The following is a 288,358-nucleotide window of genomic DNA, read 5'->3' as shown; positions in this document are numbered from 1 at the left end:
GTCTGGTTCCAGTGCCCAAGTGCTGCCATGACTCTGTTGCTCCATTCCAGCGTTGGCTCCATGAGGGCAAGGACCTTGCTGTCTTGTGCATTGCTGGAGCTCCAGCACGTAGTGCATGGCAGGCACCCAATGATGCTTGTTGAAGGAAAGCCTGCCAGAGCTCAGGCGGGCTCAGTCAGCACTTTCTCCTGCCATCGCAGAGCCTTTGTGAATGGGCAGGTCACACCCACTACAGTGTGGGATGCCCTTCTATGATATCTTTTATTTGGTCTCAGAAAACTCTACAAGAAGTCTTAGATGGGTCCTCTCCAACTTCCTCTTTTCCCTTCCTCCCCTTCTTCTCCCTTTGACTTCTCTTTCTTCTCTCTCTTCCTTTTCTCCAATGGGCTGATGTGGCTTTACCTCACCCGGTCCATTAGGAGAGGACACAAGGTGATGAGGACCTCCAGGACCAGCTGTGGGGCTTACTGGGACAACGCCATCAGAGACTGTGCATGCAGACTGCTAAGCCTGCCTGGCTTGCCCCGAGGCCCTTGTTCCAACTGTGACCAGCCTTTGTGGGCCATCACTGCCATGTGCTACAGGGAGGCTGGCTAGCCCATCCTTCCTGACCCAGGGAAGGTTTGTCAGCTTGAAATCCATCCAATGAGTAGCACAAAATGCCCCTTTCTTTCTTTCTTTTTTTTTGGCAAGGAAGATTGTCCGTGAGCTAACATCTGTTGCCGACCTTCCTCTTTTTGCTAGAGGAAGATTGTCCCTGAACTAACATCTGTGCCAGTCTTCCTCTACTTTGTATATGGGACGCTGCCACAGCATGGCTTGATGAATGGTGTGTAGGTCTGTGCCCAGGATCTGAACCCATGAACCCTGGGCCACTGAAGCAGAGCATGCGAACTTAACCCATTTAGGCTGGCCCAAAATACTCCTTTCTAAGAGAGGGCCAAGAAAGGTCTAAGAATAGTCCCTGTGGAGGAAGGAGGCAGGACCCAGGTCAGGCAGGGCCTGGCACCATGGGGCTATCTGGGACCTGCCTTCCTTGGGCTGAGGATAAGAGAGACAAGACAACAAAGTTTGTTTCCTCTCCTGCTGAGAAGGCAGGATGGGGGTTAAGTTGGATTCGCTTTCAACTCTTGAATCAACATTGAGCCCGCCTTGTCTGCCAGGCCATATGGATTGCAGAAAGGCAACCGTGGGCCTGGGTTTTGGCAGATGAAGGGAGCTATGCTGAAAATGACAGAGTCTAGCAACTGGGGAGACAAGGGGGCTGGCAGGCGACAACCTGGGGAGAAGGCTGGTTGGGAACAGGAGGCAAACCTAAAAGAGAGGCAGGAGACAAAGCAAAGGCAATATTTTCTGGTAAAGAAGGGGGGAAAAGCATTATTTGTCTTGGAGAGGAGAGAATCGAGGACCCCTGAATAAGGAGGGTGCTCCACAATCTTTCCCCAGCTTTTTTTTTTTTGCCACATTTGTGTGCTGCCTATACCATATTTCGTTCATATTTGTCTTTATGCTGACTCTTGAAAAACTTAAATAAATTTATTTAAAAATGAAAATGCCATCACTACCACACGTGGAAAGTTTGTCATAATTGGATGGTGATCATAAGCATAAGTAAAATGAAGACAATATGGTGACATTAAATTCTAACTAGTTACTATTGCTTACTGAAGACTCAAGACTTGGACGTATGCCTTCTTTAAAAAAAAAAAAAAGAAAAAGAATTAGAGTGTTAAAGATGTAATACCATCAAACCGGGACTTCTCTGATATGGTCAGAAAGTTTGGAAAACGAATGATTTTTCTCACTGGGTGCATCCATATGGTTTAATACAGCAGTATATGGATGATGCATGTTTCACTGGAACATTCTGGAAAACCCTGAGGGAGGGAGCAGAACAAAGACGGCCCTAGGATTAGGAGATGGGGCTTCCAGTTCCAGCTCTGCTGCCGTCAAAGCATCCTCTCAGACACCTTCCTGTGCTATGGGTCTCACTTTCCTTATCTATTGCGAGGAATGGAGTTGGACTTCCCAAGCAATAGCAAATTGGTTTCATCTTTTGGAATTGCATATTGAGAACGATTCTAAAACTGTATCCAAGCTTAGGGGAAAGAATCCAGTAGTAGATTAGCAATGACTGCCACAGGTGCAAAGTTGGAAATGGTGAAATGCATGTTGGTCGTCTGCTACTCCTAGATTAGAAAATCTCTAGGGAGCCCCCACTTTTGACAGACTGTGCTTATATGATTTACATAATCACCCAACAGCATATTTGGCTTGCTTATTTGCTCATGACTGACGGCAAAGTATGAAACAAGAGAATTTTTGTAAGTGATAAGCAAACAATTCAGTTCAGTCCAACAAATACTCATTGGGCACTTACATTGTGTCGGGCCTTGAGCTGGGGAGACAGAGATGAATATTAAGACAGTTCCTATCCTGGAGGCGCTCACAGTCTCCGGCAGTGTGGGCAGGGTTAGTGAAGGCACGTAGGCAGACTTCACATAGATTTCAATATGATGTAGTAAGTACTTTGTTAGAGGTACTTAGAGGAGGCTGGGGGAGCTCAGGGCACAGACACTCAGTCAAAAGCTTCCTAGACTCATAGCCTGACCTGAGCCGTGATGGAGTCAGCCCTCTGTAAGTTCTCAAGGATTCATGGAAACTGCCTGTTATAGGTTGAATCATGTCCCTCACAAAGGTCTGTTGAAGTCCTAACTCCTAGTCCCTGTGAATGTGACCTTATTTGGAAATAGGGTCTTTGTAGATGGTTATGGTGTGAATTATTTCCTCCCCAAATAATCTCTGTTAAAGTCCTAACCCCCAGCACTTCAGAATGTGATCTATTTGAAGATAGAGTTTTTACAGAGGTAATTCAGTTAAAATGAAGTCATTGGGGGCTGGCCCCGTGGCCGAGTGGTTAAGTTCGCGCGCTCCGCTGCAGGCGGCCCAGTGTTTCGTTAGTTCGAATCCTGGGCGCGGACATGGCACTGCTCATCAGACCACGCTGAGGCAGCGTCCCACATGCCACAACTAGAAGAACCCACAACGAAGAATACACAACTATGTACCGGGGGGCTTTGGGGAGAAAAAGGAAAAAATAAAAAAAAAAATCTAAAAAAAAAAAAAAAAAAAAAAAATGAAGTCATTGGGGTGGACCCCAATCCCATATGACAGGTGTCCATTTAAAAAGGGGAAATTTGGACACACAGACAGACACATAGAGGGAAGACGATGTGAAGAGACACAGGGAGAGGGCCAAGTGTGGGCAAGGATTGCCAACAACCACCAAAAGCTAGGACAGAGGCATAGAAGTGATTTTCCCTTAGAGCCCCCCAGAAGGAACCAACCTTGCCAACACCTTGACTTCAGACTTCTAGTCTCCAGAACTGTGAGAGAACAAAATTTGCTTTAAGCCACTCACTGTATGACGATACGTTGCGTCAGTCCTAGGGAACTAACACACTGACCCTTCATCTTGCCTTCTACCTCATCCCACATTTTCCCTCCTCCTTTGGGAAATCTACTCACCAAATAGATTACATGGGCTACCAAGATGAGCACCATGTTTATCAGATGAAATTGCAGGGAGATTATACCTTTGAAATATTGACTTATGATTTTCCCTGGCATTTTCTATAACCGCTACATCTTCTCCCCACGCCGCCCCTCACACTTGGACAGCTGTGTGCCAGCTCTCATTCCTTCGGAAGAATGCACAAGTGGGTCTTGGTTTTGAGTTTACAGGGTGAAGTAGAGAAGCCTTATGATGAGAGGAAGAAGACAGAGCAGTGATCTGTGTGGGCAAATAACTGGAGAGGGATGAGAACAGGGCCCTCTTAGTGGATGTCACCTGGGTGCTGGGCTATGGCACCAGGGTCAGCCCTTCTTGGCCTCACTCTGGCTTCTGCAAGACCCCCGAAGCTCAGACATAATGCAAGGGGGACCAAAGGAGGAGGGAGATGCAGGCTTGACCGATACTATTTCTACCACCAGCAGACTGAGACGTGTACTGGGGACAGGGTGAGGAGAGGGACCCAAAATATAAATGAAGTTCAGTTTAGAAAACCCAGTGGCATTTTTTTCGACACTCCAAGATTGAGCAGAGAGATATATGCCTGCTGCAAGAATATAGCCCTTTTCTTTACCCAGAGGGGAAATAAGCTCAGACATGACTTGCATATTTGAGCTTTTTTTCATTTTGGTAAATTTATTGAAGTATAACATACATCCAAATCAAAAGTATACAGCTCAATTAATATTCACAAAGTAAACTCGCTCTTATAAACCAGCACCCACAACAACAGAGCATCACTGACCTTGCAGAAGTCTTCATATGCCCCCTTCCAACCACACTAACCCCCGTAAACGGTAACCACTCTCCTCACTTCAAACAGATTCGTTTAGACTATTTTTAGATTTTACATAAATGGGATCAATCAAAAGGTAGTCTTTTGTGTCTGACTTCTTTTGCTCAACATATTTGTGAGATTCATCCGTGGTGTCACACACCTGTAGTTCATTTCATTGTATGACTCTAAGGTGTCCCATTGTATGGATATATCAGGATTTACTATCCACTCCACTCTACGTAGGCATCTGGGCTGTTTCCGGTTTTCAGCTATTGCATGTAGTGCTGCCGTGAACACTCTTGTACACGTCTTTTGGTGCACCTAGGTGAGCATTTCTGCTGCAGAGTGGAATTGCTGAGTTGTAGGGTACATACGTGGCTCAGCTTTAGCAGATACTGCCAGACAGTTTTCCAAACTAGGTGTACTAACTACACTCACCAGCAGTGTATGAGAAGGCACATCTCTCCACATCCTTCCCAGCACTTGGTATCGGTTCTAGTTTCTGTTAAGATTTTAGTCAGCTTGTTTCTAGGGTGAACACAAGTAGTGAGGTGCTAATTCTAAGACTGCATGGCTTCTCACTTCCTGCTGCAGGTGGCCCAAACCTCTCCTCCACATCCTCTGCTAGGGAATTGGGAATATAGGGACAGCTATTGTTCATCATCATAGAATATTGAAACTGAAGAGGTGTCTTTCAAGATCATCTACTTCGCTTCCTTGTTATACAGATGAGAAAAGTAACCGAGCAGGGGGAGATGAGTTTTCCAGAATCTTCCAGCCGGCTAGTACCTGAGGCAGTACTAGGATTCAAGCCCTGTGATCATGAATCCACTGCTTTTTCTGCATCTGTGTGCTATTTCTACATGATAATTTCCAAATTTCACTACCAAATTTGACAGTCGAGGATACTCCTTGGTGAGAGTGATAAATTCGATATCAGTCTATGTCTGGACTGCTAACCAACCTATGCAAACCATCCCTTTGGGTAGTAAGGACAACCAGGGTGAGGGTTTCTAGACAGAGTGGATGAGCTACATTCCTCAGCCTAGTTGTCTGCCTGGGGATCAAGGTGAGATTGCATTTCGAAGCTTCCAGAAGTCTCCCTAATCCTCATTTCTCATCAGTCTTGGCATCTGCCCTCAAATTCTGTGTCCTAGTTCCCAGACAGAGCCATGACATCAGTCAGAGTGGAGTGTGGTGACGGTGCATTCTCTCTCTCTCCTACATCATGTCTTTTTATGTCAATAAACTTATCTAGTCACTGTTTCTTACGTGAGGATAATGCCAACACTTACTGAGTGCTTGCTGTGTACCAGGCGTCCTATCATTTAATGCTCACACAGCCCGGTGAGGCCAGTACCATTCTATGCCTATTCCACAGATAAAGCATGGGAATCCTAGAGAAGTCAACTTGTCCAAAGACCCACTGTGAAGAGCCAGGACTTGGACCCAAGAATTAAAGGCCACACTCTCACCCACAGCTCTGCAGCCTCCATTACTGCAAACCATTATCACGGGATTGAGCAGAGAGAAAATGCTGCTCAGGGCTTACCTCTCTTTAAGAAAATCATATACAGGTAAATCTAAGGCTATAATGTAGATATGCTTCCATGGAGGGAATGCAGTGTTGTTGAAATCCAGCGATCCACCGGGAGCGCTTAAGGTGTTCATTTTCCTAGAATTTACTACTTGACTTAGGGGTTTGATAGGGTTAGAGAAACTCAGCCAGAGTATTAGGGAGCTTGCAGCCTCCAGTGATCATTGGGAAATTAAGATAAAGCGTCTCTTCATCAGAACGGGGGCAAGGAGTCATGGTATAATCATAGACTTTGGAGCTGCTTCACAGGCAGGAATACCTAAGGGTGTGAAAGGTAGTAGGGAAAGAGAGTTGAATAACACGGGACAAATTCAAGAGAGCCTCCTTCACAGAAATGAAGGTATGCCTGCCATGCTTTTCCTGAAAGTGGAGAGGAGCCCATGGCAGAATTAGAGGAGATTCAGCAGGGAGAAGTCGAATATGCATCCTGCCCTGATGCTGGAATAGAGAAATAGATCAACTTACATTAGGGAGAAGGATGTTTAGGAAACAGAGTCCAGAACCTATAAAAATTTATGTGGAATCATGGTTGAGGTCAGTGTTGGAAATTTTGATTTTAAACATTTGAAGCCTGCTTCCTTCAGCATCCCTCATGTGACTGCCCCCACTCTTCTGCCTAAAACCTTCCAATGGCCTCCCGCTGTACTTACAATAAAACTCAAACTCCATACCGTGGCCTACAAGTCGCTACCTGATCTGGCTCCTGTCTGCTTTCCCAGCCTTTTTCATTCCACTCTCCCCTTTATTCCTCCAGCCACACTAGTCTTGTTTCTGTTCCTCGGACGTGCCGCACTCATGCCTGACTCAGGTTCTTCGCATTCACTGGTTCCTCTACCTGGAATGTTATTTCTTAGCTTTTATATCACTGGCTCCTTCTCATCTTTCCATTCTCAACTCCTATTCACCACATTAGAGAGCCTCACACTTATCAGGTGACCCTCCTTCCTTCACAGCGCTTACCATAATCTCTAATTGCTTTGTTTATGTATCTCTTTAGGTATTAATTGCTCCTCCTTATCCATTAGATTTCAAGCTTCATGGGTGAAAAGAACCTGGGTTTTTTTTTTTTTAAACTTGGTGTCATCAGCATCCAGAACAGTGTCACCCAGCACCTGGGACTTGCTGGACAGTGGACATGAATCTACTGAATGAATGAATAAACTCCAAGTAGAAGCAGATATTTCACTGACCATGTGAGGAATAGGCAGTCTTCTAGTTCCCAGTAATAAACACCAGTTCTAAAACAGACTAGAATCAGTCATTTTTTGAAAAGCAGTCTAAGCCTTCTCTAATGATCAGGAGTACCATGCGTCCCAGATATAAACCCATCAAACACAAAGATTTGAAAGGCAGATAATGAGATCGATTTCTGCAATGACAGTATACAGCTTCGTAAACCCACTCTCCTGTGAAACTGGTGAACATTACTTAAAAACAACCTTTTAAATCCTCTGGAAATGGTCCCAAGAGTATATAGCAAATGAAGAAACATTTGTTCAAGAAAATCTATGAAAATTTTGTAAGAAAAGTGAGTGTCTGTGGTATTTGAAAGAAAACAACACCCTCTGTCCCCCATTCTGAGCTCAGTGGGCCTTCGCTCCAGACTTGTGCATCTAAGAACCCAGGACGCCTACCCTCAACTTTCAGTTGGAGGGTTTTCGTCCTAGGAGGAGCAGGACGTCAACATTTCTCATCCTGACCCCAGGGGCCTGTGCTGGGTGTGGTCTAGAGGTGGAGGCTCCCTTCTTCTGCCTATCCCCCACTCATGGAATGAGGCTCCAGCTTGGGCATGGTGTGCTGAGAATACTGGCACCCTGGTTGTCCTTGCCATGGCTTATAAGTTGGGGGTTTCATGCCAAGAGAAGGAAGCTAAGAAGCCCTCGGGCTACTGCACTGCTCCGTGGAGTGCTCAGCTCCTATAGTGGGAGTTTTACTCTGAAAGAAGCATGCCATTGTCTCCATTCTCAGCTCCAGAGCTCTGCTTCCAAAATTCTGCCTAGGGGAGAAACAGGCCATAAAACAGACAGCACCTAGTCACTTTCCAAAGGAATCAACTTTGTCTGCAACAAAGTATGGAGTTCAAGCCTAAGGGTACTCAAAAACAGTAGAGGTAATGGTGAAAAGCAATTGGGAGGAGATTCCTATATTCAAGGAAGATACAGGCTAAACTGTAGGCTGGCTAGCTTGCGGGAGAGAGCTAGGAAAGGAGATGGCTGGGAGGGGCTGTCTTGGAGTCAGCATAAATATCAAACACTGACTTTAGGAACTGTTCCTTCAAGGGAACCCAAATCTGACTGGATTAGTCTGCAGAGCGATTTATGACCCAGGGCATTGTTGAAAACAATAGAGCAATCAGCTAGCAATCAGCAGAGCCTAACAGCTGGTGTGGTCAGAGAAAGAGATGAAGAGCACTCTGACAAACCACTGTCATCTAGGGTGACTGTGGGTATACCCAAAGCTGTGCCTCCCTGAATCTCAGAATCAGAGTCTTCACATTGGGAGGGAGTGGGGGTACCGGGGGATGAACTTCACTAGATTAATCTAATCAATCACTAAACAAATAAATAAGCAAATAACAATAACAGCACCAGGGGCAAGGGAATACCTAGAGTTACTACCGTATATTATCTAAAATGTCCAGTTTCCAAAAAAATTATGAGACATGCACAGAAACAAAGAAGAATAATCTCTATATTGGAAAAGAAAGCAGGCAACAGAAACTATCAGGGAGAGTGACCAGCTGCCAGATTTAACAGAAAAAAACTTCAAAGTAGCCATTAGAGATACATTCAAAGAACTAAAGGAACCATAACTAAAGAAGTAAAGGAAGATATGATGACAATGTTGCACCAAATAGAGAATATCAGTAAAGAGTTAAAATTAAGAAGTGAATGGAAATTCTGGAGTTGAAAAGTACAATGCCTGAAACAAAAATTCACTAGAAGGACCAATAACAGATTTGAACTGGCAGAAGAAAGAATTAGCAAACTTGAAGAAAAATCAATAGAGATTATGAAATTCAAAGAATAGAGAGAAAAAAGAAAGAAGAAGAATGAACAGAGTCTCAGAGAAACATGAGATGCCATTAAGTGCCCCAATATATACATAATAGAAGTATCAGAATGAGAAGAGATAGAAAGAAGCAGAAAAATTATTTGAAGAATAATGGCTGAAAACTTCCCAAATTTATTGAAAAACACTAACCCACACATACAGGAATGTCAATGAACTCCAGTAGGATAAATACGAAGAGATCCACAGACACATAATAATAAAAATGCTAACTGTCAAAGACAAGGAAAAAATAGTTGAAAACAGCAAGAGAAAACTCATTACTTATGGGGGAACCACAGTAAGATTCACAGCTGACTTCTCAGTAGAAAGAAAGGAAGCCAGAAAGCAATGGGTTAACATTTTCAAAGTCCTCAAAGAGAAAAAGTCAACCAAGAATCCTATACTCAACAAAGCCATCTTTCAAAAATGAAGGCAAAATACAGCTCTAGATAAAAAAAAATGGAGAGAATTTGTTGCTGCAGACCTACTTTATGAGAACTATTAAAGAAAGTTCTTCAAGCTGAAAGCAGGTAATCCTAGATGGTTATTCAAATCCACATACAAAAAAACAGAAAGCACCAATAAAGGTAATTATGTGATTGTGAAAGACAATATAAATGCATATTTTCTCATTTCTTCTGTTGACTGATGTATATTGAGCAAGAAGATCCAGCTATCAATCCCAAGTGAGGATTCCCACTGTGTGAAGGATGGCAAAGACAATAACAATGCCAATCATCAATAGTAGGAGCCCACAGATCTTGGCCCACTACATCTTCTATGGGTTTGGAGTCACCACGATGGACTCAACATGGGCTCTGGTTCAAACAACACAACCCACAGAAAGGAGAAAAGAAGCAGCAAGATCAGCATCTTCAGTATGCCCCAGTGTCCTACCACCAGTGGATCCTCCCAAAAGTCAATGCAGGGTGATGGACTGCATGCACCCCTCTTGTGCTGCAGGTGGAGACCTGTCCTCTCCCTCTAGGGGGCAGATATACTAGTGGGGCTGGCTGAGTACTATAAGATGCACAAAGTTAAACAATACAAGGAAGTACAACCAGAAAAGAGGAAAGATTTCTTCTATTAAAGAAGAAAAATCTGAGGCCAAGCAAAAGCTTGGCACCCAACCACCATATGAAGGAATGTTCCAAGCTCAGGTCACTGATTGGGCGATCCTCGAGAAGGGCAACACATCAAGCAATGGCTTCTCTAGCAATGTAAAAAGCAACATGTACATAATGTACTGTTGGTCTACAATATATAGAAATGTAATATATTTTAAATATATTTGTTCATAACTGTACAAAGGAGGAGTGGGGGGCAAAAGCTGTGTTGGGTAAAGGAAATGGCTACAGATGGTAAAGTAATACTTATAATAATGTATTGTTAGGTTTATAACATTAATAGATATAACATATATAAAAATAATACTACAAAAAGGGGGAAAGGGAATAAAGCTATATAGGAGTAACATTTCTAAGTATCACCAGAATTAAGCTAGTATAAATATAAAGCTGATTTTGATAAATTATGATGTATATGGTAAATCCTAGAGCAAGATTTACCATCTAAAAGAGAAGACAAAACAAAAACCAGTGAAAAAAATCATTAAAAATCCTAAATGCTTCATTAGGAAATATTCACTTAATGCAAAAGAAAGCAATGAAGGAAGAATAGAGGAACAAAACCACATGAGACACACAAAAAATAAAAAGTAAAACAACCGACATAAATCTGATTATATCAATAATAACACTAAATGTGAATAGATTAAATAATCCAATCAAAAGGAAGAGATTATCTGATTGGATAAAAAAACCAAGTCCAACTATATGCTGTCTATAGGAGGCACACTGTAGATTCAAAAATACAAATAGATTGAGAGTAAAAGGAGGGAAAAAGATATGTCATGCAAACAGCAACCATGAGAAAGCTGGAGTGGCTATGCTAATATCAGACAAAATAGACTTTAAAACAAAATGCTACTAGAGAAAGACAGGCAAGTTTCTAATGATAAAAGGGTCAATCTGCCAGGCAAATATAACAGTTCTAAACAGGTATGCATATAGTAACAGAGCACCAAATACATGAAGCAAAAACTGACAAAAATAAAGGGAGGAATAGACAATTCAACAATAGTAGTTGGAGACTTCAATATCTCACTTTCAATAACGGATAGAACAATTAGGCAGAAGGTCAACAAGGAAATAGAAGACTTGAATAACACTATGAACCAACTATAGACTCAACAGGCGTCTGTGGAACACGTCACCCAACAACAGAATATATATTCTTCTCAAGTGTACAGGGAACATTTTCCAGGATAGACCGTATGCCCTATGGACTTAGAAATCAATAACAGAAAAACATTTGGGAAACTCACAAATACGTGGAAATTAGACAACACACTCCTAACCAGTGGGTCAAAGGAAAACTCAAAAGGTAAATCAGAAAATACTTCAAAATGAATGAAAATGAAGACAACATACCAAAATTTATGAGATGCAGTGCCTGGAGGGAAATTTATAGCTAAAATGTCTATAATAAAAGAGAAGAAAAAATCAAATCAATAAGCTAATCTTCCGTCTTAAGCCACTAGAAAAAGGAAGAGCAAACTACACCTAAAGAGAGAAAAAGGAAGGAAATATTAAAGGTTAGAGAAAAATAGAGAATAGTAAAACAACAGAGAAAATCAATGACCCCAAATCTGGTTTTTGAAAACTTTGACGAAATTGACAAACCTTTAGCTAGATTGACCAAGGAAAAAAAAGACTCAGATTACTAGAATCAGAAATGAAAGCAAGAACATCACAATTGAACTTCAGAAATAAAAAGGATTATAAAGGAATACTGTGAACAATTGCATGCCAATAAACTGGAAAACTCAGATGAAACAGACAGATTCCTAGAAAGACACTAAAGACTGAAACTGATTCAAGAAGAAATAGAAAATCTGAATAGACATAGCAAGTGAAGAGATTGAATTATTAATAAAATCCACAGAGATAAGCCTAGGCCCAGATGATTTTGCTGCTGAATTCTACCAAACATTTAAAGAAGAATTAATACCAGCTCTTCCAAAAAACAGAAGAGAAAGAAACACTTCTCAACTCATTGATGAGGCCAGTATTACCCTGACACCAAAGCCATACAAAGACAGAAGAAAAGAAAACAAGAGACTAATAACTCTTACAAATATGAATACAAAAATCCTCAACCAAATACTAGCAAACTGAATCAAGCAACATGTGAAATACAAGAAATCCAATTTTATAGCCAAAACAAGGAAAGTTCCTATTTTCTATGCGGCTTTGCTTGCATCTCTAACTCATAAACATACTTCCTGGGGAAGAAGTCCTCCCGTGCAGGTGTGCATGCAGCTGGAGACGGCAGCTGCGTGGAAAGGAACTGGTGGAAGTGAAAATTTTCTTGAAAAACTCAGGGAAAAGGACAATTAGAATGCACTGCACTTTGGACAATGGCCTCTGTCCTCAGAAAGTCATAAACAAACTTCATTTTGCTTGGTTTTGAGACTTTCTTGGAAGATACAGTATTTCTTTCCTCTTAGGCCCAAACGTGTTAAGTATTCCTAGGATTTCTCAAGCTCTCTATCCAGAATTCAAAATTGTCCGGCCATAATTTGCAGGCTTTCTCACAACTTTAGCTTAACAAGAATTCCCAGAGCAAAGTGATAATTAGCTCTCTCATTGGCATTGTATCAGTTAGGACACTTTGTCCATACGTAACAGAATACCACATCAACAGTGGCTGAGACAATACAGACATTTATTACCTCACCTAACAAGAAGCCTACAGGTAGATGGTTCCTGAGCTAGTTCATCAGCTCAACGATGTCATTAAAGATTTAGTCTCTTATTTATTTTATCATCCTTAACTGTTGGCATCTATCCTCATGCTCATTGCCTCACTATCACAAAGTGGAAGCTGCAGCTCTAGCCATCACATCTGTGTCCAAGGTAGGAAAAAAGAAGAAGGGGTAGGACCAGCAAACTTTCTGCATTTACTTGTATTTTTTATTAAAAAAACAAATTATTTCCCAAAGGTTCCCCAGCAGACCTTGTGTATACATTATTGGACAAAACTGGGTCTCATGGCCACCGCTAGATACAAGTGAAGCTGGGGAAAGGGATGATTAGTAAAAGAGAAAGAGCACCAAGATTGGCTTAAAACAACATGGTCCATTTCTTGAGGCTGGAAAAAGTCCTTCCTTGAACAAAATCTGAATTCTGTTAGCAGGAAGGGAGCTGAGAATGCCTGTGGGGTGGGCGCTTCTCAGCATCTGCCACAAAGTCCTGCAATGTTCTTTTCCCTTCCTATTCTATCCTATTGTACCCTCGCAGCCTTCCAGGGAGTCAGGCAGGTTCTGTGTATTAAAGATAAATAAAGTTAGACTTTGGTAGGTGAGTGCCTCAGAGTGTCCTGTAGAGCTTTCTAAAATGTGTTTCTCAGAATGAAAACTGAATTCTGTGGTCAAAATCTTTTGGGGAAATACAATGTTTGGAACATATAACACCTGCTGAGCACCTCTTATAAGACAAGAACTGTGCGCAGTGCCTTAGACGCCCTGTCTCATTTCGTCCTCTCAGCAATGACGTGGGTCCTGTCACAACCATCTCATTTTTACAGAGAAGCAACCCAAGCTCTGACAGGTGAAATAAATCTTTGAATGTCATACAGCTGGTAAGTGGTAGAACCAGGAGTCAGATCAAGGGACCCTCTTTCCAAAGCCTGCACTCTTCATGAAAGTTAAAAAGATTACCTTGCCGCAGGACTTCTCAGAGCCTTTGTTGTACCAGAACGTATTGTGTGAAATAAAATGTATTCGAGCCTCTAAGAGGAGGGTATAAATCATTGACCACAGAAATCTCTGTTAACCAAATATGTTGCAGGACTTTGAAAGGTTAGCATGCTGAGTAACACACTTCTGAAAATACTGGTGTAGTGAAAACAACATTGAACTGTGAACTAGAGAGCATGGCTCCCTCTGCCATTCCCCAGCCCTGTATCCCTAATTCTTCCAGCTAATTCCCACTTGCCTTTCAAAACTTCGGCATCTCATTCTTCCATGTCTTCTCCAGGTAGCTTTTCCAGGTCTCCAGGCCTGATTTTAGTGTCCCCCTTCTGTGGTTTCGTATTGCTCTATGCAGTGATTCCCAACAGTGGGCAAAAGCACCCCCTCCCCAAGGGGCATTTGGCAATGCATGCAGACATTTTTGGTTGTCACAACTGGTGTGAGGACAGGGTGCTAGTGGCATTTAATGAGCAGAGGCGAAGCATCCTGAAATGCATAAGACAGCCCTTCCTCCCTCACAACCAAGAATTAGCCAGCCCAAAATGTCACGAGTGCTGAGGTTGACGGGCCTGCTCTGTGATTATTCCAATCGTAGCACTTATCGCACTGCCTGAGTCTTGTCTGAGTTGGACCCTCAGTCAGCTGTCTGCTTCCTGACTGGAAATCAGGGCTTCTCACAATGTATAGATCACAGGCAGCCCTCAACGTTAACTGCGGAAGGAAAGAAGTTAGTGATAGCTTGTAGCAGGCGCACTTGGGGTGTCTACCTAGCCCATGGTCCCCCATTCTTGAGTACTGCCCTATAACACAGGGGTGGGTCCCGGCAGCCATGTTGCACTACACGACTCTGCTCCTTTGTCCTAGTTACTGGAACAGATGTGGATACCAGTCCCCACCTCAGCCCATCGTATTTCCTCCCCCGGGAATTTAGAATTGGTACTGACAGACACGAGTCAGTCTCTGTTGGTTACTTGAACTTGAACGCTATAGAGCAGCCATCTTTGGCCATGGCGTGTGAAAAAGTCTGATCAAAGGAGGAGGATGAATCCACTGCAGATGGGTACAGACACGAGAGAATGTGGCATGCCAGAGACAGTAGACTTGGCTTCCAATGGCTTTCCACTTGCTGATTCTACTGAGCCCATGTGTATCCCTCTTGCACTTTCTTTCCCGGGGTTTCACTCCTGCACCCTTATAATAAACTCCATCTATTTTATTTTGGTCCGAGTGGGTTTCTGTTTACACATAACCAGAGTTTTGATTAAGCCGCAAGTCAGGAAACATAGCCCAATTTTCTTAACCTTTAATACAAGGTTTTTCCGTCCCCCAAAACATGGGAGTTTGGAGGAGAAAAGAAATAGTGCCACAGAGAGCTATGAAATGGACCTTAGAAGGCACCTCTATCATCCCGTTTTCACCATTCTACAAAGGGTAGCTGGAAAGGCCATCTCTATTTTTAGATGATTACCCAGAAAAGAGTGACTAACGCCTGGGGGGCTTGCTTTAGACTTTAAGTTGCATGACGTCACAGAGGAATGAGTTCCCCTCTGTAAATGAAAGGCATGGGCAACCCTCTGCAGTTTCGATACATCAAAAGAGGCTCCTAGAGACAATTATTTGCAGAAGGCGCACATGACCTTGCTGGACCTGACATTTATTTTATCTTCCTTTGAAAACAGTAAAAATTGTACCGTTGATATTTTGCACTTCTAATCTTTTGCTTCTCAATGATTACCACAAAGAAATAATAACAATAATAATAAGTGATTAAATCTGGCTGTTAGCTTGGAATAGACTTTAGAATTTTCTTTTTAAGGAAAACAGACCAATAGAAAACTTCTCCGGCTGTACAAGGTTTCAGAGACCCCGCCACGCACGTGTGACAGCACTCCTGGCTGCCTCCAGCTGGGATGGCTGGAGGAGTATAGGAAACAGCAGCTGCGGTCTCTGGGCTGAGCCCAGCCCTCAAGCCTGAGTTCTGTAGCTGGCTCCAAGTTTGGCTTGAGAACAGTTTGTCTCAATGGTGTGTTTTCGAACACAGGGCTAGCCATTTCCCCGAAATGCACCTACCCTCTGCTTGCTCCCTGACCTCCTCCCACAAATCTGGGATAGTTTTCTAGAGAAATAGCTGTTACATCCCCCCACCTATTTTGTCCTCGATTTACCCAGCACAAATGCCAAGTACCATTTACAAAATGGATTAAGGGCCCTCTGAGATCATCACCGTTCTCCATGGCAGACTGTTTATTTGCAAAAGCTTGACTATATTCTTGTCAATAACTAGCCATTTGTTCCTTTTTTTACGTATCAAACCTCACCCCCTATTATTTGGGGTGGGAGACTACTCATCATGGTTTCTAGATCTCAAAATACTTTTTTGCTAATCTTTTTTCTTTGGTGATCCCTAATTCCAAATACCTTTCTCCTTGGTGCTGGTTGAATTACAGTTTTTAAAAAGATTCTGTTTTCTTACAGCCTTTATTTTGGGCTACAGATCTTCACTGATGTGGCGTGTACAAGGCAAGCTCCTGGTTTGGCAAATCTCTGGTTTTTGCTCCTTAAGCCTCCAATGTCAAGATTAGATGTGAAATAAAGAGTTTAAGACATTTTATTAACTTGGCAGTCAAACGATCATCTCAGATGATCTCCACGAGAACAAATAAAACAGCTTCCCCCTGACGTCATCGCGGCTCACTCTCTCTAAGGAGCAAGCCGGTAGGCGAGTTTTCCTGACGTAGACCATGACTGAGTTCTTCAGGACACTGGTGGATGTCGCTCACAGGGCATGTCGGCTCCCTGCTCTGTGACTCTTCCATGAGCCACAGCGTTGATTTCAGTTTCCTTCTCTAAAGCCATGGCCATTGCAGCCCAAGTGACTCAAGCAGGTGGCTGACTGTGACTAGCCTCTTCTCATTGGTAATAAAAATACCAGAAGGTACACTGCACTGTGCACAAATACGTGAGGCTGTTGCAGATTCCTTTGTATCTCTAGGTTCTGCTTTGAGAGTGGGTTGATGTTTTCCATGCAGAACCCTCACAGAATGAGCAATCACGCCAGGTGTGTGTCGGAAGCATCTACTGCAGAGTGTGAAAGTTAAGATTTCTTCTTTTTATCCATCTTCAAAACCTTGCCCTTACCCTCTAAGGTTTCTAACAGACGTGCCCATGATTTGGGAGTGGGGGAGAGAAGAATTTCAGTCTTTTTAGGCAAAAACTATCAGAGGCACCCCCAAATTGAAAGACTAACTCAAATTATATGGCCTCTCTCTTCCCTGAAGAGATGCTGCTAATGACAAAATAATGGGAAAATGTAGAACTAGGGAGGGGAGTGGAAGTGGGGACAGAATCTAACTGCTGAGTAATCCATTCCCTGGGTTATGAGCCCAGGAATAGTCGAGAGTTGATTTCGAATTTGGTGTGCTTAGTTTATTACACTGTGTCACAAGCATTTCAGCATCAGAAACATCTGGGGAGCTTTTATAAAATTGCAGATTCCCAGGCCCCACTCTCAGAGATTCTGATTGAGCTCATTTAGACTGGACACAGGGAATCTGTATTTTGAACAAGAAGCCTAAATGATTCTAACCTGCTCCTGCTGCATTAAAATGTGATATTAATAAGTTACAAGTCATGGGGCCAATTGCAGCCCAAGTCAGCTAACTGCTAACTCAGCGGCCCCAATCTGCCAATCACGAAGATTCTGGGTGGGGCGACGAGAAGCAGTGGGATGGAGAGAAAAGATAACGAATAAGGGATCAGTTTCCAGTCCTCACCCCGTCATTTATTCGATGTGTGACTTTGGCCAAATGTCACTGGGAAGCTTAGCGCCTCATCTGTAGAATGGGACCCATAACTCATGGCTTGCTTACCTCGTTGGGTCGTGAGGATCAAATGAGAAATAACTTTGTAAAACATCACATGTTAGAAGTCACAATCTTTTTAGAGAGAGGCAGTATGTTCCCCCTTCAATCTGATGATGGCATCCCCAGACCTAAACACCTTTGCTCCATGAACCAAAGGAAGCCTGATATATTGTCGGGGCTAATTCTGAACGCGGTTGTCATGACCTGGAAGGCAGTGGTTTTCAGAATCACCAGTGGCACATAGGAAAAGGGCAGATTCTGGGACTCCCTCCTGAATCAGAGTCACTGGGAGTGTGGGTGGGAATCTGCCATTTTAACAATACCACAGATCATTCTTATATTAAAAGTAGGACCGTCACTGGGCAGGCAATCATGGAGGCTGGGGGCCTAAGAGTTGAATGTGACCTCGCAGGCCTCTTTCCAGCTTCCTGTTGCCCTGAAAAAACGTGTTTGGCTGCCCCGATACTCTCCTTTTATCCTTCTCCCTTCTCCTCTGTCCTGTTTACTCTTTTTACCTCCGCCTTGGCCGGCCCAGCTATACACTATTGCAGCCTTTGCTGTCTGCTCCAAAGTCATCTCCTTCTATCAAAACTCCTTCCCTTCCTGCTGGTTCCCAAGCTAACTGTCCCCAAATCCCTTTCCCATGAAGGTGTGAGGTACAGGTCCCGGCATTCTCAAGACTCAGCTTTTGTTTTTAAACAGATTTTTTGCATTTTATCATTTTATTAAAGCATTCTGTCAAGGCATTCCTAGAGAAATTCCAGTAGAGGAATATGAGTCACCAGCACCAGGTCAGCCAGGATGACACTGGGGACAAGGCTCCCGGTCCCCCAGCCTGCATAGCCGTCACAAGCCAGGCCCGCAGGTCTTCATGCCGGTCAGCCTGATTCCAAACAGCCGATTCCTGGACTCCTTCCTCCTCTCTCCTGTCCCCTCCTTTCCAAAACAAGGCAGCATATGGAAGGTCTCCTTCCCCTGGCTATTTGTCGTTTTACCACCCAGCTCCAGACAGCATCCACCTTGGCTCCGAGCTGAGACTGCTGCCGTAGATTTCCAGTGCCTTCAATTCCTTTTCCAGGGAGCTGACAGCCTCTCTCCAGGGCAGGACCTGGCCCACAGAGCCTTATTTTTCTGTTTACTGATTTCTCGTGTGACATGGGGCTCATTGTATCAGAATTCTCAAGGCCAATGTTTCCCCAAAGTACCATTAATGAAAACTCGTTCCATTAGTACTGTGTTTTGATGTGGGTAGCGTGTCTTCAGCCAACATTTTTAAGGATTGTTTTTGCTTGGTTTGAGGGATGATTTTTTTTTTAAACTTCTTTCTTTTAAATTGAGAGGAAAAATAAAATGGATAGTAGATTAAGAAAATAAATATGGGGGTGAAGGGTTGAGCAAAACGCTAATTTTAGTGGTCTCCAGAGGAGGATGGGAGATGACAGGCCCTCCAGTTGGTAAGACATCAAAGTCTGGCAGCTAACGGTGAGAGGATGCTGGGAACTAGCGAAACCAAAGGGGACCACGACATCCTAGGTCTTACAGATTTACTTTCAGGAATAATAGTCTGAAAAAGTCCTGCTGCATCTCATCAATATGTAGAACAGGGGTCAACAAACTGCCCTCCGCCTCCTGTTTTTGTAAATAAAGTTTTATTGGAACAAAGCCATGCTAGTTCCTATTGTCTACAGCTGTTTTCACTCTATACCTACAGAGTAGTCACCGCAGACCATAAGGTCCACAGCATCAAAAATATTTGCTATCTGGTTTTTTACAGAAAACGTTTGGCATCTCAAATCAAACTCCCAAACACCATATTCTACCCATTTGGTGATCTAAGGATTTCTTGACTCCATCCCTTTCTCCATCTCTTATCTTCTCTCTTGGGATGGTTCAGCAGTCTCCTACCTGGTCTCCTGAAGTTTATACCATAACCCAGTCTTCGCGGTGCAGCTATAGGGATGATGTCGCTCGCCCCTCCCCCAGTGCCCACATCCTTACAAGCTCTCCATGGCTTCCCAGTGCACATGAGATAAAGGCCCCAAATCCATTCATATGGCTTACAAGGCCCTGGGCTTCCCTTGAAGTTGGATGTGTGGCCATGTGGCCAAGTTCTGGTGACAGTGATGGTTGCAATCACAAGTCCAAGGTTTGTAAGACGTAGCGAGATCTTGTCTCTGCTCTCTCCTTTTACCACCTGAATGCAGACATGAAGACCAGGCTCTGGGGACCAGTGGAGCCACAAGATGGAAGGAGCCTGGGTCATCAAACCACTGGATGGAGGAGAGTCATGTGCCAACCAGGAACACCTGCCCTAGGTTGTTAGGTGAGCAGAAATACACTTCTATTATGTTTGAGCCATTACATAATTGGGTATCTATTGATTACAGCAGCCAACATCACCAAATGAGGTTAATGATCCTTCTATGGAAAAGGGACAGGATGGCTTTTCTTATCCAGAACCTTTTACCTCAGGAGAGAGTGAGAAGTGCAGGGGAAATTTGGACATCACAGGCTGGGAAACAGGTGGTCCCAGGAGCTAAAGCCCTGAGCCAGAGAAGGAGCATCAGTGGATACAGGTCCTGGAGAGCTCGATCCCAGATCTCCGTCTTCCAGTGTGATTGTGCTTGTGTCTAATTATGTCTTTGTGCAATGAGGAGTCCATTTAAATCTTAAGTAGCATCAGAGAAAAGGGTTGACATGGAGGCTTTTTATAAATGCAAATGAACCAACAAAATAGAAAAAAAAAATCCATAAAAGTTTGGTTTAACACTGTGAAAATAATATGAATAAACAAGCACAGCCATTATGTGAAGTTCTCATTTTGTCTAATTACCATGCAGCACACTAATAGGATTTATCATTAAATATGTCAGATTCGCTTTCTTGTTAATTTATTTGATCCCAGTTGCAAACTCTGTTCTTGAATGTGGAACCCGCATTGTTTGTTCATGTTGCTGTTCGCAGCTTACAAGATTAGAGGGAAACTTACTACCATCCTGTAATAAAAAGCTTTATGGCTGAGCAAAATTTGTCAACATTTCATCAGTATCTAAATTTTACGGTTCTTTATAGCTTGTTTTAATTTTTGACTGTGTGCACTGAATTGGGAAGGTGCCGAGGAGTCAGAACTCTTGCTGAGCCAGAGATCTGAGGCTTTTGATGGATCCTCTGCTCCCATGAAGCCTGGCTGCTTCATACCAAACTCATGGCCAGTTAGATGAGGCTGGGGTTTGCCAATAAGTCTGACTTTACTTGCAAGACCTCAGCATCTCTGTACATTTAATTCATTACATGTATTACTTGCAATGTTATTTGTGTACATTAATTGCATAATATGATACCAATGGCATTAAAGAATTTGGGCAGAGTTACTCTACGTGAGTAGAAGTGGAAAATCTCACGCTCCACCACCGGATAATGCTGATAAAATAATACCGGCAGCTGACACTTACTATGTGCAGACACCACTGCTGTTTTACGAATCTTTACCACAATCCCAGGTTGCGGGGGGAGGGGTGGGAAGGTTGAGTGGTTCACCATTTCCTCACGTGAACTTTGAGAGGATATGGAACTTGCCCAAGGTCACAAAGCCCAGGGAACTGAGCTAACTCGCAGGTGAGGTCAGTAACCTGTTCACCTCTTCCAACTTCTCTCTGTGACTCCTTCTCCTTACTCTGCCCTGAGAGAACATCAGTGCCAGCACAGGCAAAGCTGCGACGTAGGGGAGTTTGTGTTCACCGCTCCTCCATTGCCCACTGAAGATTTTGGAAGTACTGACATTAGTTTGAAGTGAGGCAGGAGGCCTCTCATTGCATCTGTTTCAACGATTATGTATTCAACAAATATATATTATGTTCAACATGTATATAGGACAAATACATATGTAACAAATATATAATGTATATTTGAGTGTGTATGTATATATGTGTATATATATATATATATATTTTATAAATATATACCATGTGCTGGGTTCTGAGGGTAACCCCATTCTCAACGAGCTTGTGACCTAGATGGGGAAGGCTGAAGAGTGAACAGGCAGATGCAATACAGTGGGATAAGTGCTGCAGTGGGAGAAGAATAGGATTCCACAAGAACCTCTAACTCAAATTTGGGGGCAATCAGCAAAGGCTTCCTGGAGGAAGAGGCATCTACACTGAGGCCTGTAGGACAGGAAGGAATAAACCAGGAGAAGGGGGAAGGCAAGAAGAGTCCCAGGCAACAGAACCAGCACCTCGGCGTGGGTCTGATGAGACTGTTGCATACAGCCTGTTGACAGTCCACTGACTTCACCAGATAAGCACTGAGTGGTCCTTCCCAGAAAGTTCTCCCTTGCTTGCTACAGTGTCTGGTTTTCTCAACATTGATCCAACATTTCTAAGTATTTCTATCAATAAGTCAATCAGATTTATTAAGTATTTACTACACAGAGGGCATTGAGTGAGGCGTAGAGGAGAATCCAAAAAACTGTGAGACCCTGCCCGTACCTTCAAAGAGTTTTCTGAGTGTGGGGTTGGAAAGTTCTCGGAGTTAAAAAGAGAAAATGCACATAACAACGCAGACATTTAAGTCAGAGGAAGAAACATATGAGGATGAAACATCCGGGCTCTGGCCTCAGACCCTAACTCCATCACTTCCTGGCTCTGCAGCCTTGTGCAGATGAGTTAACCTCTCTGAGGCTTGGTTTACCATCTGTCACATTGGAAGAATGGAAGGTCCCTCTCGGGACGGGGCGGGGGTTAAACAGGTCCTGCCTGCACTGGGCACGCTGCTCCACACAGAGCAGGCTCTCATGAAACGTTTTAGACATCATGACATTATTAAATGAATTCACTCCATAAATACTCGAGTGCCTCCTCCAGGTTGCCTTTCGTACTTTTTATTTCAGGCCTTCTGCCTTCATGCTGCACCAGTATGGCCCTAGCACATGACTCTCCTGCTTCCATTGGATTCTACCCTCAAGTCAGTGTCATCTTGTCAAAGCAGCACAGATCCCAAGCTCTGGGGAAGCTGGTTTCTCTGTCTCACAAGCAGGCCTCAAAGCCTCCTGGCCCCTCCCTAAACCTCCCCGCACTGTTTGTCTCGCCCTCCCCCCGCCACCCCCCCAGAGGATTGCTCGCTCCTGGATGTTTGCAGCCTTCTGTCCTTGCTCACTCGCCAGTCAATTGTATATCATCCACTGACATCTTTTACTATGTTATGATACACTTTTTTTAATTAATTCTATTAACATCTAACATTTGCTGAGCCCATACCACGTGCTGGCAGGACTTGGCAATGGCCTTGCTTAGGGGATAGAGGGTTATTAAGTTGATTTGAAACATCTAGTCCTAAAGCATTAATGGAGTGTGTGCTCAGATAGAATCAGTAACCAAAGGCATATTTGCTTAAAAAAAAAAAAAGACTAAGATCTAGTCAATTTACTTATTAAAGAACAAGTAAGGACTTGTTACGTGATAATTTTGAAATAATACACTAAAAGCAGCTCTTACTTATTTATTTATTTGATGAACGATGTTGAAGATATCTCCTGTTTCCAAACCCAGTGCCTGAGAAATTTGGAGCACCGTTAGGAGAAGCTGGGAAATGCTGAGGGAGAGCATGTTTGCTGGGGCTGGTGGGAGATGGTAGGTTTGGAGTGTAGACCAGTTCATTTCAAGCCCATGGTAGGCCATGCAAGTGAAAATGTCCAATCAGGGGCCGGCCCGTGGTGCAGCGGTTAAGTTCGCACATTCGGCTTCTCGGTGGACCGGGGTTTGCTAGTTCGGATCCCGGGTGTGGACATGGCACCGCTTGGCACACCATGCTGTGGTCGGCGTCCCACATAGAAAGTAGAGGAAGATGGGCACGGATGTTAGCTCAGGGCCAGGCTTCCTCAGCAAAAAAGAGGAGGACTGGCAGTAGTTAGCTCAGGGCTAATCTTCCTCAAAAAAAAAAAAAGAAAGAAAAGAAAATGTCCAATCAAGCAGCTGGCAATTTGGGAAAAGAGTAGAAGAGAGAGGGCCGGGCAGAAGTAGATTTAGGCATCCTTTCCAGAGGAGATGGCCAAACTTTAAATAAACGTCTTCTGGCATCAGAAGTCCCAGTAAAGGGGCACACATTTTACGAGAGTGAGTAACGCATTACCAGAGCCACTAAGACTTCTTTGCCCAAGAAGGAGAAAACTGACTGAGACCCAAGGGGTCTGGGGCTGTAGCTCCTGGCGGCTTCCCTTTGAAGTCTCCTGTTCTGTCTTAAAATGTCATGTGAATTTTCCATTCTACTCTGCAATATGCAAATCAGATTTCAAGTTATTTTTTTTAGTAAAACTGACTCTGCAGGATTACAGGTGGCATTTAGCCTGTGGCTTCACATAGGACAGATTATCCTGGGCACACCCATGGGGAAGGAAGCTCACACTTCAGCTTGAGAAGCAAGGCATTCAGCAGGGAGCCTGGGTATTTTGGCAGGAATCTGATCATCACATTGGCTAGGCAAGTAGCAGGAGAAGCACTAGGGAGTAAGTGGGACCCCAGATGGGAAGTCTTGATGAAAGTGAGACCACCAGGAAAAGTCTGGTTGCCCAGAGAATATATGGTGGAGGGGGTTGCTGGGGCCATGTCAGGTCTTGGGGTCTTATAGGATGGAGTGAAGGACCCCAGGAGGGAGAAAGAAGTGTTGGGGAGCTGGGTCTCAGCAGGGCTGTTGTCCATGAGTGGAAGAGGAAGAGAATGCCTGGGCTGGGCCATCAGTGCGCTGTTTACTTTGGACTCTGTGAACCAAGGACTCTCAAAAGTTCTCCGCAGGACCACTATCAGGCTAAGATTTCTCTCTGGAGTGGAAACAGATTGCCAGAACTGCAATCTCACAGCATATTTCAGTGACAGCTTGGGTGCGATTTTTCCTGAGGTGGGGGCGTTCCAAAAGTAGAGGAGGAAAGGGAGGCTGGGAGGGGGAGGTGGCTGGGGGAAGACAGCTGTCTGCTTCAGCGTGGCTTCAGGACAGCCCTTGCAGATGCCGGCAGAGCAACAGTTGCCAATTCCCTGAGCCGTGGGCGAGTCACCAAATCCTGGGGTGCAGGAGGGCGGGGGCAATCCAGATTATACAAGAGATTCCAGAGGCTTCTGGACACAGAACCTAGCCTCAGGAGGGGTTCACTTTGCATGTGAAAGAAACATCTCTCCTTGCGCCAAATTAAGCCAATTTGATCAAAATTTGTAATGCGGAAGAGCATAATTAAATTGAGGATTTTAATTAGGCACAGTTTTGATGAAACTGAAGGGGAGTCGGCAGGAATACTCTTGCTGTCGATTAAATACAATCCTGCCTGGTGAAGAGCTCTCCAGCTGATGATCTTTAATGGCTGCCCATCTCGAGCTTCCTCGCTGGTGTTCCAGTCAGCCTGGAGGAGGGTGGGCAAGTGGGAGAGGGTTGAGGGGAGGGATGTGCAACCATGGGGAGGCGTCTCTTTCAAAGGAATGTTGGTGCTGAACTTTCATGGTACTCAATTATTCTCTTTTCATCTGTCAAAGTGGATAAATAGTGCAGAATGACATTGAGGGCTGTTTCATGGTAATGAGTCAGGAAGGAGAGGGCAGGGCTCCCTGCCGGCAGAGAGGCGACCCCCTGACCTTCTTTGCTAATTGCTTTTCCCCTCTCAATTTCACTTAAAGCCTGAGTCTTCTGCGGCCTCCCAGCAGAAAGCCAGAAAGAAGGCCTCTGGGAGCAGAGATCTGGGAAGAGTCCTCAGCCCACCAGACTGGACGTTAGTAAACTCCGCATCACAGATGGAATGAAGGAATGAAGAAAGCAGTAAATGAATAAGTGATTCACCCTGGCAAAGAGAAGGACTTAAAAAGTGCGGGCTGCTGCTGGAAGAGGGAGGGGTCAATTCTGCCTTCCTTCCTCATCTCTCCCTTTCTTCCTTTATCTAACTGAGTCCTCCCTGCAGCAAGCACTCTACAGCGCACTGTAGATTCAATGGGGAATGCATAAAAGTCAGAGTTCCCTGCTCACAGGGAGCTGACAGGCAGTGGGCACAGGTTTAGGAATTATGAGAAGCTCTGAGAAGAAATAATAGAGAAGTCACATTCTTTGGCTTAGGTCAGGGATCAGCAAACCACAGCGAGAGGCCAAATCCACCTGTTGCCTGTTTTTGTAAATAAAGTTTTATTGGAACACAGCCACGCCTACCATTTGCATAGTCTATAGATGCATTTGCTACAAAATCAGAGTTGAGCCAGCATCACAGAGGTCTCATGGCCCAGACAGTCTCAGATATTTCCTCTCTGGCTCTTTACAAAAAAAGTGTGCCAAATCTTAGCTTAGACAGTCAGGACAGACCTCTTGGAAAAAGGTTTAGCTCAAGCCTGGAGGGGGAGAATTTAGCCAGGTGAGAAGTTCCCTACAGGGGGAGGAGCAGGAGCGATGGCCCTGCAGTGGGGAGGAGTTGGGAGTGTTCAAGGAGCGAAACTAAGGGTCATTTGATTGGAGGGTGGTGAGGGAAGGACACAGGGCCTGGATGAGATGGAAGAGGAGGAAGCCCATTTCACTCAGAACCTTATCATTCAGACCCTGGAAAGGGATTTAGATATGATTCTGAGTGCACTGCCATGCCACTGGAGGGTTTTAAGAAGGGACATGATATGCTGTAATTTTTAAAGAGCCCTCTGAGCCATGTGGTCAGAGTGGCTTGGAAGGGAAATGGTCCCTGCGCCTGATAGATGAGGCGAGAGATGGTGGTGGCTTGGATCAAGGTCATATCAGTAGAGGTAGAGAGTCATGGGCAGATTTGGAATACATTTGAGAGGTCAAATTGACAAGATTTAGAAATAAATTAATGTGGGAGAGGGGATCATTCAGGATTTTGGCTAGAGCAGCTAGGTGAATGGTGATACCATTGGCTGAGTTGGAGACTGGAGTCGGGGGAGGAGAAAGTTGGATGGAATGATTTAAGAGTTCAGTACTTTTCGTCCTCCTTGAAATTGAGATTCGTGTAAGACTTCAGGTAGGGATGACAGGGAGACAGTTGGATATACGACCCTGAAGTGCAGATGAGAAGCCCAGGCTGAAGATAAAAATGTGTGAGTCATCGGCATATCGATGGTATTTAAGCAATGGGACTGGATGAGCTCACCTAGGGCGGGCGGTAAAGAGAAAAGGAAATAGGACCCACGCCTGATGATTTTCTGCAGGCTGCAGGCTTCACTTTGGCCTGTTACTCATTGATATTTATCAAAGCATTAGGCAGAGGGTAGGTTACTGGAGAGACTTAATTAAGGAACACACTTAAAGAAATGAATTATTCTTGAGCACATGCAGTTACTCTCAGATGATCCCCCAAAAGTGGTAGCAAATGGAGAGCTTTACATTTCTTTACATAATGAAAATATAAGTAGTATCTGCATTGTTTGAATGGTTCATGAAGGGTTTGCTTTTCTGAGCGTTTATACATCCTTCTTGAAGTTGATTGATAGTTGAGTTGTTTAAAGTAGTGGTTCCCAGTGAGGGCTTCCCAGCAGAGTCTTCTGACCCGCTGGTTAAAAATACCGATTCCCTGGGCTCCCACTTAGCGTGATTTGGTAAGTCTGTGGTAAGTTCCCATGAATCTGTTTTTAATGAAGACCCCAGGAAATTCTGATGTGGGAAGCCCGTGGTTTGGCATCTGGTAACCACAGTTTTCCCACATATTTCAAAGGCAAACTTGAGATTGCCCCACCATATCTTCTAAGCTGACAAGGATCCTAATTTCTGAGGTTGGGTAAGATAAATACTGTGCTTATAATACAAAATAATTATTGAGTTATCACATCCTTCTTTCCTTCCTCTTCCTTCTTCTTTCTCAACACCTCACCATGGCCTAAAGATCTTAGTTCATAAAAATATTTCAGCCAACACACATGTATACCATGCTCACACAGACACACGTTATGTTTCCCTTTCCTTCTCTCTCCCTTTTGTGCATATGCACACCGTGAGCACACACACTCCTCTCTATTTATCTTTGCCAACATTGCCTTAGCTCAAGTCCCCATCACCTTTCAATTAGATCATTGTAATACTTTTCTAACTGCTTGCTTTGCCAGTCCAGTTAATACCAGCTCTAGTCCATCCTCCAAATTGCTCTGGAGTTATCTTTCATAAACTGCATCTGATTTCCTCAAGTTGTTATCCTGTGAGAAAATCCTCTAGTGGCTCCCCATTGCCTACTGGGAAAAGTCCAGACCCCTCAGCATAGCGTTCAACAACTGCTATAGAGTGACACCGATCTCCCTTGTCAGCAAGGCTTCCTCCATTCTCTGTGCCAACTCACTCCTGCCCATCCACACCTGCCCCTTCACATCTGCTCAGCTACCTCTGCCCTCTATCTCTGTCCATCCACACCTGCCCTTACACACTTGCCCATACACACCTGTCCATACACAACTCCATGTCTCGGTCTGAAATTCATTCATTCCTATAACTGCCTGGTCAACTCTTACTCACCATTGAAGATCCAACTCAGATGTTCCCTTCGCTCTAAAGTCTTCCTTAGCTCCCAAGGCAGAGCCTGATATTTCTTCCTTCTTTCTCACCATAGCAATTTGCACATATCTTCCCTAAAACATTTACCATGTTGCCTTGTGATTATTAGTTTCTTTCTCACCAACCCCCAGTTCCTAAATCAAACTGAAATTATTCATCTTTCTGTCCATAGGTCCCAGCTTGGAGCCAGGCTTAAAGCAGCCGTCAATAAATGCATTGAAAAATTTTTTTCTTCTTTCTTTGCTGTCAGGCTCTCAACAAGCTGAGTTCTCGAGGTGATCGGTGTGCCTTTTGGCAGCCATCCATCTTCCATCTTCTGACTTGCTGGTGTAAATAAGCTAAGCTTATTAGAATTTTGTAAAAAAACAAGAATTAACGGGGTCCCCTGAGTGAAATGCTTCACTTTAGTGTGTGCTCTTCCTGCCGTCCTGCATCTGGTTTCCTTCTGGGTGCTCAGTTGCGTTCTGGTAATTTAGGCTGCTGCATACCAATCTTTGGACAATTGAGAAGTGTGTGTAATGTGCACACCAAGTAGAGCCACATCGTTCATCGTCTTCAAAATTGAAATGGAGGACAGTGAAGATGAGAGAATGTGAAAATGCACGGTAGCCGTCCTTAACCCAGAGTGTGCAGATGGACTTAGGCAATCCACGAGTCCTGGCTGTGTTGTACACGGCATGTGTGCACATGCCTGTGGATTCTTCTGGGAATGGGTTCTATAAGTTTTATGAGATTCTCAAAGAGGCCTGAGACCCTTAAGAGTTAAGACCCACCAATTTAGGATATATTTTTGTGCCTTTATTTTTTAATGCCCATCTTTAAAACTAGCACATGAATCTTAAAAGGCCTTGAGAATGGAAATAACTTATATGTTGTATGTTGACTCCCTTGTTCTCCAGTCTTCTCAAGAATCTCCAGGGGGCTGGCCCCGTGGCCGAGTGGTTAAGTTCATGCGCTCCGCTGCAGGCGGCCCAGTGTTTCGTTGGTTCGAATCCTGGGCGCAGACATGGCACTGCTCATCCAACCAGGCTGAGGCAGCGTCCCACATGCCACAACTAGAAGGACCCACAACTAAGAATATACAACTATGTACCGGGGGGCTTTGGGGAGAAAAAGGAAAAAATAAAACCTTTAAAAAAAGAAAAAAAAAAAGAATCTCCAGACTTGGTTTCTTCACACGTTATTTTAGCCTTCAAACCAAGGACAGAGCAAGGCAATATCATTGTTAGCAAGTCCTGTAATACACCTGGCTTCTGCTGTCTTAGATCACTGTACGACAACTGCCGGGGGCCCAAGGGGTTAAAAAATAAAAGAAAATGCTTTCCACTAAACCATGCAGATGATAGAAAATATTCTCACTATGGTAATTTACACAGATTACTCCATGACAAATTAGTTGTTTGAGCTGATTATGTTGATCACTAAAACACTGTGCACATTTTCTCCTGAGTTTGGAAATGTTGCAAATGCGTTGTTAGACCCAGGGCCTTTGTTACTGACTCACTAGCCTGCAAATACGCGTTAAGAAACACCCCGTGCTCTTAAAGCCAGAGCAAGCGTATTTTGCTTACAAAATAATTGTCTTCAGTCTTCCACGTCGGCATGCAGAAATTGCCAGCGTTCGTTTAACGCTCTTTGAGCAGTGCTGCCATCAGGGTCTGCTGGGAAAAGGACGTGAGACACCACATGGTGGTGATGGCCTTGGTGGCTTTCTCTCTCCTCCATCTCCCACTGTCCCCAACCTATTTTTCCTTATGTATTTCCATCTCATTATATGATTCCCATTCACCCACTTGACTGAAGACGAAACCATGGGCACCATCCGGACTCCCCCCTCTGCTGGTTGCCCACTTCTAAGTCCTGTGGAGCTTTACCACCTATGTTCTCATATCTGTCCACTTCCTTTGGCTCTGAACACCGAAATCTCTTGTCTGGATGACGGGAAGCTTCCTAACTGGTCTCCCTCACTCCGACCTGTAGCACCTTAACTCTGATAAACAAGTGCCCGTATCCTTTCCAGGTGACTAGGTGCCTCATGCCCATCTGCTTACTGGGTACGCAGTGGGGTGGGTAGTATTTCACACACTTGTCCATTCCACCCCAGCCCAGCATTTCATGATCCATCCTGGGATAGAGTCCACATGTCTGCTGCAAGTTGTAGGCCTATGGAATCCAAGCTGAGGCCATGCCCTAAGGATTCAACCACTAGTTTCTGTGACAGCAAGAGACATAAAGACTGGATTTGAGAAAGGCCCTCTTTGGCAGCACTAATTTTTTGATTGCCTATTCTCAATCTTCTTTTTTTCTCCAGGGGAACTCTTCCTTCATTCTCTGAGACCCTGGTAGAGCTGTCAATCAGTGTCCCATAGGAAACACCTGTGACTCAAAACTGGCCAATCCACATGCCCCCCGCTTTCTGGGCCACAGTGACTGGCTCCTGTTTGGGCATGGAACCAGGCCAGGCCAATTATATTCTCCTGGGATTGATCATTGAGCACAGACAAAGAGAAATCCTCTTTCCTTCGAGGATGCCAAGCTTGAAGGCTGTAGGTTGTAGTCTGCTGGTAGCCATTTTGCCACGGCTGAGATCTTATCTGCAACACGTAGTCAACAAAGGTAAGTGATGATGGTGGTGGCAGTGGTGGCAACAGATAACATTTATTGGCTACCCATATGCCAAGAACTATTCTAAGTGCTTCACATGTATTAACTCATTTAATCTTCATAGACCTTATGATTATTATTATCATGATTATAACTATTATTGCTATTATTATCCCTATTTCACATGTGAGGAAACTGTGACACTGAGGGGTTAAGTAACTCAAGGTTAAAAAAAAGCTATCAAGGGGCCTGCTGGGTGGTGCAGTGGTTAAGTAGGTATGTTCCGCTTCAGCAGCCCGGGGTTCACTGGTTCGGATCCCGGGTGCAGACATGGCACCACTTGGCATGCCATGCTCTGGTAGGCGTCCCACATAGAAAGTAGAGGAAGATGGGCATGGATGTTAGCTCAGGGCTAATCTTCCTCAAAAAAAAAAAAAGCTATCAAGTAGGGGAAGCGCAATTTGAACCCAGGTAGCCTGGCTCCTGAGCCTGTGCTCTCAACCATTTTACTCTGCTGCCTCTGGCAGTATTGATGGAGGAGGAGGATGAAGAAGAGGAGAGGAGGGGGAGGGAGACGTGGGCCCCCAGGGCATGGCTGGAGTCATTGGATCCAGCCTAGTCTGAACCCAGGGCTCCTGGATTCTCACTAGTGACCCAATATCTTTCCTTTTTTTACTTAAGCCAGTTTGAGTTGGGTTTCTATCCCTTGCAACTTGCCTAAAATACTCTGCCTCCCATCATCTCTCATTCTGTCTCTTGTCTTACTGCTTTGCCTTAAACAATCATGATTTTAAAAAATTTTTAAAAATAATATTAGAACATTGTAGAAATTTGGAGAATACAAAAAGATATCATGAAGATGTCTTAAAAGAAGAAGATATCACAAATTAAGATCAAAATTTACATATGATACAACCAATTCAAGGTAATTATTATTTTTGTTTTCGTCCAATTTTTTTCTAATCATTTACATATACATATATACACATATAAGGTTGTATATATATGTTTCTTATCTTTCCTTTTTCACTTAACACTATATCACGTGCATTCCCTAAATTAAATATTTTTGAAGCATAATTTTAATGGCGGCATAATTTGCATGTATGCATGGGTGACTTTCCATGACTTCTATGTGCTTCCTAGCGCTTGGCCTCTTTCCTGATTTAACCTACTGCTCTGGAACCAGGAAGGATACCAAAGGCTGTGAGGATAGGTTTGACTTCTGCCTATATTCATCAGTCTGTGTATTAGTATTCAGGGCTGTGGTGACCAGCCCTACAACCCACATCAGCCCCTGCCACACCTTGGCCTCCCAGCCAGGAAGGTAACCATGTCAGAGACGTCGGAGGCAGAGGCCATCTTGCTGCTCATCCCTCTGCCTGTGAGCAGAAGCCAGGAGGGCTCTGAGACACACCCAGGGGAGGATGCTAACCTCTTCACAGAGCAGTGAGCAGAAAGCCAGGATGGCTCAGCAGCTCCAGATGTGATTTATTCCAAGGCATGCAGAGTTACCAGTTAGCACAGTAAGAAACCTCTTGCTCCTGCCTTTTTAACTCCACACATCAATAACAATTTGCTTGGCAAAGCCCCGGGTGCTGGGCCTAAATATGCAAACCACCAGGGGGAAATGCAAGGGTAATGTTGAGAAATTAGATATAAAATACCAAATAAACTCCTTTCACTGTATCCCTTCCAGTTAGTGCTATATAAAGACTCATAACATTTACGAAACATTAAATGCCACATAAATGACTGGTTATTGATGTGTAGATGAGAAAAAGAGAATGTGAATGGAAGGAGTAAAAATGCAGATGTCAGTTTCATATTTAATAAACCTATGGATGTCACCCCAAGCCATGAGCAGCAGTGGATGAAGAAGATAGGCTTTAAGTCCCCCCCAAGAGATTTCTAAGGCAAAGGCTAGAGATGGCAGGGGTGCTAGGTAGTCTATAGCCAAGGAGAACATGAAGCCAGAGTTCAGAACAGGGCAGTCATTCCAAGTCAAGTACAATCACAAAAGCAGAAGCATCCACCCATCCATCATTCATCCATATTTCATTATCTACCAGCTATACTACTGCTATTACAACTATTGATTACTCAATTTGGACTTACTGTTAATTATTATCATTTATTGAGGGCTAACTTTGTCTTGGATATTATACAGTGTTTTACATGAATCATCTCATTTAATCCTCATAATCATCCTTTGAACTGGGTGTTTTTGTCTTTACCTTAAATTGATGAGAAAATTGTAGCTCAGAGAGCTTAAGCAACCTATGGAAAGTCAAGCAGAGAGCATGTGTCAGACCTACAGACCCATTGATCCAGCTATCCTCTCCTCCATATTGTAGTTGTTGAGTTCCCACTATATCCCAAGCTTTGGATTTGGCATTAGGGCTACAAAGAAACCTTAGCCATGGCCCCTATAACACGATTGCCTAGGTAGGTGAAGCTGGAATTGGCTAGATGAGGCCTTGGAATCAGAAGGCAGGTAGTCCTAGTTGTCACTAGAACACCCAAAAAGCCATGTCCAGAGGGTCATGGTGACCTCCGGAAGAGATCCCTAACTTTGCTTGGGTGGGTGGAGACAACTCAAACTGGATCTTGAAGAATAAGTTGTGTTCATGAGATAGAGATGTGGGAAACATACTCTACATGGGGTCAATAGCACAGGTAAAGACAATGATAATTTTAAAAATATCAGAACATTGTAGACATTTGAAAAATACAAAAAATTCACAAAGAAAATAAAATTTGCAGGGACACATGAGGAGTACAGCTATAGCGAGTAATTCAGAGACCACACAGCAGAAGTGAAAGGATTTGAGAACCAAGGTTATCTCTTGTACTAAGCTGTGCATGTTCACATACAACTTTTTGCAGCTGAGCGCCTGAAGGCGTGAATAGATCATCACCATTGTGGAGTTGACAGGAGTAGGCAGCCAGACCCCCCCCACCATCCCCCCTAAGTCTCCACCCCCCTCCCCAGCCTCATTGCACTGGATTTCCTTATTTGCTGGACTTTTTCACAGTACTTATCACTGAAACACCATATGAAATTTTTTGCTTCTTTACTTGTTGATTGCGTCTCTCTCCGCTAGAATACAAGCTCCAGGAGAGCAGAGATTGGGTTCATCTTGTTCTTTGCTCTTTCCTCAGTACATAGAGTAATGTTTGGCTTGTGGTAGACTCTCAATATTTGTTGAATAAATAAATGAACATGACAGAGAAAAGTGGAAGATGCTGCCACTGGTAAGAGGCGGGAACAATGAAGTCCAGTTACGGGCCAGGGTCCTGTCACTCACCTGGGACTCAGGGTTTCTCTCTAATCACTTTTAGATGGCTTGGAGTTAAAATCACTTCCGTTTCCCTCAAATGGCTTGTGGAGCTTAAGAAGTGGTGATCCTAGGCCTGCTATCCCAATGCTTCCTTTCACTTACCTTCAAATGCTGGCAGGCAATTTGCTCACACTCGGCCAACATTTCTCCCTCTGGTGCCCATGGCAGACATTGCAAATCAGTCATGGCAATTTTTCTCATAGCCTTAGAATCCTTGTCAATACCACACTCCAGACAGACACTGCTAATCGATAGGAGGTGGAGTTAGAGATGACGCTCACTTTTCATCCTGAGCATGAAAAAAACTAAACAGTTATGAGAAGGGAGTAACATAAGTAGATGTAAGGAGGAAGGAAATCCATATTTCGAGGAAATATTGTAAGCTTTATGTCTTCAGTCTTCCCAAACAATGACACATAGAACAGCTCAGAGACAATATAGCACAGTGATTATGAACATGAATATTGATGTCAAGCTGCCTGGGATGCAGTCCTGGTTTTACAGTTTCCTAGTCATGTAGTTGTGAGCAAATTGCTTAATTTCTCTGAAATTCAGTGTGCTCATCTGTAAAACAGAACTAATAACTATATCTAAATCATCAGATTGTTGTGGAGGAAATAAAATAATCCGTGTAAAGCACCTAGTCCAGTGCCTATGACACAGTAAGTGATCAATAAATATTAGTCGTTGATTTTTTTTTCAAAATTGACAGACATATAAGTATAAAATTAACCAGGGGCTGGATCTTGAACTCCAGAAATATTCGAGCTGAAATTGGTCCACTCCCTCTTGGGAATGTGTAAGACAAGATTGCTTCCCATTCAATCTCAGCAAGTGTTCTATTTCCTTTTTCTAATTTGTACTCATATTTAAACCACTATTATAAAAACATTAAAGAAAATGTTTTAAACAATAAACTCTTATCCATACCCTTTTACACAACTCACTTCATTTTTCATGTTCCTTTCTAGTCCTTTCCCAAATGTAGGTAATTTTTTTAATAGTAAGCTTGGTCTTCCTGTCTTTTCTATTAATTCTCTGAGCCAGGAGATTTAGTTTTTAGGCCTTTCTCCACCAATTTGTTGCCGTATGCGGGTCACTTGGTGTCTCGTAGGCTTGACGACCCTGTCTGTCAAATGGGGATAACACGTTGCTCACCTCATGGACTTGTTGAATGGGGTAGATGATGAAATGGATATGAAAATAGCATTATGATTAAAAAAAATAGCTGCCTTAACCACCTCAAAGAGGAGTTATCTACAGGAGCAAACGACGTGATAAATGTAAGGGAGCTTATGTAAAATGGTGTTATTAAATGAGCAGGGGAGAAAAAGAAGTGGAAATGTAAAATTTAAAGGAATTTAGGAAATAGTTCTTTAAATTATAGAATTGGTTTGAATCCTTCAAAAATCATGGTAAATCTCGCTTAAATAATTCTCTTTGGTGATTGTGGTAAATTGTTAGATTTTCTTGCTTGTTTTTATTTTCTTCTCTGCCCACAGAACATTTTAGATTCAATGGCCTTTTTTCCTCTACCTTCATAAATAATACAATATCCTTCAGAGTCCTCAAATATTTAGGGAACTTGTTGAACAAAAAGACCTATAAGTTACACTGGGTAGTAAAGAAAAAATATCAAACTGAAATCACAGACGTACGTGGATATGCGTACAGACATGTATGAAAGCCAGGCACCAACAGTCACTTCGTCTTCTTGGAGCTTCCCCAAAGGAGTCCTTCTGGCATCAAAGGATTAGTGAGCAATGTTGAATTAGCTGAGGATCTCACAGAAGAGATGACAGCAAGAGTTCACCACAGCAACCAACTTAAATATTCTACGTCAGACAGGAGAGGTTAGGTTACATTGCAGTAACAAAGCGTTCCCACATCTCAGGACCTTAGCACAGCCAATGTTTATTTCTCACTCACGTTGGGTGTCCAAAATGAGCTGACAGGGAGATTCTGCTCAATGTGCTCACTCAGGGAGAAAGGCTGACAGGGACTCCATCTTGATATGTGCTTCCGTGGTCACCTCAGCAAGGGGAAGAAGACAAGGCCCAGAAGTAACACATGTCTCTCCTCACTTCTCAATTCCATTGGCTGAAGCCAGTCCCAAGGTCACACCTACCTTTACAGGAGGTGGGGAAATGTCATTCTGCGTGTGGCTGGGAGGATGCCCAGAGGTGTTTGGTCAACCATGTACTCCTTAACTATTCTTCATCTCTGAGGTCCTTTTATCTCTGTTCTTCCCAAGGTGGGTTAGGGTACAAGGGGAAATAAGAAAAAGGGTAGAGGGGATTACTCAGCCCTCTTGGCTTCTATTCCCTTCTAGATTGTTCCCTGGCCTCTGAATCTCCATTTTCTTTTTTATTGTGAAGGGCAATTCCACTGTGGCATATAGCTTTGTTTCATACCAAATTTTCATACCAAATCCATCACTGGTGTCAGCTAATAAATGGATCTTCTATTACCATATTCCACCTTCCTGAGAAGGCTGTGTGCATGTGTGTGTGTGTGTTGGAGGCAATAAAAGAAAAACACATTTTGTTTTTCAGATATATAGATATTTATTGATTGAGTGGGTACTTCTCTGAACTTTACTTTGGAAAAGTCTTAAGAGGAGCAAGCAACTCAGCTCTGAAGTCAAGAACATGATATCTGGGGCCAGGAACTCATGGATTCAAATTTGGCTTCTTCTCTTACCAACTGTGTGACTTTAAGAAAATCTCTTGGCTTCTCTAAGCCTCCATTTCCTAATCTGTAATATAAGGAATAATACGAATTCCTATTTCTACACAGAGTTGTAACGAGGGTTCAACGAGGACAGTGCCTGGCACACAGTAAGCCTTCAATGAATGCTGGATCCTATTGTAATGCTCTCCCCACTTCTCCAACTAGGTATCCCTTTCTTAACCTTTGTGACCAGCACAGAAGACAGTGGGACCATCATCTTCTTGAATGTGGTGTCTTTACTTTTGTTAAATCACAAATATTAATTAGGAATTCTTTGATTAAAAGTGTCAGAAAACCAAACTCAAAATGTCTTAAGCAAAAAGAAAAAAGCTTATCTGGGTCATATAAATTAAAGACCAGGGGTAGGCTTCGAGCCTGGTTGGATCCAGTTGCTCAAAGAATGTCATCAAAGCTCACTTTCTATGTTGTCTTTATTTTCTCTTATTTGGTTCCATTATCAGGCTGATTTTCCCTTGATGATGGTAAAAAGACTGCTAAGCAGCTTCAAGATTGCATCTGATTCTCCCAATAACTATACTGAACAGAAAAATTCCCTTTTGCCCAACATTCCTAATAAAAATCTCATAATTGCCTTCCGTTGGTTTGGCTGGGACACCTGATCATTCTTGAAACAATCCTGGTGGCCATGGGGATGTGATGCCCTGATTGGGCAAGACTGGTCCTCTCTTCTGCACCAAAACTGGGAGCAGAGTGAGCAACACTGAAATCATTTGCACTGAGAGTGGTGGAGGGGTATACTCAAAGAAAAATGGCTTTCACTTACCAAAAGAAGGGTAGATGGAGATTGGGCAAGAAAAACAAGAGGTGACTACTTCATGTTTTACGGATACACATAAACTTTGAAACAGCAACGTGCCACTATTGGCCAGTGGCAAATAAGCACTACCTGTACCAGTGCCCTCCCATCCCTTGCCCACAGCCAACACTGATAATAGTCATGGCCCTCTTGTTCATTGTGCTCAGAAAGCGCTTCGGAATCCTATTCAACTCAATGTTCCTGGAAGCTGGTACAAATGACAGACATTTCCACAAAATATAAAACTATTTTCTCTCTTCAGGTCATTTTCAGGTGAACTGTTGGGCCTTGTTATTCCTTTCCCACATTTTCTAGTTGATTTTTTAAACTCAGGTTCAGAACATGATATTTTTACCTATTACATTTTATCTTGTCTGTTTGGTTTATTGTCCCAGTCTATTGAGATCGTCTTCAGTCTTGGCCCTGCCATCTGAGTTTCCGTCATACTCCAAGTTCCATGCCATCCAGGGCAGGCTATGTCTGTCATGATCAATGTTGAGAGGAGCATCCAAGAACTGAGTTCTTGCTACATCTCAAAACATCACTTTCCAATTAGTTCCAGTCAGATTATGAACAACAAAATTGGTTGATATTCTAGAATTGGAAAATGCCGAGTGTAATATACTTACATACACTTGTATACACATCCACATTCAAGCGCTATTACCGCTCCATTTTTTTTTTTTCTATTTTTGATTGACTTGGTAAAATAAACCAATCATACCTAAACTGATCAGTCAGGGTTCAATCAGGACAAAGGGCAATTTTCTAACAAAGAAGAGAAAGAACTTTCACCTATCTTAATTAAGTTCATCATAGCTCCAAAGTAAAACATTTTTCTTTTGCCAACATGGCAAGTTGCAGGAAGCACCATGGCCCCAGAAAACAGTCTGCTTGGGTGAAGCAGAAACAGTTTGGTTCTTGTCAGCAGTTCGTTCAGCTTGATGTAGGAAGAATTCAGGGGCATACATGGAGTGGGAGAGCTGAGTCTCGCCTCCCATGGGGATGCAGATATGTAGAGCAGGGAATGTAACTCCAGATCAGAATGCAAGCTCCTCCTGGTATTTGGGAATCTGCCTCTCGCTGCTTAACATAGACTCTGTTCTCACACCCCAGCCCGGGAGGTTCATCTGGGATGCCAAGGGACAAGGCCACCATGGGACATTTGGTTCCTACTGTACGAGGTTAAACCAAGAAAGGTCATTTTTTTTTTAGTTGTGCCAGAGCACATGGAACCAAGGGCTGGGCTGGTTGTTTGAACAGATCCCATCAGTCATTTTCTTTGGCCACCAGCTGCGTGAAGTGGGCTCTCAGAGTATCATCACTGAGACTAGCTATGAGTCGGGAAGCAAGAAGCAGAAGTGACGTCGCTTTTTGTTAGTTGGCTGGAAGCCATTCCTGCATCTTCCAGCTGTCCCCACAGTCTTGTTTCTCGGGCCGAGACCGTTCCTTTCTTTTCCAACAGTGTCGTGTACCTTCTAGCCCGCTTCCTCAGTTCTGAGATCATTCCTAAAGTGTGTGGAGGCCTCTGATATTGGAGAAGCTGTACAAAGCACTATGCATCTATTATAGCTTAGATAGTACTCACTTGGGCCCTAAGAGAGAGGTATTATTATAACCTTATTTTGCAAATGAGGACTCTGAGGCTCAGAAATACCAAAAGACCAGTGCATGGCGGCAGAGGTGGGAATCCAAGCCTGGCCTGATGACTCCCAACGCAGACTCATGCCACCAAGCCAACTGGCACACAAGCACGCAGGACCCTTCCCTCCTGGTGGGTAATTCCATCAGTGTTGACTGAGCTCCTGCTACATCATGCTGGCCTTGTGGGGACATCATGAGAAATTATGGCACCGTTGAGTCCCTCAGGAAGCTGCCTCCCCACTTCAAGCACTGATTTGGAGCAAGGGGCTTGTAGCCCGCTGGAAATTTGTTTATGGTCAAAAAATGCTCTCATACCTGAGTTGGATCCAGACCAGCCTTAGATGTGCCTATGGATGCTGCCCACCACACGCCTTTACACTCCTCTCCAAAGGGCTGGCGTGCCTCTATCAGAGATGTGCTCCTTCGGGCAAAGATGCCTGTGACAGCACTTGGCACAGGGTCTTCGGGGTCTCTGGTTGCATGGGCCAACTTCACCCTTGTGCCCAGAGATACCAAGACTGTGTCTACACAGACACAAGGTTGAGAGTTTGCAACCAGGCTTAAAGAAGACACCAGTGAGCCCTAAGTGTGTTGGGGAGGGAGCAACAGGAGGCCTCCATTAAAGATAATTGGCTTTGGGGAGAGTGGAAGGGAAGTGACTGCTTAATGGGTGTAGAGCCTCCTTTGGGGTGATAGAAAGGTTTGGAACTCGGTAGAGCTGATGGGTGCACAGCATTGTGAACGTACTAAATGCCACTGAAATGTACACTTTAAAATGATTGATTTTATATTATGTCAATTTCATCTCAACAGAAAAATAAAGAGAAAAATGTACTGCCTCTGCCTGAGGCCATTGTTCAGCGTAGGACTAACCAGCGTCTCCCACCACCTCCCTCCAGCCTGTTTCCACAGGAACCCACTGAGCAGGACCTTCGGCTTTGCCTGAAGCGATGCAAAGTTCGCTTCCAGAACTCATCTTCTCTTCCCTATGAGAAGAGGTGCCTTTCCAGATTGGCGAGGTTGGGGAAAAGAAGCTAACCCTCTCATGTCTTTGTCTTAAGGGCTCCCATGGACCCAGTTAGTGGCTCTGTGTTCACATTGTTACCAGTAGAATGTATACACAAAGGGGCCTGAGGCCTTTCCGGTGCAACCCAGAGCCACCTCCCCCCTCGCCAGCTGCTCTCTGTGTCACTACCTGTGGCCAGATCAAGGAGAACCTCTCCGTCCATGTTCATGCTCTCGTTTCCAGGAATACATTGGCCCTGTTTCTCTGGGTTGTGCTTTTCTTTAGCGAACATCCTACTCACTTCCTCGTCCACCTTGAAATGCTTAGTGTTCAACAACAACCACCCAAAAAAGGACATGAAGCTATTTTTGTAACAAAAAATGTATTTATGGATTTCCTTTACATCTGTTTGCATTTCAAATTCAAGGCAAAGGGCCCTTCTCACCATCGATCGCCAGTTGCTTTGGTCCCATTTGTCCTTCTGGGCTGATGGACACGTGACTAAACGTTTAAAAGGACACGTCAGCTTGTTCTTGCAAAATCCGTCCTGTTCAGAAATCCAGAACTTCAAAGGAAAACAAAAGGAAGTTTTCATCCCCTTCCTTAGTTGACGTTGTTTCTTCTTTGGAAGCTAATTTCTAACTGTAATCATAGGAGAAAGGAGGTTTGAGCAATTATGCTGCCAATCTGATCTGCAGAGGCAGCCCACTGGGATGCTGTTTTCCTCAGGAGCTGTAATTTTGGCCAGAATCATCTGGGAAACTTTCCTCTTCTTCTAATTTATTCTGCCTACGGAGACCTTGTTAATCATGCCAAAAATGCTTCACATTTCTATAGCCATTTTAGATTTTTTCCAAACCTTTGTCACATTAATCATCTCACTTGATCTTCACAAGTCTCTTGAGAGGTGGGTGGAGAAGGGACTAGGATTCGTACATTACAGATGAGGAAAGTGAGTCCCAGAGAAGTTAAGCAACTTGGCCAAGGTCACACAGCCTTCCAGTCAGAGAGAACCAAGTCTAGAGACCATATTGCCAAACCTCTAGCTTTAGATGTAAGCTGGCTCACAAACACAGATCGCTGCCCTGCTGGTCTACATCAGAAACCCAACTGCAAAAGTTCCAAGACGTGAAATTCCACTCCTGTACATATTTCGTTCTCCCTCCTCGTTAATATCTGACTTGGGCGTCCCAGTTGCTCTTTGGCGTTATGCTCATCACGCTGGTGACTTGTTCTTTTCGCCGTCTGCCTGACACTTGCAGAAATCAGAGGATGGGGAGTGATCTGGGTAAATATTCCTTTGATCTGTTTTAAACGAAATCCTATTTACGGGATACACTTCACCTCTTTGGATGTGCAGCTCACTAATTAGCTCACGTCTGAGAGCAGCTTCCCTGGGAGAAAAGAAAACCTAATTAGCTCATTCCATCTCGAAAAGACACAATTCTTGAACTAATTATGGTATTTGAATGATTAATCTCCTTTAAATACACATGTGTTCAGGAGTTTTACAGTTAGGAAGAATGTATAATGAGGAAGAAGATAGAAAGCAAAGGGAAAAGGAACAAGGTAGAACTCAAGGCAAAATTCCTGCCCTTGAGGGCCAGGGAGAAAGTTTGGGGATCCTTTATTATCCAGATATTATATTATTAATCTGCAAAATGATAGAGTAAGCAAAGTTTGTTCTGAACCCTCCTCAGGTCTCTAATTTCTTCTTCTTTACCATCCCCTGGTGGCCAATATGTTTGAGGTCAATCAAACTACGTATGTGAACCTGCTGTCAGAAAAAAAAAGAGAAAGAGTTCTTTAATTTATACTAAAGTGTTAATGACTAACACCACTTTCCATCTAGCTCTACTCTTCTCACAATTATTTACTCTTTAATAAGAAACTGAAATTGTATCCCAATGAATGCTCCTCTATTTGTGGATTTTAGGAGATGGCATACATCCCTTTCTGGTTAATCGGCAGTGGCTGTCTGATTCATGTCACAGCCTGTATACAACAGGTTTGTGAAAAATAATGCTGTGACACATTGTGATGTCTTCCAGAGGCAGAGAAATTGGGAGTGGCCATATATAAATCATGTATCTGCCATCCTGATTGTAGCTTGTAGGAGAGCAATATTTGGGGTAGTAGGGAGAGCTTTTCAGGGTTCGTGAGATGGCTCTTTGCGGGGTATCACCTGTTCCACTCCAAAGGCTGGCTGCCATGATGGATCCTATTTCCAGAGGGTAAGTGTTTTTCTTCACTTCAACATGATACTTAAATTGCTTGAGAACAAAAACTACTTCTTTTTCTATCACAAAGGTATGGCTCTTAGTCGGCCCTAAATAAATATTTGTTGAAAAAGCACACGGTAAGTCTGGAAAGAAATGGATTCCTAAATAAACGGGTAAAGCTGGCTGAGACTGAAGAAGGGGTGTGATGTAACAGACCTGTGTTATCCGGGTTCTCCGGAGAAACAAAACCAATAGGAGAGAGATCTATTTCTATATCTATATATATAAAGAGATTTTTTGATGAGGAATTGGCTCATGCAGTTATGGAGGTTGAGAAGTCCCAATGTCTGCTCTCTGCCAGCTGGAGACCCAAAGGCCTAAGAGCCAGGGGAGCTGATGGCGTAAGTCTCAGGCTGAGGCCAGGAGAAGGCCGACGTCTCGGCTCAGTAGTCAGGCAGAGAAGCCAGGAGTTCTCCCTTCCTCCGTCTTTGCTCCTTTCAGGCCCTCAGTGGATGGGATGCTGGCCACTCACACTAGGGAAAGCATTCTGCTTTACTGAGCCCACTGACTTAAACGCTAATTTCATCTGGAAACACACTCAAAGACACACTTAAAAATAATGTTTAGCCAAACATCTAGGCCCTCTGTGATCTAGTCAATTGGACCCACAAAATTAACCATCACAAGAGCCCTTGGATGAGCTGGTCACCTAAATTAAGCACAGATTTTAGCTTCAATTATCCTGGCAGCCGACACAAAATGAGCAACATGTTAGTGTATGGAGTTCTCATTCTATAATTCAAAACCCTATGCAAGTCCATCTGGAGGGCTAACGCTTTTCCTGTCACCAAGTCCTAGGAGGAATGTATCACGTGGCTTGTCCTTATTGGAGATTATTAGTGATGTAATGGCCAGTATCTTTGAAAAAAGCTTTGCAAATGATTCAGCAATATACTGTAAATAGAATTTTTTGTATTAACTCCGTAAGATGTCATGGACATAGCATTAAATAGTGACCCAGGGAAGATATTTCTGAAATAGAATGAAATAAAGTAGTATGGCATGGGGGTTACCATAGGAACTCCCACCTCCCCCCAACCCCAAGGTGGGCTCCAGCCTTCTCTGTGGGCCTTTTCCTTGCACCTGGCTCTCTGTTCATGGCCCTCTGTGCCCTGGGATGGACCTGAGTCTCTCACTGTGAGGTGGGGGCCGAGACCACCCTCATGCATGGGACAGCTTCCTCATCTCAGCCCGGTCAAGTAAACTGAGGCACAGTGCAGCTCAAGGATGGCCACGGCCCGGCCTCTGCCTCACATGCTCATGTGCCCTCGGGTGAGTCCCTTTCTCTCTATGGGCTTTGCTTTTTCACTTGGAAATGTAGAGTTGAATAATCGGAGCTCTCAAACTTTTCCCTAAAGATCCACATAAGAAACATTTCAGGCTTTGCAGCCCATAAAGTCTCTTTAGTTACAACTCAAATCAGCCATTGTCGTGTGAAAACACCCAGTGACAACGTGCAAAGAAGTGGATATGTTCCAACGTAACTTTATTGACAGACACAAGCAGTGGCCTGGACTCGGCCCGCGGGCCACACTGTGCTGACCGCCGAATGGGAGGATTTCAAGACAGAGCGATGCAATACAAATACCACGCGAGCTACAGATGCGAGCCCTATCTGTGCTTTTAAATTTTCAGATAGCCCCATTTTTTCAAAGTTCTTCTAAAAAAAGTAAAATTAATTTTAATAATATATTTTATTTAACTCAATATACTCAAACCATTATCATTTCAACATATAATCAGTATGCAAACTTATCCATGAGATAGTTTCCTCTCTTTTTTTATACTAGGTCTTTGACGTCCAGACTGTGTTTTGCATGTCAGCGCGTCTCGATTGGACTGGCCACATTTCAAGGGCTCAGGAGCCACATGTGGCTAGAGACTACCACACGGGACAGTACTATTTTAAGAGGTTCTTTCTACTCCACAGCTATTCCCCACATTTTGCCAAGAAACATAAAGCCACACGCTATTGTTCCGTTTCCTCACCCCTCCTGATCATTTAATAGACACGTCTGCAGAAAATGTGATGATGACTGGCAGGAGGCCAGTCCAGCTTCTGGGTGACTTGATTACTACCGTCCCTGCAATTAGCGCATAGCTGATAAACTCCTCCCGCAGGGAGGGACACCTCCTCCCACCGCCCAGCACCCTCCTACTGGGGGCGAAGTGTGAACGTTTACTGCCGGTGGTGGTGGTGGAGCCTGGAGGTGGGCTAGAGGCCTTGCTGGGAAAAGCCACCACAAATAAGGTGTTTCTCTGAAGTCTCATGTGGGACTTTAATATGCATGCAATGTTGCTTTCTACTCCACAATATAATCTGTTTTAATTTTTACTTTGTATTTCTTACCAGGTAATGTCTTCAAACCCCCTGGCCTACACATCCCCCCTCCAGTCCCCTCCCTTCCCACCATAAATCTATGACTAAAATCAGTGCCCCGAGAAGATGCGGCATGTTTCCCATAGTGCCCTTGGGAATAGGTTTATGTGACAATGTGTTAAACTAGAAGTTTTAACTGAGGCCCCAAGACACCATAGACAAACACTAAAGCCAGTTGTGGCAGACCATAAGGCAGAAATTTCCTTTGGGAATCAGTTAGGTGTCTCCCGAACCGCTCACCTGTGGTGAGGGTGAGAAAGGGTTTGGAGAGAGCAGTTCCAGTGAGTGTTTCTGTGAAGAGAGCTGTGCTCTGAGTCTCACCCTCCTCTTCCCTCCACTTCCCTCCAGCCCGGGGACAGAAGCTTTAAAGGCAGCCAGGGGCCTGGAGGGCACACGGGGACTGAAAGCTGGAGGGCAAGAGAAGGATTGGTTGGATAGAGCCATGGGCAAGCTCAGGAGAGGTGGCTGTGCTTGGATTGGCTCAAGCTCCCAGAACTTTCCAGAGCCAGGGCATCCCTGTGGACCAGATGTGGGCCGCAAGTGAGAAGGAACAGCTGGGCAGTGGGGGAGGCTGGGGAAAGAAAGACACTGGTTCCCTTCCCACACCGCCTGCCTCACTGAGGGTGGGTGACAAGCGTGAGTGAAGGCCGGGCCTTGACCTTTTGACCTTTTGACCTTCTCAAGACCAAGGGAGGCGGCACTTCAGGAGTTAAAGTGTATTATCTAAGAGTGACCAGAAAAGCACTCCTCCCCCCAAAAAAGACAGACAGAACACGACATGACTGTGGAACGCACTGTTTAAGCCTCTTGACCTCAGGACGTTACATACTCTCAGATAATATATTCATATTACATGAAGGACAGGGAACAGAGCAAGCTTCCTGCCTACCGGATCAACTCCAAAGATGGAAATTTCAGGCCCCATTCACCAGGCTGGTCAGGGGGATATTTGCTGGAGTGGTGGTCTTTCTGGTTCTTCAAATTATACCAAATTCCTACCTATGACAACAATGGTGTCTATGAGGTGTAAATAGCACACAATCTCAGAAAAACAGGAAGATTCAGTCTAGAGGAAGGGATAAGCACAGCAATAAAAGATTATCATCTGCTGAGAGGCCACCGTGTGTAATGTACCGTACTTTTCCTGCAACAAAACCCAAGATAGGAATTACTAGATCATTCTATGGAGGAGGAAAGTGAGGCTCAGAGAGGTGAAGCTAATTCCTCGGAGTCCCACAGGCAGTAAGCAGCAATGGTGGGATTTGAACGTGGTTTTGTTCACCTTTAACCACCACTCCCTGCCGATCTTCTTTACCCAACAGTGGCCTTGGGCCTTTTCTTACGCATTTTTTCTGCCTCTTTTCTCTTGTTCCTCCCTCCTTCGCCCTCCCTCCCAGGTGACGAGATTCCTTTCTCAGGTGAACATAAGTCCCTCTCCTTTCCCCTCACCTGGGACACATGACATGAACAGAGACTCAAGAATTTTGAACCCACGAACTCTCTGGTTCCAGAGAGCACATCAGGAATCTTAGCCAAATCCTGCAAAATGCCAGCCAGGAAGAGAACAAAGATGGAGAGAAGCAAGCTCTCACTGCTTGATACTATCAGGTCAGAGTTCTGTCAACATAGGGTTGAGCTGAGGATGGAGACGCATCCAGCTGAGGGCTCCAAGCAAACATCATGGTTGGGGTTTGCAGAGTAAAACTGAAGTGCCGCCATCTCATTAATTTGTCTGCCGCTGCTGGTTGTCCCGAGAAGACGTCTGTTTGGTGTCCACCACAGTGAAGCAGTTGACCATTGGAAATAGTCAGCAATTCGCCCCTGGTGTCCTGCGTCCTTCTTTCAGGGCAGCGCTGGAGCACACTCGTTCCAAGCTGCAGGAGTGCCCGGCAGCAATAGCGAGACACCCCTCAAAATAGCTGAGCACCATTAACACGGTCTACGAGGGCAATATCTCTCGCTTGTTCTTCCCTTCCTCTGCTGAGTTATTTTTCTTAGGCTTCCATTTATGGAACTGTAAAAACTAGAGTTCAAATGGCCAATGTCATCAACTCTTCAGCGAGCCTCCTGCTGAAGCGGCAGTAGATTCAAATGACATTTTCTGATGAGAAGCATCAGATTTCAGATTTACATGGGATTCTTCCCAGAATGAGCTTCTTGAGCTGGGAGGAAGCCAGAGGAGCATTTTTTGCCTGGGTCTTCATGTGAACTCTGCCCTTGGATGAGCATTTGAAAGAAGATGATGGAAATTCCTCCCCGCAAGGAGACGATCTGATCCCTGATTAAAATATGTTCAACTCTGAAATTAGCAGAGATCAGTGAAAAGAGATGAATGATGGCTTGATTCCGTATGCTGATGCTTCTTTACTGGGAAGGGGCAAGACCCAGAGCAGGAAGAAGTAACAATAAATCATTGCTGAGGCAGAACCAGGCAAGGAAGACTCGGAGAGATTCAGCTACAATGTCTTTCATTTATCCATTGATTTTAAAAAATTTTTATTTAGCACCTAATAGTTTGGGCATTGCTTATAATTCTGAGATGAATGATAACAACAACAGAAAACATATCCTGAGCATGTACGTCTTAGTCAATTTGAGCTGCTATAATGAAATACCCTGGACTGGGTGACTGAAACTGATGCGGGCTCAGCAAGCCGAGGAGTCAAAAGAAAGATTTCTTGGACTCTCAAGGTCCGGTAGTTGTGTTCCTTTATTCAGAGAATAGCATGGAGTAGCATGAGGACAGGACCCATGGGCAGTGAAGAGCTGCAATGAGTTGAAGGTGGGACTAAACTTATAAGGCATAGGTATATGAGTTATTTCTTCACAAGACAAAGGAAAGATTATGAAAAAAAAAATCATTAAAATGGTATCAGTGCAGGTGGGGTCTGGTTATCAAGTGGTCATTTAACTTTGGATACACATCAGGTCGAATCAGTTCAGGACGTCCTCTGCTTCCCGGAGGATAATATAGATCACCATGCAGGGCAGGACGCCTTGGGCTTTTCTCCCTGGGGAAGCCTTGATCCTCATCAACACACATTTGTTCTCATGGTTCTGGAAACTGGCAGTCTGAGATTGGGGCACCAGCATGGTCAGCTTCTTGGTGAGGGCCCTCTTCCTGGCTATGTCCTCACGTGGCCTTCCTTGGTGCATGCACACAGAGAGCTCTCCTGTCTCTTCCTCTTTTTATAAGATAGACAACGTGTTTCTTCTTCTTTCTCCTAATTCCATCATGGGGGCTCCACTCTCATGATCTCTTCTAAGCCTAATTACCTTCTAAAGGTCCCACCTCCAAATACCATCACATTGGGGGTTAGGGCTTCAACATGTGAATTTTAGGGGGCCACAAACATTCAGACCATAGCAGTGTAACTATGGACTGGGCTCTGGATAACTACTTTAAATACATTGTTACATAATCCACCTAACAACTTTATGATGTAGATACTACTAAATGCTGCTTTTATAGATGAAAATCTTGAAGCCCAGAGAGGTTAAAGAATGTAATTAAGGTCACACAGCTAGCAAGCATCAATCCAAGACAGGAACTCTGCCCAAGCTCTTTACCACTATGCAATTCTGCTCTGAAGGACAGAAGCTTAGACAGAAGAATGGAATGAAAATATAAAAATAAATCAAGGTAGAAACTACAAATAGGACTTTCATTTCCAGCAACATTTTGGACAATGTACTGTGAAGGGCCCCTATCTCAGTAATCTATTGCTTCATAACATGCCACTCCAAGATTTAGCAGCTTCAAACAGCAATAGTTTAATATTTATCATAATTCTGTGTATTGGCTGGGCTCAGCTGGGCAATTCTGCTCCACATGGTGTCATCTGTGGTAACTCATGTAGCTGCATTTAGCTGGAAGCTCAGCTGGGTCTGAAACTTCTGTGATGGCCTCTGCCTCTTACCACGTGGCCCCTCCAGCAGTTTAGCCTGAACTTCTTAGGTGATGGGTCTGGGCTTGCAAGAGAGCAAGACAGAAGCTTCAGGCCTCTTAAAGCTTAGGCCTAGAACTGGCCGTGTCAAGTCTTCAGCGTTCCATTGGTTAAAGCAAGTCAGGCCAGTCCAGATCCAAGGGAAGCAGAAATACAGTCCACCTCTTGATGGGACAAGCAGTATGCATTATGGGATGGGGGAACTGTTAGCATTCGTTTCTGGGTTTTGGGTCTGTGAGGTGGGGAAGCTAAACCTGAGACATTTTCATTAAGTTGGGCCCTTCAGAGGGAACTAAAGTGGTCCCAAATCAGTAGTACCTCCTGGTTCCCTGAAGAAGCAGATACAAATCCTTCCTGGAAGAAAGCACTCTCAATATACTCTAAGCAAACTGGAGGACAGAGCTGAAGAAATTACCCAGAATACAGCACAGAGAGAAAAGGAGGTGGAAAATGTCAGCAATTAAAAGACATGGAGGATAGAATGAGAAAGTGTCATTGCTTGCATTGTCTAACAGAGACCCAGAACAAGAGACCAGAGAAGGAGATTATTCATAGAGATAACGGCTGCAAATTTCCCAGAATTGATAACCAGCCTGAATTCACAGATATAGGAAGCACAATGTATAGTAAGTAGGATAAATAAAAAGAAGCTTGTATCTAGAAGCACTACAATGAAACTGAAGAAAAATCGAAGACAAAGAAAAAATCCTAAAAGTAGCCCGAGAGAACATTCATGCTCCCTAAAGACTGATCTTGACTTCTCAATAGCCGTGGGTCTCAAATGACAGAGGAAAACCATTGTCAAAGCACTGAGAGAAAATACTTATTAAGTTAAAATTGAGTGTTAGTAGAAACTATCTTTCAAGAATGAGGGCAACATAAAAAATATTTTCGGATAAACTGAGGGAGTTTACCTCCGGCAGAGCCTCACGAAAGAACTTCCACTGTGTTTCAGGGGGAGAAAAATGACCCTGTTCATAATGAAAACTTTTAGCATATGATAGATAGAGGGGAACTTCCCTAATCAGAGGATATCTACCAAAACTCCTACTGCAACCTTATTCTTAGGGGTGATATGTTAACGACATTCTCTTGAAAATGACGACCCAGATAAGGAAGCTGTCACAAGCTGTCTTCCCCAGGAAGCTGACCCTGTGGCTTCTGACCTGAGATAGGGGTCAGCATACAGAATGCTTACAAGGGAGAGCTCCTGAGATGGACATGTGTGGAAGTGGGAGAAAGAAAGCTGGCTTGGACAGAGGGAGAAATTGAGCTAGGAAACAATTCCAATGAAGACTTCAGCCAAACTCTCAGAGAGCTGTGGAAACAAGATGGCCCTTTCGAATTGTACCCAACTGGGACAAAGAGGTCAGCCTTCATACCCTCGTGTCTATCAGTCATTGGATGAGGGTTGGTCCTGAGAGGAAGCAAACCTTGAGTGAGATAGCTTCCTTCAACCAAGGCGATCTGCAGAAAAGACCTACACCTGAGGGCCATCTTCCAGCAGCACTCCTAGCGGCTCTGAGAATGAGTCTTTGATTCTGGAAGGGGAATCTGGGTAGTACATTACAGCATCCACCCATACACCATTAACACAATTTCTATTCAATGTTGTCTATTCAATATTGACTGCAAGTCTAACCAATGCAGTAAAATAAGAAAAAAGAAAAAACCCAGAGTTACAAGGATTAGAAAGAAAAATTGCCCTTATTCACAGGTGAAATAATTACCTAAAAAGCTCAAAATAATCTACAGGAAGATTATTACAATGACTAACCAGTGATTAAGTAGCTAGACATAAGATTAAAATGTAAAAATCAATTGCATTCCTAAACACCAACTAAAACAGATAAGAGTTCTTACATCAGTTAGTAAGTTCATGGGCATTTATTTTATAATTAAGCTTTACAAGTTGCATATATATACAAGTCCTCTTTTATATGAATCAAACATTTTGAAACTAAAAAAATCTTCTCAAAGAAAGAGAATCCTGCATCATGAAACACATAGGATAAGTGCTATAATGGAAAGACTAGAAAAGGCTTCAATCAGAAGGTGGGTGAGAACCTGGCCTTGAATTACAATAGGATTTGAAGACAGTGAAATTAATAATCTGAGAGGCAAGTGACCAAAGTGGAGGTCAGAGTCCATCCTACCACTTGGCCTAGTGATAGGACTGTACTTAAAACTTTCTTAGAGCAAAAGTGCAACCTTTTTAGAAACAAGGAGAAGAACCCACCCTTGCTTCTGCCTGTGAGGGCTGTGGGACCTTTGTGAAGTGTGGGCTAGAGGTGCAAAAGGAGGGACAATGGAGAGGCTTCCCAGGATGACAATATTAATACATACGCTACACCTGGGCCCAGGCTCAGTTATCAGGAAAAGTTCTAAACTTCTGGAATTTGACTAGAACAAAGCTTCTATACAGAAGGGAGACATTTCCTCTACCCACTCTAGGTCTTTCTGGCTGGACAAAGAATTAAATTCACAGAATAACAGAATAACAGGAGAAAATTAAACAAAACTTTATAACCTGTATACATGGAAGAGACCCAGGAAAACCGAGCACTCTCCAAAATGGTGGAAGCTCTCACCTTAGATACCAGCCTCAGCTAAAGACAAAGGAGGATGTTGGGGGTGGGGGGAGTCAGTAATGGGAGATCACCATAAAAGTGCAGTAAACCAGAGTAAGGTTATTATGCAGATCTAAGTCCTTGCCTTCTGCATTGATAAGAGTTTCTAGAGATAAGGTCATCCCCCTTCTTCCTAATACAGATAGGGAGACACCTTTACCGGTGGAGATTTCCCTCACAAATGAAAATATCTCTTTACAAAGGGTTAAATTCTACTTTTCAGAGTTTCTCTCACGTCTGCAGTTTTTAAAAGTAACCAGCCCAGAATAATCCTCATGCCAAAGAGAGGTATCTTGGGGTCACCAATTCCAGTCCCTTACATTTCTAACTGCTATATAAAGCAGGCCCACAAGGCCAATTCTTTGGGAATATTGCAGTGTTCCATAGATAAAAGTTTAGTGAGTAGACATGTATTGTTCCACCTGGTGAGACCCATGTACTTTTCTTCAAGACAGCACACCCAAATTTTGCTTAGGGGAATATCCCCTCCTAATTTTCAGCCCCTATAATTTGGAAGAGTTTTTCCTCCCAGTTCCAGAGATGGGCAGTTATTGACTCAGGTCTGGGCAATCAAGTCATTTATTTTCCATTGGCCATAGTGATGGCTCAGAGTTAGGCACTGGATGCAAACCAGACCAAAATGACAGCATCCCAGGTTTTTGCTAGAACTGTGAGGAGAGAGAATCAATTCTCCTACTGGGGTTGCTGAAGGCACAGGATCCAAGTCTGGTGCTGATGGAGGCGGTCTTGACGCCATGAAGGGATAGATTGCCTAAGAACAGAGCAAAAGCACAGTCAAGAGAAGGAGAGGGACACTTCTCTGATAATGAGTATTCTGTTCTTTACACTGAAAGAAACTTGACTAATGCACCTGAGATGGTTTGAGGAAAGTCTCAGTGTTGGATCGGGAGAGGTAGCGTGGTGTGGTGGAAGTCAGAGAGACGTGACTCGGGCTTTCCTCTACTACGAGTTCATTGTAGGACCCTATAAAAATTCATTAACACCCTGGGCCTAAATTTTCTTATCTGTAAAGTGGAGATTAATGGTAGTACAGTCATGCATCACTTGACAACGGGGATACATTCTGAGAATTCATTGTTCGGCGATTTTGTCATGGCGCGAACATCACAGAGTGTACTTACACAGACCTAGATGGTACAGCCCACTACACACCTAGGCTATATGGTACTAATCTTATGGGACCACTGTGGTATATGTGGTCCATCATTGACCGAAATGTGATTATGCAGCACAAGACTGTATGTATCTTATAGGCTGTCAAGATTAAATGTGATAACATAGTGCTTGACACACAGAAAATTCTCAATAAAAATTATGTGTTATTCCTTTTATTAGGATTCTTATATACCTGCTTTTCTACCCTCTGCTGCTCTGCCATTTGCCCTACTTTCCTTTTTCCCATATAAAATTATTTCAGATCTACTGGCAGAGAGAGAGTGAGAGATTGAGATTATTGATCTAGTCTCTAGGACAGATAAAAGCAATTTAAACCTGAAACAAGATAAGAAAAAGTAGTTTCATGCCAAAGAAGATGCTAGCAATGACTGCTTCACAGATGCTAGCCCTATGGGCTTTCTTTGACACTGTCAGCCAAGATTCACTTCAGCCTAATCTGGCTGTTCTGACCCTAGACAACTTGTCTGGGAGTTGAGGAGGGTTAACAAAAGATACCTCATGGCCCTTGTGGTTGCACGGGCATCTAATGCTCGTCACGTCAGATGTGACCAGATACACTCTGGGTTTCCTAAATCCTAATATGTCATGAAGAAGCTGGAGCTTTGGGATAGCAGTGTCACATACATGCCCCTATTTTCTAAAAGGGGATGAGACTTCTAGAATCCAAAAAACACAGAATGTTTGGCTGAAGGAGTCCAGGGAATTCTCCGTTAATAAATTAGGGAACCTGCCCAAGGCCCTTCATCTAGTTTAAATTACAAACCTCTTCTTTAGTAATTTTCTCTGCTGGAATCAGGAGGAAATTGGAGCCCAGGACGGCAAATAGATTTCGGCTGAAATGCCAACTCCAATCAATTGTGGGTGTTTGGAGCAGTGCTGTATGGAGAAAGATTCCTAATCTGGCTTTGGAAGAAGATAGTGCTGTAATCAATTGGCAATGTCTGCCATGAACAAGTCAGCAGTGGGAGGCCCGTCTGCTACAAGTCTGCTGACCTGGAACTCTGGGTCAACAAGGTGGTTGCAGCAGGGGTGTTCCCTGTTATATTCTCCGTCCCTCTTCCTAGATAGGCCCTGTGTTTCTGTTTATTCGATTGTGTATTCTGTTTTGCACACGTTAGAACAGGGTTAGAACGGGGTTAGAATGGCTGTGAGTCACCCCTCCAGGCTAGTCCTCTCCTACCTGAGATAATAAGATCAATTGCAACATCAGGTCCCGGGCCAGCCAGACAATAGCTTTTTGTTTGTTTCTCCTCTCACAGGGGGATGATCCCATGGCCAAACAGACACCTCCCCAGTGCATAAGACTAGCCTGCTGCAGATGCCTATTGCTGCCATTTCTTTGATATCTTCGAGGTGAAGATATCATCAACTCTGAAACACAGGAGCGGCGTCTGGGATCATTTGGTGAGATCCGATTTTACAGATGAGGAAACTGAGGCTCAGAGGAGGGAAATGGGCCGTCTGAAGTCACAGAGGGAAATTCAGACTGCCAGTCTTTCCACAACGCCACATTTATTTGCGTTATTTCTTCTCCAACTGTATCTCCCCACTTATGATAACCAAATTTCCCATGCAGTAATCTTTTGAAAAATAACAAATAAATTAATGGCCATGTGGCATACTGCAGCCTTAGCAGAGAAGAGGCAACATAAATACAAAGTGACAATGACTAGCTTATGTCTCAAAAGCACAGAGCAGCAAGCAACAGAAGACTTAAAATGGTAGTGATGGTATTATTCTGCTAAGGAGTCTCTACTTCCTAAGTCCCATTGGAATGTGACTTTTCCTAAGAATGATCCAGAATGTGACACATTCCTTTATTTGTAATATCTGCAAAAGACAATATATGAATATATTGATAGTTGTGCATTTTGATAATCTTGAAAGTTTTGATAGTTTTGCATTTGAACAAAAATGTCTTGAGCCCTATTCCAGGCCAGGTATGTTGCTAGGTGTCAGTAAAATAGGGATGAAGAAAGCACAGTCTCAGCTTCGCAAAGCTCTTAGCCTGGTTGGGAAGAGAAATGGACCAAAAAAACTGTCTGGTGCAGTATAGGTGAAATTGTAAATGTGTATGTAAGATGCAATAACAGCACAGCACAGAAAGCAGTCGGCTTCGGAAGGCAACAGGAAGTCTTTCACAGAAACAACATTTGAGCTGGGCTGTGAAAGACAAAGGGGCGTTCTTTAGTAGCTCTTGTGCACTGATCCATTCAATTAACTTAATGGTACGCCTAAGGCATGCCGATCACTCTGTCAGTTACTGGAGGTTGAGAGAGATACATAAGATAGAGTCCTTGGCCTCTCAGAGCTCATAGACTAGACAAGAGGCAAGTATATAAACAAAGAATTACATTACAGTGAATTGAGAGCCATAGTCATTGAGAGCACCCAGGACCATCATGAGGAAAGGGGCAGTTGAGGAGAGGACATGGCCGGGCATTTTCCCTCTGTTTGTAATGCTCCTTTTCAACAAGTACTTGTGGGTCATGATGATAGCATTGGAATATCAACAGGAAAATGACTATTTATGAGAGAATTGATGAGAAGATAAGAAAACAATGAAAAAATGATGGAAACCCAGCTTTCAACATCTATTTAACAAAAATTCCCAAGCACCTGCCATGTGATAGTCATCATACTAATTTGTGGGCAGACAAGAGAAAGAAATACCAGTGGCCATAAAGTCAAGGGGTTGATGGCGTGGGTGATGGAGTCAGCCTGACTGGGCTCAAATCCCAGTTTCCCAATCCACTAGCTCTGAGATCCTGGACTAGTTTTTCAACTTCTCTGTACTTCAGTTTCTTCATTTGCAAAAAGTGGATGACAAACTCCAGTTATTGTTATATTAAAAACAATAAAGCAGGCAGAGGGTTTAATCTAGTCTCTGGTACCTGGTAAGTGCTCAGTAAAAGAGTTACCAGTGTATAAGATGATGATGATGATAAACATGCTAAATTTGAAGAACCTTGTTAGATTCAATTGTTAAGCCTCTTGGTTTTTTTAACTCTTTTTTTTCACACCACAGTTTTATTTTTTTAAAAAATGTTTAGAAGAGCCAGCCCCATGGCCCAGCAGTTAAGTTTGTTGCACTCCACTTCAGTGGCCCGGGTTCGGTTCCCAGGCCACTCATCAGCAGCCATGCTGTGGTGGCGACCCACATACAAAACAGAGGAAGACTGGTACAGATGTTAGCTCAGCGTGAATCTTCCTCAAGAAAAAAATAATAAAGTTTGGGTTTATCTTTTTGCTTACTTATACTGTCATTTAACTTGTTCCTCTGTACGACAGTTTTCCTGGAAATTGGCAGTTAACTCTAAAATTTGATTAGATTTGGGTTCCGCATCTTTTGGCAAGAACATTTTGTAGTTGTGTGCCAGTCATAAGTGCTTTTTACCAAACGTTTTCAGGTCTCCTTCCAGGTGTACGGTAGAATAACACTTTCCTGCTGTCTTAAAATTAACTGTGACTTGCAAGGAAAGTACCTCAACATAATAAAGGCCATATATGATAGACCCACAGCCAACATCGTACTCAATGGACAAAAACTGAAAGCCATCCCTCTGAGGACAGGAACAAGACAAGGGTGCCCACTTTCACCACTCCTATTCAACATAGTACTGGAGGTGCTGGCCAGAGCAATTCGGCAGGAAAATGAAATAAAAGGAATCCAAATAGGTAACGAAGAAGTAAAACTCTCGTTGTTTGCAGACGACATGATCTTATACATAGAAAACCCCAAAGAATCCACAGAAAAACTATTAGAAATAATCAACAACTACAGCAAAGTAGCAGGGTATAAAATTAACGTGCATAAATCAGTAGCATTTCTATACACTAACAATGAACTAACAGAAAAAGAACTCAAGAATTCAATCCCATTCACAATCGCAACGAAAAGAATAAAATACCTTGGGATAAACTTAACCAAGGAAGTGAAGGATCTATACAATGAAAACTACAAGACTTTCTTGAAAGAAATTGATGATGACATAAAGAGATGGAAAGACATTCCTTGCACGTGGATTGGAAGAATAAACATAGTTAAAATGTCCATACTACCTAAAGCAATCTACAGATTCAACGCCATCCCAATCAGAATCCCAAGAACATTCTTCACAGAAATTGAACAAACAATCCTAAAATTCATATGGGGCAACAAAAGACCGCGAATTGCTAAAGCAATCCTGAGCAAGAAAAACAAAGCCGGCAGAATTACAATCCCCGATTTCAAAACATACTACAAAGCTACAGTGATCAAAACAGCATGGTACTGGTACAAAAACAGGTCCACAGATCAATGGAACAGAATTGAAAGCCCAGAGATAAAACCACACATCTATGGACAGCTAATCTTCGACAAAGGAGCAGAGGGCCTACAATGGAGAAAAGAAAGTCTCTTCAACAAATGGTGCTGGGAAAACTGGACAGCTACATGCAAAAGATTGAAAATTGACCATTCTTTTTCACCACACACCAAAATAAACTCAAAATGGATCAAAGACCTAAAGATTAGGCCTGAGACAATAAGTCTTTTGGAAGAGAATATAGGCAGTACACTCTTTGACATCAGTTTCAAAAGAATCTTTTCGGACACTATAACTCCTCAGTTGAGGGAAACAATAGAAAGAATAAACAAATGGGACTTCATCAGACTAAAGAGCTTCTTCAAGGCAAGGGAAAACAGGATTGAAACAAAAAAACAGCTCACTAATTGGGAAAAAATATTTACAAGCCACTTATCCGACAAAGGGTTAATCTCCATAATATACAAAGAACTCACACTGCTTAACAACAAAAAAACAAACAACCTGATCAAAAAATGGGCAGAGGACATGAACAGACATTTCTCAAAAGAAGATATGAATATGGCCAATAGACACATGAAAAGATGTTCATCATCGCTAATCATCAGGGAAATGCAAATCAAAACTACACTAAGATATCACCTTACACCCGTTAGATTGGCAAAAACACCCAAAACCAAGAGCGACAAATGTTGGAGAGGTTGTGGAGAAAAAGGAACCCTCATACACTGTTGGTGGGAATGCAAACTGATACAGCCACTATGGAAAACAGTATGGAGATTTCTCAAAAAGTTAAAAATAGAAATACCCTATGACCCAGCCATCCCATTACTGGGTATCTATCCTAAGAACCTGATATCAGAAATCTCAAGAGTCCGTTGCACCCCTATGTTCATCGCAGCATTATTTACAATAGCCAAGACGTGGAACCAGCCTACATGCCCAGAAACTGATGATTGGATAAAGAAGATGTGGTATATATACACAATGGAATACTACTCAGCCATAAAAAAAGACAAAATAGGCCCATTCACAACAACGTGGATGGACCTCGAGGGTATTATGTTAAGCGAAATAAGCCAGTCAGAGAAAGACGAACTCTATATGACTCCACTCATAGGTGGAAATTAGCACATTGATAAGGAGATCTGATCGGTGGTTACCAGGGAAAAGGGGGGGTGGGGGGAGGGCACAGAGGGGGAAGTGGTGTACCCACAACATGACTAACAAAAATGTACAACTGAAATCTCACAAGGTTGTAATCTATCATAACATTAAAAAAAAAAAAATTAACTGTGACTTGCTTTGGTTAATTAAATAAGAATGGAAGCAAAATATGTCTGTTCCTGGGAAAAGCTCTAAGAACCAGTACATGATCTACCTTGTTGCTTTTCCTCTGCCAGCGTGATCATGGGAGGGCATGTTGAGATGGATTTCTATCAGCTGGGCCCTTGCTAGTAAGTAGCTACTGAGATTTAGGGTTATTTATTATTGCAGCATAATCTTGTCCATTTTGACTCATAGGTAGTGCTGCCAATGACCTATTGCATCAGATCAAAAGGCATGTTATGTCTAGTTGTCCCACTTATAACAATGCTAAGAGTCATTGGTACATTCACCCTTTTCAAGCACACATGGAACATTCTCCAGGACATATCATATGCTAGGCCGTAAAATAAGTTTCAATAAATTTCAAAGGATTGACATAGCACAAAGTATGTTCTCCAACCACAACAGAATTAAATTAGAAATCAACAGCAGAAAGAAATTTGAGAAGTCCACAAATATTTGGAAATTAAACAACACATTTCTAAACAACTCGTGGGTCAAAGGAAAAACCACAAGAGAAATTTGAACTGAATTAAAATAAAAACACAAAATATCAAAATTTATGGGATGCAACTAAAGCAGTGCTAAGAGGGAAATATAAAGCTTTAAATACCTATGTTAAAAAGAAATCTCAAATCAATAATCAAATCTTCCACCTTAAGAATCTAGAAAGTGAAGAGCAAACTAAAAACAAAGTAAAGAGAAGAAAGGAAACACTAAAGATAAAGTGGAAATCAATGAAATACAAGACAGAAAAGTAAAGAAATCAATGGAATCATAAGTTGCATGTTTGCAAAGATCAACAAAATTGACAAACCTTTAGCCAGACTAAGGAAAAGACATATCATCAAAATCAGGAATGAAAGAGGGATTTCACCATCAAGTCTACAGAAATTAAAAAGACAAGAGAATACCAACAATAACTTTATATCAACAGATAACTTAGGTTAAAACTTTTAAAATTCTTAGAAAGACACAAATTACCAAACTGACTCAAAAGAAATAGAAAATCTGAATAGATCCATAATGAGTAAATAAATTGAATTAGTAATTAAAAATCTTCCCACAAAAGAAGCAGGAGCCTAGATGGCGTCATTGGTGAATTCCAGCTAACATTTAAAGATGTGATAGCAATCCTTCACAAATTCTTTCCAGAAAATATAGGAGGAAGGGACACTTCCCAACTCATTTCATGAGAACAGTATTACTCTGATACTAAGCCAGAGAAAGACATAACACAAATGAAAAATACAGACTAATATCCCTCATGAACATAGACATAAAAGTCCTCAACAAAACATTAACAAACAATCCACTATCACAAGAAGACTAGCCATCATAACGAAGTGAGATTTATTCCAGGAAAGCAAAATTGTTTTTAACATTCAGGGATGAAAACTGAGTCCTTCCACTGTAAATTTTCTCATCAGTCTTTCACATAATGATTTCATCAACTGATAACCATCATTCAAGTCAATTATTTCATTAAGGATTGAAGAACAATGAGTTTCTATTGCTACGTGTCCTAACACATTAATTAGTTAGAATCCCTCTGTGAAAGATAGAAATTTCCCTGATCAACTAGGGCTGTTGTGCTACACTGGAAGACAGTTTGTCCAGGAAAGGCAAGATACATATTTAATGCTTTCCCTTTCATTGTCAGTTTTCAAAGTAAGGTGTTGGGGACCTAGTTACCTCTAATAGTGTCCAATGACGTATTTTTCTCTCTCTTTTCTTTTTCTTTCACTTTCTCTTTCTTTGAGTATCATTACGAATTTATAGTTTTTATATATTCAATGTGTTTCAATCAATTTTAGTCATCATTCTACTGATGCATAAATTGTCCTGTCTTTAGCCAATGAGAAGTCCCTCATGGGGGACATCATTACTCTTTGACAGTTTCCTTGCTTCCTTACACTCATAACAAATCTCCAACTCAACTTTTCTATTTCCTGCCATTTCTACAAGGATCCCTGTTCCTTTTGGTGGGAAGATATTTGGACACCACAATCTGGGTCCTGGGCTTACTCATTGTTCCTGGGTTGACATTGCTTCTAGGCCTTTGCAATGACAGTTAGGAAATAAGTATTTTTGAAAAAGAATCATAAGTTTGTACTGATATTTGCGATTCAATTTGAGGGTATTATGCCAAGTGAGGTAAGTCAGAAAGAGAAAGAGGAATATCATAAGATATCACTTATATGCGGAAGCCAAAAAAGCTGAACCTGTGAAAACAGAGAATAGAATAGTGGTCACCAGGGGCTGGGGGGTGTGGGAAAGGGGAGATGTTGTTTAAGGGTACGTACCTGCAACTAGTAGAGAAATTCGGGAGATCTAATGCACAGCATAGTGACTAGAGTCAATACTTTACTGTAAACTTAAGTTGCTAAGAGACTGGATCTTCACTGTTCTTAAAAAAAGGAATGATAATGATGTGACGTAGTAAAGGCATTAGCTAATGCTGCTGTAGTAATCATATTGCCATATAGAAACGGATCAAACCTACACACTGTACGCCTCGAACTTACACAATGCTGTATGTCAATTGTATTTCAATTTTTAAAAATCAAGGTTTTTATTAACTTCTAAAGTAATAGCTGTATTATTTTATTTTGCTGAAAATCGTTGTCCTAACATTAACATAATTACCTACTTGTTTTATCTTACAATATACACAAAATATTTCCAAAAATAACACTAACATTGCTATAATTTATACTCTGTAAGAATTATATTATATTTATAGTGTCTTTATATTACTTATAAACATATATTTGTAATATTACTATATTTGTATTATAGTAATATATTACTATACTTATTTGCAACATAAGAAATTGTCATTTTACGAAATCCGGCCATTTGTGACAGCATGGATGGACCTTGAGGGTATTATGCTGAGTGAAATAAGTCAGAAGGAGAAAGTCAAATACCATATGATCTCACTCATAAGTAGAAGATAAAAACGACAAAAAACAGAAACACATAGCATTGGAGATTGGACTGGTGGTTACCATTGGGGGAGGGGGGAGGGCAAAAGGGGTGATTAGGGTCATGTGTGAGGGGATGGACTATAATTAGTGTTCGGGTGGTGAACATGATGTAATGTATCCAGAATTTGAAATACGATGTACATCGAAAAAAATAAAAATTAAAAAAAATTAAAAAATAAAACCCATTTAGAAAGCAGAAGCCAAAAAAAAAAAAAGAAATTGTCATTTTATAGGTCAAAAGTGGTTAAATTTAGGCAATTTCATATATTTCAACCTAATACTAACACTAAGACTACTGAATGAAGTGTAAGATTTAGCTGCAACGTTTTTTGCTTCTTAAAATGTATTTCACAAGAATATAAAGTCAAAATAGTTTTTATGAAAGTTACTTGAAATAATTATTTTCTCAGTGTGGTTAATGTTGCCAGTTTGATAAGCAGTGTTTTCTTTATTTCAATTTGGTTTCAATTTTTAGAAATCTATTTTACTTTTGCTTAACGTTACTTTTTGAATATGTAAACATTTACATGATTGCAAAGTCAAGATTTCTAAGAGACATGTTCAGAGAAGTTTTGCTGCTCCCTTACGTCCTCCCTGGTGCACTTCCTCCTCTTTTATTTTTATTAGTTTTTGGTTTATCTGTCCAGAGTTTCTCTTTGTAAATATAAGCGAGTAGTACATACATATGTTGGTGTGTGTATGTATGTGATTTCCTCTTTCTTACACAAAAGTTTATATACTATTCTGCATCTTGCTTTTTTCTCATGAGAGTATCAGATTAGCTTTTTTTTTTTTAAAGATTGGCACCTGAGCTAACAACTGTTGCCAATCTTCTTCTTCTTTTTTTTCTGCTTTTTCTCCCTAAGTCCCCACAGTACATAGTTGCGTATTTTAGTTTTGGGTCCTTCTAGTTGTAGCATGTGGGACGCTGCCTCAGCGTGGCCTGACGAGCAGTGCCATGTCCACGCCCAGGATCAGAACCAGCGAAACCCTGGGCCGCCTAAGCGGAGTGCATGAACTTAACCACTCGGCCACGGGCCAGCCGCAGATGAGCATTTTGAAGAGATCGTTTCCTTCTCCTGTAGGGAAGAAAGATTGGAAGTGGATGTTTCTACTGGAAGTAGGGAGCCAAATTAGGAGGTCACTGCAGCTGTCTAAACAAGCAATGCTGGTGGTGCCTAGGACTGGGATAGTGGCGTGGAGATGGAGAGAAGTGGACAGACTTGAGATAAATTTTGGAGGTTGAAGGCACAGGACTTGGAGATTGTTTGGACATAGGGGGCTACCTACAGCTTTGTGCAGACAATCCAGGCCATACCCCTGGTCACATTTACATTCCCAACGGGATGAAATTTTCTATGGAATAGAAAGCTAGGTCAAATCTATACTATCCTCTATTTTTAAAAATTTTATTATAGGAAATTGTAAACATATATAAACTAGAAGAGTATAATGAACCCCCAACATACTCATCACAGAGATTCAACAGTTATCAACCTATGGCCTATCTAATCTTGTCTATACTCCCAACTACTCTCATCCATCACCCCCAAGAATATTTTGAAGCAAATCCTGGGTACCCTATCATTTTAAATGTCTGTTCAGTATTTTCCAGCACCTTGGAGAGTCGTTGTTATCCAAATCCCACTGTCCTTTTCCCAGCTCTCTGCCACACTGCTCACTGGCTCAGTAAATTTCATTCCTTTATTGTAAGGTTTTGAGCCCTTTAAAAATTCAATACAGCTTGTGTTTCACAGAGATACCCAACGCACAGTTTGACTTAAAAATAGAATCCCACTGTTTGCCAGAAGGTAGTGGTGGAGAGAAAAAGGTCAGGTACAATGGTGACTTGTTCATCCTCAAATGCTCCTTGGAGCCCGACTTTCCCATGGAAACACTGCAGTGTGATTGGCACCAGGAAGTCCTGGCGGAGTGCTCCTCGTGCGTATAGGGCAGAGATGGGAATGTTCCTCATTCCTCTTAGAGAAACTCCCTAACTAATGCCAACCAGTCAGCCTCTCCTCCTTGACCCACTACAGAGCTGTGACTCAGAAACAACTTTCTACTCATGTCTCCAAACACTTGGGCTGGGTTGTGTTACAGCCTATATACTTGCTTCACTAGAAAGCTTTTCATCCCACTTGGAATCTTTCATTGTCATTACTTGCAACCTGAAGCTGTCTTGACTTATCTCGATGTCCTTTGCACCAATGTCTGCTTTATTGCACAAGCCATGCCTACAGGAGTTACCATGCAATGCCCAATTACTCAGACATACTGTTGTTATTGCATGTAACCCATTTATCTCATGGGTACTGGCTCAGTCTTCCACATTTGGCCCATATTCTGAGTGAAATCTCTCTCCTGTCTACTTGGATATTATTATCATTGGGAGTACAACTATCTGGCAAAGGAAAGATTCTTAATCATCGTGAATCTCAATACTCTCATATGTAAAATGGGATTCTAACATGTTCGGTAAAACGTTGTAGGGATTAAGCCAAAAAGTGGATGTAAAAGTGGCCAACACTGTATCTGGCACATAGTAAGTGCCCAACAAAGACTGGGTGATTGTAGGAGCCTGGGATGGGTCACCCGTTGGGGTGGGTGATGTCTCTCTGACAAGCTCCTTCCTCTCAAGGTGAAAAGACTTAGGCATCATCCCTCAGGTAGGCAGAGAGAAACAAGGTCTTCGTGCCCATCTAACAATCTGCTGTCACAGGGCTGTGAACAGGAGTTCTCCTTGGGGACTATTCGGGCCCCAAAGCAGGCTCATCTCTAAACATAGAATTATTTGCGCTAATCTGAATTGTTTAATAAATGCCGCAACTTTCCAGAGTTCTACAGGCATCTTAAAATGAGCTGGTTCCATTATTTATCAATTCTCTCCATATTATCAACCATAGTCAATGAATCATTATCTTGTCCTCGAGCTAGGAAATCAATCCATTTTAGGTAGATTATGAACACAGCTCTAGAACTTAGTAGCCTTTGTGCTGTTAAGCTCAGTTGAACAGGCCCCCAGGGATGAGGGGGTGGGAAGGAGACAGCACCATATCGGAAAAAGTGGTTTTAATTTTAACTTTATTCTGTATTAACCATTTTCCCACACTGCTTTGTAAATCACAGTGAGAAAAGAGAACAAGCAATAAAAGCAAAATGTATGCAAATAAAGTCCCACGGTGTAGCAGAGTGGTAGGTGGTGGTACCTGTGGAGGCTTGTCTTTTTTTTTTTTTAATGCCTCATTTGCTTCTGAATTTCAAGTTTCAGAAGGCAGAAGAAAACCTCAGTTTGACTTGTTTTAAAAGTAGTTTAGATCACTTTCGAATCAACGCAAAAAATGCCCCCCAAATCTCTCCTCTTGCTCGAGGACTCCATCCTTGACAACCTCATCCAGTTTTTGGTAATGAAGAAGAAAGACATTAGCTTCTTACTTCTAAGGTTTGCTTTGGGCTATGGTGTTAATCCGTCTCTGTGCACAGAGGAGTTGCATCGTATACGCATTGAACTCTGCGAAGTCAACTGCCTGCATTTGGCAAAAGAAGAGAGAGGTAGAGAAGATTTGGAAAGTGTGGGCAAGTCCACCCACTGTTCTACTTCCCCTGAGCAACTGTTTGTTGTTTTCAAGGGACAGTCTAATTGCAAAAGTGCTTCTCCAGGCCAAGTGTGAGTTTTAGTGCTGGAAACTCAAATTGTTTTATGGTATCGTCTCAAAACATCTTTATTTGGTGATCAAAGGAAGAAACAACAATGTCTTCCCCCCCTAGAGAAAAATGCAATGGATTTGCAAAGGGTTGTTATAGCTTTATGCACCAACTTCAAACCAACCTCCGCTCAAGAAGGGATTCTACTGCATGCCAGAGGCGGGAGACACGAATCAGGGCAGCTGCCCAGATCACAGCAGCTTCCTCAGTGGCTCCTTCTGTCCTGTCTCCCATGGCTGAATGACCCTGAGACGGAGACATCTTTCCCAAGCCAGAAAGATCAGATTCTCCCTTCCAGGAACCTGAATGCTGAGCAGAGAGATGCAGACAGAGACGTCTCTGCCGCAGAGTTATTTGAGTGGCAGCTCCCGTGACTCCCAGGGCTGAAATCCTCAAGCCTGCTCCGTTCTGCTTTTTCCAAATCCTAATTGTTCAGCAACTCTTATGATTCTATAAGTTTCCCTAATATCTTCAAGGAAGTTAGCCAGAGTTGCTTTTTTTGTGTTTGCAACTAAAAGAACTTTAATTAATACCCAAGTTATCATCCCATTAAGTTAGAAGCTTTTTGAAATTACAAGTGAGTCATTAACAAAAGCTGAAGGGTCCTGAGGGTGCCTGCTGCCCAAACGGCTGGGAAAGGTTTGGGAAAAAAGACACCAAAGGGTAAAAACAGGGCCATTCAATGCCATAGCCTGGTGTTTACCAAAGTGAGTTCCATGGAACCTCAATCCAGCAAGACGATTTCTGATGAGAAAGTTCCATGGTCAAATAAGTTAAAATAATGCAGTAGACTCTATTCCTCACCTAGAAAGTCATGTAAATAAGCCCTTTCAGACTCACTTAAAAGCACCACAGTAAAGACATTTAATTTGCTAAACGGGGATTTATAAAATAATAAATACTATCTAATCTTTTCTATCTTCATCCCTCTACACACCCCACCAACTCCTATTAAAACACGTTAATAGAGGTTATGGGTGGAACCTCTAGTGAAATGTTTCCTGAGAGCTTTGACCTTACACTTGTACCTCTGGTCAAAAGATTTCATCTCTCTGTCATTCCTCTGGTGTTTACTGAGAACCATAACATGCCTAGCCCTGTGCCTGTTGATCTAGGGGCAACTATGGTATGGTGGGAGGAGCGCTGTAGGAGGAGTGAGAAGACCTGGGTGGAGCCCCAGCTCTGATCTGGAACTCAGAATTGGCTTTGTTCCCATGGGCAATCCCTTGACCTCCTCCTCAATCAATTTCCTTGTCTCTCAAATGGAGCTAGTAATATTGACCTCACTTCACCACTGAGTTGTTAAAAAAGATCTAATAGGATAATGGATGTGAGGGCACTTTGTAAACTGCAAGCCATTCAATGAATATTAGCTATTAGAAGGAGTAAATAACTTAGAAAATGATGTCAGATATTGTGGAGAGAGGGAGAGAGGAGCACCATAGAATCACAGGCTTATACCTGTGATTTTGGATGCAACAAATGTTTTAACGTCACATTATGTCAAGACAATTTACTAATCTACTGAAAGATGAATGTTCATTTGCACCCGTATCTGTTTTTTGCATAACAAACCCCCCTAAAACTCAGTAATGTACAATAATCAATATTATTTCTTGTTCATGTGTCTGAAGATTGGCTGGGGTTCAGCTGATCTGGGCTGGACTTGGCTGGGTTTGGCTGTGAGTTGGTCCAGGTCTGCTCTACATGTTTCTTATCCTCCTTGGATGGGGGCAATGACAGCGGCAGAATACAACAGGGGACACTCAACCACACAAGCACATTTCAAGCCCTAGCTTGCTCATGTCCATTCACATCCCATTGGACAAAGCAAGTCACATGACAAATCCCAACATCACTGGGTAGGGGAAGAAGATTCCTCCCCGGGAGGTGGAATAAAGGCAGGGGAAGCGAATATTGACTAGCAATAATCTCATCTTCTACAGTCTCCTTGCTTTTACCTTCTTCCATTTCAAGCAGGTATTCAGACCCATAAGGAATTACTTCCTTAGGGATTATTTTGTGTGTGAGAGGCAGGCAGAAGTAGAGACGCCTGAAGACAGAAACTTTTCTTCTTGTTCATAAAAGCCTAAAATTACTAAAGAAACTGTACCTTTGAGGTGAACCAGAAGTAAGAGAATGCCGTTGGAGTTAACCAGAGGAGAAAGGAAGGGAGTCTCCAGAATTTAAAAAGAAGTCAGTGTTAGAATGGAGAGATCATCAGCTAAAACATGGCTCCTAAGTACAGAGCTGTTTTGCCTCAAACAAATCAAGTTCCTCCAGCCCCACAGGGAACTCACAATAGAGCCCCCGGACCTAAAGTGACCACTGAATGCCAAGCCTTGAAAACGTCACTAGCCGCCATGATAGCTCAGCGTTTGGAGCCTTAGCCCTACTCTCTGGACACCACCTGAGGTCCTGGGATGCGATGGGGCCCTGGGAAGGGGCAGGGTCCCGTAAGGACTGAGGCTGAATTTCCTGCTGACTTGGGCCCTGAGGGGCAGAAGAGGTTGCTCTCTAAAAAACGAAAAAGATGATATATGTTGCACATCTGTATTTACAACCTAAGATTCATATCTGCTACATAGGTTATTATTTCATTTTATTTTATTTTTGCTATTATAAATGATGTTGTGGCCTTTTGGGGTGATTTGAAGTTTGTTGCTAGATTTAGCAAATAAAAATACCGATCACCCAATTAAATTTGTGTTTCAGATAAACAACAAATAATTGGTTAGTATAAGTACATCCCATGCAATATTTGGAACATACGTACACTAAAAATTATTCTTTATCTAAAATTTAAATTGAATTGAGTGCCTTATATTTTATCTGACAACCCTATTTTGTCAGATTTGGATTTTTTGTTGGATTAGCATTTTTGAATCAGTAAACAACAACTTGTGGATAACCTGGGCATTTCCAGCCTCTTCTACAGCTATCCAACATACTTTTTGAGGACTGGGGCTGTTTCAAAGTCATCATGGAAGAAGTAGAAGGTGGACTTCCCATGAGGAACACTCGAGAAGTGCTGAGCTCTTCTGTCCCTGGTGAGTTGAATCCTTCGCCCACGACTTGCTCCTCCATTCAGAAGACATGTCGGGCGACAGCAGCGGGAATTCTCACATCCAGCCCACTTCTTCCCTGACCTTACTAATTTAGGATGGTTTCCACAATTTTGTGGACATAACTGGGTAATCTAATAAAGGTAGATTAAATTACAGCCCAGTATTTTCAGATCTGAACATGGGAAAAATGTATCCTGTTTCAAAAAACGATAAACCGCCCCACACTCGTTTTGTTTTTCTTTTATCTGGGAACTGGGCAAACAGGAACTATGTTGGGTTACTATATGTGAAAGTCCTCCCAGCTGTGTTGGTTTCTGTAACAAAAAAAGAAAGAAAAAAGCAACGTACGAAGAATGAATGTTCATTTGCACCCGTAAAATCCGCAAAATTGTATTTTGCCACATACTAAAGATATGAGGGACATAAACTGCAGCTTCAGAAATAGATGTTTCATGTAAAAAAAAAAAAAAACAAGTACTAATCTTGATCACCACCATACAACACACACACACACACACACACACACACACACCATTTCTGAACGCTCAACCAAGACATACTGGCTATCAAGTAACTTAGGTAATTCCGTAAGCAGAAAAAAAGAACATGGATTTGAACCAAATGAAATATTGGCCCTGTTCAGGGTCAGCTGGCAGCATATTTAAAAACAGAGATTTTGATCTGGTTCAATAGGCTTAGAATATTAGTGTGGTGAACTCTAGTTTTTGGTTCACAGTGGAGGTTGAGTCTCGAGAGAGAAAAAATGATATTCCTTCCCACTTTGCATCTTTAAACAAATCTTGTGTTTCCCTTTATTTATCTATTGCTTGGTAATATTGGCTTTGCCCAGTGGGCTAATGCACAACAGCGCATCTCCAGCAAAGTAGAGTTTGTTTGCTTCAAGCTGGTGGGTGTTTCTTGGCCATTTTCTCATGAACAGAGTGTGATGGGCAGGACTCACGTCAAGTCAAAAAGGCTAGGGTTGACCAGAAGACCATTGCAAATGCAGTCTAATTCTCCTTTGGGTACCCTCCAAGAATTTTTTTTTCCTTCTTGCCTCAGCAAATGGATTGGGAGCTTCCCAGAACTCAGAAGAATCAAGATGAGATGCTCAGGGTTCCAGAAGAAGCTTTCCTTAATTCACATAGTACAAATTCTCAGTCCATTGCCTGCAGCTGACCTTTCCATGTTTTAAGAATAAAGTGTCTTAAAACAAAGTGAGAACATATGCAAAAAAAAAAAAAAAAAAGAAAAAAACAACTTTTGAGGAGTATAAAGTGTCCAAGAGAACAAACTGTTTCAAGTACTGTAGAACTCTTTAGAAACACCTATATATTCAGTGTATTAATCACAAATATTTCTTAGTTCTTTATTTTTAATGTTTCCCAGAAATCTTTAAGAAATAGGTAACCCCCCTCCCACCACCACCACTCCACAAACACACTTCTCACATCAAAAATATATTTACAAGCATGAGGGGGGCCAGCCTGGTGGCCCAGTGGTCAAGTTCACACTTTCCACTTCGGAGGCCCAGGGTTCGCCGGTTCGGATCCCAGGTGCAGACCTACGCACTGCTTGTCAAGCCACGCTGTGGCAGGCATCCCACATATAAAGTAGAGGAAGATGGGCATGGATGTTAGCTCAGGGCCAATCTTCCTCAGCAAAATGGAGGAGGATTGGCTGCAGATGTGAGCTCAGGGCTAATCTTCCTCAAAAGAAAAAATAAATAAAAGCATGAGGGGTGTTCATCCTGGTTTGAATACATACTCATCACAATATACTAAAATTGCTGTAAGAGCAGACTTTTAAATTCAGCACATAGAAATTTCAAGCTATTCAGGGCTTCCATCCCTTGATTTTGCAGATGAGTAAACTGAGGTTCAGAGAGGTGAAGTGAATTACCCCAAGGTCACATGATTCATGACTTACAGAGCCAGGACCAAAGCTTGAATCTCCTGTTCTTGGGTCAGAGCCTAAAAAGAAAGGATGCTCTTATAGTGTCCCCAACACCTCAAAATAACCCAAATCATCCCCAAATGACTATCCCGAATGACTGACCTTTAGCCATTCCCCAGCCCTTGCTAAGCAAGAAAGAGAACTTGGATGTTCTGGAAAGATGTTGAACAATCCAGGATTGGAACAAAAGGATTTTCTACCTGACTCTTAATTACTCACAAAACTTCTGAAACAACCCAATTTCCCTAGGCATTTCTAGCTGTTTTGCATTATTTGGGGGGCCCTTACATTCTAGGCATCCCCCTTCACCCTATCAAAAAAAGTTTTTGCCAACTCAGGTTTAAGCCACAAGATTTCCTAAGCTGCCTTAAGAGGATCCTGCATACCTGTAACTTGTTTTTCATGAGGGCCCTGGGGTCTTGACTTTTGGACACTGCTGTTCATTAAGCATCATGGAAGGATTAATCAATATTTCCCCATCTTTTTCCAACTCCATGAGGAGGACATGGTTGTTGAGCTTCCATTCTTCCTTTCTGACTACTGCAAACCTCGACTCTTGGTTGACGAAGAAGAAAAAATTTGTAAACATCCTGGGATTAATTACGACTGAGATCTGTCTGCCCCTCTATGCTAATAAAGTATGAGACTTCTCTCTATTCATCATCTTTATTTCCTCGGAGACACCAGAAACAGCCCTCCCTAACACAATGGAATGAATCTGATTAAGGCAGGAGCCCAGCAGTCTGAATCCTTCATCACACCATCAGAAATTTGAAAAAGTGTGTGGTGGGGGTGGGTCATACAATGCAGAGCGCCACGTGAACTTTTGTCTCCTGGAGTCCTCTGTCACCAGCCAGATTAGCATCGGAGGCAGGGAGTGGAAGGGCCTGACATTCAGCCCTGTGTTTTTGCCAAAATTAATTTCCTTTCCAGCATTCAAGGCCCCGGCCACAGGGCCTTCCTGGCAGGTCTGGCTCTTTTGCCAAGGAATGAATGTCAGGGTCTTTCTTGTCTCGGAAAGGAATGTGCTGTCTCACTGGCCTGCAACAGGTTCCTAGGGCCCCAGATGCCAGGTTGAAGCCCCATTTGTGCCAGCCACTGACTAGTTGCAATGAAGATTGATTAGAAGCAATGCAAAGGCCCTTGGCAAGGACCTTGGCCCTTGGGCACGTCTTCCCGTTCTTTTGAAAGAAAGAGGATGCCAGGGTTAGGGGAATAGTTTCTTGGAACAGAAGGAGAAACGCAGGAGTCAACACAAAGAAGTCACAGAATCTGGACAATGTTAGAACTCTTCGGACCCTAACACGGCCTTCAAGGCCCTGCATGGTTGACCTCCGTCTAATTTTCCAGCTTCTTCTCCCTTCACACCCAGTGTTCTAGAAACACTGGCCTATTTCAGGGCCAAGTTCCCTCCCTCCACAGAGTCTTTGCACAGGCTGTCCTTGCTTTCAGAACATCCCCCATCGCACCACTGACACCCCTCTCGCCTTTATCTAGCTCATTCCACTCGCCACTCAGCTCTTAGTCTCAAAGTCACTGACGCAGGTTGCCTTCCATGGGCTTTTGGGCCAGGCCAGGCCCGCCTGTGTAAAGACTCAGAACACCTGCTTCCACGGTAAGTTGACACTTCTTTGTGGGATCATTTGAATAGTATCTGTTTCTTTCACATGATGGTAATCTCCATGAAGCTAGCTCCTGCATCTTGTTTCCCTGGCGTCCTCAGCCCCCAGCACACTTCAAGGCACAAAGGTGACACTTGTGGAATGGCTGTGTTCCGGTTAGACTAAGCAGGGATCTTGAGCAGCATTTTTACCACGGAGAAAACTAAGCCCCAGAAAGGTTGAACATCTCACCCAAGGTCACGAGCTAGTTAACGGTAGAGCAGAAACTAGAAACCAGGCCACTTAACTTGTAACACCGCATACCTACAATGCCTGTAAGTAGGTGGCTCAGAGGACCTGCGTTTTCCTCTTGACTCCTCCATTTCCTTGCCATGTAACCTTGACCAAGTTACGTAACTTCTCTAAGCCACATTTTCCTCATTTGCAAAATGGGCTTAATAACGTACCCACATCATAAATTGGTATAACTAGTATAATAACTATCAACTATTATTCTAGAATGCCTCAAAAATCCAGACTTTATTAATTAAGAATTTGTGATAATTCAGGCAAGAACTTGACCTTTTCAAAATCTATGAAGAGCTCCAGGCTCTTTAGAACTTATTCAAGGGGGAGAGGGAAAGAAGAGATGAAAGTTTTAGAATGCAAATAGAAGGTCTTAACAACGTTTGGGAGATAGTGTGTAAACTGCTTAAGAGGACAAATTGTGTTTAAAACGTCAAATTAGGCAGTTTTAGAGGCATTTATTTACAGACAGTCCTTATGATAATTACAAATACTTCTCTATTCATCAAAGTACGTTCCCTGAGGGTTTCTACAGTACAGTTATTTATGAGCCTGCTTCCAATTAGGATTGGTGCTTAAAAGTAACAAAACTGCATGTCCTTTAAGACCTTTCGTAGTTCATCTTCTCACTGGTCCCAGCAAGTCCAAGTCTCCCCAGCTCCAATGTTCCCGTTCCTTCCGGGTCTTGCACAGAGCAAGCTCCTTCCTTCCTCCAAACCTTTGCACTTGCTGTTCCCTCTGCCAGGAGCGCCCTCCCCAGATCTTCACGGATAAGTTTCTTCTCATCACTCAGGAGCCGGGGTACGTTCCTCCCACAGGGAGCACCTTTCAAAAGACCTCTCTCCCCTCACTCTACCTTACTCGGCTTGCTTTAAATTACTGCATTTCCAACATCCCTTGGGAATTACCCTGGATCTGTGTGCCTGTCTCCACCCTCGAGGGGGCTTTGCAAGAGGGAGGCCTCTCCTGTTTTGTCCCAGCGCATGGAACTGAGCCCAGTACACAGTAGATGCTCAGGAATTATTCATCGAATGAATGAAATGTGCCGGTTCTAGACCAATTTGGTGACTGGGTCAGGAAAATCTGATCAGAGAGCTGTGCTTGATAGACCCGAACAAATAAACAGAAAGTCCTGAAACCTGTTTAGCATGAAAGCGCTTTCTTTCAGAAATAGCGTACAATTACAGCATTTTGTCAGCAAATCAGCTGCAAGATTGACAAACGTCGGGTAGTCACGGAGATGAGAACTGTTTAAAGGGTGGTTAAGATTGACTGATGTCTTAATGAAACAGTTGACAATAAACCTCACCTTGCTCTCTCTCTTTACCCTACCCACACAGCTCCATGGCCCTTTATGAAAACCTTAACCCAGAAATGCTTGCGACCAAATACCTTGTTTTGTGAAATTAACACAAGCTGGAGGAAGGCAGTAATGGAGTCATTTATACAGTAGCACAAATTCTAGGCTCAATAAATATTAAACTAATCATCCAGGGTAGCTAATAAAAAGTGCATTGTCATCGATTAATTTATTTAAGAATCTCCATCTGATTTACTCTCAGAGGAGCCCCATGGAAAGTTCATTATTTGATGATGAGCATGTTGATGCAACTTTGTACTAATGAGGAGAGTTACTGACCCACAAAGATTACATGCCTTGTTTAAGGAAATCCAGGTGCCGGTTAGGACAGAAGGGAAAGTAGACGTCCGACTCCCTCCACCGCTCTACTCTCTCTCTCCCTGGCCCTGGAGTTCTCCTTTCCCACTTTCAAACTTTCTCTCCCCTTTCATCCCTACTCCCCCTCTCCACCCTTCTCCACTCCTTTCAAAACCATCTCTCACATGTTGCCTTTGTGCTCAGGTCTGTGTTTGGTGGGTAGCTGGCTAAGAAGAAGGTAGTTTAGCAACTAGTGCTAAAAATGATACATATAAACTAAAGCGCCCAAGCTCAAGTACCTAAAGAGACTAGGCAGACAATAAATAAAAATAAAATAAAGCAAAAAGTGAACCAGACTGCATGCCATTCAATAGAGAGTGGTGGGGACTATGGCAAACTGGAGATGGCATGTGCCTCCAGCTAGAGGGTTTGGGTGCTACCCAGCTCCAGTCCACTGTTGCCATGAAGAAATGTGAACTTAGCATGACCAATCTTTTCAACCAGGATATCTGGGTTTTTATGGGAAATTTCCCAAATTTTAAGGCCCTGCATCACCCCCCAAATTAGTGTTTGGCTGGATTCAGCACAAAGGCTGGCTACTTACAACCTCTGATATTAAATGTCCCTGGCTAGTCTTTATCAATGACTGAACACCTTTCACCTCCTAGGTACTCATCTTCCTGTCTTATTCTCACCTCCTGCCATGCCCAGCATCTATTCCGTTTTTTTTAAGTTTATTTTCTCTCTCTCTCTATTTCTCTTTTGCTCTCTCTGTGCCCTGAGTCTCTTCTTCTTCCATTTGGCTCCAATATTTACAGAGTTGTGTTCCTCTATAAGGCAGAGTCAGTGGAGAGAAGAAGAAAGGTGAGGCCAGGAAGAGCAGGGACCCATTCACCTGGCTCAGACTGGAGGTCATGGGCAGAAGGAGACTGACAGAGGGAGCTCAGCTTGCCCATAGCCCCTGGGCACTTGCAAAGATCCGGCTTAGAAGGATGTTGAGAATAAATGCCAAGGCAAGAAGGCAGGGCCCCCAGGAATCCCCGCACTCTTCTCACACTTTCCTCCCAGCTTCTCCCTCGCTAGTTTTCTAGTCCCATGATAACAGTGTCTGAAGTTTCCAGAGGGCTTTCCACATGATCCGAGAACAACAAGTATACAATCTAGGAAAAAGCATCTCCAGTGCCTTCCAAAGCAAAATTCTGGGCTCAAGTTGTGAGGCCAGAGTGGACACCAGCCCACATTCTGTCTTAGTGGGAGACTGTCTGCCAGCCGGGTAGGAGTCCAAGATGATGACGGTGAGAAGAAGTTGACATCAGCCGTGGCTCTGTCCCCACATCCCAAGGCACCATGTAATAGCCTGTCTTCCATGAATGGAGAAACAGGCCGCAATAGGTACAGGTCGCAGTTCCTATGGACAGACTCTCATGCTTTCCATGTATTATCCCATAAATTCTAACAACTCTACGAGGTAGGTACTATTAGCTTCATTTTATAGATAGGGAAACCAAGGCACAGAAAGGTTCAATAATTTACCCGATGTCACAAATACACCCTCCCCAAGAATAGTTTGAAAACCAAATGGGATTCTGCATATTGTACATTAATAAGATAAAAAGTACTGAAGAAGTGCTCGTTTTAATTTTAAACTAATTTGCACAAAGCTTTTAGCAGCAGATAATATGTTAATATATTGCCCTTCCCAGGGGACTCATTCATTCAATAAATATTAATTGAGCATCTGCTATTGCACCCTAGATGTAGGAATGCATATGGGAGGTTCTAGAATCTCCATGACTTAGTCCAAAGTGGGATCATGAGAGACAGAAGAGGAGGGCCCTCTCCACCCACCAAGTGGCCCTAGACTGGGTGCACCACTTGGCCTGTTCTTAAGCTGGGTTGTCCTTTCCATAGAAAGCACAGCTCACTGGGAAGAGCCTGCCCCGCGGGCCCCCACGCTTCCCAGGACTGCTGAGGCCCTCTGCCGAGTTTGTCATCTGCCTCGCGAGTGGACGATAATCCTCGAGCCCTTGTTCCGTTAATGCCGCCCTTTCTGCCTTTGCCTGCTCTGCATCATGGCCCCTCCCAGCCTCGCCCTCCTCCTCACATTCCTAATCCTGGATTCCAGAGCCACGTCCCAGATAAATCACCTTGACATGATTATAAATGGCCAGTTCCAGGAGCGGCCCTGGGTGAACCTACTTTCCTTCCCTTCTCATGGGACAAACCCTTTTCTCCCACTTTGGGACATTTCAGGGACATCTAGAAAGACCAGTAATGTGGTGTCCCGAGAGTGTGTATGGGAAGGTACTGGGACTCAGGCCAGCTAGTGCTTGTCGGCTTGGAAAGTGACTTCCCTTTGGGGAGCCTCATTTTCCCCCTTAGTGAACTGAGAAGGCTGGTCGAGATGTTCTCTGGGTTTCCTTACTGTTCTCACTATCATCTTCAAAGGCTCTTCTTAAACACTCAGACAGACGCAAGGGCATGCAGGGCCACTGGAGGCAAAGCCAAGCTTTCTCCCAAGCAAGGTGGACATCTGCCACCGTGGTGCAATTCCGGGGCTGGAAATCCCTCCGCCATGAAGCCTCTCCCGTCTCTGATGCCAGAAACTTGCCCATATTATCATCACTTCAGAAAACTGAGTCCCTGTGAAAATGCACTGTCAATACAGAATCTTAGCTTTAAGCATCCTTAGTTCTGGAGGGGAGTGCATCTTGAGATTGCATAAGAAAACTTTCACCATGGTGTGAAGCCAGCAGATGCCCAGGGAAATAAATAAGATAGGACTTTGGAGAACGAGCAGGGAGAACAGATTAGACGGCGCCAGTCCTATTTCACAGCCTCCTCGTGAGGATTTGATAAAACAACGCATGCCATTGCTTAGGTCAGTACGGGCACACACTGAGCCGGTAATAAACGCTTATTGTTAACTTTAACGGTTTGGGAGAGGGAAGTGATAAGACGGATGGTTGGTTTGTCTGGTTTTTTGAGATGACAGTTCGTGGCTAAGCAGACATGCTGCCTGGCTGAGGGAAGGAAACTGAGCGAGTGGAGCATGGGCAGCTTACATGATGGCATCAGGAAGGGCTGGTCTAGAATTCAGGGCAGGCTGAGGGGAAGGATGGGGACAAGTCTGCAGCTGGGGTTGGGCCCCGGGGAGCACTGCGGTGAGGAGTCCTGGAACTGGCAACCTGAAGGGAAGCTGAAGTTTGTCGACAGCCAAAGGAGGAATGGTCTGTTTTAGTTGTCCCAGGGGCAGCAGCTTCTCTTCCCAAGAGAGAGTGGAAAGGACCTCAGAGTGTCCGGAGTATTTCTCAGGAGCTACTTAGTAGAACAGGGCAAGGATAGAGGGAACAGCATGGCAAAGGCCCAGAGGTAGGACAGAATGCATGGAATAGGCAAGCGGGTGCTGGGCAGTTGCTCTTGACTTGAATGTCCTGGGACCGGCTCTAAAGGTGTCCAGAAGGTGATGTTGGCTCCCGATGTGCTGCATTTTTCTCGTTTACACCAGAGCCTGCCTGCCCTCACTTCTCCCCTGCTTGTACACACTCTATTTGTCCTTCACGGCCCTGCAGAAGGCTCACGCTCTCCTCGGAACCTTTCAACAACTCCAGCCCGCCCTGATCTCTCCCTTCTCTGAACCTAGTTGAGCTGAGACAGACTCACACTGTTTAGCACTGACTTGCCCTTTAATCTGCCAGACAGAAAGGATAACTCCTCATAGATTTCTCATGCAGATTAAATGAAACAACCCTTACAACGTGCTCAGTGCAGTTCCTGGTGCCTAGTCAGTGCATGACAAACGTTGGCATTTCTGCTGCCTCTCCTCCTCCTCTTTCACTTTGATATCATTATCATTGCTTGCGGACATATGGTGGATGGCATCCTTGGGAACAACACACTCCTGGAGACATGGGTGCGTGGGCATTAGCTGTTATGCTAACCCCTTCTCTCCCACCCAGGAAAACATTCTGGAGAACCAAGTGAATGAAGATGACATTCTTATTGCGATAACCTTGAATCCACTGTAATTCATGTTTATTTTTTAAATCGTCTGCCAACATTGGTACTTTAGTTTCGTGAGTCACAAAATTCCTTGTGGCGTACTTCATAATACATGGTGACTCACCAGCACACTGTGGCCCTGAAGGTGAAGACTTCTGCTCTAAGTATTAACTTGTATTAGTTCTGGCTTCCTGGCTAGACCATAAACTCTATGAGGACAGGGACCCTGGCTGGCTTCTTCTCTTCCCACCTTGTAACCCAGCACAGTCATGGGCATGTAACTGTTGTTAACTAGTTGTGTGCTGATGAACCAATATTGACCAATGCTTATAGAAAGATATAGGTTGCTCAAATGCTAGGACTTTCAGAAGTATACTTCTAGTACTGCCCAATCCCTATGAAAACCTTTATGAAGGGAGAAAATCTATATATTCATCAGGACTTTCTGGACAGCAAGTGATAGAAACCTAACTCAAACTTCCTTAAGCAAAAGAAAAGGCAAAAATTGGCTACATAATTGAAAAGTCCAAAGGTGTAGTTAAGTTCAGGTAAGGCTGGATCCAGGTGCTCAAATTTTATCAGCAGGAATGTGTCTCTTTCAGTCCCTCAACTTTGTTTTTCCTCTAAATTGTCTTTATTTTCAAGCATCTTCTCCACAGCTGGTGACAAAGATAGGTGCCAGCAGCTTCAGGCTTATATTCCACCAGCTTGAGAACAGCAGGCAAAACTCTGTCACTTTCCCAATTGTTTTAGCAGAATCTGGACCTGACACTCACAGACTTAGAATGAGTCACATGTCTATACCTACATGGACTCCTGTGACTCAGTTTGACCAGGTATTGGTCACATACTGAATTTGGACAGGTTCTGTGCAAAACAACCGGTTTGGGTATACAGCAAGGATGGTTTCCCAAAAGATAATCTTGATGCAGTTCCTAGAGATAGAAGAAGTGGGTGCTGGGCAGGCAAATATTTTCAACATTTGGCAAGCCAGAGTGAGGGACAATGATTATGTATAGAAGCAGGAACAACTGCTTCCATGTCAACTGCTGTCACCATGGTGAGAAAGACACCGATCCATTGCATCATCTGTGGACAGAGGGGGCCCTTTTTCAGCAAACTCCATACTCTGACTTCGGTGCCAGCTTTGCAAAGTTGCAGTTACGAGGCCCTCACAGACAGCGCCCGTTCACACCAGACTGAGAGCTGTTGATGGCATCTGCTGAGCTACGCAGCCAGGGGCTTTGCATGGAAGTGAGCACAGCTTACATAAGCAGCACGGGGGACATGTGGTAAGAGCTGCTGTCAGTTAGCAAGAAGGTGAATGCCCTTTGTCCCCGTCTGCTCTGTCTCCGGAACTGCCGTCTCCTGCGGCCCCAAAGAAGACAGTAATTCACATCCCCACTTCTCTCCAATGCTTGATCCTCTCTTGTCAATTGTTTTCCATTCCCCATAAACTAGGATTGCAGCAGCCTACCACCATGGAGAAATGTGCTGGCTTGGCAAAGAGCATCTTCATCAAGATGAAAGTCATCTTGGCCAGTATGCTCCTGACGAGACAGAAAACACAACCGAAAGATAAGTCTTAATTGCTGTGATAAACACCTTTCCTCTTGGTGGGTTTTTCTGCCAGAGAACTGTACCGAGTGGTCTTAATAGACATTTGTGGCTATTTTACAATAATCTGTTAACAGTGAGAATGGTGAGCAGAACAAGGACCATCAAATTTTAGAATAACAAAATAAGAAGTGACCTGAGTAGTCATTCCCACTCTGTAAGCTTTGTGAGTTTATTGGCTGAGTCTGTCTTGTTCACTGCTATATTCCCAGTGTCTGGCATAGTGCCTAGTCCTCGGGCATGCCACTATACCTTATTACTGTGTTCGTGGAAGACATCACTAACCAATCACCTTACTCTTTCCTGTCGATCTAGAGTATGGCCTCAGAATCATTCTCAACACAGAATCCCAAGAATCTAATGCCAGCCAATCAATATTGACACGTAAGCCCACTGATTTGCCTTTTCTGACTAGAGGCTTGTCAAAAGTTTGCAGAATCTTAAGGAAAGATTTCTTTCAGCGATATAGTTTTCATTTAGGAGAAACCAGAGACTTAAGCAGTTATCTATCAACTAGAATAGTGGCTTCCCTAGGCTTTGAAGTTGCTACAGAACTCCTCCATTCTACATCCTTTGTATCATCCCTCAAAAGAAATTTAAAAATCAGATACCACACATCACAGATTAGTGTCTGGGGACTGCATACTCTTACCAATGAGTTTCAACTCTTTAGTAATCTGTAGGCTAGTAATTAGCATGTAGAAGCCAGACTACTTCAGTAAAAGGTCAGAAGTTTAGGTGCTCAGAGAGGATCCCCAGGAGTTCTTTTCCTTCTGTTGGTGCTGGCCCTTTAGCATTTCAAGAGGTGGGGAGATGGCTCTCAGAGTGAACAGCTCACTCAAGCAGCACACTCCTTTCCTTTCAGATTTTAGGCTAAGTGGCATTAGGAAGTGGCCAATTATGGACAATTTGGGCTCTGGCAAATAACTGTAGAAGCTAAATTGACCTTGTATATAGGAGGAACATGCCCCTGGAAGATGTCTGTTCAAATGAACCCATTGTGTAGGGCCATGGATGCAGCCGGAAAGATCCTTATTAACAGGCTAGTCAAATTACTTTGGTAATAGGAGTAAGAAAGGGGCTGGATCACTTGGATAATTGGAGCCACAGATGATCAAAAACTCTTTTGTTAAGTTGGACTAATAGGCTCCCAGATTGGCATCAGTCCCAGTGAACAAGGACTATAGCTACTTTTACTAGCAATAAGATCATGCTTTTAATACCTGACAGTGAAATTCAAGAAAGGAGTAAGGAAATAGTAATTTCAATCCAGGTTGATTTGAAGCCTATTATGCAAATTCAAGGAACCTGTAAACAGAGTCTATTAGTCCAGAGGCTCCTTAAGTATCACTGGGCTCTGAGGGGCAACCAGCCATCCCCTGCCACATGCTAGGAAGAGGCAAGAGCACCTGATGTCCATCTTTGTTCTTGGGTGTTATCAGAGTGACCTAGTAATTGAGCATCAATCAGCAGCAGGGCTCAGTAGCAAGGTTCTGACTCAGATTAGCAGGACATCTCTTACCATCAGGAAGAACTCATCTTTATGTCTGTATCAACAACTGAAGCAACTGTGTTTATGCTACGATGGAGCAATTTGGGAGATAGATCCCAGCACTTTCAGAGAGAGAGAGAATTAACCTCCGAACTCAGCCTCTTAAGTACAAGTGGTCCTTCCTTATCAGGATGAGGGATGGGTGTGGAGAAATCGTGGAAGAATGCTTAATAGCTTGGCTTTGGTGTCAGATCTGGGAGCATATTCCAGTTCTACTACTTAATAGCTGTCTGGCAATAAATAGTTATTTAAATTGATTGGCTCTCAGCTTTTTCTCTTTAAAATGGGGATATGGTGTTACCCATTTCCTCTTCCTCAAAATGAGGATGATAGTAAGCATTGTTATGAAGATTAAATATGAAAAAAAAGTATTTGAAGTGCTTAACACTATTTGGAACATTTATCAAGATAGACCATATTGGACATAAAATGAGTCTTAATACATTTAAAAGGATTCAAGTCATACAAAGCATATTTTCTGAACAAAATGGAATTAAATTAGAGATCAATAACAGATGGCTATCTATAAAATCCCCAAATATTTGGAAACTATATAAAATAGTTTTTAATAACTCTTGGGTTAAAGAAGAAATCCAAAGGGAAATAAGAAAGTAGTTTTAACTGAATGAAAATGAATATCAGAATTTATGAGATGCTGCAAAAGCAGGGCGTGTGGAAAATTTATAGCACTAAAATGCCTATACTAAAAATGAGGAAAGGTCTCAAGTCAATGGTCTTCTCTCCCATCTTAAGAAACAAGAAAAAGAAAAGTAAGTTAAAGCCAGGGTAAGCAGAAGAAAGGAAATAATAAATAAAAATCAATTAACATATCAGTGAAACAGAAAATAGGAAAACAATGGAGAAAATCATTGAAATCAAAAGCTGGTTCTTTGAGATCAGTAAAATCCATAAACCTCTAAACAAACTGAGTAGGAAAGAAGGGAAGACATGAATTAACAAATATCTTGAACGAGAAAAGTGACAACACTACAGATTCTACAGATGTTAAAGCAGTAATAAGAGGAGATTATGAACAACTGTAAGCCTGTAAAATAAATAATAAATTCCTATAAATTTTCCAACTTAAATGAAATGGAAAAATTCCTTGAAAGACATAATCTACCGAAGTTTACTCAAGAAGAAATAACCTGAATTTGTAGTTGATAACTTTCTCAGAAAAAAACAAAACTCAAGGAATAGACAGCTTCCTTGGTGAATTCTATCAAAAATTTAAGACAGAAATAATACACCAACTCTTTGAGAAAACTGAAGAGGAAGGAATACTTATAACACATTCTATGAGCCCACCTGTTACAGATGACACCATGATAAGATAATTACAGACCCATATTCCCCATGAATGTGCAGCAAAAAATCTCAACTAAAAACATAAATCAAATCTAACAACATATTAAAAGGATAATATATCATGACCAATTAAATGGCATTGTTCTGGAATTTATCACAGAAATGCAAAGTTGATTGAACATTTGACAAATCAATGTGATTCACCATATTAACAGTCTGAAAAAGAAAAAATATGCAATCATCAAAATAGATGTAGAAAAAGCATTTAACAAGATATATCTATTTCTGAAAGAAAAAATTATATCTCAGCAAACTAGGAATAGAGGCAACTTCCTTAACTTGATAAAAGGCATCTATTAAAAAAACCTACATCATACTTAATAGAATAGAATGAAAGACCGAATTCTTTCCCCCTGGATCAGGAAGAAGAAAAAGATGTCCATTCTCACCACTTCTATTCGACTTTGCACTGATATTCTAGCTAATGCAACAAGGCAAGAAAAAGAAGTAAATGGCATAGAGATTAGAAAAGAAGTAAACCTGTCTTTACTCACAGATGATTCGATCATCTATGTAGAAAATCCCATGGAACCCACAAAAAAAACTACTAGAACTTGTAAACAAGTTTATCAAGGTTTTAGGATACAAAATCAATATAAAAGGTCATATTTATATATAATAGCAATTAATAATAAGAAACTAAAATTTAAAAAATAATGTTGTTTACAATAGCATCAAAAAATCTAAATAGAGGTTGTATCCAAGAAAATAGGTATTAGACCTGTAGACTGAAAACCACAAAACACTGCTAAAAAAATTACAGAAGCTATAAATAAATGGAGATAGAGACAATGTTAAGAGTTCAATTCTCCCCCAAATTAGTCTATAGTTTTAACACCATCCCAATCAAAATCTTAGCAGAGTTTACCGTAGAAATTGTTAAGCTAATTCTAAAATTGATATGGAAATCCAAAGGGTCTAGGATAGCCAAACAACTTTAAAAATAATTAAAAAGTTGGAAAGTTAACACTACCTGATTTCAAGACTTATTATAAAGACACAGTAGTCATCAGTGTAATATTAGTGTGAACATAGATAAATAGACAAATGGATTAGAATAGAGAGTCCAGAAATAGACCCGCAGATATATGGAAAACTGATTTTTGGGAAAGATGCAAAGGCAGTCCAGTGGAGAAAGGGTAGTCCTTTCAACAAACAGTGCTAGAACAGTTGGGTATCTGCACGGGATGGAGGGTGAGACAGAACTTTAATCCTTACTTTGCACCATATACAAAAATTAACTCAAAATGGATCATAGACCTAAATATAAAACCCAAAAATGTAAAACTCCTGGAAGAAAACATAGGAGGAAATCTTTATGACCCTGAGTTGGGCAAAGATTTCTTGGATATAACACCAAAAGTACAATTCATGAGAGGAAAGCTGGATATACTATACCACATCAAAATTCAGAGCTTCGCTCTATGAATTACACTGTGAAGAGAATGAAAAGACAAGCCACAAAATGAGAGAGAATGAAAAGATAAACCACAAAATGAGAGAAAATGTAAATCGTATATCCCATAAGGGAATTGTATTTAGAATATATAAAGAACGCTAAAACTCAGTAATAAGAAAACAACCCAACAACAAAAAAATGGGTAAAAGATTTGAACTTACACTTCACCAAAGAAGATACATCGGTGACAAATAAGCAGATTACAAAGATGCTCAAACTTCATTAAGTAAATGCAAATAAAACAATGAGATCCCACTATACACCCATTAGAATGGCTAAAATTCAAAAGAGTAACCATACTAAGTATTGCCAACAACGTGGAGCTACTGAAGTTCTCATACACTGCTGATGAGGATGTAAAATTGTACAACCACTTTGGAAAACTGTTTGACAATTTCTTACAAAGTTTGACGTGAACCTCCCATATGGCCCAGCCATTGCACCCTAGGTATTTACACAAGAGAAATGAAAGCATGTGTCCATACAAAGACTTGTACGTGAATATTTATAGAAGTTTTATTTGTAATAGCCAAAAACTGGAAATGTCCATCAACAGGTGAAAAGATAAACCAATCTGTGGTTTGCATTGAAATGCTACTCAGCAAGAAAGGCCATGAATGACTGACACACACGACATGGATGAATCTCAAAATCGTTACGTCGACTGAAGGAAACCAGACCAGAAAAGGGGTACTTATTGTATGATTTCCTTTATATAAAATTCTAGAAAATGGAAACTAATCTCCAGTGACAATAGCAGATGAGTGGTTATCTGGGAATGGATGAGGGTAGAGAAGGATTACCAAGGGGCACAAGTAGATTCTTGAGGGGGATGGACCTTTCATAATCTTGATTGTGGTAATAGTTTCACAGGTACATGCATAGGTCAAAACTTATCACATTATACACTTTGAACATGTTCAGATTATTACATGTCAATTACACCTCAATAAAGCTGTTTCTTAAAAAGTGTCTAAGCTGCCAGGTGACCACACATGCCCTGTTGCTGGTTCTGAGATATAGGGGCCTGGGTTTATGGACTGGAGAGAGGCCTCTAGACTCTGGAAAAGGCAAGGAAACAGATTGTCCCCTTGCTAGAATTTCCAAAAAAGAAAGCAACCCTGCCAACACCTTGATTTTAGTCCAGCGAGACCTGTATTGGACTTCAGACCTACAGAACCGTAAAATAATAAAGTCGTGTTGTTTTAATTCATTAAATTTGTGATAATTTGCTACCACAGCAATAACAAACTAATCTAAGCAGGATAGAAGACTGTGATCAATGAATAATGTCTGCCATGGATACCATAGGGGAAAGAAGCATGCTACATGTCTGCCATTTTGGCTCTCATTTTCAAGGCGTGCTGGCACAGGAGTTGGGGAGGCACCTTCATTTATGGTATCTACTGTGTGCCGAGCTCTATGCTAGGCTCTTTACATATGTTCCCTCAATCATCTTCATGCAAATCCTATCAGGAGATAAATATTACTTCTTTTTTTGAGAGATGAAAATCAGAGAAATTAAGCTCATATCTAAGATCTTAACTCCAAATGCTGTTTTTTTAATTCCTCCCAGTTTCCAAACAAAACACAGAGCCCCAAGAAAACCTAGGTGAACTAGGTTTCAATTGTTGATGGAAAACAAAAGCAAACACAGACGAAGAGCCTTTGTCTTGGAACAATACTTCTGGTTCTGGAAGTGGTGCACACAACATTATTAGCACAGCTGGAGCTCCTAGAAGTGTCTTGGGAGTGGAGAAGGAACAATACATTTCTAATATTTGGTAATTATCATGAAAACTATTTGCTCCTTGTTTACGCTTAAAGCACAGAGGAATGCCACTTATTTTCTCTCTCAGCACGATGTGTGTGACGCATCCAGCCAGCTGCCTCGCTGGGTTCCTGGCCCCCTCTGGGAGTGGGGATTTGTTTACGCCTCTGCTGAAGGGGCCACGCAGCCATGTGTCCTTCCTGCCCTCACTTCCTCTTCCAAGAATCCTTCAGGCAGCCATGCTTTGGACAGCACTGCTGGATTCTCTCTCTTATAGTGAAATTGCAACATCATGTGTCGGGGCAAGCGAGGGAGCAAGGCCCCAGATATCCTTCAAAACAGAGCTGTGGAACCAGGCCAAGTAACTATCATTAGCCATTTCACCATATATATATATATATTTTAAGATTTTATTTTTGTTTCCTTTTTCTCCCCAAAGCCCCCCAGTACATAGTTGTACATTCTTCGTTGTGGGTCCTTCTAGTTGCGGCATGTGGGACGCTGCCTCAGCGTGGTTTGATGAGCAGTGCCATGTCCGCGCCCAGGATTCGAACCAACGAAACACTGGGCTGCCTGTAGCGGAGTGCGCGAAGTTAACCACTCGGCCACGGGGCCAGCCCCTATATATATATATATTTTTTTTTTTTTTAGGAAGATTAGCCCTGAGCTGACATCTGTATCCATGTTCCTCTATTTTTTTTTTTAAGATTTTATTTTTCCTTTTTCTCCCCAAAGCCCCTCCAGTACATAGTTGTATATTCTTCATTGCGGATCCTTCTAGTTGTGGTATGTGGGACGCTGCCTCAGCGTGGTTTGATGAGCAGTGCCATGTCCGCGCCCAGGATTCGAACCAACGAAACACTGGGCCGCCTGCAGCGGAGCACGCGAACTTAACCACTCGGCCACGGGGCCAGCCCCTCCATGTTCCTCTATTTTATATGTGAGATGCCTGCCACAGCATGGCTTGATAAGTGGTGCATAGGTCCAAGCCCAGGATCTGAACCATTGAACCCCGGATGCTATAGCAGAGTGCGCAAACTTAACTGCTACCGCCACTGGGCCGGCCCCTCACGATCTTTCTTTTGAAGGAAGTTGATGAGTTAGGCAGGCAGAAGGAAAGGTTGAGGGTCTAGCTTCACCACTGAATAATTCCATAACTTAACCTCTCTGAGCCTTGATTTTTTTCACCCATAATATGAGAGTAATAACAGCCACCTCACAGGGATGTAGCAGTGGTTACAACTGATTGAAGAGGTACTATGAGTTAGGCAACTGTTTTAAGGGCTTTAAATGCAAACCTCACTCCAAGAGCTTTATGAGAGATATACTACTATTACCCCATTTTACAGATCAGGATCCAGATGTTCAAAGAGAATTAGTTACTTGCCCAAAGTCACACAGCTAGTAAAGGAAACTAAGCCACTGGACTCTAGACTCAGAGCCTGTAACCACTGTGGTGAAGTACTTAGCCCAGCACCTTGCATGGGGCACACATTCAATAGACGTGAGCTGGAATTATATTGGCGTTAGTATTAATATGCAGTATCAATTGGGACATGAAGTTTCCTTGATCCCTCTCTCCTTTTATTACCTGTTTATGGTTAAATAAAACACAAATATAGACAACCACACTTATCCCAGAAGCCTGTCCATGGGCCCCATCCAATCATAGCCACCCACCAAAAGTAACCACGATCTTGACTTTTGTGGGAATAACTCTTAGTCAGTTCAAGCTGCTATAACAAAGTGCATAGACTGGATGGCTTATAAACAACAGGAATTTATTTCTCACTGTTCCGAAGGCTGGAAGTCTGAATCAGGGTGCCAGCGTGATTGGGTTCTGATGAAGGCCTTCTTCCATGTTGCAAACTGCTGACTTCTCCTTGTATCCTCATGTGGCAGAAAGACGATGAGAGAGCTCTCCAGGGTCCCTTTCATAAGGGCACTAGTCTCATTCATGAGGGTTCCCATTCATGACCTAACCACCTCCCAAAAGTCCCACCTCCCACTACCATCACATTGGGAATTAGGATTTCAATGTAGGAATTTGGGGGTGGGGGAAGGATATAAACATTTAGTCCATTGCAACAACTTTATTGGATTTTCTTTTAGTTTCCTCACCCAGCGTACATCCCTAGACACTATAGTTAGCTTTGCCCATTCGCTCACAGATGTCTTCATGTCTCTTTAGTGTAGAGGCTTCCATCTCCACTTCAGCCCCACTCCCAGTTCTTTCTTTTTCTTCTAATTTTTCAGGCTTGCTTTCTGAGATTTCCTGACTCTTCTCTCGCCCCCCAACTTTTAACTGAATTTCTTTTTCTTCATCTCTATGGTCCATATCCTATTCAATTCTTATTCTAGTCCCAACAGTTTCTCCTCAGAGCAGGCCCCTATCCTAGAAGCGGAGTCCAGGTGGTCAGTTTCTGGAGTCCACGTGGGCCAGACTGTTCCAGCCCCTCTGCCCTCTCTCCAGATCCCTTACATTTCTCCATCACTGGCTTGAACAAAACGCTTCCCAAGTTCAGTTGCCACTCAGATCGGTTCATGTGTTTTCCAGTAGGTACCTGCTGCCTGTGTTGGCTTCCCCTGTTCTCAGGTCTATCAGATACCCCATTGCTTCCTTCCTTCCTCACACACAGGCGCTGAAACCATCTGAGTTTTGGGGCAATGCTACTTTGCCCCATAGCTTATATTTTAGGATTCATGAGAATATCATCTAATTTGTTTTTGATTTTGTTATGTATTTCCTCTGTTTGTTTTTATGTTGAGATCAGGGTAAATTCAAAAATGATTCTGTCATCACTCTCATCTTCCAAAATGCCCTAAAACTCTTGAGTCCTTCTTTGACCACAGGACCCCATCCAGACCTGGCTCCTCCCTTATGAGTGGAAGATCACAAATGTATCCCACCGGGGCCTGCCTCATGATCCTCCCAACTCCACTTTCTATTTCTGATGGTGGAAACACTCGATATGTTCTGGGAAGACAAGTCTATACGCCTTCACAACAGAGTTTACCTCAACACAAGAGATAATTTTAAAACATTTAGCAATGACCAGAGCTGAGAAGAGATCAAAGAATCCTGTAGTGGGAGGAAGTTGGACTGCACATTTAAAATCTCTTCCATCTCCAGAGCCTTGAGGTCTGACAGTTCAGGAAGCACTCCCCAAACACTCCCAGCTCCTTTTAATGAATCTTATCTTGAGATAGCAGTAAGAGTCTCTGGGGGTTGGACCTTCACACCTTTGGATCTGAGATTCCCAGAGGTCCCAGAACACGATCTGGAATCCTCTCCTCCCATTTTCATCACTATAGGCGTGCAAATGCTTTTATAAAAGAAGTTCCATTTTTGCTCGATGGCATTCGACACTGTCCAAAGTGGCAAGTTTTGCTCCTGCTTTCCATGAACTCACAGTCTGAGTCAACAGCATGAATTGCCATGATTTTATATTTATTTCCTCTCATCTTCTTAAGGAACCCCCAAAATAATATTAGCTCAAGGAGGAAATTTCTCATTTTTTGGACATAAGCATTAATGGAGAGAAACTTATGGATCTTTATTTAAAGAAAGGAAAAGTTTGTACAACAGTGAGGTTTTGTTGCTGTTTTTATGAACAACTTTTCCAGCTATATTTTGCAAAAATAATGTAAACCTTTTTTAGAACACTGGTGTTACTGCTGTTGGGGGAGGAAGGATGGAGAAGGTGTTCGCCTTTCTCTCCCAGCCCCTCCCTGTCCACCTTTCTCCAGGAGAGAAGAGTTATCTGATGGATCCCATTTGAGGATGTTAATTGGGTCCCAATTACAGTGAGCAAGGTCATTGGGTGTGTACTGGGAAAGCTTTCTTTGTCTTGAGCCTAAGCTCGGTGTTCCAGCCCAGTTTGTCAGAGTCTACACAGGGGAATCAGGCACCAGACTAGCTATTAGTCAGGCGATATACTAATTTCCCATTTAATGGAGACCCTGTGTGTAGGAAGGGTGACGTTTCTGAGGCCCTGGTCTGATGCTAACAGCACAGCTAACCACACAGTTACTTCCAACCACTCAGTTACTTTGCTGTCTGGTTGGGGGGTGAAGAAAGTAACTGCATCTAAGAGTTAGGGTATATTGACTCTCTCTCCCTGCACACACCAACTTCCCACTGACTACATATTTCGCATAACCACCAAATTGCTGCCTGGACGATCTTTTCTTCCTTTTTTTGAAGCACAGATGAGATCATACCCGCTTTCTACTTCTGAAAAGCAAACCATAAGCAAACCTTTAATGGTCTCAATGACCAATGGCAGTCAGTTCTCCTCTACTCAGGTCCCAACCCACTGTTTCAGCCCCATTTCCTGCCACTCGCTACACCCTCCACCTCCATATACACTGAGCTGTAGCCATTCTGAGCTGCTTGCCTCCCTAAAGCATGCATGTGCTTTCACAACTCCATGACTTTGCTTGAGTTGTACCCCCTTGCCAGGAGTTCTCCTTTCTGCTTCCAGAAAAATCTTTCCAAAAATAACTCACAAGTTAGGTTTTCCATGAAGTCTTCCCCTCCGTCCTTGTCTCCAATGCCGTCCGTAGAAGGTGGGGGAATGGAGAGCATTTATTCCTCTCCTGGGAGCTCCTGTAATACTTCTTCCTTCTATTGGGGATTCACTCCCATTGATCCCCCCAACAGACTAGTGCCTCCTTAAGGCTAGTGGTGATGGGCTGCATTTTGGTTTCCCCAGTATTTAGCACAATGCCTAGGATATTATAAATGCTCCATGAAAGTTTGCTAAATGACTGAATTGATGAGGTAAGGGTGTGACCAACCTTTAGAAACAGTCAAGAAATATTTATTGACTACGAACTTTGAGCAAAATACCACACTTTCACTATAAAAAGCTATCCTGAAAGCAAAGAATATTAGTTGGTTATTCATAATTCGTGTATTATTATCTATATTAAGGGAGGGGAAAGAGCATTAATACTTGGAATTTGAGTCTGTGCTCTGTGGCTTCCTTGCTTTGTGGCTTTTAAACCTAATCTTAATTTCCTCCTTTGTGAGATGGGGAGAAAAAACATCACAGCTGCCTTATCTGCCCTAGGGTTGACGTGCTGACCAAATGGCCTGATGTACGTGAAAGCACTCTGAATTAGCTTCCTTCACCTAGTAAGACCTGGAGGGCATGGGACACAAGAGAGGGACGTTTAGGTGAAGAAAAAGTGGTAAGCAAGGATCCAAGGGTCAGGAGGCAAACAGATCTGGGCAGAGTGAGCGTGCTGGGCAGCTGCAAAGTGATATGAGGAGAAACCCGTGGAACAAGGGGAAGAGAGAAGCCAGAGTGCATCCACGGGAGAGATGTGGAGAGATCAGTTGGGGCAAAGACAGAGAAGGGCAAGTTCCAGCTTTCCCTTGGGAGGGCAAGGACACACCACCTGCCTCCACGTCTGGGGAGGACAGAAGTTAAGCGGACAGAAAAAGCTTAGAACAGCTCCAGGCTTTCTCTTCTGGTTTCCTGAACCCAGTTACTATTGGACATTTCTGAACAATCTCACAAGTTATGAGATTGTTCCCATCCCTAGAGATCCAGTCCTTTTCACTCTGGATTTGATTGGAGAGCAAGGAGCACCCTTTGATTTACAGGGCCTGTGATTTACAGGGTTTGGGGTCAGAACCACAATGGCTAATCACTTTCTCTTGCTGCTAGAAAACCCCCCCTAGGGGAAGAAGGAGTGTGTCATCCTAGGACAGGGCATGAGAGTTAACGGAATGAGGGAAAGATGGAGGCAGTGGTCGGTGGTTGTGCCCCACCAGCATCCTGCACGCAGTCCACTGGATGCTTATGGAACTCTTCTGGCTTCAATCAGAACGACTAAGTGGGGCTTGTCAATGAATTAATGTTCCTTAGTGACATTGTTAGCTTCATTCTGGTGCTGAAAGACAAGTGTCAGAGGCCTAGAACTTTCTCATAGATTCCTTCCTCTTCCACTCTACCAATAGTTTTTCAACTACATCCTGAGAACCCAAGGGATCTAGAGGACATCTTGAGAGTCCTAAAAAAATTCTTCTAATTTAATTTTTAAATACACAAAATAACTTTAAAATCTGTAATAAACATACCCTTAAATGTATTTTATACTAAATTTTAGCCCCTTAGGTCTGTTACATATATTAAGTTGTGCTGTTGGGTTAAACTTTCGTGTGTGAATGTGTACAGATTTGGAACAAAGCTTCTCCTATTTTTTTAGAAAGAATTCCTTGATTGTAAGATGAACTGCTCTTAAAACTATTACTACTTGCAACTGCTTATCTGTTTGAATCAGATTTCCTTAATACTCGATATATTCATCAGAAATGTTTTGGTTGCAAGAGACAGAAATGCAAGTCAAACCGGCCTGACAGACAAAAGGGATATTAGTGGTTTGCATAACAGAAAAGTTCAGGAGTTGATCTGGATTCAGTTCCAGCTAGATCCAGACACTTCAATGATGGCGTCACCTCCTGAGGCCCTCCTTCTCTTGGCAGAGCTGGGTTGGCTTCTTTGGCGGGGTTGTCTGTGTGGCGGTGCGATAGCCCCCAGCACATCCAGGCTGACACTCTTCCAGCTTCATGACAGCAAGAAGAGCTCCCATTTCCCAGTGCATCCTGGCCCTGGCTCCCAGACCCACCTCTGTAGTTTGGGGTGGGACCAGTTACTCCAGAACCACATGACCAGAAGCGGGAGATGGAAAATGGGGAATAGAGACTGGGGAGCAAAACAACAGAAGTCCACTCTACTGGGCAGGCTAAACAACCTACAGGCACACACTGGACCCCAAGACGGCACTGTCCGCCCTTGATATCAATGCCTGATTTCAACCCCTGAGTTCCCCAAAATGGTTTCATTGTTCTCGTACATTGATTTGATAATAAGTAAATATTGTACATTTGAACCTAAAAATAAGTGTATGCTAATAAAAAGCTCTTTTAACAATTTATATATATTTATGGCGATTGCTACATAAAATTTGTCCAGGAAGGGTGGGTTTGCTTCGATAAAAAGGTAAAAAACTCCTCATTATGCATACATGCCCATGCCAGGTGAGTCTGGTCTCTGCAAAGGCTTCTGGGCCGCCAGAGCTCATGGTGATTCCTGCCCCTTTTGTATGTGCTCTCCTCGTTTGGCTCTTGGTCTTGGAGGCCGTGGGACAAAGGTGAGCTTTGTCATCAGAAGTTCAGATCTAGACCTCTCTCTTTACTGTCTGTAAGATTGGGACAGTGATGCCTACTCCCTATTCACAGGGGGTGATTAAGCCAGAAGATTTGGGGGGAAGGGTCTTTAGAATCAGCAAAATGTTATGTGATTACAAATTATTATCTTTCATCTTACGTTAATTACATACGTCTGTTCATTTTGTGTTTATATAAAGTGTAATTATCTCTATATGCATCTATCTGATCTCCCTGCAGTAGATTAATTGCACTGATGGCCTCATTTCTTTATCCTTCCCTGTATCCACGACCTTTACCGTGCAACTTTGCAGTGCCCTCCCACTCTGACTCTGCATTGGACCATATGACTTGCAATGGCCAATAGTATGTTAGCAGATGTGACCAGAACAGAGGCTTACAAAGCACTTGCACACTTAAGCCTGCCCATTATTGCTCCCCTCCCTTCACCATGAGCATGCCTAGGCTAGCCTGCTGGAAGAGAGCCAAGCTGACCAATCAGTCACCCCAGTTGAGGCCGTCACCAATAGTCAGTCAATCACCAGACTCATAAGCCTAAACCAGAAGAACCGCCCAGCTGAGCCCAGACTACACTGCCAACTTGCGGATTTATAAGCTAAATAAAAGGTCACTCTTTTAAGCCACTGAGACTTCTAATGGTTTCTTCTGCATTGTTATTGTGTCAATAGATAAGTGTTACGCTCCTTAACTAGGAAAGAAAAAATCTTGTCTTATACTTTATGCACCATAATTCTGAAGCTCTTTGATTTCCCCAACCCTTTCAAGGGAAGGGAGAGAAAAGGAATTCCAAGATTTTTTAAAGCCTTCTAACATTCAGGTACTCTGAGAGGCAGTTTTTATGCAGCACTTCATTTAATCTTCACAATATCCTTGGGAGGTAAACAGACATATTCCCATTTCACAGATGAAGAAACTGGGGGTCAGAGAAGTGAAGTAAGCTACCCAAGATCACACAGCAAGAGTGGCAAAGCAGAGTTCTCCCTCAGGGGAGCCTACTCATCATGACAGTTAGCAATTTCCACTGCATTTGGCTGCCTTACACCCATTGCTCTGAGGTTCAGAATCACTCCACTAGGCCTTTTTGTAGACACCATCTTGTTCTCCAATGGTGTCATATTTGTTTGTCTTGGATCATAGACCTGTCTTTCTCAGATTTTTTCTTCCCTCATTACCACTGCAAGATTATCTATTTATCAGCATACTGGTTTGACTCCTTAAAAATCACAAACTGTTGATTTCCTCATATTTGTTTCTAAGAAACTTTGTTCATTATAAATAAACAGAGAGCGGGAAGTTGCTTTCCAAAGATCTTAAGAATCTAGCATTTTCTTAGCCCAAATTTGGCTCTTGCTCTGGATTTCTGGCCCCAATATTTGAGTTGCTCTCCTCTCCACACCCAACACAAGTTATTTTTAAGTCACAGTTTTATCCAAAGAGCATTTTTCACAGAAAGCCTTGGAAGGTCCTGCACTTTCTCTTCAGCTCAAGAACTGCCCCTCAGCCACACCCCCTCAGTCTGGGAATTTATTTTGGTCTAAGCAAGAGTCACATGTTTTCTTTCGATGAAGTCATCAGAGCATTTTGCTTCCATGCCCTTGGTCACATTTCCTTAAGGAAGGTTGGTCTCTCCAGGATCTGCCAGGAGCAGAGATGTGGGCGCTGTTTGTTGTCAGTTCAGAAGTGGAATCACCACAGCCTAAGGCCATGTGCCCCCCAAACCACACCCATGGCTTCACTCAAGTACCCTCCATCCAAATCCCTCTCCTTCTTCCAAGTCCCGCCCATTCCCCTCTCCTCCGTGAAGAGTTCCCTGACTCGGGGTTCATGATAATATCTCTCTTTTCTGAATGACTAGAGAGTCTGAAACACTTGATTATGAAATTATTTAGCACATACTTACTGAGTGTATGCATGTGTCAGGCTCTACCCTCAGGGAGCTTACCGTCTACTGAAGATAGTGAAGCCACAAACAAATAATCATGTAATGTAATCTAATAATAATTTTTAAGATAGGATAATGGGATAGAACGAATGGGAAGGTGGGTAGGGCTGCTTCAGATAGGGGGATGGGTAAAAAGATCTCTAAGAAGGTGACATTTACATTGGAAGGATCCAACCTTCTCCTCTGAGGGAAGAGTGGCCTGAGTGAAGGAAATCACAAATGCAAAGCCCCTGAGGCAGAAACTAGTCTTGTGAGCAGTATGGCAAGAACAGAGGATAAGAGGCCAGGGGTGCAGGATAGGGCTGGAAAGGAAGGGCTGGCCTATCAACTATGCCAGAGTAAGGTGTTTGGATTTTGCTCTAAACGCATTTGAAGTACTGGAGGGTTTATCTGAATAGAAAGCATAGAAATCATATCTGATTAATGTTTATTAAAGATCCCTTTGACTGCTGTGTCGAGACTACATTAACTGGAGAGATGGGAGAGAGTGATGTCTTTTCCACTAGAAATAGTAGAGAGTTGGACAAAGATGGAAGAAAGATAGTCATGATTTTTTACCAGCTTTTCTTTGCATGTAATAATCTCTTTCCTCTGTGTATTAAGTCTATTTATTTTTAAACTTGGACTGAATCTTGTGTTTTGTTCTATTATTTACAAACCCAAATCCAAAAAGAACCTGTGGTAGTGATACTGACCCTGGTATCAGTTTCCCCACATTAAACCAGCATATATGGGGTTAAAACCAAAACACTCATTCCCTGCTTACTCTGGCTTCCTGCCTCCAGAATCCACTATCCTCCATGGAGACAGACACCGTCAAGGACAAGCACCTGGACCATCTCCTCCCCATAAAGAGATACGAGCTGGTGGGAAAGCTGCTGACCAGCAAGGTCACGAGCTCCCTCCCCTCTGCAAGTGTCTCAAGGCCAAAGACAGGCTGGTGGGAAAGCTCCGACCAGCAAGACCATATGCTCCCCCTCCCCTACCTAAAGCCCCAAATAAAAACCCTTCCTTTTAGCTTTTCGGGGAGTTTGGGATTTCAGCGTTAGCTGCCCTCTCTCCTTGCTCAGCGCTGTGCAAAAATAAAGTTCCTACTTTCTTCCACCACCCCCAGTGTCAGATTGGCTTGCTGCGCAACGGGTGAGCGAACTCACTTCAGGTTCGGTAACAATAGGTACTTAGATACTTGACCAGTTAACTCTGTTTGGTTTTAAGCTAGATATTTAAATTGGACATCTGGTGAACCACCTTAAGATCTACATTAAATTGGAATGAAATCCTCAGGTTTAAGCTTCAGTTTCAATCTGCCAGCTAGTAAAACTTTCCATGGTAACCTTCTTCTAGACTGATGCATACCAGAAATTCCTATGACATTGATACCACTGTGAAACAGTTGCCTACCTAGTTCCAAAAGTATGGCTGCCTGGGAAAATAAACCTCTGTCTTATGTTAGCTACTGTGATCTGGTCTCTGTACCTTGTAACCACTCACAGTCCTAACTGATATAATTGGTCTCTTGAACATTGTTCAGACATGCCTCTACTTGTTTCCACTCTGTGAAACAGTCAGTGACATATGGTGGGTAGTTTCCGGGGCTCTGTCAGACACTATTTCAAGGCTTTCACACATTTACAAGGCAGCAGGTGACACCTGAGAAGACTCCGGGCATTTCCAATGCCTCCTCTTCAACTATTTCCTCACTTGCTGTCAGATTTCACATCTCACCGACAGAGCTTATTATTTAAGGTGGCTGAACTCCTCCAGGTGAAGTGAGAATCTCTTGACCTTTCTCTGTGAAGCCTCACGCTTTCTGTAAGCTTAAACAATGTTGCTAATGGATGATGAGATGATCTACCACACACTTCCATTCCAATAGATTTCTTAGGTTTGTTTGAACAAGTCTTCTCTCTGCCCTTGATAGTTGCCTGGGCCACAGAGATATAAACCAAATGAAACCACTGATGAACTTGTAGTTTCCTCTTAGGCCAGAGGGGTCTTTTGGGATAAGGAATTGTTTGATTATTTAGTGTAAGATTTTTTAGAAACAGAGGATTTTAGAGCCAGAAAGGGTTGCACGAGTCCTCTGGTCATTTGGAAGAAGGAAAATGCAGAGCAGAAAGTTTAATTTAATTTCCTATGATCGTGGAGGTCTGTAATTCAGCACCAAGGCAAGGCAATCTCATATATATAAAGTATCTGTTATGTACTAGGACTGAAGTAGGTTTTGTACACCCATTAATCTTATTTCATCCTCCCAATAATCTTAAGAAACAGATGCTACTATCACCATATTACACGTGGGAAGACTGAAGCCCAGAAAGCTGAAATAACTTGCCCAGAGTTACAAAATCTTAGATGATGTGGTAGATTGTATTACTACTTGTAAATATTCACTTCCCTCTCCTCATATTGGAGTTTATTTCCCTACCCCTAAAAGTTGGGTGTGACCACTTGACTTGCTTTGGCCAATGGAACATGAGCGAACATGGCACAAGTCATCCAAGAAAAAGATTTAACTGTGATTGCTTGGTTCAGTTTGGTTTCTTGCTCCTGTGCCTCTGCCATCAGGCGTCTTGCCCATATAGCAGCTGTGCTGCTAACCTGAACCGTGGAATAAGAAATGCACTTGAACCCTACCATTGCCGGGAGGAGAGCTATAACAACTGACCTGCAGCCACTACCATGTAACATGAGAAAGAAAGAAATATTTTTGTATGCCACTGAGACTTGGGGGCTATATGCTATACAGCATGACCTAGTAAAAGCTACTAAATATGGACAGACAGAGCCAGGACCCAAACCCAGGCCTATCTACCTCCAAATTTGATGTCCCTTTTTCCACCACACATTCTTGTCTATCCACTCCAATCTGCCTCGGCCTCAGCCAACAGATACTGATTTTTCAGACCCATGCCTTTCCAGCACTCAAGACATATTCTTTTACTATTTTCCTTAGATTCAAAATCCTGCTACCGCAGAAGCGCTCCCCTCAGCTTTCATCAGATGATGAACCTGCCTAGATCACAGAAAAACAGAGGCTGTCATGCCTGAACTCCTTCAACTTCTCTCCTATATTTCCAGATTTATTTATACCATGGCTCATCCTTCCCCCTCGCCTCTCAGCTCCAAGGAAAAGCTGTCCCATTTCCTGTCCAAGACTGACCTCTCAACTTTCCTCTTCATCCTCTTTCAGAATCCCACTCCAGCAATTATCTTTGCTTGATTCTTTCATTCATTTCCCTCTCTACGTTTTTTTTTCCTGTCAGCCCACAAACATGCAAGTCTCCCTCCTTTTCTAAAAACAAAACAAAAAACATTTTCCCTGATCTTCTCTTCTTCTCAGGCTACTTTTCTATCTCTCATCCTCCTTTGACACCAAAATCCTCCACAGAACTGACTGTCTCATTAATCTTGCTTCCTCATCACCCTCACTTCCTCACCATTTTTGTTTCCTTGTCAGCAGCTCTCTCATGCAGCCGCCAATTTCCAGAAACTGCCCATACACAGCACATCGATAGCTTCCTAATGGTCAAAGCCAATGATTTCCGGTCAGTCTTTGGCCAACTTGTAGGGTTGACAGATAAAGTACAAAATCCCCAGTTATATGCAATCTTCGGGATATATCTATACTAAAAAAGTTATTTATCTGAACTGCAAATTTAACTGAGTCTTTCATATCTTTACTTGCTAAATCTGACAACTCTAGCAACTTCTCCCTCTTCCAATTTGATCTCAGTGGCAGTTCCTTCTTCCTTGAAATCTTCTGTGATCGCAGGACACAATTATATTTCTCATCCTACCACTGTGACTCTTTTTCTGTCTCCTTGAGGGTTCTTCTGTTTTAATCTGGACCACGAAAGTTCGTGTTCCCGGGGTTACATATTTAGCACTCTTCTCATTCTATGTGAACTTATCCACTCTTGTGGTTTCATCTCATTTATGCTAACTCCCAAATATCTACTGCCAATTCCATCTTGCCTTTTAAGCACTAAATTGGCACACCTAACAAATAACTGGACATCTCCACTTGGGTGTCTTGTAAAAATCTTAAACTCAATATGCCTTAAACCATACTAGCTCCCTCCTAAAAACAGTCCCCTTACTGTGTCCTCTATCTCAATTAAAAGCATCATCAAGCTCAGAAATCTCAAAGATTTCATTGATTCCCACCCTGTCCTTTAGGCATCTCATGAACTTGATGTCTTTCTTTACTCTGTTTGCTCCTCCTTACTCCATGATCACTGTCCTAGTTCAGATCCTCATGATTACTTACCTGGACAGGTGTAGTGGCTTCTCCCTGCCCGTCTCCCTGCCTTCTGGTCTTGCAACCCCTCCTGGTCATACTCTGCACTGCAACCAAGGCAATCTACTAATTTCCAATCTATCCTCTCTCCTACTTAATTATATGATTGACTCCTATTCTTCATAAGGTAAATCCAAACTCCTTAATCTGAAAGTCAAGGCTCTTCAAAATATGATCTCACTCTAGGCTTTCAACTTGACCTCCTCAAACATTTGTTCATGAACTCTACATTATAGCCACAATGGACGACTCATTATTTATTAATCACAAACTATACTTTATTTTTTGTACTCATGTATTTCCTTTGCAAATATCACAAAAAGTGTTACCATCCCCTCCACCCCAAAAAGCTTACCCAACCTCCCTTACGTACATACTTTGTTTCCCTAGAAAAGTTCTACACACCCTGCAAAGACCGGTTGAAATGTCATCTCTTCTGTAAAAGCTCCCCTGATTCCTTCCAAAAGGAGTTTCCCTGGATAATGTACCATAGAGTTTCTACACCAGATTTGTCAATGAGTTTCTAAGAGAAGCTCACATGAATGAATGCATCTTAGCTGGCTCTTAAACATCAAAGAGAATTTGATTCTACTGGAGACTTGATCTTAGAACTCAGGATTAGATGGTAATAAAGAGTATATAGTGTAATGTCAACTACGAAGGTGGTTTGGTTCTGTCCTCTGTCACCCCAAGTTCCTGAATTGAATTAACTGCTCTGGCTAACTGAGCAAATGTCCCTTTCATCCTGTCTAGCTCCATGTGTACATCCCCGAAAGCTCGCAACTTGGTCAAAGAGGGCAACCACCCAAAGCATAAAACAGGACTTGCAGGATGACAAACGGGTTCCATTCCTGGGCCAACACCTTAATCAATTAGCAATGTCCTTCTAAAGTGCTATATTGAGACAGATTCTAAAGCCTCATCCAGATTTATAGAAAAGAGTGGTATGATTTATTAGTTTTGACTGCCATTGACCTGGAAAAATGAGCAGCCTTTATGCAATAATTTTGCAATCTTATCAAGAGTATTTGAACAGCTACAGTCCCATTCTATAGTCACCAAATAAGCTTCCACGGTTATGCTTTTACTGTGAAAATGAGTTTGTTTGCCTAAAGTCCTAGTGGTATTTACATTTCCTTTACAGGGTATTTTTGTTTATTAGAGCTTATAGCTCTGGTGAAGCATATTTAATTTAAAGAAACTAACAAATACTTTCTGAGCATGCGGTATTAGGCAAGAAGTATAAAATATAGTCTCTGCCTTCAAGGAAATTACAATCTGGATGGGAAGACAAGCCATAAACTCATTAATAGTGTTTTTTAATTATGTGAGTTAAAATAACAATACAAATAAAATGCAGACTACATCACAATCACTGCATGATTAATTGCCAAATGAGCACTTTGAATTAGAGTGATGGAGAGAGCATGAAGAGATTTGTTACAGCCTTTATCACTCATGTCATTGGAAGAAAATGAAGGTGAGTTTGAGTCCTTGCTAGAAAATCTAAGATGTGAAATACACAACACATATGCGAGATGTAAGCACGGAATCTCTGAAGAACAGTAAGATAATAAGGAGATTTTAGTTGAAGCGTATTACTGTTTGCTGATAGTAATGACTGATTTAGATTTTTTTCTCTAAAGAGATCCTCATGGGATAGTCTTCCTGGTGGATATTTAAAGGGCTTTGACCACCCAACATCACTATATTTCCTTTAATTTTCCTATGGTGATACATATGGGGCTCCCCACTTCTTACTACAGGGATAAAACTTGTGTCCCAACACCTAGATCCAAGCCAGGCCATTCCTTGACCACAGTCATTAGTTCAGGATAGATATGTGACCTACACCACATTAATCAGGTTCAATTAAAGTTAATTGAGGAATTTCACTTGTGAGGCCAAGAAGAAAGAGGCATTCACGCTTTCCCACCAGGCTTGAACTTCAGAGGTTGTACTTGCTCCAGCTCCCCTGCCATCATGCAAAGCTAGGAATGAAGGCACCACGCAGAGGAGAGGATTGCTGAGTCCAGAGACAGGGTCCTGGTAACATCTTTTTATCCTGAATTCACCTGTACCTGACAAGATCCAACCTCGGATTTTCAATTATGTAAACCAATAAAGTCCCTTTTCTTGCTTAATCCATTGTAAATTGCATTTCTGTCATTTGTAACAAGAGTCTTTAGTGTTAAAGTCCTTAGCCTCACTTCAATATAACGTCTTATATATAACACTCATCACGCTTCAAATAGAGCATCTCATACCACCCCTTTTTACTTGTTCTTCCTAAGCTTACCCGTCCATTAACTTATTCAATTCCCACAGCAATTTTCTGAAGTAGAATAGGGAAAGTATTATTGATCTCAGTTGATAGAAGCATTGACTTTAACCCAAAGAGGCTGAGTTACTGACTCTCCCAATGCGCGTTCCCAAATTAAAACAAAAATCCCTGGAATAGAGCCCAGGTCTTCTGATTCTCAGCCAGGGTTCTTTTGATAAGTCTTCCCCCCCGCAGTTTTCCCTAGTTTCATTTCTGCACCTGCCAGGTTTGTGGCATTCTTCTCATAATTGTGATTCCTGGTTTGATTTTGATAGAATAGAAACATCTTCCCTGCTGAAAAACTTTATAGAGGTTGCTGCACGATCAAGGAAATTTTGTTGATTAGGGCATCTCCACTGAGAAAATTTCCCCTGTTAAGGGGTAATTACAAGCCTCTCTGATGGGGCTTAATCTGTATTAGGGCGATTGATGTTGATGATGGGAATGATGATGGTGATGTGGCCTCAGGATAAGAGGCACTCCAGATGGGTAGCAGGTTCTAAGGAACCAACACCCAGAGATCGACCATGCTTGCAACTAGCAGTGACCACCACTGACAACTCTACCCTTAGCAGCTTTTACCCTTGACAGTCACACTTTGTGCTAAATTAAGATGTTCTCAGGCTGAGTGATGGCATCACTGGAAATCAGACCTCCAGGTGCTGGAAGCCACTGGAGCCTGGCACATAGGCAGAGCCACTTGGCAGTACAACATCCCCCTCAGGGAGCAAACTGGAAGCAAAATAAATGAATGTGACAGTGTGTGCTATTGCCAAGCATAAAGCTGTTTCCTACAAGCAGTCACTTGCATGACAGTAAGAGAATTCTGTCCTCCAGAGAAGAGGCTCCCAGTGAGAAGGTTCGAACCTCCTGGTGGATCTTGGGGTCTTCCCAAGTAGCTCTTAGATGCCAGAGTGTAGAATCCTTCACCTTAATGACATTGGGAGCTGATTCACCTTTAGGCCAATAGTAACCACCGCCCATCCAGCCTCGCCCTTCTTCCAAGCTGTGATGGTCTCCCACGGGGAGGTTGATTCAATTCCCTCTTCTGGGCTTCTTGGGAATCCTAATTCAGGACCTCTCCATTTCACTCAAGTACCCAGAAGCATCCTCCACACTGCTACCCATCCCAAATCTTCATCAAATAGTCTTTATTATTCCAAAAAAGACTGATATCCTGTAATTTATAAAGGGGATCTCATTATTTTTGTCACTTTAGCACAATCAACTTCAAATTGGCTATGAACACTCATTAATTCATCCCTTTATCACAAATGTATTCATCATCTACTGTGTGTAAAGGACATGTCAGAAACTGAGAGTTCAAACTGTGTCAGGTTCACCATCATAGCACAGTGCTTAATCCATGACTTGGCACACAGCAGCATTCAATAAACATTTGCTGAATAAATTAATAAAAGCATTAAAAGAAATTTAAAATAGGGGCTGGCCCCATGGCCGAGTGGTTAAGTTCGCGTGCTCCGCTGCAGGCGGCCCAGTGTTTCGTTGGTTCGAATCCTGGGCGCAGACATGGCACTGCTCATCAAACCACGCTGAGGCAGCGTCCCACATGCCACAAGTAGAAAGACCCACAACGAAGAATATACAACTATGTACCAGGGGTCTTTGGGGAGAAAAGGGAAAAAAAATAAAATCTTTAAAAAAAAAAAAGAACTTTAAAATAAAGCCCTCAAGGAGCTTACGGAAAGTGCCTTGCTATGTAAAATTGAAGGACAGGATCACTAAGACCCCTCTCCACTCTAAAATTCTATGAATCCATGACTCTAAGTCTTGGTTAGAAGACATATCTATATCAAAAGGTTAAATGACAGAGCAGGAAATGTCACAAAGCTTCAGTAATAAGGCCCATATAAGAGCTAAGGATTGAAGTTGCTAGAAGTGATGAGAGAAGAGAGAGATCCCTGTAGCCTGGGCAAGAAAGTCAGGGAAGGATTTGAGAAGGAGACGGGACATGCATGAGACCTTGAGGAAAAGATCCGTTTGGTATGGGCAGAGTTGGCAAAGCTAGGATGTATTCAAATGGAACAGAAGAGCTCAGCTTCTATGGGTCCAAATGGGACAGAGTTTTCTGACTAGGAAGAAAAATTGGCTAAAAGTGATGCAACTGTTCTCCAGGTGTGAAGCACTGTTCTACTTACCTTATCAAAGATCTTCACAAACACTCAACATCATTTATGGAGGACCTAAAACACGTCAGGTACTCTCTTTAGATGCAAGGGGCACTGCAGTGAACAAAATAGATAAACTCCACCCCTCATGAAACCCCCATTCTAGCAGGAGGGCAGATAATGCACAAAAAAATATTTAGTGGGTTGGATGGCGCCAAGTGCTATGGAGAAAAATAAAGCAGGGAGCAAGGATGGAAGTTTGGAATAGAACAGAGGTGATGATCTTAAATAAAGCGGCCAGGAAGGCCTTGCTGAGAATACAATATTTGAGTGAAGACCTGAGCAAGTGAGAGAGCAAGACTTGCAGGTACAGAGCATTGCCAACAGAGAGAACAGTGAGTGCAAAGGTCCTGAGGTAGAACATGCCTAGTGTGTATGAGCAACAGCAAAGAGGCCAGTTGGCTGGATCCAAGGGAGGGAATGAGAGACTAATCAGAGAGAAGGTCCTAGGGGTAACCTGTGCCAGATTAAGAGGGCCTTGTAGGCTACTGTGGTGACCCTTGAACCTCAGGTAGACTCGGGAGCTAGCAGTTGTCCATTCTCCTTTACAAAGGAGAGGCCTGAAGCTCAGAGAGGTGCTGTGACTTGCCCAGGATGATATGGATAACAGGTAGCAAAACCAGGGTTCAAACCCAGGCCTACCTGGCCCTTTCTGCTTCACTTGATCCCACTCTTCCCCCTGTCAGCACAACCCATTCATGCACACGTGTGTGCACCCTCACACATACCACATTCACACACACCACCCGCCACCCCATTGCTTTCAGTCCTCCAGCACACCCCCTATTCCCTCTGACTGGAATGCTCTTCCCCTACTCTTGATCTGACAGGTGCATCTTTTGGGCCCGGGGTTCAAACGTAACAATCTCAGAGAGGCCTTTCCTGAGCCTCCAGTGAAAACTGGCTCCATCCCCGTACCTTCTCCCTCAAGGCCCCTAGTCCTACCTCCCTCCATAACTGCATATTGATCTCCGTGTTCCTTTAACTCGTTCCTCACACTGTGTCTGTACACAGCCCACAGCCCAGTGCTTGGCACATAGGAGGTACCCAACAACCATTACCTGAACAAATGAAAAGACCAAAGGGTAAAGAAGACGAAGGAGGAAGAACCCAGAGAGTTTTCTGAGCATCTGTGGGGGAGAGAAAGCAACAGCTGCAGCTGGAGAGATTTGGGGTTATCTGTGGACCTGGCTGCTTCCTCCTCGATTCTGGAACAAGACACTGCAGCCCATCTCTGGCTGCTCCACAAGAGACTAGATTCATCACGTGACTCACCCCCAAGCAGGCTCTGGAATGCACGTTCTTGGAGTAATTGGCCAAGCACTTAGAAAATGCTAAGGTTTATTTTTAAATGTGATTAGGACCTGTCTCTTCCTTTCTGGAAAATCACGTGGGCTCCTAAGAGATATTAAATACTCAAGATCATTAGGCCCTCTCAAAACCAATTTTTTATCTTGTCTTTACAACGCACTTGCTAAGTTGGTTGAGGGCAAAGCATAACCATCCCCATGTGATTGATAGAAAAATTAAGACTTAGGGGCAATTAAACGCAGCATCTCAGGTCAAATAGCTTGGAGTCGGGGACTGATCTCTTTAAACCAGACAGCAGCTGTGTCCACCCTGCCACCCTGCCCCCCACGATAAACAACAAATCCCTCCCCCCGTGCAAATAATGTGATGGTCCCCCAAACAGAAGAACAATCTAGAAAAAAGGAGCCACTGCCTTCTTGATTTGGTGTTTTATGCGGCGGCAGGGCAACCAATCATTCTATCTAGGCCACAGGAAGCCTGTTTCTCTTTAAGAAGCCATTAGCAAGCTGGCCAAATCTCATCCCATTACCATGTAAATAAATAAGGATAAACTTTCCCGCCTCAGCCTCCGAGGGCTGAACCAAGGCTCTCCCCCTCTGCACATTTTTGATAACCTGCTCATCCTGGAATACCTCGCAATTAAAGATAGCGCGCGCTGGAAGTCAATAATTCATTGTGGAGGGGAAAAAAGAACAAGATAATTAACATTCTCTGGCTGGCTTTGGCTGGGAAATAGCTTAGTAAGCACAAGGACATTTTTCGGGCTATTTCCATCACAAGGATAGAATAAATAAATTGGATCCTTTTGCGCCCCGAACCTAAAGGATCCGTGTCAGGCTGTTTGGCCCCAGAGTTCGGCTGAATTGAGTTCAAGACTCTCACCTCTGTCAAAGGAAACTGATCAGCAAACACAGCCCCAGGCCTGGGGCAGGTTATGGGAGGGTGTTGCCAGGCTGTTCTTTCTTAAGCTTCTAGCCCACACCCCAAGCTTCAACTTTTCAATGAACTGCTCTCTGACCTCCAATTTTTTCCCTCTCTGATCTCCTTTACCAAGTTGAGTAAACTCACTGAGCCTTCCTTAGTTTGCTGTTCCGTGAAATGGGAAAGATAAGGCATAGCAGGCGGGGTTACTGAGGACTGAAACATCATCCCTACCTTTATCGTCATCATCTCCATCATCCCCATTAGCCTTTATGAATCATTTATGATGTGTCAGGTTTATGATGTGCTAAATGTACTTCATTTTCGTTATTACGTCTGATGGCTACTGGGATAAATGGCCACTTTGAACCTCAAAGTAAGCTAGAAATAGAGTTTTTTAAATTCTGTGTCACATAGTGGAAATGAAAGTAATGAAACACATAACCCCAAGGGGGATGGTACAGGCAATTGGAGAGGGTTTGCGTATATTTATGCATGACAGAGCCATAAATGGGTGCTGGGATATACCTAACCTTTATAGTTGACGTCAGGGGGAAATGGTTTCTCTGTCTGTTAACCAAGATCAAGAGCGGGTACAGCATGACTGTGTCTCTGGGTGCCCATCCCATGGGACCTCTGTTGGCAGCAGATCACCGGCCTGCGTGGACCATGGGTCTGTTCCAGTATGGTAATTTCCATATTTTATGGTGTTATGATTCTTAAGATAAAACATTTTTTCAGCTATGACTCTGGTTTGTATGCTGATCCACTGACCACTAGCCCAGTCTCTTTTTCCCCTCTAAATTCTATTTCCTTGATCTACTGAAATTTTGGTGGCAATTTACCATAGCAAGTCAGAAAGGAATTGTCCTAAAATGTCTGAATGCTTCAACCAGTGCGTGGAAAGTTGTCCCCCACACCCATCCCTACTTAAGCACCTTAATGCCCACACACCTGTCTTTGGCTCCTTCCTTGATAGAAAGATCATCCTTCTCCAGTCTGGAGCTAATCCCCCCTGGCACTTCAGATCCCACCCACCCCCAACACATACCTCCTCAGACACCTGACCTCGTCTATAAACTCTCCCTCTGCCCTTCATCTTCAGCCACGCTCCAGCCCCCTGGCTGGCTCCTCCTTCCCAGAAGCAACCAAACTAATTCAAGTCTCTCTCTCATCTTAAAAAAAAAAGTGTCCTCCCTTGATCCCCCATGCTTTTCCAGCAGCGGTCTTATCTCTTTCTCCATCAAGGCCGATGATCCAAGAAAGTTGTCTCTCCTCGTGTCTCCAATTCCTTGCCCCTGACCATTTCTCCCTGCAGTCAGGCTGGCCTGACTCCCGCTCAGCCTCTGAAACTGCTCTCACCAAGACTAGACTCTTGATGTTCAAATCGAGGAGGCACTTTGAGTCACCTTATTGGCTCGCTCTGTGGTGGATGACAGGGAAGATTTCCTTCTTGAAATTCTACCTTTGAATTTCCCATCAGTACATTTCCTCTTATTTCTCCAGGGCCTCCTTCTCATTTTTCTTCAAAGATTTCCCCCTTTTCAGGCGGCCCTCCCATCTCACTCTACACTATCCTCCTGGGATATCCCATGTCATTGTCCAGTCCATTTCCGATGACTCTCCATCATGTCCACATCTGCATCTTAGATATGTTCTCCTCAGCCCCTGTACCTTCCTACCTGGATATCCTACAAGCCTCTTGCATTAGTTTCCTATTGCTGCTATGATAAATTTCCACAAACATAATAGCTTAAAACAGCACAAGTTTATTATCTTACAGTCCTAGAAGTCAGAAGCCCAAAATCAGTCTCAATGGGCTCAAAACAAGGTGTCAGCAAGGCTGTGTCCCTTTTGAAGGCTTCAGGGAAGAATCCATCCTCTTGCCCTTCTCAGCTTCTAGAGCTGCCTGCATTCCTTTGCTCACAGCCCTGCAACACTGCAACTTCTGCTTCTGCGGTCACATTACCTCCTTTGATTCTGACCCTCCTGCCTCCCTCTTATAAAGACCCTTGTAATTTTTTTGGGTCCACCCAGATAATCCAGGGTAGTCTCCCCATCTCAAAATCCTTAACATAGATCTGCAAAGTCTCATTTGTCGTGTAAGGTAACATAGTCACAGGTTCTGGAAATAGGATGTGGCCATCATTGGGCGGCCATTATTCTGCCTACCACACCCCTCAAACTCAACGTGTCCAGACCTCTTTCTCACCAAGATGCCTCTGTCTTGGTGATGAACCATCATCCACCTCACTGGGCCAGCCGGAAACATGGCATCATCCTTGCCTCCTTCTTTTCTCTCATCCCTACATCCAATTAATGAGCTAGTCCTATTGATTCTTACTATCTCTCAGCTAAATTCACTTCTCCCCACCCCTACTACTGGTACCTTGCTTTGAGGCATCACTTCTAACCTGGATTACTACCACAAGTTCTTCACTGCTATTCTTGCTTCCAATTGCTGTCCATGGAGTGTTATTTTGAAAACACAAATATTATTCGCCTTAAAACTCAGAAAGTTCCCCCACTACCACCACCACCACCACCACCAGGATAAGATCCAGGTTCCTTCATGTAACTACAAGGCCCCTCGTGATCTGGCTCTCTGCTCACCTTTCCAGCCTTATCTCCTGCTACCCTCCCCTTGTCCTCTTAGCCTTTAGCCTCGTGGAACCACTAGCAGTTCCCAGATAAGGACTTTGGATATTTGTACATGCTGGTACATATACCCTGCATTCCTTTCCCACCCTTTCACCCTTTCACCTGAAAATTCATCCCTAAAAACTAGCTCAGTTATCACCTCCTCTAAAAAGTCCTTCTTCCTTGATGTGATAGATGACAAAACTGGCCTGAATTCCTCACCCCTGTATCCTCACTCTTTGTAAGGTGGCTTAACAGCTCTTCCAGTTAAGGGATAGAATCTATTCCCCCACCTTTTGATTCTGAGTTTGGCCACGTGGCTTACTTTGGCCAACGAAGTTTCAATAGTTGCCACACAAAGAGAGGTTTTAAAAATCACTCATATTTTCTTTTTCTGCTCTGCCTTCACTATAAGGACCTGCCCAGACTAGCCTGCTGCGGAATGAGGTATGAGGAGCAGAGCAGACCCAATGAGCCAAGGTTGTCATTGACCAAGCAAGAGCCAGAGCCCGTCCACACCCATATATGTGACACAGCCCAGCCAAGACCAGCAGAGCCAACTAACTGCCCTGCAGCTGACCACAGATATTTGAGTGAACCCAACTGAGACCAGAAGAACCAACCAGCTAACCCAAAGACTCATGAGCTAAATGAGTGCTTAAGCCACTGAGTTTTGGGGTTATTTGTTCTGCAGAATTATTTTGGTAATGGATACACCTGACCTCCAGACCAAGTTAGGTGCCCTTCCTCTGTGTTCTCGTGTCAAGTTTGATCCACCCCTGTCACAGCTCAGCAGGCGTCCCACTATATTGAAGCTGTTTGGTTACCGTCTGTCTTTCCTACTAGCACACAAGGTCCCTGAGATCAGGGTCTGTGTCTAATTCACCCTCAACCTTGTGCTTGGCATAGGAGCTGGCACACAGAAGACCCTCAATAAACATCTGATAAATAAATAAATTCTAGCAAAACGATTATGATTTTATTTTTTTCATCTCACTATGGTTGGATTGGCAGTTGCAACTTACAAGTGCTTTTGTTTATCATTCAGAACAACTAAGCTCTCCTCCCACTCCCTCAATCCCCAAAAGAAAGAGATCAGGTGATGAATCTAGGTACAAGGAATAGTTTGCACAACAACAGGGAATGGCACACACAAAGACATGGAGTTGGGAGTGAGTCTGCCAAACAAATGTGTTTAATAGCGTAGAGCTTCATGAGAATCAACTGTTCCCACAGCTGAGAGTTACTCTCAACTCAGCTGCTCATTAGTGGTTTTACCCTGGAGGTATTAACTCACCTTTCCAAACCTCAGTTTTGTCATCTTTAAAATGGGAAGAGTAGTACCAACCTTGTGGGACTGTTGTATGGAAGGACCTCCCATGCCACTAGGCTGGCAGGGAAACAAGGAGGCTGGGAAAAGAGGATGTCAGCAGCAATTATGACAATCATTTACCACATGAGCCCCCTTGGGATTCTGATAACCCTGGGAGGGGTGAGGACCCCAATAATGCCTGAGATGGAATTTCCTGTCAGTCCTGGGGCTTCAGGCTCAGAATTAAGTTGATTTATAGAAAGTCAAGGCAGCAGTATTTCTTCCATTCACACAAGTTTATAGGCTACTGAAGTTCATGCCAGCCAGACTAGATCCAGTCACTTGAAGTCCTAAATCTGGGCACAGGGAGTTGATGAATGCCCAGTGTCTTCAAGTTCCCACCATGTGGTCCTGCTTCAACCCCGGGTTCTAGTTATCTTTCAACATAAACTTTTGGGGTAGACTTGGGAAACCCCAACTGTAAGTCTCAGTTTCTCTATCAGTAAAATGAGGCTGCTCAACAAGATGAACCCTACAAACCCTTCTAGTAAAATAACCTGTAGCTGGTCCTAGGGACTGGCTCACTTGATGCCCTCTTCCACCCGACTCCAGTGTGCAGAAGCTGGAAAGCTAAAATCTATGTTTTCCAGACTCCCATTCAGCTGGGGTTCAGATGTGATTTAAGTTCCGCCAACTAGATGTATGTGCACAAGACTTTGATTTGGAGCTGAATCCAGGAGACAGGGCAGAGCGAGGGACATGCATTTCACCAGTGGATGGTAGCAGAGAGAACATGGTTCTAGAGTCAGTGGCCATGGTGGCAGTTTCCTGATTTCACAGCTCTGTTGGAGGCCCAGTAGTGTCCTGTCATTTGCAGAGCTGTCTTCCTGGAAGCTTGCCCTAAATTCTGTCTATCCAGCTCACCCAACAATTATATGAACTATTTAGTAATAATCCTCTAACAATAACAACAAAAATAGTAATAAACACTGTCGGTCTATTTCTTAATAAACACTTTTCTATTTAAACTAACTAGAGTGGATTGTGTGGTCCGCAACTAGGAGCTCTGACCCATATGGAGGAGGAGGAAGGGAAGAAGCAGAAACAGGAGGGAAGGAGGAAAATAAGCAAAAGAGGAACAGCAACCAAGACGGTGGGTTATTTTCTCTTTTCAGATTTCTTAAAAGTGTGGTAAACCCAAAGAAAGATGTCATAGCATACTACATTTTTTAAAATGTGTCTAATATCCAATTTTTTCAAAGAAAAGACAAATACACATGTATCCATATAAATAGTAAACATTTTAAGGAACATAAACTAAATGTTAGCAGCTGTTATTTCTAGACAATAGAATCATAAGAGATTACTTTTTTTACTATTTTTAATTGTTCTATAACGAGCATGGATGATAATAATGGATACGTCTCATTTCCTCTGGACCTCACTCTTATTCTCTAATCTTGGCTGGTAACAAGTTTATCCATTAGATACCCATTAGACTCATTAGTCCTTGCAAATGGATGCTAGGCTGAATATGCACATTATCTCTGTAAAATGTCCCTACTTTTACAGGAAAGAAAACTGAGGCTGAGAGAGATGGAATAGCTGATCCAACTGAACTCCTTTTACTGTGTTACCCCTCCCAGGTCCCAAGTGCCAGTAAAACCACTAGTGACACTGGTTTTGGAGCCAGAGTCTGGTTTCTAATCCTGTTGATCATTTAACAGTTGTGTAGCCACAGGAGCTTCTTAACTTCCGTGAGTCTGTTTCTTTCCTCTGAAAATTGGTTATAATAATAGTGCCTATCTTGGGGAGTGGTGTGAGGATCCAGTGAGACATTGCAGGTGAAAAGCTTAGAACACTGCTTGGCAAATCATGCTTAATAAATATTAGCTACTACCCCTACTATTATTATTATTATCCGATTGTAATAGGATTCTACTACACATATTTCTTTAATTCCGAGAGTCATAAGGGCAAGGGCTTTTCTCCTGGGACATATTAAACCCTGCTGATTCTGAGTTCTGCAAGAGTGGAGATGCTGGCCTAATCATCTTTGTATTCTCAGCATCCAGCATAGTGGATGCTAATTGGAATGAATGAGTAGGTAGCTGGATAGGTGGATGGAAGGATGGACGGAGACAAATAGATGGGTGAGAGGTAAATGAGTGCATTACTGATGGATGGATGTGGGGAGGCAGGACCTTAAGTGACTTAGTATGTCAAATGCCTGGATGGGAAGGTAGATGTTGAGTGGAGGAGCAGAAAGGTGGATGAATGATGGAATGGATGGATGGGTGGGTGAATGGATGGATGGAAAGATGGGTGAATGGATCTGTGGGTGGGTGGATGGATGCATGCATGCATGGATGGCGGAATGGATGGATGTGTGGGTAGATGAGCGGATGGGTGGATAAATGGATGGGTGGGTGGGAGGGAGAGAGACTTTCAGTGACTTAGTAGGGAATGCCTGGATGGATGGGAAGGCTGGTGATGGGACAGGTGACTGGATGGCTGATAATAGATCGACAGAAGCACAGATGGCTGCTTCCTGGTTTTACCCCTCGTCCATCATCACAGCCCACCCTTCCTTGGTTCCAAGGCTCCAAAGTCACGCAGACTGACCCTGCCAGGGCGCCCCCGAGAAGTGAGCGTCCTTGGCGAACTCCCTAGCGCCCCGAAGCTCCGAGAACCCGTGGGCGGGCGGTGGCGCTGTCATCAGCCGGGCAGCGGGGAGGGGAGCCGGCCGGGGTCGCCTCCCCCGCACGCGGCCCCGCGCCCCGCTCGTCTGCATTGACGTCGGCGGCGGCTGCCGGGCTCTCGGGAGCCGCGCTGAGGGATGATGCACAGCCAGCGCGGCTGCTAAAAAAAGGGCGGTGACTCACCGCCGGCCGCGGAAACTTCCACCGGCGCGGGCGGCGCAGAGGCGGTGCTGCGGCGGCGCCCGGGGTGCGGGGCTGCGGCCAGGTGTGTCTCGAAAGCAAAACGGCGAGGACCGTGGCTCGGGGTCGAGCGGGAGCCTGGGAGGCCCCAGAGACCGCGGTGACTCCGGCGCCTCGGCCACCAGGCCTAGGTTCCACCGCTCCGAGCTCAGATTCAGCCCTTACAGGGATGAAAAGCTCCGGGCGGCAGGTGGCTCGTACTCTGCTCGCCTATCCAGCTTAAGCGCTCTATGGATCCTAATTCACTTAAACCTCAAAACAGCCCTTAAGGAAGGTAACATGATTATCCCCCTTTGCAGATCGGGATACTAAGGCCAGAGAGGGAGAGGGACTTGCCAGAGGTGACACAGCTGGTACAACCAAGTCTCTCAATATATTCAATAAAACTGAATGCGTGCTGGTGACATGGAGACGCATGAGAGCGGTCCACGCTGCCAGAGCGCACCACGGATTGGTGCTCTTTCCCGGCTGTCTCCAGAAGTGTTTACCTCGGGCGACTCAGTTCCACCCCTTTCCTCCCCACAAACGTTGCTGAGCCCTACTCTGTGCAGAGCAGGGTGGCAGAGGGGACAGTATGAGAGTTACAAAGGTGACTAAGGCAGCCTCTACACATTCACTTATTCATCCACCAAGTACTTGCTAAGCACCTGCTATGTGCCAGGTTAGCAAGGTAACCCTGACTGGCTCCAAGACCGGGAAACGGGTGAGAAGTGCTACCTTACGGCACTAGAAGGACACAACACAGAGAGGCAGTCAAGGAAGGGTTCTGATGGAAGCAACCTTGACGCCACGGCCCCAGGGGAAAATTAGAAGTCAGGCTTTTGGAGAGAAGGTGAGAAGAGAGCTTCAGTCAGAGAGAACAGCATGTGCCTAGGTCCAGAAGTGTGAGAGCTCACGTGGGTTTGAAGAATGGAAAGCATTCGGTACTCCTGCAACAATGAGAGCAAAGGAGGAAGAGTGGTGAGAAACTGGAGGTGGGAGCTAGGTCAGGAAGGGACACTTGCTAAGGACTTGGGCCTTAGCCAGAGGGCAAGTGAGCTAAGAAGTCAGCACACAGCTAGCTGTATGCGCAAGAAGCAGAGTAAAATCAGTTCTGTTTGTACCAAAGAAGGCGGAACGATTGCCATGCTGGTGGGAATGGGACGCCAGGGAAGGCTTCATGGTGGAGGAGGTGGTCAGGCTGGGCCATGTTCTGTTGAAGGGAAAGGGGAGAGAGAAGGAGGAACAGTCTGGCGGTGGCATGGATGGTGTAGAACCTCAACCAGGGTCTTCACAGACCCTCTTGAAATGGAGATGTTCACGTGACCGGGGCTAACGCCTCTTCATTCTTCTAGGGCCTGGAATGTGGATGAAGTGGCCCACCGTGAGCAGCAGGGGAACAGAAGACACAGCCCTGATCCTTAAGAGGCTACCATTCATTGCTGCTGACAACTGGAAAACAGATCCCTTAATTCTTCAACAATATGTATTGAGCACCTACTTTGTGGCAGGTTCTATGAGAGGCACTAGAAATCCATTAGAGAACAAAAACAGACATGGTGTTCACCCTCATGGAGACTAATTCTGGAAGGGAAAATATTAATGGGGGAAAAAAAAGACCCAGGCACAAGCACGTGGTGCTATGAGAAGGCAGGAAAGGGTTGCTTTATTCTGGAGAACCCAGACAAGAATCCTTAATGATGTGACAATTGAGCCAGGATCTGAAGGACGAGAAGTGGGTAACAAGGCAGAAATGGGAGGGAAGAATGTTCTAGGCAGCGGGACCAGTATGTGCAAACCCCTCTGAGGGAAAGAAAGTCGGAGGGACTGGGGTAGAGAATGAGAGGGAGCTTGGGACAAAATGAGGCTGGTTAGCAGGGTCTTGTAAACCATCTTAATAACTGGGCATTGCATCCTCGGAACAATGGAAGTTGTTAAGTGTATATAACCGGAGGAAAATTGTGGGCAACATACTCCGAGTGCTATGGGTATGCAAAGAACCAGAGAGGAAACAAGACTCACCATTTATTGACCTCGCTCTATATTCATTTCACCTCACTTAATTTTGACAACAACTCTGTAAGGTTCTAACCTCCACTGTCATGGAGAGAAACCTGAGGCTCAGAGAAGTTAAATGATTTGCCCATGTCCGCAGCTTGTTCAGTAGAAGAAACCAAGATCCGGACAACAGTGTCTGTAATCCCATGATCCTTCTAATGAGGATGATTAACCTCCTGGAAGGTAGGGCTGGAAATTAGTGGAAAGTAGGATTTGGACAGCCAGAAAGGAGGTGAAGAGGCTTTCCCCAGAAGAGCAAGAAGTCATCAGCAATATGGAGATGAGACTAAGAAATGGCCCAAGAGAGAAGTGGTGCAGGAGCTGCCCACATATACTCTACCGCAGAAAAACAGACTGGAAGGAAATATGCAAAGAGCTTGCTCTCAGAGGCTTATCTCTGAGGGTTATGAGTAATTTTTGCTTGCCTGTGTTTTCTTAATTTTCCATAATGAATAGGTGTTTCTTGTATAAATAGGGGAAACAGCAGCTGTTCTATGTTGATGGGATCATGTAAGCTTTTTCAGTTGTTGCAGGCTGTATCTACATCTTATTTATTTTTTCATCCTTGTGGAGCCCAGCACAATGGCTGGCACACAGTAGGTGCTCCATAAAAATAAATTCAAGGATGAAATAGTGGGAAACAGGGGTTAAGGATGGTAGAAAGCCAAATCTGGCATTTTCTTGTGAAACAGAGTCTGGGTCCACGCGTCCAAAGTCAGTTAGTCTTGAAACAAACCCTTGGAACTGTGGATTCACCTGCAGTCACCCCATAGCACCTAGTGACCATACCCTCACCAACAAATTCACAGCCAACAAATTCCTTGGCAAGTTTTAATTGAGCTCTTTTAATGTGTCCAGCCCCGCAGAGGCTCCATGGGGGAGCAGACACAAGAGCAGTATCAACCAAGGCCCCTCGCCAGAGCAAATATTTTGGTGTTGAATGATTTGGCTGCCTCCAAGCAGGCGAGACCTGAGAACACTCGCTCAGAAGGCTGCCTCTCCTAACCAAACGGCACAGCATACTATGATGTGATAATATTAGGTTCTTAATCTTGGAAACACTGGCATCTGTTTCAGTGGAAGTTCCCTCCCAGATGGTGCATCCCACGGTTTTCGTCGTCTGGAACAGTGTGAGGTTTCTTCAATGGCTTTAAGCTTCCCAAGCATCCCCCACACAATGGCAGCCTGTTAATTAGGTGGTCCCTTTGTGATTTCATTTGATAAATATCAGATGAGAAGGGTTTATTGAGTTGTGAAGGGAAAAGCAAGGCAAAGCAACGGGGAGGAGCTCCTGCAGGCAGAAGGGTCTTGGTGTGGGCGTCATCTGGTGGGCGTCAGGGAATCAGGGACAGCTTTGGATGCGCAGAAAGGAGAAGGCTGGTATTCACACAAAGATGCCACCTCTACCTAGTGGACGCCCAGCCAGACGCAAATGGTCTGTGAGGCGCCTGGTGGTGAACATGCCTTGGCCATCGCCATCTACAGAGGTAGCCAGGGAGGTGGAAGTCTTCCAGTTCTTTCTGAGTTGGGTGACTCGAGCCACTCGCGGCTGTGTAGCTGTCAGTCACACTGCCAGGCGCTGTTTTGACTCCAGTCGTCAAGATTTGGCAAGTGCAGCTCCAAAAAAGGTATCCGCTTTGGAAGCAGTGTTCTGTGTTCTTGGAGCAGCAGATGACTGGTGACAACATACAATTAAATATAAATGCTTGGGCCTGTGAACTTGACTTGGAGGGTTGGTGAAGTTTCAGGTCTGACTTGTTAAACTTGGCCTTCTCTAAAGCCCGGGCAACTTTCTCCAAAACCAGCACTCCAGGGAATCAGGCCTAAAGATAAGTGGCATCTTCGGTTGGGCCGAGATCTGCGTCAGCCACCCTCCTGGCTCCGGGCAGAAATACATCAGCCCCGGGCGAGAGAAAAGGCTCTGCGATACCTGATGACTTCTTTGTCTTTCCTGCTGGTTCAATCTTAGTTCAACTGTCTATGCAACGAATATCTACGAGGCATCTTCTAGAAGGAAGGCACCTATCTGGGGATCTAGTTACCGGGCTGGTGTGCTCCTACCCTGGAGAGCTCACCATCCAGTGGGCTCAGGATTCCGGGAACCACTAGGAGGCAGAGGCTGTGGCTTTTATCTTGACCCTCCCAACACCTAGCACAGTGCCTGCTGAATGGGAGGTGCTCAATAAATGTTTGCTGAATGACTACACGAATGAATGCTTTTTCCTACCCCTTCCTGTAGTTAAAACTGTTCTATATATTTTTTCACTTTCTCCCCCTGCTGTCGTTAGTGCTTCTTCTTCTGGCTTTGGTGGCTACAGAGAACAGCTGTTTCTCCCCGTCTGCACCCTTACACTTCATATACTTGGAAGTTGTTAATAATTCACCTTTAAGCCTTTACTCCTCCAGCTCCCTCCAGTCTTCCCCTGGTGTTGGCATCTGCTCTTCGTCACCTGTAATAAGAGAAATAACTTGTTTTGGCATCTAATGTTCCTTCACAGCCTGCAAAATGTTTTCACTTGTTAAAGTAAAGTATGATTTCAAGGATTATGGGAAAGTCCCTAACAAACCCCAAGGCTGCACTCACCCAGACACCACCCCGACCCCAACCCCCTAAACTTAAAGTCCAACAGCGGCACATGTGAACTTTTGTTCTACCGTTAAAACAAGATTTAGAGAACACCTCCCCTAAAACAGGCATCACACTGACATTCGCATTTTTCACTCTGTAGTTTAAATTACACTGTTTAAACACAGCCCCTGTACTGAAGGTGGTTTACAACACAGAGGAAAGAAAGCTGGAAAACCATGGGAAAGTCCAGAAGAGTTGCTCCAGGCCAGACCTGCCCAGCAACAAATCTTTGACTGTAGCATCGTGGTTTACCAATTACTAACATCTTTTGATGATGATGATGATGACGATGATGATGATGACTACTATTATTATTTGTGTGTTTCTACTATCTAAACACTAGTCCCCCAGTTTCTGCTTCCTTCGTGAAGTGTAAGCGTGACCGTCAATTACTTTTTCACAGCTATCCACAAACGAGGCTGATCCTTTGTCTTTACTCGTTTTAATTGTCAACAGATGTTCTCTTAAAATATTCACAAGCTGTATCAAAGGGAAAGGTTTTGATGGCTAATAATTTAAATAGAACTGGGACTAAGAGGAAAGAAATTCTTTGGGGTAACAAGCACAAGACAGCATTGTGGTCCAATGGAGACACTTCCTTGACTGTCTTATAACCATTTTCTTCTCCTTTCCAGGGATGGGAGATCCTCGGTCACAATGTCCTTCTGGAGGACATTGTGAAAACTGCTTAGCTCTTTGTCACATGTTCCAAGGATGAGCCAGTAGCATCCTTGACTCTGAGCACTTCTCTCCCACTACGGGAGGTTACCCCACTTGTTCTTCACTGTTGCAGCCACTGCCGGACCCTAGGGTGGTTGTCTCATTTCACACTGGCTCCCCCTGTAGAAGAAAGTGGATAAGAGGCTTTCTCACTGGTCAGGTGCTCCTGCCTCCTATCCATTACCCAGTCTATTCGCCTGGCGTCTGATCTCCTACCTTCCGAATTTGGTATATTTCTTGACTCCTCGCCCATGGTCTGTTTGGACTTCTCTCCTCCACATGCTTCTGTGATACGTACTGCTCTTTTGTCTGATGTCCCCCGGCTTCCTTTCTGGTCTCCATGAGCCATGATGATCACAGCCCCTGCAGAACAAACACAGAGGTTAGAAAGCCTTACTTCCTGATTTGCCCTTGAGATGACAGACTGTAGCAGTCTGGCTGCAAATTGCTGGACAAGAAATGGGTCACAACCTGCCACAAACAGGGTCTTACTCCTCCTGGCTATTCCAGTCCACGGCCTAAGCACCTCCTCACATGACCACAGCTACACGCGGACACTTCTGTTTGTCCTGACTGGCCTTTCTGGTAAGATGGAAGACATTGAATGGTAAGTGCCAAATTCGTATAAGAACTGGGATGTTCAACAGGAGACATAATTTCTTCCAGAATCATGGAAGATAATGTTGTTGTTTTATTAGACTTTTTATTTTTTAGAGCAGTTTTAGGTTCACAGCAAAATTGTGCAGAGAGTACAGAGAGTTCCCATACCTCCCCTGCCCCAACACATGCACAGCCTTCCCTACTATCAACATCCCCCACCAGAGTGGTACATTTGTTACAATCCATGAACCTACAGGGACACATCATTATCACCAAGGTCCATAGTTTACATTAGGGTTCATTCTTAATAGTGTACATTCTATGGGTTTGGACAAATGTATAATGACACGTGTCCATCACTGAGGTATCATACAGAGTATTTTCACTGCCCTAAAAATCCTCTGTGCTCCGCCTATTCACCTCCCTCCTCCCTAACCCCTGCAAAGCACTGATCTTTCACTGTCTTCATAGTTTTGCCTTTTTCAAAATGTTATGTAGTTGGAATCACACGGTATGTAGCCTTTTCAGATTGACTTCTTTCACTTAGCAATATGCATTTAAGTGTCCCCCATGTCTTTCCATGACTTGATAGCTCACCTCTTTCTAGCACCAAATAATATTCTGTTGTCTGGATGTGCTACAGTTTATAGATCCATTTGCCTACCGAAGGGCATCTTGATTGTTCCCAAGTTTTGGCTATTACGAACAAAGTTGCTATAAGGTACATGAGGAATGTTGTTTTTCATTACATTTTTCATCAATGATGACTTCTTGATGAGTTATAACAAACATATGTGGCTCGGGATGTAGGATACACAGCCAACCCAAGACTTCCCAAATACCTGTCCTCAAATTGTTTATAGATATGTCATTCCAGGAGCTTGTGAAAGATGTCAATCTTTGAGCCCACTCCCAGAGACTGATTCAGTAGGCCTGGGAAATCACCAGGTTTATGGAACACAGGCTTACCCTCCGAAAGGAAGGGAGCAATGGAAAGTTAAAATCTCCTTGTTCACACCAAGAAGGATCATGCACAATGAGGAGGTTGGAGACTAACATCCACAACTCATTGGATGGAGACATTTTGTTCTTCTCTGAGCCTCTTGGGGAAATGACATGGTAGTTAAAAGAATTGTTGATATGTGCTATCCTCTCCCATTAAAAGGAGCTAAAAAAGCCCTGGGCACCAAGATGTGAACTATTTCCTTCAGGGTAGAATGGAGCCACTAAAAATAGTCTTGGAAAATAAGGAGTTGTAGAGGTTCAACAAGGAAAACAAATCAGAAATAAATTTGGCACTAAGAGAAAGGAGGAGAAAGAGATGAACGCTCACAGGCAGTAGAGAGAAAGAGGCCATTAGCTTGGGTACATAAAAGCAGGTACATTTTTCCCACCCACAGAGCTGCTGGCTGGCATTCCTGCAGCGTAAATCAGTCTCTCCAGAGCAAAGGAAGATGAGTCAGAGAATTGGCCAGGATAGGCTAGTTTACACCAGGGTAACAAACAACCCCTCAAATCTCAGAGCTTCAAAGCACAAAAGTTTGTCTTTCATACTATCTGTCCAGTGTGGATTTAGTGGGGGCTCTATTCCTTGTGATCACTAAGGGAGCCAGGCTGATGAAGACTTCATCTCCCCCTGTACCCCCAGGATCACATGGCAGGGGCCAGAGGGGCTGCACTGTCTGGCACTGACAATTAAATGCATCAGCCCATTTCATTAGCCAGTGCAAGTCATATAGCTCTGCTTGTCATCAAGTGGGATAAGGAAGTGAAATCATACCACATGCCAGGAGGAAGCGAATGAGGATAGGTATAATCAAACTTACTGGCTACTGTAGTCAGGTAAAGGGGCTGAGGGAGGGCAGGTGGGGGTCAGTAGAGGGAAGACTCCTTTGGAACCAGCAATTTGCAATTTGAGTTTCATGTCTCTCCTTACCAATCCAGAGAAGCAGACCCATGCAATGCCCCCGAGGGTATCCGGGCTTCACTGCCTGCCCGCAAGGAAAAGGGCAGTGTAATGGTGAACAGCCTGGGCCCTGGAGTTGGGCCGGCCCCTATTCATGTCTGTAACTCACCAGTTGTGTGACCTTGAGCAAGTTATGGATCTGTCTGGACCTCGCCTTCCTTAGCTGTCTAAGGTAGACAACAATAGTGCCTACCTCATAGGATAGGAGGATTAAATGAGATCATGCAAGAAAAGAGCTTTAGGCCAGAGCTGCTCAAACTGGGCTGTGCCAGAGAACCACCGTGAACCACTGGGGCAGCTTGTTAAGGCGCATTTCTGATTCAGAGATCTTGGATGAGGCCTGAGATCCGACATGTCTAGTAGCTTCCAGGTGAGGCTGTGGATGCTGGTGTCTGGACCACCATTTAGTAGCAAGGATTTAGAGCAGACAGTGCCCACACCTGACAGATGATATGTACTCGTAAAACTGGGTTGAGAGATTCCGAAGCTTCTGCTGCCACACCCTTGATGAATGGAAGTTGCAGCTGCTGGTTGGTGCGCATGTCTGTGTCTGATGCTTCCAGAGATAAATGTACCATGGAGGGCTTGTGGTTGATGAAGCAGGAGCTAGAATCAGGAGGCCTGGGTTTGTATCTGAGCTCCGCCACTCAGCAGCCCTGTGGTTTGGGCAAGTCATGGAAACTCTCTGACCTTCTGTATCTATATTTGCAAAATGAGCATAATAACACAGATCTACCATCCCTCCACTTCGATTCCACAATCCAAAAAGCTCTGAAAACCACCAGGTTCTTCACTAAGTTTGGCATACACTGACCTGGCAGCAAAATTGACCTACGTTGACATGAGGCTATGGATAGCTTTTATTTTATCCCCCTTTTGTGACTATTGCTCTATTTCATCACAGAAATATGAATGTGTTTGATAGCTAGATGCCGGTACAGACCTCCCTGAGGGTGTCAGATAACAGGTGTACCATGTTACCTTTCTAACAACTAAAAAATTCTGAAGCACACCAGGCCTCAAGGGTTTTAGAGAAGAAACTATGGACCTAGAGTCCCTCTTTCTCTGGTAGTTGAAGGGAGTAAGGAAAAAATGCACGTAAAACACCCAGCATGGTGCCTAACACAGTGAGTGCTCAACAAATAGGAGTTATTCCTGAAAGTATTGTTCCTCCCGGTTCTTCCCGTGGATGGAGGCGAAGGGAATGTGTGAGGCAGTGCTCACGGGTCCCCTAGAGATGGACAGGATGGGATCAAGTTTGTCCCTATATTTTCAGCTCCTTGATTCATCTTCTGGTTTCTCCTAAGAAAGAAAAGACAAATGCGTGGAAACGAATGTATACAGTGAGAGTGCAGAGAGGGGACTGAACAAAAGTTCTCTGCCCAGAGCAGCCGCCAGCAGGAACGCAGCTTCGTGGGTGGCCAAGGACAACAGCTTCCCTCAGGGCCTCTTGAAGACCCTGTTAAAGCGTCTCACTTGAGTGAAGGACTCTGAGGGAGGAGATGGGGTCTCCATTCCTTCCTCTGCGTTCGCCTAGGGGGGTAACTCCAGGATTCCTTCCTCTTCACAGCTCTTGGTTTTCTCGTATGAGAGTGGGGCAGTAATGCAGTCCCTGCTCCGACTGCCTGAGTGCAGGGGACACATAAAAAGAGGTCACAGACGTGAATGCATTTTGAAAGGGAAGATCTGCATTCACAGGTAGAGTGTAATTATTAATTTGACTGCGAGCAGGAGATCAGTGAGAGGGCTGACATCGCGCAGGGAGCTCTGGTTAGCACGTTCTTAATCACACTTCTGTTGTCAACTCTAATGGCATCGTTATTTGCACTTGGCTCCCTCACCTTGCCAGAGCCATTTGTGCTTGTCAATTAAGGCCAGAGTGATTGCGTTTGCACGAGATGTGAATTAACTGAGCTGCTCTGGCCCCACCAACACTTACGGACAACCAGAATCAAGGCTTTGAGATAGTGTTTTTTAGGCTAACAAAGGACAATTATTTGAAAGAAAACATATATAAACGGGACACAGATGTGACAACTTGTCCTTCCCACTTTTTCTCTCTTTAGGCGTGTCTGCAGCCCAAAAGGTCTAATGGCTTTCTCACTGTCTTCATGTCACGTGTTAAGAGCACTGCCTTTGGGGTCAGCCAGGGCAGGGTGAGACCCAACCCAGACTCTTCCTTTGCCTCTCGCTGTGTGTCCTTTGGCAAATCACTGAACTCTCTGACCTCAGTGTCCTCATCTTTAAAATGGGGATAATTAAAGCTAGCTGGCCCAGGTTGTTGTAAGTTTTCAGTGTAAATAGCAGGTTAAATTTAAATTCCTACCCTCTCTAAAAGTCAGTTGAAGCCCCCACACTGAATACAATAAAAGGTAAGTACCCAGGTTTGCTAAACAGAGGTGCTAGTTTCCTTGGGCATACAATAAAAAAATAGGATAGCGAGGGGCTGGCCCCGTGGCCGAGTGGTTAAGTTCGCGCGCTCCGCAGCAGGCGGCCCAGTGTTTCGTTAGTTCGAATCCTGGGCGCGGACATGGCACTGCTCATCAGGCCACGCTGAGGCAGCGTCCCACATGCCACAACTAGAAGAACCCACAACGAAGAATACACAACTATGTACCGGGGGGCTTTGGGGAGAAAAAGGAAAAAATAAAATCTTTAAAAAAAAAAAAAAATAGGATAGCGAATCTGTCCAGCAACAATAACCACTAACAATCCCACTAACCAGGAATGAAAGAGTAGACTGGGGGTTCAAAAGGTGTTAGAAGCGTCTAGAAAAGGATTTTGTTGCACGTCCCCTCCCCAGCTCAGGGATAAGGAAAGAAGAGCGCCCCTTCACAAGACAAATGTGTTGGAGTGGGGAGGGTGGCCAACAGAAACATTCCCAGAGACTGAGGATGCCTGGAAGAAGCTGAGGCTGGTGTCTCGCATCTGCCCGGGTCTTCACAAAGGTGCGGAATTGTAGGATCTAGTGCTTTCCTGGGACTGGGGCCAAGAACAGTGAGAAGACTCCTAGAATAGCGTGGTATGTCTTTGGTGGCATCCATGACCACAGAGAGCAGGCATTACAGAAGACAGGAGGTTGGGTGGAGCCACATGCCACTTTAGGGCCAGAAAACAGGACTTGGTAGGGAACAGCCTACCGGTTGGTGAGGCAAGAATGCATGAGTTTCCCCTGGGCCAAGGGGACGCTGCAGAAGCCAGCAAGCTTTAAGCCCTCATTATGGGCCCCCAGCAGTTAGATGCTGTGGAGTGGACAACCAGGGCAGGAGCTAAGAGTGTCATGAGAGGCTAGCCTCAGTGTTCAATCAGGGCCTCTGAGGATCTGCGGGTGTGCCCATGAAAGCACCAAGTGGACACCTGCCGAAGAGGCACTGATAGCCGATCTCAGCAGTCCTGTACAGGGGTCCCTCTTCCCTTAATCCTCACCTCAACCCTGTCCCTGAAGAAGGCAGCCAGCCACAGGGACAGGAAAGAAATTTAATGACAAGTGAAATAAGAGACGATGCTCCACCCCTCATCCCCACTGCAGATCCCTATAGCCTGAGTCGGGGGTGCGAGGACTTTGAATGAGATGGGAGACAGGTTCAGTATAGCCTAGCGGGGACCATTTAATACCTGAACTGAGTGTGAATGAACAAAACAGGACTTGTTTTCATAACCTAAACTGATCAGAAAGCGGGAGATGGATCTATTCAAGATATCACCCAGGGGCTGGGAGGGAGTCTGCAGAGTGTCCTGGAGTGCAGCATCTAGAGGGCAAAAGAAATCCACTTCCTGTTTGTGCTCCCCTTGAGTTCTGCCTGCTCAGTAGACTGGGTACAAATATCTGGTGCTTAACTCAGGCACTGGTATGTGGCTCAGCTGTCAGATGACAGTGATTAGTACTATTGTCTTTATCTTAACATTCGTTGCAAACTGATTTAGACCTTTTAGTCAATATATAGAAATACAATCCACCTAGTAAATGAGAGGATGGAGAGATTTCTTACCCTATTTCAAAAATCTCTTAAAGCTCCTGTCTTCACTGGCAAATCCAGAACCATCTTCAGAATCAGGCTGCCGTGAAGTCTGTCGATTTACTGTAATTGAGTCCTGCAAGGGCCCTTCTCACACCTCGAAATATCATGGTGATGTTGTGTCTGCCACCAGCTTCAGCCACAGGGAGGGAGCGTGGGGTTACTGGTGTGGCTGGCCATCCCCCCGACGCCTGGGTAAGGTGTAATGAAAGTCGGATGCTGCTGGCCTCGCTTTGGAACAGAATCCCCAGCATGCTCGGAGCCTTCCTCTCATTGTCCCTCACCAAAATCTTCCTCTTCTAGGGCTCGTTTCCTCCAGGTCCTGCTTTCTGCTGTCCTGGCATGTCTGAGAAACCAAGCCATTTGTTGACATATCTCCAAGAGGCCAAGGGCCTGAATGTGAATCCTTGCTCTGCCATTTACTCTCTGGGATCGCTGGGCAATTATCTTCCTCTCACCTGGCTTCTGCATTCCCCTCTGTAAGATAGGAATGGTGGTGCCTGCCCTGTTTTTCTCTCATGGCTACTCTGGGGTTCAATTGCAGTTGTGGATATGGAAGGGTTTGGAAAACTTTAAGTACAATATAAATGATGATCGAAAGGCTCAGGAGTGTAATGTCCACCTTCATTAAATCCAGACAACACTCTGCATGCAAATAGGTTGGATACAAAGGACTTCAGAGGTGGAAATTCTAGCAATGTGATAGGGTCAGTGTGAAACACATTTGTCCAACCTCAACCTGTCCCGCTACTCACTTAAAGATCTAGGTGTGCTTCTGATGCTAAAATTCCCCTAGATTCAGTGTTTGATCCAGCCCACTCCAGGATCTGCCCAAAATTTGCTGTTTAAAAAAAAAAAAGAAAATTACTATCAAAATAGGTTTCTTTAGAACTTTCTCCCTTTTTCCCGTAATCATTGCCCAGGCTGAGCGCTCGGGGCTCTAAAGCAGTCAATATTGCGGCTCAGCCCAGCCTTCCTCTGACGTAAGAGATTGCATTTTGTCTGATGCCCCAGTGTGGGTCCCCTCACTTGCCAATGGGGTCAGACTCACCTGTATGGCTCTCTGCACTGGCCCAGAATCTTCCAAGGAGAGAGGCCTTTGTCCTCAGCGCTGACAAGCAGCACCAACTCTGTCAAGCCAAGAAAAACATTTCCATCGGCCGCCAAGAGGTAACATCCAGTTCCACTGTGGCTCCAGACTGAATCCAGCAATTAACTCCGCGTCCGCCCCTGCCCCAGACCTCAAAAATGTTAACATCTTGCACGTGTCAAGAGGGTTATTTATGAAACTATTTGCTTGTCAACCCCAGGAGGACATTCTGTACTTTTTTGCTGAAATACTGTATATTTATGAACCGTGGCTGGAAAACTAACTTTGGCAGGAGTATTTATCGGAGAAAGACTCTATCAACCCCTCGCACAGCACAGCCTGCGTTCGGTCGCCATCGCACGGTGGCTGGGCAGGGTCCTGGTAGAGAGCTAGTCCGCGGCTCGCTGCTGCAGAGGATGAATTCCAGATGTGTGCTTCCTCAGGGGAAGGATTTCAATTCAGATAAGAGGCTTGCTTTCTCTCTCTTTTTTTTTTTTTTTTAACTCTAGCACCCCATTCCCAATCTTGAATAATTAGCCTTGAACATTTAGAACTGGCGGTCAATTCCTTACCTGCTGCACTTGATGCATTAGCAACCCCTGTCCCTGACCTTATGAAGTTTCCCAGTTTGGAGAGCTAGCCTTCTGATGTCCCAGTTTTAGGATCTGGTTATCTGTTCCTAGCGTGTGACACGCAGTGAGCCACTTGGTTGGAGAACAGGAGGTTTGGTGTAAAGTGGGACAGTAATATACCCACAAGGAGCTGTTGACACAAACCTTCCCCATGGAGCCAGTGTACCTCCAATCTGTCCCCATGGTCAGCTCCATCAGCCAATAGGGTTTTCTGCCAACAGGGATGCAGAGCCCATCCATCATCACAGCAGATTTCTTGCTCTCTCGTGAGCTTGGGCAATGAACTTATAATTCGTTTTTCCACTCTTTTCAGGATTGAAGGACCCAAGGGGCGAGCGGTCTGTGAGTGTGTGTATATTGTTCAGCGACAGATAAAAGAACCTGTATCCAGGGACCTTGAGAGACCTGGAGGAACAGAGAGATGTGCACACTCAGAGGGCGACATGTGTGATTGATCCTCATGCAGTCTCTGCAATGTTTTCCCATAGCTGTAATGCCTCCATTTTTTATTCTTAAAAGCCTTTGAACCTTGATTAAGGGCTTATTCCTAAAAGTCTTGATCTGTGATGACACACCCAGTAGGTATACTTGGAGATAAAGTGAAATCCCTTTGTTAGTTTCCTTACCATGCCACAGAACAGTCATCCTAAATTATCATTATTGTCATTTATCAAATATTTGGCGTTTAGCACGTTCTATTTCCAATTCTCGGAAACTGCAAAGATTTTTATCACCCGTATTTTACAGGTAGAAAAAACTGAGACATGGTGAGGTTAAGTGGTTTTCCAACAGCCACATGGCTGATTATGAGGGGAACTGGTATTTGAACCCGGAATGTACTGGCTCTGTGATGGGAGAGGAGAGAAAAGAGATAAGAAGCTGAAGGAAGGAGAGAGGCGGACAGTTGAAGCATAAAACAGAACCATCAGCACTTGGGAGTTTGTTGCCGTTTGCCCCGAGCCGCCCTTCCAGCCAGAGCTGACCTCCTTGAGGGATGCATGCCACCTAGAGGACACGCCCCTGAGTGGAGGGCTCCAGGATGTACATCCATGGGGGCTCGGCGGGTGAGAGGTCTCCATGGGAGAGGACTCGTGTCATCCTTGGGTTTTTTGGCAATGGAGACATCAGCAGATCCAGCAGGGGGTTATTTGGGGCCATGTGAGGAATCTGAAATCCTGAAAACTTCTGGGGTTGGTCACTGGGACTCAGACTCCCTTGAATGTCTCTCGGCGCCAAGGTCAGGGCACAGAATCAAGCTTCTCTCCTCGTTCCTCTCCTGCCCCAGCCTTAGCCCACCCCACCCACGGCTGGCACCTTGCCAGCAGGGAGCAATGCCTTCTGGGAGAGCTGGGTTGTCAGGACCTCAGGCCATCATCCAGGCTTGGGAGACTGTGGGAGGGCTCCCCAGGGGTGTGAAGGCAGCCCAGGCTATAAATCCCAGGCCTGGGCATGGGCACAGAGCCAGCAAACTCACTTAGACAGCAGGGGACAGGGAGCGAGGACGGCTTGAGGAAAGACTTCTGGCAGACTCCAGACCTTGGCAGGGAGGGGGCTTGGCCAGGAGGATTCATCCAAAAGTGGTTTGTTTCCTGGAGTCACCAGCCCCGCATTTCTGAGGCTCCACATCCCTGTGAATGTGAATGGAGACCGTGTGACTGTGTCACAAAAGCTCCATCCATAAAATTAAGCCCCAGGCTGGTTCTTATGCTTATTCTGCTGATGTGTGAATTTAGGCATATCTCTTGGCGCCTGAAAAATGGGAAGAACATTTTTTAATCTAACGAAGATTAGATGATAGAAGTTGTGTATTTGAACTCTTAATTCAGTCAGTCGCCTTCGCTTCTGGGATATGGGACTTAGGATGAGTTACTTAATCTGTTTCCTAGTCTTTAAAATGGAAATAATGAAATACCTACTCCGTAGAGGTGTTGTGAAAATAAACTAGAACACGAATATAAACAGATTTGGTTCCTGGCACAGAAGTGCTCAATAACTGTGAGCTTTTTAACATTATTATTAATTTAACTTCGTGCTGACAAAATAAAACCATGGGAATGGGAATGTGCTTGAGACACTGTGTATTAATGTGAGGAATTATGAGTCTCAAATAGGAAAAGTAAGTTCAGAAATGCTACCAGATTTGGCCAAGTTGCATAGCCAGGCATCGCTGGTTTGGGAAATGAACTCACATCTGAGATTACAAGAAAATTGCTTCCAGGCTGACCTGGGAAAGTGTATTTGCTGGGAGGGAGGTGGGCAGGTTGGAGAGCTCAGGAAAGGGAAGGATGCCCTAGATTGGGAGTCAATGACAGTGTTGGTGCTGTTAGACCTTCCGAGGAGGATGAGGCCTCCAGAATGTACCTTTGTCAGTCACCCAATGGCCTCTCCTTGCTCAAGGTCACCGCCCAAGAGAAGAAGGAGTGATATAAGTTTTCCAGATGTGGACTGATCCCAGCCGGCGAGGGCTAGTGGGAAGACCACCCGCATTGAAGGCAGAGAATCCTACATTTAAATCCTCTCTTAGCCGCTTCCTCACTGACTTTGGGCTACTTACCTTTGAACCTCAGTTTCCCCAGGTTGTAAGGCATGGATAATAAGTGCCTATGTCTTGGGTTTGTTGTGAGAATTAAGAGAAGTAAGTAGTAGGTGCTGAACTTATTGAGTGCCTTACTTTTCCTTTCTGCTCGCCTCAGTGAAATGGGCCATTGGACAAATTCTGTGAAGTAAGAGAGCCCTCCATATTTGTGAATGCCCTGATGGCTAAGTACTAGATACTTGGAGGCATGGGGTCAACTTCTAGTCAAGATGGCAGAGTCAACTGAGATAAGAAGCCCTGCTCCCTCAACATTAGAAATGTCAGACTAAATATTATTTTTAATTTTTAACAAAATATATTGGCGGAAAATCAAAAAAGAAGATCTCCAGGTGCCAGAAATGAAGGGAGGAGACAAAACTCTTTATATGTCCCTCATCTCACAAAGAGAGGAAGTCCCGGGCTTGGGTCTGCCTGAGGAGCTCTGGAAGCCTATGGCTCCCAGAACAATGACCTCGGAACTATACAAAGTGCTCAGTCAGCAGAGAGTTGCTCTGTCTGCCGTACTACTCTTAGAGAAGCAGGAAAGTGGATTCAGACACTAGAAAAATTAATCCTGAAGTATCCAAAAAATTCCTTTACCCAGAACCCCACACTCAGCTGCCTTCATTTAGTCCAGGTTTTACCAAGTATATCAGGAAATGATCATGCTGACTTTTCCTTTTATCCGTAATCACTCAGAATATTTAGCCATTTTTCTTTTCTGCATTACTTGGCTCCTTTGGAGGGGAGTGGGAGACCCTCCTCCAACAAAGATGAAATAGTCTGACTGTGGTTTTAAGGGACCATGAACATCTTTCTCGTATGCCACTAAAGACTATTTACGGGGGAGGAAATGGAGACAAGGGCTTTTAGGGTGGAGAGCATAAGTGAGAGTCAGAGAAGGAAAGAGGAAGGAGGTAAGAAGACAGTCTGGTGTGGAGGGAGGGTTGTTCAAAAGAGGGAAGGGCCCAGGGTTCAAGCGAGCAGAGGACGACGCTGCCAAGGGCTCCATTTGAGCCAAGCTGGACTAACCAGCACTCATAGGATCCGAGAAGAGAATGATGCAATCTGAGCCCTGAAGGGAAGAGAATTAGAGTCAGCAGAAAGCTCTGTACCTGCCAGGAAACGTATGGTTATTAGGGCCATGTGCATTTAAGATACAAAGAGAAACTCACTCCTCAGAATCTATTCCTACAAAGGAGGAAACTGCAAATGTTTCCTAACAAGAATGTTTTTTTGGATTCATGAAAATGCCGCCAACTTAAATCTCTAACTGATAAGGAAATTTCCAAGTCATTGATGCTGAGAGTGGAATAATGAAAATGAAATAAAACATGCCTTTGAACCCTAGCTGTACCATTTAGTAGAGGCGTGAAACGAGCACACTTCTTATTTCTGAACCTGTTCCTCCACCTATAAAATGGGGATGATAATAGTACCCACTTCACGAGGAACATTGTGAGAATTAAATGAAATTGTGCATTTAAGTGTTTATTAAGGACAGTGATGGTTCATCATAAACCCTAGATAAATGGCTGTGGTTCAGGTTGTGATTATTATTATTAAGGCAGGATCGGGGCTGTTTTCCTCAGATGCTCATCAGCTATTTTGTGACCTTAGCTGACTTTGCTTTGAAAATCTGAGTTTGTAGATACACTGGTCAAGTGTATATGAGCCTAGTTGTAGGCTGCTTGGGATTGCATCCCAACTCTGCCATTTACCAAAGGAGTGAGTTGGGACATATTATATAACCTCACTGAGCCTCACTTTTTCATCTATAAAATGGGGATGGTGACAGTACCCACCTGATAGCAAACTCTCAAATTATGGTTATTACTGTTATTGTTAAGAAGGCAAGGTCCTTCCTCTGCTCAGCTGCCTCTCCATGGCCTCTAAAGAGAACAGTCCCCACGTTCATGGCAGGGATTTTGTGCTCAGTAGTTCAGAGGTCTGCAGGCAAACTACAAACCGTGCCGAAAGGTGTGGAAGCTCTTGTTGTACGGATGGGATTCGTCACGGATTTTCCAAGTCAAGAATTCCAGATAAGGTGTTTCAGCCTTCACCTGCAGATCCTGACAAATACGGTGGGGATCCACAGCACCCTCATCCGCTACATATCGTCACCAGAATAAAAAGTACAAAAGGACGTCCATATCGGGAAAAAGATACAATAAAGATGCTTGGATTAGAAAAAGCACATACTTCTCAGGTTCACAGAATATCCCCTCAGTGAATGCGAAACTGAAAGCGGTGGAATGTTTGATAAGAATCAAGCTGCTGAAACTGCCACAAGTCACCCAGCAGAGGAAGATGGGGGCAGGGTGTGCCCCAAGAGCACTGGGAGTTAGGAGTATGGGGGCAGCTAAACCCTGTGGACCAGGAAACAATTAAGTCCTAATGCCAGAGCAATTTCAGATTTAAAAAGGTAAATCACTTTTATTTAAAAGTGGTGAGAAGGTGTTTTCATTGAAATATATTTTAAATACCAAAAAAAGAAGGCAAGTACCAGAATTGTTTACCTTCCCTTTGTGGATCTGAGCTGGTGGATGTCCTCGAGGTCAGACCCAAGCTGTCACACCTTTCCCACTGTCCTTCTTACCTTTCCCGCCTATACCATGAAAGGAGGCACAATGAGGATCAGACCCCCATTAAAGCCCTGTCCTATGCTAGGGATCCGTCTATGCCCCTCTCAGGTTCTAATATTCAAATGACATTGACACAGTTGTTGCTTCGGAATCACCACACAATTTCTCATCATTACAGGGGCAGCCCAAATATCGGCAGCTGAAATCAAAAATAATGTTATTAGGGGCAACAAGAAGACGTGGGCCTGAAATTACCTAACGGTAAAATCAGCCTGCAGTAAACAATCCTGGTTAATTGTCCAGAAAAGAGAAGCTTCCATCTCCACACCCACTTCTCCCATCCCTTTTGAAATCCGTTTCAGAAAGTTGGAGACATAAATATAGTCGGGAACTCAAGTAAGTGGCAAGTCAGTCAAAATATTTAAAGGGAAGGAATCTCTGATTCATGTGCCTCTGGTTGCAGTTTGTCATTGCTCTTTTCATGCTTAATGGGCTTCCCCGGGCAAGACTGGGAAACCGAGAAGACTGGGAAACTGAGAAGCACCCGGGGCCACAGCCCATTTGGGTTCTCCCTCATGTCACGTGACTATGCTGTACCAGCATCCAACCTCATCGACGGAGCAACAGAGACAGAGTGAGAAGTGTGAGCATGTTGGCGGGGATATTTGGAGTGTTGGATTTTTAAAGTCAGGGAACAGGGCAGTCAGACTAGAGAGTGGTTTAGAACTCAGATGGTGAAGGAGGACAGACCTGGTTTCAATCCCACCCCTTCCTGTGTGGCCTTAGACAAGGACTAACCCCCCACCCTTAGACAAGGCCTGGGCTCCCCACCAATGAAATCTCATGGGGCTATTCAGAGAATTAAATTAGAGCGTGGACGTAAACCATAGATCACAGGGCGGGGCACATTATAAGTGCTCTGTAATTTATTCATTTAACACGTGTTCGGCCAACCAATAAGCAGTGACTTGATATTTTGAATGGAAATCTCAGGCGCAGAGGAGGCAGGGGTTTGCCCAAGGTTGATATTCAGTTATTAGAACTCAGGAATCCCAGTTTCCAGGCCAGTGCTGTTTCCCTGACTGGGGCAGTACAATCTCAATCATTCCTCCAGCTCTTGGGCTGGCCTAGTCGTGGGCAATCAAGCCTGCCCTATTTCAGAGGCATTAACCAACAGAGTGTGATTTTGAGGACACCATGAGACCCCAAGTGCCCTGGGAGCCTTCCCTAATGGATTCTCCTCTCCTCTCTCCCGACCTGAGGTTCCCCATTCTCTCTGGGTTAGGCAACAGAGCAGAAAGGGACCAACAATTCCTGAATTCCATTGTGTGTCAAATACGATTCTTGGCATATTAAATATATCTTCTCATTTATTCCTCATAATACCTTTATGAGGTAAATATTTTTGCCCCCAATCTGCAAATGAAAAAACTGGGGCACAGAGATGTTAAGTGACTGTCATGGGTTAAATCATGTCATCCCTCCCAGAACTCTTCTGTGGAACTCCTAACCCCCAGTACCCCAGAATGTGACCTTATTTGGAAAGAGAGTCATTGTGGATGTAATTAGGTAAGTAAGATGAGGTCATTAGGGTGAGCCCTAATCCACTGTGACTGGTATCCTTATAAAAAGGGGAAACTTGGACATAGAGGCATGCCCAGAGGGAGAACGTCATGTGAAAACGAAGGCAGAGACTGGGGTAAAGCCAAGGAATGGCAAAGACTGCCAGCACACCACCAGAAGCTAGGGGAGAGGCCTGGAACAGATCCTTCTTCACCAGCCTCAGAAGGAGCCAACCCTGCCGACAGCTCGATCTCAGACTTCTAGCTTCCAGAATTGCGATGTAATAAAGTTGTGTTGTTTAAGCCACCCGTTTGTGATACTTCGTTACAGTAGCCCCAGTAAATTAATATAGTGACTGTGGACCCTCAATGGCCACTAGCTTGTTCAAGCAGAAACCTGGGAGTCATTACAGCTTCCTCACTCTCCCTTACCCTCCAATCCAATCCATCACCAAATCCTGTTGATACTTTTCCTACTTAATGTTTCTAATTCATCACCTCTTTCCGTCTCCGTTGCCATTGCTATCATCCAAACCACCGTCATCTCTCAGCTGGATCACCACAATCATTTTACATCAGGTTTCCCTGACTCTCGCCCTATCCTAACATAAATTCACTTTACTCACAACTGCCAGGGTAATCTTCATCAACCAGATCTCATCACTCTCCTGCTTAAAAACCTTGCAATCGCTCCCCAGTCCTCTTGGGATAAAACCTAAACTTTTTCCCCGGACCAGCAACCCTAGTCCCTGCCCCAATCCTACTACATCTCATCTTTCATCTCTGTGTTTCATCCACATTGGCTTACTTTTAGTTATTCAATTTCATCACGCTCTTGACTATCTCATGGTCTTCACTCATGCTGGTCCTTACTCTTGGAATGCTTTCACACCCACCTACCACCCACATTTTCCCTCCTGCTGACTTCCATGCAGCCTTCAGCTCTCAACCTAAGTGACTCCTCAAGAAGACTTCCCTGAGCTCCATCTCCTTCTAATCATTTCCACCTTATCATTCTCTGACTGGGCACCATGTTCTTTTTCTTCAAAGATCTTCCTACAATCTGTATCTGCGTATTATTTAATGCATACACTACTCAAGAAGACTTTATAAGAATAGAGAGCTTGCATTTTGTTCACCATCATACCCCCAGTGCTTAGTACACAATGCCTGGAATATTGTTGGCGTTCAATAAATATTTGTTGAATGAATCAATGAAAGTCGGCCTTGGCATTTAAGCTGGGTTCTGTGTGACTCTGAGGCTATTCCACCATAGCATGTAGGCAACTGCCTCTTGATGGTTATCAAATGGTTAAAAATTAACCCATTATGTAACTTCTGCTTCTGACTATGATGGAGTAGCTTGATTTAGACCAACCCTCCCATTATATTTAGTTAAAAATAACTATAAATGCTGGATTAAAGACCAAAAAACAGTCTGTTTGACAGCATCAGAGAACAATCAAGGACGCCAGGACTTGAGGGCACAAGGTGCCAGAGGAAAGGGACCCCAAGAGAAGTGAGCCTGACATTTTGCTCCACCTTCTACCTCACGGAATTTGGTGCGTCCTAGGCTGAGTTGGCGCGAGGGGCCAAGAAACCAAGCAGAAGGCAGCTGGTCAGAAACTAAAAAACTAACTCTCACACAGCTGGATGACATCAGCTAGAACCTCCAAAATTTCTCCTACAGTCAGTCCAACATCTTTTCTTTGCACCCTACAAGAAGTCTGTTGTCTTCAAAGACCTAAGGTGAATTCCACGTAAAGCTGAATCCCCTTGGACAGGCCCAGGAAGATCCCGGGGCAGAGCACAGGGTGAGGAGAAGAATCCTGGGTAACCGGACAAAGCTGATAATTTGAAGTTGCCAACTCAGAGCTCAGCTCTGTGGAATTTCACTCGGAAAATGGAAAGCGGCCTACTGTGCAGTCGGCACGCAGACGTGTGGAGACCCTCTGCAAAGAGCACACAATGCAAATATCAGCCAAGGAATGACTTCCCTTTCGATGAGCAATGAAATTGGCTTCAAGTTATTAGAATAAGGGAATATTACAGCTGGAAAGGCCCCTACGATTTGTCTAAGCCAAATTTTTGAAACTTTTGCTTTCACTGACTGAGGCCCTGAGATGGGAAATGATCCCGCTGTGTCCACAGAAAAAAATTGAGTTTTTTCTTGAACACAGGCGTCTGGGCTCCCCGCGTTGCAGGACTCCCTCCCGGCTTCACTGCCTCACTGAAGCTCCGAGCTCAGAGGACTCTAGCAGCAGCCTATCAACACTGCAAACAGCTTCAACAAGACTATAAATGTCACGTCAGACTTCAGATGATAAATGCGATTTCTCCTCCGCAAAGAGAACCCTAATGGGGGAATACAATGGGATTCCCATGCAATTACGTTCTTCATCTCCCCAAGGACACCACAGCAATTTCCCATTTGTAGTGTTGTCCTAGTCAATACAAAGGAAGTCATAATTCACTGCTATTATTTAAAATAGTCGAGATGTCCTGGCTTTTATAAAGCCAGGTTGGGCAGGATGTTTTCTATCAAGTAGCAGCTGGGTCTTTCAAAACACAAAGCTGGCGCTTCCATCTGTGTTGTTACCTTGAAAATAGCAATGGAGCCTCAGGGTCTGGGAAAAGGGCAGCCAAGGAGGTGGTAGGAGGTCCAGGGTCTAGCCCTTGCCTTGGCACTTTCTGATCTAGCTGCTTTGAGCAAATCTCTTAAGTTTGAAATAATGTGAACTACTTTGTTGAGCTCTGTGCTAAGAGCCAACAAAGTTCCTCTCCTGCTGCCTTCACAGCAATCTCTGAGGTAGAAACTGAGGCAATGGAGGACGTTTGACTTGCTTAAGGCCATAGAACTTGTATGCCAGCTGGGATTCAAACTCAATCCCAGGGCAGTTGGTTCTAGAGCTAGAATTCTTTTAGTTTTGTTGTGCTTTGTTTGTTTTTATCAATGTCTTGTTGCCTTGGCAACGCTTCCTCATCTGCATGTAACCCCAGTGTCAGCTGAAGCTGCCCATCCCTCAGACATCTAAATAAACTTGACCCAAATGTCTCCCTATCTACGGCCTGCAGCAGACCATAATTTCTCCACATCCTCAAGGGCATGCCTTCTCATGGGCGTCTTTGACTTTGGGTCTTCAAGTACTGTCCCTGTCTGTTCCCAGAGGAGAAACTCAGATCCTATGAGTCCAAAAAAGAAAAACAGGAAAGTGCAACTAGGAATCCATGGGTTTAATGACTTTAAAAACAATTTAAGGGGCCAGCCTGGTGGACTAGTGGTTGAGGTCACACCTTCTGCTTCGACGGCATGGGGTTCACAGGTTCAGATGCTGGGCATGGACCTACACACCACTCATCAAGCTATGCTGTGGCAGCATCCCATATGCAAAATAGAGGAAGATTGGCACAGATGTTAGCTCAGGGCTAATCTTCCTCACACACACAAAATAATTTGAGAGGTCATGGGAAAAGTCACAGCACATAGTTCAGCCTCTCCTTCACTCCACCCCATCTGGCCAACTCTCTCAACTCCTCTCTCCTTCCTCCAGGACCCAGGAATGTCTTGAGTGCAATAGTTCTAGACCTTTCTCAAAAGCCTTGAGGTTGGCCAACATTCATGGACTGCAAGGACTCACCTAGCCGAGTGGGCGTATCCAACCAAGCATTGTCTCAATAAAACCAGAGTTTTCTCTAAACGAGAGTTTCAGGCATCTGCTGAGAACCCAGATCTTTTTCTAAACCTTACATGCAAGAGGAAGGGGTTAAGAGAGATCAAAGCTGCCCAAACTCCAAACTGGGTTCTCTGAACCCCTAGGACCATGAACTCTTTTCAGTATTTCCAAAAGCCAGATGAATACTGCACATTTATCTGAATGAAGATACATACAGCGTCAGGTGTCTTTGCTGAGGGCTAGAATTATATCAGCTCTGTGTGGTATCATGGTTTTCTCATCTCATCAAAAACTCTGGTAGACAACTATTTGTTTCTGGTTTAATTAAAAGAGCTCACATAAATCCTTTATTACTTAACATTTTTGTTCATTCACTCATTTAATAAACATTTATTGATCAATTACTCTATGCCAGGCTCAGGTATTCAGTGGTAATCAAGATGAATTCCCTGCCTTCAAGGTGGTGACAGACGGTAAACAAATAAATTTGCATAATAGTGTTAGATAGTGACTTGGGGACTTAGATTTCGGGATATATGCCTGAGTAAGTCCCCCATTGAAATCCAGCCTGAACCTTTTTTTACAAGTCTCTCTGCAATGGTTTTAACTCAGAACACTCTCCACCCAGAATGTAAGCCCCCAGTCTTCATTAGATTGTAAACATGAAAATGCTTCTTTGGGGGATATGTGATGTTATTTCAGCAAATGCTACAGGCTGCACAGTTATACCGTGACTTCAGTATCTGATTTGCATACAATACAGCTTGGATCTTAATTTAGACCTGGGTGCCAAAGCCTTTCCACAGAAAGGGAAGAGGGCAGAGGAAGACAGCTGAGAAAGAGCAACGTTCCTTGCTGTTCCTGCTCCTGCTTTCATCTCCACGGAAGCACAATTAACCAGGCGGCCCCTTCCCATTGCTTTCATCACCCTCACTCAGAAATGAGCTTTCTCTGGGCACAATCAAGTGCTTTCAAAGCTTAAAAGTCATGGCTTTTGAGTGAATATAGCTTGTCTATTTCCTTTTCATTCAGAACATGAGGGAAAGACAAGATTGCTCGTTGACAAGTGGATTAGAAGTGGGGGGTGGAAGGGAAGACTACAGACCAAAGAGAATCTATATTCCAAGAGAGTGTAAGTAACTCTTCAGTGGGGATGTTTAAATATACAGGATTCTGAGCAGTCTGTTAAGATTTCATAGACCCATAGAAGAGAGTTGGAGAGAATCTTAAGAGACCTACAGGTCCAATTCTGTGCTTGCCATAAGGGGAAACTGAGTCTCAAAAAGGAAAGCAGTCTTTTGAAGGCCACACAGTCGGTTGTTGGCAGAGGAAGGGCTAGAACCCTGACTGGTGCCCTTGCCGTCACCCCACACTGTCTCCATGTTCCCTTTCTTCATTTATCCTCCTTCATGTTGTTTTTATAAATTTGTGGCGGCACGTAGAATCACCCCTTTTGTACTAACCCAAATGTTCTCTAGTTTTCAGCGTGGAGATGTGCTTCAAGAAGTTAGCCTGGTTATTCAGGGAATAATTTCTGCTCCGTTCTCTGAAATCACCAATTTGTAATCTGAGTCACGCATTTGTTTGTGTTGTAACTTGCAAGTGACAATCTAGAATTTAAATTGTCTTAAGCAAAACTAAAAAGGGACAATTTGTTAGCTGCAAAACTGAAAAATCTGGGGGTAAATCTGACTTCAGGCATGACTGGATCCTGAGGCTCAAATGATAGCATTGAGACTCAGCGTGATTTTCTCCACATCTCTCTTCCTCTGAGTGGGCTCCTTTCTCAAGCTCTCCATCCCGGGATGGCATGATGGCTGCCAGCAGCTCCACGCTGAATCTTGTTCTCTTAACAGCAATAGCTGGGAGCTGATTCTCTTTCCCAGCAGTTCCACAGAATTCCCATGGAGGAATCTCACTGGGTCTCACTGGGTATGTGCCCGTTGCAGTCCTGCTGTGCTCACCTCCTCCTGGACCCTAGAGATAACTGTCATCATGAGATGGTTGTGGCACCAGCATAGGGCCATTTTGTTGTTATTACATGACTGTGGACAATGCAGCACGCTGGTGTTAATGGCGAACTAAGAAATTGACGAGACTTGCTAAAGTCAGTTTTTGCAACCATGATGCTACAGTTTTATAGTATAATGCTTCACTGGAACCTTTCTGAGATCTGTCAGGACCTCATGCCTAATGGGCCCATTTCATCACCACCAACCCAAGAGCATCTTCCATGGGGAACTGGAGCACATCAAGAAGCTGAAGTCTCTGAAGATCCCACAGCCTCTTGTTTCCTGGTATATTCTACTGATAACATATCCTTTGTGCTTGTCAGAGTAATCTGCAACTTCTGTAAGAATTCAGTTCAGACAGCACATTTTTGACAAGCTTCTGATGACTTTCTGCACATCTCTGAACCAATCTCTGTAGCCACAGTAATGTTATGCTATAATTGGTCAGGCCTGAGTCAAATGACCGCCTGAGCAGCTCCACATGGCCACGTGGCAGAAATAACTATTGTGCTGGATTCTTCAACAGTATATTTTTCCTGGAGACAGCTGAACAGCTCCTAAGAGCCTGGAGTGTGCAGTGGCAATTCCAGGAAGGAAAATCAGGGTGTGTTACCAGAAAAATGAGAAAGGGATGTTGGGCAGAGAAGAGAGATGGAGATCCATCACAAGCAGTGCTCTCCCATTGTTTCAAATGTATAAACCTTGCTTTTCCAAATCAAGTTTAAGCTCTCTTTTTCTTTTTCTTTTCTTTCTTTTCTTTTTTTGTTTTGGTGAGGAAGATTGGACCTGAGGTAACATCCGTTGCCAATCTTCCTCTTTTTGCCTGAGGAAAACTGTTACTGAGCTAATATCTGTGCTAATCCTCCTCTACTTTGTATGTGGGATGCTGTCAGAGCATGGCTTGATAAACACCGTTTAGGTCCACACCCGAGATCTGAACCAGCGAATCTCGGGCCACCGAAGCAGAACATGTGAGCTTAACCACTCCGCTAGACAGCCGGCCCCAAGTTTAAGCTCCTTGAGAGTGAAAACGGAGCTGTCCCTAATCAATAGTCTCTACATTCTTATTGATTAGTCAAAAGCAAACATTTATTGGGCACCCACAGAGAACAGGATGCTATGATGCTTAGAAGGCTCTTAAAGATCAGACATTGCTTCAGATTTGGAACTCCAGTTTAGTGCAACAAACATATCTTAAACGTCTATGACATGCCAAGCATGGTGCTGGTGCTGTGGATACAAAGTCGAACAAAATATAATCCCTGTGTTTACAAAGCCTAATCTAGTGGGAGTGAGAACAGTGATGCCAGCATTTATTGAGCGTCTACCATGTGTCTATATTTCACACGCATTAATCTTAAGTCTTAGCACAACCCCCACAAGGTATGATGTAATACTTCAGTATGATTTTCCTGAGACCTAGAGAATGACACCTAAAATCTGATAGTCAAGTGTGGAGGCCAAATAAAGCATTAAGAATACCCAAAGTCACACTGCTAATCTGTAGTAGAGTGGAGAATTCTGGTTGCGAGGTAGTTCAGCGTTGGTTCTGATCATTTAGATGTATAGATATCAAAATATGAGGGGGAATAAACAGAGAAAAAATCCATTGCAGATGCACTTTTAGCACACTTTGTTTTCTGAAGAATTCTAAAAAGCCCTTAAGACCCTATTGTTTGTGCCATACACATACACACACACTCCTTTCACTGTACTTTCGAACATATCGCATCCTCAACCCTTTTCTATAAGAGTTACAAAGCCATTCAACCATTAGAGGAGCTCAGTGCCAGACAAATACAATGTATTATAATTTCCATTTTGCTCCTAATTATTTTTTTTTCTTTAATGGAGCATACTCTTTGTGGCCACCGAACACTACTTCTGGTTGATTATGCTCTGAGTATTTAATAAGTTTCAATAGGAAATGAGCAGAATTAGTACAGTATCTTGAATAATGAGCTATTAATGTATTTTTAATGACCAAGATGTTCCAACAAGAAACTTGTTGATTTTTGTCACTGTAACATTATTGGAAAAATGATCTGCACGTAGACTGGATGGTGTTTTACTATGTGGAGTGGGGTGATGTTTTAGTACATTCAGGGCACTCTTGGAGAAGCCAGCTCGATTTAGGGAAGTTGTCACAGAAAGAAGAAAGAGCTTCGAGCTCAGAACTGAGTATGAACTGTAACATTTTTATAGTATTCTAACCCAAATATATATTTATATATTTCCTCCCATAGAGGATCTCACTTTGTCTCTTCTGCTCTTTGCTTGTTAGTAGCTATTAACCCATTTTACAGATGGGCAAAGTGGAAAGGCTAGTCCTTCTCTTTTCTTCTCTAAATTAGAAGGATCATTTCTTTCTGGGTCTGACTTCCAGCACAATCATAGAGTTGCTATTTTTTTTCTTTTTTTTAAGTATAAGAGATTATATAACATTTCTGGGCCTTGATTTCTTCATCTGCTAAATGGAGATAATAAAGTCCATGTGTCATAGGACATTACAAGAATTAAATGAGGTAATTCATTTAAAGTACCCCTAGATCTTCCCCTCCTTTGTCCTCTAGCCTACCTGCCCCTTTTATCCCTAATTAATGTCTCCTGCCAAAGATATTACTCCTTGGGGAAGTTCTGCATTTTAGTAGCCTTTAACATCCTACTTAGGTTGTGAGCTCCCTGAGGTCAGGGACTGTATGTGTAAGACGCATTTTCCTTTTTAGTCCTCGTGTTTAGCACCATATTGAGAACAAAGCAGGTGATCAATAGATAACTATCAAAAGATTGCCTACAAGGTGACTTCCAGCACTTCTATGCTATGACCACTTCCAACAGACTTCTCAAGGAGATACAGAAGTTAAATTTATACCTAGAATCACCTGTGCCTTTTGTAGAATCAGGGCCCTAGAATCCCAGGCTTCAAGTGGAGAAGCATGAACGTGGCTCACCCAATGATCATTCACTAGGACATCAACACTTTTCAATTCCGTGATAGTAATGAATTTAATTGTAAGGAATCTATGGTTAGACACCATCTTTCCAGCAACAAGTAGCTGCAATTGCTTCTTCAGGATAAATGTGAAGGGTAATGTTAAGTAAAGTTGACCCAAGAAGAGAAGAAAGGAAGAAGCCAAGTATCTAGCATATTTGTATGTAACGTTTTATTTTAAATGATTATTTTTGGTAACTAAGTAGACTGGGATATTTAAGGTAGGGAAGAGTAAGGAAAGTAAAGTGTATTTGCCATCTAATAGAACATTGATGATGATGATGATGATGACAGTTACCATTTGTTGAGCAATTACTACATTCAGGTACTATGCCCATCAGTTTTCATCTATCGTTTCATTTCATCTTCACAACACTAAAAGGCAAGTGCTATTGTTCCCATTTTACTGATGAAAGAGAAGTTAAATCCTTTGACAAAGTCAATAGTTAACAACTGGTAGAGGTAGAATTTGAACCCAGTTCTGATGACTTAAAAATAGCATATTTTTCCAATTTTCTAGCTCAATCCTCAGCTTCTCCCTTCTTCTAATGCCAACAATACATAGTAATTTAACTAGAAAAAGATTACTATGACTATATGTTGAGGGAATAAGAAAAATCCTATGCTGCATGGACAGATTTATTTAGCAATGTAATAATAATAATTGCCAGGGCCTTATCCAGGGTTAACGATGGGTCAGAAATTTTATACAGAGACATTGCAGGTATCATCTCTCATCTACAACTCTGCAAAGAAGGTACAGTAGCCCTATCTTACAGACGAGGAAACTAAAGTTCGTGCTACAAAATAGCCTCTCCTGGCTCCCAGAGGTGGTGAACGGCAAAGGACAAACCTTGAAGACAGGGCATTTTTTTCCTTTGACCTCCACTGAGGCAGCATCATACCAGGAAAACCCTTTGTTATATAGAAAGAGTGGTTGAGGACAAGCTGTGGAAAAGACGTCATAATTCAGCTTGCTTTCCAAGTTCTGAGACAAAGGAGGGTTTGGAGGAGTTCTTTTGTTTTTTTTAAGAAACTATTCAAAAGCATCTCTCAAAATGTTTGGACCTTGAGTAAGGAACGCCAAAACATGCTTGTTCCCTTGAGAATGTTCTTTGCTGTCTATTAAAATCTCTATGTAATTTCAGGAGAAATTTAATCCATATGTTTCTGATCCGCTTCCTCAAACTTATTACCATGTTTTGTAGGGCCTGCTTGAAGTCTACAACTTTTGGAGTTTCTCTGAACTACTTGTCTTTCAAGGAGGAAGTTATGTTTCCCACCAGAGCAGAGGACTTGGCTCTCAGAGGAAAGGGGATGCATTCCAAGCCCCAAGGTATGTGTGATTTCCAAACCTGCCTGGTGTCTGCTTCTCTCCCCATCTCCCGGAAGCCTCGGTCAGTGACACTTCACACCCTGCCCTGAATCAGGCTGTTTCATTTCCCATTTCCTCCAATTCTCTGTTCAAAATTCAGTATAGTGTTTGAATCTAATTTTTCTCTCCCTGAATTATTTTTAACATCATTGAAATTTATTGTATGGACAACAGAAATGCTTTTTAAAGAGACAAAGAATAGAGACTACATTCCATAAAAAAATTATTTTCTTCGAGTTTTTTTCCAACTCTTTTCTACGTATAGTCATAAATTTGCACACAGCTGCAATCAAAGTGGAGATATGATTTTATATCATGAAAATTTTACTTAAACATAAATGTGTTGCTTGCTTGCTCTTGGTCTTAATTATTTTTAATGCCTGCACAATATGCCATTAAGTTGATGTCCCATAACATAAGTTCAGAATTTTTAGTTTCTTTCAAATAGTTTGAGATATACGTACAAAAAGTTAACACATTCAGAGCTCCAGAGTTCCATGTTGGTATGCAAATTAAATTTCTAACAGTCTGACCATCCTCCAAACACCAACTATAAACTCTCAAGAACATGTTTAAAACAACTATCAGAAGACTCCAGAAAGTGAACAAAAGTAGTATGGGGGACTGGAATTGGCCACCCCAAGATATGTCTCTTTGGCATGAGGATTATTTGCGGCTGGTTATTTTTAAAAAACTGCGCACAGGAAAGAAACTCTGAAAAGTAGAATTTACTTACCCTTTGTTAAGAGACAGTTACCTTTGTAAAGGAAATCTCCATCTATAACAGTGTCTCCCTCTCTGTACCAGGAAGAAGGGAGGATGAGCTTATCTCTAGAAACTCTTAATCAATCAGGCAAGGACTTACATCTGCATAATAATCTTACTCTTGTTTACTGTGTTTGTCTGGTAATCTCCCATAACTGACTCCCCCACCCCCAACATCCTCCTTGTCTTTAGCTGAAGATGATATTTAAGGTGGTGGCTTCAGCCATTTGGGTGAGTTGCACAGTTTGCCTGAGCCTCTCCCATGTATACATGTTATAAAGCTTTGTTTAATTTTCTCCTGTTATTCTGTCTCAAGTGATTTTAATTCGTTCTCCAGCCAGAAGCACCCAGAGCGGGTAGAGGAAATGTCTTCCTCCCCTACAGTAGGCATACTTTAGAGAAAAATCAAAACTTGGAAGAAGGGACTACTACACAGAGAGTTTCTAGTTTTTATAGCTTTAGCCTTAGGTGAGACCTAAGAAGTGGTGCCACGTGAAGCAGTTAAAACTACAAAGAAAACCCACCATCTTTCTAACCTGAAGAAACAGAGGTCAGAGACTAGTCAACCACAGTTACTAGACAGTGAGGGAAAAAACTCAGAAAAGAGAGGGCCAGAAAAGGGGTGCCCCAAATTCTATGTAAAAACCCTTTCTAAGTATCTGGCTAACCCCTACACCACACATGTGAAGCAGACACATAGCATCTTGTGGCTAAAACTGGACCAACATCTGAGCTGCCACCCATTACAGGCAATAATTGTAGTTCAAGTCTAAACAAGTTAATTGCCAACTGAAACAAAAACATCTGCACTCTTTCAGGGAGTATAACAGAATCCCGAGTCTTCACAATGTAGCATTTGTAATCCCCAGGATATAGTTCAAAATTACGCAAGAGATGAAGAACCAGGAAAATGAGAATCATTCTCTAGGGATGACCAAGCCCCAAGATGACCCAGATGTTGGAATTATCAAACAAGGAGTTTAAAGCAGCTAATATAACCACAATAAACAAGAAAAAAATACCCCTATAATGAATAAAAATCTAAGTAGATAAACGGAAAATATTTTTAAACTCAATGGCAACTCTAGAACTGAAAAATATAATATCTGAAATTTTTTTTTAAAGATTTTATTTTTTTTCCTTTTTCTCCCCAAAGACCCCTGGTACATAGTTGTATATTCTTTGTTGTGGGTCCTTCTAGTTGTGGCATGTGGGACGCTGCCTCAGCATGGTTTGATGAGCAGTGCCATGTCCGCGCCCAGGATTCAAACCAACGAAACACTGGGCCGCCTGCAGCAGAGCACACGAACTTAACCACTCGGCCACGGGGTCAGCCCCATAATATCTGAAATTTTAAAAAAATCATTGGATGAGTTTAATAGCAAATGGAGTTGACAGAAAAGCATTGGTAAACTTGAAGACAGAGCAATAGAAATTATGCAATCTAAAAGAGAGAGAAAAATAAGATTTAAAAAAATGAACATGGACTCACAGAACTGTAGGATAATATCAAAAGATCTAATATATGTGTAATTGGGTTCTCAGAAGGAAAAGATGAAAAAAATGGAGTGGAAAAAATATGAAAAGAAATAATGACTGAAAACTTTATAAGTTTGGCCAAACACCATAAATTTATAGATGCAAAATACTCAACAAAATCGAAACAGAAGGGAAAAATTGCCTAACACATTGTAGTTAATTGCTGGAAAACAAATACAACAAGAGAATCTTGAAAGCCAGAGAAAAACAGCACATTATGTGAAAGGGACCAATAACTCAAATGACCATGAACTTCTTACCAGAAATCATGGTGGTCAGAAAATAAGGGAGCAGTATCTTTCAAATGCTACAAGCAAAAAACTATCAATCCAAAATGCTATATCCAGGGACATAATTTTATATACAACCTCTTCAAAAAGGGGGCTGACATGACATTTTCAGTTAAAAGAAAATTAAGACAATTTGCAGCCAGCACACTTGTACTACAAGAAATGATAAAGGAAGTTCATCAAGCTTAAAGGAAACGATACCAGAGGAAAACTCAAATCTTCAGGAGGGAATTAAGGGCAGCAGAAATGGTAAACATCTGGATAAATAAAAAAGCTATTTCTTTAAATGCATATGACAGTTTAAGGAAAAAGAATAATATTGTCTTGCAGTGTTTATAACATGAGTACATAGACTACGTATGACAACTATAGCACAAAGGGTGGCAGAGTGTGGGGGGTAAATGGAACTATATCATTGCAAGTGTTCTATGTTTTACATGCAGAGGCACAGTATTAACTCTAATTAAACTCTGAAAAGTGAAAAATTTGTATTGCAGTTCCTTAGAGTAAACAGTAAAAATGTAATGCAAAGGGGTAGAGCTAAAAAGCCAATGGAGACGTTAAGTGGGGATTCTAAAATTAAAATAACCCAAAAGAAGACAAGAAGAATAAAAAACAGAAATCAAATATTGAAATGGTAGATCTCAATCCAACCATATCAATAATTATATTAAAAGTAATGGGCCACTAATGTAAGATGTTACTTAATAGGAGAAACTCGTTGTGCAATATGTTGGAAGTCTCTGGATTATCTTTACAATCCTTTTGTAACTCTAAAACCGTCTTAATTAAAAATGTAATGGACTAAACACTCCAACTAAATTATCAGAATGGATATAAAACCAAGATTAGACCATATGCTACCTGCAACTCACACTTTAAACATAAAGACACATATAAGTTGAAAACAGTTGGATGTCCTATGCACATCCATGGAGTAAACGCCTGTACCAGGCATATAGTAAGCATAAGAAGGCTAGAGTGGCTACATTAAATTAAAATTAGACATATTTTGAGACCAAAAAATGTGATACCAGAGATAAATAGGGGTATTTCAAGATAACAAAGGGTCAATTCACCAAAAAGACATGGTAATCATAAATATGTAAATACCTCATAAAAAGCTTCAAAAGACTTGAAACAAAAATTGACAGAATCAAAGAAATACATAGATAAATCAATAATTACAGTAGGAAATTTTAACTTCACTTTTTTACTAATTGATAGAACTAATTGGGTGCTATGATGGAGGCCCTCAAATATCAGTAGCTTAAACCAAAAGGAAGCTGTTTACATCTCTTCCTCTAGCTTGTTCCTCCACTATCGCAGAGCGGTGCCTCTATCCACATGGCTCATGATGGCTCGCCACCATATCCTCTCTCTCTCCAGTAAGACGAAGAAATGGGAGGGAGCATATCCTTTCCCTTTAAGAGCACGACCAGAAGTTTCACACATGCTTCTGCTCACATCTCATTGGTCAGAATTTAGTCACATGGGCACTCTCCTCTGCCAAAGAGGATGGAAAATATGATCTTTATTTTCTGCAGCCAAATGCCGAGTTATAAATCAGGGGTTCTATTACCTAGAAGATGAGAGGAGGATATCAGGACGTGATGGGAAGTCTCCGGCATCCTGCATTTTCATGATGTATTTACCTGTAGAAGGAAAGAGTTCTGTGAACTACCAAAATAATAAGTTGTCATGTCATGTGATCATAGATCTTAAATCCCAAGGGACTTTAGGGGATCGCCTGGTGTGGCTCCCACTTTAGGTTTGAAAGGCAGTACCACATTTCACGGGCCATCTCAAAGCCTTTGGGAGCCTGGCTTGCTTGCTCGTCCTTGCTTCCTCAGCATCTAAAACAACACCTGACATGTTAAGAGTGGCTCAAGAAAACTCGTTGAATAAGTGTATACATGTTTCTCCATTTTATTTCCTCATTGGGAATTTCTGGGTCTGTTCCATTAAAAACACATTAGAAATCATTTGGGGCCCAATTTGACAAGGAATGTTAGGAATCTTCTAAGACAACTTAAGAAAGAGCCTTTATGAAGGGGGCAGAGGTGAAAGAGAAGCACCATCAACCTTGCAGTCAGGATGGACTCAGGGGACACCCCGAGCAGCCTTGGCCCTCCTCCTTCACGACTTTCTGTGGTGCGATCTCAGGCCCTCTCAACCAAAAATGTCTCCCTCATTGGCCTGTGCAGAGGCCTGAAATTCCGCCAATAATCCTTCCTTGGGGTTAACTGAAGCCCCCTGTGAGAATATCAGTAAGCGATTTGAGAGGGCACAGTGACCCAGCACATCACTGTGAGTTAACACCTTCGTAGAAGATGATTCCATCAGACTAGTAAGCAGGGGCCTGAAAGACAGGAACAATGAGAAGCCAAAATTTTTGTTAATTGTGGGAGGAGTCCAGATCTTAGCGAGCTGCCAAAAAGAGCAGACCAGAGTGAGGGGAGAAGGTGAACAGCCCAGCCCAGCCAAGAGGTAACCTAAGGACACTGGGTACAAGGGAGATGGGGGGTGGGGACAAGTGACCCAGGCTCCCAACTACAACCCCTTAATTTCCCAGATGGTCACAGGTGCTAGAGAAATATTTGTTGAAGAGGTCAATGGGGTGTGATATTTATTTTATTTATTTATTATTAAACACTTATATCAGGCTTCCTGTGTGCCAGGCAGCATTCTAAGTGCTTAACAAACGTTAACTTGAATTTAACCAATGCAACGGCCTTGTCAAAAGTCAGAGTTTGCCAACTTCACCGTTTTCTGGCTGTGTGACCTTGGGCCAGTGACCCTTGGCCTCTGAGGCTCCTTTTTATCCCTCAGGAAAGGAGTACCATAGTGAGAGTCCCTCAGAGTCACTGTGAGGAACTATCGAGTGAAGAGCCATAAAGGCACTTTATAGACAGTGAAATGTTTTGCAAATCATAACAAATAAGTAAGCCTAGGACTAGCTTGATCTCTAGAGCGAATAGCAACAAAAACTCATCCTGGTGGTACTCATGATTGCTAACCTCCTTTCCGTACCTTGTGGGCTCTGGAATTGGATGACTTTATTCAAGTCCCCATTCCCAATCTTTTAACTGCCTGACTTAAGGCAAGCTGCTTTATCTCTTAGCAATTCCACATTCTCCTCTAAAAAAACCAGGGCTGATGATAGTATCTACTTCATAGAGTTGTTGTGAAAACTTAAAATAAGATGATAAAAATGAGGCATTTGGGGCGCTAGCCCCATGGCCGAGTGGTTAAGTTCACACACTCCGCTTTGGCAGCCCAGGGTTTCACTGGTTCGAATCCTGGGCACGGACATGGCACTGCTCATCAAGCCATGCCGAGGCAGCGTCCCACATAGCACAACCAGAAGGACCTACAACTAGGAATATACAGCTATGTACTGGGGGGCTTTGGGGAGAAGAAGAAGGAAAAAACAAAAAAGAAGATTGACAGCAGTTGTTAGCTCAGGTGCCAATCTTTAAGAAAAAAAAAATAATAATAAGGCACTTGGGACAACAACCTGGAGTAAATGCACCATAAATGGTACCTACCTCTGCTGTTTGAAGCTTCACAATGTTACGAAGTCAGCGTTATTACTGTTATTGTCCTTATTTTCTAGAGGAGAAAGTAGAGGCACAGAGAGGTTGGATCACTCACCCAACGCCGCATACCTAGGGAGTGATAAAGCTAGGATTCCTGGGCAGGTCTGTCTGACTTGGGCATTTTTGTGGTTGCCTAAGCAAATGTTCTCACTGCCCATAATGACACAGCAGAAACACCTAAGGGAATTCTTGAGCAAAACAAAAAGAATTACAAAGCTAAAAAAGAAAGAGAGCCGACTAGTACCTGACTTCTCCTTAACTGCCAAGTTGTTGCAAAAAGGAGACAGAACTCTTCAAACAGAAGTGCTGGGAATTGGAGAGGCTCCCTGAAGCCATCTGTTCCCACCTCCTGCCCAATGCAGGCATGCACAGCCTGACGGATTATCAACCAGACTCAGCCCCACTCTCTCCTGGGCCATGACCTACACCTCGCAATGAGATAGGATGGAGTTCTAGCAAAGGAGTGTGAGCAGAAGGGATGTGTCCCTCTTCCGGGCATGGCCTGTAATCCCCCTTTTCCCTTCTAACTGCTGTGTGCCATTGAGCATGTTGACCTAAAAAGCCACATACTGAAGATGACAGAGCCACAAGGTGACAGAGGCCTGAATCCTGGAACCACACCCTAGAGAAGAGCTGCCTACCCATCAGAAACAGCCAGCTGAGACTTTACACGAGCAAAACAACTTTCTGTCAGGACCGAACCACCATATAGTTTGGGTTCGGTCATCCCAGCGGCTGGCGTAACAAACCAAAGCAGCGAGGAGGAGAAGGAGGGTTTCCAGCAGCCCTGACTATTGGCCGCGCAGCCTCTGCTTAAATCCTTCCTCTGGTGGGGAATTCATTCCCTCCTGAAGTATTCATTCATTCTTCATTTGTTCAATCAACACCTGTTTCTTGAGCTCCTACTATGTGCCAGGCCCCGTGCTGGGCCCTGGTGAAGTAAGGATGAATGAGGCGATAAGAGTTCTGCCCTCGTGAAGCTTATCACCCAGACTGAAAGGCAGAAACTAAACAAGCGAGCAGGCAGAGGCATGATATTTATGACTTTCATAAGTAACTTACCAGAAATAAACAGATTGATGGCGCAGAATAACTGAGGGGAGGATCAAATTTAAATGGAGGAGAGGAAGAGGGGTTCATGGGAGCCTCTGAGGAGGTGACTGAGACCACAGATACAACAATTGGCAGATATCCCTGACTGCTAAAAAAAAAAGTTGGGTTTGTTGTTGTTGTGCTTATATTTACAGGAAAATGTGTCTCTTTTAGTGCCATCTCTGGTCCTAATTACATAGTCTGAGGTCCCAGAGAAGTCTATTTTCTCCCATTTCCAATTGAAGTTTCTCCACCATCCAACATTTGCAGACAGCTGTCACCTCTCTCCTATCCCCCAGAGTCCCTCCTCCCTCCCGGCTCCCTCAAGCAGCCCCCACAGGATTTGGAGGCCCAGACATGTGCTGCAGGTGTTAAAAACAGCAAGTGGCTTGCTGCAAGGATCCAGGTAAACAAAGGGGTCCCAGAGACCCCCATACTGAGGCTATGTGGATCCCCAACATCTTGGGGATAATTGGCCACACTCCTGAGACACTGCTTCTTCATTTTCCTCGGGCTGCTTGCTGACTGCTGACTGCCATCAGGCGTTGATTCTCTGACACGGGGAGGGAGCAGGCAGGGTTAGAGCCTTCAAGGGCTCCCTCTGGAAGCCTTCTCTCTCTCTCTCGAAACAATTTATTTTTTTGATGTTAAAACCATGTCCTTCCCCCCTGGTTTGAACACCAAAACAAAGCCAGCTGTCCCCAGCGCTGGGCCTAAACCACAGGCGTGTGGCTGGAGAGCCAAGAAGGCAGCAGGAGGAGCTGCTCAGAGTCTTGCCCCTCCAGGTTCCTGCTAAGCTCTACTCAGGAGGCAGGGAGGCTGTGTTGCCCAAAGGCCCAGCATCCTCCTCGGCAGAACTAACCAGGACGGCTCCTCAAAGACATTGAGTCTGCCCTGCCCCCGAGGGGGTTCACAGAGGATGCAGAGGCCTATGCAAGCTTCTGGGGCCTCTGGGTTAGCTGACACCCTGCCCCACCCCCCAGGAAAGGTCCCCAGGAGCCCCGGGGGGGCTCCTGGACAGTCAGGAAGACTGAGGCCCTAGACCCGGGCACAGTGTGGACCACTGTTTTCCTTGCTTGGTTTAGGGACAAAAAGAACCACTGCTCCTTGCTTTCTCACCCTTTCCACTGAAGTCACTGGGCCAGGACAGAGCCAAGGCTTCCAGAGGACATGGCAAAACGGGGTAAGCAAACAGTGGTACTATAAGCAAAAGACACACTCTGCCCAGATCCCCCCAAGGCAGGGAGGTCAGAGCAGAATCATGCCACCTGCAAAAGTGGCCTTCAGTGGCCTTCGTGCCACTTTGTCCAATTCCTGGGATCTTCTACACTCAGCCTGACCTATAGATATGCTTTCTCTGACTCATATCTGGCCTTCTTCCTTCTCCTACACACGCTCCCATGCTCAAGTCAGGCCAGTGAGAAGCCTGGGGTGCAAAATTTAAGGAGGTCCTCAGTCTCTGGATTGTGCAAGTTCAGGGTCAGCCCCAAGAGTGTACACCTCCTTAAATTTTGCACCCTAGGCCCCTCTCTTGCCTCACTCCACTCGGCCATGCACACGCTGCCCAAACCTTGTCACGAGATGATCTGGAGAAGAGCATCTCCAGACATTGCACGTTGCCAAATATTCCTGGGGGTGGCAAAAATGCCCCCAGATGAGAAGTGACACATACCCCACCATAGCTAACACTATAAGACTCTTGGGACTGACACACGTCTTTCTTAACCCACAGAGCCTACATCCAAAATGGTTTTGGCCACCAAATCAGGGGCAGCATGAATTGGTCCCCAACAAAGAAAAAACAAATGCCCTCTTGCAAAATGTTGTTTTATCTCCTTATTCTCTGGTGTACCAGGTTTTTTCCATAGCCATCTGTTCTCTGGTTGAGTAAGTAACGGAGTGGGGGGCAAAAAGTGATGAAACCTAGTGGTGGGTGGGATATTCCATTCCAGGGCTGTTTGCCTCCAGACAAAACGCAAGACAATAGGGGGCTAGCCCAGTGGCCTAGCAGTTAAGTTCACGCACTCCACTTTAGTGGCCCGGGGTTCACCAGCCCGGATCCCGGGTGCAGACCTATGCACTGCTTATCAAGCCGTGCTGTGGCAGCATCCCACATACAAAGTAGAGGAAGATGGGCATGGATGTGGCACATAATGGATGTTAGCTGAAGGCTAATCTTCCTCAAAAAAAAGCAGGACAGTAGCTCCAATTTGCTGTTTGTAATGCTAGGACAAACCTCCTGCAACCCTGGCTCGAGATAGACATGACAGCATCAGGAATTTATTTCAATTATCCCTGTTGTTTAAGGTAGACTTTTTACAGCTATTTGTGTCTATGCCTTTATTTTTATGGTGTTTTTTGAAGATGACAAGAGGAAAAAATAAACTATGATTTGGTTCAACAGATGCTTATCGAGCAGCTACCATGTCTCCACTGAAACAGTCTTTCCCATGGGCACGAGCAAAGACACGGTGGAGTGGAATTCCCAGTTGCACTTGAGGAACTGCATGTCCTAGGTATGGCTGGAGTGTAGGTTCATGTGTGGAGTGTAGACCCAACAAGGGACAGGCTGCAGGGCAAGACCAAGGCAAGATCCTCAAGGCCTTGAATGCCAGGCTAAGAAATTTTAATGTCATTCTATGGGGTATAGACAACAGGGAGCCAAAGAAGACTCAAGCAGGGAAGTCACTGAGATCTACTCTCGAGGACAGGCAGGGAATAGACGTTTCTACATGAGAAGAGTGAAGGGTCGAGGACTCTCCTTCTTATTCAATCAATACCTGAGGGGCTGCGGTGTTGACACCCACCATCAGCAGAGCTCACCGCGCCCCTCCCCCGCTCCCCCCCCCCCTTCCTGCATTTTATCTCCACCCTGTTTCTTCACCGTTTGGCACAGCTCTGCATGAGAGGCGCGGGGGTGGGAGCCGGGAGCCTCCCTAGGAAAACAAGCAAGGTTGCTACATTGCTCAGGGTTGATTCTTGCACCCGAAGGGTCACAGCGCTTTGCCTCTGAAGGGAGTGGGAGATGAAGCCGCCCAGGTGTGGCTCAGAAAGCAGATCCAGGCTTGGCAGCACTTGAGAGCGTTTTGGAAACTTCGTACCAGGTTTTGTTTTGTTTTGTTCTCAGGCCCTTAGAGTAAGCTGAATAGCCTCTGTGGGCTTGGATCCCCTATCGCCCTCCAGCTCTCACAAGCTGCGAGGGCCTTTGCCGGCCCAGAGCCACCTCCCACCCCCTCGTCAGTGTGGTCCTCTTCTTTCCAAAATCGAGCCTACCTACCACAGAGGGACCGGCATCCACCAGGTCAGCGTGCTAGGGGCTGCTGATGACCAGCTCTACAGTCATACCTGTGATTGAGTGAGTGGGTCCCACACAGGGGGACGCCAACCTAAATACATGTCTCCTGTCACCTAATAGCCAGAACAACCTAATGAAGTAGGTACAATCATTTTCTTCATTTATCAGATAAACCAAGGCACAGAGAGCAATTTGCCCAGCCATGCAGCTAGTATTTGGCAGAACCTGGATTCAAACTCAGTTCTGACTCCAAAGTTGGGGCTCTTTGGCCCCCAATCTCTCGTTTCTCAATGCTTCCCTTGGGCAGCAGCCCCTTCCTCCATCCACCAGCTATCCACTGCCTTGACCCTATGGTTTCTCAGATCAACATCTAGTTCTTCCCGTGTGCAGCTCCTGTTTCAGGAGAGGCTCAGCCCTACCATGAATTAATGCTACGACCCTGGGAAAAGCCCTTTCATCCATCTGGGCCTCAGTTTGCTCAGCAGTATAATGGGGCTGCCCTGCCTGTTTTATAGAGTCGATGCCAGGATTAAATCTGTTCGTGTGCCCCTAAGGCCTCAGTAACCTGTGATAGGCTCGTAATCGGAAGGTCTCATTTCCATGATGCAGAAGTGGCTCACATAGTCAGAGACTCGAGCCCTGCCGGGGGCAGTGAGCACCCAGGAGGTCTCCACAAATAGACTCAAGCAACAGGTGTCTGCACCGGGGGCAGCTCAGCATCTGCCAACTCCGCTGGCAAAGCTCGTTCTGGGCTCTTTCCACAGAGAGAGGTCACATTCCACGGCCCAGCAGCCCAGCACAAGGAAACAGCCCTGCCCAGACACATTGGAACAGTGAACAGCAAGGGGTTCTGTTTGTTTATAGAAGGTTTAAGAGCCTCCGAGCTCACTTGTTTGCTGCTGAGGCGAGAAGAGGGGGAGGAGGGAGATGGGGAGGAGGGCAGCACGGAGACTCCCTGTTCTCAGCTGTTAAACAGAAGCCCTGCTTCCCCAGGGCCGAGGCCACTGGCTTTCCCGGCAGGCCAGCTGTGCACTGCTGTGCTCGTTGCTCACACTTGGGTCTGACTGACAAGGAGCCTGGAAGCAACATCTCAGGGCTCGTATCACATCGGCTGCGTTAGTTTCCCGGAGATGTTGTAACAAAGTACCACAAACCCCGTGGCTAAGAGGGACAGAAATTTATGATTTCACAGCTCTCGAGGCTAGAGTCCAAAATCAAGGAGGCAGCAAGGCCACATTCCCCATGAAACCTACAGGAGAAAGATCCTCCCTGGCGTCCTTCAGCTTCAGATAGCCCCTGACACTGCTTGGCTTGTGGCTTCGCACCTCCTGTCTCTGCCTCACCTTCACGTGGCATCCTCCCTGTGTCTTCACCCCACCTTCCATCTTTGAGCATCTGCATCCAAATGTCCCCTTCCTGTAAGGACACAAGTTGTTTTGGATTGGGGCTCCCCTAATGGCTTCATTTTTACTTGGTTGCCTCTATAAAGGCCCTATTTCTAAATAAGGTCACATTCTGAGGTACTGGCGGTTAGGCTTTACCACATAATTTTAGGGGACACATTTCCACCCATAATGCCTGGCCTCCTCACACTGTGTATCTGGTAGCAAAAAAAAAAAAAAATTGGCTCAAAAGATCTGGACTGAGCCCTAGTTCTGCCCATAATTGACTTCTTGGTTTTGACGAGAGATTTTGAACACGGCTCCTCGTCTTGCTGACTTGGGGAAAGATTATATGAGATCATAGAAATCACTAACTTTATAGCTTGACGTGACATCTGAGGTCATCCAACGTCTTGCTGACTTGGGGAAAGAGTAAATGAGATCATAGAAATCACTAACTTGATAGCTTGACGTGACGTCTGAGGTCATCCAGCGTTTCCCAAAGTGCTCCCGAGAGTGCTAATCCCACAAAGTCCTCTTGGGATAACACTGGGGACTGTCGCTATGTGTCCCTCTCAAAGATTCTCAATGGATGTTATCAGGACAAAGGCTCTGAGAAGTCCTGCAGTGAGAAAGCCTTTTTTATCTCCCAGACTCATCTCGCCATGGAACAGCAACTGAGTCAGAATTCAAACCCGGATCCACCTAACCCTGGAGCTTTCCTCATAAGCACAACTCAGTGACTTACACCATGTGTTGCAGACGTCTGTCGTGTTTTCTGACTTCTCAGCTCCTGGTAAATGCCCTTGCTAGATGTGGATGATTTCATCCCTGTGCATCCTACTTCTCCGAGGTAGAACCTAGAAAACTCAAAATCGAACTCCAGCCTTTCCTGCAACTAGGATGAAGGTGTGTGTCTCAGGTTCTGCCGGATAAACACATTCCTATAAACTTTGATTCCGAAGAGAGCGATCAAGGAAAGGGATTTCGCAGGAGATCCATCTTTGCTGGCAAGAACGGTAGCAAGGGGTCTGACTTTTGGGGTGATGGAGTCTGCAAGGTTGAGATCCTGGCACAGCGGCAGCGGGGGTTTCCTCGACAGCTTGGTGAGACAACGGCAGGCGCAGTGGTCCCCCCAACGTTACGGTTCTGTGGAATGACATTTTCTTTGCTCCTGGAAACCCAGTCAAGCCTCTCTCTGCATTTCTCCTAAGAATTCTGAAAGCTCCCAATGCTCTTTTGATAAACAACGTCTCTGCCCAATTAGCCCGTCAGCTCTGTTGCTGGCCACCAGAGACCCTGAGTCACACGGGCTGTGTCAGTGAGGGAAATGCCTCTTACTACACAGAACTCTCCTGACTCTGTGTCTACAAAGTAACGAACACAGCTAGTCAGTTCCTGATCAATTTGATCAAAGTAGACATCAAATTCATTTTGATCCTAAAGGGCCAAAGTTGTACAAGTCGGTTTAAACCATACTCATCATATTATCTGCCAATGACTAAATCTCTAGGTCACATGTATTTTGTGCCTGGAGTCTAGGTGTCAGAAGCTAGCAAGAAGCTAGACTTGCCTGAGTGAGTCTGCTGAAAGAAGTTTTACTGAAAATTATATTTATCTTTTACTCCAACTTTTCTCAAATTTTATGTCCACAAATATTTTTACACACTTAAAAATAGTGAGAACCCAGGGGCCAGCCCTGTGGCGTAGTGGTTAAGTTCAAGCACTCTGCTTCAGTAGCCTGGGGTTGGCAAGTTTGGATCCTGGCACAGACCTAACACCACTCGTCAAGCCATGCTGTGGCTGCGTCCCACATAAAATAGAGGAAGATTGGCACAGATGTTAGCTCAGCGACAACCTTCCTCAAGCAAAAAGAGGAAGATTGGCAACAGATGTGAGCTCAGGGCCAATCTTCCTTAAAAAAAAAAAAGGAAAAAAAAATATTGAGAACCCAGACAGCTTTTGTTTATGTAAGTTAGATCTACCAATATCGACTATATTCAAAATTAAAACTGAAAAAATTTTAAATTATTTGTTTATAAGTTCATTTTCAAAAATGATGAAAAAACATTATATGTTAACATAAATAACACATTTTGGAAAAGTAACTATTTTCTAAACAACAATAAAAAAGTTAGTGAGAAGAGTGGCATTGTTTGACATTTCTGCAGATCTGTTTAATGTCTGGCTTAATAGAAGACAGCTGGATTCTCCTATTCCCTTCTGCATTCAGTCCCTTGTGTGTCGCGTGTCATGTAGCCTCTGGAAAACTCCACTGCACACTTACGAGAGAATGAGAATAAAAGAGAAAATATCATTTTAATGTTATTATGAAAATGCTTTTGAGCTCACAAATCTCTTGAAAAGATCTCAGGAACCCTCAGGGTCCCCAGACCACAGTTTGAGAATCAGTACTCTAATCTCTCTCTAAACTTTTTCATGCTTTAAACCCTAGGTTTCAAATCCAGGATGCAGCTGGTTCACATGCCATGTCACTTTCCCATCCTGACTGTCAGCCTAACGATGCGGTGCCATCCTTCAGAATTCTTTTACTCACTGGTCCATAATGTCTCTGCCTTGAGGAATCGATGACCATTAAAAGCTTTGCTCAAGACGGCAGGGAGCCTGGTTCTGCCACTAACTGGCTGTGTGACTTTAGATAGCTCAGTTGTCCTCTCCGGGCCTTAGTTCTACACTTGCCAAATAGAGACTTGTTTACTTCATAAGACCGCTTAAAGGTCAGATTGGGTAGTAAACAGGAAAATGCTTTTCACACATCCATGTAATAGAATAGAATACAATTATTTTAAATGCATGTATTATTTAGGATGTTTTGGGTCGCCAGTAACAGATAACACGACTCAAATAGGCTTAAATTACTGACTCATTTAACTGAAATTCTAGAGGGGGCATGAGCCTTGGGCAAGATTTGATCCAGAGGTTCCTGAAAGAGTCTGGACTCTGATTCAGGTTTTCTGCCAGCCTCTCAACTCTGCTCTGTACAGCTTCAGTCTCAGCTAGCCGTGCTCCTGTTAGTAACAATGACCACTGGACTTCCAGGCCCACCTTCTTAGGCCACACCACTCAAGGTAGGGAAGAGAGAGTATCAATTCCAGACGCTTCCATGAAAGAGAGACAAACTGTCTAGCTCAGAAGTTCTCAGCAAATGTCTCCTCTTGGGTCCAAACTGGGTCAAGTGCCCCTCTCTGAACCAATTGCCAAGGTCTGGGTAATAAGATAGGCTGATTGGAGCAATCCCATCAAAGTTCACCCTGGAGCTGGGGGTAAGATGACTCTTCCTGACCACTGGGCTTGGAAATTCCGCACTCTGTTAAGAAACGAGAAGGTAGGAATAGTTGTTTGGAAGGCAATCAAGGAATGTCCAATACGACATCACAGATCTGTATTTATTGACCAAGGAAGATAATCACAACGTACTGCACAGTAAAAATTAAAGAAGAATATGTCTAACAAGATCGCCATACATATACATGGGGGGGGGGTGTATATACATAGAACTGCTTAGGGGTAATGACTGAGGGATGGGATTATGGGTGACAGTGCACTTTTGTTTGCTTGTTTTTTACCATCCAGCTTTTATATAATAGAAAGTGTAGCACCTTATGTAAAATTTCAATAGGGAAACAAGTCTAAGGTCCTATAAAGACATGAAGCACGACCCCTGACCGTCCCGTTCTCCACTCCCAGCACCCGCTAGTCTTCCATCCTAGGACCTAAGGCTGACCTCGGCTACCATCCCTCATGTCACCTAATAGAACCCTAGGCAAAGGGCTGAGCCACCCACAAGAAACTTCTCCCATCTGTGTACATTTCGCTTCAACACCCCTAAAGAATCGCAAAACCAGGCTCTCTTGTTCAGAATAGAAATCAGTCTATTTTCATGCATATGCAATTCTAATTTTCACTGGTTCTCTTCCCCTCTCCCCCCCCCCACCCCGCCCCAAGACCTCCATCAGCTCCCATGACCTCATCATGATATTTGGAATAATAGTCTTTTCCCACAGGTCATCAGCTTCTAAAATAAATATATTTCCATCAACGGAAGCTGCAGAGTCACTGAAATTATTATACCTCGGTTCAGAGTCACAAGCTCATTAAAGACTGATTATTGTGTTTTTCCAAAAAGAATGGCAGAGGAAGAAGCAAGATGATTCTTTTTTATTTAACTAGGGAAAGAGATGCACAGGCAGATTAACAAAAAGGCCGCCTTTGGAGGAGGTAGCTAAGATAGGTAGTAGGCAAGAAAATGAGGGAACAACGGAAAAAACCCACTAAGCCTTGATAAGCATCTCATTGGCCTCTGGAATTCCTCCAGAGATACCAAGAGCAGTGAGGCAGCTTGGTCAAAAGGAAGAAAACTCAAGAATGGAAGTCAGAGATTCTGGATCCCATACTGCACCTTACTCTAAGAGGGACCTTGTCCAACTCTCTGGGCCTTTGAAGTTGGGTAAAATCAGAGATAGCAAATGACTGACATCCCTCCACCATCCTCTCCTTTCTCTTCCTGGCAGCCATCACTAATCCATCCCAGAATCCTTTCCCAGTGAGCCCAGATGCAGCCTGAGAATCAGCACTATGCTCCAAGGAGCCACTTTCCACTTACCAATGGACACGTGAGGGGGTCCATTATCCCTGGGCTAATGATTCCTAAAATGCCCATAAAATTCCGACACTCTTGACTCCCTTTGCTGACCCAGGCTTACTTCATTTGCAAATGCTCCTAGCTGGCATTTAACAATCAGGCATAACGTTAATAATAACATCATTCATAAAAACAGCTGAGAGTTACCGAGTGCTTACCCTTGAGGAGAGATTGAAACAAGGGCGACATAATCTGACGTTGAATGTCGGAAGGATTGTCATGTGCAAGAGACAGTGTAATCTGTGTGACCCCGAGATACAGGACTGAGGTCACTGAGTGCAAGTTATCAGAAGACTGATGGCGGTGTTTGCAAGGCCATAGGCTGACCATGGACATTTCTCTGTCTCTGGAGGTCTTTCAGGCAAAATGGGCTCAGCCACATCCCAGGGAGACTGTAGAACATGGGTCACAAGGCCAAACACCTACAAAGGCCAGGCAGGTAAAGTAATTATGTGAGGAGGACCCAGCGTAAGCAATGCAGGGCACAGTGAGGCCGATGGTGACCGGACCGCGCATGCCCAGTCTGCAGGGGGCAGCCACCAGTGCGCTCCAAACAGATGCAGCCATACATTTATCTCCTCCCAGCCCTCCGCTGTCCACCCCCCCACACCTTTCCTGCAAGCCTCTCTCTTGTTGTTTCCGCGCTAGGCAGCTAGCAGTTTCTGCCGCAGACGCATGTGTAAATAACGAGAAGATGGGGTACATGTCAGAAACGAGGTGCCGTGGGAACACAGAGCAAAGAGAGGTGGATTTGGCATCGTGGGGTTGATGGAGACTTCCTGGAGAATATGACATTGGCTCTGGACTCTGAAGGGGGTTGGAGTCTAACTTGCAGCGATAAAAAGGAAGGGCCTTCCAGGCAGGAAAATAGCACGAGCAAAGGCACTGGGGTAAGAAAATGTTGGAGCAGAGGGGCTGCGAAGAAGGAAGAGAGAAAGTTGGAAACATAGGTCCCAGGCAGACCACACAGGTGCTCAGATGCTTTACCGAGGGACTTGAGCTTTACGAAGCAATTTAGAGGTTCTTATGCTGTTCCCCACTCCTCAGCTTCCCCAGAGCAACCCTCCTGGCCTCTTGTCCCACTCCTTGCTCACGCCTCCCCTGGAGGGGAATGGGAAATAGGCACAATTCAGCTGATCCGAGGGTTGGGGAGGAGGAAATGGGCGTGGGTGGCCCAGTCTGCGTGGACCTCCTGCCCACAGAGCATCTGTGTTTCAGCCTGCTCCCCACCATGGCATCGGAGGCGAGGGTCCTCCCACGGGGAGCCACTCTGCCTACAGCCAAATAAGTGTGTCCAATCCAAGGAAGGAAGTATGAGAAAGCCTATTGGTCAGCACAACAAAAGCTGCATTCTCCAAACAGCCTCGTCAAGAAGAAAGACAACCTTCTGCTCCTCACTTGCCTGATTCTTGTGTTTCTCAAATGATTCAGGATGCGGGCTTTTGCTGGGGCTGGGGGATATAACTGACCCTCTGAAGCCTTGCTTACAAACACCTCCCCAGATCTACTGAATCTCAGAGGTTGAAGCCCAAGCACGTGCCTTCTGAAAAATTTCCCCAAGTGTTTCTGATACACAACCCTGGTTAAGAACTCCTGACATAAGTACTAGGGAGCCATAGAAGGTTTTTGAGCAGGAGACATATGGCAGAGACTGAAAGTTGCCTACTCAAGTATCTATATTCCTTATCATCCTTATAATAAAACTCTCCAATTTTATTCAGAGCAGAAATGTCCCCCCCGAAAGGACTACATTTCCCAGGCTCCCTTGCAGATAAATATGGCCATGTGACTAAGTATTAGCCAGTGAAATGAAAGCAGAAGTGTTATGGTGGCATCTTCTAGGAAACTTTCTTAAAAGACAGCTGGCATGAACTTTTTTACATTATAGTTTTCACCTCTTGCTCTAAACTTCTGCCTAGAATATGGATGTGATGGCTGGAGCTGTGGCTGTCACCTTGGAGCTTGAGTACAATGACCAAACCCATAGCCCAACAGCTAAATTCTGGAAAGAATCTGAGTCCCTGATGCCATGGAACCACCATACTAGAGAAAGAGACAAAGGCCTATCATGTTCAAGCCTCTGTTATTTTTAGTTTTCGGGCACCTGCTGCTGAACCTAATGCTAACTGGTCCAGAAGGAAGATGGACCAAAACGTCTTTTAATCACCTCACTCCCCGTATTGAACATATTCAAATCAGTCAATTAACAAATTGAGGACCCATAATGTGCCAGGCACTGGGGACAAAATGAGAAACAAAGCAGACTAGGTCCTACCCTCTTAGCCCTTACAATCTATTGGAGGATCTAGATGATGATTAAGTAAATAGTGAAATAATCACAGACTGTAACAAAAGCAATAAAGGAAACAAATGTGGTGCTGAAATAAGAAATGGGGGAGGTGGCAGTGGGCAGAAGACCTATAGTAGAAATAATAGTCAGAGAAGCCTTTCTGAGGAGGTAATATTTAAACAGAGGCCAGAAGAATAAAAAGGAACCAGCCATGTGAAATGGGGCTGGAGGGAGGAGATTTGCAGATGGAACAGGTGGCATATGCAAAGGCCCTGGGGCAAGAAAGAGCCTGGTCTGAAAAAAAAACTGAATGCAGATCGCAGTAGCCAATCTATCAATGGAGCAAAGATTCTCACAGCAACTGGCATTGACTCATTGACAAGAGGATAAATCTACTCCAACACGTACCCTGCTAGCCCTCATTTTAAAATTTTACATCTTATGTGAAGTAACTTTCTGAGTATAATGAATACCTCTGTGAAGCCAAATGGCATGTGTTCATGGCCAAAAAGAAGGGTCAAACAAGCTTTTATGTATTGTGGAGCTGAGGGCGGTGGTGGAAAAGCAGATGGTTTTCCAGTGGGGAAATAAACTTTCAAGGAGAGAGAATATGTCCTTAGAGTTTATTCATGAGTCCACAAAGCTCTGCTTTCTTAGCCAAACTCACCACACACCAAAACCTCCGGATACCAAATATTAGCATCTTTCAGGAATTTCCACTGGAAGGGCGGTGCGTGTGGTGGCTTTTTAGGAGGAAAGGAAAATTTTTACAAAAAGGTCAGGGGAATTTGCAGTGCTGAAGACTAGTGGGAAAATCAAAATTTCCTGCCAGTGTCTCCCAATCAATTAGCTAACATGACCTAGAGCAGAGTTAAGTCAAGGTTGCTTTGCAAAGCAAGTTGACGTTCTGAAGGCGTTGGTTCTCAACCCCATGGGGGCTGGGGGCCCCGGGGCCCCTGCTTCATGTGTAGAAACTGGCCCATCCCCAAAGATTTGGATTCAGTAGGCCAAGGATGGGGCCCAGGGATCTGTCTTTTTAGCAAGCACGGGGGGTTTCTGCGGTCACTGAGAAACGCTGCCCCATCTGGGCTGCAGGAGTGGGCGGTTAAGGTGAGAAGGGAACGCGGCCAGAAGACAGTCAGAGCTGGAGGAACTCCGAGGGAGGTCTCACGACTTCCAGCTGTCTTGGTATCCGGCTGAGATCACACCTGGCTCAAAACCTCAGGCTCCTCAGTCCCTCCCCACCCTCCCTGTGATCACGGTTGTCACTCCCTGCAGCCATCTCGAGCTTCTAGCCACCCTCCCGCTCTGTGGTAACCTCCTGGAAAAACCCCAGCCTGAATAAATGCAACCTCCTGCCACCCCCAAGCAGCTCACTGTGATTAGAAAAAAGACACAGACCAGGCTGACTACTGGCTGTGACTTTCAGGACACAAATCTTAAATCCCCACTGATCATCTGACTAAGGTCAACGCCTCCATCTGTGCAGGGGACCGCATTGCTCCTCTCCTATTCAGGGACTGTGCTGACATCTTCCTCCCCATGGGCTCCTCCATGAACAGCCTTTCCTTCCTCACTGGATCATTCCCTAAGCTTACGGGCTCACCAGCATCTCCCATCACCTTGGTACCCGCCTCCCCCTCCAGTGACCACCCTCTTTCCCCTGTCTCCCCTAGAGCAAACCTCCTTGGAAAACTTGTCTCTCCTCGCCACCTTCAATCCCTCTTCACGCGTCGTCTCTGTCATCCTCTTGAGCGGGGCTTCCAACTCTCCAGTGCACAGAAGCATCTCCCCTAAGGTTCCTAGACACCTCCATGTCACCACCCCAGTGGGTTGCCAGTCCTCAGACTGCTAGCAATTCTTACTCGAACCAGGAGCAGCATTTGGCACAGCTGATCACCCTCCTTGCCCCTAGGCGTCTAGGACCCCAGCCTCTCCTGGTTTTCCATCGGCTCTCTGGATCTCCGTCTCTATTTCTTTTACTGCAGCATCCTCCCAAGCCCTCGATGTTGGAGGACCCCTGGAGATCTGCCCTGGCGCCTCGTCTCTCCAGCTTCTAACCTCACTGCCTCGCTGATCTCATCCAGCCCCGTGGCTTGAATACCATCCACACACTCACTCCCAAATTTCTCTCTCCTGCCCCAGTGTTTCCTCTGAACTCCAGACGTGGATTATGGAACTTCTCACTTGACATCACCTCTTGAACACCTTTTAGGCTTAAAAGTCCAAACTTTTATGTCAAAACGGAATTCTTAATTTCCGTCCTAGACTTTCATTAAAAAAAAGAAATTTAGGGTCAGCCCTGTGGCGTAGCGGTTAAGTTCACACGCTCCACTTCAGCGGCCCAGGGTTCACAGGTTTGGATCCCAGGCGCGGACCTACACACTGCTCATCAAGCCATGCTGTGGCGGCATCCCACATAGGAAATGGAGGAAGCTGGGCACAGATGTTAGCTCAGCAACAGTCTTCCTCAAGCAAAAAGAGGAAGATTGGCAACAGATGTTAGCTCAGGGCCAATCTTGCTTTAAAAATAAATTTAAAAAATCTTCTCCTCCCCCAGTGCTTTCCATAGCCTAAATGGCACTCTATTCACCCAGATTCTCCTGCTGAAAAGGTGTCATCCTTGACACATCTCTTTCCCTCACATTTCACATCCAATTTATCAGCAAGTCCTGTTGATTCTAAGATCAAAATATACCCCAAATCTGACCACTTTTCACCACCCTCACCCAACACCATAGTCCCGCCATAATTCCATCAGAGGACAACTGCAGGAGCCTCTCAGCTCATCTCTCTGCTTCCACTCCTGCCCCAGCTCCGTGGTCTGTTCACACAACAGCCAGAGGGGTCTTCTCCATTATTGAATCAGAGCATATCATTTCCTTGATCAAAACCCTCCAACACTTTGTCATCACCTTTGGAATAAAATCTAAACACTTAGCAGGAACAACGAAGCCCCACACAAGGTCCAGCCTGTCTCATCTACCTCATCATTTTCTTTTCCTTTCTTTTTTTTTTGCTGAGGAAGATTGGCCCTGAGCTAATATCTGTGCCAATCTTCCTCTACTTTGTATATGGCATGCCGCCACAGCATAGCTTGAAAAGCAGTATGTAAGTCCGTGCCTGGAATCTGAACCCACAAACCCTGGGCCGCCAAAACAGACAAAGTGAGTGAACTTAACCACTAAATCACTGGGTCAGCCCCAACCTCACCATTTTCTCTTCCCTCTGCTCCAGCACTCAGCCCTCCTTTCAGTTCTTCAAACAGTCCAAGCCCAAGTCCACCTCAAAGGCTTTGCCTTCACTGGTCCTTCTTGCTGGAAGCCTTTCCTCTCAGCTTTCCCACGGCTCATACCTGTACTTCTTTGTGTTGCAACACAAATGCTACCACGATACAAGCCCTTCTGCTCCAACTCCATCCCCACTCCCTTCGCCTTGCTTTGATTTTCTTCCCAACACCTGCAACCACTGTGGTAGGCTGAGGAGTAGTTCCCAGGGATGTGTGCAACCCAAACTCTGCAGCCTGTGAATATGCTGCCTTATATGGCAATGCGGACTTTGCAGATGTGGTTAAGTTAAGATGAGGAGATTATCCTGGATTATCTGAGTGGGCCCAACCTAATCCTAAGGATCTTTATAAGAGGAGGCAGGAGGGTCAGAGTCAGAGAAGAAGATGTGACGGCAGGAGCAGAGGTCTGAGCGATGCGAGGAAGGGAATTGCCACACAGTATGTGCAGCCTCTAGAAACTGGAAAAGCCAAGGAAACGAGTTCTCCCCTAGAACCTCCAGGGAGAACACAGTTCTGCTGACACCTTGATTTTAACCTGGTAAAACCCATATGAGACTTCGGAGCTCCAGAACTGTCAGATAATGAACTTATGTTGTTTTAAGCCACTAAGTGTGTGGAAATTTGTTACAGCAGCAAAAGGAAACTAATACACTAACTGAAGTTATATTGCACCATATTTGCTTAACACCCGTCTTTCCTCTCAGAATGTTCACTCCATGAGGAGGGCACTTAGCTTGTTCTTTGCAGTATTCCCAGCACTGGAAAGTCTCAGCCAGGGGCTATAATATTTATTGAATGAATATACAACCGGTGTGAGTTGGTCTTTCTTTTCAGTGATGAAGGAGAAAGAAGGAAGTGGAGCTTGGAATTAGAAGCCACTCGGGGCACCCCAAGGTCCCAGACTGTGCTGAAACCACACTATCGAGTCATATAGGCCTGGGATTCATGAGGGTGTCTTTGTCACCTCTGGGCTTAGATGACTCCATAATCTTTTAGCCCCCTGCTCTTGTCATCTCTGAGCTCATGAAATTCCTTTGATGCAATTCCAACCTTCCACATCACAGTTGCTTCCGCTATCACCATCACCACCCACATACAATTACACAGGGCAGTGCTGGTTAAGTTAGTGACTGCGGACTAAGAATTTTAAGTAGCTTTGACAATACCCAAGGATGTTAAAGCCAAATGCTCTCCTTTTCTTTTTTTACTACTGATTCCATCTCTAGTATAGGAGGAGATACATCCAGAAACATTTAGGAGAAATTGACTCCAACTCTGTGCTCAGGAGTTTTCTGCCACTTGCAATGTATTTCTTGCTCATGAGGCTCAAGATGACATTTAGCTCCTTTGTCGATACATCTGAGAGAGAGAGATTGGTGAATAATGCAACTCACCCCATGGAGAATCATAGACGATACCTCATGGCACATACTGAACTATCAAGGACTCTTGTTCACCAGTTATGGAAAATCCTACTCAAATTGTCTTCCCACAAAATGGGATGTATTGGCTCACATAACTGATTGGTCCTGCAGGTGCCAATTTCAGGCATGGTTTAATGGTCCTCAGGACTGGTCCCTCTCCATCTCTTGACTCTACTCCCCTTCGTGATTTCTCCATCCTCAAGCTCTTGGTGTGTCAAGAGGGCTACCCTCTCCTGATTTCTATCCTACCTGCTTCAGACCCAATGGAAAAGAGAGCCATGTTTCTTGCTCAACCATTCTATTTGACCAGAAGTAGGTCATGTGCCTACCCCTAACCAATCACTACAGCCAGAAGGGTGAGATGCCAGGCCTGAATCCCACAGGCTCATTCCTGAAGCCAAGGATGGAGTCAACATCACTTCGCCCAAAACACATGGATTGTGAGTGGAGTTCTTATCAGGAGTTCTTAGAGGAAAATAGGTACGCTAACCAAAAGAAGGAGGAATGGAAGCTTCCTGACGAAACAAAAGCTGCCTATGAACATCTCAGACATGTGCTCGTCCAGTTCCTGCTGGGTTACCTCAAGGGACAGGGAGCTTACTACCTTGTGAGGGTGATCTACTCCACTCCTTGTCCTAAATTACTAGAAAAATCATCACTTCATCAGGTCATGTATAACTTCCACGGACTATGTCTGAATCTATTCCTGCTACAATACACGAGGAGCATATCCAGGCACATTACAGCCCTTCAGATAAGCAAACACAGTTCTCACAATCCTCTCAAGCTTCCATTCTACAGGCAAAACATCCCAGTTCCCTCAACTGTTCTTTGAATGCCATTTCACCCTCCTCCTTGTGAGCATCCCTCTCAACTTAGAGCAGAGCCATCACACCCATCAATCCTGACACTATAGAGCGGAGTCATAGCTCACATAGAAAGTGGACTCTAAAATCAGCACACAAGGCGAAAACTGAGTGCCACCTAAATCACCCTGGAAAAGAGGTGCCACTTTGGAGAACAGCATTATCACCTCTCAAGAAATCCACCAGTGCTGGACCAGATCATTGCTCTTTGCTTGATCACAAATCAATTGCTTGCATTTAGGGAGCCTCTCGTGCTTTAACACATGGTATTATAAGATGTGCCTACGTAGAGTAGAACCAGACTCAACGCAGGGAAGTGCTCAGAGAGACACAAAGGAAAGAAAACTAGCAAAGAGAATATCAGATTAACAAATCCCAACACTTAGCCGCAGGCACACATACTCATTGAGTGGCAAGGCAAGCAAGGCTTCTGTACAATTCAAGTTCTTTTTTTTTCTCTCTCTCTCCCTCCTTCTCCCTTCGTTCCTCTCTCCCTCTCTAATGCTGCTGACCCAACCAAGTCCATGAACTTGAAATTAGGCTTCTTTATACTTTTATTAATAAAATCTAAAATTATTAGCCACACTGTATTTTTAGGAGTCATTTTATATTAGCTCATTTTAAACTTACTCTCAACCAGACTTCCAGGGTTTATAATCTTTCAGCAGAAGGACAATTATCAGGTCGCATCTCCCTAATAGTCTCTTTATGTAATTGATTATTGGAATCTAAATACTGTCCCTCCATATTTACTCCTGTTCAATTTCAATCTGCTGGTTTTAACCATGATTCTTACCCATGATGAGCATTTGGGGATCCCAGTTCCACCACACCCTGCATTCATTACCGTTCCCAGCTCAGCATCAGGGACAGATATGATGAACTGTTGTCCAACCCAAATGTTGCTTAAAGTCTGGGCCAAATGGGTGAAGCCTGAGCGCAAAGCCCCGAGCCAACTATCAACCTCTTCATTCTTCTGTTCCAAATATAGTTGCTCACTCAGCCAAAAAATAAACCATCCTAGTCACATATCTCATCTCATCCCAAAAAGATGCTACTGAAGTTCTGCTGAAACCCAGACTCACTGCGTATGTCATTCTCCAGAGTCACCAGCCTCACGACACCTCTAAAACCAGCTGAGATATACCTGGCAGGAGTCTTAGAGAACCGGGCTGAATCACAGCCACCACTCCTTAATCCAGTTGCTCGTCACTGTCTTTGCAAAAATCCCATTCTAGAATTTTGTGGCCAACTGCCAGCAAGTGGGCACCTATCTCTGTTTCATTAAATTCCATTAAAAACCAGTTCTCCAAAGTTCTGCTCTAGGAGGAAACTAGGAATGCTAAAGCTAGAGCTGAAGGAGCTTAAATACCATCTAGTGACACACTGTATTTACAGTGATCCCCGGTAAAGGGGTGAGGTGTCTTCCTGCTGTCATCTGACTTTCGGTGCCCTCCCATGGAAGGGGCATACTTCCCTGTCCTGTCCATGCTAGGCTTGGCCATAGGGCTTACTTTGGAAAATGGGGTGCGAGCAGATATGAAGTAGGCCCTTTGCAGCAGAAGCTTTAAGAGCCATTACCTAACTCAGTCCACCCCCTCCAGGGCTGCCCCTCCAACCTGGGCCTGGAATGAAGATTCCCAGTTTCTGGCACAGAGAGAGAACTCATCCATAGTCAACATGGAACATGAGCAAGAAGTGGACCTTTGTTATTGTCAGCCACTGAGATTGGGGGACTATTTGTTGCCACTGCAAAGCTGACTAATACAAAATCCTTCATACATGGGGAAACTGAGGACCTAAAACTTTAGGCGACTAGCTAGTTAGCGTAGCTATTTCATACCTATCAGTGGAGCTTGAATTCAGGTCTCCTAACATTCAGGTAATTAATTTACCCTTCAATAGATGCACGCTGGAATCTTTTTGAGGAATAAAGAACAAATCTCTCAAAGTTAATGAGGAAAACTTTCTGAGTGAAGTTTATTAGGGTCCTCCTACTGATATTAACAGAAGACCCACACAACGAGAACTAAGAAGCGTTTTATGGTGTCTTAGTTTGGGCTGCGATAACAAATTCCCATTGACTGAGTGGCTTAAACAGCCAAAATTTATTTCTCACAGTTCTGGAGGCTGGAGAGTCCAGGACCAAGGCACTGGCAGATCCAGTGTCTGGTGAGAGCCACTTCCTGGTTTGTGGATGTCCTTCTTCTCATTACATCCTCACATGGTGGGGAGCAGAGAGAGAGAGCAAGCTCTTGTGTCTCTTATAACAGCACTAATCCCATTCATGAGGGCTCTACCCTATGACCTAAGCACCTGGCAAAGACCCCACCTCCTAACACCACCACATTGGAGATTTGGATTTCAACACACGAATCTGAGGAGACACAAACATTCAGTCCATAACACAAGGGAATTTAGGCATCCAATGTGTATCCCCAACCACATCTTAAAATAAGCAAAATTTGTTTGGAAGTTTTCAGTTCAATAACTATCACATGCTCCCCATGGACCCATCAGTGTCTAGGTGCTGGGTGCTCAGGTGGAAGTCAGACCCAGGCCCCCTTCCCCACAACCAGACTGACGGCCTAGTCTATTGATCCGATAGTGTGATCTGGGAAATATCTCTCTTGGAAAGTGCTCTTTTCAAAAACAGTCGATACACCGTATATTATTTTTCTCCTCCTCAAGGATTCATGATGAAGTTAGCTTACTATAGCTCTAAGAAGTCCTATAGCGGAAAACCTGTTCAACTTTGGTTAAGCCTGTGTTTCTCCAACTAATTGGGCCATAGAATCTCCATTTTGAATAATAATTTGCATCCTGCAAACTTGTGTTTCAACGTACAGCCTTACGTAAGTAATACCCTCTCCCTGCTCCCAAAGCTGCATACACCCTCACCCCAATCCAGCCAGTCATAAGGGAGGAGGTGCCTCCAAGTCTCCTCTTCTCAAAATTGGCTAGGCCTTGAGTCCTCCTCCCTCTGGTCCCCTTCTTTCCACCAGTATAATTACTTCCTCTGGGCTCATGGGACCCTGGAGGGGAATAGCTTGAGGCACATCTAGCACCAGTCGCGGGTAAGTGGATTTCATGTTTACCAGGAAGGACTTCCTGGAGCAGGCCAGGAGATGGGGCTATTTTGGTCCAGGCAGGCAGTAAATCACAGCACAGAGACAGCTGCCCACTCCTCCTACTGTCAGGCTGCCCTGGAAGATGTTCTCACTCCCTGCAGTCCTGCAGTCTCTTCTGGAATGTCACCCTAACTCTGCACTGCTGAAATAGTGCTGGGGTTACACAACTTGCCTGCATAATGTGTGCTGCCTCCCTTCTCCTTTGCACTTTCCTTCTGCCTGGAGTTACCAGCATCTAGAAGAAGAAGGAATTCACATCTAGAGCTCATCAGGCCCAATACCCTTGTGGGGGACTGGAATTGGCCACCCCAAGATATGTCTCTTTGGCATGAGGAATATTTTGGGCTGGTTACTTTTAAAAACTGCAGACAGGAAAGAAACTCTGAAAAGTAGAATTTACTTACCCTTGGTTAAGAGACATTTACATTGCAAAGAAAATCTCCATCTGTAAAGGTGTCTCCATCTCTGTACCAGGAAGGAGGAATGACCTTATCTCTAGAAACTCTCATCAATGTGGAAGGCAAGGACTCAAGTCTGCATAATAATCTGACTCTTGTTTACCGTACTTGTGTGGTAATCTCCCATGATCGACTCTCCCCTCCCCCAGCCCCATCAATGTCCTCCTTTGTCTTGGGCTAAAGATGAATATTTAAGGTGGTGGCTTCAGCCATTTTGGAGAGTTGCTCAGGTTGCCTGAGCCTCTCCCATGTATACATGTTATAAAGCTTTGTTTAATTTTCTCCTGTTATTTTGTCTCATGTGAATTTAATTCGTTCTCTGGCCAGAAGAACCCAGAGCAGGTAGAGGAAATGTCTTCCTCCCCTACACCCTCATTTTACAGATGAGAAAACTAAGGCAAGAGAAGCTAAATGATGTGCCCAGAGTCAGCAATTAGGAGCAGTAGCCCGAGCCTGTGGGCCCCAAGTCCAGGATTGTTTTCCATTTTATAATGAAGTGTCAGCAATAGCAAAGGGCTGGAAACAAGCTATATCTGCACAAAAGTCTATGGTGTGAATATATATATGCAGAATACACACACGTATATATATGCCTCTTCTTTTTAAAATTACAAATAAAATCATACTTATGCTTCTGCAACTTGTTTTTGTCTTGTTTTTCACTTCCTAATGTTTTAAACATCTTCCTTCCCTCATGATTACAGCCTGATCTACCTCCTTCTAAAATTCTGGTCTCCCTGTGTGGCTCTTGCCTTCTCTGCGTCCTTGCTGAACACAGCAGTCAGAACAATCTTTTTAAAATGTAAATCAGATCCTAGCACCTCCAGGCTTAAAACCCTTCACTGCCTCCCATTACTCTTAAGACAATGGCCAAACCGCCCAATCCAGTCTCGAAGGCCTCAGGGGACCTTGCTGCTTCCCCCTTCCTGGCCTCACCTCCAGCAACCACACAGACTTCTTTCAGTTCCTTAAAGGCACTGCGCTCTTTCCCCCACCCCAAGGCCTTCTAGAAAGTTCTTCCCTCTCAGTGAAATACTCCATGCATGCATATACATGTACATACATATACAGGCATGCTCACTTTTGCACACACATTCACACATACAAACACACACACCTCAGCTAGACTTGAAAGTTCAACTCAAACATCACTCTGTTTTTCCTGACCCCCCTCCACTTCCAACCCCGCTCCAGACTGTATCAGATCTATTACTACTCACCCTCATAGCGGCATCTGTTTTCCTTTCAGTCTTTATCCAGGTGTACATATGTATATATAAATATTTGTAGAATTATTTGATGAATGTATGTCTCCCTGGTGAGACTATAGGGTCCGTGGGGCCAGGGGCCGGCTTTGTTCACCACTGAATCCTCCGCATTCAACCCAGTACCTAACAAATTGCAGACTTTCCATTAATATTTATGGAATGAATGAATAAATGGAAATGCCAAAGGAATAGAGGATTGTACAAGTTGTAAAGGAAATAATGTCAAAGGAAAAGATCCTCCCTTCCTTGGATGAGTCTGTACCCTGGAATCAAGGAGGCAAGGACAAGTTGCAGGCCTTAAACCCAAGACTGAAAGGCATATCAGCTTCTTTATTTTTGAAAATCAGTTTATTTCCTACTCCGAGCCCTCAACCTGCCAGCCTGGAGATGGAGGGGGAGAGGCTTTATTGGAGCACCTGTCTCCCCTCCCCGTCATGAATAAACACCATACAATCATGTGATGCTTCAGAAACAGAAAAAGGGTCTGTAACCTCCAGCCTAACGTGGAAACCACCAATGTCACCAAGGTCCACCCCTGCAGTGACCCATTGAAACACAGCAGCCCTACTCTCTCCATGACCTGCATAGGGCACAGAACTCTGCCATGACCCAAGTCACCAGGCCCAGGGTCCTGCTTTCCTCAGAGCACCAAGCTGCCATCCCCACCAGGTCTCCTCATCTCCTTAGGGAGCTGCCACAGAAAGGTGTGCCGGTCCACATGTCCCATAGGACCTCCACACAGAGCAGAAAGCTCCACTCTTCAAAAATGTGCCTAGGACATGCATCCCCTGCTCCCTACACCAGTCTGCCCCAGCCCCAGATCTCTCTTCCCTCTCCATTCCAGAGGAGACTTGCTCATTGCCTCCTTTTCTCCTCCCTCAAGGACACCTAATGGTGTTGACGCCAGCCCTAATATCAGTTTCCCTACATTAAACCCAGCATATATGGGGTTAAAACCAAAACATTCATTCCCTGCTTGCTCCCTGGCTTCCTGGCTCCAGAATCCGCTATCCTCCATGGAGACAGACACTGCCAAGGATAAGCACCTGGATTCATTATCTCCTCCCCACAAAGAGATACGGGCTAGTGGGAAAGCTGCTAACCAGCAAGTTCATGGGCTCCCTCCTCTCTGCAAGTAGTCTCAAGGCCAAAGTCAGGCTGGTAGAAAAGCTCTGACCAGCAAGGCCATATGCTCCCCCTCCCCTACATAAAATCCCAAATAAAAACCCTTCCTTTTAGCTTTTCGGGGAGTGTGGGGTTTCAGCATTAGCTGCCCTCTTTCCTTGCTCAGCACTCTGCAATAATAAAATTCCCACTTTCTTCCACTACACCCAGTGTCAGAGATTGGCTTGCTGTGCAACAGATGAGTGAACTCACTTCAGGTTCAATGTCAGTATCTCTTCACAAGGTGCAGACGAGCTGTGGGCTGCAGGCTGCTTCTGTGGACAGGAATCCGTAAAGCAAGAAACCCAAAAAGGCCAAGCCATCAGCTTAAAATGGAGGAGGAAGAAGAGACTTGAGGAAGCTCAAAAACAAATGAATATTCCAATAAATCATTTTGCCTCACCAGTCACTTTGATGCCTTACACACCCCCACCTCCCACCTGAGCCTGACCCTACTGTCGTTTGCAGGAAGGTTCGCATCCCTGGGGCTCAGAACCTTCTGTCGGGAGGGGCATCCCTGTGGGAGGAGCTGAGGATCAGAGGAAAGAGAGCAACTTGAAGAGGGACTGGGGAAGGGGTAGGGGGTACCAAAAAGATTGAAAGGCAGGAAGTAGGGAATCTGGCGGGACGTTTCCCAAAAGCCAACATTAGGAGACTCTTCCCCTTCCTTACGTCCACAAGCCCTCCCCTCTTTCTCCCTGTGCTGCTTGAAGGCGCTCTCCTGAGACCTTCATGGTAGAACTGCTCACACATCCATGGAAATTCAACTGGGTTCAGTCTGGGAAGACAAGAACGGGACTCTTGCAAAGGGTGGGTGGTGAGTGGAACTAGCCCTCCCAGTACTGGACTGCAAGGCAGGATGACCACAGGCCAACTCCTTCACAGCTAATCAACCAGAAGGATCTTCTCACCTGGTGGAGCAGAACAGAGGGCCCCTGCCCACCCACATTACATGAATTTACCCAACGGGGAGATTCTTTCCAGTAAGCTGTGGCCTCTCAGCAGGTAGATGACAAGGCACGGGGTGGATTGGAGATGAAAGAGCTCTTCACGGCCCCTCAAGCCTGGTGTCCCCATCCAGAAGGCTTTCACCTGAGCTCAGCTGTTATCTCTGGCACTCCCAGCCCTCCTAGGAAGATCTGCCCGGCTCCCACTGTGGCGCCAGCTCTGGGGCGAACCACAGGAGGTTGGGTGACTTATTCTCTTAGCTGATCTGTAGCAGCCACTAGGTTGGCTCATGACTCAAAGGCAGAAATTCCTCCTGTAGTTTATTGGCACTGGTTTCTGCCAAGAAGCTGGGAAGGGGACAAGCTCTGGCCTCCCTAAGGGCCTCTGCCTGACACATGAGCCCGGACTCAGTCTGTGACCTGGGGAACCACCGATCACACAGGATCTCGAGCTGTGTCCAAGATGTCATCTGATATAGAGTGTCTCCTTACCATGGGCCCTCCTTGGCCGGAAATCTCCAGCAGGATCCTGGTGGTGACAAGCAGGGTGATGATAACCGCCTCACCTCACTTTGTCCTAGACGGAGATAAGAACCGCAGAGGACTAAATACCAGTGTCTGTTCAGCCCTCAATGAATGCTCGTTGAGTGAATGAATAACTGAGGGGGACACATGGCTTCGTATCAATAAATATGAGCCATCTACACGGTTCCAGAACTCCTTTATGTGCCGTGGGGAATACAAAAGCTGTTTTGGATGCTCTCTTTATATGATGGCTGCCTAGGTGAAGAAACCAAACGCATGCAACGAGCTGTGTGCATTCCATAAACATTTGCTGAGCACCTACTCTGTACTGGGATCAAGGAGACACGGCCCCTGCCTCCAGGGAGCGCACACTCTCATGAGAATGACAAGAAATCAAATGAGTAATTTACAGGAAAGTGTGATGGATATTTCCGAGTGCTGTGAAATGCAAAAAGAAGGCAGCTTCCCTGGAACGTGCTATTCAAGAAAAGGCTTCCTGGGGAGGGCAGCAGGAAGGGGAGGGAAGACAGGAGCCCATGTGACAAAGACTTGGAGAGCCAACCAAGGATGGACAGACCAGCTCAGAAGCTGGTGCAGAAACTGAGGCACGCCCAGCTTCTCACATTCAAATCATACCTGTCGAACAAGCTATCTTGGACCACTTTCTCACTTGGAGCCTGAGTTTCACCACCTGTGATAGGATGGTGATAATAATACGTATCACCATCTCTTTGGGTGGCAGGGAGAATTAAATGAGTTAATTAACACAATGAAAAATCTTAGCAGAATGAGTCTCCATATGCAACAACTAATATTGTAATTACTATTATAAGAGCTTAGCTGAGGCTGGAACCAGGGTGATCATAACAAGAGGCTGAATCCAAGTCATCCTGTTGGGACAGAGTTATGGGACGTGGTGACAGGCTGCGTGTGGGTCACTGAGAAGGAGAAATGATGGGCAATGATGTTCTCGTCATTGATGAACAGTGTGGAAACTGCAACAAGCCCTGAATTAGGACACAGAAGGCTTGGGCTTGACTCCTGGCTCTGACATTTGGCGGCAGGGTAACTCTGGAAAATCACTGAAGGCTCTGAGCCTTAGCTTTCACACGTGTAAAATGGAAATAACATTGGCAGCTCTGTGTACCGTAAAGGGCGGTCCTGCAAAGCAGGCAAAAAGTGGATGTGAAGGCCCTTTAGTGTGAAGTGCTACCAACATGTGAATTATTATTATCTTAAAGTTTCCTGCTTGGGAAACCCAAAGCACATGCTTTGACTGAACCTCCAGGAAAGAGGAGATTCTAGCTTTTTTTCTTCTTCTTTTGCTTGCTTTTAAAGTTTCTAAAGCTGTGTTTCTCAGCCTTGACTGTGTCTATAAATCACCTGGGGGTCTCAGTAAGTGCAGAGACTGACTCAGTAGGTCTAAGAGGGGGCCTGGGTTTCTGCATTTCAAACAAGCTCACGGATGCTGCTGCCGCTGCTGATCCATGGACCACACTTTGAGTAGCAAGGTTCTCTAGAGGGCAATGCCGCAAAGCAGTCACATTCCTCAGGGTGAGCTGACAGCGTAGTCTAAGGGGAGAGTGTTTGGGATCCACAGCTGTCAGGGTCCCACCAGCCACCCTTCCTTTACTGACAGTCACTCTATGGTGCTTGCTGAGTGCCAAACACTATTCTAAACACTTGGCAAATATTTACTCATTTTATTCTTGCAACATTCCTCTGTGATAGGTACTATTTTTGCCCCTATTTTACAAATAAGAAGACTAAGGCCCAGAGAGGTTAAATTATTTGGCCGAGGTCACACAGCCCTCAGTCCTTATACCTCCAACCCCAGAGCTGAGCCCAGAGCAGAGTGTAATAAAACACAGCACATTCTATGATCAGCTGCCCCTCCAAACCACAGACCAGAAAAGCAGCTGCTGGTATGTCATCCACTGCCGAAGGCTGGTTAGAGCTGAGTCACGAATGGCAGTGGCCTAAAGAAACAGCCCCAGATCAGCCCTGGTTCCTGTCCCACCCGACATTCCTTTCCTTTCCATCCTGCGAGCCGCCAAAGATCTATCCAATAAACCCTTTCTTTGTGCATATCGCAGGGCTTAAAAGCTTGGCTCTGAAGCCAGACTGGCTGGCTTCAAACGCTGGCTTCACCAGTTCCCAGTTACTTGGCTGCTCCAAGCTCAGTGTTTGCATCCCCAGTAGAGGGATGATCATTGCACTGACCCCATAGAATTGCTGAGAGGATTAAACATGATAATGCGCGTTAAGTATTTAGCCCAAGGCCCGACACACAGCATGGGCTCCGTAACTGTTCTTGGTATGATTATTAAGGCAAACGTCAGAATAGGTCTGCAGCCCCTGCGCTGTGAAATCAGCTGCCACACCGCCACCCCATGACCCCCTTCCTCAGACTCTGGGAGAAGCCACCCAGGGTGTGAGGGCTGGGGCAGCGGGAAAGACTCGCACTTCTGACAGGAAGTTCCAGGCCACTGCACCTGCCAGCTGCCTTCGACACTGCTTCTCCTAGAACACGGGGAACGCGTCACATTGATGGGGGCCCTTTATCTCACATCAGGGAAGCACTTTGCACAAATGTTTGGATCAACTTTTCATGCCTCTGGCCCCGGGCCCGCTTATGAGTCAGGCTTGCAGTCTCAACTCAGCACCACACTTGCTCCAGAGATGGTCCTGAGGCTGCATGCCCATCCCTGCCTGCCTCCCACCCGCGTCCCCCCACTCCTACCTGCTGCCACCAGCCACTGCCCTGGGTCCCCCAGGAACCCAAGGTGAAAGAGGGATGTTGAGTGACGTGAATGCCAATTGCCCAGGAGCCACACTGGTCCTCCAGGATGTGCTAACTGCTATTAAAAGATACTCCAGGTCATTATTGCAACATTATAGGGACACAGCTGATTGCAGCTAATCTCAGACTCCCTTTGTGTTCCTAACGGAGGGGAGCGGCCTCGGGTGAAAAATCCCATTTTGTGCCTTTCTTCTAAAATTTATTTTAAGAAAAATAACCAGGGGCCAAATATGATACTCAACCATTGAAAATGAGTAAGATAAGGGTTTAGGTACAGAGCAAGCAAAACACAGAACAGAACAGAACTTTTCTCAGTCAGGTGGACATCCGAGATGACGGGCACAGGGACGAGTTAAGGGGTAGAAGATAGTGAATGACCTGGCGAGCAAATTGTCCTCTTTGATTCCCTTTTACAGCTTCCGATTACATCAGGGAGAAACTCTCCTTCAGAGCTGGTGTGCCTTTAACACCCTCTGACACAAGCTCGTTTCCCTTTTTTTTTTTTTTTTTTAAAGATTTTATTTTTTTCCTTTTTCTCCCCAAAGCCCCTCGGCACATAGTTGTACATTCTTCGTTGTGGGTCCTTCTAGTTGTGGTATGTGGGACGCTGCCTCAGCGTGGTTTGATGAGCAGTGCCATGTCCGCGCCCAGGATTCGAACTGACGAAACACTGGTCCGCCTGCAGCGGAGCGCGAGAACTTAACCACTCGGCCACGGGGCCAGCCTCGTCTCCCTTTTTTAACAAAGAGAGAGCTGGCCCGCATCGGCAGGCTCCCTGGCTCGGCTCACTTGGGTTAAAATCTCAGCTAAGGCCCACACTGACCCTGGGACCTGAGGCAAGTTACTCAACCTCCCCATGGCTCAGTTTCCTTATCTGTAAAATGGGGAGAATAACAGCCCCTCTTTCACAGAGTTACCGCAAGGACTGAATGAGGAACAGCATAGGAAGGCTTGGCACAGAGCACTCAGCCAAAGCGAGCGCCCGTGACTCGGCAGTCAACAGTATCTGACTGGAATATAAGAGCTTTGTCCTCCTTGTATTTATATTTTAGTTTCTCTTCTACTTGGGGGACACAAAATTGTTTTTCCATTTTTAATAGCAATATAAAATGTATTTATAAAAGAAATGTATAGTCATGCATCGCTTAACAACAGGGATAAGTTCTGAGAAATGTGTTGTTAGGCAATTTCTTTGTCAGGGAACATGGTGGAATATACTTACACAAACCTAGATGGTACAGCCCACTACACACCCAGGCTACATGGTACTAATCTTATGGGACCACCCTCATATATGCACTTTTTTCTTGACCCAAATGTCGTTATACAGCACATGCCGGTACTTAAAAATCAGCCAAAAATAGCATATTAACAATAAAACAGATAATATAAGGTTGTGGCAAAAATCACTGAAAGCGGTACTTGAATGACTAAATTTTGGGAAGGCTGATCCAGTCCAATCCATTCACTTTGCAAGTGAGGAACTGAAGCCCAGAGAGGAAAGTGACTTCCCTGAGGTCACACAGCAAGGTAGCACAGAGTGCTTCTAGAATCCAGAACCCTAACTCCCAGTTGAGTGCTTTACCCAACACACTGTATTCAGGTTCACTAAGTTGATAGTGTCTTAAGAAAGGACAAATTAAAAGGCATCTTTGAAGTGAGCGGCTACTCTCTTTGAAGCCCTAGAATGGGGGCTATTATACGGAAAGCCTCAGCTACAATGAGTCACTTTGCTTACAAAAAAGAGAAAGAAAGAAATAGTATAATTTTCAGGGTTTTCAAAGAGTTTAGGCAAGGCGCACAAACAACTCAGAACCCAGGACATTGTTTTCTTTGGAGAATGTGCAAGATATGCCTTTGGGTTCCTAATTTTTTTCTCATAAAAGCATATTCAGGCTAAAGCAGAAAATACTGTGATGATTTTTTTTATAAAAGCAGAAAAGGGCAGGCAAGAGGGTGTTTGTCTTGTTGGAGAACAAAGGATTGATTTACGTGGTCCGGTGTAACCGCAGGATAACAAGATTACATCGTGAGGGAAATCAGTCCAGCGGCAATTGGAGAGCAGAAGCCAGGCTACCTCCAGCCCTGGTCTGAGCACTTACTGGCTCGAAAACTGCACGTGGAACTCCCAACCCTCTTTATCCTTTCTTTTCAGTAGACAAGACTGGGGAGTCTTTTAATTTCCCACTTTCTTTGGCATTGATTACTTACAAACTCTCTAGCGACCAGGGGATGGGCTTAGTTCTATTAGTGGGAGGGACCACCCCCTCCGCCTGCGCCTGCACCGACTGCAACGAGCAACACACTGAACTTCATCTCTGAAGAGGCCCTTCCCTCCTAAGACCGAACTCACATCTGATGAATGGAATCGGGAGAAAAGAGGAAGAGTTGGAGGTGAAACCAGAAAAGGGGTCTTCCCAGGAGCATATTACCTGATGTACACCAGTGTTCCCTGGGCGTCCTTCCCGCCCGTTGCTCTGTATGAGGATCACAGACTCAAGAGTCCTCAGGGGCCAGGCAGCTTAGGGAAATGAGAGGAGCGGGCCATCTGGGGACGGTGGGGACCTGGAGCTTGTGTGCCTCTCTAAAGGGGCAGCAGCAAGTCAGCTCCAGTTATCTATTGCCTTGTGATGTGGGCCCAGTATGGCCAAATCTTTCCATCATTAAAGAAAAGCCAGGAACTTCGATTTTTATGCTATTTTTTTCTGATTTTTAAATGTCAGTGACTAATTCACTTTTTTCCAAACTTCAGGGTAGGCTCAATACAAGTGTCTAAGCAGCAGATCCAGCCTGCAGGCACCTCTGCTCTGTGCCCTCTCCCTAGGTAATCTCATTCCTTTCCGAGCTTCAAGCAGCACAAAGCATGGGTAGTGATTCCCCCGGCCACACTGCAGCCTGACCCTCACCAACGCTCTAGATCTGTATTTCTCAGCTCAGGCCTTCCTCCTGGTTTTGTTGTTATTGTTGTTGTTTGTTTTGGATCAACATTTAAGGCATGGATGGAGGAGAAGTAGACGATGATGGAAAGAGAGGAGAAGAACCTAGTCAATGGCATCCAACATGGTAGAGAGGTCAGGATTATCTCTTGTTTTTCTTGTAGCCTCAACACTGAACACGGCGCCTGGTATACAGTAAGTGCTTAATAAATGTTTGTGAAAGGACGACAAAATGATGGAACAAACTGGAAGACAAACAGAGCCTCTCTGTTGTCCATAAGGATCTGAAACCAAGATTACCAGCCACTGTAATGGAATCAGGGCTGGAGAGACTGGAGCTTATGAAGTCTGAGGTCAAACTAGGAGAGAAAAGAAAGGTAGAGAATTTTAAATCCCATAGCTTGAGTCAAAGTTGGGATATATCATTTGGAGACAGAAAGCCCGGATTTGAGTCATTGCACTGCTAATTAGTAGCCACACGATTTGGGGCAAGTCATGAAACCCCACTGAGTCTCGGTTTCTTCATCTGGAAACTGGGGCCAGGATTATCTAGCTCCTAGAGGTGACTTGGAGATCAAATGAAATAATGGATTTTAAAATACTTTGTAAACTGAAAAACACCTCTGAAGTGGCAGAGGGGGATAGGGGAGTCAAGTCACGTAGAAGATGATGAGTCAGAAGGACAATGCAGAGCCAACATGCTTCTTGGGCTGTCTGCATCATTTAAGGTGTCAAAACAGCTGTTGGCTTAGCCCGTGGCTTGAGTCATCCTGATTAACAGGTGCATGGCCAGCCAGGAGTTTGACTCCAAGTTGACTGGACAACTGAATGGGGAGGAGCTCCTGAACTTGGCCAGGGACTGGAGAAGGCTAAGACCGCGGCCAAAAGAGAAAGCAACTTTCCCTGTCCAGCCCAAGGACAAGTGAGTCTGCCATGAAACTCATCCTACAGTCTGTCTCCAAGGGTACACGTGTAACACTTCTTCCAGGGTGTCTCAGCGTTGATGACGAGGGCACTCCAACAGACGAGCTCATTCAGGGTGTGAATTATTTATGTTCATAACATGCAAGTTTACAAAGGTCCATTAACAAAAATTACATCTGGCAACCACTTGTAAACAATTACAATAACTGTGGTTTTAAGTAGAGAGTGAGATAATACAATAGAGCGGCCGTCCTCAAGCCTGCAGAGTCTCTCTCTAACTGACCTCAGCAGCTGGAAGCTAGAAAAATGGTTAAGAACATGGGCTCCGGAGACAGACACACCTGGTTCAAACCCCAGCTCTGTCATCTTGGGCCACTTAACCTCTCTGAGTCTCAGTTTCCCTAACTGTAAAATGGGAATAATAATAGTAGCTACTTTAGAGAGAGGTTGTTAGGATTCAATGAGATGACCTTTGCAAGATGCTGAGCATAGCGCTTGCCTCAGAGAAAGTGGTCCAAAAATGAAGACAGCCTGTCTTCTTCCACAGCTGCTTTGGAATTCCATCTAAGATCTAGTCCCCATCTCACTGGGATCCAGAGGATTCTAGACTGTTAAAGGTGGAAGCACCATTTAATTGAGACTATTGAGGACAGAGGGTTTTTTTCTTGGAGTCAAAGGGTATCTTGAAGGTCCATAAGAGGCTCTCTTGGGAGACGAAGACCTCACGTTGGAAAAGCTCTAGACCACCCATGAGTTCTTCACCAGAAGGGCCCCACTTTGGTAGGTTCTTTTAATATGGGAGTTCAGTGTAGGATTTCGCTTCATGAAAAGCTTTCACTAGCAGAAGAAATTCAACCTCTTCATCGTACAAAGAGAAGCTGAGACCCAGAGTGAAGTGATTTGCCCAAGGATACCTCATGAATGCGTAACAGACACAGGACTGGCTTTATGTCTCCAAACCTTGCTTAAGCATAAATAATAATGTCTAAATTGTTAATTATTGGGTAATTAACATCCCCAATGCAACTATTCTGTCCTTAATCAGATCAAAGTTACACTCAGTTCAATATGCTCCTTCCCCTTGAGACATGGGTTAAAAAGACATTATCTCATGTCCGAGGGAGGTGGAGAATCTCACGTAGGCATAAACATGTGTAATATATACCTTGTGGCTGTGCATGGGTGCTTTGTGCCTGAGACCTGCAATATAACCCAAGAAGCTTCACCTTCTGTTGCTTTGCTTTGGCTTTTATTTTCAAACTGGTGGAAGAGCAAACCCAGCCAAATTAAGAGAGATAGGGAGGAAATAAGAAAGGAGGGAGAAAAGGGAATGCACGAAATCCCAAATTAGAAGGGTTCTGGATATGTACAGTCCTAGCCCTCAGGAACACCCTTAAATTCTCATTGTCCTGTCCTCATGTGCATCCTCAGAGCTGGCAGGTCTTGAGTGTTTATATGAGCCAGGCCATGTTCCAAGCACTTTGCACATATTTTCTCACTTGAATCTCTCAAGAATCCTAGGAGGTAAGTATTATTATTCCCGTTTTACAGATGAGGGAAGAAGTACAGAGAGAACTAAGTAAACAGTACAAGATCACAAGACAGGGGCAGAGACAAAATTTGAATTCACATTCATGTGACTCCAGAATTATTGCCCTTAACCGTGGTATACAGTGGACTCACGCTACTGCCATGTGTAATTGACACAAATTCAGCTAGATATGTTCAAATAAGCAAAACAACCAGAGAGCGAAATAATACAATAGTGTAGGTGGTCCCACCTGTCCTTCTACCCACTGATCACGGACCCCAGGGTGAGTGTCAGATAGAAGATGTGCTCTGACAGTGGGTCCATGGCCACATGCCTTTTGTAGCATCATCACCACTGCATAAGAGAGTAACTCTAGACACACTTCTTCATTTCATCTAAATGTAAGCCAGCTATGTCATTTCAGAAGCAACAGCGGTCTGGTCCAATACCGGGAAAAAAAGGGCTATGTTTTGACTCCATCAGTCTCCAACAAAGGCAAGTCCTTCTGAGAGATGTTCAAGGGAAATTTTGACCACATCGAATTTTTCTTCTTAACAGGCTCACTTTAGAATCCAATTCCATTGTAAGTTATGCCTCCTTCTCTGGACCAACAGAGAGCCTGATGGGAAGGTAAGAGAGCCAGCTGTTGGTCTTCACTATGCCACCAACCTGGAGGGAGGCACCTCCTCACTGTCTGCCAATTGAGGGGTTGACTAAGTTGATCACTGAAGAGCCAATTGATTAAGAAGCCCAGACCTGGTATTTGGGTCTAATCTCTGAAGGCTGATGGAACTGGATTAAACTGAGTTGAGCTCTACAATGAGGCTGCCCAGACCCTCGGGGGATTCCAGGTCTCACACGGTAGACACTCTCCAACCCAACCACCCTTCCCGGGAACTCCCAATTGTTTAGCGTCTGGGCTGGGCCTCTTCCTAGGTCTGTGGGGAACCGAAAGGGGGCGCTTCTTGGCCGGGAGGCACAGTGGCAGCTGGGCTAGGGCTCGGACTTAGACCCGAGGAAACAAACACAGGCTGCAGAGCCTCTTTCCATCCAAATCAGCCCCCCTCCCCGGCCCGGCAACTGGCCACTTGATAATTCATAATCTCGATGACAGAAGAGAGATGGGGGAGCCAAGAGAAGGCAAGAGATCCTTTCCAGCCAACTGAGATCTGCCGTTGAATCCAGAAGTTTATTTTATGAAAAATAAAAAGGGAAAGGAAAAAAAATTGAGCAAGGGCGATTATAAAGTCTGAGACTGAACACGGCTGGGCCGCCTGCTGTAAGACGAGGACGTCCTCCTCCAGCCAGTGGTTTTGTCTTCTCGATGCCAAACAACCAGCCATGTTGGCTTTGTTTTCTTTATAAGAATTGACCCATTTTATTTGAACAAATAGACCAATTGTTTGAGTGCCAGGCAATATAACCTTCATAGTCTTCTGCAACTTAGCAAAATTTCTCATATAACAGCTTTGCACGCCTGCCTGGGCTGATGAAACATACAACTTAATCATCGAGGGCCAAGAGCCAAGGTGATTGCTGGAAGAGAGAGTCAAACATCACAGCCTATGTGCAAGGAAGGTCTGGGGCCCCACGGAACTCAGTGGAAAACAGTGCTCTTTGGAACTGGACCCTATTAAAGGTGAGCTCTTCCCCCAGTGGAGTTTCACTTGTAAATACTGAAAGGACCTAGAAAGAGACAGTTCTAGACGTAACCCTTCTGCTGCTTACACTAGAGTTTGTAATGCAGTACCCCCTCACTTCTGTGGTCTGCCCCCTGGAGAGGGTCCCTCTGCCCCTAATCAGATGTGCTCTGCAGACCAGCCTGCTTCAGGAACCAAGCCCCTCTCTGCCTCCAAAGGCTAAGGAGGCACCCATTTGCTACTGGTACACTTATCGTCTAATTTTAGGAAGTAGTGTGTGTGTGTGTGTGTGTGTGTACACATGCATATATATAACTGATATTAATATTAATGTTATATCTCTCTTGTACCTGTGAACTGTAACACAACCCCAGAACCTTCATCTCCCATGGCCTTGCTTTTTTTCTCAAAGTGGTTCATGGATAAGTCCTTCCTTCTCTTACCAGGCTAGAAATATCTCGTTTCCCTAAATCAAGAGAATCCCAGTAGATCTTAAAGGAGGGATCTTAAAGGTCCATTTTCCGATCCAGTGCTTGGCTCCCTGTTCCAGAGGCCAGCACAGGACTGGCTCACCGTTGGCATTCAGTGAATATCTGGCAACTTCATCAGGAGGCTGGTTAAAAGACTGACCAGGGCTTGCCCTTATCAAAGGCAGCTTCAGGTCCTTGGCTCTGCTTCCTTGCTTAAGCCGGAGCTACAGGAACCTTAGTCGTCATCTAGTAAACGCACACACACGCATGCAATTGTAAGTTCCACAAGGACAGGTTGGGATCCACACTCCCCCTCCCCCCTTCTCAGGGCAGCTCCTGAGTCAAGGACTCAAGGGCAAGTGGTTAATTTGGGAGGTGATCCCAGGAAGCACCCGCAGGTGATTGGAGAAGTAAGACGGAAGAAGGGAAGGCAGGCAAGACAAGATGTGTTAATGAGCAATTGAGTCATATTCCCAATGGGGACCTCTGGGAGAGGATGCCTCAGACTCACCCCCACCAAGGGTATTTCATGCCAACTCCTATGTGTGAATTGAAGGCTACTCCTGCAGATATCAGTCCCCAGGCTGCCCTGCTAAGAGCGGAGCATACGCTGCAGCCCAAGAAAGCGCTCAGGCAGAGTCGCAGGTGCATGCAATAAGAAGCTGGTGAGCAAGGGAAGGATGAGTCCTGGGGGGTAGGAGCAAGGCACTAACAGTGGCTGATACAGCTGGACTCCTCAGTGCCTGTAGCAGGGCCTGGCACATTGCTGGTGCTCTAAAACAAGGTTGCACTAATGAATGCAATGCATTATTCTATTGGCTTTAAAACTTTTTTTAAATTTTTTATAAAGAAGACACTTTGTCCAAAGGAAATCTTATGAGCAAAGATTACATAGTTCTGAATGTAAAGGGCTTAAAGAGGAGTTGCCTGATTTAAGGATAAAAGCCCTATCACCTCCCGCCACCAGACACAGACAGCTGTGAGGGACATCTAGAGTGCCTTGGAGGGCAGGGTGCCAAGTCCTGATTTAATTCATGCCGTTCGTTTTACAGATGGAACCATGAAGTGCCATGTCCCTGGTGACACCACGAGTTAGTGCTGGAAGCCAAAGGCAGCCCAGGAGAGTGGGTCAGTGGGGGTGGGCACCACCCTGAGAGTTGACTCAGCCTCAGCAGGAGCCTCCCTTGGAAGCACCCGGGAAGCCCTTGCTGAGGGCTGGGATCCTCTTCCCCCAGGACAGGCAGGGAAGAGAGAATCACCCATTGCAAAGTAATGACACCTCAACTGTCTCCAAGAACACGAGTGATTGAGTCCGTTGTCATTCATGTCCCATTGCTCCAGAATCAAATGTTAGCAGCCAAGAAGGATGTCAGCACCTTCCATTGTCACCATCCCCAAATCTGCTTTCCACAGCTTCGAGAAGGACTGTTAGCTTGGATGGGCAGACTCTACACCCCCAGGCAGAACTGAGTCCCCTCTTCCCTGGGAAGGCATGCCAAGCAAGCACATCTTGAGGGGGCAGCCAGGAGCAGAAGTCTTGAAGAACTTAAAAGCATAAGTTTGCACTAGAAAGCCAAATTGCTAAACTGGAACGAACTCACAGTTTGGACAGGGACAAAGAGATTGAGATGTGAAAGGAAAGATCTCAGTGTCGACTTCCAGGAGCTTTGCATTTCCTGTGGCAAAGTTTGCCCACCCCTGAGTCTGCCACCAACACTGAAAACTCCCAGCTCAGCCGCCTTCCTTCCAATCTTGACATCAGTCCAAAAACCAGGTACAGTAGCCAAGGCCACCTACCAGTTTTATGAACGCAAGAAGGAAATCCTCTTCCTTAGTGTCTCTGGAACACCCTTTTTTCTACACTAATTTTAAGTAAAATCTACCTTTTTTCCTCTAGCCCTGCTTTTTCTTTTCTTTTCTTTCTCTTTTATTTATTTATTTACTAGCTCTGTGCCTGGCGTACAAACTCTCATCAAATATTTATCGAACAAAGGATTGTATGAATATTTGGATCAATCTTCCCTCTGAGGAAAAGCTTGAGGTTTTGTTGTTTTGGGTTTTTTTAATTTTTTAATTTTTATTTTTTTAAAGATTGGCACCTGAGCTAACATCTGTAGCCAATCTTCTTCTTTTTTTTTTTTCCTTCTTCTCCCCAAAGCCCCCAGGTTCATAGTTGTATATGCTAGTTGTAGGTCCTTCTGGTTGTGGCATGTGGGATTCTGCCTCAGCATGGCTTGATGAGCGATGCCACGTCCACTCCCAGGATCCGAATTGGCAGAACCCTGGGCCACCGAAGCAAAGCGTGCAAACTTAACCACTCTGCCCCGGGGCCGGCCCCTGAGTTTTTTTAAAAGCCCATTTTTTGACCTTCAGAGATCTTCCAAATAGGACAACCATAAGGATGTTGGACAAACTGCATTCTTGCTAGAAGTTGAGGTTGGTAGGTGGAGGGCAATGCTGTTCATAGTTCAAAATTAGGAGTGATGGACAGTAAGGGGCATGCGGCCACAATGGAGACCACCACTGCAGCAGCCCCTCCTGGAGGGGTCTTAGATCCCTCACCGTGGCCCCAGGCAGGGGGAGGTTCATCAAGAGTTTGCCTCTTGGTCGCAAGGTTGAAATTATTTCCAGTTCAGAAATTTCATAATTCAGAACACCAATTGACTAAACATTAGGATATTTCTGCTACTGGCTATGATCATGTCTACATGCTCAAAACACTTAGCCTGATAAGGTGATTTGGAAAAAAAAGAGATTATTTTGATCCAAAACAGCCACCATGATTTCCACCTAGGAGAGAAGTCTGCAGACATCAGTCCATCTCCGCTGCAGCCTGAGCTTGTCTTTCTTTGGCCTTACCTTCTCATCATTAGCACTAGAGCACCGTGAAGTGAGCAGTAGGTTTTACCTTTGTTTATTTAAATCTGCTATTTACTAGCCATTCTTTTATCTTCAATAAAACAGGCTTACTGTAAACACAATTTTTTTCAAACAACACAGACATCAACAATGAAAAAAATAAAAGTCACTGTCAACATTCTTATGAGCATCCTTCCTTTCACTTCTCTGATTCCATCATCAAATATTTTAACATTATCCTGGTGATTCCAGTCCCCCAAACTACCTTTCTTTAAGTATGTTGGGCTAAGCACTTTATGTTATCTCATTTAATTCTCACAACAGCCATAATGTGGCAATTATCCCCTTTTACAGATTGGAAACTGAGGCTCAGAGAGGTTGTAACCTGCTCAAGGGCACACAACTAATAAGTGACAGAGCTGGGTTTCAAATCCAGGTTCACCTTATTCCAAAGGGCGAATCTAAAAAAAAATAGCTATCATATTTTTATCCTTTTACTATGTGCCAGGCACTGCGCTAAGTGCCTTATATGTATTCTCCCAGACCTTTAAGCAAATTGATAAGGTAGATTTTATTCTACTGTTGAGAAGTCTACAGCATGGAGGGGTTAAGTGACTTGCCCAGAATCACACAGCTGGTAAAATGCAGAGCCAAAAAAGCAAGCCCAGGATTTCTGACTCCTGAGTTGGTGCTCTTAACCAGAAAACTACATGGTCCCTCTATCCCACCGCTGAGCCCATTTAATGTATATAGAGAGTCATACTCCACACGCTGTTCTGTACCTTGTTTTTCTCGTAGTATGGGCAGTGGGTTTTCAATCCTTGCCTTTAAATTTGAAACGACATGACCCAATTCTGCTCCCTTAAGCCAATAGCGGGCCCCCGCTCCCTGTACTCGATCGCAGCCCACATCCTGACCACTCACTCAAGCACTTGCCCTCTGTCCCTTCTCGACTCCTCACCTTGGTCTCCCCTTCGATTTGTCATCTTGCACCTACATCTCAAACCAGGTACTGCGCGGAGGCCCACTGACCCAGCCCTTAGGTTTCATACAAACCCTCATCCCTGTCATTCGGCCACTTCTGACAACTCTGGTGAGCCACCTCGCCCCGTCCAGCCGACTACCCAGAACTCAAACCCTCAACCCAGCTCTTGCCTTGCGAGCAGTTGCTGCTTTCCCTGGATTTGCTCTGGCTTAATAAACAAGTCAGCAACAGAAATTCCAATAGATAACCTCCAAATTCCCTGTAGCTGAAAAATAATATCCAAAGGTATCACCTCCACTTAAATTAGGAGGTAAGAGTTTCTTGGTAACTATGCACAGACTACCCCACCCTGAGGTTAAATGATGTCCATCGCTCTGCTTGAGGTAATCTCACTGTGTGGCTTTGAGCAAGTCACCTCAGCTCTCTTGTCGTCAGTTTCTTTATCTGTCAAACAACAGATAGAAGTAGATGGTGCCAGGCTCCTCTAAACTCGGAAATTCTATTATTCTATGATTAAAGAAATGACAAGCCTGGTAGATAGTAACCCCATCAATGTTTTTGTCCGGTCATTAGCCAGACTAATGAGGCCGTTTATGCAATCCAACTGCAAAGTTCACTTTGGGGGAGAAGAGGAGGAATCGGGGCAGTTGGATGTTCCCAGGCATCACTGGGGCCAACATTAAGTTGATGGAAGTGTGCTGGCAACAGTGAAAGGAAATCAGGGGGCTCTTCGCATAAGTGGGGTGCACTTTGGAATGAGGGAGCACTTTCTGTGAGTAGAAAGCTATCATCTGAGTGAAGCCAAGACGAAATCTACTTTCTGAAATTTTTTTGTTTGTTTTCTTTTTAAAGTTTGGCTTAAACACTTGTTTTTCTCTGTTCCTTATGTAATCTTGTGGGATGCGGCGTCAGAAAGTCATAAATCATTCATGGTGCTCCGGGAAAAAAAAATCACTTGTGCAGAGCAGATGCAACTTAAAATGAAATGGGAGAAATTTTTGCACGAAACCCAAAGAAAAACGTGACTCGTATGGTTCGTAGCCCAGGCTGATGGCCAAGTCCAGCGATCGCTATGTGGCTTGGTCATTTGTTTCTGGCTTCTCGTTGTGCTTCATTTTAAATGGAGACTTAGCTAAAGATACAGTCTGTCACAATTGTACTGCATTTTTCCAGGAGTCTTAGAAAAGATGCTAGAGTCGTGGCGTTTGTGGGGACAATTGAAACTGACAGATTTTATTTCCTGCTTGAAGAAACCAAGATTTTTGGATCTTTGCCAAAAAAAAATCCCTTTTGCAGTATACCCATCACTGCTGTCCATAATTCTTGTGGATTAATTAAACTCCCTTTGTAAAATATCAATACTCTTCCCCAAAACCCACACAGAAAAACATAAGCAGCCCCCAGCCGCAATAACCTATATAACTGATTCTCAAACATCAATGCCTTAAATAAATTGCTTTAGCTTTATAATTTCTAATGTGGCAGCTAGCTGTGATGAGATTTCTAATAAACAAGCAAATTATGGAGGGTTTTTTTTAACCTCTTTCATATTCATTAACTCATTCGAGCTTCACGGAAGTAGCAAGGACGGATATGTGTTCATTCATTAATTCATTCTTATAACAACCTTAACTGACTGTGAAGCCCTATGCTAGGGCACTAAAGATACAGACAAGATAACGCCCTTGTCCTTGCGCCACTCACAATACACAGGGTGACAGATATGTAAAAATCATTATAGAGAGACAAACCAAAATGAATAAACTCCCAAAAGTGAAATGCTTTGCCCTAGATCAAACAGCTGGAAAGTTCTGGAGCAGGGATTTCCTCCTAGGTCTCCAGGTCTAAGTTCAGAACACTCTCACAGAAATCCTGTAGCTTTTTGTAAATGGACAAGTTTTGATGGGAGAAAGTGAGGAAAAGAAAGCCCCCAGCCTGAGGTCCTGCCACTTAGAAGAATAATCTGGGTTAATCACCTTAGGAACCAGTGAGCAACCAGCAGAACTGAGGAAGAATTCTCAGCAGAAACGAGGGGAGCGTTCCCATAGGTCAGATTCACATTTCTCCTAGTCGCCCTGAGATAATGTCCAACCTAACAGAGTGCCTGGCACTGGGTTTGTCCTCAAAAAATGTCTATTTACTCTCTGTTCAATTGAATTCAAATTAGTCATATGACCACTTGTGGCTGTGTTACCAAATGACAGGCAGTTGCCCCCCAAAACTCTTGAGATCTCAGTGATGTTGCCTTGAACCCCCAGTTTCACAGCTCAGGAAAGACTTAAACCATCCTCAAGATCTTTGCTGTTTCCTGGTCTTGAGAATCTTATCATTTGGCTCCCTGTCGCCATTCTACCCCCATATCCCGAGGCACAGACTTTTCCCCATTTTCCAAGAGAAATCTACTTGTGCCAACCACTTGCTAAGCTTTCAAGAATCTACTGAAGATCAGGCAGTTCTGGGGAGAAATTACATCATGCATAACCCAGCATGGCTGAGTCACCATCTTGCTGGTTGTACCCACCCCGATCCCTCTCATATTTCCCTCTCTCTTTCCAGAGCAACAAATATATTCTTCTTCTTTGTTCAGGCCCAGCTATGCTATATATGCAGAGTCTCAGCGTCTACTGTAGGTGGGCTTATCAAGAGGTTTTTTCCCCACCACTGTAAATCTCTCCTCAGGAAGAATTCTCAGACCAACTGCCAAGACAATAAAAATTTTCTGCCTCTCCCTCCACTCTAAACTAAACTCAAAGATGTCCACCACTGCCCGTTGTTTTCAGTATTTCTGTGGCCACGCAATGAGAGCTGCCAGGGGTTCCTACCATAACACAGCTCCTCAGTGCTCTCCTTGCTCAACCTAAGGGCTGCTCTCACTTCATCCAATGCTCAGCCTGTCCACCTGGCTTCGATTCCTTGGCGTCACATGCTTTCTACACTCCGAGTGTGGTGTGATGTTTTCTGGGTCTGTAGCAATAAGCAACAGAAAAAAAAAATCATTAATCACCTGCTATGTACAAAACACTATACGAGCGAGTGGGGAGAATAAGGGATCATGGCCTCTGTCCTCCAGGAACTCATAAGCTAAGCTTTGGTATAAACTTACCATATAATCTTAGGAAAATGACAGTTTCCAGGCTTCAGTTTCTTCACCTGTGAATTGGTGGTGTTATAAACACCTGTGTCATAGGGTCATTGCAAAAAGCAAAGAAAGTAAAGTGGGAAAAAATGGTAAAAATGTTAAGTACTTGGTTTAGTCCATGGCTAGCAAAAATAATAAATGGAGGGCAAATATATAAATCCATACTGATTGCTGAGTGGAACAGGAAAACATCTGTAATACAAGGCAGACTTTGATAAGCTTTATAGGAGAGATACCAAGTGGTGGGGTGCTGTGTGTGAGGGGAAGTTTCCTTCCAGCTGAAAGGCTTGAGAAAGACCACTCGGAATAGATAGAAGCTGAGCTAGTGAGATGATTTATGTAAAGCACTCGTGAAGAATGAGTAGGATCTGGACAAATGGTCTGGGGAAGTTCCCACAAGGAGTTGATAATCGGTGCTGAAAAGTTGTCTATTTCCAGTGGTGTTTCAGTCCTGAAGGCTGCATGCAAAAGTGTTTTATAACTTTTCAACTATAAAATAAAGGGATTTTTATGACCACTATGAAATCACTCGATTTCAGCAACAAGGAGCGCATCAATCCCCAGGGATATGGAGATGAAAGATCGCCCCCTTCTCCACCCTGCACTCATTGCGCCTGGAAAGCCTTGTTTCCAGATATGCACGTCACAGTTTAATGGGGATACCTGTACACTAGGGTTTGGCCAGAAGTTGGCGCTATTGCTGAGCCAGAAGCTGTCATCCAATTGGGAACTCTTTTCAGAGCTAAGTGCGAGGGACCAAAATTCTCTTAAACTGCTGCGGGCAGAACAAGTGTCCACAGGTGGAAGTACCACAGAAGTGGATTTCGGCTTCGTGTAAGAAAGAGCATCCCAACAGTTAGAGTTGCCCAGTCAGAACAGTTAGTGAGTCCCCATTGCCAGAGTGTTCCAGAAGGATCTGGAGAACTAACTCAGAGTAGCTGTAGGAGACATTTCTGCGCAGGCTGAGGGGTTAGCCCAGAAGATATACACATGTCCTCCCCGATTCACACTAGACATGGGTAGCTGTAGTGGTATGTCAGGCGCTGAGCTGGACACTGGATCACCAGGGTTAAGAAAACAGACACGAATCTGACCTTTCTTGAGTTTAAAGTCAGCCAGGAGGTGGGAGAGTATAAAAGATATTAAGCTAAAAGTCACAAAAATATCAATATGGCTTCAAACTATGACAATTGCTATGAAGAGAAAAAAGAAGCAGCCATGATAGCATACGACAGAGAGGAGGGGGCCTCATTTAGATTGGGAGGTGCAAGGAAGAGTTGTTTGAGAAACTGACAAGCAAGCTGAGTTGCAATACAGATGATACAGACAGACAGACGTATCCTAGTGCCAGTGGGTTAAAGGGGTGCCCCCATGCCTGGCCTTTTTTTAAGTCGACAGAGAAAGGAAGCCAGCTGCCTGTAAGAGTGTGGAGTCACCTGTCAATCTGAGTCTCAGTTGGTGTATCCAAACTCACATTAGGCAGTGTCAGTGTAGTCAGGCTTTCTTTACCGCAGTTATTAGTTTCCATTTGCTTTTTCTCTGAAATTTATAAACTCATCAGTTTATTCCTTCATCAATCCATCAATCCATCCATCCAGTCTTTGGAGAGGTTCAAAGATATCTAGCCCCCAATCTCAACGGAGATGGCTGTATGCAATCTATAATGGAGGCTGCTATGTGCACAAGTTCCTGTAAGTGAAGATACATTGAGAAGATGGACGGAAAACTTATGGAAGTTTGAAGAAGCTAGAAATTCAACACCGATGAGGGCACGAAGGGAGAATTTTTTGGAAAATGTGGCATGTTGAAGCACGCCGGGGAATTCCAAGCAAAGTGAATTTGAAGGAATCAAGTCTCACTCAGCATTTGGGTTCTAAAATCAATGCATAAAGCCAAAAGAAAATCATAACTAGATAGTAATCAAAAGCACCCTTGCAAATCTGTCCAGCAGGGACCACGTTGGAGAATGACATACTATCTCGCAAGAAATCCAACACAACTGGTGTTTCCTCTCGTCCTGAAAGCAATTGCTGTTGCTTCAGCTGAGCACCAGATATGTCTGCGAGCTTGCTTTAAGGTGGCTTGTTGTATGAAGAATATGAATTCTTAAATGCTGACCTCACACGTAGCACAAGGTCCCTGGGAGCAGAGAGAAGGAGCAGGCCTTCCATGGCTCCTGCCCACTCCACTCACCGCTGACCACGGGCAGAGCGGGCAGAGCGGGCCCCAGCAGCTTCACTAATTCACTCTTGCTCCCAGCCTCTCTCTCTCTCTCAATCAATTAGCCTACCTCTCTTTATTTTTGCCAAATAAATAGTTAAATTTGCATGCATTAAATATAAATATGATGTGTATCCAGCACAACATCATCAAAGACCTGAGGCTGGCAAGGAGCTGGCCTGTCAGAAAATAGCTGGGTGACTCAAGATAGCTGAAAGTTGGGGTCTGTGTTGGTTTCCTAGGACTGCACTAACAAGCTACCACAAACTGAATGGCTTAAAACAACAGAATATTAGGGGCCAGCTTGGTGACGTAGTGATTAAGTTTGCACACTCTGCTTCGGGGTTTGCAGGTTTGGATCCTGGGAGTGGACCCACATGCCACTGATCAAGCCATGCTGTGATGGCATCTCACATAAAATAGAGGAAGATTGGCACAGATGTTAGCTCAAGGACAATCTTCCTGAAGCAAAAAGAGGAAGATTGGCACAGATGTTAGCTCAAGGACAATCTTCCTGAAGCAAAAAGAGGAAGATTGGCAACAGATGTTAGCTCAGGACCAATCTTCCTCACCAAGAAAAAAAAAAACCCAGAAGTTTATTCTTTTTGGCCTTTCCCACTGCACTCTCTTTCCACCAGTGTTAATCCCTAAGGCCAAGCCCTGTTTCTGCACCTGCTTCTAGAGAACCCAATCTATGGCAACCTAACCTTTGTTGTTATTCACTTTCTTGTCTTGGCCAAGAACCCCTCAATCTACACGTCATAGTTGATGAGGCGGCAACATCCATCACAGTGGAAGCAATAGGGATGGTGTCATCTCCTGTCCTCTTAGACAGTCTACAGGCTTCTAAACTTGCCCTCACTGAGATTTTTCTGTTTAACTTAGACTGACAAGTAAGTGGAGATACTATCAGATGGTGAGGCATTTGGTCATTTTCTTGATGATCATCATTTTCTCGTCCTCCCAGAAGGAATCACCAGGAAAGTATTTGATTGGCAGGCCCGTGGAAACACAACCACCAGCTCTCTAACCTTGCCTCTTGCTTCTAGCGCAGAGGGCAAGAAATGTCTTCTGAACCGCTCACTACCTAGATGGTGTGGGTTGAAGCACATCCTAAGGTTGCTTATCACTTCTGGGACGTTGGGGTCCACCTAGAAGTGGCCAACGTTGGGCTCTTTCTTTCTGCGGAATCTTCCTTCTCAAGAGCCCAGAAAGCTCAGAGAAGTGCTCGAATTCACCGATTTCTGACTGCCAGCCCCCTCAGCCACGATAAAGCCTCCCAGAGGCCATCAAGTCCACCTCTCTGTCCTTGAAGAAGGATCTCTCTCTCCAACACCCCCACATGTTTTTCCTTTAAAAGGAAAGAAATTTTCTGTTTTCTTGGCTCTGCGGCCAGATGGCAATGAGCTCCAGAAGCTCTGGAGGACTGTGGCTGGCCTCCCCCGCATTCTGTTTTCTTCCCTGCCAACTAATTCCTGCCCTTAACCTTCTTAGGTGTTAGTACAGCACCTATTATTCATGACTTCATTGACGTTCCCTCTCAGTCCCCGAAGCTGGCGGTGACTCATCCTCTCTTGTCATCGAGGGGCATCACGGGCTGTACACAGAACACTGCATGAACTGCGTCTTTGCTCTTTGATGCCTCTCCACAAAGGCACTCCAAAAACTTTGTAATTTGATGACCGAGAGGCAGACATGAAGATTTCCAATTTTACAGCCTGTAGACTTAAATTAAGCAACCGATCTGGGTCACGCAGGGACCAGGACTCTGGACTCGCCCTGGAGGAGCAGAGCCCCCAGGCCCGTGGAAAGTTAGTTTAGCAAGGGTCTACAATGTCTGTAGCTGCCCAGGCCTTCCCTGGGGGGACGCGTTTGAGCTTTCCCACCTACCAAACCGCTCTTAGCATGGCAGGGGAATGGTACTTCAGTGAAAGCCTCCTCTGCAGACAGCGTCCTTGGATTTTCCATGGGATGTTTTTATTTTGCTGAAAAGAACTGAGCATATATTGGGTTAAATGGGATTAAGGAATCTTGCTCCCAGACAAAACTTGTGTCTCTACAGCACTGATGAAGTCATACAGGATGGCGATTTCGCAGGTTACCTCCAGCTTCCTAGCCTCATGGCTGTTTGGTGAAACAGACTCTCCTTGCCCTCATTCTTAGAGCCTGAGCCATAGAGATGCTTTTGGATAAGAGAAGTGGGCCTCTGGTCATGGGACTTAGTGAAGAAAGTGACGTGGCCCTTTTAGCAAATCACACCCAGGACTATGCGGAGAGAAGCTTTATCCCAGGGTAAAGGTTTGTTGTCTTACAGACGTTCCACCTTAATGGCGGGCCACAGTTATGTCCTCTGTCCTTCCTTCCCCCATCCTGTATCTCCCGTCCCTATATCACCCAGGCCACAAGCACAGCCCCACCCCATCGCACAGTCTGAGAGAAGTCACTGACAGCCCACACTTGAGATCAAGGCCAGGGAGAGATAGAACTCTGAGGTGAAGGCCAGGTCCCAAATGTGTGACTGCTGGACTATACATACTACTCAGATATGTTGGTTTGGTTCATACAGTCTCCTTCTTTAAAATTTAAATACAAAATTTTAAACACTTTTGTATAAAAAAATTCGAAAATACAGTTTTCCAATTTCTCTTGAAAAAGAGAAACATCTGGCCACATGGTGCTAGCCTTCCTTCATGGCCACCAGCAGCTGGAGCTGCGTAGCCAGCACCAGCCCCTTTACAAGGAACACTCATGCTCCAATTTCCTTCTCTTAGACCAGGCCAGTTTCCCCTTTCCCTATTACCACACTGGCCCCTGCTCACATCAAGTTTGAGTCCCCTGGGTTAAGGCAGGGAAGAAAGAGGAAAGAGAGAAGGTCAAATTAGAAGTTTCCCTGATGTATTAGTTTGAATGCTTTGGGATACGTGTAACAGAATATCTGACTAAAAGTTGCTCAAACAATAAGGACTTTTAATATTTTGACAGAAAGTCTACCAGTTGGCAGTTAGGTACAGGGTTAGATCAGTGGCTCAACAGTTTCCAGGCTCTGGGTCAGCATCTCTGCTGTCTTCTTGGCTTTTTCCTCATGGTGGCAAGAAGGCTGCCACAGCTCCAAGCACCACATCCTCATTCAATGATATATAAAAGAAAAGAGAGAGCAGAGTTTCTTCTCCCACGTCTGTCTCTTAACAAAGAGCAAAACCCTTCCAGAAGATTCCAGAAGACTTTGCCTCAAGTCCCATTGGCTAGAGCTGTACCACATGACCACCCTTAAACCAATCATTAGAAAATGGGAATGGAATTGTCACGTTTGAGTGAGACCAAACATTGGTTCATCCCTGGATCTAGCAGAGGAGTCCACCTTAGCACATTGTTGCCCACACAGTTCTGCTAAAAAGGAAGAAGTGGAGAATGGCAGGTGTTTGTAACACCTACCACCTGTGAAAGGTGTGGCCACGCAGGGCATCCCAAGCTTCTACTATAACGCCCCCATGTCAACTGGGATGCTGGGGAAGAATGTGGAATCAGCCCCTGTGGTGTCTGTACGGGTTGTAAGATAAGGCTGGAATACAAAGGGAAGGGCAATTTTTCCCTTCTTCTGGATCCTGTGTCTGCCCAGCTGACAGTGAGATCATTTTGTTACAAACTCCACCACCCCTCCCTTCCACCATTAGGGGCTTGGTGCTTGGCTTTCAGGTATTTTCCTGGCAAGTAGGAAGCAGGTTCCCATCCTGACCCAGTCCCCAAATTTACTGTCTGAGTTTTCTCCCCGAGGGTTGCATATAAAGGGGTTGCCCTTGGGAGTGGGCCTGGGTCAGTCCCACAGCTGGAAGGGCGGTTCATCTAGTTAAAGCTCTTTCCCAAATGGCTTCTGGAATCGGAGCCTTGGGTCATAAATCAGGGCTTGTTGCCTGGTCCCTTGTCGCCTCTTCCTTGGCTCATTCAGTCTCCTGCAGCCTCAGAGCCCCAGGCTCTGGGAAATAGTTAGCAAACAAAGCTTTAACTCCTGGTCCTGTGTGCCCTCCCCACTTATACACCATTCTGCTAAGCTAGAAGGACTGAGCAACGTCGATGGCCTCCAAAGGCCCTAGGACAACAGGAGGACCCTGTCAGCGCCCCTTCCATCCCACCACACCAGATGGAAACGTCATACAGAAGCCGGGTCCAGGAGAGTCCTTCACATCCTCTGGCTGCCAGGCACCCAATCCATGTCCAACAGCATATCAGTTGGCAAATTTCAAAAACCGAGAAATAAAATAATGATTTTAATATTCTATGTTGACGTCATGCTCTCCAGTCCTCTTTTAAACATGTTCAAATCCCTTATCTCATCAGATCCTCCTGATGACCGAGCAGCCATAGGGCAGGGGTCACAAGAACAAATAGTCATCGCAGCCACCGTGTTATTGACTGCCTGCTACATGCCAGGCGCTGCGCTAAGTACTTTACATCCACTGTCTCATTTCATACTCTCAACCGCCCTCTGAGGTCAGTAGTGTTACTGACCCTGTTTCACAAGTGAGAATCCAAACCTCAGAAAGATGGTGCAACTCGCCCAAGGCTACATAGCTAGCAAGCGACAGAGCCAGGTTTCAAGCTTAGGTCTGTCTGGTTCAAAAGCCTCGACTTTTAACAACCCCTGCCTCATTCTTCAATCTTGACGTGATGTTTTAATGGTGGCTGGAGTGAAGACTCTTTATCTCAAGGATAAGGATGGGTGTTACATCATTAAGGTGACTGTCATCCACTTCCTGGTTTTTTCCTTCTCTCCCAGCCTCATTCCTGCTCTCCTTGCCCTCTGACCTCCCTGGGGAACAACTCCAAGTCTCAAGTGCTGGATTTGGCATTCTGTATCCCAAAAGAACAGCTTCAGGGCTCATCAACTTGGTCCCATCAGGACTCCAGGGCTGAAATAGGTCCATGAATAAGAGATGGAAACTGGCAGAACCAAACATGAGGCCAGTCTCAGGCAACTCTGACATGCTGAGGAGGTTCAGACCAGCAGGCCCAGGGTGGCACATTTGAATCAACAGAGTTCAAAGAAATGCAGCTGCTGTCACCTGAGCCAGGAGCCAGGGGGAGGGTCAACGGCCAAAAGGAAGAACACGTGAGGCCGAGCACAGGGTCTGCACTAGACAGCTGGGGTCCAGTCCGAAGGGTCTCCCGCCTCAACTAGGAGCAAAGGTCCAGGCACACATATGAGCCAACTTAGGGCAGCGGAAGCTGAGGGGAGGACCCACAGTCAGAGCAGGGCTCCGGGCCATGCAGGAGAGCTCAGAAGTAAGGGGCCAATAGGACAAACAGTACCAGGTAGTCTTGAGAAGGGGGGAGTCCCTTTTTCCTGCCAGGTGCAACCTGACCAGTTAATTCAACTGAAGTGTTATTGGCTGATGATAACCTCATATCCCATTCCTCCCAGGTGGCGCATATTCTAGTGAAGTGACATACTTGCACCACCTCTAATCCTCAGCACTGCCCCCTAAACAAAGGAGGTATCAGTGCGTCTCGCTCTATAGATGAGCAAGCTGAGGCTTGGAGAGGTTAGGTGACCTGCCCAAGGTCTTCTAGAGGAAGAGGCCGGATTACAGCCCCGGTCCTCCCGGCTCCCTAGAGAATGTTCTTTCCTCTCTACCATGCATCGTACCCAGTGACTGGGCTCCTCAGACACTGGGAAATTGGAGAGATCATGCATGGATCCCGTTGTCAACTAACGTCTTCTGGATGCTGCCTCTATGTCAGACCGTGTGCTGGGTGCTAGGGTATAACAGGAGATGAGACACAGAGTCTGCGCTCACTAAGAACTCACTGCCCACCCCCCACCAGACTTTGCTGGTGGTCCTCAAAGCCCTGCAAAGAGCCAGCTGCTTCCTCCCACCCCACCCTGGTCCTTGGGAAGGCAGGTTGGGTCCAGCGTTGCATTTTCTCCAGGCCACTTGCTCTGCTCATTACAGAAACCACACTTCTGACAGAGGTAGGACCATTGGGCCAGCGGATTAGACTATATCATTTTGAATCTAAGCTGCATCCTCTGTGATCAGTGGCCTCTGCAGTCCCGGAGAGGTTTCTGTTTGTTTGGAGCTGGGAGGATTTGCTCGGATTAGCATAGAGATTGCCTTTGCACTGGGGAAAAGGACCAGCAGCTGCTGATGGACCAGCTGGAATGCAGTCAGCTCGACTCCTCCCCAGGCACCACAGCCCTGGAGTGACACAGCACTTCTCTGGGCTCCGACAGCAATAGGTGCCTGCCTCTCAGAGAGCACGATGGTGGGAATGACATCTCTTGGTTATCTTATCACTCTCCATCACTGAAGCTCCCTAGGAATGATTTCAGGCCCCTTCTCCAGCAGCCGGGGCTATAAATAAAGATTCCCCAGGGATGCTGAATCCTATCCTTCCTCCTGGCCGCCTCTGTGACTCATTCCATGGGCAGATTCTTCTTCCATCTTTTTGATTACGGAGAGGGGGAAGTGAAAGTCTGCCTGTCTGTGTTTGTGGGTGTGCATGGCCATGCTTGTCTGCATATTGTGTGCATTTACTTCGGTGCAGTCTGTGTGTGTGCATGCATGTGTGTCTGTGCATGGAATTCTGTGTGAATATGTGTGTCTACTTGTGACTCAGGGTTTAATTTTAAGGGTAGAGAAGAGATACGTTCTCATACAAGTCTTGGCATGGGGACTGTTAGCTAAGATTCCATATGAAGTCTCATCAATAGTATTTACTAAGTCCCTTCATTGCACACAGACTTATGCTAAGCAAGGAGAATAGACACAGGCTACATCACCTTCATGAACTACAGCTGCTTAAAGCAAAAAAAAAATTCCTGAAGTGGCAGCAGCAATGGAGAAAGAAGCATTTCATGAAAAGAGAGGCCCCACCTGTAGCCGAAGGATCAAGAAAACACTCATTTACTGAGTCCCTTCTCTAGCCAGGTGCTCACTAAGTGCCGCGTAATTTATTCCTCCCAACAACAAAGCACAAGAGAGCTCCTTATCCTAGTTTTCACAGATGAGAAAACAGCCCCAGAGAAGTTGAATAACTTGCCTGATGTCACGCAGACAGACGACATGGTCCAAGGTAAAATGAGGACCTAGAGCTTCAGGGCAGAAGCTCAGAGGTCCTCTCCTCCAAGCCTTCATCCACTGTCTGCATCTACCCTCCAACCTCCCCACAAACTGGTCATTCAGCCCCTTGGTAAGAGAAACTCAACTCTTAAGACAAGCTATTCCACCTTTAGACAGCACCAAACCACAGGAAAGTTCTCTCCTACGCTGGATCCCAATCCACAGCCTTCTTATTTCTGCCCATTAACCCTCCTATGCCCTCTGGGGCTAACAAAGCAAGTCTAATTCCTCTTCCTGGCATTTCCCTTCAAATAAACATGACAGCCATCATGCTGTTTCCTCACGCAGCGGACCCTTCAACCATTGCACACTTGGAACAACTTTCAATCCCAAAATATTTGTTTATCACTATATCCTGCATCCACAGTGCTGGCACATTTAGGTTAAGTAAATACTGGTTGAGTGAATAAAGAGATGAAAAAGCCCTTTCAGCGTTGATGGTGCCATGACTTGTTTTGTAAGTCTTTGTCTTAATGAACAATTGCCTGGTTGTCAGGAACAGAGCCTATTCTGGCCAAGTGAAAATTCAGGCTTGATGGAAAGATCCAGGGAACTCTGAATAAAGATAAATGTGGGAAGATTGAAGGGCCTTGTGGAATGCGAACAATATCAGACAGCTCTCTCATGTTCTCTCTCTCTCTCCTCTCCTGTGTTCTCTGCTCTCTAACTTCTCTTTGTGTGTCAGCTATGTCCTCCTCTTGGCATGCTGGTTTCCTCTGTTGCTCATGGCCCAACATGGCGGCTGTCCCAAAGCCATATTCCCATACAGCTCCATGTCCATCAGCCTCTAAATGGCAGGGACTCTGTGTCCCAGTAGAGACAACCAATTGGTCACATTTGGGTCAAGTGGCCACTCCTGGACCAATCAGTGATGGCTGGTATGCAGTGGGGAGGGATCACCTAGTACCAACATGCATCCTTCGACACCTCTTTAGCAAGGATTCGAAGCGTGTGTTAGAGGAGAGGGAAGATTCTTTGGGAAAGGAGTATGAGTGAATAGAAATGCTTGCGTCTCCTGTACACTTTGAATACATACCAGTATCATAAATTGATCTGAAAGGCTCCGGATGCCCTCAGAGAAGCATTTTATCCTTAGGATGTCCAAACATGGGTTCTAGAACTTCTCGTGTGTCTGTAATTCAGCTTCCAGGCCATGGAGCCCTAAAAAGCCTGACCAGTGACCATAGGTGGCCTAGAGAGAGCTCAAGCTCCTCTCTTGCAGGAGGGTGTTCTACTGGAGTTATCAGTGGCTCCTTAGCATCTTGTCACTAACCCTGGCCATCTCTGGAAACAGAAGATCCAATCAGCAAGTGCTGAAGGGAAGGTATGTGTGTGGAGTGATCAGGGTTACAGTTAGGGAAGGGCTGGAGAAAAGGGGAATGTGACTGTTTGGTAAAAGAAATTAATTGAATTGTAAACTGGAAAGTCCCTTAGAGATCATCTAGCCATGTGGTCATCAAACTGTGCCCTTCAGACCTCTAGGGTTCCCCAGAAGTACCTCAAGAACCAAAAGAGGAGGTAACAGGAAAGATTGAGTAGGCAGATTCCCACCCACTCCCACCACCGGCCCACTAGCATCCTTCCAGCAACCAGAGCAATTCTGCTGTTCTCAATAGTATATGTTGAGTTACTGTGTGTTATTTCATTCTTTTATAGGTGAGGAAACCGACTGCAGAGAGGTGGCGTGACTAGCTGTCGTCACACAGCTAGCTAGAGCCTGAGCTGTGCTGGTTGCCAGTTGCGCTGACTCCCAGAGCCCTCTTTCTGCTGGCACAGGTCATACTGAGACAAGAAAGAGAGCAATGATTTTTGACAAGGATAAGTATCACGACAGCTAGACATCTGTGTCTTCCACCTGCAGCGAAGCGTCAAGTACTCACTACTGACATGTTTCCATCGCCCAATAGCCTGAGCATACAGCTGTGTTTGGCAGTGTTTGAGTGGCAGGACAATGATGAACTGGTGGCTTCAGGGCTCAAGCCCCTTAAATGGCCAAACTTGCTCCTTGGGTGTCTGTCTATTTTAAAATTAGTTAAGTCATAAAGGGACCCTATAACAGTTAGGGTAATTTAATTGCAATCAACAGAAACCAACTCTAACTAGCTTGAAAGAGAGACTGAGAGAGAATGTTGAAGAGCTCTCCAAACTGACAATGTCAAGGCACCATGGCTGAAATGAATGAAGGTCAACCAATATTCGCAAGATGTGAGGTCCTGGCAGAGGGAGACAGATAGATGAGCTCAGTTCACATGACCACCTCCTTAGTGACCACTGAAGTTTTCTTGTGCAATTGCTGGTTCCAGGTTCTCTGGGCCACCATATTTACTGCTCCCCTTGAGCCAAGTCTCGGATTGCTCAAGCAGTCACAGGCTCTCTAGCTCACAAGCAGCCCTCGCTCCTTCTCCCCTCTCCCAATCTGACCTGGTTCTTGTCATGCCTCCACCACTCCAAGAATCTTCAGATCAAACTCTTATCAGATTTCCAAGCAGAGTTTCCTTGCATTCTCAGTATCTTGCAGTCTGGTGTTATGATTCTTTTATTTGACTCACATATCAAATTTCTTGCCATACCTTCTCTTCTGGGAACTTGGGAGAGGTTTCTTTGGGACAGGGATACAGGGAAAGATGCAAAAAATGTAGCATCCCAAATTACCCCCCTTCTTTGACAGGCCATCCAAGAACTGGACTCAAACTTAGAGTTGATTCAATTCAAGAGCGAAGGGGCACTCTTGTTCCCTACTTTCAACAATTTTAGCCTAGAGCGAACCATCAGCTCCAACATATTCTCTCCCTGGCTCTCCCAGAAGGCCTATGGGGACTTCATGTAAGCAGAATTTCTTCATCAGAGTCCCTGCAGCAGACAAAAATTAGGCCCACCCCATGGACTTTGCTACAAAAACATTTAAACATATAACCTCCAAAGTCACTTCTAGCTCTAAGGGTTCATGATTCTCTGATGAAGCAAAGGGAATTTATTTCTAAGAAGAGGGTGATAAACGTCTTACTCAATGAACCGTAATTCACTCTGCCAGATTCTGGAGACTTCCTGGCTGATCATTGAGAGCACTCCCAAATGGTACTGAATTTTTGCCATTTGCTTGGGAGTTTATGACAGCAGAGAGCAGGATCTGACCTGACCCTTGAGGAAAAAATGTCATCCAAACTATGAGGCAATAGACCCATGTCTACCCTCAGAACCAAACACATTACTTTCTAGTTGACTCAGGCCAATTGACCAGCCCATAAGGGGTTGCTGATGGTTGATTGAACTGACCATTTGTAACAGACAGGAGACATGGACGGTGCCATCTGCTCAACAAGCAGCCTTCATTGTGGCCAAAAGCCAAGAACAAATTAAAAAGAAAAAAACAATTCAATTATGCGTGTGAAACTAATCTATGCTCTGGGGTGGGATAGCTAAAAACACTTGGTTGTCTCATGTAACTGAGGAATATTTTCCCAACCCTGAAGGGCAAGTCATTATGTTTGGGGTTGTTTCTCCAAAATGAGAACGGTTTTTCACCAAGCTATCTACACTGGTCCTTCTTTAAAAAAAAAAAAAAAAAAGCATTAGCCACACGATCTACGATCACAAAACACAGAGAAGCTATCTCCAAATGAGCTAGAAAAGTTCAAATGTATGGCCCTTGAACCCAGGACACTATCTGAGGTGGGCTTGCCATCCTGGGCAGAGGAAGGATTCCAAAGCATGTTCCTGAAGTAGAAAAAGGCAGATGATTTGGCACATAATCAACTGTATCATCAGCTCAGATACATAACTCACTGTTGCGAGTTACTGATGCTCACATGAATTCCATGTCCTTTGGCTTGTTCTTGGTATCTCTGTACACCTGGACTGTTGGCTTGAGGTGTTTCTGAGAGGAGAAGGAAAATTGGAAGCAGAAATGATACATTCCAGTTGCCCTCTTATCAGAAGAGGCAGGGACCAAACTTAGCCCAGCAGACACTGAGAATGCTGAGTAAGATCAGAGTCATGATTCTCGGAACAGGAAAAAGACTGGGAGAACAAGCGGTCCAAAGAAGAAACTGATGATAAAAACCGTAATAATAAAAATAATAACAGTGGAATTTATTGATGGTAGAGACTTTAGGCAGATGCCCACCCAACATCCATATCTCCCTTCTTCTTTCCTAACAGAAGCTCAGTTTTGTTCAGGCGTCCCACTTGTTTCCACGCAGCCTCAGGTGAAGCTGACTGCACCCCTCAACTCCAGGGCGATTCCACTGGCTAAATGCTTCTTACCAGTGATTGGCAAGAACAGGCTTGTGACCCAACTCTGGCCAATGAGACATAAACAGAAGTTGGCTTGCAGGATTTTTAAACAAAAAGGTTTTTTGCTTCGAACAGAGTCATAGGAGAGACATCCTTCTTCTTCCCCAAGACACTGACACATCTAGATGGCAGCCATCCTATTACCCATCTAAGAGTGGAGGCAACACTCAGGATCGCAAAACAGAAATATGGAAAGAACCAGATTCTTGAGGACATCACTGAAGAAGTAACTTAACCAACTCTGAAGATATCCTTTCCTTGAACTTCTGGTTACATGAGCTATTACACTTCCTTTTTTAAGCCACTCTGAGCTGGAGGTTCAATTACTTGCCACCAAAAACATCCTAAGTTAGAGAATGCTTACCATGTGCCAGCCACTCTGCTTGGTACCCTACAAGCATTATTTCCCTTAATCCCTGTGAGATGAATATTGTTGTTATCCCATTCTACAGTGAGAAAACTAAGTCTTGGAGAGATTAAATAGTGTGCAAGTTTTAGAGAGATTATGTGCTCAAAATCGGTTGGTAAGTGGTGGAGACTAGATTCAAAATTTAAGCAGTTCAACTCTGCACTTTTAACCTCCATGCTGTACAACCCAGAAGAGAGAAAGATTTGCTCCAAAAAGCACCATAAATCAGTATTATTCAGGGATTTAAACCGAGGTCCAATGCTCTTTCAATGCTCGTGTGGACGGTGATGATTTCAGAGATCAGGGGCCAGTGTGGTCTCTCCCACTATCCTTCAGCCAAGGCGTCCCTTCTCACGGGACTCATAGTCTGGCTTAACTGAATGGCCCTTCTCTCTAATCGTTGGCTACAGTCTCTGGCTCTCAATGCTCATCTCCCTTCCACCTCCTTCATTTCTGCCTTTTTAGCTCATTAATTGACTTTTTGCAGCCATTGAAGAGAAACATGTGATTCTCCTGGAAAATCCCCCTGGCAGGGGCAAGATCATTGCCAGCGAGGAGTTGTCATCAGCAAGGAAATTAGGCTGTCTGCTGGGGGTGTGGAGGATGAGTTGGCAGGTTTCCCATGCTAATTGGTTTCAGTCTTGATTTGGTGGATCTTCCAAGCCAGGTGACAGCTCAACAGTGCCCAGCAGTCTCAGGCGTGGAAAGAAGGCAGACACTTGAAGCTGATTCAAGCTGAAGATGAGTCACCAGGAGCTCTACTGTAGGGACCTCATGGGCCTCGGATTGTCTGTGAGTGAGGGGACAGATGGATGATGGCAACGTCATCATGCTAATAAGACAGGAATGGGAGCCCACCCCTGCACTGTGGGGTTGTGGAAGTGGGAAGGCAGTAGGATGCCATGCTTATGAGCACGGCCTTGTAATTAAGCAGATGTAGCTTTGACTTCCAGTTCAGTTACTTGCTAGCTGATGATTGCAAAAAATGAGTAATGGAATGTCCCTGAACCTCAGTCTCCTCCTCTGTAAAAAATAAGGATAGGACGGTTGTAAGGATTAGATGTGATGAGCATTATGCCTGACACATAGTAAGAGCGCAATGCCTTTGAAGACAATGATGTTGGCTGGGAAGATGATGATGATAATGATGAAAAATTGAGTAGATAGAGAATGTGTCAATTTAATGGTCAAAGTCCCTCCTTCTTAAGAACAACTCCAAACAGATCCCAGCCTCATTTGACAAGACTCTCTGGTTCTATCTTGCCTCTTGCCCCTATGTTTCTTCCTTCCTTAAGGAAAGCACAATTCAGCACACTTGATATTTACCCAACAATCAACTGGCTCTTCTGTGGCTAGCTGCAAAGATGATTTCCTAATTCATCAAGCTGTGTTAATGGTGAACACCCACCTCAACTCAGTAGAGCCAATTAGTCAGGCTATATACAGAGTTGGGAAAGGTGAACCAATATAGATATGGTTAATTTCAAGAGAAAATGTTGGTTACGGGGTAACTAAGCCTCAGTATCCAAAGCTATTATAATGATCTTATCAGGTTCATGGTGAAAAGATTATCCTTATTCAAATATTTCCCAGGATTCCATTTACATCTGCCATTGAATATGGTGTGGTCATCCAGTGGGCCAAAGTACACGTGTCTTATTTGAAAGTTTCAGGGAAGATTTGTGCCCAGGTTTCTAAATCTATTGGTAGAAGTAAGGCCATGTGCAGACTATCATTTGAGCAATGCATGGGTACCATATTTAACTGGCTTCGGCTCACCTGCTTATTGTGCCTGTACGTGTAAAGCTGAAATATAGAGAAGAGGTGATCTAGTGCAGAATTATAATTTTGCTCCATGGAGCCCTAGAGGTGAGGTAGAGGTGCCACGAAAGGTCTGGGGATGGAGAAGCACTGGAGTTCATAGAACTCTGGAATGACTCCCCCTCACTTCACCCAGAGCATCTATTTCCGTTTTCCATATTGGGCTTTCATATAATATTACTCACAACTTACCAACAAAAGTTTGGAAATCACCCTCTTGATTAAACCCATTCATTTTCCAGGAGAGGAAACTGAAGCCCAGAGAAGTCAAATGACTTGCCCAAGGTTGCACAGCTAGCTGCTAATGGAATCTAGACTAGAATTCCGGACTTAGTGATCAGCACTCTTGCCTAAGACAAGCTACTGAAGCGTTCTCCTGCAAACACACACTTCTAATCTCCATGACTGTCACTGTAAACATCAACCTACCTGTGAGTGTGCAGTCGTGTATTTGGTACCTTGGGGCTTTGAGGGGCGGAGTGTGGGGGTAATATTATGCTGAACAAAGTTTTGAGTAGTGCATGAGTCTGCCAGATGGAAAAGGGAAGAAATGGCAGCATTCCTAACTTAAACCTCTCTGAAATTAAGAACCATGTTATAAATGTAAGGCATCCTGTTCTCACCATATTACCATGTACATCAGTCAGAGTCCAGTCAGGAAGCAGGAAGCATGTTAGTATTTCAAATACTTGGGGTTTAATCCAGGGAACTAGTTACAAAGTGTTGGAAATGCTAAAAGAACAAAAAGAGAAAGGGAGGCAGGCCAGAAACTAGGAACCACAGAAAGCAGCTACTTCTCCAAGGGCTGAGACAGAAATGAAGTCGTGTTATTACCCAAACCCAGGAATGTTCTTATGACTACACCACTGGGGGCGCCAGAGAAGTGATGGAATCACCAAGGAGGGGCCCCTGGGTCAGTCCTAGGACCAACCAAGATGGCTCCCCCAGGCCCGTGCTGAGCTGTGGTCACTCAAGTCAGAACTGTCAGAGATTCAGCCACTCCCAAAGATCACACGAGAAACAGCAAGAGAGAGAAAGGAACACGTCCTCCCACCTCCTCCCGCCTTCCAACTTCCTACCAACGCTTCTCATTGACTGAACCTCCCAAGGGGGCTGGGATCTGTGGTTTGCAGGGATACAGGCCCTGTGATGCGGAGTAGAACACTGAAGGGCTAGAATGGAGCTAAGAATAAATAGGCAAATAACCAGCACACCACATTTTCTAAAAGCAATGATCTTTCCAGCAGTTTCTCCATTGTTCTCAAATTCAAGGTCTGCTCTTCCTCTCCCCCACAAACACACATTGACACACTGATGCACCCACAATAGCAACAAATCTAGAACAACCCAGTGGTGGACATTTGTAATTTTTTGTCTGCTCAGTACCAGAAGCCTCTTCCTATTTGGGGGGAATCCTCCATTGTACAAAGATGAAACTAGATCCTTGATTTCCTAGCTTCCCTTGCAGCTAGGAGGTGGCATATGACCCAGACTCCACCAATCAGGTACATCTGCTCTTGGACTTGGAATCACGTGTTACTGACTCAAAAAAAGTAGATACAAGGAAGTTCCATCCTGATGGAGTAGTGGCTACATCCAGGCTCCAAGTACCATAATAGTAGGTATGCCAGTGGCTATATCTGGGGTTCAGTGACATCCAGGTTCCAATGTGCCCTTACTGAACCAGTTCTGTCATGTGATTTGACCTTTATTCTCTACCTTTCCTGGGGATTTTAAGAACTATCCAAATCTTTTCAATAGTTTCATTTTCTGCTTCAATCATCTAGAATAATTGTCTGTTGCTTGCAATCAACACCCTCAACTAGCATAAACTCCTTCCTTATTTTGTGACCAGAGATCTTGTATCTTGATTCTACCACTTCTGATTGCACAAGTTCTAGTGAGTTTCATCTCACTCAGTATCCAAGAGAAATAGGCAATGGCAGATATGTAAGCTCTGGCACAGAACCCTCCAGAAGTCCTGAAGAGCTGGAACATGCTGCCAGCCTCCAGCACCCAGAGGAGTGAAAGCATGCTATCTCCAGTTATGACCACGGAGAAGAGTTGCTTGCTTCAAGGTTCAGACTCAAAACCCAATGGCAGAGATGGAGCCCTCTTCCTGCCTCTCCCACAAAGACATCCCATCCAGAAGCTCTTGGCTCTATTGCATCTCCTGCCCTCTCCCAGGCCAAGCACTCAGGAATGATTGACTTCTACTCCCTTGCAATTTCAGAACCTTCAGCCTCCTTGCATTATCAGCCAACGACATCCAAAGGGTAGGATACTTGCCCTGCTCCTGCTATTCTAAATCATCATCTATTAAATTAGTCATCTACTGCTGCATAATAAATCATCTGAAAACTTAGTGGCTTAAAACAACAATAGTTGTTTATTACCTCTCATGGTTTCTGGGGTCAGGAATTCAGTCAGAGCACAGTAGGATGGCTTCTCTCTGCTTTATGATGTTTGGGGGCCTCGCTGGAAAATTCAAGGGCTGGAGGCTGCACTCATTTGGTACCTCATGAGTGACCTCACTCGTTCAGTGAGGGGTTATTCACTCTCATGTCTGGAAGTTGAAGCTGTCTGTCAACTGGGAGCCTAACTGAGGCCATAAACTAAGACACTGCCACACAAGGCCTCTCCATGGCTTGAGTTTCCTTACAAGATGGCAGCTGGGTTCCAAGAGCCAGACCATATTGCCTTCTCATGATTTAACCTCGAAAGTCATGTGGCATCACTTCCACCACATTCAAGGAAGTTACAAAGATCTGCCATATTTTATGGAGAGGGAACAGAGTCACCCACCTCTCAATGGAGAAGTGTCAATGTCACCCTGTAAGACAAGCCTGTACTATGGAAGATATATTGGCGTGGCCATCTTGGGAAAATACTTTCTGCCGCAGTCACCTCAGTAATTCCCAGGCTAAGAAGGCCTCTTGGGACTCATTGTCCCTGGCTCATGAGACAACTTACTGTGCACCTGCCCTTCTAAGTATACCCACTAAGTCCAGAACACCCTAGACCCACTCACCTTCTAAGAGGGGAACTGCATTCAGTGAGCCTCAGACGGTCTTCTGGATCCCTCTTCTGAAGAAAAACAAATAAACACAAATGTCATCTCAATAGGGCTCCCTGGTACACATGTGAACCCAATGATACTGACTTCAACAACCCCTCAGAGCTATACACTGCTTTCTAGTTCACGCTGTGCTTTCGCTTGCACAGGCTCATTTAATCAATAAATCCCAAGATGACTTTTCCGAAGGAAAAAAGTAAATAAATAAAACTTGTTAAGTACAACACGGCTCAAAATTCACTCTCCCTACGCTTCCCCAGCTCAACTTCTGCCTCCTGGAATTATATTCATGAAGATTTAGACCCTCTGGGGCTGACACCTCGGCATGAAATGCACTCCACATCAGCAAGCTTGTCGAGGGGGGAGAGGGAACCAGGTAAGAAGGTGGCTTACACAACAGGAAGAGGAGGCCCTAGCAAAATTGAGCTAATGTTCCTAAGCTACGGATCTTGCAGGAGCTGGATAATTTTGAGGCAGAAAGGCACCAAATAAATTGACTGTGTATTTAGCCCGCAGGCAAAGCATCAGTGGTTCATTGCTGAGAATTTTCATAACACCTTCCCACAGCCCCACTCCCTCAGTTCTTTGGCTGTAGGTCAGGCCTCACTCCATGTGAGATGAGGGCAAAGTGGCGTCAGGGAAGCTGGAACTGGGTACCAACTCTACAGCGCTCAACAGTGTAGAGATTCTAGGCCCCGATTTTTGCGGGGGAGAATCACTTTAGGCTTCCACCATGACTGTAGAATAAAAGTTACTTGCACTTGTCAAAAAGCTTGGGTTATTGATGCTGAAATTTGAAGCGGGCTTCTCATGGTAAATAAAAATGGTAGCCATCCTTTGAAGATGCTCAGTTTGTGCCAATCACTGAACTATATCCTTTACAGGTATTATTGAGTTTGATTAATTAATCTAACACATGTTATTGAGTACCTACCATGATCTCCTGGAGATTATATGAGGTATGTGCTGTTAAAGTTGGGACTAAAACCAGCTCTGTGAGATTCCAAAGCCTGACCCATTAACCACAAACCCTGAACCCCGAGCTGGCAACGTGTGTCTTCTGTGACCTGAGGACCCGGTGCCAGGCATCCGAGGGTTCATCTCAGGCTTCAAGGCTCAGCAGGCTGAGCTACTAGTTTAAAATACTTTGGTGATCTGTGGAGACAATTCAAAGGAGGAAAATGGAGAGGCTCTCACAGGCCCAGCATACGTAGAGGGTGTCAGAGGGACTGGTCAGGCCTGGGTTAGAATTACAGCTCTGCCACTTACTAGCTGTGTGACCTTGGGTGAGCTACTTCACCTTTCTGTGAAGAGGGGATAAAGCAAGTAGATGAGATAATGAGCTAAAGCATAGTGCCTGGCTCACAGGAAGCGATCACGCGATGCTTGATGAAGATGAAAGTGAAGATGAGGATGCAGCTTAGAAGAAGCGTCTCCAAGCGGCAGCCAGAGCCTGGAAAACCAAGAACGATAGTTGAGTATATTGCAAAACAAAATACACATGCCAGCCCCTCAGAGGTGAAGATGGGGTTTGCACCATGCCAGGAAAAAGGGAGAGGGTCAAATGTCAAGAAGGATGCAATTCATCCTTTCTTTCATTCATTCATCCATCCAGTCGTTCAATAAATATTTCTCAGACCCCTGCTACATGCAATATGCTCTGTGATGCCAAAAGGAGTGCAGGACCCAGTGCTGTCTGAGGAAGTTGGGCAGGGAGGCAGTCAGGGGAATAAATGTCATCACAAGGCTTTGGGAGACATCAGTCCAGAGACGTGGGGGCTACACTGGTGGGTCAGGAAGCGGAGTGGGGACTTGTAGGCTTTCCCCATAGTTCAAATAGCTTCACAGGCATTGAATCTGCCACCAGATTCTGGAAGCCTACGAGGCCACAGGGGACTGGGTTTGAAAGGCCTCTCTGGATAGCTTTGTCTAGTCTGAACCATCCCAAGTAAACCTAATGACTCTTAGAGCAAAGCTCTGAGACATACCTGGTTCCAGAGGTCTCAGGCTGGCCCCTGACATAGTCAAAATAGACGGCTACCTACCAACACAAGGGGACAGCCAGCCAAAAGTTGTCCTTGCTGAACTGCCAGAACCCCCCTCAGCAGAGCCAGGCCGTGGTGGTCCACAGGGAGACCCACTCAATGGCTTCACTCACAGGTACTAAATGCCCACCATGTGCCAATCTCTGGGCGAGGCCTGGGGGTACAGCATTAAATAAAACAAATGAGGTTCCTACCCTTGAGGAGCTCATGTTCATGGTCAGGAAACAACTAGAGGATTGGTCTGCAATCCCTTATCTGAAACCTTTGCCACCAGATGTTTCTGGGGATAGAGAATTTTTCACATTTCAGAGAAGTCATGCGTTCAAATTTCATATAATGCATTATACCCCATAGAGTCTGGGTCAGCACTTCCTAGTCAAACACACGAAGAGTTCTGCAGCCACACATATCAATACTTACACTAAGGGGGATAAGATAGTTTCACATCAGTTTAGGTCAGATTTTCCTACAAAAACTGCAAATTTATGTCAAAAATAAACTGATGAGTGCCAAACCTATTTTTTTTAACGTTCCGTTTTCAGGGCATTTGGAATTCAGAATTATGGAAGAGGATTGTGAACAAGATAATTTTAGACAGTGACACAGGCAATGGAGACAATCAGAGAGAGTAATGTAATCCTGAGTGAGGTGGGGACAGAGCATCTTCAGGTAAAGTGGGCATGCATGCAAAGCACCGTGCAGGGCCCTTGACACGCATTCTCTCATGTCATCCTCTACTCCCCTGGGAGGTAATGTTGTCACTTCCATTTACAGACAAAGAACTGGAGAACTGGTACCATTAGGAACCTCATTCTAGGCCAGCACTCCCCAAACCTCCACAAATACTGCTCATGGTTTTACTATGTTCACATGCTCCTCTCTAGTCCTTAAGATTCTCCTTTAAATCAAGTCAAGTTTTTTAACTTATATAATTTTACTTTTAAGGGAAGCATTATAGAACCACCATAAATGGAAAGATGGTATCTTTGTAATACACATAAAAATATGGTAGCTCTTAACATTGTGCGCTGTTTGCCTCTGCACCACCTAAACATTATCCATGCAGACCACACTTTGAGAAACGCCAATCTAGGCCAACAAGCAGAGCCCGGCCTGAGCCCCATGCTCTTTCTCTCACGAGGAACTGCCCTGCTAGACCAGGATGGCAGCAAGACCAGCTGGATCCATTTCACCAGCTCACCACATCTTGGACCCAATGGAATCTTCACCTTCCTAGGAACTCATCCAGAATGGACTCTGAAGGTAGAAGAAGAAGGAAGAAAGAAGAAGAGAAAAGAAGAAGAGGAAAAAAGAGAAGGAGGAGGAGGAGGAGGAGAAGGAGGAGGAGGAGGAGGAGAAGGAGGAGGAGAAGGAGAAGGAGGAGGAGGAGGAGGAGAAGGAGGAGGAGGAGGAGAAGAGCAAGAAGAAGAGCAGCCACCAAGCACTGCGCTAAGTGCTTTACAAACAGTGCCTCATTGAGGCTTCACAGCCCTGGGGTAGATACCATTGCTACCCCCATTTCACAAAAGAGGACACACAAGACAAGGGGAGGCCAAGGTCACAGAGCTACCAGAGGCAGAGCTGCGATTCAAACTCAGGTCTCAGGCCTCCAGAGCTTGTACCCAGCCTTCCTTAGTATCATTCCCGTCCTCCCTTGGACACTTTAGAGCACTCTGCTACACAACGGTGCTGAAGTCCTCACACACTGGTTTGCAGGTGTTGTGGATGTGCCTTTCTCACCAAGTTGTGAGCTTCTGGAGGGCACAGCCCATGTTTTAATGCTGCCGGAAGACTGTAAGATCTGTGAAAGCAGGGATCATTTCTGTCTTGTTCAACTCTGTGCCCCCTTCCCGTAGGGCAGTGTCTGATACCCACAGGAGGTGCTCAGTAAACACTTGTTGAGTGAATGAATGGATGGACAAAAGGATGGCTGGATATCCACCCTTGAATCTGGTATCCCAGTACCCAGCACAGTGGCTGACACATAGAAAGAGCTCCATAAAGATTTGTGGAATGACAGTCCTGTTACTTGAAAATTAAGCAGAACTAATTCTGTTTTTAGAATTCAAAAAAGATGAATTTTAAATGGGGCGTTCTTCTGTTTAAATAAATAAACAAACAAACAAGCTAGCAATAGGCAAAGAAAGAAGAGAGAACACTTTCCAACACAGTTATGCAAGATCAATTTAGACAAAAAATGTTAAAAGCCTGGATTTGAAACCAAACCTGAGCCCAAAAGGAGTCGTCTTTTTGGCAACATGCTTCCACGAGAACACACACTATAATCCCCAGCTCTTGTATCAATTCCTCAGAGACAGATGGCACCCATCAATTTTAAGTGATTAAATGCATTCCTGGAATTCTCAAGTGTTCCTCCTGATTCAGATGGAAGGTGTGTGTGCTCAGGGAAGAGAGGAAACGTCTGACGATCTATTGTTCAGTGAATGTGGGTGCGGGAGGGGTGGAGAGGAAGGGTCAGGGTGCATGAGTCCCTTATTTAGGAGGGTTTGGAAATTTAATAGGATGTGAAACCAACTGCATGTTGAAGAGCACATTAGGTCCTCTATCCAATCAGTTCTTGTTTTATGAGGTGATCATCTCAGGGTAACACACTCATCAGCCACACTCCGCTGGAATCTCAAATGTAACAACCCCCTTGACAAAATTCTCAAGGACAGAGAGTACTGCCCAGCACAGGGCAGAAAAACATCTGGTTTTTCCAAGTCACCAAGACAGAAAGATGCAGGATCGTTGCACATATTCAATGAGATAACGGGTGAAATTGCCTAACTCATTGCCTATCACGTGGGAATCCAAAAATTCCCTTCTGTAATAATAAAAGAGCTCCATGGAATTGCACTCTGTCCAGGCCCCAAATAATTATTTACATAATATGGGGCAATTTTCAAATTGCCTGCACATCTTGTCTTTCATTTTTTTCTCCCCAGCCACCCTTTGAGGCCAGTTGGCAACGGCTTTATTATCTCCACGCAGTTGAGGAGGAAATTAACACTCAGACAATCAAGCGCCTGACCCAAAGTCGCACAGCAAGGAGGTGGCAGAACTGGGATGGAAATACAGCTCTTTGAATTCCAGGGGCTATTTTCCTGGAGTCCTCTGTCTCTGCCACTGGCTGATGTGGCTGTCTCAGACCAGCCCCGCCCAGGGATGAAACAGATAGACATTTAAGCAGAGTGACTTTTAAAAATTTCTCTGATCTTCTCCTCCACTGCCCTTCCAAGGTTCTCCAAATCCCCAGCCAACTCTTTTCAAGGTCGAGTGCTAACAACCAACCCCTCACAGAGTTATCCCGCCTGTGTCTTCGAAAGAGCCCAGGTCTGTCCTTGTTGGTGAACATTTGAGTCAAGATTTTGCTTCCAGACTCCCAGTGCCTTCATCCATAAAAGGAAGAGTCTGGATCACATGATCTTCAAAGTCCCCTCCTGCTGGGTCATTTGCTGTCACTCCAATCTAAACAGACGTCTGAGGAGTTTGGCCACCTCTTCCCTGTCCACTTATAAAAGGCCCAATAGCAGGATAAGAACAAGGGCACTGGGGCCTGGAAAGAAATGCTCCTGCCAGAGCCTGGTATGCCTGAGAGCCCGGGGGCTGGCGCAGCTCCGATTCTAATGCCATGGAGCCAGTAACACTCACCACCCCTCCCTGCATGCTCCCCCCACACCCCCTGCCCTTCCTCTCTCCTTACTCTGCCTGGCCAGGCTGGCAAACCATAGGCAGACAGCTATGGGCTCTGGGCAAGGCTGGTCTGTGGGATCTCTGCTGGCTCTGCTTACGATTCCACTTAAAGAAACCAGTTATGCTCGTATTTGTGGTCCTACCAAATGTGTTTGGATTCTTGTGGTTTGTCGGTGAGAATCGTTGAAGGATGGACCCTGTTGGCCCCTGCCACCACAACAACCCATAAGTCCGCTGGTTCCCTATGAAGCCAGAGAGCAGGGGGAGAGAGAAAGAGCAAAAAGAGAGACTGACTCACAAGGTATACAGACATTGAGAATTATCCCCTTTAGATTGTAAAAGCCACTGCATCCCAGAACCTGATTCCCAGAAGGTGTGTGTGTGCATGACAACTGAAACTCGAATAAAGAGCTAATTCTCAGCAATTTGTACTTCTGATTTATGTTTATAAGCTAGAGGTTAGATTAAGAATACAGGCATTAGGGGCTGTTAGTATATCGAACATATATTTACAGAGTGCAACAAGGTGATTTTTTAATAGTCTATTATTATTTTAAAATACTGATTATTGACCATTTGCAAGATGCTTGTCACTATCTAAGGACTTTCCTTGTATTATCTCATTTAATCCTTAAAACACGCTATGAAGTTATCATGGAGATACGGACTGCTTCTTTTGTTTGGGAGTTTTCTGACTATCTGCTGTTAGTATCAATGAAGAGAAGCTAAGGGGAGGCTTGGGAGGGAGGGACAAATTTGAGATGCTCACTTTAGAACAGGAAGGCAAATAGATTTTAGCTCAAGCGCCAGCTACAAGTGAAAACTGGTGGGAACCCGGAAAGTTGGGTTGAGAAAGATTCTGAGATTAAGTCCGGGCTTAGTGGGAAAGAGTGGCATGATTGACAGGCAATGCCTGTCATGGGCACTCAAGGAAGAAGTATCATTCCATGTGACAAGTATTTGCCATTGTTGCTGAAGAACAAATTCCAGACCCATCCTCCAGTGCAGGAACTTCTGTGGATGCCTATACAGGTTGTGCTCTGCACAACTCTAGAGGGTGCCATTCATATAGATTTGGATGTAAATGGAACCCCTTGGACTCAGGCAGCTCTTAACCTGCACAACTGTACCTGGCAGGCCTGTACATGTGATCTCTCATGGAAACGGAAACTGAGGTAGGAGATGACAAACTGGACGGCAGAGATGAGTCCTTAAATGTTAGGTGCTTTAGTGCAAAGAGCTCCAGGTGGGAAATAAAGAACCTTTGGCCCTTCTTTTAATTTGTTGTGTGTCCTGAAGCAATCTCTTTCCCTTTTCTAGGCTTCAGTTTTGGAGCTTATGATATGAGCTGTTTAGACCACAGGGGCCCTGAAATCCTTGCCAAATGTGTATGTGGGGAACTTCGTTGTTGAGTTTGCCACCCAACATCTCTTCCCCTTCTTGTGACATCATAGCCCAATCCTGTTTAAGGGAGCTGCCCTCCCTACTCTCGACATTGAAGCTTTACTCTGTTTATAAGCATATGGCTGAGCTAAACCAAGCAGCACGTTTCATCCACCCCTAACCCCTAGACACAGTGACTGGTTCAGAGCTGGACCCATAACTCCAACAGCACCAACGAGACTAAAGTCCAGGGATTTTTTTAAAGCTAGGATAGAAGTACACTTCATCTTTCTTATTGTATGTGAACCTGGAAGGATGTAGCCCCAAGTCATCTGGGGGACCACGAGGGAAATTCTATTTGAAAATAGAGCCCTCATCAAAGAAGCAAAATCAAAAAATAAGGAAACTGTATTCCGGTCATACTGTTTGAACCCTGTATCGAGCTTCACCTGGAGCCGGACACTCTCTGACATGAACCAATAAATTCCTTTTGTGTAAGTAGTCTGGTGTGGCTTTTCCACTAAAAGAATCCTAATTGAAAATGTATGAATTCATGAATATAAAGAAAGAATTTTGCACCCTCTAACTCTGGCCAAAACTGGTCTTGGTATCACTGGCAAGAGTCCAGCAGAAATGGGAAGCCTGCATGATGCTATGAGAAGATGCCCAATAAGCAACCTAGATTCCATTTAAGTGCTTCCCCTCCCCCAACACGTCACACACATGCAATGGGACTGGGCAAATGAACCAAGTTATTACCATGCTTACCAAGATTTCCACTTCCAAATGAGTGCTGTCATCAAAGCAGTCACCTGGAGAGGGAGGCTGTGGATTTATTTCTTTATGTCAAAAATGCTTCCAGGACTCTTTTCTTGAAGGTCTGTAGATCCAGTATGCAAAAGCCCCACTGAGAACATTCAGATCAAAATTACAACAAACCTTGATTGACCACTTATTAAGTGTAAAGGGCTATGACAAGCACTGGGACATAAGCAACAACAACGACAAGCATTCATAATTAGAAGGAAAAAATAAAGCAGGTGTCCAATCCACGCAAACATGGCACTCCTGCTGGCTCATAGAAATAATCTTCAAATGGTAAAGTGGTTTTCTAGGCAAACCCTCAAGCTCTTCTCGCCTCCATCCCTTTTGGATCCTATGTGTTCTTCAGGGAATACCTATGAAGCACTTCTTTTCTAATATCTATCCCTCTTGTCATCTATATGGTTACCATGGAAGCCATCATAGAAGTGACCCCTTCCCCCTGATCAGTGTTGATGGTCCAGGGCTAGCCACCTACACAAGCCTGATCAATCATAGAACCCATTGCCTAGCAACAGATGATTGGTTCAGAGGCAAGCCCCTGACCCTCAGACTTATCTGAGCCCTTCCATGGGAGTTTTGAGTCTAGACAGATACAAAGGAGCCAGGCTTTCTGTGGCTGCCTATTTCTCAGATGTAAAAATTAGGACTTTTTATGGTCTTGTTCCTCATCATGTGAATCAGAGAAAGAGAGGGCTTCATCCTGCGGAAAGAAAAGAAGAAAGAAACAAAGATGAGATATGGGATGTAAGGAGTTATCGAAAGGGTTTTGAACCCCTGGATCCAGTTGCTCCTGAAACCCAGACACTTGCCAGGTTTTGAATTGCTCGTTATACTCAACTAATTTATAATAAAGTCCTGTTTTTGCTTAAGCTAGTTGGAGCTGGTTTTCTATCAGCTAAAACAAAGAGTCCTTACAAACATGATCCAGATAGGACAAGTGTCTCTGGTTCCGGTCTAAGTCCACCCAGCCAGATTTGGTCTCCTCCCCAATTCCTGCATTTGGATCTGTACAGTTCTGAACCTTGACCCCCCTCCAACAGGATGCCTTCCCGCCTCTCAGGTGGGGCATCCCAGCTTGCAAAACTCCACCTTGTTTTCCCTGTGAAGGGAAAGGAATGGAACAAGACGTTCCCAAGAAACCATGACGCTCAGCTGCGGGTGTGGACTGTGCCAGAGCTGTGTCCATGGAGCTGTGGCAGAGCTGAGGGAGGAGCAAGCAGATCCAGCTGCAAGGACCAGGAGAGGACTGCAGGGACTTAGCGAATCCTCGAGGGCTGGGTGGGACTTTAATAGGTGAAGAGGATTGGAATTACAGGAGGCAGTCAGCTTGGAAAGAGAATTTTTAACAGAAGAAACAAAATGGGCCAAAAAGTTTGTGGGAAAATGTGAAGTGCAGCCTTAGTGGACTTCTAAATAAAAAAGCCTTCCATCTTGATTCCTACATTATTTAACAGACTTGGCTCCAACTGACTTTGCCTTTCAAATGGTTATTTTTTGAGGAGAAGGGGACAGTTAATTACATGTCTATTATTTAAAAAAGAAAAGAAAACTTTTAGAAAATATGGAAAAGTATGAAATCACCCATAATCCCTCTACCTACTCAGACATAATCCCAGCTAAGACATTTGTATATATGCTTATTACCTCTTTTTAAATCATCCGAACATTTACATATTATAAAAGTACATTTTAACTGTTTGTACAGTTTGGTATCGTGGTTTCGTTCACTTTCAATACTTTATGCACAGAATGTCATTAAATATACCAAACGTCACAATTTTACATCATTATCAGTTAAATGGCTCTAGAGTGTTCTCTGTGTGATGTGTTATGTCTTAACCAGTTCCCTACTGATGGCCATTTAGGCTGCTTCCTATTAGGCGTGAGTGCATGTGTGTGAATTTGCTTTTATATCAACACTGTGATGAACTGATCTTGTTGCATTTGTTTGTTTGTTTTCTTAAGGTAAATACCAAGAAGTGTGATTGCTGTGTTAAAGGGTATACATATTTCATTTTGACTCATATCGTCAAACGCCCTTTAGAAATGTGCCAATTTACGTCTCCCAACACTCTATGAGACAATCAGTCTTCCTTTACCTTTTTCAGACTTTTCAGAGTTAGTTTTATTCCTCTCCATCTGCCCAAAAGGTAAAAACCTGATGTCATTGTTGTGTAATTTGCATTTATTTTATTACTACTTTCTTTTTTTTTTTTTTTTTAAGATTTTATTTTTCCTTTGTCTCCCCAAAGCCCCCGGTACATACTTGTATACTTTTTTAGCTGTGGGTCCTTCTAGTTGTGGCATGTGGGATGCCGCCTCAGCATGGTTTGATGAGCAGTGCCATGTCCGCGCCCAGGATTCGAACCGGCAAAACCCTGGGCCACCAAAGCGGAGCACACGAATTTAACCACTTGGCCACAGGACCGGCCCCTATTACTGCTTTCTACTACAACTTTATATGTGACTATTGGTCATACATATGTTTTATTTAAGATTTATCCATTCATGCCCTTTTCACACTTTTATTTGGATGTTATTTATCGTTTCATGATTGATCTACAAGGACTTTTTAAATATCTAGAATATTAATTATCTATTATTCTTATATGTTGACAACCTGTTTTTGATATATCCTTTGTGTTTTATCTTAGTAACGTGGGAGGTTTTGCCACATAAGTTTTACATTTTTGTTTATATCGATATTCATTTCTTTTATAGTTTCTAATGTTGATACCATTATTGAAAAGAATTCCCCTAACCCTAAGAAGTGAAAAACATGCACCTATACTTTCTTCTACTATTTTTATGATTTAAATGTTTACATTTAAATCTCTAATTTATCTGGAATTTATGTTTTATGGAAGGTAAAAAGTAAAGTTCTAACTTTTATTTTCCAAATATCCAAAATTGACACTTTTTGAAAAATGGAAATGTCATCTTTATCACATATTCATTCTCAAGCATAGTTGGATCTGGCTTTAGATGATCTCTTCTATTCCAGTGGATCTGGTTTTAAAAGATCTATTCTATTCCAATGATCTGGTTTTAGGTGATCTATTCTGTTCCAATGGATCTGGTTTTAGATGACCTATTCTATTCCAGTGATCTGGTTTTAGATGATCTATTCTATTCCAGTGATCTGGTTTTAGATGATCTATTCTGTTCCAAGGGTCTGCCAACCTCACCCTCTGCTAGTAGCACTCTGTTTCACCTACAGTCACATTTTCAGGCATTTTAATCTGGTAGGGCAATTTCCTCCACATAACCCTCCTTTTTCTAAATGCTTTTGGCTGTTCTTAAGTATTTATTCTTCCAGAAACACTTTGGAATCATTTCGTTAAGTTCCCTCCAAATCCCATTGATATTTTGAATGGAATTTCCTTAAATTAATAGATTAAATTGTAGGGCATTGACATCTTCACTATCCTCCCAGAAGCATAATATACCTTTCCGTTTACTCAAGTCCTCTTTCATGCTCCTCACTAAAGTTGTGTCACTTTCTCCATATAGATCTTACACATTTCTTATTAAAGTTATTTCTGAGTATTACATATTTGGTTACTATCATGAGTGAAGTCTCTTTTCTATTACATTTTATATAGCAAGTTCATGCTGGTATACGGCAAGCCACTGAAATATATACACATATATTTATACTATTGGACCTGTCTGGTGAAGCAGGAGCCATGGAAGTGATGAACCTTTACCAGAACTAGCCCCCAGGAAAGAAAGAGAGAGAAATGTCCTGGTTTCTCCTGGTTTTCTCTCTCCTCCATGCCGCAAATTTGGCCGGAAGCCAGATGACAAGGGAGCCTGGGAACCGCAGCCTGGAGGGTGAGGGGTCAGCCCCAGCCATATAGAACAGCACAAGGGAAGTCATGGAAGGGATCTGGGGCAGACAGGCCAAGGGCCAGGACTACGTGCCGTCATAAGAACTATTGATTCCTTCTAAAAGTCATACCCGCTCTCAAATAATGAGTATTTGACTCCACCACAACGACCACAAGAATGTGCACTGGTTTGAGAACAATATTGAAAGAGGAGAAAAAAATCATTTTAATTGGATTATTGAAAGAAGCTTACTATTTCCTGAGGTGACTATTCTGAAAGAGAAAACCTACATATGGACGTATTGGTATTATTTTTAAGTAGGCACATTAATGGAGAATTATTCATTATGTAAAATACGTATTAGGCCCTCCAACAAGTGCCCAAGGAGTGGAGACCAAAGCTGAATCACTCTCTGCAAGAACCCAGTGAACTCTTTTTCTCCCTTCTGCCTTACGGCAGCGTGCTCGCCTTCGTGAGAGGGGAAGTGAGGGGCCTTCTCAGCAGGCCTATCCCCTCCCACCTCCAGCAGGAGCCAAATAGGCCAAATAGGATCCCAACAGGAACAATACTTTAAAAATACAGACTTGCTAAATACCAGCATGAACCAAAGAACCTGCTATAGAATGTAATTTCAACTCTGTATCATTCAACTTTTTTTTTAAAGCTTGGCACCTGAGCTAACATCTGTTGCCAATCTTTTTTTTCCTTCCTTCTTCTCCCCCAAGCCCCCCAGTACATAGTTTATATTCTAGGTGTAGGTCCTTCTGGTTGTGCTATGTGGGACGCCGCCTCAGCACAGCTTGATGAGCTGTGCAAGGTCCACGCCCAGGATCCGAACTGGCGGAACCCTGGGCCGCCTAAGTAAAGCGTGCGAACTTAACCGCCCAGCCACAGGGCCAGCCCCTCAACTTTCTTAAAATCAACTAAATGTTACCTTGAGAAAAAACTCAAAACTTTTCTAAAAGCTTCTTGAGGGGTTCCTTGTTCCTCTCAGCTGTCCTCAGCACCTAGTGGATGCTAAATAGTGAAGTGAAATTGAACCTCTTTAAGTACCAGTGATTGATTTGCCAGCTCTCGGGGGCCCCACACTGTAACATCTCACCTGGAATTACAAACTATTCCACATCTTACCCACCTGTTTAGTCAATAGCACTGTTGACGGCACGGGCTGTGTTTTTCCCGTCTTTGTGTTCCCACCTGATCTAACACGGCCTGGCACAAAGCTCAACCACATTCATGCAATAAACGGAGGAGTGGATGGAGTAGGGCTTGAGTGTTCCCGGCCAGAAAGTGAAGCCTTGAGTAGCTACCTTTGTAATGGTCTGTGTGATGGAGCAATTCCTCTCGGTCTCTGTTTGCGGGAGGTGAGAAGTGGGGGTTTCCTTCCTTCTCTGCTGCCCACGTGTATCTGCTCCCCTCCCAGTGAGTCATCTGGGAACCAGACACCACCACTCTCAGACAGAACATGTCAGGTACCTGCTCGGTGGGGCTGTAAATCCGTGCCGTGTCTCCTGTGGTTACCTAGGGAACCCTGAGGCACAGCCAGGAAGGGGCGCTACAGACAGAGGGGTCTGGCCAGTGTCCCAGCCCCCTCAGCCACAGCCCAGCAGGCACTTCCTGCTCTAGTTTGGAACCCCTGTCCTGTCCCCTGTAGAGGGCAAGGGTAGCCCCTGGCCAAGAGGCCCTGAGAAGCACCAAGATGCCCCTACCACACGTTCAACGAGGCAGAGGCGATCAGTTAGCAAAATAACTGTGAGAGGAATGAGGACAGCTGGAGTCTGGTCCTGCACTCCAGTCCTGGCCCACTACATAAGCAGTCATAAGCAGATCCCCCTTTCACTCTCTGGGGGGGTGAAGATGAAATGAAACAGTACATTAAACTGCTTGGCGTAAGTCCTGACCACAGCAAACAATTAACCAGAGGCTGCTGCAAATGTAATTAGCAGTGGTATATTGTCCCCACTGTAATCCCCCAGCACCATCCCGTCTTACTGATGAGCAAATTCCACTCAGAGGGATTAAGTGACTTAAAGTCCTTCTACCAAGAATTGAATCCACTGGTAACAGCCAACTAGCCACTCTAAAGCATGGGGATTATTCTGGTAACTCCTGTGGGAGCGTGTGGGAAGGACGGACGATAACAGTCAGCTCCATTCAGCTCCACAGCCAGACGGGCACCCTCATTGGGGTTGCACAATGGCCGGAAGGCCTCCAGACCTTGCTCCAAACCTTAGGTCCCCTCATCTTCAGATCCCATGGCACAAGAGTCCCCGGGCTCTCGCTGGCTCTGGGAGTCCACCCTGGAGCCGCAGGGGAGGGTCAGCCGGGTCTGAGAGGTCAGACTCAGGGGACAGCTGTGGGTACAAAGGGAGGCTGAGCACAAGCTAGGAGCCCAAACAAGATGCACTCATGTGTGCGTGTGTGTGTGCGTGTGTGTGTAAAGTCTAAAAAACATTTGCCAAAACGTTTACAGGAATGCTCTCTCTGGATAGCGGAATAAAGGATGATTTCTCTTGTGTTTTCTGTACCTTTCCATAGCTTTACCATAAGCACAATTTACTTTGATAATTTTTTAAAAGCTATTTTCATTTGTTCAGTGATTAAATGATTGGGCTGGACATTGGAGGCCTCAGTCCTGGCTCTGGCTCTGAGTGACCAGGCTCTTGTCATTTTTCTGGCCTTGGTTTCCCCATCTGTAAAATGAGGGCAAGGCTGCACCACCTCTACAGTCCCTCCCAGCTCAGATTCAGGACGCCTCTGTCCTTCTACGTACCACAGCAAGGAGAAACGTGTGGAGCAGCTGGGTCCTAGAGGACCTGCTTGAATGCAAAGAGAATAATTGTTTCTAAATAGGAATCCATTCCAGATGCCAATGGGCACATTTAGAGAGTTGAAAAAGTTTCTTCACACGCCAACATGTTCCCCAGAACCACAAAGAGAACACCCCTCCTCAGTGGAGAAGGGCTAACCTACTCCAGCCCTGGAAAATCTCTGCCTCCCTCAGAGGGAAGAAGGATTAATATCACTGAGAATGACGCATCACTACCAAGTGTCAGGCCCGGCACAAAGTGGACTATACACACAGTCTAATTTAAACCCATAGCATTCGTGGCTGCGATCATTTGTTTGGCAGTTAACTAGACAATGAAGTCCCTTGCAGTATTATTTAATTGCCACACAGTTACTGAATACAAGTTCATGACTTTCGCCTCCCCAGAAAGATCCTTGAGAGGAAGAAATGCCCTTTATCCAACTTTGTGTGTCCCTCAGACCCTAACACAGGGCTCAGTCAATATTTGCTGATCGTTAGAATCCCGCTCCCTTCATCAGTGCTTCTTGGGCCCCTTAGAGGATGATCCCTAATATCAAAGGTTTGACCAGCTCATTGGAGCACACACCTTTGGTTAAGAAAGTGATGCTCTTAGTTCACATTAAAGGGGAGGAGGAGGAGCAACACCTTAGGCCGTTATCCATCACTGGCAGGAAGCCACCACTTTGAAGAGTTGGCCTAACACTCACGGGATCTTCAGGAAACAGGACATCAGACTGGTAGACCTTGACCAGGAACAGAAGGTTAGAAAAGGTCAGGATTTAGAGGGAGCCGGAGGCAACATGGGAGCATTGGGATCTTGGGCAGGGGTTAGAGTTGAAAGGAAGGAAGGGTTACACAGAGGAGAACGGATCCCCAACACAAAATTCAGTGGCATAGTTGCTAAGTTTGCTGCATGCCCTGCTTCAGTGGCCCAGGGTTTGCAGGTTTCAATACCAGGAACGCACCTATACACAGCTCATGCTGTGGTGGCGTCCCACCTACAAAAGAGAGGAAGATGGGCACAGACACTAGCTCAGTGACAATCTTCCTCAAGCAAAAAGAGGAAGATTGGCAACAGATGTTAGCTTAGGGCCAATCTTCCTCACCAAAAAAAAATAAAAAGACAATGAAAGAAAGCAAACCTCCTCCTACACAATTTTGCCTCTAGGAAACTCTGGTTTCAGAGGTGGGATGGGCAGTTGGGACCAAACAGGCTGAGCCAAAAACAAGAACAGCAACAAAAATGTCTAAAAAGAGAAAACTCATTGAAAGACAAAAGTTTCACAAACTTTGCTTTATTTTAACTTTCAGTTAAGGCTGAAATCCACCTGCTCTTTTCATTCATTCATTCACTCACCTACTATCTAATAAATATGTATTGAGCACCCACTATCCATCAGACACTGTGCCAGGCCCTTGGATGAGCAAAAAGCAGCACTGTCCCTGGTCTCACTGAGCCTGAAGTCTAGGGAAGGAGGTAGATATCGATCCAGTAATCACATGGAGGAGTGCGTAACCCCAAACCACAGTAAACGCTATGAAAGAGAGGGATGTGGTTTTCTGAGAGCAGAGAAGAAAGGAACCTCACTTGGATTGGGGTGGGGAGGGGCAAGACAGTCTTCCCTGAGGGATAATGCCTGTAGAGAAGTATGAAGAACTGGTAGGCCCCTGGTAAGGAGTAAGCCACAGCAAGTGGAAGCCGAAGTCATTTTTAATGGGCCAGCCGAGGCAAGACTAGCAGGACTGATGATAATCAGAAAATCGAGTTTAAGACCTAGACCCTACAAGAACCCTCTCTATGAGACATTTGGCCAAGCCGTTTGCACTTTCTGGGCCTCCATTGGATGATCTATAAAATAGGGATGACGGATGAAAATGACGTTTCTCACAATGTGGTCTGCCGGTCCTCTGCAGTAGAAGTACTTGGGTTACTTATAAAAAATATAAATTCCTAGACCTCATTGCAGACCTACTGGATCAAAATATCTGGGGCTGGGACCCAGGAATCTGCATTTTAAGGCTCCCTCTAGGTGACTCATACCCGGAAAAGTTTAAGCATCACTAGCTGCATTAGGCAGACCTTGCCTGCTCAGCGGCTCCATATTTCTTTCTAAATTCCCAGGCTCCCAGTGGAGTAGCACCAAGAAGGGGCAGCGTGGGCAGTCCCCCAGACTGAGTGAAGGAACGTTCTAAAGTTTTCAGGCGACAACAAAGGACCGAACTTTCACACTTGGAGCTGGTCCAGCTGTTCCAGGGACGAGTTCCCCAGCTTGATTTGAGAGAAAACAGCTCCAGACAGAATGCTTTTTTTCCTTTTTCGTGTCTCCACTCAACCCCTGGAATTTAATTGAAAATATGTATTCACTGGAGTCTGCTCCCTGCCCTTTTCCCTCCTTCTCTTCTTCCCCTTCTCATGGATCTGGTCCCCTCTGCAGTATCGGGGGCAGGGGGAGGTTCACATGCAACCCCTTCCTTCCTCGCTTTTCTAGGGCACAAACGGTCAGCTTCTGATATGATGGTTTATAGTCTGTGAGCCTCTTTGGTAGGATACACAAGGAAAATTCCTGTTGACACTAATTGTACCGGTGGCTGAGAATTATAGGCTGGGAGCCGGCTGCCTACCTGCCCTTTCCCTCTCCCTCTGCACAGAGAGCTCACAGGGCCCACTGCCCACCACACCCCACTCCCCAAGCCCACCAACACCAGCACTGGCTTGGGCTCCAACCTCGCTAGGAGTTCTCCACGTGAAGAAATATTTCCAACAAGCCCTGGGCTCTCTAGGTGTGGGAGAGCCAATTTCAGGTGCATCTCAACAGCCAGATACATTATATCTGCCTACCTGATAGGGTTCTTGTGCTAAAATGAGAGAATGCATGGAAAGCACATAACGCAAGCCTAGCACACAGTAAGTTCTCAACAAATGCTAGCTATTATTACTTGTATTACTGTTATTTTTCCAGCCACTGTTTGTTTAGGGCTATTTATATCAGAGGAAAAAAAGAATCAGTGACATCAATTGGCAAGTAAAGGGTTGGAGGTATCACTGAGAAATCAACTAGGAAAATCTGTATGTTAATACTCCCCATACTGAGAAACCTGTTGTATGTTTTTATGATGATACAAAATATCAATAGCTAGTATTTATTGAGACTTTTCCAGGTGCCAGACAAAGTCTCATTTAATCCTGACAACAACTCAATGGGGTGAATACCATTCTCACCCTCATTTTACAGAGAAACAGACAGAAGCATAAATAAATGAAGCAACTGGCCCAAGGCCACAGAGCGAGGAAGTGGCAGGAACTACAATTTGATCTGATGTTGAATAAGCTACTTCCTTAGGTCAAACTGGCATCTCTCATGCTGTCTTTGGAGTGTATATCTATGCTCTCTCTTTCTCTGAGATAGACAACAGCTGGGTGCCATCATGGGGTCAATAACCTTAGTAGTCCTTAGAGACTATTATCGGAGCAGGTCCCCTACTTTTCTCCCTGGAAGAGTTAAGACTTGACACAAGCCCCTGAGCTCACTTGAGCTTCCTAGGGAGAGGTTAGGAGGAGCCATATACTCCTTGGACCCCACCCCAGAGAAGGGTTCATGTTTGTGTCGTGCAGTAGCATATGGTCCAAAACGACTTCTGCTTCTCTGAATCTATGTCCCTGGTTTGCTGAAGTTTGCCCAGAAATTCCTGTAGTTTTGTTTAGCAGCGAGGTCAGCCTACAGCCAAATTTGGGTTATCTGGGAAATGAAAAGTATCAGCTTTGAGTCAAACTGACTCCACTCTAATCCTATCTCTGAGTCATCTTGGGCAAGGTAAGTAATCTCTCTTATCCTCAGCATCCTCACCTGTAGATTGGAGCCAACAATGTCTTCCACAAAAGAGTTGTTTGGAGGATTAAATGAGATGGCGCTTGTGAATTCGTTTAGCACAATGCCTAGTGCATAAGTGCACTCAGTCAAAGTTAATTAGCTTTCAATGGATAGCACTCCCAAGGGCAGGGGAGGTATTTGGAGGCCCCTCCAGGAAGCTGCAATTCACAACATGCAGCTAACTGCCATTATACCAGCTTGCTCCTGTCTAGAAGTTTCCACAAAATCTTCCCCATACCCCACCCCGCCGAGCACTTACCAGGGCAGTCCCACAAGAGGCAGAAAAATCAAGGCTCCTCCTCCTTCTCCCTTCATCTCTTCAGGACTCCCAAGGCAACCTTCCAAATCTGTCTGTTTGGCGTCCAGTAAACAGCTGAGAAACGCTGGGCATTTCCTGTCCCAGCATTCCTCAGTACGCCATAGAGATGGGCAAAGAAAACTGCGTCTTTCTCACACTCCTCCCTCCTTTGCCGTGCCCATGGGGCCCTGGGATGCCACACGCCATTTCCCAAGCTTGCCCACCCCAACCCCAGGGTCCTACCCTGTCACCTCTGCCAGAAAATGGCAATGAGAAGGCAGAAATCACCCCCTGACATCACTTCCTTGTTGCTCCCCAGGGGCCTGGTCTTTCCTCTCCAAAGCTGGGCTCTAACACTTTGTCCAGATACAATTTTTAGATGCCCCCAAGGAAAAAGGTTCCCACCACTTCCTTTAGACCTTTCTGAACTTGATGGCCACCACAAGTGAAAATCGCCCAAAAGGGTGGGATGGTTTGGTTCAGAGTACAAAAGAAGAAGAAGAGAAAGGATGGGGAAATTTGAGACGTACGTCATGTATTTATTTGTTTCCTTATTTAACTCGCATCCCTGATCAATGTCAGAGAGAATTCTCAGTGCATCCTCAGATGCACATTCCACTTATTCATCTTAGGCTGTGAACTCTGAAACGACAAGAGAGGCTGGCGTCCACTCACCTTATTCAGTTCAAATTCTGCTCTGTGATGAATGGTAAAACACTGGATTAGTTCTGTTGCTTGAGAGTAAAAGAGGATGCACCGAGATAGAGCTGGCAGGAGAGAGGCTCAGGCAAGGAAAATAAGAAGCAACAGAGTGGAGACCAATTGATCAGAGGGCCTGCCAGGAGCTTGGCATTGAGGAAGCCCCTATAAGGAATGTAGGCAAAGTAAGGAGTAAAACAACGTGTCCACAGTTTTCAGTAGGTACTCAATAAGGTCTAGGACCCAAAAAGTTAAAGAGCCAGTAAGGGACAGCTCTTTCCCTTATGAAACTTAGAATGGGAGGGATAAGATTAATAAATACAAAATCACGGACGACATCAGCACAATAGTAGCTGTCTTTGGTTGAGCGTTTTTTATGAGCCAGGGCCCAGCCTAAGCCTTACAGACTATGGTTCCTTTAGTTCTCAGAACAGCCTAATATGTGCATTAACTCAGGGAATAGGAGGTGTTATCCCTAGGTCTCAAGTGAAAAAACGGAGGCCAAGAGAGTTTATGTAGCTTGCCCAAGGTCGCACATCTGGTCAACTAAAGCTGGGATTCGAACTCTTCAGAGCCTACAGTGCCAGGCTGCAGACACAGAGGACAGCAGTGGCAAGAAAGAGTCATGGGGGTGGAACCGAGTCTCCGGGGCTGCTGACCCTGGCTCCGCCTTAGGCAGAACCCTTCCCCTTTCTGGGCCTTTGTGTCCCCAAGTGTAAAATAAGAGGCTTGGACTAGATGAGGGGTCAGCAAAGGTTTTCTATGGAGGGTCAGAGAGTGAATATTCCAGGCTTTGCAGGACAGTCTGTCTCTGTTGCATATACTCAACTCCGCCATTGCAGCATGAAAGCACCCACAGACGATACCTAAGTGAATGGGCGTGGCTGTGTTCCAACAAACTGTATTCACAAAAACAGGCACAAGGCTAGATTTGTCCCACGGGCTGTAGTTTGCTGACCCTTGGACTAGAGGATCTCTAGGGTCCTTCTGATTCTGACATTCCTGGAGTCTGTGATCCCGACTGCAGTAGTGCAGCCCAGAGAGGCCAGTGCCTTGAAAAGTCAGCTGTAAGGAGCCTATCGCCATAAGGTCTGTTTTGTTATGTTTTTGCTTTAACCTTTGATGGTTTCAACAAATACGGTTAGAAAGTCAATCCGGGCAGTGGCAATACAAAGGCAGCTTGGGAGAGCTTCAGCCCCATTAAAATCTCCATCAGGTCCCTGCCCTGGGTCTTTGACATGGACAACGACATCTGTCTTGTGGAGGGCATCGGGCAAACACAGCTACATGTCCAGCTTCAAACCAGAGTGCAACTTAAAGACCCTTGCTAGAGAAATTTTGGGGTCGCCACAAGATCACGAGTCAAGCGATGGGCAAAGCCCATGGCCATAAGGAAGAGCCAGAGTCATTCAAGAAAAGGGCACACACTCCCCTTCACCCTGGACTCGGCAGCGCGGTAGGTCGGGGATGGCGATCTCTTTCCCTTGTCCCACCAGAGGAGCTGGGGGGACCATAAGGAAGAAGGGACCCGTTCTCCAGCTCCAGAGTCAGCAGACTTTCACACTCCATGCTCTGGTGCCCTGCGCCCTCACACCCTCGCCCCCAAGTCAAGGCTCCCAGGTTCTCCCCTAACATGTGATGTGGATTCAGCCCCTGGATGACTTGGCAATGAATATTCACCAGCCTGCTGCAAAGGGCTGCCACTGAACTCTCTCTACCTTACCGGGAAGTGCGGTGCGACTGGAATTTCTGGGTTGGGGGAATTTGCACTCACCAAAGATTGACAAATTGTAATGACCAGAGAGAAAAGCAGGCTTGCCTGGAGGGAGCTGGAATCCCTCACTCCTGGGACCTCTGACCTGCTGCCTTAGGAGGCAGAGGAGATGCCACTGCTGCAGCCAGTGTCGTCTGCCCAGAAGAAAGGGTGCTTCTCATCTCTCCCACCTGGGCTGCAGAAGGGGCGAAAATTCTCCTTCAAGCCCCTAGAGACCCCAGTGTACCTTATGAAGAAGATGCTTCCCACCTCCAATTCTTTCTTCATTTTTAGCCTCATTTGTGGGATGCTTTGTATTCCAGCTGTTCCACCTGCTAGTGCCGTGGCCTTGGGTCTTGAGTCTCAGTTTCCTCATCTATAAAATGTCAATAATAATAGCATCTACTTCATAATATTATCAAGATTAAATGACATAATGTTCTTAAGGCTTTTTTGGCACAATGTGTAACACCTAGTAAGCAATTAATAGCTCTTGGCTGATGTTGTTACTCTGTGCTGGGCACTTTACACACATTATCGAATTTAATCCTCACTACAGCCCTGTGAGGTAGGGACTATGATGATCTTCATTTCACAAAGGAAGAAACTGGGGTTCAGAGTGGTTAGGTGACTTGCCCAAGGACACACAGCTAATAAATTAGTGGAACTGGGACATAAACTCAGGTCTGTTTTATTCCAGTGTTCAGGCTCTCCATCACTTTACTGTCCTGCCCAAGGTCACATTAGTAGCTATTAAATGATGGAAGGGGGATTAGAATCCAAGTCAGCTCTCGACTCCTCGCAGACCAAGTGCTGGTCTGGGAGACAAGGAAGCCCGACCTGAGGAGCGCCCCTGTGGAAACTTCTAGCCTATCCTTGCCTTGCTGTCCCCTCCCTGACCTCTGCCTCGCTCAGGACCCTGATCACATTCTGTCTTCTGCTGTAATTTCCTCCAGGGCTAACACCGAACCTTCTGCTGTCTCTCTTTTTTTTAAATCTCAGTCTGGTGCAGAGAAAAGGATACAAGCTTTGGAGCCAGACAACAACGCTTCGAATACCAATGCTGCTTACTCACTGAAGGGGCTTGAGCATGTCACAGAACCTCACTGAGCCTCAGTTTCCCCCTTTGTAAAATGGGGATAATTCCTACCTTGCCTTGTGGTGAAGATTTGAATAAATGCACACAGAGTACCTAGCACCGTGTGGGGCACATAATAGGTACTCTCTAAAGGGTGCGTTACCATCATCATCATCCTCCATGTCACCTAGCTTGGTGGTAGGCTTTGTTTGCTTGGTTTAATTCATCTTTGATTTGCCCACAGCACCTCACATGGTGCTTACACAGAGTAGATGCTCCCGTATGCGGCTGGTTGAGTTGAAAACTGGAGGGAGCTAGAGAGGGAGAACCACACAAAACTGCGTGATCCCCAGTGAGAGGTCTCCTCCCATAGATGGCCTAGGCAGATCTCTGAGTCTCCCATAGCCTCGGGCTCCCCACAGGTCAAACTCAGCGGCAGCTTCTCCTGGAGGGCTCACAGAAAGGGGAGTTTGCAACATCAGAGGCTTCTAATGTAATCAGACGGATAATGAAAAGGTTCTTCTTCCCCAAGCCTCCAGTGAGTCAGAGCTCTGTGCTTGGCTGTGTCCCAGAGAGGACCGAGACAATGAAATATGGTCTGTATTTTCATGACACCTAAACAAACGGTCAATTCCGTGGGTCAAATATCAACCAGGGGGATTAAGAGATATCTCCAGTGAAGGGAAGGGAGGAGCAGCAAAGAAAAGACCATTAGTAAAGGTTGTTTAGTGGAGTCCTGGTCCATGGCTGCTCTTAAGGCTAATACCTGTTCGCCTTACGGTGGGAAGTTTGTTCTACTTCGTGAAAGATGCTAGTAAATGACAACGTGTCTGAAATCTACAAGGATTTTGATCCTCTAGATCTGGCTCAATAATCTCTTCCACATTCTGACACCCGAATCAAGACATAAGTTCTCATCTAGGTAACAAACTATTTTCTTTCATAACAAGTATAAACCAACTCTGAATCTCACATTTGCTCTTTTTTATTTCCTGGCCTTTTGCCACCATAGAGAAATGTCTGATAGGCTGAGTTTTCACATTGCAGCTGCTTACTGTGATTATGTAGACACAGCCCCCGTAAATTCAATAGCATGTTGCTGGCTGCTCAATAGCTGGTGAAATTAATGCCCAGGGAAGTGGGAAATGGGCCACCACAATCGAAATGTGGACTCAGAACTTGCTCCTCATTCTGTCCCACTCTTTCCCTCCCACATCCTTGCTTCGTGCTAATCGGCAGCTTTCTGCCAACTTACTGGCATTCTTTTCCTCCTCCCGCTCCAGCTTGGGAGTAAACCAGTTCAAGAGAAACGCCATCATCCTAGACTTGAAGACCTATGGGAATGGTGGGAACTCTGTATGACACCTCACTCCCATTACCATTGTGGATGATGCATGAAAGAAGGGCAATGGGGTTGCCTTCTGGGGCCACTTTATCCAGCAAGGGAGGCTGACCACCTGAAGCTAGAAGTCCTCAAAAGATCATGCAGCCCAGCCAGACAGATTAGTACATGAGGCGCCCAGGGCCAAGGACAGTCTCTCCTCTTCATGACGACCCCTGGCAGCGGGCTGCCTAGGTTGCCCCAGTCTCACGTTCCCACTGTGTGTCATGATCGGCTGTCATGCGAGGCTTCCCACTGGGCCAGAGGAAGGAGCACTGCTCTGTGGGCCAGGGAAACGGAGTGTGATAACCAGCTCTCCACCTGACCAGCAGTGGGAGCTCGCCACTCCCTCTGCCCCTGGACCAACTCCAAAATGGGAAGATGGACAACCAGGGTTGTGATAGTTCTTGAAGAGTTAAATCACTATAAACCTGTGAATCTCCTATTTTACCATCTTCAAACATGACTTAAGCCAGTTTAACTGAAATAGAAAAAATCTGTTTTCAGCACTCTCTCCACCGTAAGTTTCTTAATCTCAAAGAACCCTTTGAAATTGTCTAGTTTGTGAATTTGGGAGTCTGTGCATTCTGATGGGAGAAGATTAAAACCTTAGACAGGTGTGTGATAACCACCTGGCCACCCCCACCTCCAAAAAATAAAAACAGGTTAAGAACCTGCCTCTGGGGTGAGGAGCTAAGATGGAAATCACCTTGGGTGACTTCCTGTTTCCCCACCCCTGAATATCAGGTGATAGTGATTATCAAGGGCAGGAGGGAGGAAGCCCTAGACGCAGCCTTCTGGGCAGGAGTAAAAGGAGACATAGGCTTTACCTGTCAATCTCCACCTGTCACTGCCCACTGCTCTACCACGTGTCTATTAGCCATGTGACCTCAGGAATGTACTAACTCTCCCTGAACCACCGTTTCCTCATCTGTCGATAGAGAATGGTTATGCCTCTCAAAGGGCTATTGTAAAGAGTAAAGGAAAATGAGTAAACGCGTGGCTATCAATAGGAGCTCAATAAATGTGAGTTCCCTCCCAGCACTAGTAGCTCAGGTCCCAAAATTTACTACTTGGAAGACAACTTCATCTATAACAATCAATCCACCCTCTACCTCAAATGTAAACTGGTACAGTCACTACGGAAAACAGTATAGGGAGTTCTTAAAAATTAAAAATAGAGCTACCACATGATCCAACAATCCCACTTCTGGGTAAACATCCAAAGCAAATGAAAACAGGATCTCAAAGAGATATCTGCACTCCCATGTTCATTGCAGTATGATTCACAACAGCCAAGTATGGAAGACACCTAAGTGTCCATCAACAGACGGATGGATAAAGAAGATATGGTGTATATATATATACACAACGGAATATTATTCAGCCCAGAGAAAGGAGAAAATCCTGCCATTTGCAACCATATGGATGAAACTTGAGGGCATTATACTAAGTGAAATAGGTTAGACAGAGAAAGACAAATACTGTATAATATCACTTATATGTGGAATCTAAAAGCCAAACTCACAGAAACATAGAGTCCAGTGGTGGTTACCAGGGGCTGAGGGGTAAGGGAAATGGGGAGATGTTGGTCAAAGAGTACAAACTTCCAGTTAGAAGATGAATAAGTTCTGGGGATCTAATGTACAGCATGGTGATTATAATTAACAATACTGTCTTATACACATGAAAGCTGCTGAGAGAGTAGATCTTAAATGTTCTCACCACAAAAAAGAAATTGTAATTATGTAACGTGACGGAGGTGTTAGCTAACACTGTGATGGTAAGCATTTTGCAATATATGTATATCAAATCAACATGTCGTATACCTTAACATACACAGTGTTCTATATCATTTATAGCTCAATAAATCCAGGGGGGAAAAAATCCACCCCTACCTTGCTCCTGGGGGGAAAGGGTGACACAGCAGCCCAGTGCTCAACTTTGGATAGATGCACCTTGGGCTTCAAGTCCCAGCTCCTCTCCTTGATGGCTGTGTGGACTTGGGCAAAGAGTTAAACTTCCCTGTACCTTGATGTCTGATCCACAAAACAGAAATGCTGATGAGAATAGTCCTTCTTTCACAGGGTCATGAGAAAATGCAAAAAGTACTTAGCCGTTGGATAAATGTTACCTAACAGGGGCCAGCCCCACCGCCGAGTGGTTAACGCCGAGTGGTTAACTTCACGCGCTCTGCTTCAGCGGCCCAGGGTTTCGCCAGTTCGAATCCTGGGCACGGACATGGGACCGTTCATCAAGCCATGCTGAGGCGGCGTCCCACACGCCACAACTGGAAGGACTCACAACTAAAAAAATATACAACTATGTACCGGGGGGCTTTGGGAGAAAAAGGGAAAATAAAATCTTCAAAAGAAAATAATGTCACCTAACAGAAGGCTCTCCCTCTGTATCTTTGCCCATAACTTCTCTCCTTTGGGAGCGTGTTCCTATAGCTGAATGTCCAACATAGATATTGGGCAGAAAGGGAAAAAAATCAACAAATACTCCAGATTCCCCAAGTCCCTTCCCCAGAAGCCTCCCCCACTACCACCATCACACTCACCTCCCATAGCACACTAGCTTGTTCCTCATTTCCTTTGGATCTTGACTCAAATATCACTTCAGTGACATCCTCAGCACCCATTTAAAATTTCAAATGGCCCCCTACACACACACCATTCCATCCCTCCCCACCCCCCCCCCCCCGCCTTATTTTCTCTGTTACACCTGTCAGCATAGGACACACCTCATAATTAATTTGCTTACTTACTTGTTTATTGTCTGTCTCCTCCCACTACCATGTAAGCTCCTGGAGACCAGGGGTCTTTGTCTGCTTGGTTCAACTGCTAGGCCCACCGCACCTACAACAGAACCCAGGGCAGACGGCGGGGACTGGACTAACAACTTTTTGAATGAATGAGTGAATTAGTGTCTGAGTGAGTGAATGAAGAATGAATGAAGAGACGCCTCGGAGTTTTATTATGAGACCGGAGAGATTTCACAGGGAGGGAAAGGATGGGGGTTGGTCTCGATCTGACTCGAGTCCCCTTCACTCGCCTAACCTTGGAATTTTTCCTCTTCTAGGGGCCACACAAGTTGCCCATCTCCCTAAATCTGGGGGCTGGCTCCAGACGCCCCCTATTAGAAGCACCCCCACCTCACTTTGGGAACTGAAGAGGAAATAGGAGGGAAAAGAATCTGAGCGGGCCACTTCGGGGTGGGGGACGAGGGGATCCCCACGCTCAGGTCGCTCTTTCCCGCCCGCCCCCCGAGCCTGCCCTGGGGGCGTGGCCGGCCTGTGTGGGGGACCGCGGCGGCGGCGTCGGGGCTGCGGGCGCCTTCGCTGGACCCGCATTGCCCCCTAGTGCCGCGCGGAGTCAGGGCGCCGGGCTCCCCCGCCTGATGTCACCGCCGTGCAGTCAGCCCAGAGGCGGCTCATTGAAAGCAGACCCTCCTCGGCGCTGGCTGGGCGGAGGCGCCGCCGCCCGCACACCCGCCGCGGCCGGGCCGAGCCGGGCGCCCCCTGCCCCGCCGCCCCCGGCTCCCGCCGCTCCCCCGCGAGCCCGGCCCGGCGCGCCTGACGTGGACCATTAAACTTGGAGCTGCCGCCTCGTCCCCTCTCTCCTCCTCCTCCTCCTTCTGACAGGCGAGCGAGCGGCTCGGTGCAGGCAGGAGACGTGCTGCCGGGCTGGGCTGCCCGGGGAGATGACTTCTGGCCGGGAGGGCGCCTCTGGGAAGAGGACTACGGGGGAAGCAAAGTTTCAGGGCAGCTGAGGAGCCTTCGCCGCAGCCCTTCCGAGCCCTCTCACCTCCCTGGCTATGGAGGGCGGACTCTAAAATGAATCCCGATCTGGACCCCGGCCACAACACATCAGCACCTGCCCACTGGGGAGAGTTGAAAGATGCCAACTTCACTAGCCCCAACCAGACCTCGAGCAATTCCACACTGCCCCAACTGGACATCACCAGGGCCGTCTCCGTGGGCCTGGTGCTGGGCGCCTTCATCCTCTTTGCCATCGTGGGCAACATCCTAGTTATCTTGTCTGTGGCCTGCAACCGTCACCTGCGGACGCCCACCAACTACTTGATCGTCAACCTGGCCATCGCCGACCTTCTGCTGAGCTTCACCGTGCTGCCCTTCTCGGCCGCCCTGGAGGTGCTCGGCTACTGGGTGCTGGGGCGGATTTTCTGTGACATCTGGGCCGCCGTGGACGTCCTGTGCTGCACGGCTTCCATTCTGAGCCTGTGCGCCATTTCCATAGATCGCTACATTGGGGTGCGCTACTCTCTACAGTACCCCACGCTGGTCACCCGGAGGAAGGCCATCCTGGCCCTCCTCAGTGTCTGGGTCTTGTCGACTGTCATCTCCATCGGGCCTCTCCTTGGTTGGAAGGAACCGGCACCCAACGATGACAAGGAATGCGGGGTCACGGAAGAACCCTTCTACGCCCTCTTCTCCTCCTTGGGCTCCTTCTACATCCCCCTGGCGGTCATTCTGGTCATGTACTGCCGGGTCTACATCGTTGCCAAGAGGACCACCAAGAACCTGGAGGCTGGAGTCATGAAGGAGATGTCCAACTCCAAGGAGCTGACCCTGAGGATCCACTCCAAGAACTTTCACGAGGACACCCTCAGCAGTGCCAAGGCCAAGGGCCACAACCCCAGGAGTTCCATAGCTGTCAAACTTTTTAAGTTCTCCAGGGAAAAGAAAGCAGCCAAGACCTTGGGCATAGTGGTCGGCATGTTCATCTTGTGTTGGCTCCCCTTCTTCATCGCTCTGCCGCTTGGTAAGTTGGGGACTGGCGGAGGGGGACTGGGCATGTTTCGGGTCTGGGGTTTACTGATGAGCTTAACTGGAAAGTTTTTTGTAGGTTTTGTTTTTTTTTAATGCAGTCTGTGTGTGTTTGGAGACCGGAGAATATTGTTTGTTGTGCAAAGGCTTTGCAGATTGGGTATCTGGCTAAGAACCAACTCAGGTGTCAGTGGAACACGCTAAGATACTAGTCACTCGAAATAGAACCACGGGAGGAAAATCTGGTAGGTGGAATGACTCATTCAACAGCCTCGGGTTAATAATTAAAAAGGACACTGGACTTGAACATCACACCAGCGTTCTTTCAATGGTGCTGAGGTGCCGGCTAAGGCAGCGTCGCTAATGCAGCATACAAAATAGTTTGTAGTTACTGCAGACGCGGCACTGGGAAGCAGGGAGGCAGCTCGCACACAGAAAGGCGGTTTTCATTCAGCATTTCCGGGGCTCTTGCAGAGACTTACGTTTCTCAAGAGCTTTGCAGAGGCCGCGTTCTCCCCTCCTCCCTTTACGGCTTGCTATCATACCTCAGTGTACTCCCTTCCTTATGCGTTAATAAGAGCATTCTACAGTCACATGGCCCCAACCAGCCTTTGAGTTATCTAAAGCTTGAGATTTGAAAGAGAAGGAAGATGACCAGAGGGTCACACATTCTCAGTTTTCACCCAAAAATGTTCCTAACTCTGGTGATTTATGGATTATCCAGAAATAAATTATAGCTATCCTCACCTTCGGCTGCCAGACACCAAATCCTACCAGGATGAAACTGAGTCCTTCCTCGCCTGTAAAAGTATATCCATCTTCTTTTGTTTGGTGGTCTTACTGACTGAATTGTTGAAAAGGCCACCTGAGTTCTTCTCAGGAAGAAGCCGAGGTCTGGTTAGGAGGTAAACCTAAAGGAAGGTACGGGACGTGCTGTCCATACGGCTTGGGAGGCACTTGTCTCTTCTCCGAGGCACTGATCTGCTTTGATTTCTTCTCCTATCCCTGGGGGACACTCCAGAAAATGAATGGAGGGAGGGGATCATGGCAAAGTCATGTGCCGTGATATCAGACGAGGTGATGGCCGCTTCCCGCCATGGACCACATCCACCTGCAGCCACTCCAGGCGCTCGGTCAGAACTGAACACAAGCAAATCCCTCAAGTAACTGAAATTCTGAAGACACATTCTTTCAAGAGAAAGAGGCGAACGGAAAGGAAGCAAACTGACACCAGGAGTTTCCATTTTAAAAAGATAAAGAAAAAAAGCCGTTTAACCTACTCTCCGTGTTGTCTTCTCTAAGGCAGACTTGTGAGCTCAGACCTTTCAAGAATGTTTTCAGTGCGTTGAGTGGAAAGGGTTTGAAGTTCTGCCCCCCAGGAACGATCACATCCCACCACAGAGAAGCATTCTTTTCTTTCCCAAGGTCTCAGGGTCCTTTTACAGGCTTGTTGGGTTAAAGTGGGTGACAGTTCCCACTGCATTGGGCCATGCCCAGATCATGGTTGTAAGTGGCCACTTATTAGCTATGTGACCTTAGGCAAATCACCACTCCTCTGTGAGCCTCAGTTTCTTCATCTGCAGAATAGGGCTAATTACTGTTTGCTCGGTGGAGTTCGCACTAAGGCATGGAAAGGGTTTAATACCGTGTCTGTATTGAGCACAGCAAATGCCCAAGGAAAGTTAGCTCTTCCAGCTCTCAGCTACAACTGTGGGTTTCCTCCTTCTCGTCTCATTTGCCAGTCTCACACCTGATACTAAAGGCTTGGAAGGGAACTAGATCTTTCTCCTTTCTTCCTTCTGCCCCTGCCCCTCAGCCTGCAGAGGCTGTGACCAGAGCATCCTCAGGAAGGAGAAGGCCCCAGCAGGATGCAGGAAGGGATCAGAGGTGCAGCTTTTCACTTTAGGGCACAAGGGAAACAGCTCCAAACAAGTGAGGACCCTGCCAGCTTGTTGAAATGGGAAGAGCACTGCTCAGGGGTCAGGAGCAATAAAGTTCCCGTGTGAGCTTTGCCATCAATTAGCTCTGTGACTCTAGGCTAGTTGCTCTACCTCTCTGGGCTTCAGATCCCACTTCCAGAGAACAAGATGGTTGGACTAGATCAAGGGCCCTCAAACTTTAATAACGATCAGAATCACCTGTGGAACTTGATGAACGTGCAGCTTCTTAGGCTTACCCCACAGAGAGTCTGATTCAGTAAATCAGGTGGGTCCCAGACTTGCACGTGTTTAACCAGCCCAGCAGGTGATTCAGAAGAAGTGGTCCACAGACCAGGCTTTGAGATTCACTGGCCAGAGGATCTCTCAGCTCCCTTCAGGCTCCAGCCTCCTGGACGCCAAGGTTTAAATGCTGCAAAGCTTAGGCGTTCTCCAGCCACACAGTGGCGCGGGTTGATGTGGCTCCTCTCTGGGTCCAGCTCTCCAAGCTCACCTCACTTACTTCTCACTCACGCTATCCTCACTCTCTCCCTTTCTGTCCCCCACTTTCTGAGACCTTGTCACCCTAACATCTCGGGTCCTTGGCTTCCATGCCATAGAAAGTGAGACATTCTTGCCACCCTGATGCTGTCAGTGCTTGTTTCTCCTCTCCTCGCCGTGGAAACTTTCTGACCATCCATGCCATCATCTCCCAGAGCTTTCCCCGTGTGCTGTCCCTGAGCTGACTCCATCCACATGCTTCTCCCCTGGAAACCCAGCCTTGGCGGGTGGGGAATACGGACTCCAGACCTTGGGTTTGGGATGGACTCTGAAAGGTACTCAAGAGCTTCAACGGGAAAGGTGCTTAATTAATGTATTCTTAGTAATTTGGGAGGAGCATCCAAGCAAAACGGGGGTTTCGTCGTGGGTTTCTACTTCCTCTGAGTTCCAGTAACACCCACACGAAAGTAGCATGAGGTAGAACAGCAACTCCTTTGGAATCTGAAGAAGTTTCCGAATTCTAAACTTTCCGTAAAAGGCTTTTCACTTATGATGGAGAGAAGCAGATTTGGGGAGACGATGGTTGGCAGAGACGTGCAGGCAGGACTCACTTGCAGTTGGCCATAGACTTCCAGGTGCCTGGACGGCACGAGATTTCCATAGCTGTGTTTGTCTTCTTCGTGGGAGAGAAGGGTTGGGATCCCTCCTGGGAAGGAGGGAAAATAGGCATGCCGCCTCCAAAGTCCTGGTCAGGGACCCCATTTGTTTTCCTTCCTTCCTTGTTTTTATTTTTGGGAGCAGGGGTGGGCTGCCTGTGGAGCTGGGCCTCTCGTCTCCTGCGGAGCTCTCCCCACCTGTAACATCCTCCCTACCTCCTCCCCACCCTTTCCCTGTGGCCTCAGACCAAGTTGGGCAAGGGACCAGCCCTCCCTTACTCAGGAGCAGGGATGGAGTCCACCAAACAAGGACCTCTTTATTCAGCCCCTGGAACCAGGCCAGGGAGGGACAGGAAATAATTGGAATATAATATAGCAGGATTTCTACTCGATGGGCCATGTGCAAGATGTCTGAGGAATCTCTAGCTGCCTGGCGTCACGATGAAGGCCAGCTCCCACTTGCCTGGGGAAGACCTGGTCAGGGTCTCAAGAAGTGGCTGGGCCACTGAGGGATGTGCATTGCGCTGGGGGGATGGGTCAGGGGTAGCAGGAAGTGCTGGGCAGCCAACTGGTAGATGGGGTGAGTGCGTTGTTTAGAAAACACTGGAAGCTTGCCTTGCTCCAAATCTTTCTTCCGTCTTTTAAAATGCTGAAAGGCACCAGGAAGCCCTTATTGAACTAACTGCTTTCCCCTCCAAATAAATGAAGGTCAATCTCAAAGAAAGAGTTGTGTTGTGTATAATACTGGAACCAGCCAGGAATCCCTGTCTCCATTGGTTTCTTTCTCCAGTTCTCGCATTCAAGTTGGTGCTGATGAATTCCCACCTCCCGTGAGAGCACGAGGCAGGGTGAGGCTCCCAGAGATGACTTGGGACAGAGCCATCCCCACACACACGCACTAATCCTCCAGCTCTGCGGTTTCCCATCACAGGGGTTTGAGTTGCTCACAGGAGGGCAATTGGTTTGAGTAGGGGGAAAATTTTTGCACACAGAGAATCCTTCCTGGAAGAGAGAAATTCTACTGAAGGAAAACACATTCGACCTTTTGTGAAATCATTAATAAAGACTTCCTAAAGCACCTACTATGTGCTAGGCACTGTACTAATCACTGGGTTGTTAAGCCAAAAGCAAACATGGCCCCTGCCTGCAGGAGGCTTACAGCCTAGTGAGATTGTGTTATCATGGAGCACATACTATGTGCCGGACATTCTGCTAGGCCCTCTACAGACATGATCTCATTAATCCTCACAGCTACCCTGCCAGGGGAGAGTTAATTGCTCCCTCTCAACAGATGAATATACTGAAGCTCAGAGAGGTTAGACCTCTTGCCCAAGGTCACACAGCAAGTAAATGATAGAGCCAAGAATGGAATCCAGGTCTGTCAGAACAGGCACATACCTGTTCCACTGCACAAAGGAGGTGCCTGGGCTTTTTGCTGTCTGGTCCCAATCTGTTCTCATAGCAAATGTTCTCCAGGAACTCCAGAGCCGCCTTGTCAAAAGCTTATTTTTGTACTTCTGTTACAAAACCCTGCCTTTCTTCCACTCCCCACTCACTCTTGAAAAAAGAGTCACTCTTAAAATGTCAGCGAAGGTCATCTACCTTCTGGATTTTCTCCACACCTCCTGCGCTGTCTATGATACGGGTCTCTCAAGGGTGGGCGCTTCGTCACCTCAGCCATAAGGAAAAGTGAGACCTTGCCCTTCATCTAGGGACCTGGCTCCACATCTTTAATCACTCACTCGTTCATTCATTCATTCCTTCACTGAATAAGTCTGCATTTATTGGACCCCTGCTATGTCCAGGCATGGTGCTGGAGGTAAAGAGCGGTGAGCAAAACAGCAATTTTCCATGTTCTCATAGAATTCAGTCCTAGTGGGGAACACAGATAATCTGAAAAATACGCTCATGCCAATTGTGATAAGTGACTTGAAGAAAAGCAGTGGGATGCTATTAGAAATCTACAACAGGGTCAGTACATCACAGGGGGCCCTGAGGGACATTTAGGCAGAACCCTGAACAGGTTGGAGGGGCTAATTCAGTGACAGGGGCAGTTAGAAGAGAGCTTCAGGCAGAAGGAAGGACATGCCTGGAAGTCCTGAGGAAGGAGCTGGTGGGAAACTAACAGACCTTGGAGGATAGAGAGGAGACAGGTGCAAGCTGAGGCTGGAGGTGTGGGCCGAGGCCAGGCCACGCGGGGATGTTTGGGGCCACGTTAAGGACTTTACATTTTATCTTAAGTTGTGTTGGCCACTATCGAAGGATTTGAAGCAGACGAGAGATACTATCTGAATTATGTCTTTAAAAGATGACTCAGGCCGCCATTCGGAGCACAGACCAGAGACAGGGCAGTTAGAGGCCACGCTCCCAGTGAAAGCAGGTGGTCACTTAGACCAAGCTGATGGCAGTGGAGGTGGAGAGAAGTGAACAGGTTCAAGGACTTGGGGATGGGTTGGTTATGATGTAGGAGGGTTAGTAAGAGCAGGAAAATGTGTCTGGAATAACCCTGAGGTGTCTGGGTGATGGAGGTACCATTTGTTGAGATGCCAGAGAAACATGGCCCAGAGGATTCCTCCCAGAAGCTTCCTCAGACTCCACTCATCAGGCTCATAAGACGCCATGCAGGAATGATACGGCAGACACTCTCATGAGCTGAGCAGACAAGATGCCCCAACCCGAAAGCCAGGAGCCACGACCAACAGCGAATCTGGCTCTCACTAGAAACATCTGGCAAGGGGCTTGTTCTCCAAAGCACAGATTCTTGGGCGCCACCACAGACCTATTGTATCAGAATCTCTCCTGATGGGGCCACGAATCTCGATTTTTAACAGGTTCCCCAGGTGATTCTTATGCAGCCAGCATAGCACCTGTCCTCCCCATGTCTGGGAACCCCTGGAATGACCACCCCGTGGAGAGCCAAGAAAACTTGGTTAAGCTTCCCTAGTGCAGCCAGAAGCATCCTCAATCCTGCCCTGTCCCACGAGCCAGTCCACATGGAAGAAGGCAGAAGGCTGGCAGGAGGGAAAGTGAATTCTTTCAACAAGAGCTTCCCTGGAGAAGGGGGAGAGAATGAGCACGGGGGAAGCACAATGCAGCGGGTACAGTGCTCGACACTGAATGCTCTTTATAGCTTGTCATTTTCACAACCGCTCTGCAGAGCAAGCATCACCACCCCTGTGTTTATAGGTGAGGGAACTAGAGTTCAGAGAGGTTTGGTAACTTGCCCAAGGTCACACAGCTAATAAATGGTAAAGTCTATTGCACTCTACGTTTGGCACTTGACAAACATTCGTTATATTATTTCTGTTGTTACTACATTGCTTCCTGAACAATTGTCTGAGGTCTGGTGCCCATGGGTGATAAAATTTTTACTGGCTCATGACAAAATGAGAAAAAGTTGGGAAAATTCTGTGTTTTTCCAAATGTATTCAGTATAAATGACTGTCCTTTTATTCTAAAGACTATCTTCTTTCTATTTTGGGACACTGAAATAGCATTTCTTTGATGGAATGATGATAATAAGTGGTGGTGCTAGCCATTGTGTGTGTGTGTGTGTTTAATGTCCTACTTGGCGAAATAAAAAGTTGATAACCCTATGTCCGTCCCCACCAAAAAATTTTTTTGAAATTTTACTGTGACTCTCCTAAAGTCTTGGAATCCTGGAGACCCCACGGTGGTTAGACGCAATAAATATTCGTGCTAGAAAGCAGGAAAGACGAGAGGGAGAGGGGGAGAGAGGGAACGGATGGATAAATGAGCCAGCCTCAGCTTTCCCGTGAGATCCAAAGGACAAGGCAGAGGGCGAGGATGGTGAAGGGTGATGTGTGAAGGGTCATACTTGTCAGGCACAACAGAATGAGGGGCCGTTTGCGGAGGCACCGGTCCTGCTGGGGCAAAACAGGCCACAGGAACGCCAGCGGGTGCGTGTGTAGCTGCAGTGCCATCACGGATGGGCCTATTGAGATCTGTAATGCAGCAGATGCCTTTACCTGAGTGTGTGTGTGGCTCATAAAAATAACTGATGGCCGCCGGGCCGCACTGGGAAATTGGTCTCTTGCACGTCTGCAGAATGTTTCTGCGGTCACTGTGCTCCCTGCCCGCGTCTGATAATAATCATACTAATAGCTGCCATTTACTAGGTCTTGCCGTGCGCCGGGCTTACGCCGGGCTGGTCGTGCTCCCTAGGCACTCTCTCCTTCTCTGCTCTCCAAAACCTTACGAAGTGGGCACTGTTCTCGCCCCCATTTTACAGCTGAGGAAACTGAAGCTCAGAGAGACTGAGTGCTTTGCTTCAGGCCCCCCAGCTGATCAGTGACAGAACCTGGATTCACATCTGGGCAATCAGATAAGGCTAAAGGGTTCGTCACTGTGGGTCCTCTAGGGGTGCGGGTCTGAGCCCCGATTTATGGAAGCCCAAAAGAGAACCAGGAAATCAGAGTCTATTCTGCAAAGGAGGAAAGGAAGGGTGAGTGGCTGCCTACAGCTCAGCAACCGAGAGGCACTGAATCCTGGTGAGAATATAAAAATAATTGGGTCTTTCCTCTAGTAAGGTAAGTCAAAATTTCTTCTATTGTGGACACTTTAGACTTTTTTCAGCTTCACAACTTGTTATTGGCAACGTCACATATGTTTTTAAGGTCTTTATCAAATTTAAGGGAGCACATAAAATTTGGAAGATTTTTTTCACAGTTTAGGTCCTGGCTGCATTCATTTCAGATCTTAATTCACCTCTGCCACTGACATACGTGTGGTCTCAGCACCACAGGACTCTCCTCGCTCGGTCCTACCTCCTGCTGTCACAGGGCCCGGTGAGTTGGCATCGTGGACAAGAGGGTATTTCTAGAAGCTGTTTTCCACCTTGCAGTCACTCTGGCTGGTGATAACCTAGCTATACAGAAAGAAAAGATTGCAGCCCACGTACATATATTGGCCAGAACCCAAATGAAATGTATCTTCATTCCACTCTTAGCCCATTCCCCAAAACATCCACAGCCACTGCGCTAACACCACGTGAGGGGAAACAGGACAGAAGGAAGTCGGAGTGGAAATAGACAGTGGTCCTAACCAACTGCAGTTAATAGATCTTACTTTTGGAAACTTTATGAAATCACATGACCATTGCTGGGGTCCCTCCCAGGCCCTTGGAGGGTCCCATGAAGACAGGAGCCCTGAGGCTAAGCAAGTACCCTTCAGCCACACTCAACCACTGCAGGATTGGCTCTCTCCAGCAACTTCGTCACTGACGGACTTCTCTCTCCTCTGCAAGCTGTGAACTTCTTGTAAGCAGTGACCACATCTTTCCTCTGCCTAACACAGGTGCTCACAAAAGCTAGACAAATGAGAGAAGGCGCAGCGCCGTGAGTTCAGCGGAAGAATCATGAGCGTCCTCCAACTCCAGTAGAACAATTTCCCATTTCCACCATACGCCTTGCATGTTCCTTTCCCTGTGCGTTTGCTCAGACTGTTCCCTCTGCCCAGAACGCTATTCCCGTACCCTCTGAATATACAAATCCTGCCCACCTGCAAACCCCCCGTTCCGCTGACGCGTCTTTCATGGAATCTTTCCCTGTTCCCACCCTGTCCTGGCAGTGATCACTGCTTCACACCATGTTTATGGTGCTCGTCACGTTTGTCCGTGGGGGTCAGGACGGACAGGCAGCTCTTCAGCAGCGCTACCAGACTGCAGACTCTGGAGGGCGGCGGCCGGGTTTGACTCATCCTCTTGTGCTCCACGTCTAGAGACCTGGACCTGTAGACTCTCCGTAAAAATAGCAATTGCGGCTACAGTTCGTACGGTGTGTGCCAGACCTCATCAACCGTTTGAGCCTCCCACAGTCTACGCCTAGGTGTTCATGTTGCCCCCATTTTATAAATGAAGAAATGGGTGAGACGTTAAGTGACTTGTCCCATTCCTTGGAACCACCACAAGTCCATTGAGAGGGGACTGTGCTGACTGCTCTTATGAAACCACAGTGCCGGTACCGGCCCGGTCATGGGGCCAGTGAGGCGAGATTGGATAGGTGACAACCAGCAAGGACACAAGGTTGGAGCTTGAAAATTCATTCTCAATTAAAAGGTTGCCACTGCCAATCAGCCCCTATTTGCCCTCACCTGACCTGCCCTCGTCACCTCCCTCTCACTTCTGGGAGGGATATGGTCAGAATTGGTCCCCGCAGAAGTGGGAGAGGAGGAAATGATTCTGGTGACTTTTTAGCGGGGTCAGATTAAGACCTTCAGAGAGGCCCAAGGTGTTGAGAAGTGAATGCTGCCCCCACCAAATGTAACTCTAAATTAAAACACACACACACACACACACACACACGGGGCCCTAAGTAAGTGTAAGGCCAACAACATTCAGATTTTGTGTGTGTGTGTGTGAGGGAGATTTGGGTCTGAGCTAACGTCTGTCATCAATCTTCCTCTTTTTGCCTGAGCAATGTTGTCACTGAGCTACGTCTGTGCCCATCTTCCTCTAATTTTTGTGGGATGCTGCCACAGGCACGGCTTGACAAGCAGTGCTAGGTCTGCGCCCAGGATCTGAACCTGCAAACCCCAGGCCCATTGAAGCAGAGCACGCGAACTTAACCACGAGGCCACCAGGCCACCAGGCCCCAACCTTCTGATTTATTCTATGAAGTCTACTTTGCTTTTTTTAAATCAAATTATTTCCCGAAAAATGGAGGTGCCCCAGCTTTGCTAGTGCTCCAAAGACACCCCAGGACTTTTTGTTGGATAATATAGCGTTGCTCTATAATGGTGAACAGGCATCCCAGTTTACCTAAGCCACTTCCCATTTATGTCTGTTACCAAGGAATGATTACCATACAGTCATCTATCGCTTAACCACAGGGACACATTCTAGAAATGTGTCATTAGGCGATTTCATCATCGTATGAACATCACAGAGTACACTTATACAAACCTAGCTGGTAGAGTGCACTGCACACCTAGGCTGTACTTATCGTGTGGGACCACCATTGCAGTCTGTCATTGACTGAAACATTGTTATGCGTCACGTGACTGTAATAACCCCCTTATTCTCAAAAGCATCTCAGCCTGAATGATGAAAGTGCCTATTTTAAACCCCAATACTTGAGTGTTTACAGTGGAACACCCAACAGTGCCTGAGTTTCACCGAGGAGCCTGAGATGGGAGAGGAGAGAGAATCGGGCAGCCACAGCCTCAACAGCTCAGAGAAAGATTGAAATGAGAGCATGAAGTGAACATCAATTAAAGAAGGAAAAACGCAACTTCACATGTGTGTTTTCTGTGGGAAACAGGACTTATTGTGAATGTTGGTTTGAAATTTTTAAATCTTCGTTCAGTTAACGTACCCTGGTTACACAAGTGAATGACTGAGCTGGGGTCTGAATCCACAGCGGGCTGACCCTAAATACTTAGCGAACAAGAGAGTAAATGAAGGAATGGATCCATTTCAGCACGAGACAAATGGTGTGATCTGCATGAGGAGTGTCTCCGGAATGTAGAGGAAACAGAAAGAAGAGGGGGCATTTTAGGTTTGGGGGAGGAGAAGGAAAGCGAGCTGTGGCTCAAGGACTTGTAAGGCTGGAATAACTGTCGGGGGAGGGGCATCTGCACCCCATCCATCACCCCGCCTCCTGGCATGACAGAGCCTGAGTCAGCCCAGGGTACAGTCCTCATTGGCAGGCTGGTGTTCTTAGGACTCTGTCAACAGCACACTCGTCACCACACCCACCGGCAGCACTTCTGAGCCCCCTTTGAACACTCAAGTGCCCCTCTCTGGTGAGAGCACAGGAACTGGGCTATAAAAGTTGCACCAATGAACAGATCAGACCAAAATGTTCAGAAACAGAATGTTCTAGCACATGCAAGTGGACCATTCCTCACAGAACCCCATTTAACTTTTTCCTGGGGTATCTGCCCACAGCGTCTTGCTCCCCCGAAGCCAAGGTGTATTTGGGACTTGGCTTCGCACGCCTTTTTAAATTCTTCTTTAAGATAGAGTTTCCTGGCAGGCTGACGTGCGTCGCTTGCAGGCTGAGCTCAGCACCCTGGCCGCGCCCCAGAAGGAGGTTAAAATCGCACCAAGGGCAAGTCCGGCTCGCTGTCACTCGCAGGCGTGGGCCCCCAGGCTCACACCATCAGCACGGGGCCGGGCAGAGGTCCAGGGAGGCAGCTGGTGGGGGAGGAGGATGTTCCACCGACTGGAAGAACAACAAAAATTACATCTCCAATTTATATATTCAGGCCATAAATCGCCCCCTGGCATCAAGAGAGAGCGGTGGAGCTCCTCTCCCTTCTCCCCGCTTCCAGGTACACCCTCACAGCATCCATTTGTGGCCTCTTGTTCCCAGACCTTCAGATTTTACCCTAACACAAGGACTCTTGGGCATTTTTGTTCCACGGGTTCCTTTGGCAATCGGTGAAGCCCCTTCTCACGTGGATACATAAAATGAGACAGGATTTCAAAGGAAACCGATTATGTTGAAACAGCTATTATAGTGTTGGAAAAAACACAAATTTATTATAGAGTAAAAAATGTTCCTCTTTATTAACATATTAAATAAACAAGATTTAGCAGCAAGTCAAATAAATAACTACTATAATTTTGAAGTAGTGACAAGAGGAAATATTTCAAGAAGTCTGCAACAAATGTAATGTGATATCATAAATCTGATTTCTATTGGTGACAAACCCTGCTAATTCCACTGTGGCTTGTTGCCTACATTCCTATTGAAGGAGATGCGAACTTTCAGCCAAAGATTAGTTTGGAAAAGAAAAGGTACTTTTTCGCATCCAAGTTCACAGACCCCCTAACCCCAGAATAAAAGCCTTGCCTCACAACATTATAAAGATGTACTTCAAAATGTGAGGTTTTTCTGTACTCTTTTCCTTTAAGCAATACAGTCTTAGGACCACAGAGAACTTGGAGGGTGCATGCCATCATGCTTTGTAACTATTTTGCATGATTACTTGTAGCAATTCTTTAATCAACTAGTTTCTTTATTTAAAAATAATAATAGACTTTTATTTAAATCAGAAAGAAGGAGGAAAAAAAGCAGTGAAAAAAATTCTTCTGCCCTCACCAGACCTCAGATCCATCTCCATCTGTCACCCTTAGTCTTTTTCCCCAGGAGCAAATACTGTTACCAGCTTGAGGATGCTTCCAGAAATATTCTATTTATTTGTAAGTGTACATATGCATATGGGTGATGGTGTATATAGACAGTGTGTATTTGTATGGGATGTGTGTGTTTCCACACTGCTTATTTTTACAAATGGTATCATTTTATAAACATTCTAGTGAAGATCACATTTTACACTCAACAGCATATCTTGGACATAGTTCTAGGTCAGAACGTACAGTTGCTGCTCTCTTTTTCGTGGCTCTATACTAATCCATTTTGTGGAGTATCCTTTTTACTTACCAATTTCCCAATTGTTGACATTTAGGTTATTTTCGGTCTTTTCCTACTACAAACAATGTAGCAATGAGTACTCTTCTGTATATGTCTGTGCCCATATTTTCAGGATAAATTCCGGAGATATGGAATCACTGGGGCACGGAATATTTAGTATTTTAGGTTTAACCTGATTATGTCCACTTTCACTAAATAAGGAATTTAAAATTTAAAATAAGTAAAATGTAAAGTGTTGTTGAAACAAGTAGGTTAGGTCCACGTCTACTCATCTGTCCAGTTAGGAAGGTTGTTCATGATACGGTCATGCCCCGCCTAACGACATGTCCGTCCATGACGGACCGAGTATTCAACGGTCTCCCGTAAGATTAGTACCACACAGCCTGGGTGTGGAGTAGGCTAGACTACGTAGGTTTGTGTAAATGCACTCTTTGATGTTCACACAATGATGAAATCACCTCACAGCACATTTCTCACAACGGATTTCCTTTGTTAAGGGACGCATGACTATATTTAAATTAAAAAGGTAAGTCGTAGAATGATATGTGATCCCATTTTTAAAAGCTGTTAACTTAGTCACCTCTATGAGTAGAATGAAGTGAGGAGGAGTAGATTATTAACTTTTTTTATACACCTCTGTGTTATTTCACCTGTGTGTGTGTGTGTGAATATGTATATCTGTACAAAAATTGGATCAACCACTGCTTTTATCACTAAGCATCCTCTGTGGACTTCTTGCCATTTCAATAAATCTGAATCTTTTCATTTTTTTATTTACTTTTCACCTATTTTTAATGCCACCTTGCATTCCATAATAGAAAGTACCATAATGTACTTAACCGATCCACTTACGACAACTCATGTATGTATCACATTCACCAGGCCCAAGTGTACAGTGAAAAGACTGTTCCTCTCACTTCCCTGGCCCCCAGCCATCCAATTCTGCCACTCCGCCTCCCTAGGCAACTACTGTTACCACATTCTTCCATATCCTTTCACAGATATTCCATGCATACAAAAATATATTTCTGTGTTCTTTTTTAATGGAAATAACATACTATAAACACCATTCTCACCTTGCTTTTTTCACTGAATATTATATCTTGGAGAGCGTCTCCACTTCAATATAAATAGAGCAACCTCATTCTTTTTAATAGCTGTATAGTACTCCATTCTATTTTTTTCTCAGATAGACCTCTATAAAAAGACATTTATCTTGCTTTAAATCTTTTGTTATTACAAACAATACTTTAATTAATACTCTTGTACATACTTCACCATTTCCTACATTATCGGTAAGATAAAATCCTGAAAGTGGACTATTCTGTGTAAATTTCTTTAATTTTTATAAATATTGCCAAATAGTCCTCCATAGGGATTGCACCAACTTGCATTTCCATAACTGACTTTTGAGAGCACCCACACATTCACTGACACTGTGTTATCAAACTTTTTCATCTTTGCCAACTCCATAGGTGAAATTTTTGTGAATGAGGCTAAGCATCTTTTTGTAAGTTTAAGATAATCCATCCTTTCTTGTTGTACATTTGTTTTCAATTTTTAGCTGTGACAAATATTCTTATGCACACATTTTTAGTATCTTTTGTGCACCTGCCCTTTAGGATTTCCTTAGAATAAAGTCCACTTTGAATGGCTAGATCAAAAGGAAGACTCCTGAGAAAGGCATCAGATGTATATTATCAAATTACCCTCTGGGAAGAGTGTAGCAATTTGCACTCCCACTGGATGTGTGTCAGCATAGCTGAAGAAACCACTTTTCATATCAATAGCTCCTCCTCGCCTGGGGCCGGAGAAGTTTCAGATATCTACATGACAAATCAGCTTCCCCTCAGAGCTGATAAGGTGGCTTGAAAGCTTTGTATCCTTTCAACTAATTTGGTGTCAGCTTCCCAGAGTTCAGGGCCAGCAAAGTGCCCTCTTGGAATGCAACACCTCATCCATCAGGGGAACCAGAGCAGGCTGTGGCCTTGGAATCTGTGTATTTTACCTAGGATCTGAGAACAAAAAGCAGTCACCCACGGTGTGTGTAAACGGATTTGATCTTTCACACAGCTGCCAGCCCACCACGTCTACATCGGTGGTTCAAGGCTCCAGGGCTGACATCTCGATTTAAAACCATAACAAAATAAAAGAAAACATTGCCCTCCACCCCTCAGGAAAAGAACGGAGTTTGAGGCACTCAGAGGTTGAGTTAATAAGGATGGATTCCTCTGGGCATTCAAGCTGGCCCCACCCCACCGTGGGGGCCCGGGGAACACAATGGACAGTCTATATTTAGACAAGGGCATGGCAAATGCACCACATTTTAGTTGCAAAACTCAAATTGGCTCTGGAAGATGCCAGCCTCACGAATTGAAAATTGAATTGAGCACTGCTCAAGAAGCAAGGAGATGGCCCCTTGAGCAGATTCTGCCAGCGAAGGAGGCTTTTCTCAAGACAGTCCATGGGCCCTGGTTGGTCAGGGGCATAATTTAATCCTGACCTTGAACTGCTGGAGAGGCAGGGTTATTTTCAGCCTGTACTAAATCTAGAGGTGTTGGAGCCAGCACCTAGTACAGGGCAGGGAGGGGGTGAGCTTTGACCTACTGCCACAGGGTCTAGAGATCAAGCTGATGCTAAGCCAGGGGCCTGGGATCAGGCAGTGATTCCCAGAACCCAACCAGGAATGCCGTTCCTGCCATCCAGCTCTGTCACTGCCATCCCACCCCCTCATCCAGGGAAGATGGTGCACCTTGCTTTCTCTGGGACATCCTCGTTAGCCCTTCATGACTCCTGTTTGAGTGGCAGCTCAGGGTACAAGAGAGAACAGGGACATTGAAATCAGACAAATCAGGTCTGAAGTCCTGACTCTGCAGGTCATCTCTCTCAGCCTCAGTTAATTCACCTGCAAAATGAGCCTGAAATCATGTGCTCACAAAAGAATAGGGAGGAATAAATAAGAAAGTGGATGCAAAGACTGGGTACAAAACACTAGGAAATATTTATAAACATCAGGACTGTTAATGCACGTGAAGCCTCTAATATATTATCCACTTGGGAAGAGATATTTAATAAGTACTTGTTGATATGATTGTGATTATGACTACTTCTGTGAATGGGCTGTGTCTTTCGGGGAAACAAAACCAGAACTGATTCCTTCTCATTAGAAGGTTGGGGGATCCTTCTGTTAAGAAAGACGAAGTAAAGAGAGTGCCAGGTGTGATGGTCATATGCTCGGGAAATATCAGAAGACCTGAACTAACTTTTCTACTTTTTAAAATTGTTTGGATATTTAATTATGAGATATCTCAGTCATTCCAGAAAGTACAAAAAATAATTTAAGAGAGACGCCCGTGACTCCTCCACCCAGATTTAACAAATGTTAACATGTTACTGAATTTGCTATATATCTTTTTTCTTCCTTTAAGAAATGAAATGTTACAAATGCATCTAAAAGCCCCCAGTCCTCTTCCCCTTCACCGCTCTCCTTCTCACAGGCGACCACCAGGATGCATATGATTAAGTGGACTCTTCTCTACACCTTCTCAAGTGTATCCTCACAGAAGCAGGGAGAAGAGAGGTCAAGACTGAGACTGTGGATTTTGTCAGTTCTGAGTTCAAATTCTGCTCCTGCTCCTTTACTAGCTGTGTGGTCCGTGGCAAATTGCTCAACCTCTCTGTTCCTCCTTTCCCCTCTCTCTAAAATGGGACAAATAATACCTACTTCACTGGGTCGTCTTGAGGATGAAAGAAGATTATTCATGTAAAAGCAATGGTTCTTAAAGTAGAGGAAGATGGGCATGGATGTTAGCTCAGGGCCAGTCTGCCTCAGCAAAAAGAGGAGGATTGGCAGTAGTTAGCTCAGGGCTAATCTTCCTCAAAAAAAAAAAAAAAAGCAATGGTTCTCAACCAATGGTGATTCCCCCTGCCCCCCAGGGGACATTTGGCAATGTCTGGAGACCTTTTTTTTGATTATCACAACTGGGGTGTGCTACTGGCATCTAGTGGGAGAGGCAGGGATACAGCTAAACATCCTACAATGCACAAGACAGCTCCCACAATAAAGAACCGTCTGACCCAAGATGTCAATTGTGCCAAAGCAGAGAAACCCTAATATAAAGCATGTTATCACTAGTTAGAAGGGCTCAAAAACCATTTGTTCAATAAACATAGTAACAAATGATAATTTTTTTATTTATCAGACATTACGCTAGACACTTTCACATACGTTATCTCACTAGTATCCAGTAAGATGCTCCTTCTTGGTAAAAAGAATGATAGAAGGCAAGCACTGTTGCTTCTGCATCTCTGAGAATATCTATCTTATTTGTTAAGTCAGTGATAAACTTATTAAAGATGTAAAATTTCAGGCTACGAGATTAATTAGAAGTTGTTACCAAGCGCCTAAGCCCCTCTGCTCTCTGTGAAGAACAAATTGTATGAGCACTTTCAGCCACAAAATTGGTTCATTTAAACCACAAACATTTCTTCAACCTAAGCAGGCCCAGGGACCAGCTTGGCGAAAAATAAATCAGGCATCATAATTGAGCGAACATTTTTGGCCCGTTTACAAAGACTGGCTCCCAAAGGCTCAAGAAACCACAGAAGCATGAAAGAGGAGGGAGGCCAGACCTCTGCTTCTCTGATTCACCCCAGGCATAGGCGGACTCAGAATATTCTGCACATGGCCATCCCAGGGATCAGAGCTCCCCTCTGTGTTGGTCAGAGAGCACCCACCAGGAGTGGCCTTCTCCAGTGGGTCTCCAAATACAGTCCCCAGCCCGGCAGCATCAACATCCACCAGGAACATGTTAGAGATGACAGTTCTTGGGCCTCACCCCAGACCTACTGAATCAGAAACTGGGGATGCAGCCCAGGCAATCTGGGGTCCCCCAAGCCCTATAGGTGATTCTTATGCATGCTCAAGTTTAAGAAGCACTAACCTAAGAAGGCTGGATCCCACTTTCCCTGTGAGTCCATTTCCTGTTGTCCGTGGCCCTCCCACTGTAGCCACGCAGCTCATCAGTACCAATTCAGAAGTGGAGGAGCCGCTGCTTGCCGGCACTTTCCTCGGGCTGGATGCTTGACACGTATCTTTTAACTTTCACAACAAGAATATGACAGCGATACCATGATCACTTTTTCCAGATGAGAAAATTGCAGCTGAGAGAGCTTAAACAGCTTGCCCAGGGTCATGCCTGCAGAAGAGGGCTGGAACCAGCCTCTGAATCTGGGTCAGCCTGATGCCGAGCCTATCCTCTTAAAAATGACGTCACACTGCCCGTTGATGACGAGGAGAGACAGAGCACAGACAGGTCAGCCCTGCTGGGGCCAAATTGTGAGCTCTGCCAAGTTCGTCTTTGTGACCCTCAGCCACCGATCCTGGCGTTCGCCCGCCCCACAGGTAATCCCCCAGGATGCTTAACTGGCAGTATCCTAACACTGCCCCCTAGAGGCCAAGACTCCCCACTGCAGCCTGCTCCTAGGCTCTGCCTCGCATCCTGAGACTTCAGATCCCCACTCTCCCTCTTAGTGGCTATGTGACTTTGAAGCTGACTCAGCCTCTCTGTACTCCTCTTTCTCATCTGTAAATCAGTTATAATAATACATTCACATCAAGGTTGTTAAGAGGCTTAAATGGGATAATAGATGTGAAAATATTTAGCCCAGTGCCTGATGCATAGTAGAAACTAATTATTGTTTTTTTCCCATCCTCCTCTACACACCAGCAACCATCGAAAACTACTCAATCCAGGACTGATTCTCTTGAAGTCTCATTTGTTGGCCAATTAGCTAATATGATGAGCTAATCCTCTCCAAGGTGTTAATTCATAATAATGGTTTTCTTTGTTTGCCTCCAAAATACCATTGGCGTTTCAACCAGGGGCTGTCAGTCCTCAAAATTGGGCAGCTTGGGAGAGAAATGGTGGAAATATTAGAGAATATGGAAGGCCACTGAGGAGCCTTTTCCCCTCCCTCATATTGCTCCTATACAACGCCAGTGGACAGGGAATCCCAGAGAAATAGGAAGCGAGATAAAGAAGGAAAATATGCCTTCAAGGTTGCACCTGGCTTTGAAGAGAAAAAATGAACTACAGGTATCTGAATATCAGGATAAGTGGGAACGATGCAAAAAAGAAGTGAAATCAAAGACTAATCGGTTGTTTGCCAACATTTAATACAATTGCTTGGGATCTGCGTAGTTGAATGTAATAAAGCTTCATTAAAAAGTAGTTATAACAACTAATAAGACCCTAATTAAATTAGCTTTCACTGGGCAAGCTGCTTGTGAGGTCCTAATTAGGTTATTTGCTGCCATTGGCCTAGCCTGAAAACAAAAGAAGATTCTGTTATGTCTTCAGTGATGCTGGGAAAACCAGCTCTCTGGTCTCGTGCAGGAAGTGCTCTGAGGCAGCCAATCAGCGACTGTCTTAGCTCTCCAAAAATCATGGTGTGCGGCCACAGTGAAACGCCTGAATAGGTCCCGCTGCTCTTAAGAGCCGGGCGATGTTAAAAATGGAAAGGGCACTTAAAGACGGAAATGCCAAGAAGTTCATTTTACAGGAGAGGAAACAGGCCACGTGGAAGTGTTTTCTCCAAGATCCCCCAGCAAGGAGCTGTGTCCCTTCCCTCCCAATCTTCTTCATCCATGGTCTGGAATAAACACAGAACTTCATCTGCTGCTATGGATTTTCATTTAGGAAGGGAGAGAGAAACAAAAAGTGGTGGATTCCCAGAGGCGCCTGTCTTTGAAGCTGTGTGTGTGTGTGTGTGTGTGTGTAGAGAGAGTGATTCAGTCCCAGGTAAACTGCTGACCTATTTACAGTGTGGGTTGAACTCTTTCCAAAACTGTCTTTGCATTGCTGCCACAGTGACCTTCCTAAAACGTAAATCCGGTCACGCCAGGATCCTGCTGAACTACCCACGGGGTAACTTCTGCATTCCTGAGCAAGGCAGAAAATTGGTCTTTGTACTTGGGCTCCAACCCACCTCATCTCTCAAGACTAAGCTTTGTGATCGACACACCGGAATCCCAGCTCTGCCCCTCACTCACTGTGCAAGCTTGGGCAAATTACTTCATCTCAGCTCCCACTTTCTGCCTATAAAATGGGGATGATGTTTTACTTATCTCATCAGACTAATAGGAAAATTAAATGACAATAAAGCAGAAAGCCACAAGTGACCCATGCTGTCACCCTTCCAGCCACACAGGAGCAGTCTGCCTTCCCTGAACACACCTGGCTCATTCAGGTCCTAACCCTTTGCACACCTTGTCCCCTCTGCCTGCGATGCTCCCCGCCCTCTTCTCTGTGTCATGAATTCTTCCAATTCAGATGTCCAGCTCAAATGTCACCTCCCCCTTGCAGCCTTCCACAGTTCCTCAGGCTGTGGCTACTCCCGTCCTGTGCTTTCTCTCTTCTCACTCCACCCCTATCAGAACCTTGTCACGCTGGGCTGGAATGGGGTTTTGATGTCCATCTCCCATGGGAGACTGGGTCTCACGCAGCACAGGTCTGGCGCACAGTGAGGACTCAGTAAGTGAATCAAATCTTGTCACAGGAGCTATGAGGAGGAACTGTGAGGAAGGAACAAGACTGGTTCCAGTGTCACTTCTGCTCCTGTCCACAAAGCTGAAAAATAGATGAACTCCGTGTATACACACATGTACCCACATGCGTGTGTGCACACACGCACACACTAAGATATTAACAATAATTACCTGTGGCCATTTTTATTTTCTTCTCCTGCTTCTCTGTGGTGAATATGTATTACTCTTGTACTAAGAAACAAAACGATACAGTTCTTTAAACCAAGAGAGCTGAAAACATAAAGGAGATGCATGAAGTGCCAATTTTCCAAACACATCCTTAAAAAGGGGGAGTTACGTGAATTTCCATGTGGTGCAGTTCTGATTTAAGGCATCGCAGCCTCTGAATTTCTTCTCTGTGATGTCTGCAACAAGACCTAATTTGGAGCTGCAAGGTACTTTTCCAGTATCTTTAAGGCAACCTTTTGGGGAACTGTGAGTTCTTACAAACAGGAGAGAATAAGGACTCTGCTGTCCAATACAGTAGCCGCTGGCCACATGAGGCCAATCAAATTTAGATTTATTAAAATTCAATTCCTCAGTCACAGTAGTCACATCTCAAGTGTTCAGTAGCCACCCATGACTAGTGACTACCGCATCGGACAGCACAGAGTTGGAATATTTTCCTCATTGCAGAAAGTTCCGTTGGACAACGCTGAGTCAGTGTGTTCTCAGCTTGCTCCAGACATGGTGGATAATGATGTCTTGAGAGAATAAACACATCCGTTTGCGCCGTGTGTATGTTCTTTCTTGTTTAAAAAAAATACGTTCGTGGCAATGTAAAGTGATGAAGCCACTTTGGAAAACAGTTTGGCAGTTCCTCAAAAAATTAAACATAGAGTTGCCTGATGACCCAGCGTCGCACTCCTGATACATACCCAAGGGAACTGAAAACACACGCTCACACAAAACTTGTATACAATTGTTCATAGCAGCATTATTCATAATAGCCAGAAAGCAGAAATAACCCAAATTCCCATCAGCTGAAAAATGGGTAAACAAATCTGATGAATATGTACAATGGAATATTATTCAGCCGAAAGAAAAGAACGAAGTACCAAGACGTGCCACAACATGGATGAACCTTGAAAAGGGTACTCTGAGGGAAATAAGCCAAACAGAAAGGTCACATATTGTGTGATTCCGTTGCGTGAAATGTCCAGAATAGGCAAATCCGCAGGGAGAGAAAGTAAATTAGTGGTTGCCAGAGGCTGAGGAGAGGGGTCAACGAGATTGACTGCAAATGGGCACTGGGTTTCTTTTGAGGGTGATGAAAATCTTCTGGAATTAGGTAGTGGTGATGGTTGTGTAACTCTGTGAGTATACTTAAAACCACTAATTGTACTCTATAAAAGGGTGAATTTTAGTGTATGTGATATGTCTCAACAAAGCTGTTATTTTCTAAAAAAAAAAAAAAAATACTCTTTTAATTGGGAAACAGCCTATAAGTGCATCTGTCGGTGAGTGAGGAAGTAAACCCTGACACATGCGCACAGTGGACTTTGATACAGCAGTTGGAAAGAATGGATTAGACCTGTATACTAATTAAGAAAGATCTTGAAGACAAATCTTTGAGGCGAGTAAAAAAAGCAAGTTTCAGAGAGTTGCCTATAGTATAAATATTACAATAAAAATTAAAAAGCTCAAATATTCTATTTTCTATGAGTAAATGTAGGAAAATGCATAGGAAAAAACCTAGAAGATTATGCACCAAAAAGATAACACTAGCTACCTCTGAAGGAAGGGCCTGGAATTGGGGGCAGTGGACAAAAAGTATGTTCTTAATGTTACGAAGAAGAAATGTTCATTTATTACATGTGTAATTAACAATTTTTAAAGCTCTCTTTGTTAAAATAAAAACATAAATTAGATCATCTCAGTGGGGGATAAAGAGAAATATAATAAAGAGCAAGTTTCAAAGAAATAAACCAAGTATAATCAGATACTTTGTTAGTTGGTCTCTTATATTTTCCCAGGGAAAACAAACTTACTTTTAAACTTTGCCTAGCCTTGAACTCTCCAGAGCTAAAAATACCCCCACAGGGCTGCTTCCTCTGGCTTTCCTGCTGAAGGAGCCCAGAGCTGAAGGTCCCTAATTCCCTAGCCCCAACCTGATTAAAAGTTGTTAGTTGGATGATTTCTTCTCCGTGTCAGCTGTCATCACCTTTCACTAACCAGGTCTATCTAGGTAACGCCTTGAAATTCTTTTATGCTTCCTGTAGCCTGTGCCTCTGCCCAGATGATTGAGGATGCTGCGTGTGACCTACTTAAGGGGATTTTTTTTTTTCAGGGTTTGGGGACAGGAAGAAATTTGCTTTCGATTTGATTTTTCCCCCATTTTTTTTCAATCTTTTTTTCCCTAGATCACAAGAAAAAAAAGATGAAATAAAAAAAGAACACAATGGAACACTTTCTCACTTTGTAGCTAAAATTCTGTGATGATTTTCTTCCATCAGTATATTATTACTGGGTGATTGACTTACTACCACAATTGGCTCTCATTCTCATTCATTCTCTCTCTCTCTCTCTCTGACTCTCGCTCCCCAATTTTATTTTTCTAGATTCTCTCTTCCTTTCAAATCAGTACCTCTTTGTCATGCAATGAGGTTCCTTACCCGAGATTTGTCCTTTTCTTTACATCACTATCTTATAAAGATGCGAACTTTTACCTTTGCGAACTTCTTAAAGCAGACAGGTCTTGTTCCCTCTGAGCCTTTCTAGCAGGTTTTTTTTGTTTCTTTTTTTTACAAAAAAAACCCTCCTAAAGATACTCATTTACTCAGGATGCTCCAGGAACAAATGGTCCCATTCATCAGAGCGGAAAGCCTTGGCAGTCTGCTTTCTCACCGGCCACCATCTCCTGGCATGAGTGTCATGCTCCTGTGTCTTCGTTTCTTACATGTCTGACCGTGTTGCAGTGTCCTACAGGCTGCTCATTCTTCTAAGTACAAATTCCATCTGCCCTGTCTTTTGAAGAATGATCGAAGTAGCACGAGGCCTCTGTTAATCAGTCGATAATCATACATCGTACAGAGAATGGATAACACTTAGACAAAAAAAACTCAGAATAATGGGAAACCTGGTCTCTCGACATGTCATGTTACATTTTGTCAAAGAGTCCCTAATAAAAGATGATTGCTTTCTCATGATAAATGAATCGGAGGTCTCTAGTGGGCGTAAGATAATAAAGCCTTGCAATTAGCACCCGGGGAGTCCAGCCACTATTTGTACAACGTGCCAGGCGCTGTGTGAAGGGCCTGACACACATTATCTCCTGTAATCTTACAACCCTGGGGGTGGGAGGAGAGGCTTATTATTAGCCTAATTTTCCAGATGTAGAAATTGAAGTTCAAAGATTGAGAGGCTTATAAAGATCACACAGCCACACACCTCTGAAGTACCTACTGTGTTTCAGGCTGTCTTGTAGGCACCGCAGATCCGAGAGTGAAGGAGACGGCAAAGCCTCCTCCTTCAGGAAGCTTCCATTCTTAGGGGGTGGGCGTGGGCGAATAGGACATATGTAAATAAACAGTATGATATCAGATCGTTGTAAATACCAGGAAAGAAATAAAATGAGGTGGTGTACCAGAGAGGGACAGGAAAATGGCAGCTGGAGTGCTGGAGCGAAGAGAAAGAGGAGAGAGGTGACAGATGATGTCAGACAGAAAGATAGCATGAACATTTTGTTCGAGCTTCTCGGTCATGATAAAGAGTTTAGAGTTTTCTCTAAGTGCAGTAGAAAGTCATTGGAGGGGGGCGGCCCCGTGGCCGAGTCGTTAAGTTTGCACTCTGCTTCGGCGGCCCAGGGTTTCGCCGGTTCCGATCCTGAGTGCGGACATAGCACTGCTCATCAAGCCACGCTGAGGCGGCATCCCACATGCCACAAGTAGGAGGACCCATAACTAAAAATACACAACTATGTACCGGGGGGCTTTGGGGAGAAAAAGGAAAAATAAAATCTTTAAAAAAAAAGAAAGTCATTGGAGGTTTTAGAAAAGGAAATAATATAATCTGGTTTATGGTTTTTAAAGACCTCTGTGGATACATAGAGAATGGATGGAGAGGCTCAAGAGTGGAGGCAGGGAGCCCACTCAGGAAGCTGCAGCGGTGGTCCAGGAGAGAGCTGACCATGGCTTGGGATTATGCTCTGTTCTTATGTATAAAAATGGAGACTATCCAGGAAAAAGTGTGGTCTAGGATTTACTGAAAAGTCCCTGCCTTCCTTAATGAGTTGACATGAGACATCTTCAGGCCTTGTCCCATCGCATACTGAATGTGTGTGAAGTAAGTGCCACTTATTATTCTTTAAAGTTTTTATTGGACTGTGACATACATGCAGAAAAGTGCACCAACCATGAGGACAGGGCCCTACCAGGCTTCACAGAGTGGACACACCCCTATAAGCAGCACCGAGAACACGAAAGAAAAGGTTATCCACATCCCCCAAGCTTCCTCTAGGCCCCCTTCCAGTCACTCTCTGGCATTCCAAGTGTATTTTGCCAGAATGACATTCTGTAAATCAATTTTCTCAGTCTTGCTTTAACCCATGACCCCTTTTTCTAAACTGAAAGTCACATGCCGTCTGCAATCAGAGATTCTTAGACCACTAGCCAAGAAAATATGAGCTTTGTATTCTGTGATAGGTATTCTGAAGCAACAGGGTTTTCACATAAAAAATTATAGTATAGGGGCTGGCCTGGTGGCGCAGAAGTTAAGTGCCCACGTTCTGCTTCAGTGGCCCAGGGTTCGCCGGTTCGGATCCCAGGTGCCGACATGGCACCGCTTGGCATGCCATGCTGTGGTAGGCATCCCACGTATAAAGTAGAGGAAGATGGGCACAGATGTTAGCTCGGGGCCAGTCTTCCTCAGCAAAAAGAGGAGGATTGGCAGCAGATGTTAGCTCAGGGCTAATCTTCCTCAAAAAAAAAAAAATAGTATAATATTGAATATGCTTTTTCAAACTTGACATAAATTCCCAATACCAGACTCTGTTAAACCCCCCTCTTAAGAATCATGTGGTGCAAGTTCTGGAAAGACTGTAAGTTGCATTTGCCTAGAAGAACAATCTGGAAATCCAGGGGCACAGACAGCAGAACTAGGATACATGAGTTTGCAACATAGAATGAAGACATGGTTTCAGGACTTTGTTCAGGGGACGAGATAATGACAGAGAACTAATATTTACTGAGTAATTATTATGTCCCCGGTGCTGAGCTAGGTGTTTCAGTGCGTTATTCAATCTTCACAAACCTTTGAGGATGGTATCATCCTCTCCATTGTACAAATAAAAAAACCAAGGCTTGGAAAAGTAAAATAATTAGCCCAAGTTCTCAGGGCTCATAAGTGACAAGAGCTGAGCTGGGCACCAGCTCTGTCTGCCTCCGTATCCCATGCTCATCTCACTCACCCAAAGACGCCTCTCTCCTGCTTTTCTTTCTTTGTTCTGTACTAAATAAATTGAAAATGTTGTTCTCAATACTTGGTTGCTGCAATAAGCGCCATTTCTTCTAATCGCTCCCCTTTTACATTCTTTTTTAATACACTGACTTTCAAATAAACAGGAAAGCTACTCATAAATGAAATGGGGATCCTGGCTGTCACTTTGCTTCTTTCCAGAAAGCAAGAGCACTTCAAGCCTGATGAAGTTTAATGCTTGCTGTAAATCCAAGAAAGAAATGAATGAGCACAAATTTAAATTGCCCAACCCAGAGTCTGGCCACATGGGGCACACGGGAGCCACATTGCATCACTGTATTATCCGTTATTGAGAGAGGAGCCTGCAATTAACAAAGCAATCTAGGTTAACCAGGTTAACATCGCTGGGAGAGCGACTCATGTTCTCCGGCTTTCTGGAAGCTCATCCAAGCTCAAGCTGTCCCTGGGTTCTTTGGCTTTGCGTCATGAAGGGCGTTGATTTGATCAATTACATTGCCGCTGCCTAATTAGGAAGCATGGCCACACTTGCCCATCAGTTTCAAGAGATTAAACTTGGGCTCCTGACTGCTGACCAATTTTCGTAGCTGGAAGTCCCTGTACCTTTCATCCTAAATCTATACCAAGCTCCCCAGAGTTAATCATAACAGCGTTTAGCCCAGATAGTTGGGTCTCCACGGTCCCTGCATTACAATGCAGATTATTTTGTGACAGTTCCTCGGGTTGACAACCTGCTGCTTTTCCACACGTGCCAGGCATCACCTGTCACAAAGCACGGTCGCCCTCGCCCTTTTGTTTGAGTTCCCAGCATCTCAAGAAGGGAAGAACGTAAAACTTTCATTTTAGACATGAGGAAAGGAACTTCACAGAAACGACCTCAACTAAGTTTAGTCGTCCTTTTTTTAAAAAGTAACATTTATTGGGTTAGTTTTGTCTTATTGCAAGAAGTTATACATGCTCGTTGTAGAAAATGTAGAAGATACAGAAAAACAAAAGAAGATAATAAAAAGCCATCCTCCAAACAGAGCCACTGAAATATTTAATGCATATTTATACTATTTCGTCACTTGCTCTTTGTCTTTTGATACATTATGAGCATTTTTCCAGTCATATTCACTAATTTAATCTTTAATAGTTGAGTTGTACGGATCATTAAACCAATCGCTTATGTTGGATATTTGGGATTGTTTCCAATTTTGGGTTATGATAAGTCATGTGGCAATAAAAGCCTTGTATCTAAATAATAATCACTAACATTATTGAGTACTTATTATGTCTCAGGTGCTGTACTTAGTGTTTTATATGTATTATCTAGTTTAACCCTCCCAAGAATCCCATGGACAAATAATATTACCTCCATTTTACGATGTGGAAACTGAGGCCTCGAGAGTTTAAGTAACTTGCCCATGGTGACATAGATAATGACTCCAGAGCAAGCACCTTTTACCACTAAGATAAATTCTTAGAATTTTAATTGCAGGGTAACTAAATACGTAAAATTCTAAGATCTCAGAGTCATATTACCCAATTGCCCTCCAGAAAGCATATCCCAATTTGTATTCTCACCATCAGGGTATGAATGCTCATTTACTTTGCATCATCACCAACCTGGGGCACTATTAAATTGTATTATTCATTAGAGAAATGAAGCCCCGACTTCTGAGCTTATTCGTGCTCTTCACAGCACGCAAGCAACACAGTTCCTGATTGAAAGATTGATTTTCTTTAAATCAATGGTTCTTATCCTTTTTTTTGGTACATGGGCCCCTTTGAGAAGCTGATGGAAGCTATGAAGCAGCCACACAGAAAATGCACGTATGTATATCCAGTAACCCCTTCATTTTCAGGGGTTCACAGCCACCATTAGGAACTCCTGTGCTTGCTAGAGGATTGATACATCAACAACTTTAAAATTAAAAGCAGGACTAATAAACCCAGTCAAATGCTGGTTTAACCAGACTGTTCTTTTTAACAATCCTGCAGCATACGGAACCAGATTAGAAGAGGCTGGAATAAAATGCCCAGGCACCAAAATGGTGCATTTGCCATGTGAGGGGGAGGTACCTAGGTTAAGACTCTCCCCTGAGGTCGTGCTGTCCTCCTCCAAACCTCAGAGCAGAGGGATGGCCCGGCACCAGCCTGCCTCCATGTGTGCACTTCAGCAGACGCTGAAGAACAAGTCTAGGATCCTCCTGCCAAATGCACTTCTTTACACGCTGGTGTTCTTCGTTATCTCCGCGCACATCCTGCTCCTTTATCATCTGGAAAGCCTCCTTCCAGATCAGTCAAATGTCCACCAGCCCAGCCCACCCCGTCCCGTCACGAGCAGTGGATAAGGACAAGGATGGAGGGGAGCATGAGGGCCAGGGCCTCGCCCACCCATCTGCTATGAATGCTGCTATGCCCAGCACAGTTTTCTGGGAGCCCTCCTTGGCCTGAGCACATGCTTCTGGCAGTAATAGGGGCGATTTTTCATAATGATCCATCGAGGCTCAGTGACATTTGCAGAATTAGAGAGGTGGAACATCTGGTCCCAGCCTGCAAGGAAGGAGGTAGACAGAGGAATTAGCATTCTTGAGTGAATTGCCCTGTTAGTTAGATGACCCAGCAGAGAATGTAGCTCCATCTGCATGGACAGGCCAGGGCTGCCAGACCACCGTGAGACATACACAAAGAATGCAGGTGGCCTCTTGAGCTGGAACCTTGCCACCCATCCAGGGCCATCTTTGGGGTCTCATTTTGCACAAGGCCACCACGTCCATGTCAGGAATATAGGAAGGAGTGGTGATGGGAAAGAGGGCTGTTCTGCCCTTTTATTGCCTGGCTTAATTTTATCTTTTGATCTCTATTTATTTTTTTTTTCTCCATCCTATGAGAACTTTGCCCTATCCTCTTGCTTTTGTTCTTGGCACGACCCACCTGCAGATGATGGAAGAATTTGTGAGTTAAACATCCCTTCTCCCTCCACCTTCTTGGGTCTCCAGGACTTACTTTCACAAGGCCAGGAGATGGCAGAAGCGTGACTTCAATGCTAAATAATTATGGTTCCTCCTGGACTTGGCTGGGAAGATGAGTCATCTGAAACTAGTATATTTGCACCCCAACCCGGCTCATCTTTTTCCCCTTGTGCAGTGCATGCCCCTGTGGAATCTGCTCCACTTTCTTAAATGTCCTTTCAGTCCTTGGTTTCTTGGTGGTCCGTCTCACAAGGTCAAAACAGCAGAAGATGGGAGACGGGAGCCTGTGGGTTGTAATGAGACCCTAATACTTAATAGATCCATGACTCAGAGCAAATTACTTCTCTTCTAAGCCTCAGTTTCAACATTTTCAAAATGGAGATGATGCCCGTACCTCCCACATAGAATTGTTTTGGGTACTAAGTGAGATTATGCATGCTAGGGGTTAGATACAGTGCTTACTGCCTATAAACCCTCAATAGATGATTGCTGCTATTATTGTTGTTGTTGTTGTTGTTATTGTTATTAAATTCAGATCACTGCCATCTTCTGTATTTTCTTTGAAAACACCATCAAGATTGAGTCGATTTCTAACTGTCGTGAGAGTCAGCACGCATTCTCCACCTTCCTTGTGATCAGGACACTGTGTAGGACATCAGGCCTCCTCTCTCAGGAACTAAATGAACTAAGTTACCAGCCCTCTGAAACACACTTGCCCTGTTGCCACTGCAGCCTCACCCACAAAGGGGGTGCAATGCCCCGCCCTTCCAGCTTCTGTCTCCTCAAAACGTATGAAGATGGAATCCATTTTGCAGGGAACTTCTCTGAAAGTGGCGATGTCAAATAGCATCTCCTTCCCAAACTAGCACCCACGCACATCTCTCCATCCTACTGTAACCAGCACCTCCTGGTTTTCTTCTAGGCATCTCCAACCGAAACTTCCGGGGAAGTGACAAGTCTCCAGTCTGTGGGAATCAGCCTTGAGGTAGCAGAAAGATCAGTTGCTCTGAGGTCAGGCCTGGAATTGAATATTGTCTCTACCACTATGTAATCTTGAGCAATTTCCTTAATCACTGCAAGCCATAGTTTTTTCATCCATAACATGGGCATAATAATTGTATTCACCTCATAGGCTTGTGGAGACGGAATAAAATAATGAGTGAAATCTCCTTGCTTCCCTAATCAAATATTAACCTCCTGGATTAAGTGCTAAGCCAGTTCCAGGTACCCAGGAGATGTTCAATAAAGACTTGCTATAAAGTGGAACAAAACCTGGGGACTTTCCTCTGAGAGCTGTAATCTAAAAACTAACATCAAACTGAGAAGGGAGCATTGATTTACATGGAAAGATGTGGAGAAAATGGTATTTTCAGAAAATCTAGATTTTCTTTGAGGAAAGGAACTGTCTTTGGGAAAATATCTTAGTTAGAGTTGAAGGTGGAAGGGGAAACCTACCCTCCACCCTCACCACCCCCGTCTCTCTTCTCCCCATTTCCCTCAACAAGGCTGATGGCAAAGCTACCAAAAGGAAGAATAGAAATGCGTACCTTGAAAAAAAAAACAAGATTTTGGGCCAGCCCCCAGGGCCTAATGATTAAGTTTAGCACACTCTGCCTCAGCAGCCCAGGTTCGGTTCCCAGGTGCAGACCTATCCTGCTCTGTTAGTGGCCATGCTATGCTGGCGGCCCACATACTAAAAAATAGAGGAAGATTGGCACAGATGTTAGCTTAGGGCAAATCTTCCTCAGCAAAAAAAAAGAAGAAGATGATTTTGGAACTCTTGGAGCAATCTGGGAAGAGAGGAAGTGAGATGGGAGAGCACAAGGAGGACCTCAGGGAGCCCAGCATTAAGTAGAGCTCCAAATGCTGTGTGTGGGTGATTGTCCTCTTGTGGAATCATTGCCTCAAGGTGGTATAAGCAGAGCAGGCTGTCAAGGGAAATGGAGCCCAAGCAGCAGGAGAGGAGGAACGAAGTTAGTCCTTCTGTCCCACTCCAGGAATGCAGAGACTTTGAAGGAGGGCTCTGGACTTCCCAGGGTTATGGAAAAGGGACACTCAAGACAATCTCACTCAGCTCTCAAGGGGCAGTAAGGTCCCCAGTGGACGTCTGGGCTACACATATATAAATAGCATAGGTGGTAAATATTCCACACCTCCAGTCCCTTCTTCATGGAAATTCTCAGCAAACATTCTCGCATGGTGGCAGCAAGCCCAGCCAGCTCTCTGTCCTACAGGCCGTCTTTGAGTTGAGCACTGAATTATCCACCTGTTAAGTTTCCTGGTGGTGAGGAGCCTTCAAGCTCCGAGAAAGGGCAGGAATTTCAGGGTCATTTTATGGCATGCTTAACTGGACCTAGACTGAGAAGCAAGACAAAGCCCCACTTGCTAAGATCTGGAGAGCGGCATGTATTCAGCAGCAAAGACTAATCATCTCATTATACAATATTCATGATACCAGCGATGTGCCTGGCTCTCAGGAAATGAAAAGGCAGGAGAGGGCTCTGGTGAGAAGACAAGACAGCCTGGAGACAGCGGGCTGGCATCACTCACTCTGTGGTCGAGAAACTCTACCTGCAGGCGACAAGGAAAACATGGCCCCGAGATGTGGCAGTCTCAGGAGCCACACAAGTGGAAAGGAGACGCAGCACTCCCAGGCCCAACCCAAACCTGGCAAACCAGTTTGGAAATAAGGAAAAGTTTTGATTAACACCAGCCAAAGGACAGAACAGAGGGATGAGTGAGAAAGAGGAGGGCTGGGGAATCAGTGGACAGCTGCTGAGGGAAGGGATGAAAGGCATTGCACGGACCCTAAGGGCCCAAGTGGCCCAGTCTGGGCATTTTACCATTTATTCCCTAAGGCCAGTCATTGTCCCTGTTCCCTCAGGGAGCCTTTCATCCAAACGCATGAGGCCTCTCAGCCCGCCAGCCCACCAGCAGTTTCATCTGCCCCCTTAGAAGGAAGGACCAAGTGTTGCAAAGCCTGTTTGTTCTAGGCTCAAAGACACTCTGGCTGCAGGTATATTGGTACCTTCTCTCCTCATTTTCATCCCACCTCTAAAATGGTGTGAACAGGGGCCGGCCCCGTGGCCGAGTGGTTAAGTCCACGCACTCTGCTTCGGTGGCCCAGGGTTTTGCCAGTTCAAATCCTGGGCGTGGACATGGCACCACTCATCAAGCCATGCTGAGATGGCGTCCCACATGCCACAACTAGAAGGACCCACAACTAAAAATACACAACTGTGTACTGGGGGGCTTTGGGGAGAAAAAGGAAAAATAAAATCTTTACAATGGGGTGAACACAAAGCTTAGAATCGGAGCAGGAGGGGGCCTGGTAGCTAATGCAACACCTTCATTTCATACACGAAGAAACGGGGGCCCAGAAAGGTGATGTGCCCATTTAAAGGTCTGCCAGCTGCCAGCCCTAGGCTGGCTCTTTTTCCCCCTATATTCTCAAATTCTCAATCTCTCTCTCTCTCTAACTACAAAGGCGATGATTGTTCATTGCAGAAATAATTTTAAATACAAAGTGAAAAATCTTCCCATAAACCCATCCTCCAGAGAGAACCACTATGAATGATGTGGTGTATATTCTCCTAGATTTTTTTTTCTGTGAACATACTAATACACACACACACACACACACACACACACTTTTTTCATAAAAATCAGATCATACTAGGCCTTCTCTTCTGAAATTTGATCTTTTCTATTTACTTCTGTCATGGACCTCATTCCATGTAGACTTCCCATTCTAATAGATGTATGGTTTTTCATTATGTGAATGGTACATGGTTTATTTCACAATCCTCTGTTATTGGAATTTAGGTAATTTCCCATCCCGGGGGGAACACTTGTGCAATTCCTTGTATTTTATCTTTGCTCCCTTTTAAGAGTACTTCTGTAGGATAAATTCCTGGATGTGGAGTACTTAGAGCAAAAGCTATGCTCATTTTAATTTTATTGGATAATGCAAATTTTCCACTCAAAACTTGTGCCCCCACCCAGAATACATGAAAATGTCTGTTTTCCCATATCTTTGCCAAATTGAGCATAAGCAATTTTTAAATATCTCCCAAACTAATAGACCCAAAATATTTTGCTGCTGCTTTTTTTTTTTGGAAGATTGGCCCTGAGCTAACACCTGTTGCCAATCTTCCTCTCTTTTTTTTAATTTTCCCTCCCCAAAGCTCCAGCACATACTTGTATGTTCTAGTTGTAAGTCATTCTAGTTCTTGTATGTGTCACGCTGCCACACCATGGCTTGATGAGCGGTGTATAGGTCCGCGCCCAGGATCTGAACTGGTGATCCCCGGGCAGCCAAAGCAGAGCACGAGAACTTAACCACTCCGCCGCGGGGCTGGCCCCATTTTGCTGCTTTTTAACTTGCATTATTTATTTTGTAAAGGAATTTCATTATGTTTTCATTAATTTCATTGGCTGTCCATTGTACTTTTTCTTGTTATTTGCTTATTCATATGGTTTGCTTATTTTCTGAGTTATTGTTTGCTTATTGATTTGAAAGAGAGCTTTGTGTATTAGAAATATCATTCCTTTTACTGTCATTTGAATTACAAATATTCCTCTCAATTCTTCTTCTAACTTTGTTTTTGAATTTTACAACCTTATAAAATGTCTAATCAAACTCAACAATACTTTTCTTTATGGATCATGAACTTGCATCATGCTTAAAATGGTCTTTTCTATTTCAAAAATCACAAAAATATTCACTTATATCTTCTAATATTTTAATAATTTTTATACTTAAAATCTTGGATCCATCTGAGTTTATTTTGATGTAAGAAATAAAGTAGGGATCCAGCTTTATTTATTTTCAAGCAGCTAGCCTGTTGTCTCAACACTGCTTATAGAATAACCTCTTTTTTCCCCACAAACATTGAAATGGCATGTAAAATTCTCATGGATATTTGGCTCTCTTTCTAAACTATATAATTTCATTGATCTATTTGCATTTTCTTGCACTTCCTGCCCTAGTATATTTTTTATTACTGTAATCTTATGATAGGTTTTAATATCTGTAGGGGTGTGTTTACTCATCTTCCCAATACTACCCCCACCATTCTTCTTTATGTATTTTTAATTGACCTGGCTATTTTTTTCATGGTTATTCTTCGATATTCCAGAATCTTCCATATATTTAGTTTAGGATCATTTAGTTTCCCCTCTTTGCCCCCTCACCCAATAAAACACCTGTTGACATTTTAATGAGATTGTCTTGAATTTACAGATTAATTTGGGGAGAAATGAAGCTGTCTTGGAGAGAAACTTCCTGTACTAAAGGAAGCTATGTTTCTCCATTTAACATGTCTTCTTTTTATGCCCCTTTATAAAGTTTTATAGCTTCCTTCACAGAGGTCCCACCAATACTCAGTGTCTAAAAGGGTTCTGCACAGAAAATGCTATTTCCAGTGAGATCAAAGCATGGAACACACTCAGTTTGGCATCAAAGATGGACCCCTAAGATGGACCCCAAGAAACCACTCCATCCCATCTGCTCCCAACCCTGGGCCTAAGCTAGAAGGCAGCTTTCTCCTGGAAGCTGGAATGGGTCCATCAATTAATCAGTGGGTAACTGATGGCAGTGACCGTATGCCTAGTCCTGTGCTACAAGGACAGGACAGAGATCCCATCTTCCAGGAGCTTTGATGCTGCCTAATGACACAGTGGCACATCCCTTAAGAATGGCGTTCCATATTAACCCACGTGCTATGGACTCTGTTTTGATAGGAGATAAAGGAGAAGAGGCCTGGAGCAGTCAGGAAAGGTTTCAGGAAGGAGATGCGAACTGAACTGGGCATTGGCATGTGGTTACCATTTAAATAAATAAAGAAGAGGAAGGGGCAAAGTAGAAGCAAGGAAATCACTCCACAACCATTTATTCTGCACCGACTCTGAACCCGATTCTAGGCTAGGCACATGAAGACGAGGTGACGTGCTCAACAAATATTTATGCACATTCACTATAAGCCAAGCTCTGGGTTAGGTGCTAGAGAAACCAAGACGAGTAAGACTGACTCCGGCCTGGAGGAGCCTATAAACAAGGGAAACAGGCTCTTAAATAAGTAAGTCCAACAGTTGTTGTGATAGAAATCTGTGGAGAGAATATCAGAGACTCTTAATCTGGTGACCGTGCACCTCCTGGGTACCACAGATGGGATTCAGTGGGTCTGTGAGCCCCTGAAATTATATGATGCTAGATTATCTGCATTACCAGCACTGTCAGGTTAAGAACCACTGGGGTAGAGTGACACAAAACTCTTGGCTTCTAGATACTTGTGTTTTAATGGCCAGATAAAATATATGTAAAGATGCCATTACAAGTAACAAGCAAACAATTTTAGCCTTCCCACAGCCCAGAAGTGTGCTAAGAGTTCAGAGGCAATATTGTCTGTTGAGGAAACTGCCCAGCTTTGCGACCAGGCAGATGTGGGTTTGAATCCCAGCTCTACCATCTAATAGCTCTGTGACATTGGATGAGTTCCGTATACTCAGAGACTCGATTTCCACATCTGTAAATTGAGAATGGAGAATTACAGAACCCAGGCCACTCTCCTGCCTATGGGGAAGGTGAAACGAGGAAGGTGTGCAGGTCAGCTGGATCTTAGCAGGTCTTTGAGACCTGCTCATTCCTTCCTCCTGCTTTCACACTTCAGAGGAAGCTGGGCATTGTGGGCTGTGGTTACGAGAAGGAAGAATTTGAGCCAGGCCTGGAAAGGATCGAGAGGAGGAGGGGAAAGGAGAGGGAATCTCACACCAGTGCACAGTGTGGATAAAGGGAAAAGAGCCAGAAAAGTCCATTCACATTGCGAAGAATCAGTCCATTGCAGCCAAGTTGAGCAGCCTAAGTAGTTTGAACTTTATCCTATAAACTGTAGGAGCTGCTGGGGGGTTTGGGGCAAGGGAGTCAGTCCCATGGTGACGTGGCTCTCAGCCCAGCCTCTGCTCATCCACAAATCCCAAGATACCCCAGGAAAGCAATTTTAAAAATAAAACTGTAACGTGGGTGAAGGCAACGCTTCTCATCCCAGGACCTTGTTAAAAAGCAGATTCTGATTCACTGGGTCACTGGGACCCTGCATTTCTAACAAGCACCCAGGTGCTAGTGCTTCTGTTTATCCATGAACCTCACTCTGAGGAGCCAGGGGCTAATATATTTCAGTTTTATTATTTTTATTACTATTATTATTCATGTAACACATGTTGGCTGAGTGCCTATCACGTGTCAGGCGCTGCACTAGGCACTGGGGAGAGAGAGAAAAATCAGACCTGAACTCTCTTTTCTAAAAGCTCACAGACTAATCAAAGGAGATGAGCCATAGCCCTAAGCAACTGTAATTCAAGGTAGAAAGTGATAAATGCCATATTTCAGGTTCAGATAAAGGGCTTTGAAATTCAGCAAAGAGAGAGATTATTCCCAATTGAAGGAGAAATTTCCTGGTGTTTAAGGAGATGAATAGAAGCTTCTTTTTCTTATTATTAAACAATGAATAAGAACCCAGACTTCAGAGTTGGATTTTAATCCTAGCTCTACCACTTACTAGACATGTGACTTTGTTAATCTCTTAAACCTCAGTTTTCTCATCTGTAAAATGAGGTACAATGATAGCAGGGCTGCTGGAAGGACTGTGTGAGTGAGGGTTTGTAAACATGGTGCCTAATAACTGGTTTCCAGTCCATTGCAAAGGGTGCCTCTGGTGATTATGATTGTTTTCAGCATTTGCTTTAAAACTTAACATGGGTCTGTAGGCCCCAAAGATATTGTTTGTGTTAGACAACTTTATGATCTCATTCCAGGATTAAGTGGCAAATAAAAATGGAAAAACCTCTCAGGGAATTTCCAGATCCAAGGAGACCTTTACAAAGCTGGTGCTGAAAGAATTAGCAACTATTTTAAATTTTTCAAGTTTTTATTGGGCCAAACCATTTCAGCTAGGGAGACGTGGCTTGGCTGTAGCTGTAGCCAAACGCTCCTAATAAGAGCCATGCTGAAAAGGAGCTCCACTCTATTTACAAGCCAAGCAAAATGGTTCTACCACTGGCTCCCCTGAGGTCATCGGGTTTGTCTGATGCTGAAATAAGTCAAAGCAAATTTATAACCCGAGAGTCCCATAATGTCAAAGCCCAGAGTGATTTCACAAACCACCCAGCCCTGGGGGGGACCAGATAAATGATGCTTTGGGTCCCTAAGCCTTGCTGCAGTCTCCAAACCCACCCATTCGTCATTCTTTCAATCAATGTTTAATGAAGGCCTATGGTTGGAGGAATACATAAGGAATAAAGAGGGCCCCCCTTTCTGCCCCACAGTAAAGGGATAAGGGTAGGAGACCCCCAGGCACATCAGGAACTAACAGAAGAGGCTGCTGGGCTTAAAGAAAGATCTCATTTCAAACCTCTCTCTCTTACCTGTGTGTGACGTTGGGCAAGCACTGCCCTCTGTTGGTGCCTCCGTTTCTTCATCTGTAAAGTCGCGATAATCCCACTTTGCTCATAAAGCCATTATGGGCACTAAATGAAATAGAATATGAGAAAGTTGGTTGACACATAACAAGGACCCAATAACACAGTATCTTTTGGGTTGTTTTTTATTTTTTAAATAATATTCATTAGACTTTTCCCAATTACAAAAGTAATTCATGGTTATGGCGAAAATTTTGGAAAATACCAAAAAATACAGAGAAGGAAAATTCACCATAATTCCAACACCCAAGGATAAACACTCTTGATGTTTCTTCCACGTGTATCCTTCCCGTCCTTTATACACATCAACACATATATTTTGTTTCCTCATGAGCTATAGGGGTCGTGACTAAGAGCCTCTGTTAGAGGCTGCATGGATTCAAATTCTAACTCCCTCATCCACTAGCTCTGTACCTCGAGCAGCTTACCTTCCATTCCCGCTGACATAACAGCCATGGCCTCCAGGGTGCATGCAGGCTGGATGCTCAGTCACCAATCAGTGCCGTAGACAACAGTGTGGAATGGCGCCCCGTAGAGCTGCGCAGGGCAGAGTCATGCCAGGCTGCCTTGGGAACAGTGACTGGCATAAGAATGGTTACGCATCCAGCCTGGTGGCTGGCACAGAGTAGGAGCCTGTGAAATGATAGGTACTACTCTACAAACATGCCCAGTGGTTTTGAAGAGTGGAGGTTCACAGAGGGTTGAGACTTTGTGTTCACTCTTCAGATGCGTTGTTTGTCACCTTAAGGATGACCTGCTGGAACCACATCCAGCCAAGAAATGCTTCTCCCTGTGCTGACCCTCCTCAGCCTTAGCCTCGGATCCTTGCACTTCCCGGACCCTTAAAATCACCCTCAGGCAGGCAAAGCCCAAGAGGAGTGGGTGAGCTCATTGCAACATCTGCTGGCCCCTTTAACCCTCCCGGCTCAAGCTCCACCTCCTAATCGCCCCACCCATGTATCAAGCTTTCCACCCCTGTAAGCCCTTTCAGAAGTGCTGTCTCGTTTCATCTACTTAAAAGCCTCAGTAAAATGCTACCAAGAGGCATCAGAGTGGAACCATGGGCCTCTGCAAGTGGTTTCCCAGGGCTGCGCCTATACTCTGCTCAGATTCACTCCAGATTTGGGTGATATGCAAGAGAGCTTGAAATGGCATCCAGAGAAGGCACAAGAAACTCTGAGGCACATATTCAGTCAATCAGTCAGTCACTGAGCAAATATTTATTTAGCACCCACTATGTGCCAGGGGCTGGGTTCTCCAGTGAGAAAGTTATTCCCTGTTCACTTGCCTTCCAATCCTTTAGGTTCCTCAAAGAGAATTTCCTCTCCATCTAGGGTCAGCAAGTCTTCAATATGCCTCAACCCCTGCTAATCTCCCTTTTTGAAAAAGAGAGAGCAGGCCTCAGGTCCACCACTGACTGGAGCAATGCAGAAGTACTAATATCATTTTGTTTTCATCTTATTTTTCTGTATCATGACATTCTATTTATAACAAATGATGCAGGTTTTAGAATAGTGATAGAAAGCTTCCTTTTAAAAAAAAAGTTTAGTTTCGATACCAAAAGTAAATTAATTTAAAGAAAAGTGTTAAGTTATTGGTGGTCCAGGTGGGAGGCCTACTGATGTTTAGGAAGCCTAGACTTGAGATGAGTGAGTATTAACCATTTGGGGCTTGCTGACCCCTTCAAGCCCATATAGACAGCTATGCATCCTCCCCCAGAAAAATGCGTGAACATCCGGTACAATTTCAGCAGGTTCAAGAACCGCCTGGAGCCCATACTTGGGCACGTATTGGGAAGAACAGCAAGGTGAGGGTCTCAAGCCTGGTCAACACATTTCATCTCATCCTCTTTGCCACCTCTCACCTTTGTAGCTGTAGTTATGGCAATAACAGCAGTGCTGGCAGTAGGAAAGGTAGCAGTGTTTGCAGCAGGTAGAATTGCTATACTTACTGACTGCCTTCAATGTGGCAGGCACTTACCATCCTAAGCGCGTCTCATCCGTGCAGAAAAGAACTATCACCATCCGGATAGGGAGGCAGCTGCTACTTCTTCAAGTGGCTTCTCCAAGGTCACACAGCCGGGAAGCCAGAGCTAGGATGTGAACCCAGATCTACCAACCTGTGACGCCTGAACAAGTCCTTAACCACTAAACTACTCTGCCTCAATGAATGTTTGTTGAATAAAAGAATGGCAATTTGAGCAGGTCCTGGCAGCCATGATGCCATTCACCAGCTAAATTACATCAACCAAGTCACTCACCCTCACTGAGTTTCCATTAAGGAAGGAGGTTTCCCAGTCCTGGCAAGCCATGATGCTGAGACGCATGGCAAGGAGCATTGGACCGTTTCATGAGCAAGAGAAGTGGAGCCAAGCTCAGGGACATGCCCAGCAAGTTAGTGGCCATGTCAAAGAGCCCAGCACAGCCTTGACTTCCAGCAGAGAGCAGGCCTTCCAGGAATCCGCATTTCCTGTTAAGATTTGCTCCCCTTTCCCTGGCAGCTTCGTTGGCCCCCAAAGGTCTGTTTGAGTGCCCATGGAAAAAGATCCCTGTCACCAATTCTCTTTCATGCCAGAGAGGCTCAGCGCCTTCCCTAATTAACCACGGGTTCTTGGCTCCCACCAGGGCAGGCAGCCTAGCAAACAGAGCCCCTAATCCCAGTAGCTACTGTGCTGCTGAGGGGAGAGGGAGGACGGAAGGGGCCGAAATATGTGTGGAATCCAAGGCGCCCAGCAGTCCAGTCCCGGAGCCACACTGCCCCTCTGTGGTGGGTCTAGAGAAGCAGGCACGCCCCGCAGGCATGGGCAGGATTTCCATCACCGGCTTCACGGACACTGAATTTTAAGGCTGGACAGGACTCAGATGACACCAGTCAACTACAGGAGGGAAACTAAGGCCCAGAAAGAGAAAGCAATTTAACGATAGATCGAGTTACCAAACATAGTTTCCACCCATAGGTTTCCTGTAATTAGATTTCCAGCCCAATCAGTGATTCACAGGAATAATAATTATTATTTGGTTAATTAGCATTAATGCAGAGTTGATTTGTGTGGCAGGCACCCGGTACGCAGAATGCTAATAAGGACTTTACACATTTTATCTTGCTTAATCCTCACAGTAGCCCAGAGAGATGGGTACTATGATTAGCTCCTTTTACTGATGAGGAAACTGAGGCTCAGGGATAGTCTGAAACTTGCTCAAGATCTCATGGCTGCTGGTGAGAGAGCCAGGATTCTATCCGAAGGAGTCCAATTCTGACAAGAAAAGGACTCCCTGTCAGAAGTCACTGAGGGCTTGCTGGGGTGGGGGTGGGGGGCTGGGGAGAAGTGGTTCCATGCTGGGGGGTATGGGAGGACCAGATAAAACGGAATGCAAATGGAACAAGAGGACCGGCGAGATGACTAGTCATTATCCAGCTTCCAGACAAGCGAGGATTCAAAACTGATGGCACCCAGAGTTGTGGCGCTGTAAGGAAAATATCATGCTCCTACACAGTCGACGGGAGGGTAAATGGGTCCCCCCGGTTCAGAAGGCAATTTGGCTAGCTGTCACTACTTAAATGTGCAACTGACCCAGGGAATCCTCGTGTAGGAAATTATCCTACAGAAACATTCAAACGTACAAAAAAGCAAAATGCAGACGAGTTTTCGTTACCGCAATTTGTAACCGCCAAAAATGGAAGCCACCTGCTTGACCATCGTTAGGAGAGAGTTAAGTAAACTACTATATATCCAGACAGAAGGAGGGAGTGTCCCGACATGGGGAAATGTCTTGTATATATTCTAAACAAAGAATACATCTTCCAAGCAATTTGGGGAAACGTATGTGTATGATGCCATAAAAACAATCTAAAAGGATAAAAACAAAGCTGTTAACCCTGGCCCCCTCTACTTGAATGGAGAAAGAATTTTCACTCTATATTTTATATATATTTTTTGTAATGTATAATTTTTTAATTTTTTATTTATTTATTTATTTATTTTTTGAGGAAGATTAGCCCTGAGCTAATGTCTGCCACCAATCCTCCTCTTTTTGCTGGCCCTGAGCTAACATCCATGCCTACCTTCCTCTACTTTATATGTGGGATGCCTACCACAGCATGGCTTGACAAGGAGTGACACGTCCACACCCAGGATCCCAACTGGTGAACCCCGGGCCACCGAAGCAGAACATGTGAACTTAACCACTGTGCCACCGGGTCAGCTCCCTGTAATGTGTAATTTTTTTTAATCCACTTTTTAAATTTTAAGTAAGTGAGGCTTTTTAAATAGACTTTATTTTTTAGAGCAGTTTTAGGTTCACACCCACACTGACAGGATGGTGCTGAGATTTCCCATACACCCCCACCTCCTCACATGCACAGCCTGCCTGGTTATCAACATCCCCACCCAGAGTGGTACATTTGTTACAATTGATGAACCTACACCGATGCATCAAAAGCACCCAGAGTCCGCAGTTCACATTGTGGCTCACTCTTGCTGCTGTAAATTTTATGGGTTTGGACAAATGTATAATGCTGTGTATCCACAACTATAGTCTCATACCAACTAGTTTCATGGCCCTAAAAATCCTCTGTGCTCCACCTACTCATCCCTCCATGTGTCACTTTTGTAATAAAAATACACAAATCGGGAGAGGAAAAGAAAAGAAAAGAAGATGTGGTTCCTGCCCAGAAGGAATTTATAGCCTGGGTGGTAAACAGGATTCAGCCAGCCCTGGGGTGGCTCAAGAACGTCAATGGGCAAACAATAAAATAACAGATAAGACCTGATTGTATACTTTCTGTGGCCACGAACAAAGAAGTCAGCCTGAGCTGGGTGGGGTTAATGAAAACAGAGTTCCTGGAGGAGGGCAATGACTGAGCCAGGATATACAGTGTCTTTGAAAAATGGCCATCATTATATTATTATTCTCAAGGTGCCAGATCCTGTGTCAAGTATTTTACATGGATATTTTCATGTATTTAAAATTACCCTATGAAACGGATATTGCCCCCATTTTATGGATGAGAAAATTGAGCCCGAGGGGGCCAATTAACTTTTCTAAAGTCAAACAGCCAATACACACAAAAAAGGGACTCAAAACCAGGTCTATGTGATCCCAAACCCTGTGCTCAAGCCACTGGGCAACACTGCCTAAATCAGCCAAGGGCAAAGAATGACCTTCCCAGAGGAACAAGCAGCTCAGGGAGCCCAAACTCAAAATGTGGCTGTAAATTTTTGCCCACAAGAAAAGTTGGCTTCATCCTCTAACCTGTGGCTGAATACTTCTCATGGCCGCGGTCTTGGAGAGCACTTTATAAGAAAATTAAAGCAAAGATCCAGCCCGTCTTTGTTCTTAACAAGGCACTTCCAGTGTGATGGAGGTGAAGAAGAACCTAGAAAGAAATGGCACTTGATCACAGGGACAGAGTGACATTTGTGCCCCTCTCATGGTACTCATCAGGAGCTCAGTATTTGTGGAATGAATGAATGAATGTATAAAATGTAAATAGCTACAACTATCATATTCTGGCGTCCTGATCCGTAAAGTGGGGCCAACAGTAATACTTTCGTCAAGGGATTGTGATAATTAAGGGAGCTAACAGTGTAAAGAGTTTAGCACAGGACCTGTACAGAGCACACACACAATATAAATCGTGGCTCTGATGAACATTAGCTGTTAGCATTATTGTTATTTGTGTATCCTTTAAAAGTGCCGGTCCCTCAGGATACCTCCCCATTAAGCCATGTATTGCCTATTGCACTACCTAGGGTTGGCAAGCAAAGCTACAAGTTTGCCTTCAGCCAGCGTGCTCTCCTGCTCTGGATCCTTCCCACCTTTGGCCATGACTATCGTTGTGTGCCCAGCCTCCATCCTGGGACCTACATGTCCTCATTAAGGTGGTGTGCCTACCCGCACACACACTCATCAGCATTTACCCTCCAGGGTAACGCACAAGCTTTATCTCCCTCTCTCCACTTCTCCCCAGAATTTATTCTCCAGTTTCCCATTTTATCAAAACCAGTTCCTATGCCCTTCAGACCCAGTGACAGAAACAAGTGCATCCCTGTGGACAGAGACAACTCATCCATCATGGTTACTAGGTGTTCAGATGTCATATTTGCATTTCAGCTAGGACCTTCCCCACAGTGTCTTAATCCAAAGGAGTATCTGGGATGGTGGGACGAACACCTAAGGTGCAGGCCTTGTCACAAATACGACCACAAGGTGGCTGCCCCACTAACAGCAAACAGAACGGAGCCCCACGTTTCCCACATTTACCCTGAGTTGAGAAGACAGCCTGTACTTGTAATTAGCACTTGCCTCCGGCTATGGATGACCTTTCCAAATTCAGCCCCTCTGGCTTCACCCAGCACCAGGAGCCCAGCCACCAACCCTGGGTTACTAAGCAGAGAAGCAGGAGGCTCCCTGTAACAACAGGCCAAACCTATTCAAAAGGAGAAGTGCTACGGGGAGAAAATCAAGTGCAATCCAAAATCAAAGACTTGGACTCTTGTAGCATCTGTGCCACCGCGGTGGGATCTTCAGCCACTCCCTGGGTCTCGCATCATCATCTGCAAAACAAAGAGGTTGAACTTCCGGATTTCTAACATCCCTCCCATTCAGATATTCCAGAGGCACATGCTCTTCAGTCAACAAACGGATTCGAAGATGATCCCAAAGACCAGGCCCTTGGGAAGCTCACAGTCTAACAGAGGAGCTAAGACAGGAATACGAAAGTCGAAAGTTGCTGTACCTCAGGCCAAGTCGCAGGGTTAGGGACATGGTTTGAAGTTATGTTCTGTAAAGTATAATCCCATTTTTTTAAATATTTAAGTATGTACATATAACAGAAAAAAAATCAGGCAGTGTATGCACTTTGCATTGCAGAGTCATGCATGCTTTTAAAATATTTTTTCTTTTGTTTTTGCTTTTTTATGTTTTCTCATTTTCCACAAAGGGTATTATTAATAGTATTTTTTTAAAAATATATTTTTAATTCGAACAGAATTTAGTTTAAATCCCAGCAATATTACAAACATGCTGTGTGACCCGGGGCAACTCACTTAACCTCTCCAGTCTCAGCTGCCTTTGCATTTACCATGAAAATTGTTTTTAATTTAATATGGCCATAAAATGTTTTTGGACCGCAAATGCAGAAGGATGAGTTAATCATGTTTCTCAATTCATAATAGCCCGGTGTCGTGGGTCCCCGCCAGGCCTCTCTCTTATGTTATTGATTTATTTCCTTTTATTCGCATTCCCCATTCTCATTTCCATCTGCCTCCATCCTTAGGCAACCCTTTTGTGTTTGATAATGTATTTTTTAATTTGAAAGTGTTTTTGCAAAATGCGTGGGATTGTTTGGTGCGTAACTTAAACAGAATTATGTTATAAATCTCATTCTGTTTCCTACTTTTTTCACAAAGAACAATGTATTTAAGATCTTTCCATATGGCTGGATGGACATTGTCATCCAGGGCCTCTAAGCACTGCATAATTGCTATACTACACATCAACCCCACAATACCTTTCCATAATTCCCAGAGAGGGACACCCAGGTTTCTCCAACTCTCTGTCACCATAAACAGCACTGCCCTGAGCATGCTCAGACACATCCCCGTATGGACCCACGTAAAATTTCTTTGAGATCTATGTCCTAGAGCAGAATTGCTGGGTCAAGAGGTCTGTGTATACTTAACAGGACCAAGTGGTGCCAGAGTCTCTTCCAGGTCTTCAGAGTCTGTGCCCTGACCAGCCATACAGAAGGCTCCCATGTCCCCACACCCCGCCTACATTTGGCACTATCCAGCTTCCTAATTTTTGCCAGCCTGACAGATACATTACATCTCTTAGTCGTTTTCATTTTAATTTATTTGACTGTCTAATATGTTGAGCATCTTGGTATATGCTCATGATGGGTTTCCTGTTTTGTAAATTGGCTGTTTGTTTCCTTTGCCCACGTTTCTACAGGGAGTGCTGTCTCTCTTGTTGATCTGCCAGAGTTCCTTATATACTCTAAATACCACCTCTTGACTATCTTAGACACTGTAAATATCTTCTCCCACCCTTGCCTCCGAGTGCATCTTTTTGAGCTATTCGGTTGTTTTTCTTCACCTAGATCAAAAAGATCGTCCTTTTCTTTGTCTTCTTTTACCTTTAAAGTTTTACCATTCCCATTTAGGTCTTTAATACATCTCATATTTGCCAGGGAAATAAATCAGCGCCTACTTCAGGGCGTTTTGTGAAGGCTGAAATAATCTAGGAGAAGCTCCTGGCACAGGACCCCCGACCCAAGAGCTGGGCAATTGTGGGTGATGATTATTATCATTTGAATAGAAAGCGGTAAGCGCCGCCCTAGGAAAGCTAGAGATCTAGGAGCTTCGGGGCTGTTGAGCTAGATCAGAAAGGTTTTATGGGCGAAGGGGCCGTTATCAAGGTTGGCCCTAAAAATGAATGTAGGATTCATTTATTTTGAGATGGAAAGGCGAGCATTCCAGGCAGAGGAACTGGCCTGGGCAAAGGCCTGGCGGCCAAAATGCTGCCCGTTGACGATGCTTAGGCGGAGCACACGGAGGAGAGGTTCTGACTACTCACAAACCGCTGTCTGTCTTTCTGCCCGTGCCCACCCCACCCCCTCCCCGCTGCAGGCTCCCTGTTCTCCACCCTGAAGGCCCCCGACGCCGTGTTCAAGGTGGTGTTCTGGCTGGGCTACTTCAACAGCTGCCTCAACCCCATCATCTACCCGTGCTCCAGCAAGGAGTTCAAGCGCGCCTTCGTGCGCATCCTCGGGTGCCAGTGCCGCGGCCGCCGCCGCCGCCGTCGCCGTCGCCGCCTGGGCGGCTGCGCCTACACCTACCGGCCGTGGACGCGCGGCGGCTCGCTGGAGCGCTCGCAGTCGCGCAAGGACTCGCTGGACGACAGCGGCAGCTGCCTGAGCGGCAGCCAGCGGACCCTGCCCTCGGCCTCGCCGAGCCCCGGCTACCTGGGCCGCGGCGCGGCGCCGCCCGTCGAGCTGTGCGCCTTCCCGGAGTGGAAGGCGCCCGGCGCGCTCCTGAGCCTGCCCGCGCCCGAGCCCCCCGGCCGCCGCGGCCGCCCCGACGCGGGCCCGCTCTTCACCTTCAGGCTCCTGGCCGAGCCCGAGAGCCCCGGGACCGACGCGGGCTGCGAGGCCGCGGCCGACGTGGCCAACGGGCAGCCGGGCTTCAAAGCCAACATGCCCCTGGCGCCCGGGCAGTGTTAGGGGTCCGCGCCCGCTCCCTGTCCCCGGGGAGGACAGCATCGTGGGGGGCGGGCGGGGCGGAGGGGCAGGGCCGTGTTGGCGCCGGGTAGACGCGGGCCCCAGGGGGAGACAGGGCGGGGAGAGGGCCAGCTGCTTTTCTGGCAGGGGCATGGGTGCCAGGTACAGCGTGGAGAGCTGGGCCCAGCATGCTGAGAGCCCGGGGCCCCGACGCCGGCCGGGATTTCGTCTCTCTCTCTCTGTACATATATCCACAAGTCCCTGTGTCCATGTATTTAACCGTGGGTACACGTGCGTGTGTCTGTGCGGTGTACGTGTGGTCTGCATGTGTGCGTGAGTGGGGCCGCCCGCGCGGGGCAGAGCGAGTGTGCGCCCAGGAGAGAGCGGGGCCGTCGTCTGTCTGGTGACTTCGTATCTCTCAAGCCCCTCCTTTTACTTCCCTGAACGATGGCACTTGGGCGGGGGTGGAAACACAGTCGGACATTAAAGGTCAATTCTCCTGTGCGGCTTCGAGTAGTCTGTGAAGTGGGTGGGAGGCAGGGTCTGCAGTTTCCTTTTCGTTCCTCTTCGGGGTTGCCCGGTCCCTTCGGCCGGTCCTGCGGGCCACGGATGTGCTGGCCCCGCCTGGCCCCTTTTCTGCCTTTGCCGTTACTGCCCTCCAGGGCTAAACAGATCTGACCCTGTGGCTGAAAGTGACTCCCTGGACTTGTCCCATGAATCCTGCTTGCCTGCTTTTTTTTTTTTAACATTTTGTTTTTTAAGATTTTTATTTTTTTCCTTTTTCTCCCCAAAGCCTCCCGGTACATAGTTGTATATTCTTCGTTGTGGGTCCTTCTAGTTGTGGCATGTGGGACGCTGCCTCAGCATGGTTTGATGAGCAGTGCCATGTCCGCGCCCAGGATTCAAACCAACGAAACACTGGGCCACCTACAGCCTACAGTGGGGCATGCAAACTTAACCACTCAGCCGGGGGCCAGCCTCTGCTTGCCTGCTTTTGACCCTTAGCAGTATCTAAACCCTCCTGCTGTGGGCAACACTGGGCAACGTGTCACCTGGCCCTGATCCCTGGGACCCCAGTCCTGGCTGGGGCTCCCTGGCCAGCATCCTAGGTGGACCTGTCCGGTGAGAGGGGATGGGAGCCCCGCTGAGAGATGGGCTGGGGCTGACTCCCTTCACCTCCTCCCAGCATCCCTAGAGCAAACACTCTGTTCTTTGGGCCCATGGAACCTGAAAAAGAAATCCAGACTGCAGAATTTTCTGGATAAGATATGGGTCTGTGTGGCCAAGCAACACACATGGGCACAAGAACCCTCCTGAGCGCTCCTGATTGACAAGCCTGCCTGAGAAAGTCAGGCAGAGAGGGGGAGCCCCCCTTGGAGAAGGTAACCTCGGTTCTGGTTTCAGCCCTGCTACCAACTTACTGTGCCACCTGGAGAAAGTCACATCCTCTCTCTAGATCGTGGTTTCCCATCTGCGTAATGATAGGATTGATTCTAAGGTCTTTCCTGCCTCTGAAAGCCTCCAATTTGCTAAAAGAATAAAGGTTGGAGAACAAAACAAGCAGCATTTTTCTTTGCTGATATTCAAAAAAAAGCGTGAGAGGAACCCACCTCAATCCCTGTCTCTTCCCGCTTTGCTTTTTCTAAGTTGAGCTTCATAATTTCTCAAATGGCAAGAGCCTCTTTTAGTAATATTAGCACATCAATCATTTATTCTACAAATAATTGAAATAGAAAATGCCTTAAGGGGGGAGGGGCAGTCATTCATGTAGCTGAAAAGTGTAGGAGCATCAAGCATGGCTGGATCCAGGGGCTTAAAGAAGACTGCCAGCTTGCTCACAGGCTCTCACTCTTTCATTGAGCTTCCATCTTTTAGCTCTGCTTTTTTTTATATGTTACTCCTGTTTCCTTTATGCAAATAGCTTTCTCACACCATTCTTACACCTTGAAAACCCCTCAAAAGGAGAAATAACATTTCCCAGCAGTTCTACCAAAAAAAAAAAAAAAAGTCCTGGGAAGCTAGAGTTCTGTATCACAGACCCCTTTGAGACTCTGATGAAAGCTATAGATATTCCTTCCAGAAAAATGCGCATATAAAAAAATTTACAGGGGCCAGCCCCCTGGCCAAGTGGTTAAGTTTGTGCACTCTGCTGCGGCAGCCCGGGGTTTCGCCGGTTCGAATCGTGGGCGCAGACATGGCACTGCTTGTCAGGCCACACTGAGGCGGCGTCCCACATGCCACAGCTAGAATGACCCACAACTAAAGATACACAAATATGTACTAGGGGGTTTGGGAGAAAAAGGAAAAATAAGAAGAAGGAACAGTTTGGGGCAATCTTCTGAAAACATTTTTTTAGCAACGCAAATAGTTCAAACTAGCCTTACACAGAATCCTGATGTAAGTGCAGCCCAGACTGAAGTGGGTAAAGCAGGACAGAGTCCCAGCCCCTTGGCCTCCTCCTTGTCCTCAGCCCTTCCTCTGACCTGTACCCGAGGGCTCCGTAGAATGAGGTTTGAAAATC

General features: G+C 44.8%; 1 protein-coding gene and 5 long non-coding RNA genes across 7 annotated transcripts; 1 reads left to right on the top strand and 5 right to left on the bottom strand.

Annotated features, from left to right (window-relative positions):
* Positions 1 to 115,398: 115,398 nt before the first annotated feature.
* On the bottom strand, positions 115,399 to 118,258 carry LOC139075386 (uncharacterized). Its single transcript, XR_011525761.1, has 2 exons — positions 118,147 to 118,258; positions 115,399 to 117,031 (listed from the first exon to the last, which is right to left on the bottom strand). It is a non-coding gene; the product is annotated as an uncharacterized lncRNA (long non-coding RNA).
* Positions 118,259 to 144,886: 26,628 nt separating this feature from the next.
* Positions 144,887 to 149,287, bottom strand: LOC139075064 (uncharacterized). The gene is made up of 3 exons (XR_011525097.1): positions 149,155 to 149,287; positions 147,186 to 147,258; positions 144,887 to 145,119 (listed from the first exon to the last, which is right to left on the bottom strand). It is a non-coding gene; the product is annotated as an uncharacterized lncRNA (long non-coding RNA).
* A 7,839-nt stretch (positions 149,288 to 157,126) lies between these two features.
* LOC139075065 (uncharacterized) lies at positions 157,127 to 237,600 on the bottom strand. 2 transcript variants are annotated; one of them, XR_011525099.1, is made up of 12 exons: positions 237,460 to 237,600; positions 232,685 to 232,813; positions 219,116 to 219,872; positions 212,524 to 212,676; positions 211,179 to 211,234; positions 191,970 to 192,111; positions 174,967 to 175,051; positions 173,741 to 173,853; positions 172,316 to 172,486; positions 170,810 to 170,872; positions 158,041 to 158,302; positions 157,127 to 157,256 (listed from the first exon to the last, which is right to left on the bottom strand). It is a non-coding gene; the product is annotated as an uncharacterized lncRNA (long non-coding RNA). The 2 variants fall into 2 exon arrangements; XR_011525098.1 differs by having other exon boundaries at positions 212,590 to 212,676.
* A 713-nt stretch (positions 237,601 to 238,313) lies between these two features.
* Positions 238,314 to 286,341, top strand: ADRA1B (adrenoceptor alpha 1B). The gene is made up of 2 exons (XM_070569133.1): positions 238,314 to 239,683; positions 285,248 to 286,341. The coding sequence occupies exons 1-2, from the start codon at positions 238,735 to 238,737 to the stop codon at positions 285,838 to 285,840; spliced, it is 1,542 nt and encodes a 513-aa protein (XP_070425234.1). The 5' UTR covers positions 238,314 to 238,734; the 3' UTR covers positions 285,841 to 286,341.
* On the bottom strand, positions 247,836 to 257,410 carry LOC139075062 (uncharacterized). The gene is made up of 2 exons (XR_011525095.1): positions 257,106 to 257,410; positions 247,836 to 248,090 (listed from the first exon to the last, which is right to left on the bottom strand). It is a non-coding gene; the product is annotated as an uncharacterized lncRNA (long non-coding RNA).
* Positions 266,078 to 277,543, bottom strand: LOC139075063 (uncharacterized). Its single transcript, XR_011525096.1, has 3 exons — positions 277,044 to 277,543; positions 276,562 to 276,663; positions 266,078 to 267,721 (listed from the first exon to the last, which is right to left on the bottom strand). It is a non-coding gene; the product is annotated as an uncharacterized lncRNA (long non-coding RNA).
* Positions 286,342 to 288,358: the final 2,017 nt, after the last annotated feature.

Source organism: Equus przewalskii, chromosome 13, assembly GCF_037783145.1.
Source record: "Equus przewalskii isolate Varuska chromosome 13, EquPr2, whole genome shotgun sequence".
Taxonomy (NCBI): domain Eukaryota; kingdom Metazoa; phylum Chordata; class Mammalia; order Perissodactyla; family Equidae; genus Equus; species Equus przewalskii.
The sequence above is the reverse complement of the archived record's forward strand: the minus strand, read 5'-3'. Positions and strand labels throughout refer to the sequence as shown.

What these genes read in the sequence shown, in the direction of transcription:
- ADRA1B (XM_070569133.1), top strand. Translation starts at nt 238,735, where the DNA reads ATGAATCCCGATCTGGACCCCGGCCACAACACATCAGCACCTGCCCAC. An exon ending in CTTCATCGCTCTGCCGCTTG is followed by an intron (nt 239,684 to 285,247) that starts GTAAGTTGGGGA and finishes TCCCCGCTGCAG; the next exon opens with GCTCCCTGTTCTCCACCCTG.